The sequence below is a fragment of the Elephas maximus genome, chromosome 11 (genome assembly GCF_024166365.1).
Source record: "Elephas maximus indicus isolate mEleMax1 chromosome 11, mEleMax1 primary haplotype, whole genome shotgun sequence".
Lineage (NCBI taxonomy): Eukaryota > Metazoa > Chordata > Mammalia > Proboscidea > Elephantidae > Elephas > Elephas maximus.
The window spans coordinates 102202032-102486204 of record NC_064829.1 but is presented as its reverse complement, the minus strand read 5'-3'; the positions used below and the strand labels follow the sequence as shown (position 1 = coordinate 102486204).

Genomic DNA, 284173 nt, shown 5'->3' with positions numbered 1-284173 from the left:
CAACGCAGTCCTGTGGGGGGGGCCCCCACCCCTCACTTCCATCTCCGCACTTTGGGCTCAGGCTTACCTTTGCGTTCTCTTGCTGTCTGATTCGCCTTTGGGTTTTTATTTTGTCCTGCAGTGTATTTTAAATGAGAATCCATAGCGTTTCCATAAATACTGAACACAAAGAAGGTCCAGGGGCTCAGCGCCCCCGCTCAGACGTCCCCCTGTAACTCACCGCGGTGGTTCAGTGGCTCGTCCTGGTTTGTTTTAGCCGGTTTGTGCTGCAAGGACTCCTTCTTGCTCCAAAAACCAAACGAAACCAAACCCACTGCCTTCTAGTCCATTCCAACTCATAGCGGCCCTACAAGACAGAGTAGAACTGTCCCATAGGGTATCCAAGGCTGTATGGAAGCAGACGGTGGAGCCACTGGTAGGTTCCAATCTGACCTGCTGATCTATGGGTTAGCAGCAGAGAGCTTAACCACTGTTCCACCAGGGCTCCATCCTTCTTGCTCTAGAGTTTCTTAAATTTGTACTTACTAAAGATCCCCTCCGCCTCGTACCAACCGCCAAATCACATCGCTTGCCTCTCCCCCCAGTCCCCAGGTTTTCAACGTGGACATCCTGATGCAAGAATGCTCATACATTTTTCCATCTCATGTAATCATTTTAAAATACAGAGATTATTTTCAAATACTCATAATTTGTTTCTTTAAAAATGTATACCATTAGAATAGTCCAGAAAAAAAAGGAGGGAGATAATAAATGAAACAAGATTGGCTGTGAGTTGGTAATTGTTACAGCTCACTATTCTATTCTCTCTATTTTTGTAGAAGTCAAAAAATCCAAAATGAAAAATTAAAGAAAAAAGGTGAGAAAGAAAATGCCTTCTCGGTTAATTTTTTTTTTTTGCTAACGTGATTTAGGAATAGAGTAAAATGCACCCCCACAGAATATTATTAATTTAATTCTAATTGATCTTATAAAATGTATCCCCTCCTATAACTTATAAAAGGTAAATTTTATATTGTCATAAAAGGGGCAGAAAAGGCTATATAAACCCTCTGTTGTTGTTAGATGCCATTAAGTCAATTTCAACTCAGTGATCCCATATGACAGAGTAGAGTCCCATAGAGTTTTCTAGGCTGTAATCTTTAAGAAAGCAGATCGCCAGGTCTTTCTCCAGCAGAACTGCTGGGTGAGTTGGAACCACCAACCTTTTGGTTAGCAGCCAAGCACTTAACCATTGTGCCATCAGGGCTCCTCCATATAAGCCCTAGAGCCTTTCATTTCATGAGGAGGAGAGCCATCAACATCAGCCCAAGGCTGATTTTTATTAAGTGGAGGTCAAACATACCTCCACCCTCCAACCTTTTTACCAGTTCTGACACCAGCCATCTCTCCCATGGCCCTCTCTACTTGTCTACTTGGTTCAATCGTTCGTTGCAATGGCCACCCAGAGCTCACAGACCATATTCTCGGTTATGAGGATACAGTTCTTCAGTCAGGAAAGCCACTTCTCAGCCGTGTCCATAGGCAGACCTCTTGTCACCGGGCCCTACTTGGGCCTGGGCCCTTGTGCTCGGCCTCCAGAGGACAGGCCCCTCTTAGTCCCCTCAGGACAGGCTTCTCTCAGCCTGTCCTCTGCCCTGCTCAGGTAAATGTTACAAAGCTCCTGATCTCCTCCGATCAGTGCCCAGAGACACCCCACTCCATCAACGAGCCTCCTGCTCAAAGGTGCTCAGCTCTCCAGCTCTGTGGGTTGGCACACCCACTCTAGCCACCTCGCTCTGTGGGCTGAGAAGCCACCCACACCTTCTCACGCCAGTCTCCTGGTTCTGCTGCTACCATTTCTCTGCCACCATTTCTTGCCACCTCACACCATCTCCAGTATTGCAGCTTCCTCTCTCTGTCCCCTGGGTCTGGGAGGTTCTCAGCACAGGGACCCCAGATCCAAAGGATGTGTTCCACTCCTGGCTGTTATTTCTTGATGGTGGTGAGGTCTCCTCCCTAGCCTCTTGGATGGCTCATTTTAAGCCTAGCAGGATGACAAAACTGATCAATTCCCTTGCTATTCTCATAATTTTAGGAAAATGTCATTATTATATATCCTAGAAAGATGAACAAATGTATAAAGAATAATAGAATGAACACCAGGTGTCAGTTTACCCACCCACTCCACCTCTAGCTTAAGAATCAAGGCATTTCCGTGAACATTGGTAAGTCCCATCTGCACTTGATGTCTGCACCTGCTGTTCCCTGTGCCTGGAACACCCTTCACACAGTTACCCCCTTTTCTGTCACTCAAACCTGGCTCAAATGTCACCTCCTCAGAGAAGCCTTCCCAGACTTGAAGTAGCAAAAATGAGTTCTCTTTAGTGTTTTAATATTAGAGAGAACATATTTTCTCATTTTTTTTAGTATAGCTGTGTAAGCTGTGATTAATCTCCAGTCCTTGGAAAATGGTGCAGGCTCTGTTCAAAATATAGCTGAGCAGCCTGTTCCACTCTTAAACATAACAAACACCGTAATACCTTACAACATGTTTTCCCCTATTCAAAATAGGTGATTGAGAGCTTTACATAACTAAAGCCCTAATGATGCTCTAAGTAATCTTTAAACATCTTTTATTGCACCAGCTGCACCGGTCTCTTCCAACGGGGTGTGGAGCTCTCTTGGCTCCTGTGGCCTTGGTCTCTCTTCTCTTCTTTGTTCTCTTGAGAAATGGCCTTCAGCCTGCAAACCCACAGGAAGGCTCTCTGGCATTTTTAATCTGCAACTTTCTTTCTTGCTCCCTATCTCACTTGCTCCACAGTGGACTTGGCAAAACAGTTCCACTAGCCGAGAGATTCTTATGTGAGTTTTTTAGCCTGTTACAAATATACTGATTAGAGTCCGGATGCCTGACACGCATATCTTTAGTTTAATAAAGAGTTTTTTGTAGTTGTTTTGTGATGTGTAAGACCATCTATGGACTACGTGCTCAAAACATTAGGTAGCCCTGATTTTCCCCATATAAAACCCTCCCATCAACCCTTTAGGGCAGACAGAATTTGGGAGAAATTTAACCCCCTCTGTCTCTTGAATACCGGTATTCAATAAAGCCCTCTTACTCCTTAACTCCTCCTGTCTCAGTATTGGCTTTGCGGCAGGCGGCTCGAACCCGCGATTTGCGGTAATAGACTCCACATTTTTAATGTAATCACCCCCTCACTCACACTAATAAAAGTTGTGAACACATCACATTGGTTTATGCTGCGTAACAGCCCCCAAACTTAATGGTTTAAAAATAGTACTAGTTATTGTTGTTAAAAAAAAAAATTATTGTTGTTAGTGGCCGTCAAGTCAATTCCAACTCACAGCAACTCCAACTAATACTTACACTACCTAAAACTATATCCCCCAGGGCCGTGTAAGTCCACCCAAAGCCACGCACCTTCTCCGTCTCATTCACCATCATATCCTGAGAACCTAAAACAGTGCTCACCACAGAAAAATATTTAACAATTATTTGTTGAATGAATAAATGAATATGTCTGTAACTGGGAAACACTGGTGGCATAGTGGTTAAGTGCTGCGGCTGCTAACCAAAAGGTCAGCAGTTTGAATCTGCCAGGCGCTCCTTGGAAACTCTATGGGGCAGTTCCACTCTGTCCTATAGGGTCACTGTGAGTCACAATCGACTTGATGGCACTGGGTTTGGTTTTTCATTTAGTCTATAACTGTCCTCGCCTGGGAATTGTGATGGGCTGAATTGGATCCTTCCAAAATCTGTGTTGAATTCTGGGCCCCTGTACATGTGGTTGTAATCTTGTTTGGAAATAGGATTTTTCTTTTGTTATGTTAATGAGGGCATACCAGTGTAGGGTAGGTCCTAAACCTCATCACTTTTGAGTTATAAAAACAGAATAGGAAAACAAAATTCTAACTCACAAAAAAGAAAAGAAAAACAGACTTACTGGTCTGACAGAGACCGGAGAAACTCTGAGGATGGCCCCCAGGCACCCTTATAACTCAGTAATGAAGTCACTCCTGAAGTTCACCCTTCAGCCAAAGATTAGACAGGCCCATAAAACAAAATGAGATTAAATGGGTACACCAGCCCAGGGGCCAGGAAAGCTGATAATGGGGAACCCAAGGTCGAGAAGGGGAGAGTGTTGATATGTCATGGGGTTGGCAACCAACGTCACAAGAGTATGTGTATTAATTGTTTAATGAGGATCTAGTTTGCTCTGTAAACCTTCATCTAAAGTAGAATAAAAAATAATAAAGTACAATAAATAAACAAAAAGCAGAATAGATGCAAAGACACACAAATAGGGGAAGACAGATACCATGTGAGAATCGTCTATGAGCCAAGGAACGCCCAAGGAGCCGACAAGGAAGGAACTGACATGGCCAAATACCTGATTTGCATTTTTAGCCTCCAGAACTGTGAGAAAATCAGTTTCTTTTCTTTAAAACCACCTACTTGGGGTGATTCTGATAGAGCAGCACTAAGACGCTAAGACAGAAACGGGGCAGGCCGCTCGGACTGAAGGAGCAGTCCTGAAAGGGTTATCAAGGGTTATTGGCCATCCCATAATAGTTGTTTTTCAGAAAAGCCTACTCTTGCTACATTTTTGTTATAACTTTTACAGCACTCCACCATGATTGGTCAATCCCCAGGTTTCTTGTCTTCTCCTGGCTGAGGTGCAGGTGCCAACCCAGAAAACCCAGTGCAGTGGAAAGTGTGCTGACTCTAAATCTACCTGCTATATGACCTGCTCTGGGATATGACCTCCCTGGGGTGGCAGTAGTGAGCCGTAGCCATTTTTTTCAGGGCCTTGCCTTTATTTTTAGAGCCGGGCGCACAAACCTATTCACTAAAATTACGCAGACTGGGCTTGCATCAAAAGACTGAAGATCCGCCCCTCACTGTTCATGTGTATGTATGTTTCTCCCTGTAAAGGGAGCAAACCTGCGTGGTCTAGGGAGCTGGAAGCCTTAGGTCACGAGACCCTGCCTGTCTCCCAGTTTGTGAACTGTAAATAAACCTTTCTGTTCTTCCAACCCTGTGTCTGGCTAACTTCAATTCACTAGTCTGCTTGACAAGAACCTATTAGTTGACAGTTTCAGGACCACCACTGTAAAGCCAGAGAGTGAGACACACGCTTTTAAAAAAAGAAAAAGAAGGTTTTGGGGAAGGAAGCCAGATCAAAAAGGTGCTTATTCATGAGTTTAGACAGGTTAACAGTAAGATAGGAAACTCCGTATCAGAGACTCCTGTCCTCCTGCTGAGGGAGATTTTCCCAGCAACAGTTAATGGAGCCAGTCTCTCCGTGTGACCATGAATCCTGTGGGCAGCCTTTCTTTGGAAACTTTCCAATATGGCGAACTTCTGCCTCCTCTCTCTAAGTTTAGGTCTCACTAGTCAACCAGGGGTTGTGAATTCTGGAGCCCTGGTGGTGCAGTGGTTAAGAACTTGGCTGCTAACCAAAACGTCAGCAGTTCGAATCCACCAGCCGCTCCTTGGAAACCCTATGGGGCAGTTCTACTCTGTCCTGTCCTATAGGGTCACTATGAGTTGGAATCGACTTGATGGCAATGGGTTTGGTTTGGTTTTGGTTTCGTCAAGGTTGGAAGGAGCCCTGGTGGTTCAATGGTTAAGCACTGAGCTGCTAACTGAGAAGTAAGAGGTTCGAGTCCACCCAGAGGTGCTTCAGAAGAAGAGCCTAGCGATCTACTTCCCAAAAATCAGCCACTGAAAACCCTATGGAGTACAGTCCTACTCTGACAGACATGGGGTCACCATGAGTTGCAATGGACTTCATGGCAACTGGTTTGGTTTTTTTTAAGGACATAGTTTGTACCTTTTCACAGTATAGAAGAGGAAGCAAAAAAACAGCCAGGTGCATCAATATCATAAACCTGGCAACTCTGTCCCCAAGCCATGCTGAGTTGTTTTTCTCTCCCTCCCTGGAAATGACCGACAAAACCCGGGGATTATATGGAGGGAGAAGAGATGTATTTTCATTCAGGCTGGGGCTCGGGTTTCAGCCACCAGCTTGCAGACCCTGAATTTCCTTCTGAAAGAAAATCCAGCAGCTGCATCGACTCTCTGCCACGTTCCAAGTGAGGAACCATGGCTAGGAAACTGCAATGCCTCATATTCTTTTTCCTTTCTGAATTTATTTTTCCTAAAAAAAAAGCCATACAACAAAATAATCCACACATGACCACAAATTTTTAAATGTTAAAAAAAAAAACAGCTACACGTTCTGGGTATAGTAGTGAAAGAAATGTTATACCTATTTTCTAGAATGTTCCACTGATGAAATCTGAACCCAGCAATGCAAGGATCATTGCCATCAAGTTGACTCCAACTCATGATTACCCATGTGTGTCAAAGGAGAACTGTGTTCCGGAGGGTTTTCAGTGGCTGATTTTTTTAAAGCAGATCTCCAGGCCTTTCTTCTGAGGTGCCTATGGGTGAACTCGAGCCTCCAACCTTTTGCTTAGTAGCTGAGTGCGTTAAGCATTTGCGCCACCCAGGGCCTCTGATACATACAGTAGGACTGCATTAATATAAGGTTCAAGAAGAGTCCAACTCATACTGTTGAGGGATACATAGATATACATGTCTACAGAAAAGCAAGGAACTGTTTATTACAAAACGGAATAGTGTTTATCTTTGGGGAAGGAAGGGGTTTGTGACGAGCAGGATAAATGAGGGGATTCTGGGGGGCTGGCTGTTTCTTGATGAGGTGATAGTAACATGGAGTTTGCTATATAATTTTTCTTGAACTGTTTCTTTGTGTTTGGGCACACTTTTCCATATGCATGTTAAACCAAAAACGAAACCCATTGCTGTCAAGTTGATTCTGACTCACAGTGACCCTATAGGGCAGAATAGAGCTGTCCCATAGGGTTTCCAAGGAGCAGCTTGTGGATTCAAACCACCGACATTTTGGTTAGAAGCCAAACTCTTAACCACTGTGCCACCAGGGATACAATGCATGTTATATATTCCACAAATTTTAAAATGTTAAAAAAAAAAAAAATCCACACATTCTGGGAATAGCAGTGAAAGAAATGTTATACCTATTTTCTAGAACATTCCACAGATGAAATCTGAACTCAGCAATACAAGTATGTGTTTCTAAAAAGGCTCATAAACTACATGCACAAAACACAGTCAGGTGAAGTATCTCCCATTTATATTAAGGAGGTTGACAATATTTCTTTCTAGTATCTTGAGAATGTCATACGGGCAGGGCACAGTCTTGGCTGGAGACTAACCCTGCTTTAAAATTACTGATGCCCAGGCCTCACACCAGATCACCAGCATCAGGCTCTCTGAGGGTGGGGCCTGGGCATTCCAATTTTTTTTTTTAAGCTTTCCAGGTGATGCTAATGCAGTAAAGGGTTAACTCAGCAGACATGGGATGTTCAAACCCTGCATATACCAAATAAAGGTCTGGCCCTTGACTAGCTCCTGGGAGATAATCTCTAAGCCCTTGGAACATCCTGCCTGATAAAAATGTCATCATATGCCTTGGACCTTGGGCCACACCAGATAGTTTATGCCAACCATGTGATTTATGGTGGGGCCTTGAGCCATGTAGTATCAGTAGTCTGACCACTGGAGGCACTGGAGACTGAGTTACTGAGGTCAGCCATATGGGCACTCCATGCCTACATGATGACCACCAATAAAAACCCTAGACACCAAGGCTAAGATGAGCTTCCATGGTTGGCAATACTCTGTGGGTGTTGCCACACATCATTGCTGGGAGAATCAAGTGCTGTCCACACAACTCCACTTGGAGAGGGCAACTGGAAGCTTGTGCCTGGTCTCTCTGGACACATCCCTGTGTGCCTTTTGTCTTTGCTGATTTTAATCTGTATCCTTACACCACAAAAAACCATAACCATGAGCATAACAGCTTTTCTGAATTCTGTGAGTGCATCTAGCAAATCGTCAAACCTGAGGATAGTCTTTGGGGATCCCTGGTTTAGGAGTGAAATTGGGATGGAGGCCAAATGAAGAGTGGGAGCTCACCACAGAGTTGATATTCCTTAGGAAGTCTCCAAAATCCCTGGATTCCCCGCAGGGCCTGGGATGTGGCTTTGAGATATTTTATTTGGATGTTGAAAAGCAGGGTGTTTCCTGAAGCCTAGAGAATTTGATAATAGTAATTTTTTTTTTTATAGGGGCAGCAAAATACTGAAAACAATCTAAATGTCCAATAATGGGGGCTGATTTTAAGTAAGTTATGGCCCATTCACGTGGTGGAGTACTACTAAAAAAAAAAAAAAAAAACACAGCTGTAAAAAAGGAAAGAGGGTGCTCTCTATGTGCTGATAGGAAGAGATAGCCAAAATACAATGTTAAGTGAGAAAAGAACATATAAATCAGTCTGTATAGGATGCTACTGTTTGTGAAAAAAAAACACAAGAGGAAACATGTATTTCCAAAAACTTCAAACCCATTGCCATCAAGTCAATTCCAACTCAGAGCAACCCCATGTGTTACAGAGGAGAGCTGCTCCACAGGGTTTTCTTAGCTGTAATCTTTACAGAGGTCCCTGGGTGGTGTAAGCGGTTTGCAATCCGCTGCTAATCCAAGGGTTGATGGTTCAAACCCACCCAATACTGCTGCAGAAAAAACTCCCGGTGGGGAGCCCTGGAAGGTGGGGAAAAAGTAAGAGGGGGCTACTGACTCTATGTCTCGATTATTTTGGATACTTGAATCTGGTACATATATTATCTTTTCAAACATTAATTACTTAATTAAATTTTAATTTAAATAAATAAATACAATGATATACCACAAAGGAAAAACCTTATTACAATTACTTAAGCCTTCACCCAGTTAAAGAAGCCAAAACCAAACCAGCTGCCCTCGAGCTGATTCTTACTCATAGCTAACCCATGTGTGTCAGAGAATTACCGGGAGGGCTTTTAAAAACACAGATTGCCAGGCCCCACCCACTTTTTCTGCTTGTGCAGGTCTGCGGTGGGCCTGAGAATATGCATTTCTAGCAAGTTCCCGGTTCTCACGTTGCGCCAAGCACACCCTGAGGTCTGACGTTGAGTCATGCCTGGTGTAATTTAACCAGCGGTCTTGGAGCGCCCCTTAGTGGGCCAAGTGGATTCTGCAGTTCCAGTGGGTTGACGTCCATCTGCACACCTGGATGTGAACCGGGCATCCTAGGAAGGGGCGCGGCCTGTTCTGAGGCAGGCCCGGCCTCGGCGAACCACCAAATTAGAGAGGGTCTTTGCCCATTATCCTCACTCCTATTTCCTGGCCGTTCTAGGACGAGATGACCTGGGAATCTCGGGGCACCCACGTCTCCTGAGCAACCAAGGAGCTAAGGCCCGGGGTGGGAGCATGCTGCCTGAATGTGTGCACCCCACCCCACCCTGCCCTCAGCGACCTTTGCAAGCTCACCTTAAGTCTGGCTTCCCGTATAAACTCCAGTCACGTGGGAATCCAACTAGCCAGTGACCTCCTGGAAGGCATTTGCCTTATTTGGAGACCACTGCCTCGCCTGCGCAGCTCTGGCAGCTTAGTGGTTAAGCATTCTGCTGCTAACCAGAAGGTCGACTCTTCGAACCCACCAGCCGCTCTGCCGGGAGAAAGATGTGGCAGTCTGATTCCCTAAAGGTTTACAGCCTTGGAAACCCTATGAGGCAGTTCTACTCTGTCCTATAGGGTCGCTATGAGTGATGAGTGGGAATTAACTCAACAGCAATGGATGGGTCTCCCCTTCGCCCAGCACTGACCCTACACCGGAGAAGGCCATAATTACCTGGTAAATAAACCCCAATTATCTCAACCCTGCCTCGGGCTTTTGCACTGGCCTCACCTCCCTCACCTCCTCACCTCTTTGAGTCTTGGCTCAAATGTCATCTTTTCAGTGAGGCCTTCCCTGAACAACCTATTTTAGATGACTGCAAGCCCTCTCCTGCCCCCGGCCCTCCTCTAGCCCCTTCCCTGCTGGATTTTTTTCCCCAACACTCACAACTGTCCGACGTCCTTTGTTGTACTTACTTACACGTTTTTTTATACGTTCTACTTGTGTTGTACTTATCTAGGTAGTTTATTATCTGTATCTCCCACTGGATGGACGCCCTACGACGGTCTACATTTCTGTATCTTGTTTCCTGCGGTAGCCCCAGCACCTAGAACAGAGCCTGGAACTCAGCAGGCGTGTAGTAAATCTCATTTACTGCGTGGACTGTTTTCCTTGGCCTCTTTCTGAGGTGTTGCCTAGTTCTCCCACCAGAGGGCAGTCTTGCTCTAACTTCATCCTTCATCGATGCAATCGCCATCTTCGACTTTTCGTGCGCAGGAATAATACACGCTACGACGGCTGCCTTAGTGGGTCTCCTCTGTGCCGGCCACTGCGCCGTCCCCTTTCCATACCTAAAACACTCTTCCTCCCACCTCCCCCCCGCCAACACACTGCCGCCACGGAGCAGTCTCGTTCTATCACGTTCCTGATCAGACGCTCTGGGGTCCGATTCACCAAACCCGGTCTTTTCATCCGTCCGCCACTCACTCAATAAATATATACTGAGCAGCTACTGTGTGCAGGGCACTGGGCTCGGTGCTGGGGACACAACAGAGGGCAGGACAGACCAAACTCCCTGCCCTCAGGGGCTGATCTTCCCAGCCGCTGGGGTGACTGAGAGTTTCTTCTGGTTCTCACCTCCACGCTCACCCTTCCCTCCTATTACCAGCAAAGGAGCCTCAACTATGTTTCCCAGGTTCCTTGTCAGCTGCTGCTGCGAGTTCTCGCCCATGCCGGGTGCTGGCCGGAGTTGGAAAGCTGAGGAAAGCAGACGCTATAAGAGGCTGGTGGAGTTGTGGCAGGTCCCTAACTCGTTGCCTTCTAGTCCATTCCAACTCATACCTATGAGTCGCTATGAATGACAGGTCCCTAGGTAGTGCAAGCTGCTTGTGCTCAACTACTAATGTAAACTGCTACTGTAAAGGTTGGCAGCTTGAACCCACCCAGCAGTACAGCTGAAGAAAGGCCTGGTGCTCTGCTTCTGTAAAGAGTACAGCCAAGAAAACCCCATGGAGCAGTTCTACTCTGTAACACATTGGGTCACCTTGAGTCAGAATGTACTTGACCGTAGTGGGTTTGTTTTTTGTTTTGTTTTTGTTTGTTTGTTGTGGAATTGTGGCAACAGTGAGCAGCAACAGTAGAAAACCGGTGTATGCTCCTGGGTCCCTCCCCAGGCAAATCAGTTTGTTCTTGGAAGCTCGGCAGCACAGAGACCTGGGCCCTGAGCAGCTACGTTTTTCAGTTGTTCCTCTAGCCCTGGGGTGAGGGGGTGGTAGCAGCTGCATCACTAATCTTTGCGTAACCTGGCCTTGCCCTTTTTGCACTTCCTACTTTTTTACCTGCAATAGCCATTGTCACCGATTCCCTCTATGAAACCCCCTGACAAATAGAGGTGGAACCCTACTTACAAACAACTAAGTAGAATGAGTGGGAATCGACTCCACAGCAATGGGTAACTAAAATACACAGCGTGTCAGGCGGCAATCAGCCCTCTGAAAAATAAAATGAGTATGTGTGTGTGTGGTGTGAGCGTTACATCTTGTGAAGGTAACATTTGAAGAAAGTCCCATGAAGTGAAGGGCTGAGCACTGCAAATATCCTGGCGGGGGGAAGCGGGGAGCTCTCCAGGCAGAGGGAACAGCAAGTGCAAAGGCCCTGGGGCAGGAAAATGCCTGCCATGCTGCCTGAACAGGAAGCAGACCTGGGTGGCTGAAGCCACATGAGACACGGCGAGAGGGGTGAGAAAAGAGGCAGAGAGGTCAGATGGGGGCAGACAGTATAGGTCAGCTTGGTCCAATAGAATTTTCTGGGGTGATAGAAATGTCCTATACCTACTCCGTCCAATACAGCAGCACCTGGCACACATGGCTCTTGAACACGTGAAGTGTGGCTACTGTGACCGAGGAAATGAATTTTTAATTCTTTTAATTACATGTAAATTTAAATCACCCATGTGGAGCAGCTATTGCATTGGATAGACTTGTCTAGACCATGGTAAGGACTTTGACCTTGACCTTTGGTGGCATAGGAAGCCATTAGAGGGTTTGGGAAGGGGAATGACTTGATTGGAGGTGACTTCTGAGAGACCCTATAGGTAGCATGTATTGGGGGTAGGGGCAAAGGCAGAGGCAGGGAAACCAGGTAAGAGTGGAGGACCTGGGGTCTGGGGTCTGGGGCAGAGGCTGTGGGTAGGGGATGGAGAGAGGTCTTGGGGGTCCAGCATGGGAGCTCAGGGTTGAAGGTTAAGGAGCAGAATCAAAAAGCCCAGGTGGGCACCAGGGTGAGGTTGGATGGGGGTACAGCTGGCTGACTCTCAGGCAGAGGACCCGAGGTGGAGCGGGGTCTAGGGTGTTGGGGCAGGGGTGAAGGTGATGACTCAGCCTGGAGCCTGGTGAGATATAATTGGGTAGCGACTAGGACAGGGGGCTAGTGACTGGGGCAGGGACCAGACTGAGGTTTCGGGGAGGGAGGTGGGCCATGGGCCAGGCTAAGGGGTGAGGGCCAGGGGCCAGGAGAACACAATTGGATAGAAGCTGGGAAAGGCAGCCAGGGAAGTGAGCTAGGGAAGATGTGGGGGCGGGGGCTGTTAAGATACATTTGGGTAGAAGGTCAAGGTTTCGTGCGAGAGGAGGAGGTGGGAAGGGGTAGAGGTTGGGCCTGGCAGAGGGCATCTGGGTGGGGGCCCGGGCAGGGGGCTGGGCTGAGCTGACACCCCAGTTATAGTGAGCCCAATAAGAGGGCTGGGCTGGGGTTACAGTCCACAAAAGACCCCAGGAAGGACTCAGGGTGTCCAGAGGTATCTAAGGAGACAAGGATTGGGCAATACAGCCAGGAGGGGCTGGGAGGGTGGGCTAGAGGAGACCAGGGACTGGGGCAAGGGGAGGAAAGCAGATGGGGCAGAAGCATCTGGGTCAGGACCCCAGGAGGGAATGAGAGTGGTTATCTAAGGGTCCGAGGCTTGGGCACTAGAAGCAAGGAAGAGGCTGGGAGGGTGGGCTAGGCCCAGGTCAGCTCTGGGTGAAAATGGTGCTGGGTGGGCAGGGGCTGAGACCCAGCAGGGGGCACAGGCACTGAGGCACTGAAGGAAGCTGGGTGTGACTCAGCAACAGGCAGTCGCTGACGTTCTGACCCAAGTCAGCCCTGTTGGCGCCATCGGTTGCCCATCCTCCCGTACCACCTCCCCCCAATCTGATCCCCCAGAAACAGCGAGACCACAACTTAATGCTGAATTTCTCTTTACTGAGGGTCAGAGATGACATGGTACACGAGGAGAGGAACCTACAAGTGCTACGTACAGGGAGAGTCACACAGGGCCTTTCTACCCGATGCCTCTGTCCCCAGGGTAGGAGCTTCTTCCGCAGCCCACTTCGGGATCTTCAGTGGGTGGGGGGTGGCTCCTGCACCCAGCATGGCGGCATCCCAGCACAGCACAGGCCCCGTCCTGGGGTCTGCACCTGGGTGTCCTGATGGCGCTCAGACAGTCCAGTTGGAGGCCCAGGACGCGTGGGTCCCTCTCTCCTTCCGAGGGACAAGGGATGGATGTCAAAAGGGCCTCTGGGTAGGATCGGTCTCCTCACTCCTGGGAATGGGACTGGGACACACACACACCCCAAGGGACAAGGGGCCTGGGGGAGGGCGCTGGTGGAGGTTGCTACTGAGGGAACACAGAGCTTGGCAGGGGGCCAGCCAACACATCACACGCGGGACAGACACAGGCTGAAGCATCAGCGTGGACAAGGGGATGCTTCTCCCATAAGGACATGTCCTCCCAAAGATGGACACCATCATTGGGGCTCTGACACTGAGGCTCCACTCCTCACAGTGCCTTCCCAGTGTCATTCACTGGGGTGGGGGGACCCACATTGTCCTAAGTGGGAGAACAAATGCAGCTCAGCTGGGCTAGATGGCCCTGGTACTTGAGGGTGGGGAGCCATGGGACACAGAGGGCCTCAGCCAGTTGGGGGGAGTCAGCTTAGACATCTGGATTTGTGTGAATGCCCCTAAACTATTGAAAACATTGGCAAATACCAGAAATATGGAGAAATGCTGTGCAGTCAGCCTGGGTGTCAAATTCAGCCTGGGGGGTACCCAGCACGGTCCTCAGCTGTGAGGAGGGTTCATTTGTCAGCATCAGAGATGCCTCAGAGCCAGGGCTGTGCTGTGCCTCTTTCTTCCTCATCCTCCTCCCCTTCTCTCCCTCCTCCTTCCTCTCCCCTTCTTTGCTCAGCCTCACTCGGTCCTTCTTCTCCCCTCTCCCCTCCCCCACCTCTCCTCTCCCTCTCTCTCTCTCTTTCTCCATTCATCTCATCTCCCAGGTTGGAGGATCGGCCTTCAGTGCTCAGCTACACCCTGACACCAGATGCCAACTAGGCACAGCCCAGCCCCAGCCCCAGTCCCAGTCAGATGGAGAGGGGGGAGGGTGTCCTTGATCTTGGCCAGCAGCATGTGTCTGGAAGGATGGGGCACGAGCAAGGCCAAAAAGAACTCACTGCGCTGCCTGCCCACAGGTGGCTGGTGTCCCAGGACACACTCACCCTCTGCCACCCGGGGGGCCCCACCAGTGCGACCTAAGACACCCTCACATCACGTGGGGCGCCGGTCCAGCTCCAAAGACCCAGGGGTGCCCCTTTCTCCTTTCCTTCCTCTGGAATTCCCACGGGCCTGTCTCGCGCTGTCTCCAAACGGGGGACTAAAAGGTATAGGTGAGCACCGGCGACACACGGCACAGGAGCGCAGAGATATAGGCGTGAAGCGAGAAGACAGCCCGCTGGAGAGGAGGAGGAGGGAGGAAGGAGGGGGCACAGTGCGGGGTCTGCTCCGCCTCCGCGGCTTTGGCTTATGCTAGCGGCACTTAGGGGGCAGCCTGCGGCCCCGACGCCCCTTCTTCCCGCGGGCAGACCGGGCTCCGTTGGGCGGATGACCCTTGGCCTCGCCTGCCTTCGCGTGGGGCCCGGAGGCAGGATTCGCCTTCTTCTTCTTGCTTCCTGCGCCATCCCCGGCCTTCTTCTCAGGAGTGGAGACCCGGCCGCGGCCTCGGCCCCCTGCTCTGCCCCCTGCTCGGGATTTGCGAGGCCCCACGGGGGTGGGGGTGGGGGTGGCGGAAGTGGATGTGCCGGACTGACCTAGGCTCCGGGCAGCTGTGCGCGCCCTCTTGGCCCGCGGCTTCCTGGACGCCCTCTCCTCAGGCCCGGACTCCTCGCTCTCTGTTTCCTCAGACCCCTCGGACTCTTCGTCCGACTCCGACTCCGACTCCGACTCCGACACCGACTCCGACTCCGACTCCGACTCTTTCTCTGACTCCTCTTCCGAATCCATGATCTCCCGGGCAGCCAGGAGAGCCAAGACCTCGCCCAGGTTGCCTTTGGCGTATTTGTACTTTCCGCACTCCCAGGTATTTTCTTTTTCCTCCTTCATCACCTCTGCCATATCCTGTGCAGCCAGGAGTGCCACCAGTTCCAGGAGGCCCCCCTCAGGTTCATCATCATCACCCCAGCCGCTGAGGAAGCTACGCTGGGCCTTCTTCCCTTTGGAAGGGGTCTCCGGCTCAGCCAAGGTGGATATGCATTCCAGAAGGTTCCCATCGTCTTTGGCCTTCCTCAGGACCATGGCATCCACCTCTCGACCAGCCTCTTCCACCTTCACGCGGGTGCCAGATGTGTCCTTGGACATGACAGACAAGACCTCAGGAAGAGCCTCCTTTTTGTCCTTCTTGTCACTCCAGCCCAGCGACTCAATCACAGACGCGATTTTTAACATCTCCTCCCGGGCAGAGGGGTCTGAGGGGTCAGTATAGGCCACGATGGCCACAAACTCAGGATTGTCCACCTCCTCTTCTTCTTGGTCCTCATTGTCCTGGGACTCACTTTCGGAAGTGTCACTGTCTATGGGCTCCTCATCCGATGTTTCTCTCACGGCCAGGAGCGCCACCAAGTCGGGGACGCCATTCCTGTCTTCTTTGATGTCCAAACTGATGGGCTCAGCCGAGGGAGGCTCTTTCTCTGTCTCCTTTTTCTTGGCTTTGTCCGTCACGGTCACCAGGGCCAAGAATTCGCGGGGCCCATCTCCCTCCTCAGCATCGTTCTGGACCGCCCACCTCTTAGCGAGCTCCCTGGCGGCGGTCTGGAGCGTGGCATACAGAGCCCTCTGGTCTTCGTCTTCGTCCGCCTCAATCTCCTCAATCACGATGCCCAGGCTCTCGTCGGAAGAGTCCTCAGACTCGCTCCTCACCAAGGTGGACGGCCGCCCTCCTCGGCCCCTCTTCTTGCCCTTCTTCGTCAACCTGTTGCCTCTGGCTCTACTTCCTCGACCCCTCCGGCCCCTCCTAGCCTTCCTGGCTGCACACGGAGGGGGCCCGGCGTTCCTGGCCACCTGCTCCAACCCCTGGGCCTGACTCTCCGGAACAGGAGGGGTGGGTGTGTCCCCGGGGGCCTTGGCCACTTGGGCCCGCATGGGCCTCTCATCCAGTAGCAAGCGTTTCATCTGCTTCAGGACTCGGGAGCCCTCTGCACGTTCCTTACACAGCACCCTCCACACCCCGTTCTGGCCCGGGATCTCCCAGGGGATGGCTGCGTGGTCAATGTCCTCCACAAACTCCACCAGGGCGGCCTTTGCCTTCTCCTTCCTCACCACCCTAGTGCTGCGCAACCGGAATGCGCCCAGGGCCATGAAGGCCGGCTGTAGGGCCGCCTCGACGGCCTCCTGCTCCAGGCCCTCAGGGATGCCGGTGACCAGCAGGGCCCGGCGCACGTCCACACCCAGCCCGCGGCACCAGTCCTCCAGGAGGCTCAGGGCCATGGTGCCGCCGCTCGGAGCCAATCTGGGCAGCAAGGAGCCGGCGGGCAGCCGCGGGCGTAGCGCGCTCCAGATGCCACCCGGAGCGCCACCTGCAGGCCAAGAGTGGAGATGCAGGTGATCAAGACAGCGGCAGGGCTGGGGCGCCCGCTGCCCCTTCGCAGGCTGTCCGGGACCCTTGGGGGCTTACGTGTCTGTGCTCTGGTCGGGCCCCAGGGAGGTGGCAGCCCGGCTCCGATCGGAGTCCCTGGGGAGCAGCGACTCCCTCCCGCTGGCCTTTGTCACTGCCACTGGCGCGCTGGGCTCGGCACCTCCGCCAGGTGCAGGGCGAGGGCGACGCTGCTGGCACCTGGAAAGGCGCCGGGGGTGTGAGCCGCCGCTCGCCCGCCGCTCCCGCCGCGACTGTGCGCGCTCCGCAGCGAAAATCTCAGCAGTTCCGCTGCGACGGGAGTGCGCAGCCTGCGCCTGCGCAGACAGGTCTCGCCCCCACACCAGCAAGTCCCCGTCTCCATAGCAACACTGCAGTCTGGAGAGGGGTCCGCGTCTGTGTGGCCTGAGTACCTGCTCTTAAAGGGCCCAATGGAAATAAGACTCATTCGCGGGGTATAGGCTCATTCTGTGTATACAGACCTCATTTCTGGGGTACAGGCTCATTCTGGTTATACCCGCCTCACTCCTGGGGTACAGGGTCATTCTTGGTATGCGGACCTCACTTCTGGGGTAAGGGCTCATTCTGAATATACAGACCTCATTTAGTGGGGCCAGGCCTCACTACCATGTATGCTCTTGTATTTGTAATTATACAGGCACATTGAAACCTGCTTTCTTCTATATGATTTGTACCTGTGTGAGATCCTCAATGAGAGAAGACTTGAATTCTTCAACAAATCTGCAGACTGATTCGTGTGAATGTCGTCACTGTTCTGAACACACATTTGCTTCACCATCCTTTGATCACCTAACTGTCCCTCTCTATGGAAATCAGGCGAGCCAAGGGGTTCATATCCCACCTCTATCACTTCCGGCCGTGACTCCGACACGTGGTGGAGATTCCCTAAGCCTCAGTTTCCTCCTCTGCGAAATGGTGATAACCAGTGTCCTGACCTCATAGAATTCTTATGGGGATTGAAGGGGATAATCCATGAAGACGTTTAGAAGAAAGCCTAGCTCATGGTTGGTGCTTCATAAAAGGTGGCTATGAGAATTATTTATAGAGAATTTATTGCAGTAAAACCTGCCAAAGTAAGAACCTGTGTAAGGTGGAAACCTGTCAGAGAAGGAAAACGCAACCAATTTCCACTACAAACAAAGGAAAGGGGTTAAGACTGCACCCTGTCAAAGGCGGACAACTTTCGAGGCCCGGAAGAGCAAGGCAGTCTCATGGAGTTCCAGCTCTCACAGGTGTCAGTGTATTATCTAAGCATTTGTTGGATGGATGGATGGATGGACGGACGGACGGACGGACGGACGGACGGATGGATATATAGGAAATCAGAAAACGTCTCAGTTTTTTGACATAGGAAGAGAGTTTATATTGCAAAGTTAGCATGGCAACTGGGCCAGACCAAATGGCATCCTCACTCCCCTTCTCTCTCTCTCTCTCTCTCTGCAGCTCTTAATTTCCCTGCTCGCTAATAGAAATATAGTTGAGCCTAATGTGAGCCACGTAGATAATGTTACATTTGCTGGTGGTCATCTTCAATAAATAAAAAGAAACAGGTGAAATTAATGTGAGGGATCTATTTTCATCTATCCCAATATATACAAGATGTTATCCTCTAAACATGTCATCAATACGGTATAAAAAATTATTAATGTAATAGTATACATTCTCCTCTTGGTAGTAAGTCCCTTTGGAGCTGACACTTTTCAAGTGCTCAGGGGCCGCATGTGGCCATTGGGAATTTATTCTGAGGAATTCATTAGGAGTGTGTGTGTGTGTGTGCACGTGTGTGCATGTATAGCATAAGAATCAGCCACTGAAAACCCTACTGATCAAAGTTCTATTCTGATACACACGGGGTCACCATGAGTCGGACTCGACAGCAGCTAGTTTTTTAAATTCATCCCAAGGTTCTTTATAACCCTGCAAGACTGGAAAAGCAACAAGAAGCTGGAGACCTACCTCCAAAAAATTGTGGAATTATGTCTCTCAAAAAATATGTGCTGAAATCCTAACCCCTGAATCTAAAAATAAGATACTGTTTGGAAATAGGGATTTTGTTTTGTTAATTCCATCCCAATTCTGCTCTTGTTCCTGTTGGCTGCCAGTCAAGTCAGCCCCTGACTCATGGCAACCCCAAGCAAAACAGAACTAAACACTCTCCCCGTGACTGGTTGCAGATCAGGCCGCTGTGATTCCATAGAGTTTTCATTGGCTGACTTTCAGAAGCAGATTGCCAGGCCTTTCTTCCTACTCCACTTCAGTCTGGAAAAAAAAAATTAGTCTGGAAGCCCCATTGAAATCCGTTCAGCATCACAGCAACACACAAGCCTCCACTGACAGGCAGGTGCACCGCTGCACATGAGGTGCACTGGCCGGGAATCAAACTCAGGTCTTCTGTGTGGAAGGTGAGAATCCTACCACCGAATCAGCACTGCCCCCTCTCCTCTTCTTACTTCTCCTTAATCCACATTTATTTGTGAAAAATATCTGTCTTCTTCATTCCATTTTCTAGCTGTTCTGTCCCTCATAGGGAGACCTCATTCATTCCTTCCCTGGTGGCGGGCATTGGGGACCTCAGCTGTGTGGAGATGCTGTCCCAGACGCCAAGCTGAGAATTAGAGACCCTTAGAAACCCACAGAAGATGGGCTTGGCGTGCAAGAAACTGAAGGACTCTGTGGAATTGCAGAAGCTCCAGGTCACGGACAGGCCTTGAACCCCTCACCCCACGAGCAAATGATTGGGAATGGGACTAGCCAGGCAGGGCACACCAAAATGTCCTGCTCAACCCCCCTGTGGGCCTCTGCCCTGGAGTTCTGGTCCCCCGCTTGGACCTACTGAGATGGGACCGGTGACGAGCCTAGCCACCCTCTCCCGAGGAACCATGGAAACAGTTTCCCATGGAAACAGCTGGAGAAAAGGGCACGTACAATGTTTTGCAAATTCTTCTCCCCCTCTCCCTGTGCTTGAGGAAGAGTCAAAAGGAGGGGGAAAGACTGCTCGGTAACTGGTAATGGCAATATTCACCAGCACAACAACTTCCACGTGTACAATTCAGTGACATCGATTATATTTTTCAAGTCATGTAACCATTCTCACTATCCTTTTCCGAATCATTCCACCACCATTAACATAACCTCAATGTTCTCCAAACAAGCACTTTCCCTTCCCCCTCCCTGCCATCACCGGTAACCACTAATAATCTTTGGTTTCTGTATGTTTGCTTATTTGGTTTAAGTGAGATCGTACTGTCTTTGTCCTTTTGAGACTGACTTATTTCACTCAGCATGATGCTTTCAAGGCTCATCTATGCTGCAGTAGTTTTTAACAATTTAAGAGGGCCTAAAAAGACCAAATAGGAGCCCTGGGGGCACAGTGGTTAAGAGCTCAGGCTGCTAACCAAAAGGCCGGCAGTTCAAATCCACCAGCTGCTGCTTGGAAACCCTATGGGGCAGTTCTGCTCTGTCATATAGGGTCACTATGAATTGGAATCGACTCCACGGCAACTGGTTTGGTTTTTTTTCTTTTTTTTCGTTGACTGGTTAAGACCAAATAGTTAGAGGATCAGCACTTTAGAGAATACAAAGGCCTATCTCTAGCCGCCAGCCCCCCAATAAGAAAAAGATTGTTTTTTGTTTTGTTTTGTTATTTTTGGAGGGGTTGATTTTCCCTGGTGAGGTTATAATTGAATCATGGAAGTTTAGTGCGAGGCCGGATCGGCTCAGTCCACTGTCTTTCTGCTCCGCTCTCCTCAGCCTCTCCAGCCTCGTTGCCAGGGAAACCGGATCAGTACATCCTCAATGCGAAATTAATTTAACTCCCTTGTGCCTGAGTCGTGACAGTGGCATGCCTTTCAGAACATTTGTATCCCAGGAGCTGCTGACTCCCCCTGTTCCACAACTTAAAAATGTCCTTCCAGGAAGGACAACTCACAACACAGGGGAAGTTAGCTCAACTGTGCTAAACCAAAAGCTAAGAAGTTTCCTGAACACAACCAAACACTTCGAGGGTCAGAGTAGCAGGGGCAGGGCTCTGGGGACCATGGTTTCTGGGAACAACTAGGTCAATTGACGTAACAAATTTTTTTAAGCAAAAGGTCTGCATCCCACTTTGGCGAGTGGCGTCTGGGGTCTTAAAAGCTTGCCAGCAGCCATCTAAGATGCATCAATTGGTCCCAGCCCACCCGGAGCCAAGGAGAATGAAGAACACCAAAAACACAAGGAAAACATTAGCACAAGAGACAAAAAGGGCCACATAAACCAGAGACTCCAACAACCTGAGACCGGGAGAACTAAATGGTGCCCAGCTATCACCAATGACCGCCCTGACAGGGAACACAACAGAGAGTCCCTGAGAGAGCAGGAGAAAAGCAGGGTGCAGAACTCAAATTTCAATAAAAAGATCATACTTAATGTTCTGACTGAGACTGGAGGAACCCCAGAAGATATGGCCCCCCCGACTCTCTGTTAAGCCAGAACTAAAACTATTCCCAAAACCAACTCTTCAGACAAAGATTAGACTGGACTATAAGACATAAAATGATACTGGTGAAGAGTGTGCTTCTTAGTTCAAGTAGATACATGAGAATAAATGGGTGGCTCCTGTCCGGGGCCGAGATGAGAAGGTAGAAAGAGATAGGAGATACACACATGGAAAGGGGGAGTGTGCTCTTACATCATAGGTATAGCAACTAGAGTCACATAACAATGTGTATAAATTTTTGTATGAGAAACTAACTCGAGCTTTAAACTTTCACCTAAAGCACAATTTTAAAAAAAATGCCCTTCTATCCTCTTTCCCTTCTCTGATTTCTCCCTCATTCTGGGCAACTCTTCTCACTTTATCCATTTTTTTAAATAACTGCCCTTTTATTTTCAAGCATTTTTGCAAAACATGCATTGGTGTTTGGGAGCATTCCACTTTAAATTTACATAACTTGTCTGTTGTTAGCTGCAGGTGGAGTCGGCCTGACTTATGTGATCCCATGCACAACAGAACAAAATGCGGCCCAGTCCCGCGCCATTCTCATGATCGATTGCAGATTGGATACTGCGTTCCATGGGGTCTTTATTGGCTGATTTTCAGAAGCAGGGCCGCTGCGTGGGTTCCAGCCACCAACCTTTTTATTAGCAGCCAGCCACCATAGCTCCTAAGAGGGGTTAGGACTTCAACATATATTTTGGGGGGGACACAATTCAATCCATAACAAATGTGTACTGATTACAAACCAGTAGATCAGTAGGCCTTTCCTCTTAGTCCGCCTTAGCCGTTTTAGTCTAGAAGCTCTGGTGGAGCCTGTTCAGCATCCTGGCAACACACAAGCCTCCACTGACAGGTGATGGGCGGTGGTTGTGCACGAGGTGCATTGGCCGGGAATCAAACCCGGGTCAGCAGCATGGAAGGTGAGAATTCTACCACTGAACCACCGCTGCCCTCTTTATATTATCCACCTCCTTTTGTTTCTCTCCCATTTTTAATCACCCAGAGTAGGCTGATTAAACCTCATAGGGTTTCCAATGCTGTAACCTTTACAGAAGCACACTGCCACGTCTTTCTCCTGAAGAGCGGCTGGTGGGTTCAAACCGCTGACCTTTCAGTTAGCAGCCGCACTCTTTAACCACTGGGCCACCAGAGCTCCTCAGTGATAACCTGACTAAGACTAATCCAATTTGTTAAATGTGCATCTTGTTTGTTGAGTGAGGCTGCAAGGTGGGCGTCTATCACGTTTTGCCTTTGTATTGTCCACTCCTTCTTGGGGTATGCCAATGGCAGGTTTTAAACATGGCCGCGAGTTCTTTGACCTCATCCATAGGTAAGATCTATGCTCCGCTTGCTTGAACCTGAATCTGGGTGGCTTTGAATGGCTGAAGTGATGGTAGGTATCTTCCAACACTAGTCATAAAAGGCTTTCACCTGGTTCTTTTGTAATAATCGGTCTTGGGACGCTTCCTCCCAGGACATTTCTGCTTGGAACTTAGCTGCCATACTGTGAAGAAGCCCAACTTACGTGAAGCAACTAAGTGTAGGCACTCAAGCCAACAGCCCCAGTTAATTTCAGTCTTCAAAGTCATCCCAGACCAAGCACCAGACGTATGAGTGATGAAGCTTCTAGATGATTCTAGTTCCTCACCATTTGAAATACCCAGCTGAGGCCCCAGACATTGTGAATCTAAGAAAAGCCGTTCTTACTAGGGCTGTCATAATTCCTCACCCACAGATCCATGAACGTAATAAAATGTCATTTTATGCCACTAAGTTTGGGGTGATTTATAATCAGTACACACTTGTTATGGATTGACATGTGTCCCCCCCGAAAATATGTTGACATCCTAACCCTTTTAAGGAGACCTGGTGGTGCAAGGGTTAAAGGCTTACTGCTAACCAGAAGATTGATGGTTTGAAACCACACAGTGGCTCTGAGGGAGAAAGACCTGGCAATCTGCTCCCGTAATGGTTACAGCCTAGAAGACCCTGGGGGTCAGTTCTGCTCAGTCACATGCGGCCTCTCTGAGTCAGAAATTGACTTGTCAGCATCTAACAACAACCTAACCCCTCTGCCTGGGAATATGATCCTGTTTGGAAATAAGAGTTTTCTTCGTTATGTTAATGAGGTCCTACTGGATTAGGTTGGGTCCTAAACCTAATCCCTTTTTGAATGGAGTCTTATAAAGGGTAATATAGACACAGAGAGGACTGATTGCCAGCACCAAGTAGAACGTGTAACAAGCATAGACTGGAGTCAATGCCCTGAATTCACACTTGCAGCCTCCAGAACAGTGAAAAAATAAACCCTTGTTCTTTAAAGTGGTACTTTTGTTACAGCAGTGCTAGGTAGCTGAGACAACATCCAGTTTCATCTCCTCCTCTCTCCCACCCACCACAAAAAAACGCTATGATAAACTTCACACGTGTCCTCTTACGATGTTGGTTGAAAATGTCCTTGGCATATGGACCAGGAAGGAGCAGAGCTGCTGGGTCATAGGGTCTGCGTATTCCTAACTCTCCCAAGTCTTCCTGGTCGCCTTGTACATTGACTGTCCCTGTTCACTCTCCACCGTTTATGCATGAAGATCCCTGTGCCCCCAACACTGGGCATCAGCAGCCTTCTGACTTGCCTGTGTAATGAGTATACAGTGGTAGCCTATTGTTCTCTGACTACATATGGGTTTGCACATCTCTTTGTATGCTTGTTGCCTTTTTGAGACTCCACTTCCATAAATTCTGTTTTTTGTCCATTCTCCCATTGTCATTTCTGCTTTTACTGCCATAATTGTAATTATTGACTTAACAGGGCTCACAGCTTTTTTGTGGTTGTGATTCCTGAAAGTATTTTAGCTCTTCCTTTTTTTTTTTTTTTAATCTGCTGAATCATCCTCCCACCCACACCAATGCCCTGGAATGTGAGTACATTTATAACCAGTTTATTTACTATATTACTTATGTATTTAGTCAAAAACATAAATATTGACAAGTTTATATGGTTCAGGAATCTCTGGGTGATGCAAATAGTCAACACGCTTGAATTTGAGTCCACCCAGAGGCACCTCAGAAGAAAGATGTGGTGATTTGCTTCTGAGAAATCAGCCTTTGAACACTGTGATTGTTAAGATTGTGTGTCACCTTGCCTGGGCCATGATTCTCGGTGTTTATGTGTGATCACCCCCATGATGGGATCTGCTGTGAGTAGCCATCAGTTGAAAGGGAGTTTCCTTGGGGGTGTGGCCTGCATGGGAATATGAGCAGCCATTCTGGTTTTTTGCTTGCTGTGGTTCCTGTGGCTGCCTCCTGTTCATCCGACCTCTGGTTCCTGGGACTTGAGCTATTAGCTTAGCTGCCAACCTGAGGATTTGTAGATCTTTGCAGCCTGTGAGTGGAGCCCTGCTCTCCAACCTACCGATCTTGAGTTCGCCAGCCCCTGTGGCTTGGTGAATCAAGAGAAGTCTTGCAGTCTTGCCTGCCAATCTTGGGATTTGTGGATATTCACAGCTTATGAGCAAGAGCCCTGCTTTCCGACCTGCCGATCTTGAGTTCACCAGCCCCTGCGACTACCTGAATCAGGGGAAAGCTCTATCCTGATCCACAGACTTGGGATGTTCCAGCTTCTACAATCTCATGAGCCGTTTCGATGTAAATCTCTCTCTCTATATATATATTTATTTATAGGCCTTACTGGTTTTACTTCATGGGAACCCTGGTGGCGTAGTGGTTAAGTGCTACGGCTGACCGAGAGGTCAGCAGTTCGAATCCTCCAGGCGCTCCTTGGAAACTCTATCGGGCAGTTCTACTCTGTCCTATCGGGTTGCTATGAGTCGGAATCGACTCAACGGCAGTGGTTTTTGGTTTGGTTTTACTTCTCGAGAGAACCCAGCCTGAGACACACACCATATGGAGCACAGCTCTACTATGACTCACAAGGGGCACCATAAGTCAGAACTGATTTGACAGCATCTGGTTTTAAAGTTGTGTGAAGTGGTATCTCTTTGTGGTGTTTATTTGCATTTCCCTAATGACTAAAGAGATTTTGCATCTTTTCACATGCTTATTCATCATTTGTATATCTTCGAAGAAATATCTATGCAAATCCTTTGCCCATTTTTAATTGTTTTTTGCCTTTTTGTTGTTGAGTTGTAGGAGTCTTGTATGTATTCTAAATATTAACCACATGTATATTATCTGATATATGGTTTCCAAATATTTTCTCCCAATCTGTAGACTATCACTTCACTTTCTTGATAATGTCCCTTGGTGCACAAAATTTTTTATTTTGATGAAGCCCAGTTTAACTATTAGTCTTTTGTTGTTCACGTTTATGGTGTCATAGCCAAGAATCCATTGTCAAAATCAAGGTCCTGAAGCTTTATGCTTGTGTTTTCTTTTAAGAGTTTTATGGATTTAGCTCTTATATTTAGGTAATTGATTTTGAGTTAAATTTATATGGTGTGTGAAGTAAGGGTTCAACTTGATTTTTTGTATGTGGAGATCCAGTTGTTCTAGTCTCACTTGTTGAAAAGACTATCTTTCCCCGCTAAGTGGACTTAGCACCCTGGTCAAAAATCAATTGGTCATTGACATATGAATTTATTTCTGGACTCCAAATTCTATTCCATGGGTCTCTATTTTTATCTTTATACCATACCCATACCAGACTGTTTGATCATTGTAGCTTTGCAGTATGTTTCTAAATCAGGAAGTATGAATCCTCCTACCTTGTTTTTATTTTTCAAGCTATTTTTACTATTCAGGACCCCTTGCAATTTCATATGAACTTGAGGATTGGATTTTCCATTTATGCAAAAAAAAAAAAAAAGCTGTTGAAATTTTGATAGAGATTACATTGAATCTGTAGATCTCTTTAGATAGTACTGACATCTTAACAATACTAAGTTTTCTAATCCATAAACATGGGATATCTTTCCATTTCTTTAGTTCTTCTTTAATGTCTTTTAGTAATGTTTTATGGTTTTCAGTGTACAAGTGTTTTGCCCCCCTGGTTAAATTTATTCCTAGGTATTTTATTCTTTTAGATGCTATTGTAAATGAAATTGCTTTCTTAATTTCCTTTTTAGATTGCTTATTTCTGATACAAAGTGATACAACTGATTTTTGTGTGTTGATCTTGTATCTTACAACTCTTGTGGATTATATGAGTCTTTGTATATAAAATCATGTCACCTGTGAATACAGATAGTTTTACTTCTTTTCTGATTTGTATGCCTTTTATTTCTTTTTCTTGCCTAATTGCAGTACAATGTTAAACAGTAGCGGTGAAAGAAGGCATCTTTGTCTTGTTCCTGATATTAAAAGGAAAGCTTTCAGTTTTTCATCATTGAGTATGATGTTAGCTGTGGGTTTTTTGTCAAAAGCCCTTTATCACATTGAGGAATTTCTCTTCTATTCCTAGTTGGCTGAGTGTCTTTATCGTGAAATGGTGTTGGATTTTGTCTAATGCCTCTTTTAAGTGAACTCAAATGATCACGTGGTTCTTTTCTTTTGTTCTATTAATGTGGTATATTGTGTTAACTGATTTTTTTTTTTTTTTAACGTTGAACCACCCTGGTATTCCTGGACTAAATCTCACTTGGTCTTGGTGTATAATCATTTTAATGCACAGTTGGTCTTGGTTTGCTATTATTTTGTTAAGGTTTTTGTGTCTCTATTTATAAGGAATATTGGTCAGTGATTTTCTTTGCTTGTGGTGCCTTTATCTCACTTTGATATCAGGGTAATACAGGTCTCATAGGATGAGTCAGGAAGTATCCCCACTTTGTCCAGATTTTGGAAAAGTTTGAGAAGCACTGGTGTTAATTCTTCTTTACATGTTTGGTAGAATTCACCAGTGAAGCCATACGGTCCTGGTCTTTTCTTTGTTGAGAAGTTTTTCATGACTGATTCAATCTCTTCACTTGTTATAGGTCTGTTGAGATTTTCTATCCCTTCTTGAGTCAATTTAGATAGTTCATGTGTTTCTAGGAATTTACCAATTTCATCTAAGTCATATGATTTGTTGCCATACAGTTGTTCATGGTATTCTCTTATAATCCTTTTTATTTCTTTAAAGCCAGTAGTAATGGCCTCACTGTCATTTCTGATTTTTGTTATGTGTCTTCTCTCTCTCTGTCACTCTTCCTAATGGTTTGTCAATTTTATTGATCTTTTTCGAAGAACCAGCTTTTGGTTTTGTCGATTCTGTATTGTTTTTTTGTTATCTGGTTCACTTACCTCCACTCTAGCTTTAATTATTCCCTTCTGATAACTTTTGGCTTCATTTGCTCTTCTTTTTATAGTTCCTCACGGTGTAGCTAGGTTACTGATTTGAGATCTTTCCTCCTGTTAACATAAGTATTTTCAGCAATAAATGTCCCTCCGAACACTGCCTTCAATGCATCCCAAAAGTTTTGATATGTTGTGCCTTCATCTTTATTCATCTTTAAGCATTTTGTAATTTTCCTGATGATGTCTTTTTTGACCCATTGATTGTCTAATTGCGTGCTGTTTAATTTCCAAATGTTTGTGAATTTTCCATTTTTCCTTCTGTTATTGAATTCTAGTTTCATTCTATTGTGATCAGAGAAGATAGTTTGTATGATTTTAATCTTTTAAGCTTATTGAGACTTACTTTGTGACCTCACATATGGCCTATCCTGGAGAATAACCCATGTGCACTGGAGAAGAATTTTCATTCTGCTGTTGTGGGGTGGAGGGATCAATAAGGTCAGTTGTTTGAACCCACCTGCCACTCCAAGGGAGAAAGATGAGGCAGTCTGCTTCTGTAAAGACTACAGACTTGGAAACCTTCTGGGGCAGGTCTACTCTGTCCTATAGGGCCTCTATGAGTCTGAATTGACTCAATGGCAGTGGATTTAGTTTAGGGGGTGTGCAGGACACAGTTCTGGAAGCAAAGGAAAACTCAGCTGGCCCTGAGCAGAAAAGTCCTTTCTGGGAAACACATTAGGAAGGAGGAAAGCCAGTGGAAGAGGCCCAGGCAGAGGGGAAGAGACTGGAGCTGAAGCTCTGGGCAGGGGAATCAAGGGACTCTCCCCCCTTAGCATCCCTACACACCATTCAGCTCCCTGAATTTTTCCTACAAAAACTCATCTTCAGGATGACTCCATATCAGGATATCTGATGCTGCCTCAATCTTTTCCATAGCTGCTTCAAATTCCACTAGTGGAATCATACCTTATTTAACTAAATCCCTACAGATGGAGGCAGACAAACTTGGGATGACTTAGGCCAGGCCTCCAGGCAGAGGGGTGGGCCACCCTTGTATTCTCATTTGTGCTCACCACACCCCTATGAAGTGGGACCTATTATTATCATCCCATTTTATAGATGAGGAAATTGAGTCACAGACAGCCTAATTAACTTGCCCAACCTGACACAGCCAGGATTGACTGAGCTGGGATTGAGATCGAGGCTGACTTGACCCAGTGCCCAGGCTCTTAAGCACTGTATTATAGGGTCTTTGTATTTTAAATTAATGATGCATGAATTAATAAATACTACCAAAGTACACGTATATTTTCAAAACATAGGAAAAAGTGTAGAAAGATATACTCTGAGTTCAGGGGACCCAAGACCACCCTCTATGATTTGACAGAAGGACTCACAGAATGAAGCAAAGACAGTATACTGACAGTTACAGTTTATCACAGCAAAAGGATACAGATTAAAATTCACAACAGAAAAAGGTGCATAGTGAAGGGTCCAGGAGAGACTAGGAACAAGACTCCAGTTGTTCTTTCCCAGTAGAATCATGAGGACTGCACTTAATTCTTCCAGTAACAATGTATAACAACACCCACAGAGAATTGAGAACCAGGAAGCTCACCTCAGGCTTGGTGTCCAAAGTTTTATTGTGGGTCAGTCACATAGACATGGCTGACCACCCACATGGTTGACTATAGTCTCCAGGCCCAAGTTAATACCACATGATCCAAGACCCCCACTATAAACCACATTGTTAGCATAGAATAGTGGTCAATGCTACAGAAGAACTAAATCGCCACTGAGAAGTTGATATCCAAGCAGAGAGCAAAAGGAGCTGAGGTCCGGGACATGGGGAGATCTGGAGATGATTTAGGGCTCAGTGACCAGCCTAAGCCCTTAGGAGAGCTTGGCATGTTTGAAGAACAGAAGGATAATGCAGGTGCAGGAGGAGGTAAAGACTCTGGATTTTACTCCAAGTGAGGTGGGAGCCATGGAAAATTTTAAGTGGATGTTGTGTGTGATGTTTAATGTTTTGTATCAACTTGGCTAGGCTATGGTTCTCAGTATTATGTAATTATCCTCCATTTTGTGATCTCTCATGAGTAATATAATGTAATCACCTCCATGATGTGATTGGCCAATCAGTTGCAAGCAGAGTTTCTTCTGGAGTGTGGCCTGCACCCAGTATATGTATGGACGTTCTGACAACGCTCACTTACTTGCTCTGAATCCTGTTTCCTGCCCATCATCATTTGACCTCCGGTTCTTGGGACTTGAGCCAGAGGCTTGTTGTCTGACCTGCCTACTTTGGGATTCTCCAGCTTCCACAGTCCTGTGAGCCAGCAGCCTACCATCTGACTGGTCAATTCTGTGTTTGTCAGCCCCTGCAATCACATGAGGAGAAGTATCGATCCAATACTGGATCCATGGACTCTGGGACTTGCCAGTGTCCACAATCACATGAGCCATTTCCTTGAGACAAATCTCTCTCTTTTTCTTTCTCTCTCTCTCTCTCTCTCTCTCTGTGTGTGTGTGTATACATATATATGTGTGTGTGAATATATATATATGTATTTGTGTATATATACATGCTTCCTAGTTTTGCTTCTCTAGAGAACCCAGCCTAAGACATTGACTATTGCTACAAAGCAAACCACCACCCCCAAAACATTTTATGACTTAAAACAATGGCCGTGTATTAGTTCTCCTGATTCTGAAATCAGGGTTGGGTTCAACTGGGTGGTTCTTCTGCTGCATGTGTGTCTATTGGGGAAGGAATGTCCAAGATCGCTCCTTCATTTAGATGTCTGGTGCCTCAGATGGGAGGATTCTAATAGCTGAGAAATGTCTGACATCTCTTCTTTCACACAGCCTCTCCATGGGCTGCCTTAGGCTTCCTCACATCATGGCAGTGTCAGGGTAGTCAGACTTCTTAAAATGTAACTGGCTAAGAGGGAGGAAGTGGAAGCTGCCAAGGTTCTTAAGGTTTATATCTGGAACTTACATACCTTCATTTATGCTGAATTCTATAGACCAAACCAAGTCATAAGACCACCCCAGATTCAAGGCGAGGAAAAATAGACTCAAACTCTCTATGGGAGAAGTACCAGGACATACAGGGAGGGGAAGAATTGATAGTGGCCATTTTTTTAAAAAGGAGCCCTGGTGGCACATGGGTTGAGCACTCGGCTGCTAACCCAAAGGTTGGTAGTTTGAAAGACCTGGTGATCTGCTCCCATAAGGATTAAAAAAAAAAAATTACAGCCTAGAAAACCCTATGGGGCAGTTCTACTCTGTGACATGGAGTCGCTATGAGTCGGAATTGAGTCCATGTCCCCAATAATAACATCTTTGGAGACAATTCACCACACTGCGCCCTCTGGCCGTGGCCGGGAGAGGCTAGACCAGAATCCGTCCCTCTCCCTAATGGATCCTAGTACGAGCGTCGCACCAGGGCTCAGGACACTTGGGAAACCCGGAGATGGCAGCAAGGATGTTCACTGTATTTAACGCAAAGAGGTTTTAGAGGATCCTTGCAGGGCCTCTAAAAAAAAAAAAAAATCTTTTTTTTTTTTTTTGCAGGGCCCAGTTCTCAAATCCAGCCCGTTGATGCCTCTGGGGCTGTGATTTCAAACTCACGATGGCTGTCAGCGGGGCGGCCCCAGAAAATCGGGATCTTGACTCCAAATCAACCTTTATCTGGGCCTGTCCAGCTGCCCTTCATTGTCACCAAAGAGATAAACAACAAAACGCAGGCGAGAGGACAGAAAGAGAATGCCTGAACCGGCTGTACCAGGAAAGGAGCTTTCTCGTCTCCCCACATCCCACATGGGGTGTGGGGGAGGGATGACAAGAGATGCGAACACGGTGCGGTGAGGGGGAGGGTATTTGGAGTGGGGCTGTCTGGGCTCACAGACCACCCCGCACCACGCCCCCCTTACGACTTTGGGCTATTACTCTAGGTGCCTTCATTTACGCACCTGAAGGTGGAATCAAGCTCTCTCAGCTTCCTCAGGAAAATTGAAGAGGCTGTGTGACATGCTAGTGCTTAGAGTCGACCCCGAGCCCAGCAACCCCTGAGGCCCTCAGACGGTCCAATAAGGGGTATTAATCAGCAGCTGATCTCTCCCATTCCACCCTCCACCTGACCATGAGAGAGGTAGAGACCACTGCAGCTTCAGGAGGGTACACACTCTCCGGCTTTGGGCCCCAGACCCCTCGGGATCTGCCCCAGCTCAGCCTAGTCCCTCTTTTAACCCTTGCTCCCCCCGCACCTGATTTTCCCCTTGCCTGGGATTTGAGGGGCGGCAGAGATGGTCGTCCTATCAGAGACTCTGGAGTCAAGCAAACAGACTTGAGTCTAGCAGACCGCCTGGGTTCAGATTCCAGCCCTGAGTGACCCTGGCTAAACTATCTTAATCTCTTCCAGCTGGTTTTCCTATGTGTAAAATGTGCACCATAAGAGCACCTAACCTTGCATTTAAACAATCCAAGTGCTTCAAACAGTGCCTGGCATGTAGTAAGAGCTGTGTAAATAATAAGCGTTGTTGCTGTTGCTGTCGCTGTCGCTGTCGCTGTCGCTGTTGCTGTTGAATGCCAGCTTCTCAGGTCAGAGCTGAATCAATCTGCTCGCTTTATTTCGCAGGCGCACTCTTAGCGCTCGGGTAGCGAGAGCGGCCACCTGTCTTTCATCAACGGGCCTGGAGCGCCCTCTGGTGGAGCCGGTGGGTGTCGCGGCTCGCGCAGGTCATGGGGGCGGAGAGCGACAGATAAGGGGCTGTCTACTGGCCCCGGAGTCTTCACTCTTCCTTCCAGCCCATTTTAGGACCTAGTCGCACCTTCAGGAGTTTCGGGGCGTCCCTGTCCCCGCCTAAGCGGACCGAGTGGCTTGGACGGGTCGGAAAGGAGAAGACCAAGGGGGGCTGGCTGATGAGGTTGATCCCGGACTGGACACCGGAACCTCAGGTTCAAAGACCGGATCCCTTTCGCTCCCCTGGGATTGGGGGAGCTGGTGATACGAGGAGGCACTAGGGTCAGATAAACCCGGGTTCAAGCTCCTGCCTTGCCCCTTCTCTGCCTCTCTGAGTCTCGGTTTCTTTATCTGGGAAATGGGGTGATCTACACCTGAATTCCATCAGTTGACTGAGAAAAAGTGGGGGGGGGGGTGAGAGAGGAAGTGGGATTTCTATAAACAAATTTATTCCCTGTAAAATGCTATTTTTAGTGTGAGATCCTGCCAAACCCCTACCCCCCCCCCCCACACACACACACAGGCACACATACCACCACCACCAACACGCAATCATTTTCACTGGGCTCCTTAAAACAAAAAACTCTTGGCCCTTGGCAACAACAGCCTACAGAAGTTGCCATGGGAACCGCGGGAGTCTAGCCGGGGGGGAGACGCGGGCGGCTTTGGCCCAGGGAACCAAAAGGATTGCTGACGCCGAGGTTGGCGCAAAGAAACAGCCGGAATTAGGGCAGGGAGGCAAGCGCTCTCAGGGATTCCGCTCATAGCCTGGCTGCCACCTCCCTGAGGCCCGACCCGAGCGCAGACAAGTAAACCCCCAAGGGTCCGGGACAGCCTGCAGAGGGGCGGCAGGAGCCCCAGCCCTGCCTCTGTCCTGATCACCTGCGTCTCCACTCTCAGCCTGCAGGTGGCGCTCCGGGTGGCATCGCTAACGCGCTGCGCCCCTGGCTGCCCGCCGGCTCCTTGCTGCCCAGATCCGTGCCATGGCCCTGAGCCTCCTGGAGGACTGGTGTCGTGGGCCAGGCGTGGAAGTGCTCTGGGCCGTGCTGGTCACCAGCATCCCCAAGGGCCTAGAGCAGGCGGTCATCGAGGCGGCCCTGCAGCCGGCCTTCCCGGCCCTGGGCGCTTTCAGGCTGCGCAGCACGAGGGCGATGAGGAAGGAGGCCAAGGCCGCCCTGGTGGAGTTTGTGGAGGATGTTGTTGACCGCGCAGCCATCCCCCAGGAGATCCCAGACCAGAACGGGGTCTGGCGGGTGGTTTGGAAGGAAGGCCTCATGGGCTCACCAATTCTCAGGGAGTTGAAACAATTCCTACTGGATGAAAGGCCCATGGGAGCCCAAGTGGCCAAAACCCCAAGACACATGGCCACCCCTCCCGCTCCGGAGACTAAGCCGCAGGGGTCAGGGCAGGCAGCCAGGGAGGCCGGACAACCTCTGGGTGCAGTCAGGAAGGGCAGTAGGATCAGGGAAATAAAGGCAGAGGTTAGAAGAGGGGCCAAAGAGGGTAGCCATGGATCTCGGCCAAGAGTGAGTCAGGGGTCTTTTCCGACGAGGTGGAAGAGGTCGGTGCAGAGAAGGCAAGTGAGGAAGAGGATGATAGCAAACTGTATCCATGCTCCAGACAGCTGTAAGAGAGCTCAGCAAGAAGAAATGGGCCCAGCAGAGTGATGAGGACGAAGGGGACAGCCTCACAGAGTTCTTGGCTCTAGTGACCAAGACAGACAAGGCCAAAAAGGAGGGGCTGGAGGAAGTGCCCCCCACATTGACGAGCTTGACCCTCCAAGAGGACGGGAGAGGTTTTTCCGACTTGGTGGCCCTCATGGCAGTGAGGGACATCCCCAACGAGATGCCCAAGGGCAGCGACGAGTCCTAGAGCAAGCCCGAGGAAAGCAGCCACCAAATCGCAGAGGGCGGCGTGGAGAACCCCGAGTTCATGGCCATCCTGGTGTATACCAGGGCCTTGGGCACCAAAACCCGCGAGGAGATGCTGAAAACGCCTTCTGTGATCAAGTCGCCGGGTTGGAGGGACAAAAAAGGCGCCCTTCCAGCCTTTCCCGATGTTTTGTCTGTCACGTCCAAGGACACGTCCGGCTCCGCGGTGAAGGTGAAGGAGGCCGGCTGTGACGTGGACGCCATGGTCCTGAAGAAAGCAGAAGACCACTGGGACCTTCTAGAATGCATCGCCACCCCAGCGGAGACAGAAATGCTTCCGCCCGGGAAGGCGCAGCGGTTCCTCCTGGAGGACTTGGGCATACAAACAAAAAAAGGAACAAGGACGGCCTGCTGGAATTGGTGGTGCTCCTGGCTGCGCAGGACATTGCTGTGTTGGTGAAGAGGGACAGAGAAATGGCCTGGAAAGGCAGGAAGTTCAAATACCGCAAAGGCAACCTGGGCGAATACACCTTGCGGGGGCTCGCAAACCCCGAGCAGGGGGCTGGAGGCTGAGGCCGGGTCTCCACTCCCTATAAGGCGGCCTGGGATGACGCAGGGAGCGAGAAGAAGGCGAATTCCGCCTCTGAGCCCCATGCGAAGGCGGGCGAGGCCAAGGGTCAGCCGCCCAAGCGCGCCGGGTCTGCCTACTGGAAGAAGGGGTGTCGGGGCTGCAGGCTGCCCCCCAAGTGCTGCTAGTGGAAGCCAAAGCCGCGGGAGGCGGGGCAGACCCGGCACCGAGCTCCTTCCCTCCTTCCTCCTCCTCTCCAGCTGGTTGTCTTCTCGCTTCACGCCTACTGCTCTGCGCTCCTGTGCTGTGCGTCGCCGGCGTTCACCTGTACCTTTTAGACCCCCGTTTGCAGATGGCATGAGAAAGGCCCCGTGGAATTCCCAGAAGAAGGAAAGGAGGAAGGGGCGCCCCTGAGTCTGTGGCGCTGGTCCGGTGCCCCACTTGATGTGAGGGTGTCTTGGGTCGCACCCTGGGGCCCCCCCTTCTCCTAGTGGCAAGAGGGTGAGTGTGTCCTGAGACACCGGCCACCTGTGGGCAGGCAGTGCAATGATTTCTTTATGGCTTTGTTGGTGCCCCCCATTGTTCGAATGACACCAGTTGCTGGCCAAGATCGCAAGGACACAGTCCCCACCTCCCCCATCTGATGGGCTGTGGCTGTGGCTGGGCTGTACCTAGTGGGTATCTGGTGTCTGGGTGTAGCTGAGCACTGAAGGCCGAGCCCCCAGCCTGGGAAATGAGATGATTGCAGAAAGAGAGAGAGGGAAAGGCAGGCGAAGTGGGGGAGGGAGAGGAGAGGAGGGAGACTGGGTGAAGAGAAGCAGGCAGAGAGAGAGGGGGAGAGGTAGGGCAGGAAGGGGGAGGAGACAGTGTACCAAAGGATGAGGAGATAGGGGAGATGGAGGGGGAGAAGAAGAGGGAGAGGACAAGGAGGAGGAGGAAGGAAGAGGCACAGCACAGTCCTGGCTCTGAGGCACCTCTGATGCTGATGGATGAACCGTCTCCCAGCTGAGGACCCTGCTGGGTACCCCCAGGCTGAAATTAACACCCAGAATGACCGCACAGAGTTTTCCCAAATTTCCGGTATTTCCCAACTTTTTCAGTAGTTTGGGGCCATTCACACAAATCCAGGTGCCTAAGCAGGCTTCCGCCCCCGCCCCCGCCCCCACCGAGGGCCCTCCGCTTCCCACAGCGTCCCCACCCTCGAGTCTCACGGGCCACCCAGCCCTGCAGCGCTATCTTTGCCCTCCCTGAGTGAATGACACTGGGGAGGCGCTGTGAGGAGCGGAGCCTCGGTGTCAGAGCCCCGAAGGTGTCCACCTTTGCGGAGGGTATGTCCTCCTGGGAGGAGCGTCCCGTTGTCCCGGCGCTGACGCTTCAGCCCTTGTCTGTCCCGCGTGTGACGTGTCCCCTCAGTACAGACCTCTACCGGTGCCCCCCAGTCCCCTTGTCCCTTGGGGCCTGTGTGTGTGTGTGTGTGTGTGTGTCCATCCCAGTTTCATCCCCAGGAGTGATGACCCCGATCCTGCCTGGAGGTACTTCTGACCTCCCTCGGAAGGAGCGGAGGGGCGGGAGTCCCGGGGGGCCCCGCGCGTCCTGAGGCCCCTACCAGACTGTCCGAGGGCTGTCCGGGACACCCAGGTGCAAGCCGAACACCGAGCCTGCGCCGCGCTGGGACGCCACCCCCCGCCCCTTGCAGGAACCCCTCGCAGTGGGAAGCACGCTGTGTACTACAGAGGCCCGGTGCCCAGGGCAAAGACATAGGGTGGGGCCCTGGGCCAGAGGCCTGGAGGTGCCTGGGTGGGGGAGGGGGTTCTCGTGTGACTCTCCCGTGGCACTTGTAGGTTCCTCTCCTTGGGTAGGGTGTCATCTCGAACCCTCGACAAAGAGGAATTCAGCATTCAGTTCTGGTCTCCCTGTCTCTGGGGAAGCAGAGTTGGGGAAGAGGGCGTTGGAGGGTGGGAGACAGATGCCTCCCCAACAGGGCTGACTTGAGTTAGAACGCCAGGAACTACCTGTCACTGAGTCACACCCAGCGTCCTTCAGTGCCTCAGTGCCTGCGCCCCCTGCCGGGTCTCATCCCCCACCCACCCAGCACCATCTAACCCAGAGCGGGCCTTAACCCCAGCCCAGCCATCCTCTCCTGGGCTCACTGTGGCTGGGGTCTCAACTCAGCCCAGGCCCCATCCAGCCCCATCTGTCCCCTCCTCCCTCTCCTCCAGTGCCTAGCCTCAGCCTAACCCACCGTCTCAGCACCTTTCCTCTATCCCCAAGCCTCGGCTTCAGCAGCCCCTTAGACATTTATGGGCCCCCTTTAGTCCCCCTCCAGGCCCCAGCTGTCCCCTAGCTCAGCCAGATCATGACCAGACTGGGTTTGTTTTATAATTCAGGCCCTGGGAAACCCCAGAGTCCAAGCTGATATTCAACCTGATATTCAGCCAGGATCCTTTTGACAGTAGGGTGTAAAAAAACAGTTGTCAACTCAACTCCAGCTCATGGCCACCCTATGTGTGTCAGAGTAGAGCTGTGCTCCATAAGGGTTTCGGTGGCTGATTTTCTTTCTTTTATTTTTTTTTTATTTGATGAAGTTTTACAGAGCAACCTAGTTTCTCATTAAACAATTAATACACATATTTTTTGTGACATTGAACTCAATGGCTGATTCCCCCCTGCCCCATGGCTGATTTTTTGAAAGTAGATTGCCAGGTCCTTTCTACCGCAGCACCTCTGAGTAGGCTCGAATCTTCAAACTTTGTTGCTGTTTTTCCCCCTTGTTGTCCCCCCCTTTTCTTCTTTTGACTCTCTTTCCAAAATGAAAGTCCCAAAAAACATGAGACATTTATTATTAAGATAAAATTCTTGAGGAAACTGGAGAAGTGGCAAGGTCGTATAGAATTGTTTTGTTTGAAACAGTCTTAATTTTTTTTATTTTGCTTTAGGTGAATGTTTATAGAGCAAACTAGGTTCTCATTAAACAATTAATACACATATTGTTTTGTGACATTTGTTGCCAACCCCACGACATGTCAAACACTCTCACTTCTTGACCTTGGGTTCCCCATTACCAGCTTTCCTGTCCCCTCCTGCCTTCTAGTCCTTGCCCCCTGGGCTGGTGTGCCCATTTAGTCTCATTTTGTTTTATGGGTCTGTCTAATCTTTGGCTAAAGGGTGAACCTCAAGAATGACTTCCATACTGAGTTCAAAGGGTGTCTGGGGGCCACACTCTCGGGGTTTCTCCAGTCTCTGTCAAACCAGTAAACTGGTCCTTTTTTTGTGTGAGTTAGAATTTCGTTCTACATTTTTCTCCAGCTGTGTCCCAGACCCTGTATTGTGATCCCTGTCAGAGCAGTCAGTGGTGGTAGCTGGGCACCATCTAGTTGTGCTGGACTCAGTCTGGTGGAGGCTGTGGTACCTGTGATCCATTAGTTCTTTGGGCTAATCTTTCCCTTGTGTCTTTGGTTTTCTTCATTCTCTCTTGCTCCAGATGGGGTGAGACCAATGGAGTATCTTAGATGGCTGCTCACAAGCTTTTAAGACCCCAGACATTACTCACCAAAGTAGAATGTAGAATATTTTTTTTATAAACTATATTATGCCAATTGAGCTAGATATTCCCCGAGACCACAGCCCTCAGCCCAGTAATTTTGTCCCTGAGGGAGTTTGGATGTTTCTCTGGAGCTTCCCTGACCTTGCCTTGGACAAGTTGTGCTGGCTTTCCCAGTACTGAGTACTGTCTTACCCTTCCCCAAAGTTACCGTTTATCTATTGTCTATTTAGTGTTTTTCCCTCCCATTCCTCCCCTCCTTTGTAACCATCAAAGATTGTTTCTTTTTGTGTGTAAACCTTTACATGAGTTTTTATAGTAGTGGTTTCATACAAGAGTTGTCCTTTTGTTATTGACCTATTTCACTCAGCATAATGCCCTCCAGGTTCATCCATGTTAGAGATGCTTTGCAGATGGAATCTCTGGACTTTGGATTGGCCCCCAAGAGAGTTAAGCATTTGCACCACCGGGGTTGCTGTCCTGGGCTTACAGAGTCCATGTGACTTCTCCCCGTAGCAGTTGTAGGTTCCTCTCATTGTGTATTAAATATTTTTAGTGTTACCTCTGTATCCAGCCATCTGGGTCAGCCACCTTCCAGAAAAGAGTTAAGAGAAGGGGCCAGTGCCCTCCCAGGGGTTGCTTGGGGAGAAGAATCCAGTCAAATATGGGCTTTCCTAGCTCTAAAGTATAAACACTGACATGTGGACATAACTAATTCATTGAGCCTGGGGGCAGTGGTGGTTCGGTGGTAGAGTCTTCACCTTCCGTTGGAGAAACTTGGTTTGATTCCTGGCTGGTGCGCAGCCACCACCCATGTGTCAGTGGAGGCTTGGGTATTACTATGATGCTGAACACTTTTCAGCAGAGCTTCCAGGCTAAGACAGAGTAGGAAGAAATGCCTGGCAGTCAACTTCCAAAAATCAGCCAATGACCACTCTATCACAACCATCCAATCCACAGCCGATCATGGCGATGACGCAGGACTGGGCATTGTTTCATTCTGTCGTGCATGGGTCACCATGAATCAGGGACCAACTGGACAACAGCTAACGACAACAATTAATTGAGTGGTCTGAACTTGAATGCAGACAGAAGGAGGGGAGACATGAACCAGTCCATTTTCACTCGGGTTACCAGTGGACCAGGCAGAACCTTCTTTCCAACCCTTCAATGACATCTCAGGCCCAGCACAATCACATCAGTGGAAAAAGAAAAGTCTATTTCGATCCTGTTTAAAACTCCATCCTCTCTTCCTCTCCTGCCTCAGGTCTGACCCCGGGACTTGCATTGACTTAGGCTGGAGTTCTCACTTCCTCCTAAGCCCCCTCACTGGAGTCTAGTTCCTTCCTGTATTGGACTGGGGAAGAGGCAGGTGGAAGGAGGAATGTTGTTACCCATTACTGTGGAGTCGATTCCAACTTACAGTGACCCTATAGGATGGAGTAGAACTGCGCCCTGGGGTTTCCGAGGCTGTAAATATTTATAGGGGCAGACTGACACATCTTTCTTCCACTGAGTAGCTGGTGGGTTGGAATAGTCAGCCTTTAGGTTAGCAGCTGAGCACTTTAATCACTGTGCCACCAGGGCTCCTTGATATGTTGTCAGCTGCCATGAATTGGTCCCCAACTCATGGCGATCCCACCCACAATAGAACAAAAGACTGCCTGGTCCTGTGCCATCCCCTTGATCAGTTGCTATTGGACTAGGGTTTTCGTTGGCTAATTTTCAGAGGTAGATTGCCACACCTTTCTTCCTAACCCATCTTAGTCTGGAAGCCCCACTGAAACCTGTCCAGCATCATAGCAACTCACAAGCCTCCACTGACAGGTGGGTAGTAGCTGTGCACAAGGTTCATTGGCTGGGAATTGAACCTGGGTCTCCTGCACAGAGGAGCTTTGGTGGTGCAGGGGTTAAGGGTTCGGCTGCCAACCAAAAGGTTGGCAGTTGAAACCCACAAGCCGCTCCTAAGGAGAAAGATGTGGTAATTTGCTTCTATAAAGATTTAGAGCCTTAGAAACCCTATGTGGTCTGTTCTACTCTGTCCTATAGGGTCACTATGAGTCGGAATCAACTCAACAGCAATGGGTTTTTGTTTTTGTTTTTTTGGTTTTCCCACATGGAAGGCAAGAATTCTACCACTGAACCATCAATGCTACCAGAGAGAGAGATAAGTGTCTCTTATTTGTCTGGTCAATGTTGAGGCCCTGAATTGGGTTGCTGCCATCACTGACTCCATTCTGGGTCCAGATGCTGATGAAGCACAGATGTGGATTCTTTGGAGTGATGGGGATAAAGCGGAAAAATAATAAAACATAGCAAGCTAGCTGACTGGGGAGGACAGTGAGTCTTCCACTGAGGAGGATAATCGACCCTTTACACCCCAGGTAGAAAATTCACAATTTTTATCGCCAGGAACTAGGATTGACACTGTTATGGGTTGAATTGTGTCCCCCCAAAAAGATATGTTGACGTACTAACTCCCAGTACCTGTGAATGTGACGTTGTTTGGAAGTCGGGTCTTTGCAAATGTTATCAGTTAACATGAGGTCATACTGGAGTAGGATGGGTCCTAATTCAATGTAAGTGGTATTCTTATAAAAAGAGATACAAACACAGATATAGGACAATAGCCATGTGAGGCACCTGCAAGATGCCTAGCTTCCCCTCATTGTTACAAGATGGCTGCAACAGCTCCAGACATCTCGTTTATACGCCATGTTCAAGGAATGCCAAGGATTGCCAGGAGCGACTAGAAGCTAAGAGAGATGCATGGATCAGATTCCCCCTCAGAGTCTCTACCAGGAACCAACCCTGCTGACACCTTAATTTTGGACTTCTGGACTTCATAACTGTGAGCGAATAAATTTCTGTATTTTAAGCCCCCAGCTTGTGGTACTTTGTTACATCACCCCTAGAAAACTATGACAGACATCATAAAGAGGTTATATTCATTATCTATTGTTACCTTACAAAGTACCCCAAAACATAGCCACTTAAAACAACAAACAGTTATTCTCTCAGAATAATGAGGGTCTGTGTGGGCCTGGCTCAAAGTCTGTCATGAGGTTTCAGTCAAGATGTCAGCTGGAAACAATTGCCTCCTTTACCATGAGACCAAAAGAACTAGACGCTGCCCGGCTACCACTATTGAACATTTTGATCACAGAGTCTGTAGCAGAGTCTTTATCAACAGAGGAAAAGTGTAGAAAAGAATTTCAAATTCTCATGGAATCCAGACTCTCTGGAGCCATTGAGGTTGGATGAACCCCCAAAACTATTGCCACGAGATAATATCTAATCCTTAAACTTTAAACCAAAAAAATCCTCTGAAGTCTTCTTTAAACCAAACAGTAGTTCAGCATAATTAGTAAAGAATGTTTGCCTTGAGCAGTGGGCTTTTTTAAAGAACTAGCTATATGGGATCAAACCGACAACAGAAAAGGAAGGTGAGAATGCTTGCACAACTTGAAGAATGTAAACAATGTCACTGAATTGTACATGTAGAGATTATTGAATTGCTCTGTGTATTTTCAACAACAATAAAAAATATGTTGGCTGGGGCTACGGTCACCTGAAGGCTTGACTGGGGCTAGAAGGTCCACTGCAAAGATGGTTCATTACCATGGATGCTGGCTGGAGTCCCCAGTTCCTCACAACATGGCTGCTGGCTTCCCCTAGATCAAGTGATTTGAAAGATAGAGAACAAGGAGGAAACAGTGCCTTTTATGGCCTAGTGCCAGAAGTCACACACCATCTCTTCTTCCAAATTCTGTTTGTTAGAAACATGTCTCTAAGTCCAGCCCATACTCAAGAGGAAGAAAATTAAGCTCCATCTCTCCAAAGAAGGAGGATCAAAGCATCTGTGAGTTTCTAAACCACCATAAAGACCTTAGCATCACCTGGCTTATTTTCTGCCAAACTCATAAAAATTAAAGCCACACAGGCATACAGGGAGAAAGCGCTCCCTTACTAGCTCCTGGGGGAATAGCAAATGAGTGAATTTCTTCCATTCTCCACCCCAGCACACATTCATGTGTGTAAGGATTTGGCTCGGGGCTAAGAAGTAAGAGATAAGTAATGGACTTATGGGTAAATACCTTCTTTTTTGAACAGCCTAGGGAAGTGAGACAGGTGACAAGATTAGAGCAGGAATTAATTATGAGGTTTAAAAAAAAGGAAAAAGATACTCGAGGACTCTCCCAGGGCTCCCCTCCGTACATCATTAGGAAGGTTTTCAGGGCCAAGACACAGAATAGTCAGCTAATAGTGGCTTCAACACAGCAAGAAGTCAAGCAGTAGGGAGTTGTTGGAGTTGGTTTAGCAGCTCAACAATGTCAAGCACAGAATCTGCAATATTCTTGGCTTCTTCCCCTCATGGTCACAAGACGGCTGCAGCAGCTCCTAGCATCATATTCACACATCATGTTCAAAGATGGGAAATAGGGGAAAGTAGGGAGCAGGGAATTTCTCCTCCTTATACAGGTGGGAACACCATTTCCCAGAAGTTCTGGAAGAACTTCCCTTACATCTCTTTGGCCAGAACTGGGTCCAATGGCTACCCCCTAACCAAGAGTGAGACTGATTAAGGTCAAGAAAGCTTTGCCTGATAACTGAACAAAATCTAGGTTCTGTGAGCAAGGAAGAAGGGGTGGAGAACAGGTTTGTGGGCAGGCGAGAAACAATGTTTCATATCTTTTCAGTTATCTCTTGCTATGTAACAAAACCTACCAAAATTTAGTGCCTTAAAACAACGTTTATTTTGATCACAGTTCTATAGTTGAGTCAGGGCTCAGCAAGAAGGCTCATCTCTTCCCCAGGCAGCATTGACTGGAAGTGGCTTTACTGAGAACCGCAGGATCCTCTTCCAAGATGTCTCTCTCACCTGGCTGGCTAAATTGGTGCTGGCTTTCAGCTGAAGAATAATCCCTAAGTATACACTGGGGTTCATGCCCTGTGCTGAGCACTTTCCATGCCTGATCTCATTTAAATTCCTCAACAACTGTGATGGTTTTACGTGTCCACTTGGCTAGGCTGTGGTTCCCAGTGGTTTGTACAAATACTAGACTAGTTGCTGTTCCATAATGTAATCTATTGTGATGTAATCAATCAATCAGTTGAAAAGGGAGTTATCTTGGAGTGTGTTCTGCCTCCAGATTATAAATAGATTTTTTAGAAGAACTCGCTCACTCTCTTCCACTCTGCACTCTTTCCATCATCTGACCTATGGATCTTGGGATGCAAGCCTGCAGGAGTCTCAGCCTATTGCCTGACCTACGAATTTTGTACTTTCCAGCCCCCATAATTGTGTGAGTCAATCCCTTGAAGTAAATCTCTCCTTCTCTCTCTCTCTCTCTCTCTCTCTCTCTCTCTATGTATTCCCATTGCCATCCATTCTGAGTCATGTGAAAGTAGAACTGTCCCGTACAGGCTTCTTGGCTACAATCTTTACAAAGCAGATCATCAGAGCTTTCGTTTACGGTGTCTCTGTGAGTTTGAATAGCCAGCTTTTAGGTTAGTAGTCCAGCTGAAAGAACTGAAGAAAAAATTCAAGTCTCGAATCGCAATATTGAAGGGTTCTATGGGCAAAACATTGAATGAAGCAGGAGGTATCAATAGAAGATGAAGGAATACAAAGTCAGTATATCAAAAAGGATTATTCGACATTTAACCATTTTAGGAGGTAGCACATGATCAAGAACCGATGGTATTGAAGGAAGAAGTCCAAGTTGCACTGAAGACATTGGTGAAAAACAAGGCTCCAGGAATGGACAGAATATCAATTGAGATGTGTCAACAAACGGATGTAACACTGGAAGTGCTCACTTGTCTATGCCAAGAAATTTGGAGGACAGGTACCTGGCCAACCGAATGGAAGAGATACACGTTTGTGCCCATTCCAAAGAAAGGTGATCCAACAACGTGGAAATTATTGAACAGTATCATCAATATCACATGCAAGTAAAATTTTGCTGAAGATAATTCAGAAATGGCTGCAGCAGTACCTCAACAGGGAACTGCCAGCAATTTAAGCCAGATTCGGAAGAGGATGTGGAATGAGGGATATCATTGCTGCTGTCAGGTGGACCTTGGCTGAAAGCAGAAAATACCAGTAAGATGTTTACCTGTGTTTTATTGATGATGCAAACGCATTCAGCTGTGTGGATCATAACAAATTACGGAGAACATTGCGAAGAATGGAAATTCCAGAACACTTAATTTTGCTCCTGAGGAACCTGTGCATAGACCAAGAGGCAGTCGTTTGAACAGAACAAGGGGATACTGAGTGGTTTAAAGTCAGGAAAGGTGTGCATCAGGGTTGTTTCCTTTCACCATACTTATTCAATCTGTATGCTGAGCAAATAATAATCCAAGAAGCTAGACTATATGAAGAAGAACAGGGCATCAGGATTGGAGGAAGACTTATTAACAACCTTTGATATGCAGGTGACACAACCTTGCTTGCTGAAAGTGAAGAGGTCTTGAAGCACTTACTGATGAAGATCAAAGACTATACAGTATTCCATATGGATTACACCTCAACATAAAGAAAACAAAAATCCTCACTACTGGACCAATAAGCAAGTTCATGATAAACGGAGAAAATATTAAAGTTGTCAAAAATTTCATTTTCCTTGGATCCACAATCAACGTTCGTAAAGTAGCAGTCAAGAAATCAAATACGTTGGCAAAATCTGCAGCAAAAGATCTCTTTAAAAGTGTTAAAAAGCAAAGATGTCATCTTGAGGACTAAGCCATGGTATTTTCAATCGCCTCATATCCACTTGAAAGCTGGACAATGAATAAGGAAGACCTAAGCAGAATTGATTCCTTTGAATTATGGTGTTGCGAAGAATATTGAATATACCATAGCCTGTCAGAGAACAAACAAATCTGTCTTGAAAGAAGTACAGCCAGAATGCTCCTTAGAAGGGAAGATGGTGAGACTTTGTCTCACATTCTTTGGACATGTTATCAGGAGGGACCAGTCCCTGGAGAAAGACATCATGCTTGGTAGAAGGTCAACAAAAAAAGAGGAAGACCCTCAATGAGATGAATTAAGACAGTGGCTGAAACAATGGGCTCAAACATACTTGCCATTGTGAGTACGGCACAGGACTTAACAACGTTTTGTTCTATTATACACAGGGTCACTATGAGTTGGAGCGGACTCAACAGCAACCAACAACAAACGAAGTGTAAAAAAATAGGTGACCACCACCTCTCTGTCAGTTTGTCCTAGTGTGGTGGCTTTTGTGTTGCTATGATGCTGGAAACTATGCCACCTATATTTCAAACAGCAGCTGTGTCCCTCATGGTGGACAAATTTTAGCAGAGCTGAAAGGAAGAAAGGGTTGGTGATCTGGTGATCTACTTCAGAAAATTAGCCAATGAAAACCCTATGAATCACAACAGAATATTTCCAAATGTAGTTTTGGAAGATGGGCCCCTTAGCTGAGAAGCACTCAAAATACAGTGGCCACTACAATGGACTCGAACATACCAGGATGGCGCAGGATCAGGTAATGTTTTTTTTTATTCTCTTGTACACGAAGTTGCTATGAGTCAGAGCTAACTTCAGGGCAACTAACAACAAAAGGAGGATGAAGGAAAGAGTTTTAAATTTTTAATAAAATTGAAAAATGTTAAATACTAAAAAAAAAGAGAGAGATAAATAAGATATTTCTTCTGTCCTGCAGCTATGAAGGGAGAGATTGTATTTTACATCATAAAACCCCCATCAAGTGACCACTCGAGAACATTCCTCAGACCTTTCATCTTGTTTTCAAGTTCAGCCAGGAGTATATTTTCCTATTATCAGCCTGGTCTGTTCTCTGCTTTCTTAAGTCTGTCCTTGAAAGGATAATTTGAACAAAAGAGTCTGTGAGATTCTTTTAGAAACCGTTGCAATATCTTTTTTTTTTTTTTTTCAGCACTCTTTTTTAACATTTTATTGTGGTTTGGGTGAAAGTTTACAGGAAAAATTTGTTTCCCACTCAACAAAATTATACACACATTCTGCTTTGTGACATTAGTTGCAATCCCTTCAATGTGACAATAGTCTACCCACTTCCTGCCCGAGTTTTCTGTCTCCATTCATCCATCTTTCCTGCCCCTTCCTGTCTTCTGGACTTTGTTTTTGGGCAAATGCCACCCTTTTGGTCTGTGTCTTTGTTATCTATGGCTGCTATAACAGAAATGCCACAAGTAGATGGCTTTCCCAAAGAGAAATTTATTCTCTCACAGTCTAGAAGTCCGAATCAGGGCACCAGCTTCAGGGGAAGGCTTTCTCTCTCTGTCGGATCTGGGGGAAGGCTTGTCGTCGATCTTCCCCTGGTCCAGGAGCTTCTTAGTGCAGGGATCCCGGGTCCAAAGGACAGGTGCACTATTCTCCTGGCCCTTGTTTCTTGGTATGGGTTCCCCCTGTCTCTCTGCTGGCTTCTCTCTTTTATGTCTCAAAAGAGATTGACTCAAGACACAATCTAATCTTGTTTGATTGTGTCCTGCCTCATTAGCATAACTGCCTCTAAACCTGCCTCATTAACATCATAGAGATAGGATTTACAACACAAAGGAAAATCACATTAGATGACAAAATGGTGGATAATCACACAATCCAGGGAATCATGTTGACACACATCTTTGAGGGACACAATTCAATCCGTAACAGTCTGGTATGCAGTACCTTAGGAAAAATAATCTCCCTGAGACGCCTGCAATTCTCACTGGTTGTCTTCCTGAATCAGTGTTGCCATGTTGATAAATGACCTCTCTGTTTTGAAATGGAATAAGTACTGGTAGGTTTTCTCTGTCAAATCAGAAGAGGACCATCTCTCGCCTTCCTAGAGCATGACGAAATAAAAGCTTAAAACTCTTCTATTTGTTTTTAAAAAAATAAATTAAGCGTCTTACCTCATCTAAATTAGCAAAAGCTCTTAGCCCAGTGTGGAGTCTGCATGGGGGGCGGGGGGGCTGCACTTACACTGACTACGATTATAAACATTAAATCCAGTGCGCCATCTGGTGGTAAATGAGAGTGGCCTCGACTCCTGGCGACCCCATGCCCAACGGGATTGGACCGTTGTGATCCCTACGGTTTTCACTGACTGATTTTCAGAAGCAGATCTCCAGGCCTTTCTTCCTAGTCCTTCTTAGTCTGGAAGCGCCACTGAAATCTGTTCAGCATCATAGCAACACGCTAGCATCCACTGACAGACTGCGCATGAGGTGTGCTGACCTGGAGTCAAACCCAGGTGTCCCCCATTGAAGGAGAGAATTCTACCACTGAACCTACTGTAATTAAAAGGCATCTCTCCTCCCTTCCTGTCATTCACCATCTCATTTAATCTTCACAGTAACAAAGAAGATGTAGTGAATTAGAGGTGTTGCCAGTGTAATAAAGAATTTGGTTAGCCTTTGCCCCAGGATCCTGGGAGATAACCTCTAAACCTTTGGAATTTCCTGGGGGATTGGGGTGCCCTTGTTACTCATGGTGAGCACCTCAGACCATACCTGATACTTTATGTCCACGAGGTACTGTTCTATCATTTATGCTAATAAGATGACTCAGGGTTGAGGCTAGCTACTCCAAAAAGACCAACTACTATGGATTGAATTGTGTCGCCCAAAAAGAAATTGTAACCTGACCCTGAGAATGCCAGTAAACTTCCATTAGTCCTTAAACTAGCCCAAGCCAGATTTGGACCACCCCGCATGCACAGAAGGGCCAGCTATGACCACTGACTTCAACAGAGGACACAGGAACAGGTGGAATGAACCAAAAGGAATTCAGCACCCGGACCCTATTCCAAAGTGAGAGGTCCAACGAGAACCACAACACCTCCTGTTTCCTGCCTGTCTTCTAGAATTTTCCCTGTCCGGTAAAGCTGCACCGCCGCCATCTTGCTGCCAAAATCACGTATAAGCCCTACCTACCCATAGCTGGAGGAGCTGGATCTGAGGAATTTCCTCCCGGCTCCTTGCGCTTCGCATTGCAATAACATTACTTTCTCAAAGACCAGCATCCAAATAATTGGCAAGTCTGAGCAGGCCAGACAAGGACCCATCTTCCCAGGTTCAGTAACAAAACAGGACAGTCCTCACCCCTGTATCGGTAAATATGACCCTGTTTGGAAATACAGGTTTCCTTTTGTTATGTTAATGAGGTCATACCAGAGTAGGGTGGATTCTAAATCTAATCACTTCTTAGTGGCATCTTATAAAAAGACCAAAATAGACACAGACACTTACCCGGAAAACAAACAACATGTGAGGATTGCCTACAAGCAAAGGAACACCAAGAATCCCCATCAGACACCAGATTTGACATGGCGGAGACCCTGATTTGGACTTTTAGCCTCCAGAACTGTGAGAACGTAAATTCCTGCTCTTTAAAGCCACCCACTTGTGGTATTTTTGTTGCTGTTGCGGCAGCACAAGGTAACTAAGACACCAACTGTGTGATTAGAAGTTTGAAACTTTAGCCACATATGAGTTCAACCTCTGACTCATAGGGAGAGGAGGGGGGCTGGAGGTCGAGCTCAATTACATGCCCAGTGATTCAGTTAATCGTACCTATGTAGTTTAATCCCAATCGGAAGCTCAGGTGAACTTCCTGGCTTGGCAACTGACAATATTCTGCATATGGTCACACACCAACGAGCCGGAAAATGATGATCCTGACTCCATGTGGGAAGGACAACGGAAGATTTGCCTCTCGGACTCTCCTAGACTTTCCGTATGCATCACTCCCTTTGGCGGGTTCTGATTTGTATCTTTTTACTATAATAAAATTGTAATCATAAGTAGAGGTCCCTGGATGGCACAAATGATTTGCTCTCACTACTAACCAAAAGGTTGGAGATTCGAATCCACCTCCTGGCACCATGGAAGAAAGAACTGGAGATCTAGTTTCATAAGATTAAAACCCAAACCAAAACCCTTGCCATTCAGTGCTTCTGACTCACAGTGACCCATGTTTTACAGAGTAGAACTGGATTCCATAGGGTTTTGTTCGCTATGATCTTTGTAGAACCAGAACACCTGTCTTTCCTTCCACGGCACCACTAGGTGGGTTTGAATACCAGCTTTTCTGTTAGTAGTCAAGTGCTTAACTGTTTTTGCCACCCAGGGACTCCTTCCGTAAGATTGCAGCCATTAAAAACTCTGTGGAGCAGAGGTCTACTCTGACACACGTGGGGTCACCATGAGTCGGAATCCACAGCAAAGATTTGTTTTTGTGTGGTGTTTTTTTTTTTATTCATAAGTACACTGCTTTTCTGAGTTATGTGAGGCAAATTATTAAAACCGAGGGAGTAGCAGAAACCCCCGATTTCATAGCCAGCCGGTCAGAAGTGAGGGGCCTTGGATATACCTGAACTTGTAGCTGGTGTCTGAAGTGAGGGCTGTCTTGTGGAGGACTGTGCCCTTAACCTTGTTGTTGTTGTTGGGTGCCATTGAGTCACGTTTGACTCATGAAAACCCCATGTGACAGAGTAGACCTGCCCTCATTGAGCTTTCTTGGCTGTAATCTTCACAGGAGCACACAGTCAGGTCTTTCTCCAGAGAAGCCACTGGGTGGGTTCAAATCACCATCCTTATGGTTAACAGCCAAGCCGTCAGGCTGCTTGAGTTTGGCTTAACTCAGGGTAGTTGGCGTCAGAAGTCCTGTCACAAGAGAAGGTCTATGTCTTCTTCCCTTGAACTTAGGCTGGCCTGTGAGAAAGCAACAATCAGCTTGAACTGCCCTGCTATTCATCATCTGAGATTTAAGACAAAAATATATGGCCAGCATCTTAGGCTGAGTCCTTTAGAGAAGCAGAACCAGTGAGGCATATAGAGAGAGAGAGAGATTTATCTCAAAGAAATGGCTCACGTGGCTATAGAGGCTGGCAAGTCCCAAGTCCATGGGTCAGGCATCAGGCTGGAGGCTGCCCTTGACTCACACAGCTGCAGGGGCTGACAAACCCAAGACTGGCGGATCAGACGGCAGGCCACTGGCTCACAGGCTGTGAAGGCTGACAAATCCCGAGGTCAGCAGACAATACAGCAGGCCACTGGCATAAGTCCCAAGGCCTGGATGCAAGATCCAGAATAAACGAGCAAGCTTTTCCAGAATGTCCATATATACATTGGATGCAAGGCCACATCCCAAGGAAGCTCCCCTGACAACTGATTGGCTGATCTCACAGATCACATCACGGAGGATGAGCACATCACTACATAACTGCCAAATTACATCATTACATAACTGCCAAACTACAATTACAGAACTGTCAAACCGCTGAGAATCACGGCCCAGCCAAGTTGACACACAACCTTAACCCCACAGTCAGCTACAAAGTTAATGAGAAAGAGTATTTTTTCCCAAGGTCACCGGTAGCTGTTAAGTATCATAATAACTCTCTTCTCTGAATGACTACTTTGTTCTCTAAAATTATAAACTCCTGGAAACTTTGCTGTTTGGAACAAACAGCAGTCTACTCTCACCTGGAGATTTAAGTTACTTTGATGTGGAGGGGCAGCTTTGACTTCCAACCCCAGTGCCCAGCTTCAGAGAAGAGGTTTCTGGACACATTTTACATTTATCTTAACTTTATTGTTTCCAAGGAAACGGGATGCTAGATGACACGGTCCAGAGCTGGTGTGGCCCCTTTATACACTGCCCTGCTTTGCTTTAAACCTATTAAGACACTGTTGTTATTGCTGTTAGTTGCCTTCGGGACAATTTTGGCTCATGGCCACCCCTTCATCACAGAGTGGAACTGCTCCACAGGGTTTTCTTGGCTATAAGGAGCCCTGGTGCAGCGGTTAAGCACTTAATTGCTAACCAAAATGTTGGCAGTTCGAACCCACCAGCCGTTCCATGGGAGAAAGATGTGGCAGTCTGCTTCTGTAAAGGCTAAACCAAAAAACCAAACCCATTGCTGCCGAGTTGAGTCCGACTCCTAGCAACCCTATAGGATGGAGCAGAGCTGCCCCATAGGGTTTTCAAGGCTGTAATCTTTACGGAAGCAGACTGCCACATCTTTCTCCCTCAGAGCAGCTGGTGGATTGGAACTGCCAACCTTTGAGTTAACAGCAAAGTGCTTAACTACTATGCCAACAGGGCTCCATACATAAAATACAGACACATATAGAAATACAATATAGATATATATACTGTGTATGTATATTAGGAGCTCTGGTGGCTTAGTGGTTAAGCGTTTGGCTGCTAACCAAAAGGTAGACAGTTCAAATCCACCAGCTGCTCCTTGGAAACCCTATCAGGCAGTTCCACTCTGTCCTATAAGGTTGCTGTGGGTCAGAACCGATTTGACGGCACCTAACAACAACAAAAAAAAAAAAACTTTTTTTTAGTTTTTTTAACAACAACATATGTTTATTATATATGTATATAACATATGTATGTTTGTTTCTATCTCCATAGAAAAAGGTCTGTGAAAATACATACCAATTCGTGACAGTGATTATCTCTGCATGAACACAGGAGGAGATCATCAGGGTCCATCTTAAGCGTTACCTATCTCAAGTAGAAGAGTCCCTGGGTAGCACAAACAGCTAAGCACTCAACTACCAGCTAAAAAATTGGTGGTTCGAACACACCCAGAGGCAACTCAGAAGAAAAGCCTAGAGACTTGCTTCCCAAAGATCACAGCCTTGAAAACCCTATGGAGCAGTTCCACTCTACACGCATGGGGTTGTCATAAGTCAGAATGAACTGCACGGCTACTAACGACCACCTCAAGTCAATGCGTTACAATGACAATAATGTGACCATGACTCCATCTGGTGGGAGATGATGTCAAACAGCAGGTGGCAAGCAAGAAGTTTTGCTTTTAACAATTTTGACTTCATAGTAGGGTTGCCAGAGAAAATACAGAACATCCCGTTAAATTTTAATTTCAGGTAAACAAAAAATAATTTTTCAGTATAAGTGTCCCACTGCCATCAAGTCAATTCCGACTCATAGCGACCCTATAGGACAGAGTAGAACTGTCGCATAGGGTTTCCAAGGAGCACCCGGTGGATTCGAACTGCTGACCTTTTGGTTAACAGCCGTAGCTCTTAACCACTACGCCACCAGGGTTTCCAGTATAAGTATATCCCATGTAATATTTAAGAAGCAGGGTTGGGGGAAGATGCTGAGCTCAGTTTGGACACAGTAAGTGGGAAGTGCCCAAGCGACAGCCAGGGAGGGACATCTGGGGCACTTGTGCCTACCCAAACCTGGGACTCAAAGGGAAGGCTGGTGTGGAAGGTTGAATGCTGCCCCCCTACCACCACCGTATGGAGCCCTGATGGCACAGTGGTTAAGAGCTCAGCTGCTAACCAAAAGGTTGGCAGTTCAAATCCACCAGCCGTTCCTTGGAAACCCTACAGGGTCACTATAAGTCAGAACGGACTCAATGCAATGGGTTTGGTTTTGGTTTCCCCCCTGTAGAAAGGCAGCGGTGGTTCGGTGGTAGAATTCTCACCTTCCATGAAGCAGACCTGTTTGACTGCCAGTCAGTGCAGCTCACACGCAGCTACTACCCATCCGTCTGTGAAGGCTAGTGTGTTGCTATGATGTTGGAAAGCTTTCAGCAGAGCTCCCAGGATAAGATGGGCTAGGAAGAAAGGCCTGGTGACCTGCTTCTGACAATCTGCTGATGAAAACCCTATGGATCAAAACAGCCTGATTTGAAATCAATCTTGAGGATGGTGAAGGACTGGCAGTGTTTTATTCCATTGTACATGGAGTCACCATGAGTCGGGGTCAACTCCACGGCAGCTGACAACAACAAAGATACCCATGTTTGAATCCCTGGATCCTGTGGCTGTGTTACCTTATATGGCAAAAGGGATCTTGCAAATGTGATTAAGATAAAAATCTTGAATTATCCAGATGGACCCGATGTAATCACAATGGTCTTTATAAGGAAGAGAAGGAGGCAGGGGAGAGAAAGAAGGAGGTGTAACAATGGAGCAGAGATCAGAGTCAGAGAGTGCCGTGCAGTGAATTGGATTTCTGTGGCCTTTCTAGACATGGTCTTGTAACTCCCACAAAAAGATTGGCTACGACTATGCAAATAAGGGGTATAAAACCCTTGCAGGGATTGGACAGTTTACAATGACTATGCAAACAAGGTGACTGTGGCCTACCAAGAGAATTAGTAGGTTTCGCCATCCTGCTAGGCTTAAAAGGGCAAATCCCACAGAGGTTCAGGGAGACCTCACTACCATCAAGAAGAAGAGTCTGGAGCAGGGCACATCCTTTGGACCAAGGACCCAGGGTCCCTGTGCTGAGAACTTCCTAGACCCAGAAGAAAGAGCCAACACTGAAAAGGGGGAGAGACAGCAGCAGTGGGCCTGCCCAGCTCATGGAGCAAGAGCTGAGCATCTTCGGGCAGGAGGCTTGCCAGTGGTGTTAAAAGAGCTGTAATGCCTGCCCATGCAGGGGAGAGGTCTGAGTGTGCCCCGGGCAGGGGTTGCCTGGCAGGATCCCCTGCAGAAGTCTTCCTACAGCAAGGTGGAGCTGGACACCTCTGGGCAGGAGGCTTGCCAGGAGAGCTAAAAGAGTTGTACCCAGCAGGGGCCCAGGTAGCGTAGAATCAAGAGAGCCCCATAGGCCTGGGTAGCATGCCAGAAGCCAGCAGCAGAGGCTTAGAGGGCTCAGTGGCAGAGGCTCGGGGTCTTCCAGCAGGTGAGGCGAGGCAAGGTGAGGCCCAGCAGCAGACCAGAAGCCTCAGGAGCTATGCTGGCCCTCCAAGTAGCATCGTAGTAGCTGGAGGCAGCAGTGACGTGAATATAGCATCTGACTTGAACCACAGCGGGCCTGCCTAGTAGTGACATACAGACAAAAAAAAAAAAACCTATTGCCATCAAGTTGATTCCGACTCATAGCGACCTTATAGGACAGAATACAACTGCCCCATAGAGTTTCCAAGGAGCGCCTGGTGGATTCCAACTGCCGACCTTTTGGTTAGCAGCTGTAGCACTTAACCACTACACCACCAGGGTTTCTGACATATGGACAGACATGGGTAATTTGGGGAAAGCCCATTGCTGTCGAGTCGATTCTGACTCATACCAACCCTACAGGACAGGCTAGAACTGCCCCATAGAGTTTTCAAGGAGCGGCTGGTGGATTTGAACTGCCGACCTTTCGGTTAGCTGCCGTAGCTCTTAACCACTGCACCATCAAGGCTCCGGAATTTGGGGAAAGGTAAGCAGTTCTCCGAGCCCTGGAAGCACAGTGGTTAAGCGCTTGGCGGTTAACTGAAAGATTGGTGGTTTGAGCCCACCAGCTGCTCTGTGGGAGAAAGACGTGGCAGTCTGCCTCCGAAAAGATTAAAAAAACCTTGGAAACCCAATGGGACAGCTCTACTCTGTCCTATAGAATTGCTATGAGTCTTTTTGGTTTTGTTTAAGCGATTCTCCTTTCTAGAAAATGTTGTTATTTTTTACCATTTGCTTTCTATAATTAATAATAATGGCTTCCACTTCGCCAACACTGTAAGTTTCTCATGTGACCAGCTTGATCACAGATAAACGTAGCAGCCATGAAATGGTTAATTCCCGTGGGCATATGTGTCTCATTTCCAGCAGGCCAAGATACTGCCTGGAGGTTTGAGGCACAGCCTGTCTGCATGTGCAATACAAACAGACAGACGTGTACATACAGAGATTGGAAGATGCTACACCGCTAGCTTCACAGATGGAGGAAGGGGCCATAAGCCAAGGAATGCAGGTGGCCCCCAGAAGCTGAAAAGTAAAGCAGACAGATTCTCCCCTGGTGCCTCCAGAAAGAGCAAAGCCTTGTCCACATCTCGATTTTAGCCCACATTGATTTGAGATCTCTGTGGGACTTCTGACCTTCAGAATTATAAGAGGATAAATTTGTGCTGTCGTAAGCCACTTAAGTGTGTGGTCCACCACCTGTCTGTCAGTTTGTCGCACTGTGGTGCCTTTTGTGTTGCTATGATGCTGGAAGCTAAGCAAACAGTATTTCAAATACCAGCAGGGTCTCTCGTGGCGGACAGATTTCAGCAGAGCTTCCAGACTAAGACAGACTAGGAAGAAAGGCCTGGAAATCTACTTCCAAAAATCAGCCAATGAAAACCCTGTGGATCACCACAGAATAGTCTGATATAGTGCTGGAAGAAGCCCCTTAGGTTGGACTCAAATATGCCAATGATCGTGAAGATTTGGAGCAGGACAGGGCAACGTTTTGATCATGTTGTATGTGGGATTGCCATGAGTCAGAGCCGACTCGACAGCACCTAACAAGTGTGTGATATTGTGTGGCAGCAACATTAGGGAAGTAATAGAGCTGGGATGAGGACAAAGATGGAGGCAGGAGGGAAAATAGAGAATAGAAGCAGTGGATGTGGAGGAGATCAAGGAGAAAGGGTGGAGATTGTAAGAAGACCTGGGCAAGAGACCCACCCAGGGAAGTCATCACCACAGGGATGACATCAGAATGTCCCTGGACAATATTCTGTGACACACCATTGAGTTTTCGTTGGCTGATTTTCAGAAGTAGATTGCCAGGCCTTTCTTCCTAGTCTGTCTTAGTCTGGAAGCTCTGCTGAAACCTGTCCACCATGGGTGACCCTGCTGGTATTTGACATAGTGGTGGCACAGCTTCCAGTATCGTATCGTGGGCAGACCAGGAAAGACAAGACCCAAAGGAGGGTGGAAGGGAGCAGTCAGAGAGACAACGGATTCAAAGGATGAAAGACAAGGTTGGACACCTGTCACTGTGTGGGCAGTGTGGAGGTCGTACTTCTCAGGGAAGTTCCTAATGACATCCCTGTGCTGATGACTACTCCCTGAGTGTGTCTCCTCCCCAGCCCTGTCGCCGGAGCCATAGACCCCATTTGGCCTTGGTTGCAATTCTATGGAAGCAGTAGTCTACAAGGCCCAAAGGTATAAATGGGAAACGAGGGGAGAGATTGGGGACGCTAGTGTTTCTCAGTAAGGTGTGGTCAGTGTTCTGGTTAAGTTGTTCTGGCAAGGGTGCCCTCCTGCCTAGAGCAGTGGTTCTCAACTGGGGACAATTATGCCCCCAAGGGACATTTGGCAATATCTGGAGACATTTTGGGGGCCCTGGTGGCACAGTGGTTAAGAGCTCAGCTGCTAACCAAAGGGTTGGCAGTTCTAATTCATCAACCACTCCTTGGAAACCCTGTGGGGCAGTTCTACTCTGTCCTATAGGGTTGGTATGAGTTCGAATTGACTTCACAGCAATGAGTTTCAGGAGACATTTTGGGTTGTCTCTCTAGTAAGGGGTGCTACTGGCATCTAGTAGGTAGAGGCCAGGGATGCTGCTAAACATTCTACGATGCACGAGCCAGCCCCCGCCGTAAAAAATGAACCGGCACCTTGTTGGGAAGAATACTGGTTTCCCAAAGATGTCTAAAAGGAGTCCTGGTGGCTCAACGGTCAAGCACTTGGCTGCTAAACAGAAGGTTGGTGGTTTGAACCTACCCAGCAGCTCCGTGGGAGAAAGACCTGGCAATCTATTCCTATGGGGTGGTTCTACTCCGTCACGTAGGGTTGCTCTGAGTCAAAATCGACTTGACAGTACCTAACAACAATAACAGCAAGGATGCCTACTTACGAATCCCCAGAGCCTGTAAATTAGGCTACGTGGTGTTATGGATTGAATCGTGTCCCCAAAAACATGTGTGGAAATCCTCACCCCTCCTGTGAGCCTCTCTCCTACTTTCTGGTGTCAGCCTGCGATCCTTGGTGTTTCCTTGACATCTGTCTCCCCCCTCTATGGGTTTCGGTGTCTATTCTACCCTTTTACAGCTCAGAAGTGATTAGGTGCAGGACCCACCCTACTCTGGCATGACAAATACCACAAGTGAGTGGCTTGAAAGGACAGAAATTTATTCTATTTTGTCACAGTTCTGGAAGCTAAAAGTCCAAACCAGGATCTCAGTCAAGTTCATCCCTTCCTTGTCAGTAATCCTGGGCATTCCTTGGTTTCTTGAAGATCCTTACATAGCATCTGTCTTTGCCCTTGTGTGTATGTGTGTGTTTGTGTCTAATGTGCTGTTTATATAACTCAGAAGTGATTAGGTTTAGGATCGACCCTACACTAGCATGACCTCAACTGATGGATTAATTAGATGGCATTAGATTAGGTTACATCCCAGGGTATGCTGTTGTTGAGTGCCGTCGAGTCGATTTCAACTCACAGCAACCCCATGTGACAGAGTAGAACTTCCCCATAAGGTTTCCTAGGCTATAATCTTTACAGGAGCAGATTGCCAGGTCTTTCTTTCATGGAGCTACTGGGTGGGTTTGAACTGCCAACCTTTCAGTTAATAGCTGAGTGCTTAACCACTTTGCCACCAGGGCTCCTTTCCACAGGTATAAGGGTTAGGATTCCAACACAAAATTTTGGGGGGGCGGGGGAAACACACATCAATCCATAACACCCCCCCATCAGAGCCTCCAAAATGGAATGACACCTTGATCTTAGCCCAGTGAGATCTGTGTCAGACTCTGACCTACAGATCTGTGAGATGACGAATTTGTGTTGTTTTAAGCCACTAACTTTGAGGTCACTTGTTACAGCGGCAATAGGAAACTAATACAGACCCAAATGTCAATGGAGTCAGGGTCAAAAACCTCCAGTCTAAAACAACACCTGAAACACAGTAGTCGCTCAAAAAAAGTTTGTCAAACAAATGAATGAAAGCTGGATTTATACAAATGATTTCCTTTTGTGTGACAAAACAGTGTTTTCTGGCTGGTTCCTTAGGAACCAAGAAAACAAAATCTGTTTTGTTTTGTCCAATCGATTCCAACTCGTGGTGACTCCATGTGTTACACAGTAGAACTGCCCCGTAGGATTTCCTAGGCTGTAGGGTTTTCTGGGGAGTGTTTATGGAAGCAGTTCAAAAGGCCTTTCCTCCATGAGTGAGTTCAAACCTCCAACCTTTAGACTAGCAAGCGATCACAAACCACCTGCACCACCCAGGTCCGTGGTTTCGTAGGCAACAGCTCACCAACTAGAGACTACTTCACCGTCATCGTTTTGTGTTGATCCCTGCTGGAATCTAATCCCTAATCTTAAAGCCATGGTAACCACCAAGTTTGGTTTAAATGTTTGCTGTAGGGAATTGTGCTTAGTTACTGGGTGTTTTTTAATAAGAAATAGAATTTATCCCTCAGCCTTGTAGTATCGTCTGATTACATCATCACTAATCCCATTATAATTCACTCACTCATACTGAACTGCACAGAGATCCCGGAGTTAGGAAAAGAATCCATGCACTTTTCCTCTTTTTGTAAATTTATATAAGTAAAAGTAAAATAAGGTGATATTTTCTTCCTTTTATAAATTTATGTAAGTAAAATAAGGTGATATTTTCCTCCTTTTAAAAATTTATGTAAGTAAAAGTAAAATAAGGTGGTTATAGACATCTCTTCATTTTTTCCTTGGTAACAGCTCTGAAGCACAGAGAAGTTAAGTAAGTTGCCCAATGTGACACAGCTTTTAAGTGGCAGAGCAGGATTCACACCCAAGCACCTTGGCTCCAGAGCCCACGCTCTGTCAGCAGGAACTGTAGTGAAGACTGATAGGTTAAAGAAAATTCTGGGTGCTCTGCCAGCAAAAGCCTGTGATGCCAATGAAGGAAATTCCGAGTCAACCCTTTAAAATGGAGGTCCCACCTATTCACAAAAACCAAAGAGCAAATTTGGTGCTCTTGAGTTGATTCCAGTTTTTGGCAACCCCATGTGTTACAGAGTAGAACTGAGCCCCAGAGGACTTCCTTGGTGGTAATCCTTACAGAAAGGGGCCCTGGTGGCACAGGGGTTAAGCGTTCAGCTGCAAACCGGAAAGATCAGTGGTTGGAACTCATCAGCCACTCCTTGGGAGAACGATGTGGCAGTCTGTTTCTGCAGAGATTACAGCCTTGAAAACCCTATGGAGTAGTTCTACTGTGCCCTATAGGGTTGCTGTGAATTGGCATTGACTCCACAGCAATAGGCTTTTTTGGTTTGGGAATCTTTACAGAAGCAGATTGCCAGGGCTTTCTTCCGGGGTGCTGCTGGGCGGGATGGAACCGCCAGCCTTTTGGTTAATAGCCAAGAGTTGTTTGTGCCCCCCAGGGGTCTATTATTAACAAAAGGAGTGGCTTGTTGATGAAAAATTGAAAAATTTTTGTTTACATTTTTAATAAAAATGAAAAAAGATTTTTTTTTTAATTAAAAAAAAAAGTAAAGGAGATACTCTCTCTCCCCCTGCAACTGTGGAGAGAAAGATAATTTGCTCAGAGACAGTAACAAACTGAGAACATTCCTTTGTTTTCAAATGCAGTCAGAAGGCTCCAGTTCCTGCTACCAACCTGGTCTGTTCATTTAAATCTGTCCTTCAAAGAATAATTTGAACAGAAGAGTCTTGTGAGATTCTTCTAGAAATTGTTGCAATATCCTGAGAAAAATAAACTCCCAAAGAAGCCTGGAATTCTGATTGGTAGCTTTCCTTGATCATTTGTTACCATGGTGATACCAATACACACACACACAGACACACACACACACACTCACACACACACACTCTCTCTCTCTCTCTCTCAAAAGAATAAACGCTTGTAGCTTTTCTCTGTCTAAACCAGACAAGGATCACTAGTATTTTTCTCCCACAAACAGCATGGAAATAAAACCCCATAACTCTGCTGGATTTTTTATTTTTAACAAAGATATTGAAAGTCCTGCCTCATTTCAAGGAACCAAACGCTGAATAATGGTGGTCGGTGTGATGGCCACGAGTCTTAAATCTTAATTTCAGAGCGCCCACTGGTGGTAAATGACAGAACAGCAGGGCTGACCCAGCAAGGAAACCGGTCTCCCTTCCCTTCCTCTCTGGGGGGAAAAAAAAAACCCTCTCTGGAAGACCCACCAAAACCACTAGAGCCAAGAACCCTGGAGATTCTGCAGAGGGTGGTGGTTATGGGTTGAATTGTGTCCCCAAAAAAGGTATGTTGAAGTCCTCACCCCTAGTACCTGTGAATGTGACCCAGTTCGCAGAGGTTATTAAGCTGTTAAGTTAACAGGAGGTCATATTTGGTGTGCCCTACTTTTATTTAGTGACTTATCAAAGGCCTCCAGGTAAACTCAGGGGGCAATTCTGGAGGCAGAATAGCACCAAGGTTAAGATCCCAGCCTTTACTAGAAGGTGCCTGGCTACCACTACCGACCATTCTGATCAGGGAAGGCCACAATAGATAGATCCTGATAGAATGGGAGAGAAATATGGAACAGAACTTCAAAATATTAAAAAATATTACTGGACTGTGGTACTGTGGTGGCTTGCGTGTTGCTCGGACGCTGGAAGCTATGCCCTCTTTATTCCAAATGCCAACAGGGTCACCCATAGTGACAGGTTTCAGCAGAACTTCCAGACTAAGACAGACTAGAAAGAAAGGCCTGGTGATCTATTCCAGAAAATTGAGGCTGAAGGTCTATCAGAGGTTATTGCCCTTTGAATCTTGAACCAAAATAAACCTTAGGTCGCCTTTTAACTAAATAACAGACTGGCTCACAAATTAAGAATATTGCCCATGAATACTGTGCACCTTTAAAAATCACCTCTGTGAGGCCAAACGTCAACGATTACTTCAAAACACAGATGAGAAGGTAAGGGGACAGGGAAACTAGATTAATGGAAACAGGGCAATCAGAAAGGAAATAATGAGAATGTTCAAGCGTCGTGAAGAATGTGACCAATGTCACTGAACAACTTGTGTAGAAATTGTTGAATGGGAAACTGAACTGCTGTGTAAACCTTCACCAAAAACACAATAAAATATTATTTAAAAAAAGATCCCAGCCCTTAGGGTCAGGCAGACCAGTGTTCCCGGGGTGGCACAAACCATTTGCTCTCTGCTGCTAACCAAAAGGTTGGTGGTTCAAACCCACCCAAATGGTGCAGTAGACCCCGGAGATCTGCTTCCATAAAGACGACAGCCGAGAAAACCCTACGCAGAAGTTCCGCTTTGTAACACATGAGGTCTCTGTGAGTCAGAATTGACTCGACAGCAGTGGGTTTTGTTTTGTTTTTTCTTTTAAGACCAGTGTGTTCAAATTCCAGCTTTACCATTATCTGTATCCCTGGTCTGTTGCAGCCTCAGTTTTCTCATCTGCAAAATGGGGATCAACATAATATCTAATGCGGGTCAGGTGAGGCCCCAGAGTGTATGAGCCAGAGCAGGACATGAAGCAGGAACCACTGTCGGCATTGCTGGGAGGTACTACAGGCCTGCTGTGGCTAACACCTGTTTCCACTGGCGCCAGAGCTGCTACTGGGCCTTGAGGAGGCACTAGCTGCTACTGTTGACTCCTCCAGGTTCACAGTCCCTGTCCCCATTGGAGGAGCAGTGGTTAAGAACTCAGCTGCTAACCAAAAGGTCAGCAGTTCGAATCCACCAGCCACTCCTTGGAAACTTTATGAGGCAGTTCTATTCTGTCCTATAGGGCCGCTATGAGTCGGAATTGACTCGATGGCAATGGGTTTTTTGATTTGGTTCCCATTGGAACTGCCCACAAGCTGGCACTGGCACAAAATAAATGGAATAAACGACACCAGTATAACCCAGAACCGCATACCGCCCCCTAAGTGGAACATGCAATGAGCTACAGAGCACCACACACACAAAACTGTATCATCCAGAGAGTTGGTGCCTATGACACCCTTTCCAAGAGGGAAAAGAAAATGGCAGACATCTGTGCAAATGGCCCCATGCACCACAGGCTAACGGTTACAGAGGAGAAGGATGAAGACACTACAGGCATCTTTGCTGAATGTGTTGTTGTTAATTGCCATGGAGTCAGCTCTGATTCATGACGACCCCATGTACAACAGAAAGGAACATTCTTTAGTCCTGGGCCATCTTCACAATCGTTGGTATATTCAAGTCCATTGTTGCAGCCACTGTGTGTTTTGAGTGCCTGCCAACCTTGAGGGCTCAGACAATATTCTGTTGCTCTCCATAGCTTGTTTCGGTTTTTTTAATTGAATAAATTTAATTTTTTAATAATATTTTATTGTGGTTTTGGTGAAAGTTCACATAGCAGTTTAGGTACCCATTCAAAAATTTCTACACAAATTGTTCAGTGACTTTGGTTACGTTCTTCACAATGCATGAACAGTCATTAGTTCCATTCTAGTAGTTCCATTCCCATAGAGTTTTCATTGGCTAATTTTCTTTCTTTTTTTTTTCTTTAGGATATTCTTATATTTATTGCCAAATGGTTTATTTTTTCATAAATTTTAGTTTTGCTTCTTTAACCACCCACATGTTGTAACCAATGGCATCCCATCCATATACCCAGGCCTCATTCACCCTTGTTTGGGTGTGGTCTGCAGGCATCCCCTGCCACGTTATTTCTTGCCTCAACTTGATTTTTCTGTCTTCTGACCATTAACCAGTTGCTGCAGGGTCAGTTCTGGCTCATAGCAACCCCATGTATGTCAGAGTAAAACTGTGTTCCATAGAGTTTTCAATGGCTGACTTTTTGGAAGTAGATTACCAGGTCTTTCTTCCAAGATGTCATTGGCTAATTTTCTGAAGTACATTGCCAAGCCTTCTATCTAGTCTTTCTGTGAAAGCTCTGCTGAAACCTGTCCACCATGGGTGACCCTGCTGGTATTTGAAATACCAGTGGCATAGTTTCCAGAATCACAGCAAAACACAAGCCACCAACAGTATGACAAACTGATTGATGGGTGGTGGTTGCGAACTACACCCCCTACCATTTCTATAGCTGGTAAGGGGATCAGTGAAGAGATGGAGAACAGGTTGTCCCAGAACTATGAGGTAGAAGAAGATAGGATGAAGATTACAGCTAACTAGTATAAAGCTGTAAAGGGCGCTAACTATAGCCCTGCCATCAAAGAGTTCCATATAAATTGAGGACTCCATAGTTTAGATGGGATGGTTCTGGAGTAGCAACCTGTGAAAAAATAAAATAATCTAAAGCTATTAGGTGAGGACTCCACTCCACCAGTAAGCCTCAGCCCAAAGGCACTCAACTCTAGCTCCATGGGTCAGCAAACCAAGCTCCACCAAGTGCCCAGAGGCACCCTACTCTGCCAGCAAGCCTCCTGCCCAAAGACACTCAGTTTTCTCTCTCTGTGGGCCAGGAAGCCCACCTCGCCATCTCCTGCCATTCTCCTGCCTCTGCTGCTGCCATTTCTCCGCCACCACTTCCTGCTGTCTTCAGTGTTACAGCTCTCTCTCTCTTCCCCTGTCTCCTGGTCCCAGGAGCTTCTCAGCACAGGGATCCCAGGTCCAAAGGACTCACTCCACTCCTGACTCTTCTTTCTTGGTAGTGGTGAGATCCTCCCTTCCCACCTTTGGGATAGCTCATTTTAAGCCTAGTGGGATAGCAAAATTAACCAATCCCTTTGTTAGGGTTCCATATACCTTATTTGCATGGTCCCACTCAATCATTGTGTGTGAGTCACAAAGACTATGGCTAGAAGGGCCATATTAAGTAATTCACTGCACCACAATAATAATGCTATATTTAATTAACTCTCAGCTGCTCATATGCAGACTTCTTCAACCACTGCCTACCAGGAGGCAGTCAACCTGCGGTTGTCACTGGCTGTCCATGTGCATCAAAGCATGTGGAATAGATGACAATGCTTAGAAAAAAATCCTGGAGACAGAAAAAGAGTACTTTTTTAAGAAATGCTGCATCACTAATGCCTTTGATGGCACAAAAGAATGATATCTCAAATAGCATGAGCCCTGAGCCAAAAAGTGAATCTGCACCTGTCTTAGTCATCTAGTGCTGCTATAACATAAATACCACAAGTGGATGGCTTTAACAAAGAGACATTTATTTTCTCACAGTAAAGTAGGCTAAAAGTCCAAATTCAGTGTGTCAGGTCCAAAGGAAGACTTTCCCTCTCTGTCAGCTCTGAAGAGAGGTCCTTGTCCTCAATCTTCCTATAGTCAAGGAGCTTCTCAGATGTAGGAACCCTGTGTCCAAAGGACACACTCTGCTCCTGGTGCTGCATTCTTGGAGGTATGAGGTCCCCAACTCTCTGCTTGCTTCCCTTTCCTTTTTATCTCTTGAGAGATAAAAGGTGGTGCAGGCCACATCCCAGGGAACACCCTTTACACTGGATCAGGGATGTGTCCTGTAAGGGTGGTGTTATAATCCCACCCTAATCTCTTTAACATAAAATTACAATCATAAAATGGAGGACAATCACATAATGCTGGAAATCATGGCCCGGTCAAATTGATACACACATATTTGGGGGGACATAATTCAATCCATGACAGGGCCTACTTAAGAAATAGTTCTAGAGAACAAATTGATACGCTATCAGAACAAGGTGCCTGAATTCAAGATCACTTATCAAAATCATAGTTTTAATACACACCTAGAAAATGTTGTAGAAAATTGGATCCCATTCCCATCGTCAATAAAAGCTTTAAAACATCTAGGAACAAGCCTAAAACCTAGTAGGAATTAATGGCCTCACAGCCTCGGATTTTATATGAGGAAGTGCCAATTCTTCCCAAATTAACCCTTAAAGTTAATGCAATCATAATAGAAATAAATTATAGATCTTGTCAACCTGATTTTGAAGTGTATATAAAAATAAATGTGAAAGAAAAACAGGACATTAAGAAGACACTGATCAAACAAGAAATCACAAGGGAAATTAGAAAATACTTGGAGATAAATAAAAATGAAAATACACATACCAAAAATTATGGTAGACGGAAATTTGTACCTGTAAATGCCTATATTAACTAAGAGAGAAAAAGGACTTCAGATCAACAGTCTAAACGTCTACCTTAAGAAATTAGAAAAAGAAGAGCAAACTAAATCCAAAGCAATCAGAAGGAAGAAAATAATAAAGATTAGAGTGGAAATGAATGAAATATAGAATAGAAAAACAACAGAGAAAATCAACAATACCAAAAGTTGGTTCTTCGAAAAGATCAACAAAATTGACAAACCTTTAGCTAGACTGACGAAGAAAACAAAGAGAGAAGATTTAAATTTTAAAAATTAGGAATGAAAAAGGGGAAATCACTATCAACCTTACAGAAATAAGAAGAAAGACATGGGAATGCTATAAACAACTCCGTGCCAACAAATTAGATAATATAGCTAAAACGGTCAAATTCCTAGGAAGACACAAACTACTGAAACCAACTCAAGAAGAAATAGAAAATCTGAATAGACCCATAAGTAAATTAAATTAATATTTTTTAAATTTTATTTATTTTGCTGTTGTTGAGAATATACACAGCAAGACATACAGCGGTTTAACAATCTCTACACGTATAACTCAGTGACAGAGCATTCTTCTAGTTGTGCAAACATTCTCACCCTCCTTTTCTGAGTTGTTCCTCCCCCGTTGACATAAACTCACTGCCGTCTAAGGCTCCTGTCTAATCTTTCTAGTTGCGGCTGTCAATTTGATTCCACACAGACAGTTCTTAAAAGAGCATAATGGTCAAGGCAGACATTTTTTACTAGTTAAGCTAAACTACTGTTTGGTTTTAAGAAGACTTTAGGGGATATTTTTGGTTTAAGGTTTAAAGATGATCTCAGGGCAATAGTTTCAGGGGTTCATCCAGTCTCCATGACTCCAGAAAGTCTAGAGTTCATGAGAATTTGAAATTCTGTTCTGAATTTTCCTCTTTTTGATTAGGATTCTTCTATAGAATCTTTGATCAAAATGTTCAGTAATGGGAGCCAGGCACCATGCAGTTCTTCTGGTCTCACTGCAAAGGAGGCAGTTGTTCATGGAGGCAATTAGCCACGCATTCCATTTCCTCCTCCTATTCCTGACTCTCTTTCTTCCTCTGTTGCTTCAGGCAAATAGAGACCATTTGTTGTGCCTTGGATAACCACTTGAAAGTTTTTAAGATCCCAGGAACTACAAAAAAAAGTAGAAAGTAGAACAGAAGCACTAAACACATTATTAGGCCATTAATTAACTGGAATGTCCCATAAAACTGAATTAGTAATTTGTGCATGTGTGTGATTTAGGTGAAAGTTTACAGAGTAAATTCTCATTAAACAGTTAATACACAAATTGTTTTGTGACGTAGGTTGCCAGCCCCATGATGTGTCAACAGTCTTCCTTTCTCTACCCCCGTTTCTGTGTTTCCATTCATCCAGTTTTCCTGTCCTTTCCTGCCTTCTCGTCTTTGTTTTTGGGCTGGTGCGTCTCTTAGTCTTGTATATGTGATTGAACTATGAAGCACATACCTCACCTGTGTTATTATTGGCTCTATAGTCTTTGTCTGAGGAGTGAACCTCAGGAGTGACTTCAGTACTGAGTTAAAAGGGTGTCTGGGGGGCCATACTCTCGGGATTTCTTCAGTCTCTGTCAGGTCAGCAAGCTTGTTGTGTGTGTGAATTTGTTTGTTTGTTTGTTTGTTTTTAATAATTTTTATTGTGTTTTAAGTGAAAGTTTACAAATCAAGTCAGTCTGTCACATATAAGCTTATATATACCTTACTACATACTCCCATTTACTCTACCCCTAATGAGTCAGCCCGCTCCCTTCTTCCAGTCTCTCCTTTCGTGACAGTTTTGCCAGTTTCTAACCCTCTCTACCCTCCCATCTCCCCTCCAGACAGGAGATGCCAATACAGTCTCAAGTGTCCACCTGATACAAGTAGCTCACTCTTCATCAGCATCTCTCTCCAGCCCATTGTCCAGTCCAATCCATGTCTGATGAGTAGTCTTCGGGAATGGTTCCTGTCCTGGGCCAACAGAAGGTTTGGGGGCCATGACCACCGGGATTCCTCTAGTCTCAGTCAGACCGTTAAGTCTGGTCTTTTTATGAGAATTTGGGGTCTGCATCCCACTGTTCTCCTGCTCCCTCAGGAATTCTCTGTTGTGTTCCCTGTCAGGGTAGTCATCGGTTGTGGCCGGGCACCATCTAGTTCTTCTGGTCTCAGGATGATGTAAGTCTCTGATTCATGTGGCCCTTTCTGTCTCGGGCTCATAGTTATCGTGTGACCTTGGTGTTCTTCATTCTCCTTTGATCCAGATGGGTTGAGACCAATTGATGCATCTTAGATGGCCGCTTGTTAGCATTTAAGACCCCAGATGCCACACTTCAAAGTGGGATGCAGAATGTTTTCATAATAGAGTTTATTATGCCAATTGACTTAGAAGTCCCCTTAAGCCATAGTCCCCAAACCCCCGCCCTTGCTCTGCTGACCTTTGAAGCATTCAGTTTATCCCAGAAACTTCTTTGCTTTTGGTCCAGTCCAGTTGAGCTGACCTTCCCTGTATTGAGTATTGTCTTTCCCTTCACTTAAAGTAGTTCTTATCTACTAACTAATCAGTAAATAACCCTCTCCCACCCTCCCTCCCTCCCCGCTCTCGTAACCACAAAAGAATGTGTTCTTCTCAAGATCTTATAATAGTGGTCTTATACAGTATTTGTCCTTTTGCATCTGACTGATTTCACTCAGCATAATGCCTTCCAGGTTCCTCCATGTTATGAAATGTTTCACAGATTCGTCACTGTTCTTTATCGATGCATAGTATTCCATTGTGTGAATGTACCATAATTTATTTAACCATTCATCTGTTGATGGACACCTTGGTTGCTTCCAGCTTTTTGCTATTGTAAACAGTGCTGCAATAAACATGGGTGTGCATATATCTGTTCGTGTAAAGGCTCTTATTTCTCTAGAGTATATTCCGAGGAGTGGGATTTCTGGGTTGTATGGTAGTTCTATTTCTAACTTTTTAAGAAAACGCCAGATAGATTTCCAAAGTGGTTGTACCATTTTACACTCCCACCAGCAGTGTATAAGAGTTCCAATCTCTCCGCAGCCTCTCCAACATTTATTATTTTCTGTTTTTTGGATTAATGCCAGCCTTGTTGGAGTGAGATGGAATCTCATCGTAGTTTTAATTTGCATTTCTCTAATGGCTAATGATTGAGAGCATTTTCTCATGTGTCTGTTAGCTGCCTGAATATCTTCTTTAGTGAAGTGCATGTTCATATCCTTTGCCCACTTTTTGATTTGGTTATTTGTCTTTTTGTGGTTGAGTTTTGACAGAATCATATAGATTTTAGAGATCAGGTGCTGGTCAGAGATGTCATAGCTGAAAATTCTTTCCCAGTCTGTAGGTGGTCTTTTTACTCTTTTGATGAAGTCTTTAGATGAGCATAGGTGTTTGATTTTTAGGAGCTCCCAGTTATCTGGTTTCTCTTCGTCATTTTTAGTAATGTTTTGTATTCTGTTTATGCCTTGTATTAGGGCTCCTAACGTTGTCCCTATTTTTTCTTCCATGATCTTTATCGTTTTAGTCTTTATGTTTAGGTCTTTGACCCACTTGGAGTTAGTTTTTGTGCATGGTGTGAGGTATGGGTCCTGTTTCATTTTTTTGCAAATGGATATCCAGTTATGCCAACACCATTTGTTAAGAAGACTATCTTTTCCCCAATTAACTGACACTGGGCCTTTGTCAAATATCAGCTGCTCGTATGTGGATGGATTTATATCTGGGTTCTCAATTCTGTTCCATTGGTCTATGTGCCTGTTGTTGTACCAATACCAGGCTGTTTTGACTACTGTGGGTTTATAATATGTTCTAAAATTGGGTAGAGTGAGTCCTCCCACTTTCTTCTTCTTTTTCAGTAATGCTTTACTTATCCAGGGATTCTTTCCCTTCCATATGAAGCTGGTGATTTGTTTCTCCATCACTTTAAAAAATATCATTGGAATTTGGATCGGAAGTGCATTGTATGTATAGAAGGCTTTTGATAGAATAGACATTTTTACTATGTTAAGTCTTCCTATCCATCAGCAAGGTATGTTTTTCCACTTATGTAGGTCCCTTTTAGTTTCTTGCACTAGTACTTTGTAGTTTTCTTTGTATAGGTCTTTTACATCTTTGGTAAGATTTATTCCCAAGTATTTTATCTTCTTGGGGGCTACTGTGAATGGTATTGATCTGGTGATTTCCTCTTTGATGTTCTTTTTGTTGATGTAGAGGAATCCAAGTGATTTTTGTGTGTTTATCTTGTAACCTGAGACTCTGCCGAACCCTTCTATTAGTTTCAATAGTTTTCTGGAGGATTCCTTAGGGTTTTCTGTGTATAAGATCGTGTCATCTGCAAATAGAGATAATTTTACTTCTTCCTTGCCAATCCAGATGCCCTTTATTTCCTTGTGTGTGTGTGAATTTGAATTTTGTTTTACATTTTTCTCCCACTCTGTCCAGGATAAATTAGTAATTTTTAAGCTTCCACAAAGGAAAGCCAAGGAACAGGTGACTTCACTAGTGAATTCTAACAAATGTCCAAAGAAGAATTAGTAGCAATTCCTTCACAAACTCTTTCAAAAAATAGAGGAGAAGGAAACACTTCCCAACTCATTCTACGAGGACAGCATTACTCTGATACCTAAACCAGACAAAGGCATCACAAGGGGAAAAAAAAACAAAAAAAAAAAAACTACAGGTCAATATACCTAATGGACATAGATTTTAAAACCTCTTCAAAAAATAGTAGCAAACCAAATCCAGCAACATATAAAAAGGATTATACACCATGACTAAGTGAGATTAATTTTAGTAACACAAGGTTAGTTCACCATAAGAAAATCCATCAATGTAATACATCATAGTAACAAAATAAAGGACAAAAACTATATGACCACCTCAATAAATACATAAAATGCATTTGACAAAATCCAACACTCTTTTATGATTTTTTTTAAAAAAGCACTCAACAAACTAGGAGTAGAAGGGAACTGCCTCAGTCTGATAAAGCACATTTATGAAAAACTCACAGCTAAAATCATGCTTAATTGTGAAAGACTGAAAGCTTTCCCCCTAAGATCAGGAAAGAGACAAGGACGTCCACTCTCACTACTTCTGTTTAACATTGCTCTGGAAATTCTAGCCAAGGCAATTAAGTTACAGAAATAAAAAGCATCAGATTGGAAAGAAATAAGTAAAACTAACTTCATATGCAAATTGCATAATTTTTTGTGTAGATTTCCTAAGAAATCCTCCAAATACAACCATTAGAATTTATAAACCAGTTCAGCAACATTGCAGGATACAAGATCAATGCGTTAAAATCAGTTGGTTTCTATGCACTAGAAATGAACACTCTGAAAAAGAAATTAAGAGAACAATTCTATTTCAATAGCATCAAAAAGTCTAAAATCCTATAAATGTAACAAATAAGTGCAAGACTTGTACATGAAAATCTACAAAACATCAAAGAAATAAATTTTAAAAGACCTAAATAGATGGAAAGACATCCCACATTCATGGATGGGAAGACAATATTGCTAAAATTGCAACCTAAAGATTAAATAAAATCTCTATCGAAATCGCAGCAAACTTTTTGCAGAAATTGACAAACTGATCCTAAAATTCATATGGATATACAAGGAATCCAGAGTAGACAAAACAATCTTAAAAAAGAAGAAGAACAAAGTTGGAGGACTCACACTTCCCAATTTCGAAATTTACCACAAAGCTACAGTAATCAAGACTGTATATTGCTGGCATAAGGATAGACACATAGATCAATGGAATAGAAATGAGAATCCAGAAATAAGCTTATACATCTATAGTCAATTGATTTTAGACAAGGTTGCCAAAATAATTAAATGGGGAAAGAATAGTCTTTTCAACAAATGGTGTTGGGACAACTGATATCCACACGAAAAAGAATAAAGTTGGACCCCTACCTCACACCATATACAAAAATTGACTAAAAATGGGTCAAGATCTAAATGCCAGAGGTAAAACTATTAAATTTTTCAAAGAAAACATAGGTCTAAGTCTTTGAGACCTTGAATTGGACAGTTTCTTAGACATAAAACCTATAGCACAAGCAATCAAAGAAAAAATAAATAAATTGGGCTAAATAAAAAATTTTAAATTTTATGCTTCAAAGAACACTATCAAGAAACTGAAAAGATAACCCACAGAATAGAAGAAAAATTTGTAAATCATGTATTTAATAAGAGTTTAGTATCCAGAATATATAAATAACTCTTACGACTCAACATTAAAAAGAAACCATAGGGTTTCTTAGCTGTAATCTTTACGGAAGCAGATCACCAAGTCTTCCTTCCACAACAGCACTGGTTGAATTCAAACCACCAACCTTCAGGTTAGTAGTTGAGCATAAAGTCTTTGCATCACCTAAAAGGCTCAGACATCTTTTCAAACAACTTTCTGTCTCAAAGAACCTCAGTTAAGTCGCTGCATACTTTTATTTTGAAAACACTTCCAAGATGGAAATTTTTATTTGTGCAGTTGAGTTTTATAGATAAGTACTTCCCTTATATTTCTATATAAAGATGCATTTGGAAGTTGAAAAACAAAAGATACTGAGAAAGGAGCAACAGGTACATTACGAAGCTGTAAGAAATGTTAAAGTTTGACATTCAGGTAAATGCTCACCAAAAGGTTCGCAGTTCAAACCCACTCAGTGGCTCTGCAGAAGAAAAGGCCTGGTGATCTGCTCCCATAAAGATTACAGCCTACGATACCTGATGGGCAGTTCTACTCTGTCCTGTAGGGTCACTATGAGTCTCAATCTACTCAACAGCACACAACAACAGATAAATAAACTACTGAAACAAAATAAAGACCAGAATGTATGCATGAGTATGCATGCACACAGACACACACACACAAGAAAGCTGTTTCAAACTAGTATTCAGAAACGAACTACTGTGATAGCCAAGCTCCAAACTGGTCCCCAATGATAGATCCCGACCTCTTAATATTCACACTCTTGTGTAATCCCCTCCCACTGAGTGTGGGTTGGATTAGTGACTTCTTTGTAATGAATAGAAAGAAGAGTGGTGGTGTATGACTTGGAGAGTATATCATAAATGGTAGGTTGCATCGCTGTCTCACTCTCTTTCTTGGACCACTGGCTCTTGGGAAAGCTCTTGGTAATGGATTGAATTGTGTCCCCCAAAAATATGTGTTGTAAATCCTAACCCTGATACCTGTGGTTATAATCCCATTTGGGAGTAGGTGTTCTTTGTTATGTTCATGAGATAGTGTAGGGAGTGTCTTGAGTCAATCTCTCTTCAAATATAAAAGGAGCAGATTAAGGAAGCACAGATGGGGCGAAGATAGATGCCAGGCCACATGAAGATCACTAAGGAGCCAAGGAAGAGGAGCTGAAGAGACAAGGGCCTTCCCCCAGAGCTGACAGAGAGAATGAGCCTTTCCCTGGAACTGGTAGTCTGAATTCAGACTTCTAGCCTCCTAAACTGTGAGAAAATAAATTTCTGCTTGTTAAAGCCACCCATTTGTGATATTTTTGTTATAGCAGCACTAGATAACTAAGACATCATGTCATGAGCAGCACTGTGAGGAGGCCCACGTGATGAGAAACTGAGGCCTCCAGCCAACAGCCATGTGAGTGAGCCATCTTGGAAGTAGATCTTCTGGCCCCAGTTAAGCCTTCAGATGACTGCAGCCCCAGTTGACATCTTGACTGCAACTTCATGAGAGACTCTGAGCCAGAACCTCCCAGCTTGGCTGCTCCCAGATTCCTGACCCTCAGAAACTATGTGAGATAATAAACGTTTAGGGTATTTGTTATACAGCAATAGATAACTAACACAACTACTAAATAGAACTGCTGAGGTCATTGGGAAAAACAAAAATTTAGGCCCTTCCTTCACACTATGAACAAAAGTGATTCTGTATAGCTTAAACAATAACTATGAAGGAGAGAATGAAAAAAAAATAAGAAAGAGAGAGTGAAGAGAACAGATATATAAATGTTTATGGGGAAGGAGGAAGGCAGGAAAGGAGGGAGGGAGGCAGGGAGAGCGGGAGAAAAAAAGAGAAGAATCAAGAGTTAATTCAAAATGTGAAAAAAGATATTAAGAATACCTCCATGTGTTACAGAGTGGAACTGAGCTCCGTAGGTTTTGTTGGCTGTAATCTTTATGGAAGCAGATTGCCAGGCCCTTTCTTTTGCTGTGCCACTGGGTGGGTTTGAACTGACGATCTTGAGGTTAGTAGCCCAGCGCAAACCATCTGCACCACCCAGGGACCTCTGCCAGAGAGTAAGAAAATGCTAAACACACATACATACACACACAGAGATGATATCACAAAGGGACACAGGAGCCAACTAAAACAGCTCCCAGTGGTCAAAGATGAAACAATTTAAGCAACACAGAGTATTAGATTATAATCCAAAGTATAAAATAAATATAAAAGGAGCCCTGGTGGTGAAATGGTTAAGCACTTGGTTGCCAACCGAAAGGTCAGAGGTTCAAACCCACCAGCCTCTCTGCAGAAGAAAAGTCCTCACAACCTGGTCCTATAAAGATTTCCATTTCCGTTGCCATCGAGTCGATTCCAACTTATGGCAACCCTACAGGACAAAGTAGAACTGCCCCATAGGGTTTCCAAGGAGGAGCTGGTGGATTCAAACTGCCGACATTTTGGTTAGTGGTCGAGCTCTTAACCACTGAACCACAGCCTGGGAAACCCTATGGGGCAGCTCTATTCTGTCACGTGTGGTCACTATGAGATGGAATCAACTTCACAGCACACAACAACATAAAACAAATATCCATGAGTCCATACTGACATAAATAAAATGATGGAATAAATAAACAAACAGGAGAGAATAGATAGATCTCCCATGCCAAAGAATTTCAAATAACTCTTGTAGATACTCTCCCTTAAAGGAGATGGAGCACAACTCCCCACTCCTTGAATATAGGCTGCAGAGTATAACTTCCTTCCAAAGTACTACATGGAAATAGGGAAAAAGAGTAACTACAGTGAGAAACCTGGCAAAACTACATCACCCAGGTGATGATCAAAGTTAACATTCACAGTGATGAGTCATGCTGATATGTACCCTTGATATGATGTGATGAGAAAGACTTTTTTTTAATAATATTTTATTGTGTTTTCGGTAAAGGTTTACACAACGGTTTAGGTTCCCATTCAACAATTTCTACTCAAGTTGTTAAGTGACATTGATTACCTTCTTCACAATGCATAAACATTCTCATTATTTCCATTCTGGTTGCTGTTTCCATTAATCTAGTTTCCCTGCCCCCTTGCATTCTCATCTTTTCTTCACCTCATCTTTTCAAAGACAAAGACATTTTACCTCCGTGGTCTTGCTCACAAAAACCCATAATCCCAGTCTAATCAGAGAAGAACATCAAACCCCAATTGAAGGGCATTCTACAAAATACCTGACCAAGTACCCTTCAAAACTGCCAAGATCATCAATACAGAGTCTAAGAAACAGTTCAAATACAATGTGGTATCCTGTATAGGATCCTGGGAGAAAAAAAAAGGATGTTAGATAAAAACTAAGATCATCTGAATCAAGTATGCATGCATTTTAATAACAATGTATCAATATATTGGTTCATTAGTTGTGACAGAATGTGTCATAATATTGTAAGATGTTAATAAGGAAACTGGGTGTGGCGTATATGGGAACTCTCTGTACTACTGCAAATCAAAAACTATTTAGTTTTAGTAATAGTAAATTAAGTAGTAATTTAGTAATCATAAATTAGTTAGATTTAGTAAATATAAATCTAAAGCTACTCTAAAAAAGTTTATCTTTAAAAACCAATAGAGATAATAGAGGGGATATTAAATACACACTTAACCTAAAAGACAAGAAAAAAAAAAGGAGCAAACAGCAGATGGTTCAAAAGAAAGCAAACAGCAAAAAAGAAAATTTCAATTAAGCCATATAATTTAAAAAAAAATCACATTAAATATAAATGGACTAAACACTACAGCTAAAATACAGAGATTGTCAGATTGATTAAAAAAGCAAAACCCAATTATATGATGTCCACAAGAAATACACTTTAAATATAAAGATAGACTCAAGTTGAAAGTAAAAGGGTAGAGAAAAACATGCCACACAAAGAGCAATATAAGAAATTTGAAGTGGCATATTAATATCAGACCAATTAGACTTCAGAAGAAGGAATATCCAAAAAATAAACAGGGTCACTTTATAATGATAAAAGCATAAATTTACCAGTAAGACATAATAATCATAAATGTGTATGCATCCAATAACAGAACTTTAAAATACATGAAGCAAAAGTTGATAGATTTAAAGGGAAAAGTAGAAAAATTCACAATTATAGTTGGAGATTTTAACACTATTCTGTCAGTAATTGCCAGAACAAGTAAACAGAAAATCAGTGAGGATATAGAAGACTTGAGCAACACTATCAGTTAATTTGATCTAATTGACATTTAAAGAACGCCGTTGTTGTTATGTGCTGTTGAGTCAATTCCAACTCATAGCAACCCTATGGACAACAGAACAAAACACTGCCTGGTCCTGCACCATCCTAATAATCGTTGTTATGCTTGAGCCCATTGTTGCAGCCACTGTGTCAATCCATCTTGTTGAGGATCTTCCTCTTTTTAGCTGACCCTCTACTTTACCAAGCATAACCTCCTTCTCCAGGGACTGGTCTCTTCTGACAGCATGTCCAAAGTGTGTGAGAAGTCTCACCATCCTTGCTTCTAAGGAACATTCTGGGTGTACTTCTTCCAAGACAGATTTGTTCATTCTTTTGGCAGCCCATGGTATATTCAGTATTCTTCCCCAACACCATAATTCAAAGGCATCAATTCTTCTTCAGTCTTCCTTATTCGTTGTCCAGCTTTCCCATGCATATACGGAAACTGAAAACATCATGGCGTGGGTCAGGTGCATCTTAGTCTTCAAGGTGACATCTTTGCTTTTTAGCACTTTAAAACGGTCTCTTGCAGCAGATTTGCCCAATGCAATGCGTTGTCTGGTTTCTCGACTGCTGCTTCCATGGGTGTTGACTGTGGCTCCAAGTAAAATGACATTCTTGACAATTTCAATCTTCTCTCCATTTATCATGATTTAAAGAATACTCCATACTATAACAACAAAATGCACGTTCTTTCCAAGTGTACACAGAATATTAAACAAGATATACCATATCTTGGGCCATAAAACAAGTCTCATTACATTTCAAAGAATTGAAATCATACAGAGTATGTTCTCTGTCCACAAAACATTTTTGAACACAATAAAATGAAAAACACAACATTTAAAAAATGCAACTCTGGAAGATAGAGAGATGGCTAATGGGAGGCAGTCACAAGCTCTGTGACAGGAGATCATAATATATTTTAAACACTGGTAGTGTAATACAGCTGGGAGCCCTGGTGGCACAACTGTTAAGCACTCAGCTGCTAACTGAAAGGTTGGCAGCTCCACCCAGCAGCTCCACGGGAAAAAGACCTGGCAATCTGTTCCTGTAAAGATTACAGTCTAGAAAATCTTATGGGACATTTCTACTCTGTCACATGGGGAAACTATGAGTTGGAATTGATTCAATGACACCCAACAACAACAACAGTGCAATGCAGTGGTTAAGAGTGTGGGATCTGCTGGTTCAAATCCTGACTCTACCTTCTGTTATATGATCTTGGGCAAGTTACTTCACGTCTCTTTGCTTGATCATGCCTCCCTGTTTCTCTGGTCTGATCTAATTCCAGTGGCACTAAAACTATTTCATTAGCTGGAAAATGGAGATAATAAACTCATAGGGAGATTATGAGAATTAAATAAATTAATGCATGCAACATGCTTGGAACAGTGACTGGCAGAGATTAAGTGTTAAAAAGTGTTAGCTAGTGTTATTTGTATTATTTCACATCCTCAAGTAATTTAGAAACAAAGATCTGCCTGAAATTAAGAATCAAAAAAAAAAAAAAGAGAAGGGGAAAGAGCATGAGTGCTTCATTTTGCTTATTTGTTCAACAAATGTTGAGGGAATACTTGGCTCTCCTTATTCCGGGCCTGTGCTGATGACAGGAATCCTTTGGTTGCAAGTGACAGAAATTCAATTCAAATTAGCTTTGGAGGGAAGGGAAAATTTAACGGCTCATGTAATTAAAATTCTGACAGGATAGGGTACAGCTGGTCTCAAGAGTACTGGAACCAAGGAAATGAATGACAACAGAATGAACAATACCTTAATCTCTCTCTCTTCCTCTGTCTCTCCCTCTCTCACTCTCCATCTCTTCTTTGCTTCTCCGCTATGTTAGTTTTGGAAACCCTGGAGGCATAGTGGTTAAGAGCTACAGCTGCCAACCAAAGGGCCCGCAGTTCGAATACACCAGGCTCTCCTTGGAAACTCTATGGAGCAGTTCTACCCTGTCCTGTAGGGTCACTGTGAGTCAGAATTGGCTCGATGGCAATGGGTTTTGGTTTTGTGTCAGTTTTATTCTCTCCTCAGCAGTTTCTTCCACAAGGTGAGGAGGGAGAGAGTGACAAAATGGTCTCAGACGTTTTCTCAGAACAGGAAGACCTATTCCTCACCACCCAGGAGGAAACGGCTTTTCCCCCAGCTCCAGATCCAAAAGACCCTGGGAAGGGCTCTCATGGGCTCAACCTATAGACTATTCCTATCTCTCAACCTATCACTGCATCCAAGACGTGAGACGTAACAATTAGTCCAGCTTGACTCACATGCTCAACCCTCAGCCAATCACTGTGGAGGGGAGGGTGCACATAAGACAATGGCAGCTCCTGTGGAATCCCTGGGTGGTGCAAACTGTTAACTGCACTCAGCTGCTAACTGAAAGGCTGGCAGTTCCAGTCCACCCAGAGGCACTTCAGAAGAAAGCCCTGGCAATCCTACTTCCAAAAAATCAGCCGTTGAAACCCTATGGATGGTGATGGTTGCACAACGTAATTTTATAATGATATCACTAATTTGTATACATGAAGGACATCAAATTGGCAAAGGTGTTAGAAATCATTTTACACACACAAAATTCTATGGAGCACAGTTCTACTCTGACACACGTGGGGTAGCCAGAGTCAAAATGGACTCCATGACAACTGGTTCCAAACAAGAAAAGACAGATATTATCTTGAGCTCCAGTTAACAAATAGACTCAGCTAACTTTCCCAACCCTCTCCTCCTATGATTGAAACCCTAGAGCAAGGAGAGAAAGGCTCAGGTGGTCTAGAAGATGACAGGAGAATGGTTGGGCAGTACAGTCTCCCCAGGACAATCACAGGCACCTTCATGGAGCAGGCGCCCAATTCATGCTTATTGAATAAATGACTAAATTAAGTTCTCAGAAGCTGTCCTTGGACGGCCCAATTTCAGACTGAGTCGATCATGAGTGGACCTGGAATAAAAGTTCCACACACATGTGCAACGCGTCTAAGGGCGCAAAGACCCGCCACCAAAAGGCGAAACTTTTAAGAGACCGGCGACCCCAGCCACGCAGAGCCCAGTTGGGGGCGGGGCTTCTAGACCCCAGCATTTTGGGTTGAACCATCTTCCATCTATTAGAGGGGTGAGCTGAGAGAGTCCTTCCGCATCTCCCGCCAGCCATCTTACTAAGTCCTAGCCATCGATACGATAGCTTTGTTTCTGTAACAGCCACACGGTTTCCCCCTTCACCTCATTATGATTCAGAGCTCTACGTATCCACACATCTCAACCTTCCCCGCCACCAACACGCAGTGGCTCGCCCCAGTTTGACGCATTGCAGGGAAGGCCGGACCAATCGGCACCGCGTTCTCATTTCCTCCATGGCCCGGGCCCAATAGCGACGCGGCTCACACAGGGACGCGTCACGCGCTGCTGGGAGATGCCCCTCCGCCAGGGAGGAAAATGGAGTGGGCACAGGGGGCGGGGCACGCGGCGACAGAAAGTAGTCCTGCGGCGGGAGCGCGGGCGCGCGGCCGGCGGTAATCCACCGCTGTGAGGCGGGTGTGGGGGGGCCGCGGCACTCGTCTGCGTAGAGCGGGGAGCGGAGGGATTCGTGGGGGCCGCAGTGCGGCGGCGCGCAGGCCGGGCGGGGCGGGGCCGGGCGAGGCGGGGCGCGCGCGGTGGCCGTTGAGGGACCGTTGGGGCGGGCAGCGGCGGCAGCGGCGCGCTGCGGGCAGTGAGTGTGGAGGCGCGGACGCGCGGCGGAGCTCGAGCTGCTGCAGCTGCTGCCGCCGCCGGAGGAGCCTTGATCCCCGCGCACCGGACACCCCGGGCCTCGCCATGGTGAGTGAGGCTGAGGGGCCGCTGCGGTGAGAGGGCGACTGGACCCGGAATGGGAGGCATTTGGGCCCCTTGAGCCTCGGGGACCCCCCGCGAAAAGGGCCGTTTGAGCCCTGAGTGGACGCTCTGCACCCTTTTGGGGGCATTGGAACCCAGAGCGGGTTGTCTTGATCCCAGAAGGAGGGCTTTGGGGGTTCCAGAAGCGACTTTGAGCACAAAAAGGGGTGTCTAGACCCCCCAAATGGGTATCTGAGCGCTCAAAAGGGGTATTTGAGCCTAGTGCAGCATCCGAACCCCCAAAAGGGCTTTCGAGCCCAGAGTGGGACGTTCGGGCTCTGAGGTAGGGCGTTCAGACCCCAGGAGGGTGCGATAAGAAACACTGACTGAGGAGGAGCTATTTGGGCCCCGATGCGGGCCTGGGGTCCCGAGGATGCAGGAAACCGAGGGAGGTTAGGCCTGGGTGGGGAGGGGCGACCACCCCGTTTTTGGGGGGCAGAGGAAGGGATGAGGGGTCACTTCTGCAGATTAGATCCTTGAGGGTGGAGGGAGGAGGTTCTCCAAAGACCAGCACAGCTGAGGAGGAGGAGGGTGAGGTACAAGCCTCTGAGAAGGAAGAGCCCGGGGTGGGTGGCAGCAGAGGGTCTAGAAGATGCTCTGGAAGCTCTCAAAGCCTGTGGAACTGGGAAGGCTCAGGGATATGGAGGTGGTTGAAGGGGGGCTGTCAGCAGTAGGGGGACAGGGGACCCTGCAGTTGATTTTGGGAGGGCAGCTAGAGAAGGTTCTGAAGTTTCTAGTAGGTTCAGTCTGCTGCACCAGGAAGCGAGTTTTTTGGGTTTTTCTTTTTTGGGGGGTGGGGGCTGGGAGGAGTGTTGTGTGGGTCCATGAGGAGCTAGCTGGTTTCCAAGGTGAGGGGCGGGGGAGCACTTTTGCTGGAGCTGTGGGAGGTGAGGTTGGAGGGGGCTGGGGGGCGTTGGAGGGGGAAGAAGAGAAAAATGAATGGGAGCCAAGGTGGGCCTAGGTGTGGAGGTGGGTGTGAGTAGCTCCCTGGAAGTCTACAGGAAAGACCTGAACAAAGACTCTTCAGTCTGGGTGGGGAGTAGCTGCACAGATCCAAAGGAGTGGCTGTACAGCCCCCGTCCCCACGTCTGCCCCAGGAGGAACAGGGTTGGGCTGGAGGCACCCAGGCATGGGAGCAGGTGGGCGGAGCTGTTCAGGTCCCTATTGCGCACTGAAGCTGCATGAAATAGAGGGTGGGGGATCAAAGTTTGGGGTGCGTCAACTGAACCAGCTTTTTGAAGACTAGGAGCCTCACCCCTCGCTGCCCCTTCCAGCCCAAGAGCACTGCCTTTCCCCAACAGGAGTGCTGGGTTTCTCATGATCTCCAGCTCCAGGCACCTCTCTGCATCTCCTTGCTTGTGCCAGATGACAGTGCAGTGCAGTGTGGCGTCAGTGACAATCAGACGCCTGTTCCACATGCCCTCAGAGTGGAAGCTGCAGAGCTGCACCGGAGAGGACCTCCTGAGGAACCTTGTTATTGGCCCGAGGGCCACTTGTTCTGTTTGGGGAGCCCCTTACTGAGTCCTTCTGTTGATTCGCACAGCTAGGGTTTTGAGAGAAAACCAGGAGACCAGTTCTTCGCTACTGCCTGCCACCCACAGCCCCCCCAGGCTCAGCCTCCGAACCTCGCACAGCCATCCTCCCTGGCAAGGCTGGGGAGAGCAGGCAGCCACTGCTGTGTATCAGATCTCAGACTTGCTGACACAGACCTGATGGCTCCTCTTGCAACTACCCCATTTCCCCCCAGCAGAACCATGCTAAAGGGGCCCTGCACTCGCAGGGGCTGCAAGGCCCCCACCTCCAAAACAGGACCCGAGTTTGGGCCCTGACTAGTTTTTCTTTCCATTTTGTAATCAGCAAGGTAGGGGTGGGACAGGTCACTGTTAACTGGCCTTGGACTTTGGCCTGCGCTCTGTGCTTCTCCTTGGCCCGGGTGAGGGGCCCTGGCCTTGGTTTCTGATCTCATCTAACACTGCTTTCTGGCAGTGGCTGGGGGCTGGGGCATGGCAGAGAAATCATACCCTCTTCCCTCCCCCACCCCAAGATTTTTTTCCTTCTCCAGCCCCTTGTTGGAGCCTAAGAGGAGGAATAAGGAAGCAGGGGACCAGCCAGGTTATTTTGGAGGCAGTTTTTTGGTGAAAGCTTAAAGTCTTCAGGTCTGGCAAGGGAAGAAGCCCTGAGAAGGATTCTCAGTGATGGCAGTTTATCAGGTCACCCTCGTTTTCTGGGCAGCAGCCGGGCTTAGAGGTCTGGGGCCTGGAGCTGGGACGTTTCGTTTACCAAGCAGGGGATGAGAGTCTCTTGAATAGGAGGCAGCTCTGACCGGCCCCATACACAGTGCCTCACCTGCATTGGCCAGCGCTTCTGTAGGGAAGGGCAGACCCTGTTGCAACCACCTCACCACCTCCCCCCGACTCCAGCCCCCTCCAGTGCTGTCTGAAGATGGGAGAGAGCTAGGCCCCCTCGTCATGGTGCAGAGGGAGTGGGAAAGGCCCCAGTGGGGCTAGTTCTTTCCATTTGAGGTCAGGGAGAACAGAAAGCAGATGGAATGGCAGCCCTTCTCCCCTCTCCCTGACTGCCTCTCTCGGCTCTGTTCTTCCACTTCCCTTCTGCTTCCCCTCCCCTGCCGTTGCCGGCCTTGGTAACCAGGAGCGCAGTCTCTTCTCACTTTCCCCAAGCAGCTTCCTCGGGTGTCAGGACCTCGCAGTAGCCCAGGCTTCCTTGCCCTTAGGAGCAAGAGAACAGATGAACAAGGGGCTCCCTCCTGGGCTGGGGCTGCAGGCTGGCAGGAGGAGCCCAGCCACCTGGGTCTTTTTGAAGGCAATGCAGAGGAGTGTCCATTTGGCCTCTTAACCTTCCCATTAGACTTTAGACTTTTCCAGAATGTGCACGTGTGGCGTTTTTCCTTACCCGCCTTCCTCCTTCCCCCTCCCTCAGCCATCTCCTCTCTGTCATCGTCACTTTGATGTCCTCTCCCAGTTTGCCTATTTGGGGCTTGGTCCAAGTTTCTCTTCCCTCTGGGGGAAAAATGAGACAGAAAACCAGTGGTTCTTAATATTTGGGGCAAGAGTGGTTTGGGGGTTGTTGCTAGCCTCCATTGGAAGCACTGGAACCTCTATTTAGAACAATGCAGATACACAATAGTTTGCTCTGTTCCTGGGACTCTCTGACTCAAGGTTAGAACCCTACTGTAGACTTTGGAGCCTCTTTCCCCTAACCAGGAAGGGAAGTAGAGGAAGGGGAGCGGTATCTGAACCCAGTAAAACAAAGGAAAATTCTTCTCTTAGCTGCCGAAAGCTAAATGTTGGAATTCAGCCCAGCACTGGGCTCTAGCTTCTCATCCATAACGATGCCTCTCCCAGGCTGGTCCCAGCACACCGGTGCAGGGAACCTGGTCTCCGCCTCCTCCCGGCTACCCTACCCCCAAGCCCGCATGCAGCAAAGACTGCTGCCATAGGCTGGCCCAGGCCCCAGAATGGCCAGGGCTGGGAAGGGTTAAACACTGCAGCATGCTGGGGACACAGACTTCAGTCCTACAGCCTTTGCCACCAGGCTGCTGCCTGCTACAGACCCCTTCCTGACATTTGTCCCTCCTGCCCAAAGAAACCAAACAGAATGGTGTCAAGCAGCCTGACCAGGCTTCTCTCAGGCCCTCAGAGCAGCTCAGAAAATTTGTGCCCAGTGTGGGTCTATGCTTCCTGGACCTCCAGAAGGGTGACATAGATGCTAGCAAAGATAGCCCTAGCCATCTTGCCTCTGCCTTACCCAAGGACTGGCCTGTTTCAGTTTGGAGCTTTCTAGAGCTGCTTGATTAGGCCTCTAGGCAACTGCTCCCTTCACGCAGCCTCTGGGGCTCCCCACTGCAGCATTAACACCAAGACAGGAGACAGGAACCTGGGCCAGGCCCTGCCAGTGCAGCAGTGGGCTCCCAGAGCACTAGGTGGAGATTGGAAGTCTTTGCGTCTGGGCAGCTTCATCAGGCCCTGAGTCAGGCAGGCCTGGGTTTCCAGCCCACCCTAGTCCCCAGCTTCCTGAATAACCAGACTCTGTCCTGGGCCCTGAGACCCTGCCCTCTGGCATGTGGAAAGCTGCCATGTGGAGCTAGCCTCCCCCAGAGCGGGCTGGGCTGAGCATGGAAGACACATCAGTGAAGGCCGACTGGCCCCGTGACTAACTTTCTCCTGCTCTTCCAGGCTGACCAGCTGACTGAGGAGCAGATCGCAGGTGAGCTCACCTACCCCATCCCCCCTCACCATACCTCAGAAAGGCCTCTGCAGCCCAGACCACCATTGTCCCCAGGAGTGCCATCTGATAGACACACCTAATCACCTAATGCCATGCCTTGTGCTCAGAGTGTTTATAAATGTTTAGAAAAGTACACCAGTGCCCGGTAACCACACACCCGCGTGGTCCTGAGGTAGACCTGCACCTGATGGCAGAGGCCACGTCTTCTTCTGGCCACGGCCCATCTGCAGTCTCAGAGATCAGTGGCTGCAGGATGAGCCTGGCTCTCTATCCCCTGCCTCCCTGCAGAGCTGCAGGGCCCTGGCCCATGTTGGGAGCCACCCAGGAGCTGTCTGTTCACCCCGCCTCTGCACCGCCCTGCCCTTTTCCCTTTGCGTGGCAGCTCCTGCTCGTCCTTGGGTCTCAGCTCCAGTGGCGCCTCAACAAGGCCTTCCCTGACCCCCCTTCTCAAGTGGCAGCCGCCCTCTGCTCTCTATCACATCCTCTTCTCATTTCCTTCATAGTGTTTCTTGCTTTCCAAAAGGATTTTATGATCTCCATACTTGTTGCGGGGAAACCCTGGTGGCATAGTGGTTAAGTGCTACAGCTGCTAACCAAGAGGTCAGCAGTTCAAGTCCGCCAGGTGCTCCTTGGGAACTCTATGGGGCAGTTCTACTCTGTCCTATAGGGTTGCTATGAGTCAGAATCGACTCCACAGCAGTGGGTTTGGTTTTTGGCTTTTACACATGTTGCAGCTGCTGTCACTAGATGTGAGTTCCCTGAGTTGGGGACTTTTCTGGGACTGTCCCTGCCATATCCCCAGTGCCTGGAACATAGTTGTGTGCTCATAAAGTTTTGTTGGCTGAACAAATGAATAAAGGAACCATCGTGTATCTCCCGCTAAGCTACAGAAATCCTTGGATCCCCCATCAAATTCATTTTTGTCTCCCCAAAACCCTGGAAAGGTCACAGCTGCAGGAGCTATTGTGTGATTGAGAAAGTGCATTTCTGTGTCCCCCTCCCCCAGGCTGAGCTACCTGGGGACAGAGACCAACTCTTGATTGATCTCCACAGCCACAAGCCAGCATGGGGTAGACAAGGGGAAAGGTCCAAAAGATGGGCCCTGGCCCCCACAGATGCCCACCCCCCAGGCCAGGTGGGCGACATGCTCAGTACTAAACAACCTGGCTTCTGAGGGGAAAAAGGTAGGAATGGACTTGCCTTCTCGCCTTTCTCCACCCCCTGCCCATATGCACACAGTCACACTCTGCTTCTAGTCTTTGGCCCAGGCAGCCATGGAGACCCACCAAGGAAAGCCAGAGGGCTGCCATGTTTCAAGAGCATGAGCTTAGGGTACCCACGTGACCTACTCCCTGCCCCCCAAGAGCAGCAACATTTTGGCATAGGGTCAGGCCAGCATCCCCCAAGGAGACTCCCCATTTCTCCAGGGCCCAAAGGCTAGGGGTCACAGCTGGCCTGCTGTGTTTGTCATGCCCACCCCACCTGCCACCTGCACGCCAGCTCTGCCCTCTTGTAAGACAAACACAGCCTTTTCACCCTGTCCCCACTAGCAAAGTGTCCACCACCTCACCACAACCCACCCGCTCTGGGAACAGGCTGCCAGGCGTCTGTTCTCTGAGGGCTTGGGGGTAGGAGAGCACCAGGTGCCAAAATGGGCCCAGTGGGAGGGCAGGAGCCATGTGCCTCTCTCCCTGCTCGCAAACAGCATCTCCCGCACCTGATGCGTCCCCAGCTGTGGCCTGCCTACTCAGCACCACCAGCTCCTCATCCCCCTGGCTTGGCAGCCGTCCCCTCTCTCCACTCCCCCCACCCCACCCCACGCACCGTCCGTCAGCTGTGCTCTGCTGCCGACCACCCCCACACTGCACCACACTGTCGCTCGGCTCCTCTTCTGGAAGCCAGCAGCATCCGTGGCAGGGATCGGGGCTGGAACCAGTTGGGGATCCTGGGCCCGCGTGTCCTCTTCAGGCAGCCCAGAGGCATCCACAGCCTCACCTCATCTTCCCTGCTGGTCAGCCTTGTGCTTAGAATGCTGGTACCTGTTCCAAAGAGCACGCCAGTAACCCCAAATTGTGTGGTCCTGAGGTGGGCCTGCACCTGAAGGCAGAGGCTGCCAAAACCTAAATGTTGGAATTCATGCCAACATTAGGACCTCACTCCTTCATAAGGATGCCTCTCCCTGGCTGATTCCCAGCACACTGGTGCAGGGAAGGCTGGTCCCTGCCTCTCCTGTGCCCCATGAGAACTCCCCAGGCTCTCAGCCATCCCATGACCCCCTCATTTCATCACCTGAGGGAATGAGGCCCAAAAGGAAATTAGTGAGCCCATTTCCCTCTCTGACTTCACTGAACTAGCTTGTTCACTAAATATGGAATGAAAGAAGGAAGGACTCTGCCTGCATGCTGAGGAGAGTGGGCTGCAACTGAGGTCTTTCAGAGGTATTTCCGGTGGGGCCTCCGGCGTCCAGAAACCAGGGTTTCCCTGTGGCCTCTTGAACCCTGATCCAGTACCCTTCCTCCCCCAGAGTTCAAGGAGGCCTTCTCCCTCTTTGACAAGGACGGAGATGGCACTATCACCACCAAGGAGTTGGGGACAGTAATGAGATCCCTGGGACAGAACCCCACTGAAGCTGAGCTGCAGGACATGATCAACGAGGTGGATGCGGATGGTGAGCCCCAGCAGAGTGGGTGGGCAGCTTCCCCTGACAGTAACCCCAGGGAGCCGTCCTCAGGGTGCTGGGTGAGCCAGTATCTCTTCTCCCAGGACCCAGGCCAAGAGCATTGCCTCCTCCCTCCCCCACCTTCCAGGGAACGGGACCATTGACTTCCCGGAGTTCTTGACCATGATGGCCAGAAAGATGAAGGACACAGACAGCGAGGAGGAGATCCGAGAGGCCTTCCGTGTCTTTGACAAGGTAAGCAGCCCTGGGGGCTCATGCCAGCCTTCAGGCAGAGAGGCCGAGCAGGTGGGACCCCAGGACACCCAGCACAACAGAGCCACCGAGCCGCCACCTTCAAGAGACCTGAGCTCTAGTGCCAGCTGCACTGCCAACTTGCTCCTCAACCTCTATAACCACCCCCCCGGGGACTTCAGTCTCCTCTCCTGCCCGGGAGGGTGGCTGACAACCCCTGCCCTGCGGCCTCTTCACACGGGGCAGAGAGCCCAGGGAGCGCTTGGGGCTCAAAGCCTTGGCCTCCCACACCCAGGATGGAAATGGCTACATCAGCGCCGCCGAGCTGCGCCACGTAATGACGAACCTGGGCGAGAAGCTGACTGATGAGGAAGTGGATGAGATGATCAGAGAGGCTGACATCGACGGAGACGGCCAGGTCAATTATGAAGGTGAGTCAGCAGCAGCTGTCCCTGGGCCAAGCCTTAGGATCACCGCTTCCAGAGCCAGCCCCCGTCCCTCAGGCCAGGGAGGGCTGCCTGTGGCTCAGGCTGCTCGCCAGCCTGACTCCCTCTCCATTTCCCCCTGCAGAGTTTGTACAGATGATGACTGCAAAGTGAACGCCCGGGCAGCTGGCAATGCCCATTCTCTTGATTCTCTCTTCTCGCGCGCGTGCTCTCTTCAACCCCCTGCGTACCCTGGTTCTAGCAAACACCAACTGATTGACTGAGAATCTGATAAAGCAACAAAAGATTTGTCCCAAGCTGCATGATTGCTCTTTCTCCTTCCCCTCGAGTCTCTTTCCACGCCCCCTCATCTCTTCCTTTGGCGCTCCCTCCACCTCCCGTCTCCCAAGGCCTGACGCATCCATAACATGAACCCCCCCATTCCCTCAGGGGAGCCTCTGCCTCCTCCTCCAGCCCGGGGGGGCTCTCCTCCGTTTTGGTTTGTTTCCTTTTGTTTGTCATCTTATTTTGGGTGCTGGGGTGGCTGTCAGCCCTGTACTGGGACCTGCGAGGGAGGGACGTGGCCCTTCGCCAGGCAGAAGAGCATGTCCTCTGCTTTCACGTGCCCCGCCAGCCCTGTGAGCCTGTGTGCAAAGCCCAGCAGCCTTGGGGGCCAGGGATACCAGGAGAGGCTTTCCAGGAGGACAGAGCGGGGACCGAGGAATTGTGGTGTTGGCTGGATGTGGCCCAGGAGGGGGTCGCAGGGCATGGGGGTCTTGGAAGCTGGCATTCTCTTAGCACTTGAGGGGCCGACTCATAGGCAGCGGGACAGGGTGGACCACTCAGACCCCATTGGCTGCACTTCTGAACCCACTTGTGATTGGCTTTCTGCGGTCCGGCTTGGCAGGGGGGTACTGCTCAGCTGGCCACTCTGCAAAGTGCCCATGCCCACGTTCCTAAAGTGATCTCAAGCTCTTCTGTAAATACCTGGTGCTAACATCCCATGCCGCTCCCTCCTGCTGCTGCCCCTGCCCCACCCACCCCTCCTCGTGGTCCCGTCATCTGAAGGGACGTGGGGCTGGTTGCTTTGTAATGTGCTGGCTATCCTTCCCCCCCCCCCCCCCCCCGCCATTTATGCCCCTTAAAACTTTAATTTTGTCCAAAGCCATGCCGGGCTAGCCGAAGGGTGGGGAGAGGGAAGGTGAGCCCCACCACGCTCTCAAGAGAACGTACCTGCAATAAAAACAGTCTTGGCGGCTCGTGGCCCAGAGGACATGTCGTCAGGGCAGCCTCTGCTCCCTGGTCAGCCAGCACCTCCCGCTTCAAATGGCGACTTGGCGGCTTCCTCACACCTGTGCTGTCTCTTGCGCCCTCCTTGCTCTGGCCCACCTGCCTGTCCCCACGCCCCCCAGCAGAGAGCATGATCCGTGACCTTGCTTCTGACTCTCGCCTCTGGGACAAGTAAGTCAGTGTGCAGTTCAGTCGTCTGGGTTTTTTACTTCTTTTCCCTTCTTCTGTTCATTTCATCTGCCCCCCTCCCTGACCCCCGCTGCCCAGATCGATCAAGTGGCTTTTCCTGGGACCTGCCCAGCTTTGAGAATCTTCTGTCCACCCTCCGGCACCCAGCCTCCGAGGGAGGGGAGGGATGGGCCATAGTGGGAGACCCAGCCAAGAGCTGAGGGCAAGGGCAGGTAGGCGTGAGGCTGTGGACGTTTCCGGAGTGTTTTGGTTTTATTCTTTTTGTTTGTTTTTTTTTTTTACCGGGCAATATTGTGTTCAGTTCAAGCTGTGAAGAAAAATATATATCAATGTTTTCCAATAAAATACAGTGACTACCTGACTTGGCTCTGCCCCTTTTGTCTCCTGGCCTGAGCTGCCGCCTTGCAGCTAGGGACCCTGACCTGCTGGGAAAGAGCCTTTCTTCACGTCCTGGTTGGTGCAGCAGTTTCCCACCTCTGAATCGTGCATGGTTCTGCTCCCAGCTGGATCACAAGGCCACTGAGGGCAGGATACTGCCAGTCAACTAGTGCTCACCGGGGCCAGGCATGAGGGAGGTGCGGGTGTGCAAGAGAGACTGGCGGTGCCCTCATGGGGGCACTCCCACAGAGACACGGAAGATGAGAGGGGAGAGGCTCCATGGGGCCTGGCAGGCCTGCAGCCCACAGGGGAGGACTGGGCCCAGTCAGGGACTGAACCAAGAGCTGAAGGGTGGACAGTTACTGGATGTGCCACGGCAGGACAAGCATCCGGTCCAAGGGAACAGCATGTGTAAGAGCCCTGGCGCAGCAGAGTGAGGCTGGAGGAGGCAAGAGCAGATCCTGGGGCCTCAGGAGAGCGAGTGATCCTGGGTGATCTCAAGGGGCTGCTTTGGGGGAGGGGTGGCATTCACTGATTCCGTATCCTTTAACCCGTGACCCATTGTCATCAAGTTGATTTTGACTCATAGCCACCCTACAGGACATAGTAGAACTGCCCCATAGGATTTCCTAGGGTGTAACCTTCAAGGAAGCAGACTGCCACATCTCTCTCCCACAGAGCAGCTGGTGGGTTAGAACCGCTGACATTTTGGTTAGCAGCCAAGAGCTTTAAGTACTGCCACCAGGGCTCCTCGGGATCAGGCTGCATAAATGTGCCAAGTTACTGGACACACAGCAGTGAGAAAATGGGCGTGGTACTGAGCTGCCTCACAGCCAACTCCCAGAGGGGATGGAACGTTTAGAGATTTGAAACCAAAACCTCAAAGCAACTGCAAACTACAAAACGCTCATTAACTTCTGGGTGGTGAGTGGGCATGGGGGGAAGGAAAGCCCCGCAGTCCAGTGGCGCTGTTGTGAAGGGGTGTGTCAGATGCCTCAGCGAGACTTTGCCAACTACAGGTGCCTCTCCCCTCCCCCCACTACACATCCAATGTGTCCGCCTTCAGGAGCACTAGAAGTGAAAGGGTAACCGCCGAGCCTCTCATACAGCGCTAGGGGCTGGTCACCAGTCGGCAGAGACTCAGAGAAGAATGTGTAGAATAAAGTCTCCTTCCTTCCACATCCTCACCTGGCCTTGGCCTTGAAATGATGGAGAAGCCTAGGGAAGCCTGGTGGGGCAGAGGCGCCATGGGGCGGGGGCCCAAGTTCAGGGCCTTCTCTGAGGCAGAGGTCAGGCCTCCCTGGATCATTCTGGGGTATCCCACCCACTGAAGCCCACACTGTGGAGGGGGGGTGACATTGGGAGTGGCCCGCCATCTCTCCAGAACCCCGGCTTCTGTGCCCCGTTTGTCTGCCTCTCCCCCGCTCCGGGCTGTGGTTTAGCACTGGGTGGTATGGTAAACGCGACGGGAGCTCAGGCTTGACTGCCTGCCTTAGTATCCCGGCCCCAGCACCTACTACCCTTAGGGCGGGCGACTTCACCTCTCAGCCTCAATATTCCTGCCCGTAAGATGGGGGTAATAATAGTACTTAATTCTGGGGCTGAGCTGACGACTGGATCAGTTGGTAAGAACTGGGCCTGAGGTACAGCGAGTGCTCAGTAAGCGTCAGCCAGCATCTGCTGGGTGCGTTCTGCTTAATGAGTCCCTGCGTGGTGCAGTTAATGTGCTCGGCTGCTGACTGGAAGGTCGGAGGCTGAAGTCCACCTAGAGGGGCCTCGGAAGGAAGTCCTGGTGACCTACTTCCAAAGATTCGGCCCTTGAACACCCTTGGAGCTCGGTTGTACGCTGACACACGGGGGGCACCACGAGTTGGAGTCGGATCAAAGGCGAGTGGGTGGGTTTTGGTGTCCTGCTTCCCAGGCTCTGCCCTGAGCTCAGCATCCGTGATCCCACTGAACCCTTCGAGCCATCGTTCAGGCTGGATGCCCTTATTCCCCGCTTGGCCTACTAGGAACCTGAGGCCCAGAGAAGTAAAGCCGCTCCTGCAAGGTTAGAAGGTAGGCGGTGGCAGAGCCAGACCTAGAGCCAGAGCTGACCCTGAGGAGGCCATGCTCTCAGCTGCTGCGCTTTGGAGTTTTTATTGTCTTGTGCCGTTGAGTCAACTCCAAGTCATGGAAACCCCATGTGTGCAGAGTAGAGCTGCTCTGTGAGGGTGTCAGGGCTGTGACCTTTCAGAAGCCGATCGCTGGGCCTTACGTCCCAGGCACCTCTGGGTGGATTCAAACCACCGACCTTTCAGCCAGCAGCTGAGTGCTTAACTGTTTGCGCCACCCAGGGTCTCAGAGCTTTTAGAATAAATGATAGTTAAGAAAATAGTTCAGACAGGCCAGAGCCAGTGGGGAGGCTGGGCCCAGGTGGGGGCCCCGGTGGTGGGGTCTGAGATGGAAGCTACCTTCTCAGCATCCAGGAGACCCATGGGAAACTGTAATCTCAGAGCTGGGAGGAAGGCAGGGTTTGGTGTCACACTGAACTGTGCTCAAATCCCAGCTTGGCCACTAACTGGTGCAAGGCTTTGTGCTCACTGAGCCTCAGTGCCCACTTTGCCACTTCCTACTTGGTAACCTTGGACTAGTGACTTCATTTCTCCAGGCCTCAGTTTGCCAGTCTGAAAAATGGGAACTGACAATAATTTGTAAAGGAGGGTCATAAAAACAGCCACATAGGCAGGTTGTGCCAAGCATTTTATAGATATCATCTCATTTGATTCTCACAAAGCCAGAATGGGAAACCCTGGTGGTGTATTAGCTAAGTGCTACGGCTGCTAACCAAAAGGTCCACAGTTCAGATCCACCAGGTGCTGCTTGGAAACTCTATGGGGCAGTTCCACTCTGTCCTCTAGGGCCGCTATGAGTCAGAATCGACTTGACGGCAACGGGTAAGCCAGAATGAGTCCTGCTAAAACAGGTGGTACAAGCAGTTAACACCCTTAGCTACTAACTGAAAGGCTGGACGTTCAAGTCCATCCGGAGGTGCCTCAGAAGAAGGGCCTGGTAATCTACTTCCAAAAACTCAACCATTGAACACCCTCTGGAGCACAGTTCTACACTGACACACATGGGGTATTTATGGAGTGTGTAGTCTGCCCCAGGAGATGTATGATGTTCACATGGGCATGAGCTAAGTTATGATCCCAACCTTCCAGAAGAGGAATGGAGGCTCTGGGTAGGAGAGACTACAGCATCACCCCACACTTCTTGGAAGCAGTTGAGCTGCCTCTCAAAGCCCCAGATCATTCTGCTCCCCAAAGCCCACGCTTTTAACCAACGCAGACGCTGCCTGCGCCACTCCACGCCTATCGTTATACTCCCCCTCGGGCCCTATGTTTTGAAAGACTTTCACTCCCAGACAGGCAGCATTATAAAATAATCATGACTTCCCTTCCCCATTCTTTATTAACCAAAGATGCATAGATGGCCCTCTGAGCTTCTAATGGATGTGGGCAGGCATTGAGGGGTGCCCATGCCAGCCCAAAGCAAAGAGTTGCTTGAGGCTTCTGAGCCCCTCATGCCTCATGGGAAACATGTGACCCCAAAGATTGGAAATCCTCTCCAGCGCAGGCTCACAGGCCTGCTGTTGTGATTGTCTTAGGCTATTGAGTTGATTCCGAGCCATGGCGACTCCATGTGTTACAGAGCTGACTGCCCTCCATAGGGTTTTCTTGGCTGTACTCTTTATGGGAAGGAACGCTGGCGGCTCAGCACTTAAGCGCTCAGCTGCAAACTGGAAGGTTGGCTGTTTGAACTCACTCAGCAGTTCTGTGGGAGAAAGACCTAGCGATTTGCTTCCATAAAGATTACAGCCTAGAAAATCCTATGGGACAGTTCTGTTCTGTCACATGGGGTCATTATGAGTCGAAATTGCCTCAGCGGCAGACAACAATCTTTATGGAAGCAGATCACCAGGCTTTTTCTTCCATGGTGCTACTGGGTAAGTTTGAGCTGCCAACCCTTCAGTTACCAGCCAAGCACAAACCTTTTGCACCATTCAGGGACCTACAGGACAGCTAGGCCGGTTCAGAACTAGGCCTGGGGAGGGACTAGACAGGAGGGCCTGCACCCTGGCCTGGAAGCCCCCAGGGAACGTGGGTTCTGCTCACTTTCCTGAGGGCTGTCTAGTGCGCTGGCTCTTGGGTCACTTCTAAGTGTTATTCTTAGTGTGACCAGTAGGTGGAGCAATGGCTGCAGAAGGCCTCTGAGAGCTGCCACTCCTGGGGACCAGCAAAGACGTGTGTCTGTGTGCGTGCATGTGTGTGTGCGTGTGTGTGCGAGCACACAAGGCTAGGCCCCTCCGTGGGCCAGGCCCGGTGCTGGGGTGACAGAAAGGAATAAGGTCTGATAGCTGTCCTGGAGGGAGAGAGAGCTGTCCCTAGGGTGTCATTTCCTGATCCCAGACCACTGACCAGGGCAGGCGTCTCCTAAATGTTCTCACAGAACCGTGCTTTCTTGGTACATATCACGACGATAGCGTAATCACGTATTTTAGCTGCTTGCTGTCGTACATATTTAAAGTGATTATTAAATTGTTGCCCCCACTGTGACAGTCACCACTGTGTCCCCAGCTGGGCACGAAGCAGGCTCCAGAGAATGTCTGTTGAATTAACAAATGAACAAGTTGCTAAAGAAGGGAGGTAGTAGACCAGGGGGGCAGTGGTGGCTCAGTGGTAGAACTCTTGCCTTCCATGCTGGAGACCTGAGTTTGATTCCCGGCCAAGGCACCTCACCCGCAGCCACCACCTGTCTGCCAGTGGAGGCTTGTGTGTTGCTGTGATGCTGAGCAGGCATCAGCGGAGCTTCCAGATTAAGACGGACTAGGAAGAAAGACCTACTTCCAAAAATTAGCCAATCAACACCCTATGGATCACGACAGTCCAGTCAGCAACCAATCACGGGCATGGCACAGGCCCGGGAACATTTTGTTCTGTTGTGCATGGGGTTGCTGTGAGTCAGAAGCTGATTCAGTGGCAGCTAACTGCAACAAAACAGTGGGGGAAGGAGAATCAAGATCAACAGCCCAAGGCTGATTCCTATGAGGCAAAGGTCAGACATGCCTTCTCTTGCCAGCCCTTTTTACCAATTCTGACACCATCTGTCCCTCCCACAGCACTCTCTACTATTCTGCTGGGTTTGATAATTTGTTGCAATGGCCACACAGAACTCCCAGACCATACTCACAATTATGGGGTTTATTAGGGAAGTAATAGGTTATAATGCAGGTTCAGGAACGCTCAGGATACAGTCCTCTGATCAGGACAGCCTCTTCTTGGCCTTCTCTGGCCCTCGGCCCCTCAGCCCAGCCTCTACCCTGCTTGATAGGGTAGCTCTGCTGATAAGTACGCAGTGGCACCCCACTCCACCAGTAAGCCTCAGCCTGAAGGCACTCAGCTCAAACCCCCTGGCTCAGCAAACCTAGCTCCACCAAGTGCTGAGAGGCACGCCACTCAGCCAGTAAGCCTCCTGACCAAAGGCGCTCAGCTTTCTCACTCTGTGGGCCAAGAAGCCCACCTCACTGTGTCCTCACAGTCTCGCATGGTCTTCTGGCTCTCCTGCTGCCATTTCTCTGCCACTGCTTCTCAATGTCTCTGATGTTACAGCTCTCACTCTCGCTCTTTCTCTCTCTCTCTCAATTTCTCTCTCTCTCTCTCGGTCTCCTGGATCTAGGAGGTTCTCAGCAGAGGGATCCCGGGAGCAGGATGAGCTCCACTCCTGGCTCTTCTTTCTTGGTAGTGTTGAGATCCTCCCTTGCCACCTCTGGGATGGCTTATTTTAAGCCTAGCAGGATGGCAAAGCTGACCAACCTCCTCATTAGGGTTCCATATACCTTATTTGCATGGGCCCTGGTGGAGCAGTGGTTAAGCGTTTAGCTGCTAACCAAAAGATCGGCAGTAAGAATCCACCAGCCATTCCTTGGAAACCCTATGGGGCAGCTCTACTCTGTCCTATAGGCTTGCTATGAGTCGGAATGCACTCGAGGGCAACACATTTTTTACCCTATGCACCTTATTAACATTATTAGTAATCCAATCCCCTTGTTGGGCCACAAGCACCTCATTTGCATAGTCACAGGCAGTCATTTGGTGGGAGTTACAAAGACTGTGGCTAGAAGGGCCAAATTAAGTAATTCACTGCACTGCAAAAAGTAAACACCAGACGTGAAGAGTGAGCAAGACAGAAACCCTCTTTACTTGACTCACTTTCACACCTCAAGTCCTGGCTTAGCTTTCCCCTCCTCCAGGAAGCCCTCCATCAAGTCTCCCCCATCCCAGCCCTGCCCACTGTGGATCGTCACTATCTGGAGACAGGTCTGTCTTCCCCACTGGACTGTGAGGTGGGAGGACAGGGCCAGGGTTGTCTCTGTCACCACCATGTCCCCAGCATCACAGCGACAAGACCTGACATACAGTCAGCCCCCAAGAAGTTGAACAAATGAATGTCTGTGCTATGTCAGGCTGCAGCAAGTGCCATAATGGAGCGCATCTGGAAGGAGTGAGTATGTCTTCAAGGAGGAGAAAATGTCAAAGCAGGACTTTGGAGGGCAAACACGCTTCTAAGTGATGGAGAAGGGGAAACAATTGTTCAGGAAGCGCAGGCTCGATGGGCTCGATAAGCCCGACTTACTGGGGGAAGCTCAGTTGTCAAATGTGGCTGAGACATGAGTGAGTAGGTGGGAGTTGGCACTGCGGGACGGCCCAGATGGTGAAGGGCTTGAACACTAGGCAAAGGGGTGTGGCCCTTATCCTCCAAGCAGCAGAGTGACAGAACTGTGGCAGTTGTTGAGGAGCGAGGGGATGAGGGGTGAGGAGCATGGATTTGGGTAATCAGGACACCAACTAGGAGAAAACAAAAAAAACAGTTGCCATGGAGTCAATTCCAACTCATGGCGACCCCATGTGTTTAGAGCAGAACTACTCCATAGGGTTTCCAATGGCTGTGACCTTTCGGAACGGACCCTGGTGGCGCAGTGGTTAAGTGCTTGGCTGCTGACTGAAAGGTCAGTGATTCAAACGTTTCATCAGCTCATTCGGAGAAAGACATGGCAGTCTGCTTCCATAAAGACTGTTGTTGTGTGCTGACTCATAGCGACCCTATAAGACAGAGTAGAACTGTCCCATAGGGTTTCCAAGGCTGTAACCTTTACAGAAACAGACTGCCCACATCTTTCTCCTGCGGAGGGGCTGGTGGGTTTGAACCGCCAACCTTTCAGTTCGCAGCGGAGCACTTAACCACTGTGCCACCAGGGCTCCTTCAGTAAAGATTACAGCCTTAGAAAACTTATGGGACAATTCTCTGTCCTATAGGGTCTCTATGGGTAGGAATCGACTCAATGGTAGTGGGTTTGTTTTTTTTGGTTTGGGTGGCCTTTCAGAAGTAGATCGCCAGGCTTTTCTTCCAGGGTACCTCTGGGTGGACTTGAACCACTAGATTTCCTGTTAGCAGCCAGGCTCAGGAACTCCTCGGGCTAGGAGAAGGGTCTCCAAATCATTCTAGAGGGCCGTGGCAGGACGGGGTGGAAGTTGCGTGGGAACCACAGGTAGATAGTGTAGATACCCAGGCCAGAGGTGGTGCGAGTCTGAGCTCCACAGTGGGATGAAGAAGACGGACAGATACCTGTGACGTTAGCCCTGGTGCCTGAGAGCCAGCAGCAAACCAACCTCCACACTAAATCCTCACCTCACCTTAATCCTCATCTAAAAAAACCTGTTGAACAACCATAGCACCCACCTCAGGTAAGGGGTCTGTGGGGAGAAATGCTCTGCCCTGGGCCAGGCTCGAAGAAGCCAAGTGGACAGAACTGACCCACCTTCAGGGCAACCCACAGAGAAGAGGCAAGCGCACCCCTGGGGTGTGGCCTGGGCAGGAGGGTCCCCTCTTTCCTCACTCTTGCCTGAAATGCCTTTCTCCAGACACCCCGCCCCACTCCTGCCTCATGGCCTTCTTCCAGAGGACCCCTTTGTGTGGGTTCCAGCTGGTGGCTAAACCCGACTTGGTATTTCCTTTCTTTTTTCTCTCTTTGTCTCTCTTCCTCCCTTTTCCCCTCCCTCTCTCTCTCTTTCTGTGTCTCCTCTCTCTCTCTCCCTCCCTTTCTCTTTGTCTCTTTTTCTTCCTTCTTTCCTTCCTTTCTTTCTTTTTGTGCAAACATAATCCACTGTTTATTTCCAGAACTTCATCACCCCAGACAGAAATCCCATACCCATTAAGCAGTCACTCCCCATTTCCGCCATCCCTCCAGTCGTTGATAACCTCTATTTTCTGTCTCTATGCATTTACCTATTGTAGATCTTTCATGAAGGAGCCCTGGTAGTGCAATGGTTAAAGAGCTCGGCTACTAACCAAAAGGTTGGTGGTTCAAACCAAGGGACCTGGTGATCTGCTCTCATGAAGATTACCGTCTAGGAAACCCTATGGGGCAGTTCCACTCTGTCCTATAGGATCAACTATGATTTGGAATTAACTCGACCGCACCCAACACCAACAAATCTCTCATATAAGTGGGATCATACAATGTTTGTCTTTTTGCAGCCTACATTTCTTGACCTGTTTTTGTTTTTACAAGTCGACCTTTTTACTGTCAGATTCAACTAGTACAATAGTTATCTTTCAAGAGAGCTGTAAAACTTTTCAAGAGAGCTGTAAAACTTTCTAAAGGCTTACCCTCAATTGTAGCCCTGGTGGTGCAGTGGTTGAGACCTCGGCAGCTGACCAAAAAGGTCAGCAGTTTGAATCCACCAAGCTGCTCCTTGGAAATCCTATGGGGCAGTTCTACTCTGCACTACGGGGTTTCTATGAGTCGAAATCAACTCAGTGGCAAAAAGTTTGGTTTTTTTTTTTTGGCTTATCCTCAATTATCTTTAGCATCACAAGGTTTTGTTTTTTTTTTTTAATTGTGGTAAAATACTCATAAAGTCCGTTTTAAAGTGTACATCTCAGAGGCCTTCACAACGTTTACAATGCTAAGCAACCATTACCACTTTCTGGTTCCAGAACATTCTCATTGGGGAACAGAAGCAGTCGTGTTGACCTGTGTTTAACCCTCGAAGATACCCCTTGTTCTTTTTTTTTTTAAATTTTATTTATTTTGTCGTTGTTGAGAATGTACACAGGAAAACATACACCAGTTCAGCAGTTTCTACAGGTACAATTCAGTGATGTGGATTACATTCCTCAAGTTGTACAACCATTCCCATTCTCCTTTTCTGAGTTGTTCTCCCCCCATTCACATAGACTCACTGCCCTTAAGTTTCCTTTCTAACCTTTCCAGTTGCTGCTGTCAATTTGATCCCGTATAGATAGTTCTTAAAAGAGCACAATGCTCAAGGCAGACATTTTTTACTAGTTGCCCTGTTCTCCTTTAATGGAATTTGAAATGTAGTTGATTGAAAAAACAAAGTCAAAACAGTGGAGCAAAGCGTTGATTTGTTTTCAATCCACATTTACCCAGATAACCAAAGTCAACAATAGCAACAAAGACAGGACAATAACGGTAACATTTATTGCAGGATTTCTCCTGTGCTAAATCGCTTTTCTGGGGGAATCGCTTAACCCTCAAAACAACCCTGTGAGCTAAGTACTAGATTATTGTCCCTGTTCTATGATACAGAGAAGGCAGGTAGATGGAGATAGGAAAATAGTCCTGCCTCTGCTTCATCCTCTCTGCGTGACCTGGTCCAAGTGGTTGCCCTCTCTGAACTGTCAATAGCGCCTATTAGGCTGTTGTGAGGATGGAGTGAGAGGGTGCGCCTGGCCTGAACCCACAAGCAGGTCAGAAAGGGGAACAGACAGACAGACAGTGTGGGGGTGCTTTCCCATTCAACTCATGTCCTTTCATAATTATCTTCTCACTCCCACGCCCCCTTGACTCCAGGCCTCTCTGAGGGCAAGAGCAGCAATCAGAAGGGGGGAGGGGGTAGAAAGCGGAAAATCACCCCAGTGGGGGCCACGGCAGGGCAAGAATCTGTCTTTGTCCCCGACCCCTGACAGAGTCAGCGCCTGATGAATATTTGTTGAATGAATGAATGAGTGAAAGTTTTGTGAGGGCTCCAAGGACACATGAGATGAGGCCAGGCTCTGTAAGGAGAACCCTGGGGACAGGCACAGGACTAGGTCTGTGTTCTTGGGTAGTCCCTGATGTTATGGATTGAATTGTGTCCCCTAAAAACATGTGTTGAAGTCCCAATCCCTGACACCAGTGAACATGACCTTGTAGGGCAATAGGGTCTTAGAAGATGTTACCAGTGAACATGAGGTCATCCTGGAGTAGGGTGGGTCCTAGTCCAATATGAGTGGTGTCCTATAAAAGAGGAGAAGAGACACAGAGAGATGAACACATCGAGGGAAGACAGCCATGTGAAGATGGAGGCAGAGATCGGAGTGATGCATCTACAAGGCAAGCAATGCCAAGGATTGCTGGGAACCACCAGAAGCTGGAAAAGGCAAGGAAGGATCCTCTCCCAGAACCTTCAGAGGGAGCGCAGCCCTGCTGACACCTGGATTTTGGACTCCCAGCCTCCAGAATTGTGATACAATAAATTTCTGTTGTCTTAAGCAGACTAATTGGTAGTACTTTGTTACGGCAACCCTGGGAAATTAACATGCCTGGGGTCTGCACCCCACATCCCTTGATCCGCTGCCTCACAATCCCTATCTCCCCAACTCATCCCCCACTGTCCACCTTTTACAAGCCCTGGAGGGTTTCTCAGGCCCGTTTAGTATCAGGCACGTGTCTGGCGCTGCCAATCACAATGCAGCAACTTCCCCTTCCTCCCACCTCCCCTTGGGGTGCCAGGTCTGGTGGCCCCCAAGCCAGGGTCTCCAAGTCTGAAGGGAAGCAGGGAGCAAGGGCATCAGGGTGCTCTTCTGAGAATCCCCAGCTCTCCTGGGAGAGAGGGGGTGGTTTTGGAGCAGCTTGGAAAGGGCAGGGCTCTCCCGTTGGGATTTGGGGTGAGCAGCTGGGGCACCCTGGATGGCTCGGGTTCGAAGGCGGAAGCCTAACCCCAGCAGACCTGAGTACACAGAAGCTGCTGGGAACTTTCCCACCTTCTAAATATTTAAACAGTGAAATGGATGGAGAGACAGGGCCAGCCGGGTGGCCCAGGCCACTAGTTATTTTGAGAACAATTCTTTCTGTGCTCCAGGATAAACTTTCCCTCTCTTACTTGCCTCCCACAGCCAGCAGCTGCAGCCCTGGAGGAGGAGAAATAGCATCTGATCTCCCCCAAAATTTGTGGGGACAAGCTTCTGGAAGGCCAGGGCTCCAGGGTTCATCTCTCTGCTGACCCACCCACAGCCAGCAGCCGTGTCCCTGGTTTTCTGGGTCCCTGCGTGGTGCAAGCAGTTAACGCATTCAGCTGCTAACAGAAAGGTTGGAGATTCAAGTCCACCCAGTGGCACCTCCGAAGAAAGGCCTGGAGACTAATGTCTGAAAAATCAGCAGTTGAAAACCATCTGGGGGCACAGTTCCACTCTGACACACACGGGGTCGCCATGAGTCAGGATCAACTCAAGGCAACTCAAGGTGGTGGTGGCTCCAGGAAGACAGGGCAGGAGAACACCTGGCCACTAAGGTGTCAGCAGAGAGAGCAGGCCACGGTGGACTCTGCTTTGCACGGTGGTCCCACGGTGCTTCCAGGTACTTGCGCAGGAGGCGAGGGGGCCACCCGCCCCTCGCCCCAGACTGACAAGGGCACCCAGCTCCCCTCCTTGCCCCCCAGGGCAGGCGGGAAACTCAAGTCCTTCCTCCGGGAGGTGGAGTCAGGCAGGGCAAGGGGCATCTGCAAGTCTCCACGGGCAGTCCCTCGGCCCAGGCAGCAGAGCCAGAGCCAGAGGCGCTGGAAGACAGCCTTGCGGAAGAGGATGAAGACCCAGGGGTCGAGGATGGGGTTGAAGGCATTGAAGCGGAAGGCGCGGAGGTCCCCCATCTCACTGCTGTCTGGGGCGATGGCCTGGGTGAAGCCACGGATCTGGGGAGGGGAGGGAGTGAGACATCAGGAGGCATGGAGAGCCTCCTGCCTCTCCCCACGCCCCCCCACCCAAGGGCTCCTCCTCCTACTTGCTCAGGGGGGTGGGGGAGTTGAGGAAGGGCGCACCTATGTTAGAAGCAGAAGGAAATAAGACGAAAATAAAATAACAAGTGCATCTGGGGCGCAGGAGGGAAAACCCCAGGAAATAGCCCCCGGAGGCCTGGAGGGAGGGAGAGAGGTGGAGGGCTGTGTATGTGGGTCTCCCCACCATTCACAGCTGGGGGAACCCTTGGGATCCATGACTGGGAAATCTCCAGTCTCTAAACCTGTTGCCCTGGAGTGATTCTGACTCATAGCCACCCCATAGAACAGAGTAGATCTGCTCCCGTAGGGTTTCCAAGGCTGTAATCTTTAGGGAAGCAGACTGCCACATCTTTCTTCCTGGGAGCAGGTGGTGGGTTTGAACAGCCAACCTTTCCATTAGCAGCGTTTCCTTTAGCAGCCAAATGCTTAATCACTGTGCTATCAGGGCTCCTTTCTGCGTTTTCTAGGCCCCCTGAAGTACCCTGATGAATCGCTATGTCCATGTGTGGGATCCACACCTTCCAGTCTCTGAGTCATGCATAACCCCCAAAAGGTTAGAGTACACTCCAAATCTAGCCCAGCCCCTGGCATCTTACAGAAGGAGAAACTGAGGCCCAGAATATAGATGGGACACCCAGGCCGTCACACGCACTGGGCCAGAACCAGGGTCGGTGTTACTTAACACAGGAGGGGAGGGGCTGGAGCCCCTGCAAGGAGCAAGGGTGAGGAGGGAGAGTCAAACCACAGAGATGGAGGGTGGGGCTGAGGTGGGGAAGCCAGGAGTGGGGGGGGGGGCGGAGATCAGGCTGTGGAATCAAGGACCCAGGAAGCCCACCTCTGCGTGACGGTAGACAAGAGATATGGCCCCTCAGCTGCAAAAATGGTGCTGGGGCAGGGACTCTGTCCCTTTTCATGGGAAATGCTTGTGGAATGGGTAGATAAGGTCGCCTTGAATAGGATCTGAGAAAGTGTTTATAAGCCACTGGGCAGAGGGTAAGGAGCCCTGGTGTCGAAGCAGTTAAGCGCTCAGCTGCCAATGGAAAGGTTGAGAGTTTGAACCCACCAGCGGCTGGCTCTGAGGGAGAAAGACCCGGTGATCTGCTCCCGTAAAGATTACAGCCTAGGAAACCCTACGGGGCTGTGCCACTCTGTCACATGGGGTCGTTGTGAGTCAGAATCGACGCAACAGCACACAACGACAACCACGAGCACAGGGCAGGCACAGACCAGGTGCTCCATGAACGGGGGATCGATGGATAGTATCTACAGGCCGAGCCCCTGCGTGGTGAAAATGTTTGAGCGCTCAACTACTAGCTGAAAGGTAGTAATTTGAGTCCACCCAGACGCGCCTCAGAAGACAGGCCTGGTGATCTGGTTCCAAAAGGTCAAAGCTTTAAAACCCTACGGAGTAGTTCCACTCTCACACACATGGGGTCACCATGAGTCAGAATCAACTCTACGGCAACTAACAACAACAATCATTACACTGGAAGGAAGCGGTGAGTTCGCCTATAGAGGAAGGGGCAAGAGACACCTGGGAGCAGTGGTGGGGGGAGGAGCAAATGAGGGCAACTCGCTGCAAAGCTGGGAGACGTTTCCCCGTTTGAGTCTCAGTTTTCCCATCCATCAAATGAGTACAACCCATGGAGGACAGGGTCAGGCACCACCCTCCACCTTCCCGCCCCCCACTGCCTGCCCCAGGTCTGAAGGGGACTCACCGTGAGTGGCAGGGAGCACACGGCCATGATGCCTGTCATGAGGGCCAGCAGAATCAGGTAGTCCACCTCATCCTCGCCCGCCCGGAGCCTGGGCACCAGTGGCCCCTGGTGGCGCCTCTGCTGGCGGTACATGCGGCAGAGGCTGAGGGTGACCGAGCCATTGCAGAAGACAATGGCGGCCACCAGGAGAGCCACAAGGCTGGCATAGGCCAGCGAAAAGGCGCAGCCGCCCAGCTCATTTGAGCGCATGCGGATGAAACACCAGCTGCCCGGGCAGTACTGCTGGTGGCGGCCCAGGCCCAGCAGGGGCAGTGAGCAGAAGAGGGTGCAGAAGGCGTAGATGGCAGGCAGCGCCAGGCGGGCACAGCGTGGTCCATCCAGCTGGGCATAGAGGTAGGGGTGACTGAGCGCCAGGCAGCGCTCCACAGCCATGGCGAAAAGGATGAGGGTGGAGGCCAGGCCGAAGAAGGTCATGGCGAAGGCGAAGGCGTTGCAGAGCGCAGGGCCACCCCGGGCCAGGCCCAGCAGTGAGCTGTTTCGGGCGTAGGCCACAAACACAGCCGGGCTCAGGAAGCACGTGCCCAGCAGGTCGGTGCCTGCCAGCCCCGTGACCAGCACTGCAAAGGCCGAGGGGCGCGACCGCCGCCGAGCCCCCAAGATGCCCAGGGCCAGCCCGTTGCCCACCACGCCCGCCAGGAACATCAGGGTGCTGGTGGCTGGACCCACTGAGCCCCGCACGTAGGTGAGGTTCCTGCAGGAATCCGCCATCCTGGGCCTCCGTCTGCCGGCCTGGGTGTTGTGGAGGGTCCCCGAGGGTGGGAGGTGGGTGGGCAGGGAAGGAGGGGCCGGGTGCTGACTGCGATGCCCCTCCTGGCCACACCTCAGCCCACTCAGATGCTCACCACCGGCGGCCTCCCTAGGTTCCTCTCCACCTATCCCCAGCTCCCTGTGTATGTATGTCTGTGTTTCTCTCAGTCTTGCCCAGTCTCTCTCTTTTTCTTTCTCTCTTTTTCTCTCCTCTGTCTCTCTATGTCGCTGTCCTTCCTCTCCAAGCGTCCCTAGTTCTTTCCTCCTCCGTCTCTGTCTCTTGCTGTCTCTGTACCCTCCCCTGCCCACCCGCTGTGCCTCCTCCCCTCTGTCTTCCCCCACCCCAGGCGCCTACCCCCTTGCTCTCTGCATTTCTGCTCTCCCAGCCCCTCCTCACCACACCTCTGGTCTCTCTCCGTCTCTCCTTTCGTCTGTCCTGCTGTGGGTGTCAGTCGCTGTGTGTCAGCTTCTCCCTCCCTCTCTCCCTGCCTCCCTCCCCATCTCACCCTAGCCCCAGCTTTTTCATTTCCTCTCTCTGCCCCGCCCTCCTTCCCCCGCCATCTCCCTCCCCTCCCCTGCCTGCTCCCCTCTCACCCTGCGGCCCCCTCAGCTCCCAGTGCATACATCTCCCTGTGGCCTCTCTCAGGCCTGGGTCCCCATCAGTGCTGAGCCACCTGCCACCGCCCCGCTTCCAGGATTATGCCCTTCTCCCACTCCTGTGCCGGGTCTCCGGCCCCAGGTGGGGATGAGGAGTGAAGACCACTGAGTCATCCCCACTTGGAGCTCGGAGCCCACCAGTGGGGCCAAGACAGGGCCCAGCTGACCAGTCCTTGAGAGGGTGGCATGGCCTGGCAGTCTGGGGTGGCCCTCCTGGGTCTATTCTGGGCTCAGCCCCGGGGTTAGGACATTGCCCAGGGATTGGGACATGACCAGGAAATTCCTCCCTGATTCACTGTTTTCCAGGCATCACCAAGATTTCTGCGCCCTGGACACAGTTCACTCCTTCCAAAAGGCTGAGGAAGGAGGTGGCCGGGCCAGAGGGAAAAAAGCCAGTACCTCTCGAGCCCTGTGCTGGGCTCCCAGCTCACACACTCAGCCAGGGAGCCCTTCTCCTTGAGAAGGGAGCAGTGGCAGAGAGCGGGGAGAAGGACTGATCAGACATCCTGTTGTAGGGGACAGGCCAGAGGACATCCATGACCCTTCATCAAAAGTGGCACCCTCCTGCCCTCATCCCCTCCCCAGCACTCCCAGGCCCCAAGCCAAGCTCTGCGACCTTGACTTCCAGCAATAATATTTTAGCCACACATGACAGTCCAGGGCTTCAATATAGCTGACACACTTATCTCTCCCACCCCCATCCCCCAAAACCCAGCATCCAGCTGCCACCCTTGGGCCAGCGTGGTCAGCATGCTTGTGCCAGCTGCTGGCACAGGGGTCTCAGGCCTCAAAGCCCACTCTGTCCCCGACTTCCCAGGCAGCCTCTTGGCCTATCAAGGCCAGATGGCACTTCGTGGGCCCTCTAAGAAAAAAAAAAAGCCTGTTGTGATCAAGTTGATTCCAACTCATAGTGACCCCATGTGTCAGAGAGTAGAACTAGTAGAACATAGGGTTTTCTTGGCTATAATGTTTATGGAAGTGGACTGTCAGGTCTCTCTTCCAAGGCACCTCTGAATGGGTTTAAACTGCCAATCTTTAGGGTTTTAGTTCAGCACAAACCATCTGCACCACCCAGGGACTTCAGGACACTCTTAAACACCCCTTATTTTTCAGGAAGGCAGTTTAGGTGTAGAGATTACAGACTCAGTGTTTAGCGTCCAGTTAACTTGGGTTCCTGTCCCAATTCAGCCAAGTGCCTGCTGTGTGATGGTCCTGGGTGAGAGCAGGAAGCTGGTATACCTCAGTTTCCTCATCTGTACAATGGGGTGAGATTGGCCTCACGGGCCCATTGGTTGGCTGTGGCCACGCCCCACTCCAGAGCGTTCTTTGTGGCAAGGGGCAAGCATTGCTGAGACCAGGAGGGATGCTTCTGACCCCAAAGACTGCACTAGCTGGCAGCTGCCACCGTCCCCTCCCCCACCTGGTGACCACAGCCCTGGCTCTGTCTCCCTATCACCCATGCCCAGCCGACTTCCCCAGCTTCCTGCAGGATGGGTGCCCCAGCTCCAGCCATACCAGGGCTCCCGAGAGGCCACAGAGCCCAGCCACATGGTCCCCCCTCATGCTCTTCAGCCTCCTGGCAGACCAGGAGGGAACTCAGGAAGTTATATTAATGAAGGAGGACAATGACGCCTGGCAGGCTTATGTCCTGTCTTGGTATCAGGGGAGTTGGGGGGTGGGGGAAGAGGGGAGCTCTGGTTACTGGAGCTTCTCTCCCACTGGCTTCCTGTCCCCAACAGGGAGCATGGAGCATTCGGGAAGTCCACTGTGCCCCCATACCCAGTGGGACCTGGGACAAGCCCCATCCCCTCTCCAGGCCTCGGATCCCCCTGCCCCTGTGCCGTGAAGGGGCCACAAGCCCTTGCAGCCCTGGCATCCACCGAGCGCCTGCTTCGGGAGCAGGTGGGGGTGGCGATGACTGGAAATCATATCTGAGCTAAAGGTCCCTGGGGTCCATCCAGTGCTGGGCATGCCTCCACCTACCTTCCAGGCGCCCCTGGCTTCCTGCCTGGCTGTAGCCCCAGCCAGTGCTCAGGGGCCAAACTCACAGCAGGGGCCACAAATAGGTTCTGAATGCAAAGGATCTCCATCCAGGTGCCTTGGGGTGAGGGGTCACCCCGGCTGGGCTCCGGAAGGTGGCTTCCGGGGGGCTGTGGGAAGGAACTGTGTTGGGAGGGTGAGTCAGCAGCTCTCTTCCCTCCACCCACTCCTAGGGACAGAATAGGGGCCTTCCCAGAGGAACTTCAGGGCAGAGAGAAGACAGGCAAAGAGGACTGGAAATGGGGACTGATTCAAGGACACACAGCACCCAGGAGGGGGGAGAGAGGAAATGGGGACCCGAGAGAGTGTGGGCACTGGGGACTGCAGATGTGTGAACTTTCTGTGTGAGTCTGTGTGCAATTATTTTTATGAGTATGGTGAGCGCATGTGTGTGTGTGTGTGTGTGTGTGTGTGTGTGATTGCAGGCTCTTTTTGTGCCTTGGTGCTGGGCACAAAAATACATCCTAATGGATCTGACTGTGGGCATGTACAACGTGGGCTCCCGTGTCTCAATGAGTGTGGCCATGCCTGGTGTGGGTTGTGACTGTGCACGACCTTACATGCATGTCTTTAGGGCTGTGGTTGGGTGTGTCCATTTGTGTATGTGTGTGGCAATGGGTGGTCATTACTGTGGGCCTGTATGATGTCTGGGGGTGTGTCTTCATTGGCGTGGCTGGTTTCTGTGTTGTGTGTGTATGTGTGTATATACATGTATTGTGGACACATGGGACTCTGTGTGCACAGGTATGGCTGTGTCTATGTGTGAATTGGTTGTTGTGCATTGTCGATGTGTGTGGCTGTGTGTGTGTGTGAGTATGTGCGTAATGTGGACACATGTGTCTTTACAGGCATGGATGTGTTTACATGTGTATCTTATACTCTGTGTGTCTTTGTGCAAAAATTTGTCTCTAAGAATATAACTGGGTCTATTTTTATGTTTGTGTATGTCGGTTTATTGCAGGCTTATGTGTGTGTTTACAGGCCTGGCGTCTACAAGGATATATTGCCACTCTGTATGGCCTTGTGGACAAATTTTTTCTTTAAGGATATAGCTGGGTCTATTTGTGTGTCTGTTTATTGTGTAGGCTTGTATTTCTAACTGTGTGTGTTTGTGAGTGTATGAAGGGGGTGGAAAGAGAAGGGGTTTGGAATCTCATCTGCATCACTCACTAATCACTGATGTGTGACCCTGGGAAACTTACTTCCCCTATCAAGCCTATGGGGCCCTGGTGGTGTACTGGTTAAAGAGCTCGGATGCTAACCAAAAGGCAGTTCGAATCCACCAGCCGGTCTTTGAAAACCCTATGGGGCTGTTCTACTGTGTCCTATAGGGTCACTATGAGTTGGACCTGACTCAACAGCAATGGTTTTGTTTTGTTTTGTTTTCAATCTAAGCTTTGGTTTTCTTCCCCACAAAATGATCACCTTGAGCTTTCTGGGATGTTGTGGAAAGATTAGAGAGAATTTACCCTGCCTGCTTCCCAAGAAGCCCTCAAATACCTGCTGGTGGTGTTGTTATTCAACAAATCTAACCAACATCTTATAGTGTGCCAAGGGCTGGGACCCAGAGTGGCTCAGAGGGGTCTCAGAAGGTACCAGCTGATGGGGTGTCACGTGTTCCCAAACAGCTACAGCCATGTGGTATAGGACAAGTGATGGGAGAGAAAGGTCGTGGCTGGAGCCTGGGCAGACTTAGTCATCTCACAGGCAGCTCGGACTCCCATCTGGGTAGGTGAACTCAAGAGGCCAAGTGCCAAGCAAGCCAAGAAGTGTCTGCCCAGGCCTGCATCTGGATGGGCTCCAGCCCTAAGGCCCGACTCTCTCCTGCCTCCCTGATTGCCATCCTTCTGGCCCTGCCCCATCAGCTGCTCCTTGGAAACCCTCTGGGGCAGCTCTACTCTGCCCTATAGGGTCACTATGAGTCGGAATCAACTCCACCACAGTGGGTTTAGTTTTTTGGGTTTTTTGGCCCTGACCCTGGGAGAAGACCTCACACCCCATAGACATGCCAGGCCTGCCTGTAAAAATATGTGTTGAACTCCTGGCCCTTGTACCTGTCGATGTGATCCTGTTTGGAAGTAGGGCTTTTCTTTTGTTATGTTAATGAGGGTGGGTCCTAAACCAACTCACTTCTGAGTTATAAAAAGAGACACACACACAGGTGGAAGACAAATGCCATACGAGGATTGTCTGCAAGGAAAGGATCAAACACCAAGGATTGCAGCAGCTACTAAAAACAAACAAACCCGTCAAGTCAATTCCAACCCTATAGAACAGAGTAGAACTGCCCCATAAGTTTCCCAAGGTGCGGCAGGTGGAGGCAGGTGGATTAGAACTGCCAACATTTTCATCAGCATTCGAACTCTTAACCCCTGCACCACCAGGGCTCCAAGCAGCTACTAGAAGCTTTAACCTTTCCTGTAACCTTTACTCCAGGTCCCAGGGTGGTGCAAAGAGTTTGTGCTTGGCTGGTAACCTAAAGGTTGTTGGTTCGAATCTGCCAAGCAGCACTGAGGAATAAAAGGGCAGCAGTCTGCTTCCGTAAAGATGACAGTCAAGAAAACCCTGTGGAGCAGCTGTACTCTGTAACACATGGCATCATCATGAGTCTGAATCAGCTTAAGGGCACAAGACAGACTAGAAGCTGAAAGAGACAAGGAAGGACCTTTCCCTAGAGCCACACCCTAAATTCGGACTTTAAGCCTCCAGAACTGTGAGAAATGAACTCAGACACTGTGTCCATCCTGACCCATCCCATTTTCTCAGCCCACTACCCTCCACCCCAAATGAACCCTTGCCTACCTAACTGCCACTGCTTCTCATCCCTGCTCCACTCGGTGCCCTGCCTTTGCCTGGACTGTCCCCCTCACCTGGGTGACCCTCTCTTCCTATCCTTCAAGCCGCCCAGCGCCTCCAGCGTCTCCCACGCAGTCAACCATCTAATCCCCCAACTCCAACCTCGCTCCCCAACTGGTCAGGCTATGTCATCTCTCAGTGCCTGTTTTGGTCCCTGGGTGGTGCAAAGGGTTTGTAATCGAGTGCTAACTTAAAGGTTGGTTTTTTGAACTCACCCAGTGGCACCGCGAAAGGGAGGCCTGGTGATCTGCTTCTGTAAAGGCTACAGCCAAAAAAAAAAAAAACCCTATGGAGCAGCTCTACTCTGTAACATGATTTGATAGCAATGGGTGTGGTTGTTTTATTTTGTTTTTTAACGGGGACAAACAGAGTCTTTTGGGGAGCCTAGCGATTTAGTGGTAAAATTCTCACCTTCCATTGCAGAAGAATCGGGTTTGATTCCAGCCAATGCACCTCATGTGCAGCCTTGACCCATCTGTCGGCGGAGACTGGTTTGTTGCTATGATGCCGAACAGGTTCAGCAGAGCATCCAGACTAAGAGAGACTAGGAAAAAAGGCCTGGCAATCTACTTCCTAAAATGAGCCCATAAAAACCCTATGGATCACAACAGTCCAATCCACAACCCGTTATGGGGATGGCACTGGACTGGGCAGCATTTTGTTCTGTCGTGCATGGAGTGGCCATGAGTTGGGGCCAACTCAACAACAGCTAAATAGGACTACAACTGTGAGAATTCGTGGGGCTTGTGAAACGGGACTCCCCTTAAGTGATGGCTGTTATTACGGCAGCGGGCGTTGGCTCTGGGTTACCCCTCTCCAGCCCCATTAGCTGAGCCAAGCATCGCTCTGAGCATGCATGTGGGGTGTGACAGGAAGACAGCCTGGGATGGGCAGCGCAGCCCACAGAACCTCAAGGCTCAGCAGCTGAAGTGGGTGGGGAGTGCTGATAGCGAACACTTCTCCAGGCGTGGTTGTTCCCTCTTTGCCTCCTGGCCTGGCTCTGACCCCAGCCCGGGCTTGACCTCAGCTGGGGGTGGCAGGAAAGAGCTGCCAGTGACCAGAACCCAGTAGCTGCCCAGTCATACTCCTAACAAGATTATCCAGGTCTCCAGTCACTGTTTCATGCGTGCAAGGAAGCTGGTTCCCAGGCACCTGCCCTGTCCCTTCTGTTTTCTCCTTGCTCCCGGTGTCAGCCGTCCACATCCTCCATCCTCCCTCCCTCTCCTCCTCCAACCAGAACCCTCCCTCTGGCCAGAGCCCTGGTCCCCTCTGAGCCTGCCCCCACTTCCAGGCACCAGGTCCCATTCAGCCAGCCCCGTTTGCTTCTCCGAAGCTTCCATTCCCCAAGACCAGCTGGTGCAAAGGAGGAAGAGTTTGTGCTACAGGGCTTCAAGGTTCCAAGGCTGGAAGAATCTAACAACCCCCATAGACTAGGCTTAAGAGATCATCACGCCCCTGAGGTGCCAAGCTCCGGACTCCTAGCTGGGCAAGGGAGCAGGACCCCAGAACCCTGGCCCCACAGGGCTGAAAGGACTACAGAATTCTAGCCCTCCAAGATCCTGGGGCTTTAGAGCCTGCATTTCAGATTCTCAGATGCAAGGATGATGGGCCTGGGATGTCTCAGAATCCTCTGGCCCCTTTCCTCCTAGCATCCCTCCTCCCATCCACCCGCTTCCCTACCCATCCTTGGCTCTCTCCCTGTGCCCCATCTCCCCCATGGGCTCCCCCAGACATGATGCAACTGGGCCGGAGCCGGAGCCGACTGAGAGGAGGGAGGCAGGAGGGGAATGTAATTACAGCCACTCCAGCCTCCATTCTACAGGAAGCTCAGAGTTGGGCCCAGGGGATCTTAATCCAATGTGAATAATGGAGCAGTCAGCAGACTCACTCGCAAACCCTCTGGGGAGGTGTGGCCAGATTCAGGGGTCCAGCCGCCATCAGCCCCAAACAAGGAACCAGGGGTGTTGGTCTCTAGAGAAGAGGAGGCGGCGGGGGGGGGGGGGCAGTGAGGAAGGGGTGCTGTTGCTGTCAAGTCGATTCTGACTCATAGAGACACTATAAGACAGAGTAAAACTGCCCCATAGGGTTTCCAAAGCTGTAATCTTTACAGAAGCTGACTGCCACATCTTTCTCTCATGCAACAGATGGTGGGTTCAAACCACAGACCTTTTGGTTAGCAGCTGAGCTCTTTAACAACTGCGCCGTGAGGAAGAGGGTAACCTGTTAACAAACCTCTTGCCGTGGAGTTGATTCTGACTCATAGAGGAAGGCAGCAGGGGGTACCAAACTCAGTGGACCTCGGGCCAACAAGGTAAAATAATTAGCTAGTCTCCATTTTCAACAGAAACATAGGTTCAAGAGCATTTCCTATTTCCTTTCACTCCATTAAAAGCAGTCCCCAGCACAGCCTCAATGATAAGTGGCCACTGACTCTCAATCTCCCTAACCAGGAAACCATAGGGCCCACCCCTGCCCCTTCTCATGACCGAAGATCTGAGATCACCAGACCCTCCAGTTCCAGAGAAGTGGGAAATATGGGCTTTTATGTGAAGCATCTCTATGTTTCCATTTGGCAACCAAATCAAGAACATTTTTTAACATCATGTAGGCTAAAAGTCAAGAGCTAAAAAATGTCACTGCAGGCTATATCTCTCCTGTAGTTCCTAGTGTATGAACTGACAATCAGAGGGCAGGAACCGGGTCTGCCACCCCTGGGTCCCCAGAGCAAAGGAAATAATTGTTGAATAAATAACTGTAGGCATTAATTTGTCTCCTCTCCCCTCCTCTAGGCACGCATTTGTCTCTCTTCTCCCAGGTCCCACTTTTTATTACCATCATGTCCCAGCACAGATGTTGCCTGCTCCAGGAAGCCCTCCCTGACTCCAAGACAACTCGGTTTTCCCAGCCTACTGAGCTATCCCATCCCAGCCCCATCCACTCTGGGTCATCACTGTCTGAGGACAGGTCTGGCCCTCCCATGGGGCTGTGAGCCGGGGAAGGCAAGGCCAGGGCTGGCTAAGTCACCCTCACAGCTGTGTTCCAGCATGACTCACCACAGGGCCGGGCACAGAGCAGGTACTTGCGGAGCGCTTTAAAAAATGAATGAACGGAGAAGAATTCAGTGCTGGAGGACAGAGGTGTGCCTTTGATAGGGTAGCCAGATGTGAAGAAAGGGGGTGAGGTCTTTCAGGGGATGAGAAAGGGCGGAGGACTCTTGGGCTCTGAAGAACCTCCAGCCACTATTCTTAGGCCCAGGAAGGAGGGAGGACAGGGGCCAGCTGGTGGATCCAGGAGGCCCTCCAGTCTGCAGTCCTGATCCCATTGCCTCCTAGCTGTGAGATTTGAGTAAGGGACTTCCCCCTGCTCAGTTTCCTCATCTGTAAAATGGGGACCATACATACAAGTAGCCAGCTGCCTGCTGGGGCTGTCGGGACCACTAAATGCGTCCCAGGGTATGGAGTGTTCAGTCGAGGCCAGCGATGCCCCCTCCACATCCACACCCCGCATATCCTCACTCCGACCCCACACACAGTCAGGAGAGGTGAGGAGAGAGTTTCCCTCATGGCGGCCCCAAGCTCTGAGCTTGCCTCAGTTTTCACGAAAGGACAGGCGCTGCCACAGTCGTCACGTTTATTGAATTCATACTTCGGGAGCGGAGGGTAAGCTGTCGGGTACGCTCACAGCAGGACGCAAAAGAGGCGCTTGTCGCGGAAGGGGTTCTCGGCGGCGGGCACTGGTGTCACCAGCGGGTCGTCTTTGGCGTGAGCCTCACAGAAGGCCAGGAGCTCGGCCGCCGCCTGCGACACCTGGGGGCGCCGGGGTGGAGAGGTCTGCGCCCTGCCCAGCCCGCCCCTGGGGACCGCCCCTGCCCCAGACCTGTCCTCCGGTCCCTGGGAGCCGCCCCCAACGCCCCTGCCTTCAGGGTGTCTCCGCTTGTCCTGCTCCACCCCAAGGCCCCGCCTCCGGGTCCCTCTGCTATTCAGGCAGCATCCCAGGTCCCTCCCCTTGTCCAGCCCTACTCCGAGACCCCTCCCCTCAACTAGCTCCGCCCGGTCTCCCCTACCCCGTCAGGCCCCGCCCCTAATACCTCCCCTTGACCTGTCCACCTTAAGGCCCCGCCCCTGGGACATCAACTCCTCCCGCCCCCTTCCAAAGGGGCTCCGCCCACCGTGGCTCCGGGCCCCGCCCAGTCCGGACCCCATTCCCAGAGACCCAGCCTTCTATCATCTCTCCAACCGGCACCTTCATGCGGTCGATGTTCACCTCCAGCTTCAGCTGTTCCACCGTCTTGCGGGCCTCGGCGATCTTGGCCATGTTGTTGGACATGGTTGCAGCGGGGAAGGGGCTAAGAGCCGGGTGGGAGTGAGGACTCACGGGGATAGGCTAGGGCACCTCTGGGTCCTGAGGTGGAGGGAGGTGACGGGACCCAGTAACAGGGGCGTGAGTGGAAGGTTGCACAAATAGAGTGGGTGCCCAGAGACAGGTGGAGGGAGACACAGGGAAACAGAGGGGACGGGGAGGGGATAAAGAGACGCACAGATGGGGGACCACGAGGCAGAGTGCAGGTGGGACAGAAGAGGCAAGAGAGGCAGGGCTGGAGGATGCCCAGGTGGGGGTACCTAGAGACAGGTGGAGGCGGAAGAGAAGGGCTAGGGAAAGGAAGGAGGGGCGCACAGATGAAGGCAGGTGGGAAAAGGAACAGAAGGACAGGGCCACAGGTGCTGAATCAGGATTCAGGGACCCAGGTGTCCTCACCTCCCAGGGATACAGCATAAGCCAGGAAGGGGGCCCCCTCCCCAGGCCAATTAGCCGTGGCTCCAGGGAGAATGGAGAATTAAGATCTCGGCGGGAGGGGCACAGAGGGGGCCTCATTAGGGCCTTGGCAGCAGCTGTCCCCTCCGCCCCCCTCAGGGGGCCTCCACCCCAGCCCCGGCCACCTCAAAGCCTCCTCTGCTCATTAGCAGCCAGGGGAGAGGACTGGGTGAGTCCAACCCCACCCTGGAGAGGAAAGGAGAGAGAGAGAGAGACAAATGGAGAGGTAGAGAGAGAGATACAGAAATGGAGACACAGACAGAATAAAGAAACAGAGAGGGGAAGAGAGAGACAGAGGAGGGAAAGGACAGGGGGACAGAGAGGGAGATGGAGGGGCGGGGGGGGAAGACGGAGTGAGGGAGAAGAGGATAGAGAGAAGGAGAAATGGAGAAGTAGAGAGAGGGACAGAGAGACAGAGGGGACAGACGAGACACAGATGGGATAAACAGAGGGTCAGAGGAGGGAAAGGATGGGGACAGAGAGGGCGATGGAGGGGCTTGGGGAGAGATGGAGTGAGGAGGGGGGAAAGCGAGGGCAGATGGAGGGGCTGACGGCGGACAAAGAAGTATAAAGTCATTCATTCACTCGCTCATTCATTCATTCTCGGGAGGACAGCCAGTGGCAATGAGCGGTCAGAGGGACTAACAGGCGGGACCAGGACCAGAGCCTCCTACCTGTTGCTGTTCAGGACCGGGATGGCGGGCCGGTGGCGTGACGAAGGACGGGAGGGAGAGGCTGAGTTACCCCTACCCCCGCCCCCGCTGCGCCCCGCCCCCTCCCCCGGGGCGCAGCCCCTGAGGACCCGCCTCCTCCCGCCGCCGCTCCTGCGGCCCCGCGGCCTTGGGTCTATCTCTCTGGGTCCTCTGTCTGTCTGTCCCCCTCTTTTGTCTTTCAGTTTTTGTGTCTCTCTCTTCTCTCTCCCTCTGTCTCTCCTGGTCTCTCTGTGTGTCTCTTGCTGTCTCTGCATCTCTTGCCCAGTCTCCCCTTTCAATCTGTCTCTCACACACACTCATGGGAAAAGGTACAGTCTGTCAAGGTGTGACCCACACTCTGCATTTCGTACACAGTCACACAAGTCTCTTCTGGGTGTCCCACACAGCCTCTCATTCCCTCACACATGCTCTCTCGTCCAGTCACGCATTCACACTTGCCACCTTGGTGTCACCCCATCACAGATGACCCCTCTCAGAAGCAGACTTGTGCTCACAGTTGCACAGAGATGCACAATGTGTCACAGCATGCCACAGGTCTCATGAACAACTTGTGCACAACACACAGACACAATCTCCTGCAGTGTCAGTCTCTTGGTCTCTCAAAATGCCACATGTGGTCACTCACAGTCTCTCACAGAGTAGTACATCATCACCAATGACACCTCACACAACCACACAGTCAGATATACAATCTCAGAGTATCAAATGTCAGTTTCTGACAGTGTCACACACAACCTCTCAAAATGTCACACACATTCATGCACAATTTAAACTTCTTTCCCAGCTTTGCACCCCATCAGTCTCACACATCATAGTGTCTCACACAGTGCCGCACAATGAGTCATACAACCTTTCTGTCAATCACTATCACTCAATGTTTTATGATATTACAGAGTACACAGTCACATCATAAACAGTCTCACATACTCAGTGACTCCCACATAGTCACACTCATTCTTGCACAATCTCCTGTCACACACAATCTCACACTCACAATCCTTCTACACAATTATTTGCAATCTGTCCCTGTCACACACACACACCACCTCTTGGTGTCACACATAGTCACACATGATCAGTCAGTGTCTCACAGAACCCCTCACAATCTCACAGTGGTTGTGTACACTATGTACACAACTCTCTCAGTGTCACACACAACCTCACAGTGCCACACAGTCACAATTTCCTGGTGTAACAATCTCACAGTATTAAAAATTCACATAATATCCTGGTGTCCACAAAATCTGTTGGGGTCACACACAATCTGTGTCACACACAGTCACACACTCTTTCCTGGTATCACCCACAGACACTCACATCATGTCTCTCAGGCAGTTACACACTCTCAGTCTGTGTTACAGTCTGTATCACACATGGTTGTCACCCTCACCTGTGGTCTCAGTCATACTCCCATTGTCATACACTTACACACACAAAGTCTCTCAGATTCCATCTCCGAGTGCCCTACAATCACACAGACTCACGCACACACACAACACAATTTTACACCCACTTGCGCAGTCCCTCAGTGTCACACACAATCTCGATGTCACAGGTAATTGCATAGTTTCTCACTGTCCATCAGTGTGCCTGACATATACAGTCTTAACTCAACCTCGTCTTCGTTACACCCAATCTTCCCCGTGTCTATTACATGACCTTCTCACGCCATCTCTTGGTGTATCATTCACTCTCTCCTTCTCTCACTAACTCAGTGCTTGTGACACACACAAGCACACATATCCTCTCCATATTGCACACAGTCTTGCACACAGTCCACCTCACAGTCACACAAATCTGTCCTGTACAGTCACATGCTGCTTCTCTCACATACACTGTCACACAGAATCTCCAGGTGTGACACACAGTCCCACACAATCTCTCACTCTCACATGTACCTCTCGGTGTCACATGCAATCACCTAAATAGTGTCTCTTCCACCCAACTGCACACCATCTCCCAGTGTCATGCACAGCCACACACACATCAGTATCACAGATGATCTCACAGTGTCACAGGCTCCTGCAATCTCATGGTGTCACACACAGTCACCTACATATTCTCTCCCTCACATATACAGTCATGCACAATCTCTCGGTGTCACACAACTTCACACAGTCACACACAAACTTCCGTGTCACACAGTCCCCCAATCTCTCATTATCACACATAACCTCACAATGTCACACAGCCACACACAATCTCCTGGTGTCACACATATTCTCACAGCCTCTTGGCATCACACACCATCTCCCGGTGTCACTCACGATACACTCACAGTGTCGCTCAGGTACTCAAGCCACACTGTCTCTGACACACAGACACAGCCATCTCTCCTCTCCTGATAGCCCCCTGCCGACCACACGGGGGCGCCCGCGGACCGCGGAGCCGCCCACCAGCTCGCGCCACAACCCCGCCGGAGATGGAAATAAGATTCAGGAACCAGAGAGAGTCAAGGAGACCGAGACACAGAAAGGTGGAGGGAGCTTGAGACCAGCGGGAGAGAACTGAAGCTAAACTGGGATACAGAGAACTTCAGAAAGAGAGAGAGACAGAGACAAAGTCAGAGAGACAGGAACACAGAGATAGAAATTTAGAGAGATAGAGACCTAGGGACTACGAGAGACCGAGGAGATAATCGCAGAGACAGAGAGACAAGAGACAGAGGTGCAGAGATAGGGGCACAAAGAGTGAAAAGGCACAGAAGAGAAACACACAGAAATGGGGGGTCCGAGACAGGGAAAGAATTGCAGACAGATAGAGGCACACAGAGACTGAGACGGTACATGAGAGACACACAGAAATGTTGAGACTCAGAGACAGGAACCGAGAGACACACACAGAGACAAAGGCAGGTACAGAGACCAAGCCCCACGCAGACGGCGGCTTCCAAAGGGACACGACTACGGAGGCGGAGCCTGCAGAGGCACGTCCTAGGGGAGTGGCCTAAAAAAAAAACGCCGCAAGGGGGCGTGTCCGGGGCGTGGCGTCACGGGGGAGGGTATGTCTGAAGCGTGTGCCCCAAGGGGCGTGGCCCGGGGCCTGACTACTTTGGGGCCACGTGAGCCCGGTGCAGGGTGGTGGAGACAGGGGTTCTGGAAATAGGTGGGGGTCGGAGGAGGAGCGTCTTTTCGGTTTTGCCTGCCTGAGCAGGGAAGCGAGACGGGCGTGGAGGGTACACCGGCGCGAGTCCCTGGTAGTGATTTGGGAGGGGGGCATCGGACCCTGGCCCCCCTCCCCCTCCTTCCGCGGGCGCTGCGGGGCCCTGTGGGGGAGGGGAGCTGGGTCCACATCTGGAAAGCATCAGGCGCGCCGGACGTGCCAGGGCCCCGGGCCCGGCTGCGGAAGGAGGGGGGCCGGGGCGCCCTTGTCCGCCCCCCTAGAGCGGGGTCCGCCGGCGCCGGGGAGGGGCCTGGGCGCGAGCCGAGCCCCGGCGCGTCCCGCAGCTGGTTTCCATCAGCGGTTCTGGCCCGGGCAGACCCCAAGGAGGAAACCCAGCGTAGTGCGGTGGAAGGCAGGGTGACGACCCAATCTCTCCCCACCCCGACGGCGTCCGGAGGTGGGGGGCGGGGGCAGACGGACAGACGAACACTGCTGGAACTCAGCTTTATCTCCATCTTTCTCCCGAGCTGCGGACCTGAGTCGTCATAAAAACTCCCAGGTGCTGCACACGAATCACTCCAGCCTCAGGGCAACCTAGTGGTTGATGGTATTATTGTCCCCATTTTGTGGAGGAGAGAACCGAGACCCTGGATTCGGATTCAGTCTATCTTTAGTTATTCAACAAATGTTAAATGAACGCCAACAGTAAGTTCTAGAATCTAATATGCAATTGCCAACTAGGTAGCCCCACCTGGATGTCTAGTGGGTATATCAAGCTGAGTCCCTGATTTCATCCGCCAAAGCCCCTCCTACTTCAGACATACCTATCTCCTGACTAAAACCAAACCAGATTCTGACTCACGTCAGATTAGAACTGTGCTCCATAGGGTTCTCAATGGCTGGTTTTTGGGAAGTAGCTAGAAATAGACCACCAGGCCTTTCTTCTGAGGTGCCTCTGGGTGGACTCAAACCTCCAAACTTTCAGTTAGCAGCTGAGCCTGTTAATCGTTTGCACCACGCAGGAACTTCTTACCCATCTCAGTTGACAGTGAATCTTTGGGGACATACTTGACTCCCCTCCTTCTCTCATATTCCACAAATGAACTAGCTACAAATCCCGTTGAACTCCATCTTCACAGTATCTCCAGAATCCAACCACTTGCCACCTCCTCTGCTGTCCCCACCGTGGTCCAGTTACCATCACCTCTCACTTGGACTATCGCAGTCTCTTTGTCACTGCCCACCGGCTTTCACCTCTGTCCTCCTCAGTCTGCTCCCCACAGGGCAACAAGAGGGAACCTGTTTAAAACTATGCCCTCAAATAATAACAAGTGTTGGCGAGGATGTGAAAAAATTGGAACCCTCATACACTGCTGATGGGAATATAAAATGGTACAGCCACTTTAGAAAACAGTCTGGCAGTTCCTCAAAAGCTTAAACACATAATTTTCGGATGACCCAACAATTCCATTCCTAGGTATAGACCCAAGAGGAATGAAAACATACATCCACACTAAAACTTGTACACTATAAACTAAAACTTGTACACTATAAACTAAAACTTGTACACTAAAACTCATTCACAATAATAGTCAAAATTGGAAACAACCCAAATATCCATCAACTGATGAATGGATAAACAAAATGTATGTCCATACCATGAAATATTCAGCCCGAAAAAGGAATGAAGAACTGATACATGCTACAACATGGATGAACCTTAAAAACATTATGCAAAGCGAAAGAAGCCAGACACAAAAGACTGTCTATTGTATGATTCCACTTATCTGCAATGTCCAGAACAGGCAAATCTATAGAGAAAGAAAGGAGGTTAGTGGTTGCTAGAGATGGGGGCTGGGGAAGAGGAGTTGTATAGTGAGAGCTAAAGGGCACAGGGTTTCTTTGTGGGGTAAGGAAAATGTTCTAACTTTACAGTGAGAATTGTACAATTCTGTGAATGTACTAAAAGCTATTGAATTATACACTTTAAACAGATGAATTTTATGGTATGTCCACTGTATCTCAAAATGGTTGCAGTAAATGTGAATGACTTTCTTTTTTAAGATTTTAGTGCTTACTGATAAAAAAAACAGCTAACTAGTAACTAACAGCTAACATTTGCTGAGCACTTATTGCATGCCAGACTCTATTCTCAAAACTTTACATACACTAACTCATCTAATCCTCACAACCTCATGGGGTTAAAAAAAAAAAATCCATTGCTGTCAAGTCGATTCCCACTCAGAGCAACCATAGAGCTTCCAAGGAGCACCTGGTGGATTCAAACTACGGACCTTTTGGTTAGCAGTCACAGCTGTTAACCACTACGCCACCAGGGTTTCCTCATGGAATAGGTATTATTATTAAGCCCATTTTAGAGATGGAGAAACTGAGACTGCATAGAGGTTAAGTAACTTATCTGAAGTTAATAAGTGACAAGGCCAGGATTTAAATCCAGGCAGCCTATCTCCAGAGCTGATGATTCTGTGTGTGTGTATGTGGTGAGTGTATATACAACACCAACATAAAACTGCCATTTCAACCTTCCTTACATGTACAATTCAGTGACATTAATTACTTTCACCATGTTGTACAATGCATAGCACTATTCATTTCCATTTTTCTATCACTCTTAACAGAAGCTCACTGCTCCTCAAAAAAGCAGAATCCCTGGTCTTAACCACTGCCCTACATGGCTTATTTGCTATACGGATTATCTCTAGGAGGATACACAAGGAACTGGCTACAGGAAGGGGGGAGGAGTTGGTATAATAAATAAAGGTGATGAGGGCTATGGGGAAAAACTGAGCAGGATGGGGAGAACTGGGACAGGGTCGGGGGGAGAGGAGTTTGTAATTTTAAGTAGAGTGATCCAAAACCCAAACCTGCTGCCATCAAGTTGACTCTGACTCATAGTGACCCTATAAGACAAAGTAGAACTGCCCCCATAGGGATTCCAAGGTTGTAATCTTATTGAGGAAACCCTGGTGGCGTAGTGGTTAAGTGCTACGGCTGCTAACCAAAGGGATGGCAGTTTGAATCCACCAGGTGCTCCTTGGAAACTCTGTGGGGGCAGTTCTACTCTGTCGTATAGGGTCGCTATGAGTCGGAATCGACTTGATGGCACTGGGTTTGGCTTTTTTTTTTTTTGGTAATCTTATCGAAGCAGAATGCCACATCTTTCTCCTATGGAGCTGCAGGTGGGTTCAAACCACTGACCTTTTGGTTAGCAGCCCAGCGCTTAACCACTGCACCACCAGAGCCCCTAATAGAGTGATCAGGGATGGTCTGAGAAGGTAACATTTGAAGAGAGACTTAAAGGAGGTGAGGGAGTGAGGTTTGTGGATATCTTCGGCAGGAGGATCACAGGTAAAGGAAATAGCCAGTGCAAAAGCCCTGAGGCAAAACTATGCCTGGTATGTTGGCAAAACAGCAAGGAGGCCAGTGTGACTGGAGCAGAGGAAGTGAAAGGGAGAGTGAGAGGGGGTGAAGAGAGGTGACAGGGAGCAGCACATTATATGGGGCCCCGTGGGCCATGGTGAGGATTTCAGCTTTTACTCAGAGTATGGTGGGAACCATAGGGGAATTCTGAACAGAGAAGGGATTGCTTTTTGTTTTGTTTTGTCACAGCTCTCTCAAGGACAGAGAAGTGAACCCAGCCATGTAGACATAAAGGTCAAAAGCAGCAACAAGTACCATTCTTTGGGCTGTGGAGTCAGGTTGGAGTTGGAGTTGGCTCTCCCTCGTCTTGTGACCCAGGGCAAGTGATAGCCTCTCTCTGAGTCTCCATTTATCCATTCATGACATGTTGGGCTTACCCAATAGGAAAATGGGCAAAAGTCTAGAACAGGCAATTCATATAAAAGGAAATAAAAGTGGGCCAGGAAACATACAAAATGATCCACCACCTCCAGAAAATACAGGAAGAGACAGCCTAATTAAGCAGAACAGCAATTTTTGCCCATCATTGGCAAGTGAAAATGACAGATAACTTTTGGTGTTTAGTGAAGCAGTGAAGAAACAGACAACTCAAAAATTGCTATCAGAAACGTCAACTGGGGGTAGCCTTAATTGAGAGAAGTGCAAAGATCTCGATTAAAAAAAAATTAAAGACCATGCTATAATGACCAAACACGTTTCTAGAAATGGAGCCTACAGAAATATATATATGCACATACAGATATGCAAAGGGCATTCACTGTAGCAAGGTACACAACAGTAACAAATAAAATCAAATCAGAGAGCTGACAATAGGGAACCCTCACAATGGAATATTATGCAGCTGTCAAAAATAATACATTGATAGGAAAATATGTCATCTCAGTTTAGATGAAATGCGCAAGTTCCTAGGTGAATACAACTTAGCAAAACTGACACAAGAAGAAATGGAAAAGCTTCCATATGGGGAGAAAATCCAGGCAATTCCAAGATACACAAACTGTTTCAATTTTAAAAGGATTAAGGTAAACTTCGGAGACGTGGAGGTGCAGTGGTTAAGGCTTGAGCTGCTAACCAAAACGCTGGCAGGTTGAATCCAGCAGTCACTTCTTGGAAACCCTATGGGGCAGTTCTACCCTATCCTATACAGTTGCTATGAGTCAAAATCAACATGGCAGCAATGAGTTTGGTTTTTTAAGGCAAACTTCAGGTTAACCACAAAGAAAAGTAGTAAATCTACTCAACAAAATAAAGAAGAAGAAAAGCAAAAAGACTCAGTAAACACAAAATAACAACTGATAGGAAAAGAAAATCCATATGCAAAAAGAACTCAGCACAGAAAATTAAGAGGAACAAAGAAGCTGTTAACACCACAAAAAAAGGTATAACAAAATTACAGCAATGAATCCACACCTATGGTTAATCACATTGAATGTAAATGGGTTAAACTGCATCAGTCAAGAGACAGAGAGTGGCAGAATGGATAAAACATGACCCCCCCACCCCCCCACCCCACTGCCATACACCCTTTAGGTTAAGTAATAAAGTCACTACTGAGGTTTACCCTTCATTCAAAGATTAGATAGGCCTGTAAAACAAAACAAGACTAAAGGGGCACACCAGCCCAGGAGCAAGGACTAGAAGGCAGAAGGCAGAGGGGGACAGCAAAGTTGGTAATAGGGAACCCAGTGTCAAGAAGGGAGAGTATGGACATGTTGTGGGGTTGTTAACCAATGTCATAAAAAATATGTGTACTCATTAATAGTCATTATACCAAAAAGAATTAGTCAATGTTCAACCATTTCAAGAGGTGGCATATGATCAGGAATCGATGGTACTGAGGGAAGAAGTCCAAGCTGTTCTGAAGGCACTAGCGAAAAACAAGGCTCCAGGAATTGATGGAATATCAATTGAGATGTTTCAACAAACAGATGCAGCCCTGGAGGTGCTCACTCGTCTACGCCAAGAAATATGGAAGACAGCTTCCTGGCCAACTGACTGGAAGAGATCCATATTTATGCCTATTCCCAAGAAAGGTGATCCAACCGAAGATGGGAATTATAGAACAATATCATTAATATCACATGCAAACAAAATTTTGCTAAAGATCATTCAAAAACGGCTGCAACAGTATATCAACAGGGGACTGCCAGAAATTCAGGCTGGTTTCAGAAGAGGAAGTGGAACCAGGGATATCATTGCTGATGTCACATGGATCCTGGCTGAAAGCAGAGATTACCAGAAGGATGTTTACCTGTGTTTTATTGACTATGTGTGGATCATAACAAATTATGGATAACATTGTGAAGAATGGGAATTCCAGAATACTTAATTGCGCTCATGAGGAGCCTTTACATAGATCAAGAGGCAGTTGTTCGGACAGAACAAGGGGATACTGTTTGGTTTAAAAGTCAGGAAAGATGTGCATCAGGGCTGTATTCCTTCACCATACCTATTCAATCTGTATGCAGAACAAATAATACCAGAAGCTGGACCATATGAAGAAGAGCTGGGCATCAGGATTGAAGGAAGACTCATTAACAACCTGTGTTATGCAGATGACACACCTTGCTTGCTGAAAGTGAAGAGGACTTGAAGCACTTACTAATGAAGATCAAAGACCACAGCCTTCAGTATGGATTACACCTCAACATAAAGAAAACAAAAATCCTCACAATTGGACCAATGAGCAACATCATGATAAATGGAGAAAAGATTGAAGTTGTCAAGGATTTCATTTTACTTGTATCCACAGTCAACAGCCATGGTAGCAGCAGTCAAGAAATTAAAAGACGCATTGCATTGGGTAAATCTGCTGCAAAGGACCTCTTTAAAGTGCTGAAGAGCGAAGATGTCACCTTGAAGACTAAGGTGTCCCTGAGTCAAGCCATGGTATTTTTAATTGCATCATATGCATATGAAAGCTGAATAATGAATAAGGAAGACTGAAGAAGAATTGACGCCTTTGAATTGTGGTGTTGGTGAAGAATATTGAATATACCACGGACTGCCAAAAGAACGAACAAATCTGTCTTGGAAGAAGTACAACCAGAATGCTCCTTAGAAGCAAGGATGGTGAGACTGCGTCTTACATACTTTAGACATTGTCAGGAGGGATCAGTCCCTGGAGAAGGACATCATGCTTGGCAGAGTACAGGGTCAGTGGAAAAGAGGAAGACCCTCAACGAGGTGTACTGACACAGTGGCTGCAAAAATGAGCTCAAGCATAATGACGATTGTAAGGATGGCTCAGGACTGGGCAGTGTTTTGTTCTGTTGTGTATAGGGTCGCTATGAGTTGGAACCGACTCGACGGCACCTAACAACAACAACATTGTTTAATGAGAAGCTAGTTTGTTCTGTAAACCATCATCTAAAGTTTAATTTAAAAAAATGACCCATCAATATGTTGCCTACAAGAGACACACCTTAGACACAAAGACATAAACAAGTTAAAAATCAAAGGATGGAAAAAAATATATCAAGCAAACAGTATCCAAAAGAGAGCAGGAGTAGCAATGAGAATTTCAGATAAAATAAGCTTTAAGTCCAAATCCATTATAAGAGACAAAGAAGGGGAATATATAATGATTGAAGGGTCAATCAAGCAAGAAGACATAACAATAATAAATATTTATGCACACAATGACAGAGCTCCAAAATACATGAAACAAACTGTAGCAGAATTGAAAAAAGAAATAGAAAGTTCTATAATAACAGCAGGAGAGTTTAACACACCACTTTCAATAATGGACAGAACAACTAGAAAGAAATTTAATTTAGATACAGAAGCTCTAAATAACACAATCAACCAACCTGACCTCATAGACATAATCAGAACACACCACCCAAGAACAGCACAGAAAACATTCTTCTCTACTGCACACAGATCATTTTTCAGAATAGACCACATTCAAGGCCACAAGGCACGCCTCAATAAATTCAAAAACATTGGCATAATACAAAGCATCCTATCTGACCATAACAGTATAAAACTAGAAATCAGTAACAGAAAGAGCAAGGAAAAAATTAAATACACAGAGACTGAACAATACTTTACTTAAAAACTGCTGGGTCACAGAAGAAATGAAATTACAAAATTCTTAGAATCAAATGAGAATGAAGACACAACATACCAAAGCCCCCAGGACACAGCAAAAGCAGCGCTCAAAGGAAATTTTATAGCAATGAATGCACACATCAAAAAAGAAGAATGGTCCAAAGTCAATAACTTCATCCAACAACTTGAACAAATAGAAAAGGAACAGTAAAAGAAGTCCACAGTCACCAGAAGAAAGGAAATAATAAAGATCAGAACAGAAATAAATGAAATAGAAAAACAATAGAAAGAATCAACAAAACTAGAAATTGGTTCTTTGAGAGAATCATTAAAATTGACAAGCCACTTGCCAAATTGACAAAGGAAAAAAATGAGAAGACATAAATAACCAAAATAAGAAATAAAATGGGTGACATTACAAAGAGGATCATAACAATATTATGAAAAATTGTACTCTAGCAAATTTGAAAACCTAGAAGAAATGGACAAATTTCTAGAAACACACTGTCTACCTAAACTAACACAGAGGTAGAAAACTTAAATAGACCCATTACAAAAGAAGAAATTCAGAACATCGTTAAAAAAAAAACTCCCAACAAAAAAGCCCCAGCTCAGGTGGCTTCACTGGAGAGTTCTACCAAATATTCAGAAATGTGTTGACGCCAATTCTACTCAAACTATTCCAGAATGTAGAAAAGGAAGGAATACTCCCTAATTCATTCTATGAAGCCAGCATAACCCTGATACCAAAGCCAGGCAAAGATACCACAAAAAAAGAAAATTACAGTCCAATATTTCTCATGGATATGGACACAAAAATTCTTGACAGAATTCTAGCCAACAGAACACACAGCATATCAAAAAAATAATACATCGCCATGAGGTGGGATTCATATCAGGGATTCAAGGATGGTTCAACATTAGAAAATCCATAAACGTAATCCGCCACATAAATAAAACAAAGGAAAAGAATCACATGATCATCTCAATTGACGTAGAAAAGGCATTTGATAAAATCCAGCACCATTTCCTGATAAAAACTTTCAGCAAAATAGGATTAGACGGAAAATTTCTCAACACAATTAAGGGCTTATATACAAAACCAAGAGCCAACATTATTTTCAATGGAGAGAGACTGAAAGCATTCCCACTGAAAATGGGAACAAGACAAGGACACCCATTATCACTCTTATTCAATACTGTACTGGAAGACCTAGCCAGAGCAATAAGGCAAGAAAGGTAAATAAGGGCATCCAAACTAATAAGGAAGAAGTAAAACTATCCCTATTCATAGATGACATGATCCTATAAATAGAAAATCCTAGAGATTCTACAAGAAAGTTACCGGAACTAATACAAGAGTTCAGCAAAGTGGCAGGGTCCAAGATCAACATACAGAAATCAGTCAGATTCCTTTACACTAACAAGGAGCACTACAAAAAGGAAATCAAGAAAACAACACCATTCATAATAGCCCCTAAAAGGATAAAATACTGAGGAATAAATCTAACTAGGGACACATGTCTGTCAGTTTGTTGAACTGGGGGGCTTCTGTGTTCCTGTGATGCTGGAAGCTATGCCACCAGTATTCAGATACCAGCAGGGTGACCCATGGAGGGTCAAATGAGAATGAAGACACAACATACCAAAGCCCCCGGGACACAGCAAAAGCAGCGCTCAAAGGAAATTTTATAGCAATGAAAGACTAGGAAGGACCTGACAGTCTACTTCTGAAAAGAATTAGCCGGTGAACACCTTATGAATAATAGTGGAACACTGTCTGATATAGTGCCAGAAGATGAACCCCAAGGTTGGAAGGCCCTCAAGAGATAACTGGGGAAGAGCTGCCTCCTCAAAGTAGAGTCAACCTTAATGACGGATGGAGTAAAGCTTTTGGGACCTTCATTTGCTTATGTGGCATGACTCAAAATGAGAAGAAACAGCTACAAACATCTGTTAATAATCGGAACCTGGAATGTAAGAAGTATGAATCAAGGAAAATTGGAAATCATCAAAAATTAAATGGAACGCACAAACATCGATATTCTAGGCCTTAGTGAGCTGAAATGGCCTGCTACTGGCCGTTTTGAATCAGACAATCACATAGCCTTCTATGCTGGAATGACGACTTGAAGAGGAATGGTGTTGCATTCATCGCCAAAAAAAAAACATTTCAAGATCTATCCTGAGGTACAACGCAGTCAGTGATAGGATAAAATCCATATGCCAACCAGGAAGACAAGTTAATATGACTATTGTTCAAATTTACGCACCAACCACTAAGGACAAAGATGAAAAAACTGAAGACTTTTATCAGCTTCTGCAGTCTGAAATTGATCAAACATGCAATCAGGATCCATTGATAATTACTGGTGATTGGAATGCGATAGTTGGAAACAAAGAAGAAGGATCAGTAGTTGGAAAATATGGCCTTGGTGATAGAAACAATGGCAGAGATTCAATGATAGAATTTTGCAAGACCCACAACTTCTTCAGCACAAATAGCTTTTTTCACCAACATAAACGGCAACTATACACATGGATCTCGCCAGATGGAATACACAGGAATCAAACTGACTATATCTGTGGAAACAGAAGATGGAAGAGCTCAATATCATCAGTCAGAACAAGGCCAGGGGGTAACTGTGGAAGCGACCATCAACTGCTCATATGCAAGTTCAAGTTGGAACTGAAGAAAATCACAGCAAACCCATGAGAGCCAAAGTACAACCTTGAGCATATCCCACCTGAATTTATAGACCATCTCAAAAACAGATTTGATGCGTTGAACACTAATGACTGAAGACCAGAAGAGTTGTGGCATGACATCAAGAACATCACACATGAAGAAAGCAAGAGGTCATTGAAAAGACAGGAAAGAAAGAAAAGACCAAGATGGATGTCAGAGGAGACTCTGAAACTTGCTTTTGAACGTCAAGTAGCTAAAGCAAAAGGAAGAAATGTTCAAGAAAAAGAACCGAACAGAAAATTTCAAAGGGCGGCTCGAGAAGACAAAGTAAAGTACTATAACGACATGTGCAAAGAGCTGGAGATAGAAAACCAAAAGGGAAGAACATGCTCAGCGTTTCTCAAGCTGAAAGAACTGAAGAAAAAATTCAAGCCTCAAGTTGCAATAGTGAAGGATTCTATACTAAATGACGCAGAAAGCATCAAAAGAAGATGGAAGGAATACACAGAGTCATTACACCAAAAAGAATTAGTCGACGTTCAACCATTTTAAGAGGTGGCATATGATCAGGAACTGATGGTACTGAAGGAAGAGGTCCAAGCTGCACTGAAGGCACTGGCGACAAACAAGGCTCCAGGAATTGACGGAATATCAATTGAGATGTTTCAACAAACAGACGCAGCACTGGAAGTGTTTACTCATCTATGCCAAGAAATTTGGAAGACAGTTGCTTGGCCAACCAACTGGAAGAGATTCATATTTATGCCTATTCCCAAGAAAGGTGATCTAACCGAATGCAGAAATTATCGAACAATATCATTAATAGCACATGCAAGCAAAATTTTACTGAAGATTATTCAAAAGCGGCTGTAGCAGTATATCGACAGGGAACTGCCAGAAATTCAGGCTGGTTTCAGAAGAGGAAGTGAAACCAGGGATATCATTGCTGATGTCAGATGGATCCTGGCTAAAAGCAAAGACTACCAGAAGGATGTTTACCTGTGTTTTGTTCACGATGCAAAGGCATTGAACTGTGTGGATCACAACAAATTATGGATAACATTGTGAAGAATGGGAATTCCAGAACACTTAATTGTGCTCATGAGGAATCTGTACACAGATCAAGAGGCAGTTGTTCCGACGGAACAAGGGATACTGAGTGGTTTAAAGTCAGGAAAGGTGTGTGTCAGGGTTGTATCCTTTCACTATACTTACTCAATCTGTATGCTGAGCAAATAATCCAAGAAACTGGACGATATGAACAAGAATGGGGCATCAGGATTGGAGGAAGACTCATTAACAACCTGCGTTATACAGATGACACAACCTTGCTTGCTGAAAGTGAAGAGGACTTGAAGCACTAATGAAGATCAAAGACCACAGCCTTCAGTATGGATTGCACCTCAACATAAAGAAAACAAAAATCCTCACAACTGGACCAATAAGCAACATCATGATAAATGGAGAAAAGATTGAAGTTGTCAGGGATTTCATTTTACTTGAATCCACAATCAACACCCATGGAAGCAGCTGTCAAGAAATCAAAAGATGCATTGCATTGGGCAAATCTGCTACAAAGGACCTCTTTAAGGTGTTGAAAAGCAAAGATGTCACCCTGAAGACTAAGGTGTGCCTGACCCAAGTCATGGTATTTTCAATTGCATCATATGCATGTGAAAGCTGGACAATGAATAAGGAGGACCGAAGAGGAATTGACGCCTTTGAATTTGTGGTGTTGGCGAAGAATATTGACTATACCATGGACTGCCAAAAGAACGAACAAATCTGTCTTGGGAGAAGTATAACCAGAATCTCCTTAGATGCATCTTACATACTTTGGACATGTTGTTGGAGGGACCATTCCCTGGAGAAGAACATCATGCTTGGTAAAGTACAGGGTCAGCGGAAAAGAGGAAGACCCTCAACGAGATGTACTGACACAGTGGTTGCAACAATGGGCTCAAGGATAGCAATGATTGTGAGGATGGCGCAGGGCTGGGCACCGTTTGGTTCTGTGGTACATAGGGTTGGTATGAGCTGGAACCAACTTGACAGCACCTAACAACAACAAGAGAGACATAAAAGACTTATACAAGGAAAATGATAAAACACTACTACAATAGGAAACCAAAAGAGACCTACATAAATAGAAAAACATCCCATGCTCATGGATTGGATGACTTAACATCGTGAAAATATGAATACCATCCAAAGTGATCTATAGATATAACACAATCCTGAACCAAATCCCAACGACATTCTTTAAGAAGCAGAAAAACTAGTCTCCAACTTTATATGGAAAAGAAAGAGGCCCCAAATAGCTAAAGCATTATAGAAGAAGGAGAAAGTAGGAGGCCTCACATCCCAGTCTCAGAACTCACCATACAGCCACGGTAATCAAAACAGCCTGGTACTGGCACAATGACAGACACATAGACCAATGGAACAGAATTGAGATCCCAGAAGTAAATCCATCCAGCTATGGACAGCTGATCTTCAACAAAGGGTGGCAGTCCATTCAATGGGGAAGAAAGAGTCTCTTTAACATGCTGGCAAAACTGGATATCCATTTACAGAAAAGTAAAACAGGATCCATACCTCACACCACACACAAAAACTAATTCAAAATGGATCAAAGACCTAAATGTTAAACTATAAAGTTCCAGAGAGATAACATAGTGACAAGCTAGGGGTGATAATTTGTGGCATAAATACATTATCAAACATAACTAAAAACACACAAACAACAGAAGATAAACCAGATAACCGCGACCTCCTAAAAATTAAGTACTTGTGCTCACCAACAGACTTTACCAAATGAGTAAATAGAGAACCTACAGACTTGGAAGAAGTTTTGGCAACAACATATCTGACAAGCATCTAATATCTAAAATACACAGAAAACTTCAACACCTCAATAACATAATGACAAACAATACAATTAAAAAATGGGCAAAGGACATGAACAGACACTTAACCAAAGGCGACATTCATGTGGCTAACAAACACATGAAGAGATGCTCACAATCAGTAGCCATTAGAAAGATGGAAATCAAAACAACAATGAAATACCATCTCACCCCTGCAAAAATGGCACCGATTAAAAAAAAGAAAACAGAAAAGAACAAATGCTGGCAAGGTTGTGGAGAGATTGGTACTCTTATACATTGCTGGTGAGATTGTAAAATGGTACAACCACTATGGAAAATGGAACGGCGCTCCTTCAAAAAGCTAGAAAGAGAAATATCATATTGTTGTTGCTAGGTGTCATTGAGTCAGTTCTGACTCACAGCGACCCTCTGTGCTCATAGTGACCCTCTGTACAACAGAATGATCCTTTGTACAACAGAACTGCTCGGTCCTGTGCCATCCTCACAATTGTTGTTATCCTTGAGCCCATGGTTGCAGCTACTGTGTCAATCCATCTTGTTGAGGGTCTTCCTCTTTTTCCCTGACCGTTTACTTTACCATATGATCCAGAAACCCCACTATATCCTAGATATAAGAGAGCAGTGACACAAACAGACATACTCACACCCATGTTCATGGCAGCATTATTCACAATAGCAAAAAGATGGAAACAACCTAAGTGTCCATCAACACATGAATAGATAAACAAAATAGGATACATACACACAACGGAATACTACCCAATGATAAAGAATAATGATGAGTCTGTGAAACATAACATGGATGAATCTGGAGGACATTATGCTGAGTGAAATAAGTCAATCACCAAAAGGACATATATTATTTGACTTCATTTTTATAAAAAGTCAAGAATAGGTTTACACACAGGATGCAACATTCTTTGATGGTTACCAGGGATGGGAGGGAGAGGGAGGGAGAATCACTTATTAGATAATGGTGGGTGGGATTAGATAATAGACGTGTGTTAATTCTGGTGAAACAAACAAACAAAAAAACCAAACCCATTGCTGTCAAGTCCAACTCATAGTGACCCCATAGGACAGAGCAGAACTGCCCCACACGTTTCCAAGGAGCAGCTGATGGATTCGTACCGCCAACCTTCTTGGTTAGCTGTCAAGCGCTTAACCACTGGGCCACCAGGGCTCCAAATCTAGTGAAGGGAAAGGTGATACACAATATGGGGAAAGTCAGCACAATGTGACCAAGGTAAACGAAGACACTGAGAGGTATGCAAGAATAAACGACAACTACGGTTAATGCTAAAACATACAATCTTGCAACAACAGTAATAAGCAAAAATATGGATGGTTACATAGGTAGACATGTATGCTATATAGATGTGGGAGGGCATATAGGACTACATGTGTGTGCATACATAGGTACAGTTGTGGGCATTTGTATATACATATTTGTATGGGTTGCATATATATTCATGTATATAATTAAAAAAAATTTTTTTTTTTAATAGAGCACATAAAAGGCACAGTTACAGAAACTTCCGAGACATATACAAACACCTCATGGGACTGAGTTACTGGGTCTGAAGACTCAGGACCATAGTCTCTGGGGACATCTAGCTCCATTGTTCATAAAGATAATGGTCTACAGCCTAGTTAGGTGAGTAGCACCTGGGGTCTTAAAGACTTGTGAGTGGCCATCTAAGATACAACTATTGTCTCCTCCTGTGAAGGAAATCAAGGACTCAAGGGAACAATTAGTCTACAGACTAATGGCACAGCTTCCTTTTGCCTGAGACCAGAAGAACTAGATGGTGCCCGGCTACCACTAATGACTGCTGACAAGGAACACAATAGAAGGTCCCGGTGAGAATGGGATAAAAATGTAGAATGAAACTCAAATTCATTGAAAAAGATCAGATTCACTGGACTGGTAGAGACTAGAGGAAGCCCTGAGACTACTGCCCTAAAATATCCTTTTAATCTGGAACTGAAGCTACTCCCGGAGATCACCTTTCAACCAAATAATAGATTGGCTGATAAAATTAAATAACACTCGTGACAAATGTGCTCCTTAGAAAAATCAACTATACGAGGCCAAACAGGCAACAGTCGCCCAAAAACAAAGATGAGAAGGTAATGAGGGGCGGGGAAAGAAATGCGGAAGGCAGGATGGAAACGGAGACAGTGCGGACACATTGCAGGGAATAGCAACCAATGTCACAAAACAATTTGTGTATGAATTGTTGAATGCAAAACTAATTTGCTGTGTAAACTTTCACCTAAAACACAGTAAAATGTTCAAAAAAAAAAAACAGAAAAGCTAAATAGTGCTATAACCATCAAAAAGAAATTCAATCCTTAATTAAAAACTTTCCCAGAAATAAACCTCCAGGCACAGATTTCTCCCCCAAAATAGGAATGATAAACAATGGTGTATAGTCCAATCTATGTAAATATATGGAGCCCTGGTGACGCAGTGGTTAAGAGCTCGGCTGCTAATCAAAAGGCTGTCAGTTCAAATCCACCAGCCTCTTTGGTAACCCTACGGGGGCCGTTCTTCTCTGTCCTATAGGGTCACTATGAGCCAGAACCGACTCTACGGCAATGGGTTTTTTGTTTATATATGTATCTATACATGTATATAACTATATACATATAGTTATATTACATATATAGTTATACATATTTACATAGTTATTTAGATTCACCGATGCATGCAAACACAAAGAAAAAATGCAAGGATGCACATCAAATTGGTTATGATGACTTCTTGGAGAAGCACTGGGGTTGAGTGAGGGGATTTGGGGGTTGCCCCCTCACCTCTACTGAAACCGTTATTTATGACCAAAATTTAACTCAATCAAAGGCAATTCACTGAAGTAGAACAGTGTATGGTAGGAAGATGCTGTTGAGATCTACCCTGGGATCTGTCAGCTGGCTCTGGCACTACCATTTCTAAAGAACACAGTAGTTACTCTGTGTTAAGCGTTAGTTAATAAATGTTAACCTGTTGCGGTCAAGTCAATTCCAACTCATAGTCACCCTACAGGACAGAGCAGAACTGCCCCATACGGTTTCCAAGGAGAGCCTGGTGGATTCGAACTGCTGACCTTTTGATTAGCAGCCATAGCTCTTAACCACTATGATACCAGGGTTTCTTAATAAATCAGTCCAAAGGAAAGGCATGTCTCCCATTTTGCCAGAGAACACGAGTCCACCACAGATGTTACACTGTGCATTTATTTACAAAGGGGCTAGAGAAGCACACATAATCTGGCCCCCCTGTGCACCGGGGGGTCACCATCGTCATAATAAATACAGTATTTTTAAAAAGGAAGAAAAAAAATACTGGATTGGAACAGCTGAGGGTCATCCTGAGCTCCCCCCCCCAACTCCCTGTCTCAAGGGGTGGGGGGAACAAGATAGATGCCATCCTTCTTCCTCTTTTCCACCTCCCAATCTCCCATAATTGTCCAGGGATAGAGGTGAAAGAGTCTTTCCAGGTGTTGTCAACTCCTACTTGACACTAAATACCCCCAAGTCAGCGCTCCTTCCCTTCCCAGGGCACTCTGCAGGCACCACCTGGGACAGACAGAGTCTCTGACCAGGATGCCAAGGGACACGGAGGGGGGCACTTTGTGAATGAGAGAGGGCCATAGAAAGGAAGCTCAGAAAGGAGGAATGGGGGGGATTCAACAAGAGAAATGAAGGAAGGGGAAGAAACAGATTAAGAGTCTAAACTAAAACAGGGAAATTCAAAATGAATTATTCCTTCTGCATACACGGGCACCCATTGTACAGATGAGGAAACTGAGGCCCAGAGACGGGGAACTTTCTTGCCCAAGAGCTCCAGGCCAGAAGTTGAACTAGGTCAAACAAGGCTCCTCCTCCAATCCTCCCGGTGGTGGTGGGAGAACCTTTTAACCACTATGGCTGTGAAGGGAGGGAAGGTGGTCTTTGGAAGCAGAAAAAACTGTGGTCTTTGGAAGGGAGGTGTGGAAGGGTTAGTGAGTGGGAGTGTGGAGGTGCAGAGGCCATGGAGAGGGAGCCCAATCGAACCTCTAAACTCACACTGTAGTCATGACCTTGAGAGAACCCGAACGGAAACGCAGAATCTTTTTCTTGAGGGCGTGGGAAGCCTTGATCTTCACAAAGACCTTGGCAGGGCCTGCAGGAGCTCCTCCACCTGCACCACCCCCTGGCCCAGAGGCCGCAGTGGCCGCCACCAGCTGCTGCGGCCACACAAGGCCACCGCTGCCTTCTGAGTCGCTGGATGCGGAGCTGAAAGCAGGTGACTCCCCCTCGCTGGCGCTGGATTCGCTCTCCCCATAGCCACCGCCGCCGCCCGTGGGTCCCCGGCGTCCGAGGGGCCCCAGGCGTCCAGCTGAGCACTCCGAGTCGCTGCCTGCACAGCCGTAGAGCAGACGGCGCTGAGGAGCTGACGGGGATGGGCCAGGACCTGGGCCACGGACCGCGGGAGCTCGGGGACGCCCTCGACGCCCATCGGCAGCGTCTATCTCAGCGGTGGAGCGCCAGCGGCGGCAGGCCCCTGCTGCCTGGGCTGCGAGCGTGGGCGCTGGGCCGCGGCGGGGCCGGGGCGGTCGCGGCTCTTCACGTTCAGCCGTAGGGTACTTGGGAGGGCCGGGAGGGATCGCGGCAGCGCGACCCAGCAGGCTGGTCTCGGACTGGGAGCGCGCGGTCTTGCGCGCCCTGGGCGAGCCCCGGCGACCTGAGGCCTCGGTCATGCGTCCGCGGCGCCCTGCGGCCCGGGGACGTTCCCGGGGCGGGGACTGCTCTACGCTGCGGCCACGGGTCAGTGGCGGCGGTTTGCGGCGCGGCGCGCGGCCAGGGAGACCACGGGTGACGGCCTGCGCGCCCGGGATGTACTGCGCCTTCACCAGGCGGCCCTCGGCCGGGCTGTCAGGGGGCGTGGGTGCTACGGGAAGCGCGGGGGGCTCAGGCACCGCCTCCGACTCCCACTGCGAGGCCCAGGCGCGGCTCAGGACGGCGGGGCTGGCGGGACGGCCCCCTGCGCGCTCCACTCCTGACTCAGGCGCGGGCCGCGCGCCGCCGGGGGACGAGGACGCGTCCGGCGGCAGCTGGCGCACGCTGTTTTGGCGCCGCGGGCCGCCGTCCGCGCCCCCGGGGCTGGTCCGGGGCTGGCCCGCCCCCCGGCGGCGGCGCCTGCGCAGGAGCGCCGAGATGTAGCCGTCCAGGGGCCGTCCCGCGCCCACCGCGTCTGGCGAGTTGACTGGAAGGCGGGCGCACGGGCGTGGGCTGCGCAGCGCTACGGCGTGTAGGGGGCTGGGAGTTAGGAAAGGCCCCGCGCGCGGCCGCCGCTCCGCGGACGAGCAAGCCTCTGTGCCCGAAGAGCCCGCGGCCGTCGGATAGGGCGCCGAGAAGGACCGCGGCACGGCGGCCCGAGGGCCCACTGCCTCCCGAGCGCTGGGACTGGCGTCTCCTAGGAGAGGGAGGCAAGAAAGGAAGGGAGTGGAGGGTTCTCAAAGCCCTTTCTTACTGAGCCTGGGAGGGCAGGCTTCCTCCCCGTCTCTCCGCACTCCTTAAAAACCCTGCTTTCATCCTTTTCCCCATATCAGGTTCCTAACAAAATCTTTACAGTGGTTTACAAGCCCCTGCATGAGCTGTCTCACCCACCCCCATCTCCTACAGCCTCCTCTGTTTGTAGGATTCCAGCCAAGCTGGCCTCCTGAATATACACATCAGTTGCCATCGGGCCTCAGGGCCTTTGCACTTGCTGTTCACGCTGCCTGGAACAGTCTTCCCCCAAGATATCTGTTTGTCTGGCTCCCTCTCTTACTTCGGGTCGCCACTCGTATGTCACCGTCTCAGTGAGGACTCCTCTGGCCGTATTTTCTAAAATTGCAACTCCCCAACACAAACGGACACTCTCTAGCCCCTTTCTTTTCCCACTACATGTCCATGTCTAATGTCCTGTGTATTTTACTTTTTGTATGGTAACTATCTCTCCCACTAGAATGTCAGTTGTATAACGGCAGTGATTTGTTCAGCTGTATCTCCTGCCCCTAGGAGAGTGCTTTTTGTTGTGTACCGTGGAGTCGATTCTGACTCAGAGACCCTATATGACACGGTAGAACTGCCCCACAGGGTTTACTAGGCATAGGAAGCCAAACCAAACCTTTCCCTGGGGAGTTGATTCCTAATCTGGCAACCCTATGTGTTGGAGTAGAAGATCACCAGGCTTTTCTTCCACAGTGCCGCTAGGTGGGTTTGAACCACCAACCTTTAGGTTAGTAGTTTTTATTTACTGAGCAGTCACCATATGCCAAGTCCAGTTCCTTAGGGCAGAGGGTCGCTGAATGCTCAAAATATCCCTACCAGGTAGCCATTGTTATGATCCCATTTTAACAGATGAAGAAATGGAGGCCTGCAAAATCACACAAGAAATATCACAGCGGAATTTGAATCCAAATCAGTCTGACTCAGAAGATTGTGCTCAAAACTCTGCTTTTACAGGTCCGTAAAACAAAACAAGACTAAAGGGGCACAACAGCCCAGGTGCAAGGACTGGAAGGCAGGAGGGGAGGGGACAGGAAAGCTGGTAATAGGGAACCCAAGGTCCAGAAGGGAGAGCATTGACATGTGTTGGGGCTGTTAACCAATGTCATAAAACAATATGTGTACTAACTGTTTAATGAGAAGCTAGTTTGTTCTGTAAACCTTCATCTAAAGTGCAATTAAAAAAAAACAAAAACTGTTTTTAGTATCCATTCCCTGGCCCTCAGGGCAGCAACCCAGCTCATCTTACCTAGGGACTTAGGCCGCTCGCTGGCATAGATGCCCCGGGGTTCAGAGGGACCTAGACGTCCATAGGAGCCCGATCCAGAGAAGCCGCTGTCCCCACAGAAGGTCGAGGGTGGTGAGTCTGCAGCTCCTGTGGAACTGGGGTCTTCATAGAAGCCTGGATTCCAGGAAGAAGGGGAGAGAAAATCAGGGGGCCTGGATGGGGAGACAGGGAGAACAAGGGGGCAGAGAGAGGGGAGACCAAGGGTGGGGAGAGGGGAGATCAAGGGGCAGAGACATGGGAAGCCTGAGAGATGGGGTACAGTGGGAAAGATTAGGGTGTCCCAGGAAGGCCCTCCCCTCCACCTGTGCTCACCTGAACTGCGGCCACTCTCCTGCTCCAGGCCCCCAGACTCCAGGCTCAGGTCTCCCAGCTGCTGGCCCAGGTCCCAGATGAGCCCAGGCAGGGCTTCCTGGGGGCATGGGGAGAGCAGGATGGTCAGAAGAGCCCCAATCCTCTGTCCACTAGTCGCTCATTCCATGGGCTCATGGCAGAATCTCACTTTTGATTTCAAAAGGGCAAAAGCAGTAACTGAGTCCCGGGACACCCCTCAATATCTGTCCTTTCAGCCTGCTTAGAAAGTCCTTCTGGCTGTCTAGCTCCAGTTCTTCATGCTGCAGTCCCAGCTCAGTCCCTCTTAGGTATGATGAAGCCTCATTCCTTGGGACATCCATATCAGCTGTTTCCCTCATCTATGCTTACAGTCCTTTAGCCCCTATTAGAATTTCCCTCTTTGAATCTAACTTCAGATCTTCTTGCTGTAAGGGCTGTTCACTGCGAAAACACTGTACCCAGCCTTCAGCAGATCCCTTAGCCATAGGTGTGCCTTCTCCCAATCCTTAACTCTGCCTTCTCAGATCCTCCCGTCTCCCCCCATTGCCATTGGGAAAGATTAACTGTAGCACCTTTAGAAAGTCCTTTTGCTAGTTTCCCTTAAGTCCTTCTTGCTACAGACTGACTCTTTCCCTCTTGTAGTTAAAACAGGGTTGACCACAACTCATACACTTTTTTGGTCCTTCCCTCAGAACTCCCTCTCCCTACTGGGAAGTCCTTATGTGGGTCTAGCCTTAGTGGTATTGCTGCAAGGAGCGTTCGTGCCAAGCCTCAATAGGTCTCTTTACCCCAGAGACCGTATTTTCCTCCAGCCCTTGCTCCATTCCAACTCAGAAGCCCCCAATGTCTGCCCACAGTGCCTCACTCATCCCAATGAAAAATGCCCTCAAGTCTATCCTAGATTCTTCTTGTTGCTGGAAAAGACCATTTTTTATCAGGTGCGAATAAATGGAAGTGAAAACTCTTTGAGAGGAGTAGCAGTTACTGAGGGTGGGAGCTGAAACAACGTGGGGTTTCCAAGACACTAGAACTTAACCCCTTTTTGGAAAACTGAGGCCCAGAGCCAGGAAGAGTTTCCTATGGGTCTGGAAGAGGCCAGAGGTGGCCACAGCCTCCGGCAGACGGTTGACCCGCAGACAAAAGCGGCTTGTCTGGGCAGCAGGAGGGAGGGAGGGAGGGAGGAGGGGCTTGGAGGGCAGGCGCCCAGCCTTTCCTATTTAGGGCAGAAAGACAAGCTGGCTTCCCCCAAGCGCCGCCCCAGCTGCCCCTCCCCAGCTCTCCCGGGGCTCTCCAGACCCACCCCCACCCCGCCCAGAACAGAAGCCCCCGTCTGGGCCTGTTTATGCAAGGAAGGTCAACAAAGCATTCCACTTTGGGCTCCTGCCCTGGTGTGAAAAGATGCTCACAGTGGAGTCATCTTAGAGCAAAGCAGAACCCAGGAAAGCAGCCTAACTGTGCAGCATCAAAACCCCAAAACCAAACCCATTGCGGTCCAGTCAATTCCAACTCATAGGGACCCTATAGGACAGAGTAGAACTGTCCCCATAGGGTTTCCAAGACTGTAAACCTTTACAAAAGCACACAACCACATCTTTCTCCCACGGAGTGGCTGGTGGGTTTGAACGACCTTTTTTTGGTTAGCCACTGCACCACCAGGGCTCTGTGCAGCATCAGGGGGTGCCTAAAAAGATCATGGGCTGCCCATATACCCTGTGTCATGTCCTGCCACTGATCATTCACTTGGTCACTCCGCTGTAGCCACACCGGCCTCCTTGCTGTGCCTTGAACATGCTGTGTATGCTCCTACCCCAGGGCCTTTGCACTGGCGGTTCTCCCTGTAGGACAGGTTTCTCCCACATACCTACTGGCTGTCTCCCTTGCTTCATTCAGGCCTCTGCTTACATAGTCCCTTTTCTGACCAAACCAAAACCAAAACCTGTTGCTGTGGAGTCGATTCCGATTCATGGTGACCGCATGTGTTATAGAGTGGAACTGCTCCATAGGGTTTCCCTGGCAGCAGCTCTGCAGGAGAAAGACCTAACGATCTGTTTCCATGAAGATTATAGCCAAGAAAACCCTATGAGGCCCTTCTACTCTGTCATATGGGGTCACTATGAGTCAAAATCGATTCTATAGCACCTAACAACAACAAATCTTCATGGAACCAGATTGCCAGGCCTTTCTTCCATGGCACCACTGGATGGGTTCAAACTGCCAACCTTTAGGTTAGTAGTTGAGTGCAAATCATATGAGCCACCCAGGCACCTCCTTCTCTGAGCACCCTGTCTAACATAGCTCCCCTGTGTTTTCTACGTGGCAGTAATGACTTCCTGGCTTAAAATTATGTACCGATTTGTTACTTGACCATCAGCTCCCGGACAGCAGGGATTTTTGTCTGTTTTGTTCACTGCTGTGTCCCAAGTGCCCAGAACAATCCCTGGCAGAAAGGAAGTGCTTGGTAAGTATTTGATGAAAGAATTAATGTCTACAATGGAATACTATGCAGCTGTTAAAATGGAATCAATTTCAGTATGGAATCATCACCAAGATCCATGCTGAGTGGCAAAGGAAAAGTACAAAATATATAATATGACTGTGAGAATCACCTGGGGGCTTGTTAAAACCCAGACTGCTGCGACTGACTTCCGGTTTCTGATTGGGGTCTGGGGGTTAACAGTAACCTCAGTAGAAAGGCCTTTTGCTAGTCTCCCTTAAGCCCTTGCTGCTGCAGACCGATTCTTTCAGAATCTGCATTTTGAACAAGTTCCCGCGTGATCTGATGCAGCTGGTCCAGGGGCCACACTTTGAGAACCACTGGCATAGATTCTGGGACCTTACCCAAGAAACTGGAATTTGTAAAAAAAAAAAAAAGCAAAGCTCTACATGTCTTGGTATGTAAACTGTTTTTGTGAGTCAAGGCGCAGGAAGAAGTCTGGAAGGACTCACAGTAAGGTGACAAACGGTGTTCCTCTCAATTGAGGGGGTGGATTTAGGAGATCAAGGGAGGAAAAGGGGAAGTGAAGTGTTTAAGGAGGCATGACTTGGAGCCAAATTGTTGTTGTGTGCTGTCAAGTCAATTTGAACTCAAAGTGACCCCATGTGACCCAGCAGAACTGCCCCACAGTGTTTCCTAGGTTGTAGTCTTTACAGAAGCAGATTGCCAAGTCTTTTCTCCTGCAGAGCCACTGGGTGGGTTCAAACCGCCAACCATTCAGCTAGCAGCCAAGTGTTTTAACCAGCTAGGGTCCAATCCCAGCTCTGCCAAGTCCGAGTTTTGTGACCTTGGGCAGGTTACTTCACCTCTCTGGGCCTCAGTTTTCTCATCCGTAACATGGGCATTATACAATTCTCTCCCTTATGGAGTTATTGTGCAGACTTAATGAATTTTAAAAAACAGTTCCTTTAAAACACTTATTAAGTGGTAACTTTTCTTATTACATGAAAGCTATACCTTTCTTACAAGGAAAATATAAATGGTGTTTTTACTTATAAATGTAGAATAGCAAAAAGGTGGAAGCAACCAAGGTGCCCATCAACGGATGAATGGATAAATAAATTATGGTATATTCACACAGTGGAATACTATGCATCGATAAAGAACAGCGAGGAATCTGTGAAACATTTCATAACACAGAGGAACCTGGAAGGCATTATGCTGAGTGAAATTAGTTGCAAAAGGACAAATATTGCATAAGACCACTATTATAAGAACTTGAGAAATAGTTTAAACTGAGAAGAAAACATTCTTTTGTGGTTACGAGAGGGGGGAGGGAGGTGGGGGGGAGAGGGACATTCACTAATTAGATAGTAGATAAGAACTACTTTAGGTGAAGGGAAAGACAGCACACAATACAGGGGAGGTCAGCACAACTGGACTAAACCAAAAGCAAAGAAGTTTCCTGAATAAACTGAATGCTTCGAAGGCCAGCGTAGCAGGGGCAGGGGTCTGGGGACCATGGTTTCAGGGGACATCTAAGTCAATTGGCATAATAAAATCTATTAAGAAAACATTCTGCATCCCACTTTGAAGAGAGGTGTCTGGGGTCTTAAATGCTAGCAAGCAGCCATCCAAGATGAATCAATTGGTCTCAACCCACCTGGATCAAAGGAGAATGAAGAACACCAAGGACACAAGGCAATTATGAGCCCAAGAGACGGAAAGGGCCACATGAACCAGAGACTACATCATCCTGAGACCAGAAGAACTAGATGGTGCCTGGCTACAACCGATGACTGCCCTGACAGGGAACACAACAGAGAACCCCTGAGGGAGCAGGAGAGCAGTGGGATGCAGACCCCAAATTCTCATAAGACCAGACTTAATGGTCTGACTGAGACTAGAAGGACCCCAGTGGTCATGGCCCCCAGACCTTCCATTAGCCCAGGACAGGAACCATTCCCAAAGCCAAGTCTTCAGACAGGGATTGGACTGGACAATGGGATAGAAAAAGATGCTGGTGAAGAATGAGCTTCTTGGACCAAGTAGACACATGAGACTATGTAGGCATCTCCTATCTGGAGGAGAGATGAGAGGGAAGAGGGGGTTAGAAGCTGACGGAATGGACACGAAAAGAGAGAGTAGAGGAAGGGAGCGGGCTGTCTTATTAGGGGGAGAGCAATTAGGAGTATATAGTAAGGTGTATATAAATTTTTGTATGAGAGACTGACTTGATTTGTAAACTTTCACTTAAAGCACAATAAAAATTAAAAAATATATAAATGTAGAAAATTATTTATTTATTTTGGTAAAGTCTGCAGGTCTAATTTCAGTTCTTCTACTGTTTTTTTTTTTTTTTTACTGCAGAGAAGAGCAGGAATTAGAGGGCAGACAGGAGAGGCCTCCTCTTCCCCTAGCTGGGACCCCTTCCTTCCCAGCCACCTCAGTCACCCATTACCCCCAGCCCCAATAGAAAGTCTGACTTTATTCCTTCTAGAGGCAAACTGGTGAAATTTCAGCGCGAAGGACCAGAAGGTCCTTAGTAGTCTGAATTTGGCCCCCTGCCTGCTCACATGCCCCCCATCTTATTTTTGCAAGCCCTTCTATACATGGCCTCAGGCCACTCTGCTCAGGCAGGTGTAAAAAGGGTGTGGTCAGGGCCCCTGGAGACCCCTGAGCCCAAACCTTCCCAGACCTTTGCTTCTCTCAGCTCGCATGTCCCAGTCAGGATCCAGTGCCCTTCATCTCCGTTAGGAAGTCCTGCAAATCTAACTTAAGTCCTTCCTGCTGGAACTTCCAACAGGAAGCTCTGACCACACACAGGCTTTCCTTCTGGGGAGATCACAGGACCTAGGAACCTCTCCCCCTCAATTGAGGGTTTTTGCCTCTCTTCTCCCAGATACCCCTAGTCTTTACCTGGCATCCCCACTATTCCTATTAAAAAGTAATCAAATCTGACTTGAGTTTTTCTTGCTGCAAAGAGAGTGTATGGGGGGGGTCAGCTTCATAAGACAAGGGCTCAGGGATCAGAGGAGGCTCCTACTCCCTCCCCAGAAGGACTTAGAAACCCCCAACATCAGAGGAGTTTATATTTAGCGCTTCTCTGCTTCTTCTTCAGTGCGGCTGTCTCCCTCCACCCTCCCCCCCGCCACCGCCTCCTCCCTGATGCCAGGACCGAGCTTTGCCTGGAGACTGTGAGGGGGAGAGGCCGCCCCACTACCAGCTCAAGTCAGCCAGGGAACCGAGTGGTGGGGGGAGTCGGAGGGGCAGAGAGATGAGAAGACCGAGGGGCAGAGAGATGGGGAGATGGAGGGACGGGGGAGAGGGGACCAAGGGGAAAAAGGGGGGGAGACTGAGGTACTGAGGGAAGAAGGACACTGTCGCCCATACCCTCTCCCTCTCCTCCTCAGGGTGGGAGGCACCTTCCCAAGCCCAGCCAACTTGGGTGGGGGGAGCTGGTGAAGGCCCCCACAACCGTCTCCAACTTTAGGAGGGGGTGGGGCCTCCCACAGCTGTTTCTGTTTCCCGAGAAGAATGTGTAGGGTCCCCCTCCCGGCGGGGGAGGGGCTGGGCTTGCAGCCCCAGAGTCGGGCTTCGGCCCCACCTCCCCACTCCCCATCTGGGGAGGGGGCGGCCGAGGTCAGCCGCAGGGAGAGCCCCCTTCCCCCAAACCTCGGCTCAGATTTCCCCAAACGGGAAGCTCTGGCCACACACAGGCTTGGGGATGGGATCAGCAAGTGGAGCCAGGGTCTGGGGCCTGGCAGGCTTGAGGGGGGGTGCAGCTGGGGGAGGGGCAGAGACAGATAGAGACCGAGACGTGGGGCTGGAAGAGAAAGAGGTGCAGCAATGCAGGAAAGGAAAGCCAGGGAAGCAGAGATAGAGAGACACAGGGAGACAGAGACAGAGGGACAGAGCGTAAAGAAAGAAAGAGAGGCAGACACAAAGTCACAGTGATGTGGGGATAGGGAGAGAATAAGAGAATCCAGGAAGAGGTCAGGAGAATGAAGGAATGATATCGAGAGGGGGAGAGGGATGGTGCCTCCTTAAATCAATCCGGAGACCTCTGTCTCATTTTCCACCATTAGAGCGCCAACGAGGTCCAGAAGTCAGACTCCCGTGGCGCCTCAACCCGCCCTCTCTGGGATCAAGGAGGGCTGGGACCAGGTAGGAAAGGAAGGGAAATGTCACCCAAGGGACAAGATCCCCATGGGGTCGTCAGGGACCATGAGCTTCCTCTCAGCAGTGATCCCTCCCACAAGAGGCCCTAAGGCCCCCTCCCCCATCCTGCCCCCTCCAGAGATCTCCAAGCACACCAGGATTTAGGGAAGATGGAGCCCTGGTAGCCGGGCTGGGATGGGAGTATGTTTGGATCACGGCTGTGTGGGCTGTGTGACCTTGGGTGAGTCGCTTGCCCTCTCTGAACCTCAGTTTCTTTTTCCGTAAAATGGGGACGATCACCTCCTATCTCCCAAGCTCCAAGGGGACCACGCACGCAAAGTATTCGGCGCCCAGCTTGACACATACTTGGCGCCCAGAAGGATTTTTCTTTGGTGAAGAGGTAGAGGATGGCCCCAGTGGGGGAATGCAATCTCCACCACCACCTTCTGTCCGGGTTTGGAGGAGAGGGTCAGATCCCGCCGGCCGCCCGGACTCCCTGTCCTCACCCCCTTCCTCTCCCCTCCCCCCCGTCGCGATCGGGACCGGTGTCTAAGCGTCCAACCAAGACAGACAGACTGGGGGAGGGGCGGGGACGGACGGACAGGCGGCCCCTCACCAGCTGCTCTTCCAGGGCCGCCGCGGCCCGGCGCGCCGCCGCCGCATCTTCGTCCTCCTCGGCGTCCTCCTCGTCCTCGGCCTCTGCGCCCCCCATTCCGGGCTGGGCCAGCCGCAGCGCCTGCTGCACGCGGTACTCCTGCCTCTCCCGGAGCCAGTGCAACTCGCAGAGGCCAGCCAGGCTGCCCTCCAGCCAGCCCCGCAGCCGGCCCCGCTCGGGGCTCACCGGGAACGAGAAGGCCCCGATCATGGCTGCGGCCCCCCGCCCCAGCCTGGCCGGGCCCCGCGGCCACCCCTCTCCCGGTCCCACCTCCCCGCCCCAGCAGCCCGCCTGCCGCCCGCCCGCTGGCCCGGCTGTCACCGTCTCATCTGCATAGACGCCCGCCCATTGGGCCGCCCACCGGCGCCTTATCTGCATGACCACGCCCCTGGCGACAGAGCAACCGCCGCCTATTGGCCTGTCCCCGCCCTTGCTCGGCCGTCCGGCCACGCCCCCCAACACGACGCATGCTCGCAGCTGCCTACTTGCTCCTCTTACTGGTGGCCTCGCCACGCCCCCCGCGCGCCTACCTTTGGGCTCAGGCCACACCCTCCATGCATCTCAATAAAATATATCCGCCCTTGCTCCACTACCATTGGTCGGTACCTCCCCGGCCCCACGGTTGGTTACGCCCCCTTGCGGGCGAGCTCGGGCTACCATTGGACTGTCCAGTGGGAGGGGGAGGGGGTGATCTATAAATAAAGAATGGGTCCACGTGACAGTTTGGCTGTTGCACCTCCCTCCTCCTCGACCCTCTACTTCTGAGGCTGAGCAGAGGGCGGAAATGGTTAGGGGTTTGAGCCCTGATTTCATCTCCTCGTGAAGCGTTCCTTATTTAGTATAACTCATCTGTAAAAGAAGAGGCTGGTCCACCTTTTAGCCAAAAGATTAGACAGACCTATAAGACAATAACACACTTGAGTAAAGTGCTTTTTAGTTTAATCAAGTATAGGGCACCAAATGGGCAACCCCTGTCCAAAAGCAAAGAGACGAAGGCAGGGAGGGGCTGGAAGAATGGACAGGGAGAACCCTGGGAGGAAAGAGAAAGGGGTGAGTGCTGGCACATCGTGGGGATTGCAACCTATGTCACAAAACATTTTGTGTATAATTTTTGAATGAAAAACTAATTTGCACTGTAAACTTTCACCTAAAACAATGAAATTTTTTAAAATGTTGAAATTGGAAAAGTTGTTATATTTGTCATGATAATAGAAATTGAAAGGAAAAAAAAAGAGGCCAAGGTTAAGACTGACATCCTCCTGTAAAAATTATGCTTCTAAGCTTCACTATCGTGCGGCCTGTGCCCTGCGCTTAGAAGAGTTCTACGCTTGGTTTAATGCTCTGCTGTAGCTGTCTAGAATTTTTTTTTTTTTTAACAAGGGGCCTTGGGCTTTACAAATTAGACAGCCCATCTTGCTTCTAAGAGTGTAAAGATTGATTGTATCCCCCATTCTGGAATTATAAGACCTCGGGTGGAAGCTTCCATGATTCGTCCAGAATAGAATTTAAGTGTCCTTTGTCCCCCAGGTGCTGTGGTGCTTTGTGCTCACTGTTCTACGATTCCAGGGGCCTTTGTTCTATGTTCTGAGAGGCTTTGTTCTCAGCCTTCTAAGATGCTCTGTTCCCAGCGTTCTGTGGTCCTAAGAGTCTCAGTTTGAGAGCCTTTTCCAAGGTTCCCTCCTCCCTTCCCGGGCTCCGTCAGCGGGCTAGTGCCCCCTCAGGTGGCCAGCCTGTGTCACTACGCCGAGTGTGCCTCCCTGTAATCTTCAGACCTAGTTCCCATATTCGTACCCATTTCTCAGACAGACCTTGACTTTCTAAGAGCCAGGGACCTGGAAGATCATGTGAGAATGACGCCTCCTGCACAAGGCGACTTTCTGGTCATAAGCTGGAGAGATATTTGGAGTGATTAAGAGCAAGGACTTGGGAGTCACACGGCCTGAGGGTGAATCCCAGCTCTGTCACTATGACCTTGGGAAAGTGGCTTGGTCTCTCTGTACCTCAGTTTCCTCATCTGTATAGTGGGGGTCATAATACATAATGTTATTATGAGACTTAAATGACATACGTGACAAGGGTGTGGAGTAGTGCCTCCCACATCACATATAAAGAGCTACAGGATTCGATAAATACGCAAAAAGTAATCTAAAAAAAAAAAAAAAACCTGTTGCCACTGAGTCGATTCTGACTCATTGCGATCCTATAGGACAGAGTTGAGCTGCCCCATAGGGTCCCCAAGGAGCGGCTGATGGATTCGAACTGCTGATCTTTTGGTTAGTAGCTGTACCATTTAACCACTGTGCCGCCAGGGCCCCCCCAAAGTAATGTAGTGAGTGCCAAAAAGAAAAACAAATTCAGACTTTTGTAGAGACAAATTTTATTCAGTCCCTTGTCTAGTTCTAGACAAACCTACCTAATCTGTCCTTGAACAACTCTGATTGTCCAACAATTGAGAAACTATGGGGGGATTGGTAGAGGTCTGGAGAACTCTGGACAAGATTTTTGAAGTAGTCAATGTCTGGGATGATGTCAGGATTGGTTTTTCATCCCTGCTGTTTGTGCAAGACCAGCTCAGCCATGTTGAGCCTGGTACTGATTCAGGGTTCTGGTCACCAGGAGTGAAGGAGGGAAGATAAGAGAATTATCAAAGTTTGAATATACCGTAATACCAGTTGCCATCAAGTCAACTCTGACTCATGGTGACTCTGTACATGTCAGAGTAGAACTGTATTCCATAGGGTTTTCAAAGGCTGATTTTTCAGAAGTGGATTGCCAGGCCTTTCTTTCGAGGCATCTCTGGGTGGACTCGAAACTCCAACCATTCGGTCGCTTGTGGGTATGTTAACCACTCGCACCACCCAGGGACTCCTATGAGTCAGAGTCAACCTGAAGGCAACTGGTTATGTAATCACAAGGGTCCTTATAAAAGAAAGGCAGGAAGGTCAGAGAGAAGATGTGACAAGAGAAGCAGAGGTTGTAGTGATGAGTTTTGGAGATGGAGGAAGGGGCCATGAGCAGGAGGCTTCTAGAAATTGATTCTCCTCTAGAGCCTCCAGAATGAACTCAGCCCTGTCTACACCTTGATTTCAGCCCCATAAGACCCATTTCAGACTTCTGACCTCCGTAACTGTGAGATACAGACTTGCGCAGGCTCAGGTGGGGGATGTGAGTCAGATGTTTGGGCTGCCTTGGCTTCAGGAAGAGGCTTAAACCCTATGGGCTGTTGAAAGTCAGTGAGGACATACTCTGCTTGGAAATCTCCTGGATGGTTAAGCTAAGCGCTAGCCACACCTCCATACAGTTCTATCCTGGGTCTGTGATGGGAAACCGATTTGTTCCTCTGTTATCCACACAGCCGAATCCTAGACCAATCAGTTCTAGAGAGAAAGGTGTTCTGGATGGAGTCCAAGGGACATTCCCTCATAGTATTCGCTCTGACATATGTTTCAGAGGTGTTCTAGCACTGTTGGAGAGCCTCATTTACTGAAGCCCATTAAAATTAAAAAAAAAAACAGAAAACCAAACTTGGCGTCATCTAGTCAATTCTGACTCAAGGCAGCCCCTTGTGCTACAGAGCAGAACTGCTCCATAGCTTTTCTTGGTTGTAATATAATGGAGGGGCCCTTGTGGCACAGTGGTTAAGAGCTCGGCTGCTAACCAAAAGGTCAGCTGTTCGAGTCTATCAGTTCCTCCTTGGAAACCCCATGGAGGAGTTCTACCCTGCCCTTTAGGGTTGCTATGAGTTGGAATTGACTCAACAGCAATGAGATTTTTGGGGGAACCTAATGAAAGCAGATCTCCAGGCCTTTCTGCAGTACTGCTGGGTAGGTTTGAACAACCAACCTTTAGGTTACTATTTGAACACAAACTATTTGCTCTACCTAGGGATCTGAAGCCCATTTATCTTTCTCAAAAGAGCTGCCTCCAGAACCAACCACAGATGGACAACTTGAGATAAACCAGGAAGTCCAATATTAGCCTGAATCGGTTGCTAAATTCTTCTGTTTCTGCAGGCCTCAGGGAAGTTTTTCACTATGGTGTATAAGTCTGAGTGTGACTGGGGCTTAAAGAGAACTGGTTTGGGTGCACACTCAGATCATTCACCCTTGGCTGTGGGAGGCAGAGGGCCAAGGGTCCAGGTGACAATGAGTGTCTTAGTTATCTAGTGCTGCTATAACAGAAATACAAGTGGATGACTTTAACAATTTATTTTCTCACAGTTTTTCTGTTGTTGTTGTTGTTATGTGCCATCAAAACACTGCCCAGTCCTGCGCAATCCTTACAATCATTGCTATGTTTGAATCCATTGTTGCAGCCACTGTGTCAATCCACCTTGTCAAGGATCTTTGTTTTTTTTACTGACCACCTACTTTACCAAATATGTCCTTCTCCAGGGACTGGTCCCTCCTGATAACATGTCCAAAGTATGTGGGATGAAGTCTCCACATTCTTGCTTCTAAGGAGCATTCTGACTGAACTTCTTCTAAGACAGATTGGGTGGTTCTCCTGGCAGTCAATGGTATACTCACTATTCTTCCCTAACACCATAATTTGAAGGCATCAATTCTTCTTTGGTTTTTCTTATTTATTGTCCAGGTTTCACATGCATATGAGGCAACTGAAAATACCATCGCTTGGCCCAGGCACATCTTAGTCCTCAAAGTGATATCTTTGCTTTTTATCACAGTTTAGGAGGCTAGAAGTCCAAAGTCAGGGTGCCAGCTTTAGGGGAAGGCCTTCTCTCTCAGCTCTGGGGGAAGGACCTTGTCTCTTCAGGTTCTGTTCCCTGGTTCCTTGGACATCTCCATGTGGCTTGGCATCAGTGTTCCCCCATCTCTGTTTGCTTAATCCGCTCCTTTTATATAAGAGATTAACTCTATAAACACATCCTACACTAATCCTGCCTCATTAACATAAAACAACCCATTCCCAAGTGGGATTATAACCACAGGCATAGAGGTTAGAATTTACAACACATATTTGGCGGAGGGAGGGGGGGGAGCCCTGGTAGTGTAGTGATGAAGTGCTATGGCTGCGAACCAAAAGGTCGGCAGTTCGAATCTGCCAGGTGCTCCTTGGAAATTGTAGGGGGCAGTTCTACTCTTTCCTATAGGGTCGCTACACTTGATGGAAGTGGGTTTGCTTTTTTTTGTGTATTTGGGGGGAAGCAACTCCATCCATAACAATGGGTAACTGGGGAGCTGGAGGGCAAGGGTCAAAGGTGGTGAGAGGTAGCTAAGTGAAGGAGGCAGAAGTGAAAAGGAGGGTGGTGGAGGGGATGAAAGAAAGGACTGTGAGGTTTAAAGAGATCAGGAGGGGGGTGGGGAAGGAGAAGAAGAAGTATTCTAGTGCAAACAGACCTTAAATGATTGCAGGGTTTGGCAGAGGTAAGGGGTGTTTTGTTTTTCAACTTCCTTACAGTAAGTGAAGAAAGCTGACTGTTGCTTAAATTAGATCTTGGACCCTGGAGTTCTGAGAGTTCCCTGAAGGAGAACAAGTTTAGTGAGGTCCCAAGTTCCTCAAAGGGGCCATTGAAGTTCTAAGTTGCCTTTAGTTAAGTTTTGCCATTTCTGGAGGGACTGGACTGAGTCACTGAATGGTGAGACCCGTGAGAGCAGAACTGGAACCATCTTGGTCACCTGTGTCCTCAGCATCACCCAGCCCAGAGTGACAAATGGATGAACAAGTGAATGAGCACATTCACTGTGTAGTCATCACACCAATTCAAAAGAAAATACTAAATATTATATATTAAGTTTCTACCATGGGCCAAAGAAACCTATTGCTGTCAAGGCAATCCCAACTCATGGTAAACCCATGTGTTACAGAGTAGAAGTGAATTCCCTAAGGTTATTTTGGCTGTAACCTTTGCAGAAGCAGATCGTCAGGCCTTTTTTTCTGTGGTGCCGCTGGGTGGGTTTGAACCATCAACCTTTTGTTCAGTAGACCTGTGCAATCTGTTTGCATCACCCAGGGACCTGTCTTGTGCTAACTGCATTGTTATTATAAATAGTTATAATGAGTAACACCACCAAATTAAAAAAAAAAAATTAATCTTAACGAACCATGAGATTCGTTTTCCCCAAATCCTCCTTCCCCTCCTTCCCTCCTCCCTTTCCAAGGCACCTAACAACAGTGTTCCCTTCTGGCAGTCCTCCATACCTCTGCCTCCAGGCAATTCTCCTTCATAACTCTTTATCCCTGAATCGGGGTTCCCTCCCTGTTTCCTCCCCCAGTTAATCCTCCTTCCAAAACTCCTCTCCCTTCAGTCCCCTCCCCCCACTTTTCATCTCCCTCCATCCCTCCTTTTCAGGTAGTCCTCCTTCCAGGTGAGCACCATATCGGTGAACGAACAGAACAATGATTCAAGCATGTGGTGTGGGCATAGGCCAAAGCCACTGGGTCAAAGATGAGTCCGTTTTAATTGTTACGGAGACAGGGAGAAGCCTTTGGATATGACCCCGTGAACCCCCTCCCCATGACCTACTCCTACTTCCCCAGGGAGTGTCCCCTCCAGTTAGGGTAGGAAGCCTCTTCTCCTAGAACAGTTCATCATGGGGGATCGGGATGGAAGGCAGGTTCCTGAGGGCAGGAGCACAGGGCTTCAGAGGACGCTGACCCGTTCGGCCAGGCCCTGCATCTCGTGCTCCTGCAGCGGGAGGGCCCCACCGAGCTCCGCATCGAAGGGCAGCCCAGGCCCGGGCAGCGGGTGCTCGGTAATGAACTGCTCCCAGCGGGCGTCGTCACTCTCGTGCGTGATGTACCGCTCGCCCATCTTGCCCTCCAACTCTCGGAGGTCCAGCCACGTCTGGTACTCCTACGTCCGGGAGAACAGGGCTTAGCGTGGGGCAGCAGAGTCTACGCCCTACATCATTTTACCTGCCAGGGCGAGGCCCGGCACCTACTAAAACGAAGCCACACCCTTCCCAACAGACCCAGCCAATAATTAGCTCCACCCCTTCTACAGTCCAGCCAACAGGAGACTCCGCCTGCTCGACCAATAAGAGACACAGTCCCACCCCTTTCTCCAACCCAGCCAATGGGCAGCCCCACTCCCTTTGCTCTCAGCCCTGTCCCGTGCGTCACCTGTAACCAGGAGTGGCTGAGAGATTTGTCTACACTGTAACGCTTGCGCATCTTCACCTGCAGCAGGTTGTTGATGAGGTCGATGGCTGAGGCATGAAGGAGAGATACAAGCTCAATTCCTGAAGGGTGAGGGGATGTCCCTCGTCCAGCAGGCCACCCAGCCTACCTGCCGGCCATCTAGGCCTTCTGTACTGGCCCAGAGGCTCGGAAGCCTCATCCACGCCAGTCACTCAATTACCCACTTCCTCATCCAATCAAAAACTTATTTCTTACCCTCAGGCTCACACCTCAGTTTTACACCTCTTCACCAATTCTCTGCCTCAGTTACGGTACCTATGTTATTGTTATGGGTTGAACTGTGTCACCCCAAAATATGTGTTGTAAATCCTAACCTCTATGCCTAAACTCATTTAGGAATGGGTTGTCTTTGTTATGTTAATAAGACAGGATTAGTACAGGGTGCATCCCAAGTCTCTTTTGAGATACAAAAGAAGAGATGAGAGAAGAGAGGTTGTCAAGCCACATGAAGATCACCCAGGGGCAGAAGCTCGAAAGAGATAAAGACCTTCCTCCAGAGCCCACAGGGAAAGAGAAAAGTCTTGCCCCAGAGCCGGCACCCTGATTTTGGACTTCTAGCCTCCTAAACTGTGAGAAAATAAAATTTCTGTTTGTTAAAGCCACCCACTTGTGGTATTTCTGTTATAGTAGCACTAGGTAACTAAGACAGGTTATTGCCACAATTTTTGTCATACACAGACAACTACCTGTACTAAATATTCTTCTCTGTCTTTGTTGGTGTTAGTTGCCATCTGACCCCATGTGTGCAAAGTAGAACTGTGCTCCAAGGCTGATCACTGGGCCTGTCTTCCAAGGTGCCTCTGGGTGGATTTGAACAGCCAACCTTTTACAGCTAGTAGCCAAGCACTTAACCATTTGCACCACCAAGGGATTCCTAATATTCTTATGTAAACTAACTCATTTATCCAAGATATACTGTTAAGTGGACAAAAGCAAATTGGAGAAGAGTATGCACATTTTGCTGCCTTCTGAGTAACAAAGGAAATAAAATATGTTCACATACTTGCTTGCAAGGAGTCCCTGGTGCCACAAACGGTTTGTGCTCAACTGCTAATTTAAAGGCTTGCAGTTCAAACCCACCTGGGGTGCTATGAAAGAAAGACCTAGTGATCTCCTTCCATAAAGATTACAGCCAAGGAAATCTTATGAAACAGTTCCACTCTAACACATTGGGTTGCCATGAGTTGCAATCAACTCAAGGCAATGAGTTTTTATTTTTATTTATTTGCTTGCATACACGTAAAACCTCTCTCAAGAGACAGGATACTCATAAGAGCCATTTGCCCTTAGGAGAGAGAATTTTCGCTGCAGAGTCTTTTGCGTATTTAAAAATTTGAAGTATACAGTTAACCTTGGCCCAAATTATTGAGCTTTTGTTTTAAATCAGTTTATGTTTTTTTCAATTTACCTTTAAGGTTAAATATAAATTTGTTTAAAATGGATACTTTTAAATCACCCTGGTCAGTGGAAATCCAATGGTCATTTGCCATGTCCACAAAAATAAAATGAGAATAAAAACAATGATCTTAGATGCCAATCAGGCACTGGTTCCCTGCAGAAAGGCCAGAGACCAAGAGACCTTTTTTTTTTCCTGTGAAAAGAATTAGTGAGTGTCATGGATTGAATTATGTCCCCCCAAAAATGTGTGTATCAACTTGGTTAGGCCATGATTCCCAGTATTGTGTGGTTGTCCTCCATTTTGTGGTTGTAATTTTATTTTAAGAGGATTAAGGTGGGATTGTAACACCGCCCTTAACTCAGGTCACCTCCCCATCCAATGGAAAGGGAGTTTCCCTGGAATGTGGCCTGTGCCACCTTTTATCTCTCAAGAGATAAAAGGAAAGGCAAGCAAGCAGAGAGTTGGGGACCTCATACCACCAAGAAAGCAGTGTCGGGAGCAGAGCGCATCCTTTGGACCTGGGATCCCTGCGCCTGAAAAGCTCCTCGACCATGGGAAGATTGAGGTCAAGGACCTTCCTCCAGAGCCGACAAAGAGAGAAAGCCTTCCCCTGGAGCTGACACCCTGAATTTGGACTTATAACCTACTAAGCTGCGAGAGAATAAATTTCTCTTTGTTAAAGGCATCCACTTGTAGTATTTCTGTTATAGCAGCTTAGTCTAGATGACTAAGACAGACATTCAGGACAAACCAGCACTGCCTGAGACTCCTTGACCACAAATTTGAAGGACAAAGCTTCACTGAGTGACTCCATCTGAGTATCCACTGGTCTGGTCAACACCCACAGACTCCCTCACAATTGTCCACCCATTCAGGCACATTCCACATACTTCTACTGAGGGGCTACAGAGTAGGCCTTAGAAAGGCAATCCTGGGGACCCCTAATATTACATGCTATGGATCGAATTGTATCCCCCAAAAAGAAATAAGTCAGTCCTAATCCCTCTACCGGAAACTCTGGTAGCATAGTGGTTAAGAGCTAAGGCTGCTAACCAAAAGGTCAGCAGTTCGAATCCACCAGGTGCTCCTTGGAATCGTATGGGGCAGTTCTACTCTGTCCTATAGGGTCGCTATGAGTCGGAATCGACTAAACGGCAGCGGGTTCAGTTTTTGGCGGGTAATCCCCCTACCTGGTAAATATGACCCTGTTTGGAAATGGGGGTTTCTTTTGTCATACTGGCGTAGGGTGGGTCCTAAACCTAACCTCTTCTGAGTGGTGTCTTATGAACACATACAGAGGTGAACACACACATACCCACACACGCCCACACACACCCAGCAGATATATCTACAAGCCCAGGAACCCACAAAAATTGCCAATGGCTACTAGAAGCTGAAAGAGACAAAAGACCTTCCCCTGGAGCCAATGCCCTGAATTAGGACATCAAACTTCCTGAACTGTGAGAAAATAAGTTTCTGTTCTTTAAAGCTACTCACTTGTATTTTTTGTTACAGCAGCACTGGGTAACTAAGATATTACTCCAAGAATCAAGTCCATTTTCATTCTCATCTCTTGGTGCTTAGGCCCACCACCAAGACCTTGTCCTGTACTGAGTAACCTCTATATAACCTCCTCTCTGCCTGCTCCATGAGGTCAAACCCCTCTAGGGCTCTTCCCCTTCTTCCCAATCCTCTCAAGGGAGCTTCTCCACGCACCATCCTTTCTGTCCAATTCACCACAGAATTCCCGGAACCTAGGATAATCAGTACCATGAACACAGTAGGCACTTCACAGGTACTTATCGAAGACATTTTTGTCTCCTTAATCTTCCGCCCATACTCATCTGTCCTCCAGGGCTCCCTGGCTCAGGACCTGCCCCTTGTTCTCCTTCCACCTTATTGGTGCACCCCAGAATCTTGCCTCCGCCTCCGGCCCTCACTCGCTAAATGTCCCACTTCCACACCTGGCTCCAGCCCAAGGCTTCAGGCCTCAGGACTTAACTTTCCCAGGCGTGCCTCCTGTCCTCACCTGACCATCTCCTGATGGGACAACCTCATGATGGGACCATCTCTTGATGGGTCCAACTCACGAGGCCCAGCGCCACTACCTGATCACGCTTTTAGACACCAAAGCCCTTGGATGCAGAGACCCCAGTGTCTGCCTCAATTCTGGTATCCTTCTCTTAGCAGTTACACACTCCTCCCCTCACCAACTCCCAGGTGCCAAGCTGTGACCCTGGCCTCAAGGCTTGGCTTTTTAAGCTTCAAGTCCTGCTCCTTTTCTGGCTTCGCCCCCAGATGGGCGCTCTCCATCACTAGCCCCACTCCCAGGTGGGTGCTCTCCACCACTAGCCCCGCCCCCAGGTGGGCCCTCTCCATCACTGGCCCCATTCCCAGGTGGACCCTCTCCATCGCTGGCCCTGCCACTTGGCCCTCTCCAGCACCAACCAGCCTTGCTTGCTGCCACGAGCCCCAGGCTCCGGGCCTCCCAGTCCCGTGGTTGATCTCTACTCTAGTCTCGCCCCCTACATCCTGCTCATAGCCAAGCCCTTGTTCCTCCACCTTGCCCCTGGCACATTCGCTTTTGTAGGGCTAATCCTTTCCTGGTCATAAATAACCCCAAAGGCTCCAGGCCTCAGCTAAGTCCTTGAGAGAGTTTGCCCTTTCTCCCGGCCATCCCAGACCTTTGGCCTTCCCAGGTCCAGTCCTTCTCCTTGTGCTGCCCTGGGCGGACTGAGTCTCCCCCTGCCCCCAAAGCACCAGGCAGCTGTCTTAGCACTTCTAGGGCAATTTGTTTCCAACTCACACAGCCTAGTCTCAGCCCCTGTCTCTGGGTCCCTGGTCTTATACATACCCCTAAGTCCTGACCCCAGGGTTCCAGGCCCAGAGAGCTCGTCACTTACAGGACTGCCCTCGCTGCCCCGCCCCCCACAAGGCTGCACCCCCAGGGCACCAAGCCCCTGACCTGGCTATTGGAGGACCCACTCCTTCTGGCCCCCCCACTCTCCCCACCCTGCAGTGGAGCCACGCCCCCAGCCTGGCTAACCTCCCTTGGAGATGTGGCTCCAGGGGCTGGGCGGGTACATGAAGGCGGCATTCTGGATCTGGTCGTTGATGTCCTCATCCTCATTGAAGGGGAATGTGCCACTGAGGCTGACGTACATGATCACGCCCACCGACCACATGTCCAGAGAGCGGTTGTAGCCCTGGTTGAGCAGCACCTCCGGAGCCAGGTAGGCAGGTGTGCCCACCACTGAGCGCCGGAATGACTTCTCACCGATAATGCGCGCAAAGCCGAAGTCACATAGCTTCACCTGTGGAGGGTGGAGGAGGAGCAGGTCTGAGGGAGCTGCGAGGCCACCCTTGTCGCCCCCATCACAGCATTCCAGAGGAAATGCAGAGCTGTGGTTACAAATACTGGTTCGAATCCCAGCTCCTCTGCTCACCAGCTGAGTGACCCTCTCTGTACCAGAAAGAGCATAACAACACCTACCTCGAAGGTTTGTCTGGGGATTAAATTAACCAACGCATCAAAAGCGCATAGATAATAAATGCCTGGCATAGAGTGAGCACTCAATAAGCGCTACCAGCGGCTATACCTCTGTTACCCCCAGCACTTGCTCTTAACCTCCCTGTGCCTCAGTTTCCTCTCTTGTACAATAAAGATACTAACAGTCCCAACCTTAAAGGCTGGCTGTATAGCTTAAGAATACATACATGTAAAGTGTTGGGGTAGTGCCTGGAACAGAGGAAGCCTCAGTAACCGCAGGTGAAGGACCTAACTTGTCCAGCCCCTAGGCAGGGCAGATAGTAAAACAATAAGCCTAACAAGTAAGTGAGTTACATTGTATGTTAGAAGGTGGGACAGTTGTTGTTTGCTGCCATCAAGTCGACCCCTGATTCCTGGCAACACCATGCACAACAAAATGAAATACTCCTCAGTCCTGCACCATCCCTCATGACGGGTTGCAGATCAGAACATTGGCTGGAAATCATCGGCTGATTTTCGGAAGTAGATCTCCAGGCCTGTCTTAGTCTGGAAACTAAACGGAAACCTGTTCAGCATCCTAGCAACATGTAAGGCTCCAATGACAGACGGGTGGTGGCTGCGCATGAGGAGCAACGGCCAGGAATCAAACCCTGGTCTCCTGCATGGAAAGTGAGAATTCTACCGCTGAACCCCCTTATTTATATTTAGGGCCAGATAATTCTTTGTTGGGGGTGGATGGTCCTGTTCCCTGTAAGTGGTTTAGCAGCATCCCTGGCCTCTACCTATTAGATACCAGAGTACTCCCCCTCCTCAGTTGTGATAATAAAAAAAGTCTTTAGACATGGCCAAATGTCTTGTAGGGGGAAAAATCGCCCCCAGCTGAAAACCAATGCTATAAATGGATGCTCCTTAGGGACAGAGATGGGGCATGTCTTTGCTCACTATAGACCTCATGACCCCAACATAGGGCTTGGACATAGTGAAAAAAAAAAAAAAAAAAACAACATTGCCATCAAGTAGATTCTAACTCATGGTGACCCCATGTGTTACAGATTGGAACTGCTTGCTTCATAGGGTTTTCCTGGGGGTAATGTTTATGGAAGTAGTTTGTGGTGCTACTGGGTAGGTTTGATCTGCCAACCTTTAGGCTGGCAGCCGATCACAAATTGCATGCACCACCCAGGGACCTTTGGCACATAGTAGGCACACAATAATTTTTAGTTCACTGAAAATGAGCCTCCAGCTTTTGAAATGAACTGAACCAAATGATTTGTAAAACACGGAAAATAAAGCAAAAATTTCACAGGAATGTGAAAGGGATAAATGAGAACCTGTAACCAAAGGCGCTGAAACACACTAAAACAAAACAAAACAGTTGTCAAGGAGTTGATTCTGACTCATAGTGAACCCATGTGTTTCAGAGTAGAAGTGCATTCCAAAGGGTTTTCAATGGTTGATTTTTCAGAAGTAAATCACTAGGCTTTTCTTTCAAGGCACCTCTGGGTGGATTCAAACCACCAAACTTTCGGTTAGTGGCCAAGTACTTAACCATTTGTACCACCCAGGAACCCCTTAAACACAGTAGGGGCTAAATAAATTGTGGTTGTTATAATCATTCTTGTCAACCTGACTCCTCTACTAAAGGGGTTCTCACCTCCCAGCCAGCAGGCCTCCCAAAACTGTTTCCCTAACAGACCCACAGCCAGTTGTCCCCCAACATTTGTCCTCTGCTGCTTCTCCCCTCAATTTAGTAGACCACATGGCCACCAAGAATAAACACTACATTTCCCAGCTTCCCTTGCAGCCAGGTGTGGCCACGTGACCAAGTTCTGGCCAATGGGATGTGATCTGTGCAACTTGCAAGCATTGCTTTGGAGAAGTCAAGAGATATACCCATGTTCTCTAGTTCATTTCTCGCCTCCTTCCCTCTGGCTGGAAAGCAGACCTAGTAGGGGGCCATCATGGACCAGGAGGACCCAGCAACACCATAAAGAGGGCAGATCACTAAGGTAGCAGGAGCCTGGGTCCCCAATACCATGGGATGGCTTTTTCAGCCCCAGAATGCTTACACTGAACTTTTACATGAGTAAGAAACAGGCTTCTATCTTATTTAAGCCATTGTTACCTTGGGTCTCTTTTGTAGCAGCTGAACCTACATCTTTAAAAAAAAAATTTTTTTTTTAAATTTTGGTGAAAATATACACAACAAAACATACTATGCTTCAACAATTTCTACATGCACAATTCAGTGACACTGGTTACATTCTTCAAGTTGTGCCACCTTTCTTGACAACCTTTTCCAAACTACTTCACCCTCATTAACACAAACTCGCTGCCCCTTTAAGCTTCTCATCTTTCCTTTCAAGTTGCTGTTGTCAATTTGATCACATATAGATAATCCTTTAAAAGAGTATAAAGCTTAATGCGGCCATTCTTTTCTAATTTGGCTAAACTGTTATTTGATTCAAAGATGACAGCTGAACCTACATCTTAATTAATACAATCCTCAACGCTCCCAGTGGTGGCTAGAATTCCCCAAATCACAAGAGGATGTAACTGACCTGGGGAAATGGGTCGGCTGATGCCAGCAAAACGTTTTCCGGTTTCAAGTCACAGTGGACGATGTTCTTGAAATGAAGGTGTCGCAAAGCCACCAGGATCTGACAGAAGGAGATGGGGTCAGTATGCAGGGTGCCTGCCCCAGATCCCACCTTCGGCAGCCAGCCCTCCAAGCCCCATCCAAGCCCTTCTCTGTACCCCTAAAGACACCCCATCTGGGCAGGGGAGGCATTGGAGCATCAAAGAACCTGAGACACCCCAGAACTATTTACACTGAGATGTTAGGACTTGAACAGAAAATTCTAGAAAGGTTGAACTGCAGCTGTTGGGCTGGAAGGATCCTCAGAGACCCTCTCGCACGTGATACACTTCTGATAAAACTGAGCTATTAATAGAGCAGGAGCTTTCAAGGAGAGCTTACTGTGTGTATGATTCAAATTTTTTAAAAATATTTTTTCACTCTTTAAAAAGCTGTAACACAAAACAATACATGTACAAATAAGACCTGAGTTATATATACCAAACGTAAAGCTCTTGTTGGGGGGCGGGTGGGGAGGATTCCAGAGCCAGGTGGCCCAGCTGGAAAGCCTGGTTCCCACACTTAATAGCTTGTGGTCTTGGGCAAATCACTTCACCTCTCTGGGTCTCTGTTTCCTCATCTGTAAAATGGGAGTAATAACAGCACCTGCCTTCGAGGGTTGCTGTGAGGTTTAAATGAGTTGATACATGCCAAGCGGTTTAGGACAGTGTCTGGCACAGAGCAAACACTGTATGTTAGTGATTATTATTGGTGGTGGTAATGGTTCTTATTTTTGTGATAGGCTGTTGAACACATTTTTACGCATGTCACAAAAAAGCTTCTCCTGCTGTATCTGCTGGAGTCCCTGGGTGGTGCAAACAGTTAATGTGCCTGGCTGCTAACCGAAAGGTTGGTGGTTTGAGTCCACTCTGAGGCATCTCAGAAGGCCCGGTGGTCTACTTCCAAAAAAGTCAGCCACTGAAAACCCTGTGGAGTGCAGTTCTACTCTGACACCTATGGGGTTGTCATGAGTTGGAATCAACTTGACAGCAATTGGTTTGGCTGTATCTATTAATGCGAGAGTATCCTATGATAGCAAGGTGAGCTAATTCAAAAAACAAACAAAAACTGTTACCATTTGTAGCCACTTATCTATGGGACTCACAATTTTCCTTGATTCTGTGTCTCCCCAACAAAATACTAAATATACTGGAAGCACGGAATGATGTAAGCATGCAATTCTCATCTGTGTTTCCGAATGTGTACGTATCCTCACTGTTTTGAGTTGAGGTGTTTCATAAAGAAGTGTCATTTGAAAGTCACTGCTGGAGTCCAACCTCCTCGTTCCATAGGCAGGGAGACCGAGACCCACAGATCTATGTGTACGTCACCATCTCCAGGTTTTCTGTTTGTTGATTTGGTTTTCTCCCAGTTAACATGGTGAACAAAGGGGACAGTTTGGAAGCTAGATAGATCCAGGCTCAAATCTTGGCCAGACTGCTACCTAGCTGGGTGACATTGGGCCAGAGACTCATACATCCCCTCACCTCAGTTTTTCTTATCTGTACAATGGGTGTCAAAGATACCTACCTCACAGGGTGGTTGTTAGGCCTAAACAAGATCGTGAGCTAAAGGGCTTAGCACAGGACTTGAGGCTGGGGCAGCCAAGAGCCTGGAAAGCAGAAATCTGCAGAGAGAGAGAGAGAGGAGACAAGAGCAGGCAAGAAGAGAGGAAGAGAGAGAAGACCGGAAAGAAAAGTTGTTTCAATTGCTGAAGGTGGTCAGCTCCTCTCCTCACCCAAAGTTTGAGTGAGCCTCCTCAGTGGGTCTCTGTCCCCACCCTGCAAGACAGGCTGACAAAGACAGGCACACTGCTTGGGAGAGTGGTGGTTCTGGGCTTGGGTTAAGGAAGCCAGTTCAGGGAACTTTGCAACCAACAGAGATTTTACAGAATAAGGTGAGGTACCAGCCAGATGGGAAAGTCTTTCTAGGCAGGATGTGAAACTCAGAAGCCATGAAAGGGGACACTTAACATTGTAAAAGTTAAACCCTATGTAGCAAATAAAAGCCATAAACAAAGAAAAGAGGCAAACACTGGGATAAAAGAATTGAACAACACAATGACTGGATCTAATGTCTCCCATATACAAAGAGCTCTTACAATTCAATAACAAAAAGAGAATACTCCAATTGAAAAATGGACAAAGGGCACACAAAGCAGAGTGACACGAAAAGAAATCCAAGTGGCCAATAAGCATATGAAAATATGGTCAACCTCACCCATAATTTTTAAACTGCTACATACAGTGACAAAGAAGTATCATTTTTCCACTGATATGACTGGCAGTTATTTTTATCCAGTGTTGTTGCTGAGGAGTGAGAAAATAAGCATCCTCATGTCCTGATGGTGACAGCAAAGATTGAAAAGGATTTATAGAAAAGGATTTATATGACATCTGTGATACTTTTTAAAGCATATTTCTCTAGACTCAGGAGTCAACTACTTTGAAATTCTCCCACCAGAGCACGATGTTTGTCAACGGATATTCACAGGATGTTGTTTGCAATGGTGGGAAAACGAAAATGACCTACATGTCCAGCAACCAGGAAATTTGGTGAAATCCATTCAGGGCTACAACTGAGAAGAGGTGGGTCTACTGTGTACAGAAATGGGACAATCTCCCAAATTTATTGTTTACATGAAGAAAGTAAGGGGCAGAACAATAGACAGTAGTATATATGTCTCAATGGGTCTCTGTCCCCAGTGTAAATGCACACACACAGAAAACACAAAGTCTGAATAGAACACAAACTAGTTTGGCATTACTGGTTAGAAGCATAGACAGTGGGTTCAACCCCACTAGCTTTGTAACCTGGGACAAGTTACTGAACATCTCTGGGCCTCAGTTTCTTCAACTGTAAAGTGGGCATGATACTAACAGCACCTCCTACATCGACTGCTATGAAGATCAGTAAGTAAAACAGTGCCTGGTACACAATGACAGCTCAGTAAATGTGAGTGACCACTGTCATCACCATCATCATCATTATCAGCATTCCCCATCCAGCCCTGACCTCTCTGGGTTCTCACTCTCTAGGGACAGGTCTATGAGTCAGGGCTGTCTGAGGCACCACTAGGTCCCTAGTGCTGCCTCCGCAGGGCCAGGTACAGACCAGGGGCTCAGGGAATGCTTGTTGACTGAGCAATCTAATGAATGAATGAATGAGTTCCCCACAGAAAGGCCCCTCTCCCGTTTTTCTAGATGAGTGAAGTCAGACCCAGGGAGCCTGACTCATCATTTGTTATTTTTATTATTCTTATTGCCACTCAACTAATATTATTATATTGTTGTGTTTATTTTTTAAGGATCCCTAGTGGCGCAATGGTTAAACAGTTGCTCCTAACCGAAAGGTTGGCAGTTTGAACCCACCCAGTGGCTCTGTGGGAGAAGGACCTGGCAATCTGCTTCCATAAAGATTCACAGCCAAGGAAACCCTATGGAGCAGTTCTACTCTGTCGCATGGGGTTTCTATGAGTCGGAATTGACTAGATGGCATATAACAACAACAACAACATTGTTATTTTAAAATTATTATTACTCTAGTATTATTTTTTTGCGTCCCTGGGTGGTACAAATGGTTAATGCGTTCAGCTGTTAACCAAAAAGCTAGTGGTTCGAATCCACCCAGATGTGCTTCAGAAGAAAAATCAGCACTGAAAATTCTATGGAACGCAGTTCCACTCTGACACACATGGGGTCACCACGAGTCAGACTCAACATGACAGCAACTGGTTTTAATGGCTTATTATTTTCTATTGTTACTATTACACTATTATTTTTTTATTGTTATAATTATCACTCTATTTTCCCGTTATTAATACCATATACTTTGGACATGTTATCAGGAGGGATCAGTCCCTGGAGAAGGACATCATGCTTGGTAAAGTAGTGGGTCAACAATAAAACGAAGGCCCCCAAGCAGACGGATTGACACAGTGGCTGCAACAATGGGCTCAAGCATAACGATTGTGAGGATGGTGCAGGACCGGGCAGTGTTTCATTCTGTTGTACACAGGGTGGCTATGAGTCAGAACCGACTAGACGGCACCTAACAACAACAACATTATTATTTTTGTTATTGTTGTTGTGTGCCATCAAGTCAGCTTTGACTCATAGCGACCCCATGTGACAGAGTAGAGCCACCCCATAGGGTTTTCTAGGCTGTAATCTTTACAGGGAAAACCCTGGTGGCGTAGTGGTTAAGTGCTATGGCTGCTAACCAAAGGGTTGGCAGTTTGAATCCGCCAGGCGCTCCTTGGAAACTCTGTGGGGCAGTTCTACTCTGTCCTATAGGGTCGCTATGAGTTGGGATCGACTCGACGGCACTGGGTTTGGTTTTTGGTTTTTAATCTTTACAGGAGCAGATTGCCAGATCTTTCTCCCGTGAAACCACTGGGTGGGTTTGAACTGTCAACCTTTTAGTTAGCAGCTGAGCACTTAACCATTGTGCCACCAGGGATTACTCTTAATGTTTTTCCTATTATTATCATTATTACACTATTACTATTTCTTCCATTATTATTGTTATTACTCTTGTTATTTCCCTATTATTACTGTTACTGTATTATTTTTCTATCCTCTATCTGTCAGACTCCCACCCAGTGTCAGCCTGACCTTCCAGGGGATGCCTGCTAGAGGTGGGGTAGGGGGTGCTAGGGAGGAGGGAGGCAGTGGCAGGGCGCACCTGCGTGATGAGGAACTTGGTGAGGCGCTCGGGCAGCCGCCCCTTCTCGCTGGACAGGATCATCTCCAACATGTCCCCATGCAGCTTCTCCATCACCACAAACACCTTCTCGGGTGTCTCGAACATGCACTCCAGGTTTACAATGCCAGGGTGCCGTAGGCTCTGGGGGGGGCAGGGTGGGGTGGTGGTCAGGGCCCAGGTCGCCTATGAACTCAGACACCAGACAGGAAGCCGTGGGAGCAGGCAGAGGAGAAGCAAGGAGGAAGCCCCTGGGAGGTGGCAGCTTCTTCCCTGGGTGGCACTGGGGGAGGGGAAGGGGCTTCCCACAGGCCATGACCTGAGAGGGACCACTCTCCTTGCACCACTGCAGGGCCCAAAGGACCTTTATATCAAGTTATTCTGGGAGGAGAGGAGGGGGAGCCTGTAGAAGTGGACAGGAGCCTGGTACATCTGTAACTTCTCAATCCATGTTACCTTCCTTCTTTCCCTGGCTTTGCCCTGACCTACCCTCTCCTTGCCCTGACCTACCCTCTCCTTGGGCTCTGGGCTCCAGTCCCACCCCCTCCCATTTATCCTCCAGGAGATCTAGAGAGATCTTTCTAAAGCAAACACCTGACCTGACCCTCCCCTGCTCAAAATCCCTCAATGGCTCCCTAATACCCTCGGAGAAAGCCCACATGGTCTGATCCCACCCTTCTCCCTGGCTTCACTTCCCACCACTTCCCTGAACTTCTTTAAGTTCCTAGGGTACCTCATGTCCCCTCTCACCACCAGACCTTTGCATAGGCTGGTCCCTCTGCTCAGAACACCTTCTCCTCCCCTTTAGTCTCAACTTGCATATTCCCTCCTCCAGGAAGCCCTCCCTGACAACCCTCAGGCTGGGTCAGTTGCCCCCTGAAGGGAGGAATTAGGAAGTCAGGCCTTTCCACAGTGGGGCCAGAGCTGGGGCACAGACCCTGGTGGTCACCTGTAGAATGGCCACCTCGTTCCTGAGCTGGCTCTCCTGCTTGGTGGGGAAGCGCAGCTTGTCGATGACCTTTACTGCCACGTCCCGGCCCGTCTTCCGGTGCTTCCCTGGGCAGGGGCCAGGGGAGATGGGAGATGAGAGAAGAAGAACCTCCCAGTCCTGAAAAGAGGTGCTCCACCCCTGGACGTTCCCCCCACCAGACTGAGACACAGAGTCGGGAAAAGGTGGGTGGAAGGCCATCAAGGTGGCTCTGTGCGGGAGGGCCCAGGAGATATGCAAGGAGCAGGGGGCCCTGGAATTAAAGGTGGAACAAAGGAAGATTCAGAACCAATCAGAATCTAGGATTTATCCCCCTCCCTATTAATAACAAAACCCTGGTGATGCAGTCGTTAAGAACTTGCCTGCTAACCAAAAGGTCGGCAGTTCGAATCCACCAGTTGCTCCTTAGAAATCCTATGGAGCAATTCTACTCCATCCTGTGGGGTTGCTATGACTCAGAATCAACTCAACAGCAATGGGTTCGGTATTTTTTAAATTAATACAGGAAAAAGTACACTGGTTTTTCCCAATGACAAAAGATCCTGTAACCACCTACATCAAAGATCTAGCTTTCTAAATCAGTTGCCATCAAGTTGATTCCAACTCACGGTGACCCCACGTGTGTCAGAGTAGAACTGTGCTCCACAGGGTTTTCAATGGCTGACTTTCTAGAAGTAAGGGGCCAGGTCTTTCTTCCAAGGCACCTCCAAGTGGACTCCAACAGCCGACCTTTCAGTTAGCAGCCGAGGGCTCAATGATTTACACCACCCAGGAACTCCTAGCTTTCTAAGCTAATCAATACAGAAGGTGTGAGTGTGTGGCCAATCCATGCTGAAAATGTGGAGCTCAGAACTGCTTCTCTGGCCCCCAGGGTCCTCTCTGGGCCAGCTCTGAAGTGTTCTTAGTTCCTACCTCCATAGACCACTCCAAACTGCCCTGAGCCCAGCACCTCGTCCGGGAAGATCTGGTAGACGGTGGCGATGTCCTGGGGTGGGGACAGGGAGCGTCAGGGTACATGTGGAGATAGGGGAGGGGTCAAAGAGTCTGGGGAGGGCTGGGAGGTTGTGTGCATGGGAGGGGAGGGCCTCTTGGGTCCATGGGGTATGGGCAGGGGTCTTACCACATTCTCTTGGATCTGACTGTTGGACACAGAGATGCTCAGAGAAGCTTGTCCTGGGGAGAGGGGAGAGGTGGAGGTGAGGGTTGGGCATGGCATTACCTTCCCCCGTAATTTCAGAGGCAGCCCTTGGAGTCAGACCACCTGGGTTCAAATCTGAGTGACACAATGTGGGACTTCAGGATAGGGACTTGTCCACTAGGAACCTCAGTTTCCTTATCTGGACAATGGCGATAATAAAAGGATGGGAAATAATCAAATGGCCCTCACAGGGCCATTGGGAGGACTAGGTGAGATGTTCTAAGGGCTCAAGAAGTGATGTCATAAATGATTTCATTGAGCACTTCAGCAGCAAGGGAGGGATGCTGGTCCCATTTGACAGAAGAGGAAACTGAGGCTTGGGGGTAAACTCAAAACTGACCTCAGCATTTTCCCCCAAACTTGTGCCCCCAACCAAACCAAGCAAAGCGGGACATTTGAAAAGTCTTGATCTTTCTGCTATTTGAACGTCTCTCCCCCTCTTGCCCTTCCCCATCCCCACAGCCTGGTCCTGCCCCAGCTTCCTTCCTGGTCTCCCAGACCCGAGCTGCTCCCTTCTCTTCACTCTCCATAGGGAAGCCAGAGGGATCTTGCTGAAGCGCAAACCTGCCTCTGTACCGCCCCTGCTCATAATCTTGCCATGGCTCCCCAGTGCCCTTGAGGAGAAGCCCAAGTGCCTTAAATGGCCTAAAAGGCCTGGTCAGCCCCCTTATCTACCTTGTCATCATCTATCATTCTGCGTCCCCGACACACTGGCCTCCTTGCTGTGGCACAAATGCAGCAAGCTCTCGCTGACCTCCCGGCCTTTGCACTTGCTGTTCCCTCTGCCTGGAATGCTCTTTCCCTCATTCTGGATGTGGGTTAATCCTCCTCACCCTGCAGTCTCAGCTCAAATGTCACCCTGGGGCCACATCAGAGGTCTCTATAAAATGTTCCACATCACACTTGTTGTTTGTATAGGGTGCTCTAACATCTATCACCCACACTGAGTTATGAGCCCCAGAGGGTGAGAAGCTGGCCCTCTCTGATCATCCTCTGCCTCTGCCTGATGTGAGTCCCCATGTGTTTTCACCTATTGCACCTCTCCTCATCCTCCAGGTCCCAGCTCAGAACCACCTCCTCCAGGAAGTCCTCCACGACTCCTGTGCTGGAAGAGGAAATCCTCTGGCTCCCCTCAGAGAGAGAGGGAGGAGAAGGGCAGTTTGGAGATAGACTTAGAGAAGAGACTATGGGGGTGGGGCCAGGTGGGGCAGAGCTAGAATTGGGGAGGGGACAGGAATAAAGCAGGAGGAGGGCTGGGGTTTAGGGGGTGGGCTTAAGGAGGTGATGCTGGGCCCAGTTGGGGTAAGGCCAGGCAGGAGCGGAGCTAGTCAGGGGACGGAATCAAAGCTAGAGGAAGGTTGCGTTTAGGAGATGGGGTTAGGTGGAGGTGAGGCTGGGCCCATCTGGGACAGGACCAGGCAGGGGCAGAGCTAGAGTTAGGGGCACAGCTGGCCTGGCTCCCCTGGCCCAGCCCTGCCTACCCTGGGTAGTCACTGTGTGGGGATGAGTCTGTCTCCCCTGCTGGGGTGTTAGCCCAGGGAGGGCAAAGCCAGGGCTGCCTTGGTCACCACTGGATCCCCAGCACAGGCTGAGCATAGAGGAGACACACAGATAAGGCATGAATTACAATACTCCTCTCCCCAGTGAGTGGCTGTCAATGGGGGAGGAAGAACCCAGAAAAGGAAGGTGAGAATGGTTACACAGCTCAAAGAATGCAATCAATGGCACTGAATTGTCCATGTAGAGATTGTTGAACTGGTATATATTCTGCTGTGTATATTCTCAACAACAACAACAAAAATGTTTTAAATTATAAAAAAAAAAGTTCACCTCACAATTTGGAGGATTCGTTGTCACCTGGAACAAGACTTGTAGAGGGTAAGGGACAAGCCTAAGGCAACATAGCACGTCAGGAGCCTAATGCAGAGTTGACCCAAGTCTGCTGACTCCAGAAGCCATGCTCTTAACCTGACTTCCCCTGTTCCCCTCCCAGAACCCCTGCCCAAGCTGCCTCAGTACACCCTCTCAGGGACCCGGGGTGGAGACTCACTGTGGGGTGTGTGGCCGGGAGCACTGGGTGCGTCCTGGAGGATGATGGGCATCAGGGCCTGGCGGATGGCCATCTCCCAGCCCCGGGCTGCCTCAGCCCCTTGCCCGCTTGGCCCTCCTGGGGCCCCGCCAGGTGTCTCGCCCACGAAGTAGGTGGCATTGGCAGTGACGATCTCAAAGCAGTGTGGGTTGGTGCCTGGAGGCACCAGGCTGAAGTTCTGGGCAGGCTCTATGGTGAGGATTTCCGACAGTGGAATCTCCTGGCAGGACACAGAGCCAGCATGGGTGAGGGCAACAGGCAGACCCTGGGGCACCCCCCAACCCCACCTAACGCGGAAGAGCCCACAAGGTTCAGTGTCAGTGGGGAAAGGCCTGGATGGCACAGGGTGGTCAGGAAAGGCCTCCTGGCAGATGCGACATTTAAGCAGAGACCAGAATGGTAAGAAGGGGCCATCAGGCGGAGGAGTGGCGGGAACACCATGTGCAAAGGCCCTGAGGCAGGGAAGTCTTGCTGTGTTCAAAGGACATGGTGTGTCCCTATCAGTGGGATGGTGCCTGGCACACAGTAAGTGCTCAAAAAACATTTGATGAATACCTGAAGGAAAGGAGGTTAAGGCCAAGCCATGCAGGGTCTCATGGGCTACAGGGATGGGCCAGGGCTTTGTTGCAAGGGCCCTGGGAGCCACAGAAGGGTCTTGAGCAGGGGAGGGCAGGTCCCTCTGGCTCTGTGCTGAGGGTAGATAGGAGAGAAAGAGAATAAAGCAGGAGACCAGGAGAAGGCTGGGAGGGACTGGGGGAGAGAAAAGAGTATGCTTTGAAAAGTATTGAAAAAGGAAGAGGAAGGGAGGGATGTAAGAAAGAAAAGAGAGAAAAGAAAGATGAGGAGGGAAGGAAGGGAAAGAATAAGAAAAAGAATAAGGAGGAAGAGAGCAAAGGAAAGAAAACAAAAGGAGGGAGGGAAGAATGGAAAGAAAGAAAAGAGAGAAAAAGGAAGAAAGGAGAAGGAGGGTGGAAGGGAAGGAAGGAAAAGAAAGAGAAAGACTGACTGACTTATATATCCCCAAAAACCAGGTGATAAGCTAGAGAAGTGGGGGGTGGGGATGGCACGTGTAGTTTGGGCACCACAGAAGAATAAGAAGGAATCCCCGGCCATGGGAAACTCTCAGGAAAACTCCCCAGGGAGAGGGAACAGAATGTGCAAAAGCTTTGAGGTGGAGAGGTGCTTGGTGGGTTCCAGAAACAACTGGCCAGCAGTGGGGCTGGGGCAGAGAGAACTAGGATGGGAATCAAACCAAACCTATTGCCATAGAGTTGGTTCCAACCCATAGCGACCCTAGAGGACGGAGTAGAACTGCCTCACAGGGTTTCCAAGGAGCGGCTAGTGGATTCAAAATGCTGATCTTTTGGTTAGCAGCCAAGTTCTTAACTACTGTGTCACCAGGGTTCCATTGGGATGGGAGCTCAGAGCAGCTTCTGAGATCCAGAAGGCCTAGAGATAGCGGCGAGGGCTCTGAGTTTTATTTGAAGGGCAATGAGAGGCCATTGGAGGGTTGTTGTTTTTTTTAGTTTTATAATGACTCCTCTGGCAGCCAAGTGGGAAACAGACTGTAGGCGTAAGGGCAGGCAAGGACCCAGTAAGGGGTTGCTGCAAGTGCCCAGGCGGAGGATGGTGGTTGGGACACACTGGGGCATTGGAGGTGGTGATAAACATCAGATAGGAATTCAATAAAGTAACTGAAAAGAAATAATGGCAATAGGTTCCTAATTACTAGGTGCTTAATGCACTGCAGGCCCTAGGCTAATTCCTTTACCTGGCTTATTTCTGCGTCCCCACAACAGCCTTATGAGGTGAGTGCCACCACCGGAGGCATTTTACAGGTGACAGACGTGAATGAGGCACACAGGTGACAGAGCTTGCCAGGGCAGGAATCAAGCACGCAGCAGAACGGCAATAGGGGTGGTTTGGGTTAGGTACCTGAGGGTGGGGGAGGAGGTGGGTAGGGAGGGGAGACCTGGGGCAGCTGGCCCAGGAAGGCTCACCTTGTAGTATCTGTTGGTGGTGTTGTTCTGGAAGAGGGTGATGCACTTGGAGTCCAGCCGCCAGTAGTGCCGCTTCCTCTGTAGGGAGGTCATGGAGAGGGTGAGTAAGCAGGCTGTTTCGAGACTGCTAGGGGCTCCTGGGGCCTGAAGGACCCTGTGTACAGCCAGCCCTTCCCCCAGGCAAATCCTCCCCCTAACTCTAGTTCTGCCCGTAACTCTAGCTCCGCCCCCACCTGGCCCATCCCAGCTCCTAAATCCATCTCCACCTAACCCCAGCTCCTAAATCCAATCTTCCTCTATCCTTAGTCTTGCCCACCCCACCCCTGCCTGGCCCCACCCCAGCTAGGCCCAGCCTCTTTTCCCCCTTAAGCCCATCCCCTAAACCTCATCCCTCCTTTCGCTTTAGTCCCACCCCTCTAATTCCAGCTCCTCCCCCACCTGGCCCCGCCCCTATAACATTCTCTAATTCTAGGTCTTTCTGTAGCCTAGAGCCCTGGTGGCACAGTGTTTAAGAGCTCGGCTGCTAACCAAAAGCTTGGCTGTTCAAATCCACCAGCTGCTCCTTGGAAACCCTATGGGGCAGTTCTACTCCGTCCTATAGGGTTCCGATGAGTCGGAATCCACTGGACACCAACGGATTACTCACAGCGACCCTATAGGACGGAGTAGAACTGCCCCATAGGGTTTCTAAGGAGCGGCTAGTGGATTCAAACTGCCAAGCTTTTTGTTAGCAGCCGAGCTCTTAACCACTGCACCACCAGGGCTCTATATCCTTTGGGTTACCTCTAATTTGGCCTCCAGGCTGGCCCAGCCCAACCTGGCCCTATCCCGTGACTTCAACTCCTGTCTAGCTTTAGAGGCACCCCCTCCCCTAACTCTAGTTCTGCTCCTACCTTGTCCTGCCCCTCCCATAACCTTGCCCTAAGCTCCACCTCTCCTCTAACTCTGGCCTAGACCCCCAACTGGTCCCACCCTTTTAACTGACCCCTCTATCTCAGCCTCCAGCATGGCTCCACCCACTCTAAGTTCAGTGCCATCACCTCAACCAGCCTGTGCTCCTTCTCAAACTAATCCTGCCCTACCCAGTCCCATCCCCTGCAGCCCCAACCCTCCTCTAGCTGTAGCCCCGCCCCCTCCCCAACTCTAGCTCCCCCCCACTGGTCCGTCCCTTGTAGCCTCAACCCTTCTCTTGCTGGAGCCCCGCCCCCTCCCAACTCTAGCTCTGCCCCCGCCTGGCCCCAACCCACACACTCACCAGCGTGTCCTTGCTGCTGTAATGAACCACCCACCCCTCGCGCAGCGTTGTGCTGGATTTCCGCGTTGTGTGTCGCACAGACTGCACCACTCTCATCAGGGGGATGTACCCTAGGGAGCTAGGGAGGGAGGGAAGGGACAAGAAGTCACATGCAGAAAATGACCACTGGCAGCTGGAACCGCAGGGGGGGCACCTCTGAGCAGTTGCAAAAAATTTTGTCACACACTTTTTCCCCCATGTGGCGTCCAGATTTCCCATAGTGAGGGAGGGGTCTCCTTAGGGAGCGAAATTAAGAATCTGGATTCAGAAATCATTGCCTGACAGGTCCCTGAGGATCTCTTCCCTACGCCGTTGTACCGACAGGGGGAACTGTTTTAAGGCCGTTCAAGTTAATCAGAGGCCAAAATAGTAGAAAGGAAGAGCAAAGGATTTTTTTTCTTTCTTTTTAAGATTTTAGTGCTCTATGATCAGTAATAAGAGGTAACACTTGTTTACGACATTCCAGTTACCATGAACCGTACTTACTACCGTCTTTTTTCCCTTACATCCTATCCTTAGTAATATGTACTATACGGTACACAATGTTGCAGCGCCTAATTTGCTGATGTTATCATTCTCGGATGTTTACTCACAAATGTTTAAAGATCGAATTTATAAAGATACTGATAATAAACGGCATTAATAATGAAAACGAAAAAAAAAATAGGTATTCGACTTACGTCTGAACACATTTAAGACAGAATCATTGGAATGGAGCCCCATCATAAGTCGGGGACTACCTGTACATTGTCCCCATTTTACTGATGAGGAAACTGAGGCTCAGAGAGGTTAGTATCTTAGGGTCACACAGCAGCTTGTTTCCACAGTCCGTGTTCTTACTCTTTATACCGTCATTGTGCAATACAGAATGTTTCTGGAAGGACCCATACATTGACCCAAGGGGTTTCCTCCAGGGAGAGAAGCTGGGTAACTAAGAAACAGGGAACTGGAAGGATTTGCTATATATCTTTGGAATGACTGTATTACCAGCTCCAAAAAAGACATACAATATATATTAAAACATACCTTGATAAAAAGTTTTATGTGTATATATATGAATTTGGAAAAAAAGCCAAAATTAAAAATTTTGGTGCTTCCTGGGAACCCGGAAATTTTACAAATATAAAGTGATGTCACCCCATTGTACAGATGCGGAAGTTGGGCCCAAAGTGGGAAAAGGTCTTCCCCCAGGGTCACCAGAGAGTGCCGTAGGTACCTCTGTGCCTTGCCACCCTCGCCTTCCTCCTCCTCGCTGGCATGGAGGGCATTTTCCGAGTGGGAGCCAGGGATGACGCCGGAGTCGTCTGACTCATCCATGAGGACGCTCTTGTCAGCCTCGCTGTAATCAGTGGCCTCCTCCATCGGCACATCTAGGGGGCCAGAGGAGTCAAAGGGGCCTTCACCCAATCCTGTGCCTCCCTACTTCCCTCTTGGGCCCCCCAGCTCTTACCTCCATTGATAAGTGCCTCCCCCAGGCAGTCATTAGGGACACGAGTGGCACAACGTTTGTGACAGTTAAACTTGCAATCTGGTAGGAGGACAAGAAGCACAGGGACAGGTGAGAGAGGGAAGAGAGATCACCTGTAAGGGTTGAATCTTGACCCCTAACCCTTAGGCTCAAAAGGGTCTTCTCTGCTGTCTGGATCAGGAAATCTGGCTGACCCTTCTCTGGTCACCCCTCCCCCTCTTTGAATCACAGTTTCCCCAGTGTGAAATGGGAGGGCTACATTCAGTCTGTGACCCTAGAGACTCATGACTCTAAGCTTCTAAAGTTCCAACAATGTATGTTTCCACCATCCTGGACTTCTAAAACTCTAGAATGTAATGGGTTCCACATGCTGTGATTCTAGACTTCGAACACTCTAGAGCAGGGTTTTTCAACATTGGCACTATTAACATTTTGGTCCAAACAATTCCCTGACAGAGGGTTGTTCCGTATATTGTAGGATGTTTGGCAGCATCCCTGGCCTTAACCCACTAGACGTCAGTTATATCCTCTAAGTCTGACAACCAAAGATATCTTCAAACATTACCCACGTCCCCCAGGGGACAAAATTATTCCTGGTTGAGAACCACTGCTTTAGCATTCAATGAGTCCGACGTTCTAGGACACTATGTATCAAAGATTCTAGCTGTTGATGAATACCCATTTTTCTAAGGCTCTGTGATTCTATACTTACATGACTCCAGAATTCTGTGGGTTCTGCCCCTAGAACTTTAAATAACCTATGACTCTAGAATTTGAAGGTTCTACAGTTCTTTGATTCTAGACTTGGAAGACTCCATAATGTCCAAAATTTTACAATTTTATCTAAATTCCAAAATTCAGTGATTCTACAGTTCTGTGAATCTAGACATCTGAACCTCCAGAATTCAATGCTTCCAAGGCTCCAGAATTCAAGAATGGAAGTTTCTATGGCTCTTTAGTTCTAGGCTACAGTTCTATTCTTTTAAGGTTCTAAAATTTGGCGATTCCAAGGAATTCTAGAACTGAATAGTTCTAACCCAATTATTAATCTAGGCTTCTGTATCCTAGAACTTTATAGTTTGAAAATCTGGGATTATAGATGCCTATGACTTAGGGTTCAGCGGTTTGATAATTATATGATTCTAAGCTTCTAAGACTTAAATTTGATGCTTCTAGGCCTCTATTATTTTCGAATCTCATGATTCTAAAGTTCTAATGTTCTGAAATTCTATTAATCTGTAGTTGTTTGCTGAATTCTATGATTCCAGAATTCTTTTTTTTAATGTTTCTAAGGTTCTGACTCTAGAACGCTCAGGTTTTACTGTTTTAGAATTCCATGCTAAGTGTTTTATGAACCCAGAATTCTAAAGTTCTGGGATTTGAACGTTCTAGAAGTCTAAGGTTCCAGTGACTGAGGCTCTAGTAATCCGGGATCCCAAAGGCTGCAGAGAGCCACGGGCTCTCCCCTTCTTAAGATTCTGTCCCCTACAGCCCCCTTGAGGTCCTACGCCTCTGAGTGGAGATTCTGACCCTGCCTGGCCTCCCAGAAGGCCCCACTGACCTTTGCACTGCAGGCCCTGGCGGAAGAGGCCCTTGAGGAGTTTCTTGCAGGCCTGGCAGACAGTGGGCCTCGTGTAGCTGTGGATAAGGAAGGTATGCGGCACCTTGACCTTGGAGAGTAGCATCTTGTCCAGCTCAATGGGGCGGCCCGTGTAGGATGAGGCAGAAGATGAGGAGGAGGACGAGGGGGGGCGGCGGGGCAGGAGGTCTGTGGTGCTACGGCTCTATCCATCAGAGAGAGTGGAAGGGCGCATCAGTGCGTTGCCCCCATGCCTGGGCCCTGTCACCCCCCAGCCACCCACCTGCCCCATTAGCCAGCCTCTCACCAGCTCGTCCGCCAAACAGGGCAGGGACTCAGAGGTGCCTAGGCGTACCGAATGGCCACTGGCTAGAGATGTGGATGACAGGCGCCGCTTGCGGGCCCCACTGCAGTTGTTGGGGATGCTGAAGGCGCAGCGCTTGTGGTAGTTCAGCCCGCAGCCTGAAGGGGGCTCCAGATAGTCAAAGAAACAGTCTTCCCCCTCCCAGCCTTCTACCCAGCCCCGCCCCATCCTCTTCATGCCCCACCCCCCGCTTAAATCCACCAATCCCTAAGTCCCGCCCAAGCCCTCTCAGAGCTCCACCTCTAGCTCCACTTTGTAGCCCCGCCTCCACCCCCGAGGTGCGCCTCCACCGCTTCTCTCTAGAAAACACTGCCTCCCAGTCCCTGCAACCCGCCCCTCTCCCTTCCCCTTCCCATCCTACCAAAGGCCTTCTTTCACCTCAGAAAAAGTTTGCCTGAAATTCGCCCCCAGCCCCAACCCTCTACTCCGTCCTACACTCCTGTCCACCTCCCCAGGGATCCTGTTCCGGCCTCCGCCTCGAATTCCGCCCCTCCCTTTCCTGAGGCCACCTTGCTTCCCCCTTCCTTCGCAGCCTCACCTCTTCGAGAGAAACCTCTTCTCCTTAGTCCCACCTCTGCAAAAGATCCCCCTCCAGTTTCTCCCATCCCCGTGCCCCCACCTCATCCACTCGCCCCTCCAAGATTCACAGCCCCACCCCCTACATGCCTCGAGCTCTGACCCGCCACCCTTTCTCCCTTTCTGTAGGTCCAGAATACAGGAGATCCCTAAGGCATCTCTTAGTACTAGGATGTCCTGTGATTAAAGTCAACAGAAAACTAAAAAAAAAAAAAAAAAAAAGTTTCAGGCAGAGCTGCTAATGGGCCAAGCCCTTCAGGAATAAAAGTTTGGGTTACCCCACCAGGCAAAGAACTAGAACCAGCTGAGGTGCTTGTTGAGGGCAAAGGGAATCTAGAATGGATAGTAAAAGAAGGTAATTATCAATACCAGCCACACCACATGACCAGCTGCAGAAATAAGGGCTGTAATAGTTGAGTATTTCTTCCTTACTTTGTTATGAGTGTTTGTGTGTAAGATATATTAATAATAAATCTGTTGCCCTCAAGTCAATTTCAACTCATGGTGAGCTCATATGTTACAGAGTAGGACTGCCCCATAGGGTTTTTTTGGCTGTAATCTTTAAGACTGGTGGGTTTACAGCCTTGGAAACCCTAGGGGGCAGTTCTACTTTGTCCTATAGGGTCGCTATGAGTGGGAATCACCTGGACAGGAATAGGTGGGTTAATCTTTATGGGAGCAGATTGCCAGGCCTTTCTTTCTTGGCACCACTGGATGGGTTTGAACCACCAACATTTAGATTAGCAGTCCAGGACAATCTGTGCCACCCAGAGACCATATGAATAATAGTTAACCTTATTTTCACAGTACAGGCAGTCCCCGACTTAGGGTGTATTCAGGTTAAGACAAATCACATTAACGACCGTTAATGCACATTTTTTTTTGTACATTTTATCGTTAGTAATATGGCTACATGCAATGTTGCAGGGTGTAATTTGCTAATATTATCATTCTCAGATGTTCACTCACAGATGTTCAATGTTATGATTTATAAAGATTCTGATAATAAAAGGCATTAATAATGAAAACCAAAAAAAAAAAAAAATGAGGTATTCGACTTCCGTCAGAACCAACTTCTGCCAGAGCTGTTGGACCAGAACCCTGTCGTAAATCGGGGAGTACCTGTATTTAAGTTGCAAGCTATCAAAGGAGAAGCGTGAACATATCCAAGAGCTCTGCGCCCCCTTCTATGGAAAGGGCTAGTGTGTTTTCGGGTCTACTCAGGATACAGCTGTATCATAGTAGGTAGAAGTATGACTTTGTTATTGTCTTTATTTGAAGATTAAATATGATTTAAGTGTATGGTTGCCAAGCTGACAAATGGTGGACTTTGACGGTCAGTTTTATGTGAAGGTATTTTGCAGGCGTAGTTAAAATCCATAATCAGCTGACTTGAAGTAAGGGTGATTATCCTAGTTAATCTGGGTGGGATCGGTTCAATCAATTGAAGGGTTTTAAGAGCTGAGCTGAGGCTTCCCAGATGAAGAAATTCCGCCCGTGGACAGCAGCCTCAGCCCATGACCTAAGAGGTCCAGTCTACCCTTGCTGATGGCCTGCCCTTCAGGTTTCAGACTTGCTCACGATCGTGTATGCTAATATCCTACAATAAATCTCTTAATATGTATTTTCCAGAGACTCTCTACTACCAGCAGAAAGGTTGACGGCTGGAATCCACCTAAAGGGCTCTGGGAAGACAGGCCTGGTCATCTACTAATTCTGTTTCTCTGGTGGAACCTTGACTGACACAGGCCCCGTCTCTAGCACCGCCCCTCCCTCCCCACCTCCTGTTTATCTCATCCTCCAAGCTCCACCTCCTATGCTCCGCCCCTCCAGCCCTGAGCTCTTCCCAGGCCCCACCCCCATCTCTTGGTCCCTCCTCCTCCACCTTCTCTGGCCCTGATTGCCACCTCCTATGCTCTGCCCCTCCAGCACTGAGCCCCGCCCCTTGGCCACACTTCTAGCCCTGCCCCTTCTCTCCCAAGCTCTGCCCCTGGGCCCCCACCTCTCCCTCCGAACTCCCCCTTCCAGGCTCCACCCCTCCGGCCCTGAGCTCTGCCTGGCCCCGCCCCCATTCCCCTTCAGGCCTCACCGTCGCACTTGAGGCCCTGGCGCACCAAGCCAAAGAGCATCTCGCCACAGTGGTCGCAGAAAGCCGGCGCTCGGTACGAGTGCACAGTGAGGGCGTGCGGGCGGATCTGGAAGTCCTCGAAGGTGGCCGAGGCTGCAGGCGGGCAGCAGGGAAGGCGGAGAGTGGGGCCGGTCATTGTGGGGCCAGGCCTGGGCAGTCCCAGCCCCCGTGTGCCCCGCTTCCCGGCCACCACTCAGTACAAAGTCTCTCACAGTCCTCGCAGGATATAGCCAACAAACACGCACTGAGCCCCCGCTATGTGCCAGGCACTGTTCTAGGCGGTGGGGGCACTGCATAGAACAAAACAGTCAAAATCCCTGCTTCCTGGGGGCTTACATTCCAGCGAGAGACACAGACAAAGCCTTTACTCTGAGCCAGGCACTTGGCACAAATAGGTTAAGTGACCTGCCCAAGGTCACACAGCAAAAGTGGCAAAACTGATTCAAATCCAGGGCAATCTCGCTGCAGAGATCATGCTATTAGCACTATCCTTAGTGCCTTTAAGACAGTAAGTGCTAAGGAGAACATTTAAACAGGGAAAGAAGATAGGGAAATAGGTGCTTGGGGAAGGCCTCCTGGAGGAGGTGACATTAAGGGATAGACCAGAGGAGGGAAGGGCATGAGCCCTGCAGGTATCTGGGAAATACAGCTTTCTCAGCATCATCATGGTATCACCCTATAAGTTTTTTTTTAGGGTAAAAGAAATAATATATGACTAGTAATTAAAACAGTGCCTGGCGTGTAGAAAATACTCCATAAGTGTGTTAGGTATCATTTTAAAACAAGGAACCCCAGTGGCACAACATTTAAGTGTTCAGCTGCTAGCTAACTGAAAGGTTGGCAATTTGAACCTGCTCAGCTGCTCCACGGGAGAAAGACCTGGCAATCAGCTCCAGTAAAAATTACAAAAAAAAAAAAAAAAATTGCTATTGAGTGTATTCAACTCACAGTGACCCTGTAGGACAGAGTAGAACTGCCCCATAGGATTTCCAAGGAGCAGCTGGTAGATTCAAACTGCTGACCTTTTGGTTAGCAGCCAAGCACTTAACCACTGTGCTACTGGAGCCCCCCCCATAAAGATTGCAGCCTAAAAAAACCCTATGGGTCAGTTCTACTCAGTCACGTGGGGTTCCTATGAGTTGAAGATCCACCGGACAGCACCCATTAACAACTATGTTAAAACAGTTTCATTTTTGGATTAGGTACCAGTTCTCTAACTCTCTTTCAAAATTTCCTTCTAATATGAAGCTAGCTTTATTAGTATTATTCAACGGAAAGAAGTTCTCTTCTAGGTGTCAAACACTGTTCAGGGATTCAGGATAAAGCAACGAGTAAGACAGACATACACCCTACTCTCAGGGAGCTGACATTTTTGTGAGAAGACAGACAAGAAACATAAACACACAAATAAGGGAATTTCAGAGACTGCTAGATGCTCCGAAGAAAATGAGTGTGATAATATCAAATGTGACCAAGAAGTTGGAGACTTTTGGTAGGGTGGTCAGGCAAGGCTACTATGAGGAAACAACATTTGAGCTGAGATCCAAATAACAGGAAGGAGCCAGCTGTGAGAAAACTGGAGCTGGAGAGCGTTCTGGGTTGTGAGAACAGCACGTGCAAAGGCCCTGAGGTAGGAGGGAGTTTGGTTTGTTCAAGAGATGGAGGCCAGGCAAGCATGGCTAGAACAGAGAAAGAAGGAGAGTGCTAAGAGATCAGTTGAGGGAACTGGGAGGGGCCAGATCATGTAGGGCTTCGAGGTCATGCTGAAGAGTTTGCATTCTATTCCAAGGGCAATGGGGAGTCATGGGAGGACTCTGAGCAGTGGAGTGGCATGATCTGACTTACATCCTACCGCATTCTTCTAGGTGGGAAATGATAGTGGTTTGGATCAGTGGGCTTGATAAGAAATAGATTCAGGGTATATGTTGAGATAAGGTTTGGTCCCCACCTGCCCGGAACAAGGGAGAAAGAAGAAACCCAAAGACACAAAGGAAAGATTAGTCCAAAGGACTAATGGAGCACAACTACCACAGCCTCCACCAGACTGAGTCAAGCACAACTAGATGGTGCCCGGTCACCAGCACTGACTGCTCTGACAGGGATCACAATACAGGGTCCCGGACAGAGCTGAAGAAAATTGTAGAACAAAATCCTAACTCACAAAAAAAGACCAGACTTACTGGTCTGAAGGATACTGGAGAAACCCCAGACAACCTTTTAGCTCAGTAATGAAGTCACTCCTGAGGTTCGCCCTTCAGCCAAAGATTAGACAGGCCCATAAAACAAAATGAGACGAAAGGAGCACAGCAGCCCCGGGGCAAGGATGAGAAGGCAGGAGGGGACGGGAAAGCTGTTAACAGGGAACCCAATGTTAAGAAGGGAGAGTGTTGACACGTCATGGGGATGGCAACTAATGTCACAAAACAATATGTGTATTAATTGTTTAATGAGAAATTAGTTTGCTTTATAAATCTTCATCTAAAGCACAGTAAAAAAAAAAAAATGCTTGGTGATGAATCAAGTGAGGGAATGACAGAAAAAGAGAAGTCAAGGGTGCACCAAGATTTGGGGCCTGAGAACCCGAGTGAATGGTAACACCCTCCACTGAGGTGAAGAAGGCTACAGGAAGAACAATGAGCTCAGGTGGCACAGTGGTTAAGCACTCGGCTGCTAACTAAAAGATCGGAGGTTCAAACCCACCAGCCGCTTCACGGGAGAAAGATGTGGCTATCTGCTTCCAAAAAGATTACAGCCTCGGAAATCACAGGGAGCAGTTCTACTCTGTCCTGTAGGGTCACTATGAGTTAGAATCAACTCAATGGCAACGAGTACAAGAAGGGCAGGTTCGGAAGGAGAAAGTCAAGAAGAATTCTGTCTTGAACCGGCCGTATCTGAGATGTCTATTAGATGCCAGGTGAAGCTGTCATGGAGGTTTTATGGGAGAGTCCAGGATGAAGATAAAGATTCAATAGCTGTCTACCTATAGGAGAGTATTTAAAACCTGAATGAGGTCACCAGGGGGATAAATGCAAACTTTTGTCATTTCAACAGATTTTACTGAGCATGGCCCTATGCAAGGGGGATACAACTATGAATAAAGCACATATAAATCCCTCTGCCACCTGCCTTGAAAGGACCAAAGGACTCTTAGCACTGTACTTACTGCTAAGTAACAAACCGAGCTCCCTGCTACCTCAGGGCCTTTGCACTTGCTGTGCTCTCAGTTCTAAGGTGTTGAGAACTTGCCTATCTATAAAATGGGAATGGTGGGTGGGCGAACCAGATTTTGGCTGCACATTATAATCACCTGGAGAGCTTCCAGAGGTGACAGTTGAAACCCCAGGCATTCCTCTCCTGTCCCTACCCAGTCTCCATCTTCCCCAAAGGAAGACTCCTGCCTTCTAACACCATAGAGTAATTTTGCCAGTCTTTTGTGTTTTATAAATGGAATTATACGTGTAATCTGGTGTCTTAGCGTCTGCCCCTCAGCATTATGTTTTTGAGGCTCATCCATATTGTGGGTTATTCACTCTCATTGTGTGCATTCCACAGTGTGGATGCACCACGATTTATTTATCCATTCAGGAGGGCAATTTGTGAAAGCTTCCCAAACCAAAAAACCAAACCCTTTGCCTGCGAGTCAGTTCCAATTCATAGCAACGTATAGGAGAGGGTAGAGCTGCCCCACAGGGTTTCCAAGAATCGGCTGGTGGATTTGAACTGCCAGCCTTTTGGTCGGCAGCCGAAGGCTTAACCATCGTGCCACCAGAAGGGGCCTCTGAAATTTAAGAAGCAATTTTCTGAATCCAACTCAGTCCCTTCCCACCTTCTCCTGATGCCCCGCCCCCACCTTGACGGGCCCACTGGTCTCTCACCAGACAGCACCACCTCCACCAAGTCGCCCTCTTGGATGTCACCGGCGGAGCGCACCAGCTGCAGGAGGTTGGCCGACGTGGGGTCATGTTTGAACAGAAGGATCTTGTCGTAAAGGCCGTAGAAGCCACACTCAGGGAACTGAGGTACGGGAGCGGGAGAGGGAAGTGGCAACGGAGAAGCTTAGAGTTGCCTCCGGCCGTGGACTGGAACACTCAAAGGGCAAGGGCTGACCGTTTCCCCCGGACACTCAGAGACCCCAGCCCTCGCTTCCTGCTAGCCCCCTCCCAACCCCAGCTCAAGCCGGGCAGGATGCCAGCGCCCCAGATGTGCTGGGAGCGAGATTTGGCAGAACGGGCTGGACTGGCGTGGTGGGTTGGAGTGAGGGTACCCCTGGGAGCGTGGACACCTGGATTTTTTCCGCAGCTTGGGAGGGTGAGGCTAAGTGAGCACCCCCTTCCCTATCCACCACCCTCCCACTCCAGCTTCCTTCCGGGACCTATTGTTTTCCCTGTTACCTGGCTCCAGGCCCAGCACTGGGGCGGGGTGAGCTGGAAGGAAGGGATTTAGGACTCTTGGGGAGCTGAATATGGGGGGGGGGTGTGCCCTCAAAGTCTAAAGGACCCAGGTGCCCAGGTCCCCAGCTTGGGGGGGGGCAGGAAATGAAACCTGGTAGAACAGAAAGTGAAACCGCCCAGGTGGGGCAGCTGGAAGGAAGGAAAGGGGCCCTAATGCACCTGGGACCAGGAGGGGAGGAAAAATAACGCTGGGGCAAGCCTGAGAGAGGCAGGCTGGGGATTCAGCGTTGAGCAAAGAATTTCAACCAGGGACAATCTGAACTCCCTCCACCCTCATTCCCGCAAACGCTTCCTACCCGAGCCTGGCTTACCAAAGAGCAGGCTGGAGGGAGAGGGAGGTGTCTGCTAGATTTGGGGGTCTAGGGGCGGTGTCCTATCTGTTCTCGCCTGCTGAGGGGGTGGGGAAGTCCCGGAAGACCAGGTCTGCCTTAAGTCTTTATTTCTCTAAGCCTCCGTTTGCTTGTCTGTAAAACAGGGGAGCTGGCTCAGTTCCTGATATTTCTCTGAGGCCCAAAGGATTCACTTCCAGGAGTCTGAGAAGACTCTGGAATTAGGATACTTGGTCATTCTAACATTCTAGGATTCCAGCAGCTTATTATTATAGGTTTTAGGATCTCAACTGCCTAGATGATCAGTAGTCTAATGTTTGAACATTCTAGGAGCCTGACAAACTAGGATTCTAATATTTGAATATTTTAACATTAAAAGATTTCAACAAGCCAGGATTAAAATATTCTAGGATTCCAACAGCCTAGGAATCCAACATTCCAAAAGTTTAACATTTTAGTGTTTCAGCAGCCTAGAATTCCAACACTGGAACATTTTAACATCAGAAAAGTTCAATTACCAAGGATTTGAATATGGCAACAATTTAGGATTATAATATTCTAACATTTTTACAGACTAGTGTTCCAACAGCATAGAAGCCCACTGTTCTACCTTTCAACATCCTAGGATTCTGACATTGAGTTCTACCTGATTTCCTCTTTCCATAGTCCCCAGGCTCCCAACCTGGTGATTCTGGTGCCCAAAGTTAAGGGTGGATTCTGGTGAGGGGTGGCCTATCTAACAGACTAGCATCAGATCTAGGGGTGGGAGCACTCTGAAAAGGAGAGGAAACAGGTCCCCAGAGTTTCTGGGGGTGCAAAGGGGGTGCCTACCCCTCTGCACACTTCTCAGGCCTGGGGAGTTAGGGATGGGTCTTTGAGACCTCACTTGCCCTGGCAGCCAACACTGCTCCACACCCACACGTGTTACCCGATCGCTATGGCCAGCCTGGCTTCAATTTCCACTGTTTCCACCAAATGGGAGGCCTGGATGGGCCCGAGTGGGGCGATCCCCCTGCATCTGGGGCCCCCACCTGCCCTTTCCTCCCCTCCCTACACCTGGTCGGCCCCTCCCTTCCTCCCTGCTCTCTGCAGAAAACAACATGCAGGCACACGCAATTTGGGGAGGCCTCTGGGGCACCCCACCCCTGCCCAATTTTCCTTCAGGCGGGTGGTGGGGTGGGGAGGCAATGGGGGGCTAATGCCCCCCACCCCTCAGTCGCCAAAGGCTCAAGCCCCCTTTGTCCCCCTCCACCACGCCAGGCCCCAGGTCGCCTCTGCCCGAGCCCTCATCCTCTGAGAGGCCCTTCCTGAAGCTGAATGAGGGGACCCCGCACCTTCTGGTCCACGATGGAGCACGCCAGCTGCTTCACATGGGCCAGCTCGGAGGCGGCGGGCAGCAGCACAAACTCCCGGGTCAGCCCGATCTGGATGTGGAAAGAGACCCCGGGACCCGGGGTCGGGACCTGGGGCAGCAGCGGCGGCGGCGACTGGAGCTCCAAGCTGGGGCCAGTGGGTGGCGGAGACCCCGGGAGGGGAGAGCCCGGGAGCCCTGCGGGATGCGTGGGGGCGGCGGCCATGGGGGGAGCCCGGGACCGGCCGCCTGGCGCCCACCCGGGATCCGGCTGGGGGAATCCGGGTAATCCGGATCACTGGATCCGTGGGATCTCGTGATCTGGTGGTAGGAGCGCGGGGATCCGAGAAGAGGAACCTGGCAGGTTGAGGGGACCCGAGGATGGCGGGATCCTGGGAAAATAGAAATCCTAGTGGGTCAGACGCCTGGTAATCAAAGGATCACACAAGACCCTAAAAAAGAAACCTAGTGGTTTGGGGATCGAGTATTTGAGAGAGCCCAAGAAATCAGAAAAGAAAATCTAGTAGGTCGGGAGCACAGGGATCCAAGGAGTCTGGGATGCAAAGGACCCCTGGAGGGAGAAAAGACTGGGATCTAAAAAGAGGATTCGATTAAGAAGGGGATCGGAGGGATTCACCAGACCTTGGGGTTGGGGGCGGGAGTCTCTGAATCGAGGATCAAGTGGATCCCGGTGATCCGACGGGCCCGGGGATGGGCAGAAGAGCCCCGAGGGCCGGGGTGCTGAGGAGGGAATCTCACGGTCTGGGAAGCTGGAGAAAGTTGGGTCGGGGGCTCGGGGAAGGGGGCGTTACCGGCGGCGGGGGTGGGCCAGGGGAGGGTCGCCCGGCCCCCGCGGCTCTTTTCCCCTCCAAAGTTTAATTCTCCTGCGGCGGCCCAGGAGGAAGTGTCCGGAGCGACGGCGCACTCGGCCAATGGGCGCGGGGCTCGGTGACGTCAGCGGGAGGGCGGGGCCCGCCGGGGGGCCGGGGGCGGAAGGGGAGGGCGGGTCGGCGCCTTTGAGTTGTGGGCGGGACCTTGTCGTCGGGGCCTGGGGACCCAGGGTGGGGAGGGGGTGAGGGCAAGGAGCCACTGATTCCTCTCCTCAACACTCCCAAGTCTGGAAAGTTACTTTTCCCTAAGCTGGAGAGGTAGGGGCGCCACCCTTACATCCACCACGGGTTGCGGGGGGGCCCAAGCCGCGGAGGCGCCTGGCCCTTTAAGGAGGGGGCCCTGTCTTGCCTGGCCTGCATCCGGCACCCACCGCAGGAGAAGGGGTAGGAAATGTGGTGTCAGGTCCGGCCCGCTCTTTGAGCTAGGTCTGCCCCGTCGCAGAGCGTCGCCCCTGTCCCCGCAGCGCTCTAGTCCGGAGGAAGGGGGCGGCAGCGAGCACCCCTAGCCTGTTCCACAGGTGGGAAGACAGCCCTCCAGATGAGCAGAAGGGCCTTGGCCCCGGTCTGACTCCAGCGACTTTGGCAAGGCTACGGACGGAACTGGGTTACCTGTGCCGGGAAGAGGCAGGCGTGGGTGGAGATGGGTGTAGTTTATCAGCCCTGGGAGCCCTTAGGATGGTGGCGAACCAAAGCCCTGGGGGTCTCTGTAAGGGCCAGGTAGCAACCATGGAGGACGACACCCACACAACTTCATAGATGGAGAATTGAGGCCCAGGACAGACTGTGTCAGGGGGCTGCGTGTGTCTTTATCCCTGTGCAACTAGGTAGGTGGCTTCCGTCTCTGAGCCTCTTTCTTCATCTGTTACGGGATTCTACAAGGACAACCCTCAGTTATTGTGCGGATTAATGAGATCTTACACAGGTGCTTGGAACACAGCACTAGTTCAGTAGACGGTGACTGTTGGTATATAACTGCAGAGGGTGAGACAGGGTGGGCACATCAAGCACCCAGGCATTTGAGGGCCTACTGTGTGCCAGGCCTTGTCATAAAACACCTCCTCCAGCACCTTGATTTCTCTTCCACAGCTAATAATAAAACAGTGGCTACCATTTAGTTTACATACAGGAAGCTGAAGCTTAGAGAGGCAAAATGACTCATCCAGGATCACCGAGCCAGCTGCTGCCACCCCACCTGCTTCTTGGAGAGGTTCAGGCCCAAGTTGAGCTCCAGAGGCATCCCGATGGAGAAGAGCAGGCTAGCCTGACCTGGGAATGGGGCTTCGAGAAGAGCCCCCTGCCCCCTCCTGGCATATGGCTGTCAGGGGCAGCTGAGGTGGGTACAGTAGCGATTCTGTCACCACATCCGGGAGCTGGGGCCGGGGAAGGAAGTCTGAGGCCAGAGTGAAAACCCAAACCGCCACCTGGGGAAGCTGCAGAGCCCAGAGCGAGGTGGGGGAGTAAGGCCACGTGGAACCCACAGCCAGGCTCCTGTTGGCATCACCTGATGGCCAGCCCCTTCCCCCACCCTTTGGCTCAATGGGCCACAGTAAACTGCTAACACATCTGGAGCGTGTGTGCGGTTCCATGTTCAGAGGCCTCCGGCCCCTTATAACCTAGGAGGTGGGCATTCTGTCATCCAACTTCACAGAAGATGCTGAGAGACCCGGAGCGTGCCAGGACTTGTCCAGACACCCATCGGTTGTGGAGCCCTTTGGGCAAGCAGAGGGCAAAAGAGAACTGGCCTAGAGTTGGGACTGGATACAAATTCTGCTGACGTGGTGGAGGCCCTGAGTGAGACCCTCGACCACCAGCCTCCCTCTGGTCCTCGGAGGTGTGGATAATGGTCCCATCTCTTTGATGTGCAAAGAGTTTGGCCCAGGGCCTGGCTCAGGGCACAGTGTTAGCCACTGTGCTACAGCCACCTCAGCGCCCTGCAGTGAGGGGTCGGTCACCCTGGCTGTCCTTTGAGCTTGACAAACCTACACCTCCTCCTCCAGGCAGCCTCCTGAGCATGGGGTGGGGGGGGCGGCAGCCTGTGTCCCTGTAGACAGGCGTGCACCACCACCCATCACATGTCCCCAGGGGGGCAAGGAGTCAAGAGCTGAACTGTTACGTCAACTGGCTGTCAGGGCTCTGCCCCCAGGCTGCTGCTGCCCCTGGGGAGGGGACGCTTAGGGACAGAAAGGAAGGACGGGAGATTCGGTCCTCTGCCCCCACTTCCGCCCCTCTGTCCACACCCCACCCAAGCTCTGGGCCCTCTCTGGCCCCCCCTTGCCCACTTACAAAACCCCAACCCATCATATCCCCTTTTCTTCCCACCCAACCCAGGCTGAGCTGGCTCATCCCTCCCCTAGGCGGCCCCTCTACCCCCAAAGTCCCCAGTGCCCACAGCAGTTAGCATCATCACCTGTCTTACTCCAAAGGGTTTACTGAGACAAGTTTTCACGTACAAGTCCAGGGCGAGAGGGGAGGGGCTTATAAACAGGAACCTGGAAGGGGGACTGAAGGGGATGGGTGGGACCCAAACGAAGAGAGTGAAATAAATAGAGGAGCAGAGTAGGGGGCAGGAGAGGAGACTGACAAAGACTATCACACAGTGATAACAACCATGTGGGGCTCCATTAAAATCCCATTATTTATACAGATATACAGGGAGTCACGGGCCTCTGGCCCCCACTCCATCCTCCACGCCCCTGGCAGGGGCAAGAGAAGGCTAACTCTTTCCATGGGTGACCCATGGGTAGGGGCTGGGGGGCTGCCCTTGGAGGAGTATTGGGGAGGTAGGGCGTCCCCCCTCAGGCAGTTACTGGCCCTGGTGGTGCTGGTTAGTGTCTGCAGAGCAGTGCTGAGTGAACTGAGGGGATGGGGGAGTGATGGGGTCCACAAGGGGGCCCGGCCCCAGCTCCTACTATGGGGAAGCCTGTAGTCCCTGGCTCTGGGCTTGCAGATGGCCCAGAGGAGGGCAAGATCCTAGGACCTCCTCCCAGCATAGCTCCCACCCAGGTCTGGGAGGATGGAGGGGAAGGTGGGGGCTCAAGGGGGCACCTGGCACCTTCTGGTGTCTTGGAAAAACTGATCCCCAAGGATACCGGGCCCTGGCTGTGCTGCCCTCGAGAAGGCAGCTCAGACACCAGAGTGGGGGTCAGGGCCAAAAAGAAAATTCCCCAGAGGCAATCCTCGGTAGGGTGGGTCCTGAAGGAGGCCTGGGCGGGGGAAAGACCTTAGCACCACCAGGCTCCAAGGCAGGCAAGGAGAGGCTAGGCCTCTGAGCCTCCAGTGGGAGGCTGGGAGTCACCTGCAGGAGACAAGGGTGGGGAGCCTGGACCATGGACTTCCAGGGCCCTTTGAGGCCTCACACCCGTCCTCTAAGACCCTGGCCTACCCCAGCAATCCTCATAGGGTGTCCCGTGGGACTGGGCCCACAGGAAATGCTGGGCTAGGTGGGGTGAGCGAGGGCACCACTGAGAGGAGGAGAACTTCTGCCACCTGAGCCAGGGACTCAGGCTCCGGGTGGGGTGAGCGAGGGCACCACTGAGAGGAGGAGAACTTCTGCCACCTGAGCCAGGGACTCAGGCTCCGTGTCCAGCAGCCCCTCACCTAGGCCCTGCTGGCCCTGATCCCCAGCCAGTGTGGCGGCCAGGGCGGGGCCCAGCAGGCATCATACGAAGACCTTGGCCAGGGCGTCGGCACCAGCACTGGCGATAAGGGCCTTGCTGGGGTGGCAGGCCACAGCATGGATAGCCTCCTCGTGCTTCTTGCGGTGGGCGGTGATCTCCTGCACGCATGTCTTGTTGTCCAGACTCCACAGGCGCAGGGAGCAGTCGTGACCTGTGCGGGTGTGGGAGGGGCTGTCACTGAGTGCCCAGGTACCCAACCTCTGCACTCTGCTCCACCCCTTGAACCTCACTCACACCTAGCCAGGGCCAAAGGCCTGGGGAGGGTGTGTGGAAGGTGGGAGCTCGGTCCTCTCCCACCCTCCCTCTGCCCAGCGCCAAAGAGAACCTTCCTGTCCTGTCCTGCATCCTCTCTCCGCCAGGTATTTACTCATCTCCTACTGTGTACAGGCAGTGGGGGCGCACCGTGAACAGAACAGGCACCTCTCCCTGCCCCTGTGGCACTGACACTGCAGGGTGGGCTAGTTGGTCAACCAGGAAACAAACTGTAAACCCACAGAATGGGAGCAGCCCTGAGGCAGGAGGCCCTTGTGAGGAATGACCAGAGGGACGGAAGAGGGAGGGTGGGAAGGAGAGAGTGTGTTAGGAGAGCAAGCACAGAGGACCTGGCAGTCAGAGGGAAAGAAGGGAACAGGTTGGGCAGGACACTGGCTGGCTGCGGTGGGAGGCTGACCAAGAGAGGCTTGGCTCCATTTTCATAAACACGGCTCAGGGGGTGGAGCCAATCTGCAGGATGGGCCTGGACCAGAGCCCCTCTGTACAGCACCTGATTTCACTGAGCTCCGCCCTGGGAAGCTGATGCTCACGTGTGGCAGCGGAGGGGCGGGGGGAGCAAGGCCTGAGGCCATGAACACATGATGAGGAGGCAGAGTCACGATGTGACCTGCTCCACTTGTGCCTTCCACGACTCAAAGCCCTCTGTGCACCCACCCACTGACACCCTGACGCCGGGCCAGGGCCAGTGCTGGGCAGCAAAGGTTGAGTGGAGCCTGAGCCTGGCATCTGAGGCCCTTCCCCGCAGCAGCCTCCTTCGGCCACCCAGTCCCCGCAGCTCACCCCCTCACCCACCTGGGGCACTTCAGCCCCTTCACCACCACCCCTCTCCTCTCTAGGCCCAGCCCCACAGTCCCAGTGCCCTGTTCACAGACAGCAGGGTGGGCCCAGCTGCCACAAAGCACTGTGGGACTTCCGAGTCAGAAAGACCTAGACTTGAAGCCCTGCAGCCCCTAAGCTGGGCCTCAGCTTCCACATCTGTAAAATGGGGATGATAAGAGTACCACCCTCCAACGGCTATTCAGAGGATTAGATGAGATGGTGTGAAGTGGCCACAGTGGGCTTGGAGCTATTTCCATCAGTGTGACTATGCTGACTCAGAGGGGCTCCACTCCCTGCTCAGCTCAGTTCTCCACCAGCATCCCAGCTCCAGGGAGCCCTGGAGCACTTCCTCGGAGCCAGTGCCTAGGCTCCCTCTACTTCCTCTCCCCAAGCATAGGGGGGCCAGGGCACTGCACCCACGCAGGGGTAGGGACATGCCCTTGCTCCTGAGGGGCCAGAGGCTCCCAACTTACTTCCTGACATTAAGAATACACCATTGGGGTCCACGGCTAGGCAGGTGACGGCATCCAGGTGGGCGACCATGGAGTGCACAGATTTCCCTGAAGGGAGACAAGGTGGGTAGCGAGTTACTGTCCCACTCTGGGCCTTGACTGGGATGGGGAAGGGCACAAGGGGATGCTCTGAGTGCCCCCAACAGGAGATTAGGCTTTCTGAGTCAGAGTCTGGGTCACCCCCACCAACACACACAGGGGCACACACACAGCCAGTGTGTGGAGAGGCCAGGAAGGCAGGCTGGGGGCACTGGGAAGCCTGGGCCTTACCTGTCCGATTGTCCAGGAAGCGGATGCCTCTGTCATCGTGGGCAGTGATGGTGAGGGGCTGGTTTGGGTGACTCACCACCTGGTTGATCTGGGTTGGGCCTGGAAGGAAAAGGGGAGAGAGGGACAGACGACGAGGGGAGGATCAGGGAGACAGGACAAGGGCAAGAGAACGGACGGTCCCCACACCCTTGTTCCCCTTCCTAGATGTCAAGGTGGGCCAGGCACATAGGCCACTTCTTTCTCTGGGCCTTGGTATTTCATCTGTAAAATGGGCACCCGCCTTGTTTTGGGGGGTGTATGTGTGAGGAGTGTGGTAGCACGAGAACTTCTGTGTGCTCCATCAAGCAGGCCACCCACTGGGGGAGGCCGTGTGAAGCACTGGCTCCTCTCAGCACAAAAGCCCGCTCTGTCTGTGAGGGTGACAGCTGGGCCTCCACTGGGCCTTAGTTCCTTCCTGCTCTGGTCCAGCAACAGCCCAGGCTCAGAGCCCTGGAGAGGCAGGGAGCCATCTTTAGCTGACCGGGCACTGGGTCGCCAAAGCCACAGGAGGAACTGGGGCTTGGAGGCATACAGCTCTTGGTCCATAGGTCTGGCCCCAGCCCTGGTCTCCGGCCCCCTTACCACTGCTCCCCCGGGACTCCAGCGTGAGGAGGGCACTGCTAGCCTCCAGGTCATAGAGGACGGTGTCGCCAGAGCGGAAGGAGGCTACTACGTGGGCAGGCTCGGTGCTGGCGAAGGCCACTGAGGTGGGGATCCCATGTTCTGGGGGTGGACAAAAGAGAAGGCTGCCTGAGGGGCCCTCACCAGGAGTCCCTCCTCCCCATGGGGTCTGGCTCTCATGTGAGAAGTCAGGGTCCTCCCCACAATCCCCCTCCACTCACCACTGGCTGTGGGGAAGTTACAGAGGCAGGTCGGGCTGCTGCTGCTGGGGTCCCAGATGCGGACGGTGCCATCAGCAGAGCAAGAGGCCAGGCGCTGGAAGGTGGGACTGAAGGCCAAGCCCCACACAGCATCCCCATGGCCCTCCAGGACATGGCTCAGCACACTCGGGTCTGGACCCACCCGAAGGGAGGAAACAGACCAGGTCAGGACTGCTAGCCCCTCTTCGGACAGCCTAGGAACACAGGCCAGCCAACAAGAGCCACGGGAGGCTGGGCCTGAGCTATCCATTCCCTCATGTATTCCTACAGATTCATCCACTCCCCCTCGGAGATGGTCACCACTCTGACCACTGGCTCTTCCAGGGAGATTTTAGGACCCTGAGGCACCATGGAATGGAAGCTCCAGAGGGCAGGGATTTCTCTGCTGATTGCTGTCTCCTCAGGGTCCAGACTAGTGCATCGGGTAGGGCCTCGATAACGTCATTTTTAGGGCTAAGTTAGGAGAGAAGAACAGTGGTGGCTCTGTGGCCCTGGCTGGCTGCACATAGCTTCTCCTCCACAGGGAGTCCACGACTCCCTTGGTCCAGGCAGAGTTCACCCTGCCCCTGACTAGTGCATTAGCCATCTGGGTCTCCAAGCCCCACCAGGTATTCAAAGGCCATGCCACTGCCTCCTGGCCCCTGGAGTCCACACAGGTGGCTCTTGCCAGAGTCCTACTTGACCCTGTATGTGGCAGCTCACTTGATGCGCAGCACACACTACCTGAGACTGATCTCTGACCTTTCATAGGGTGAGAATGTTCCCTGAAAAACAGCGATAGGGCCATGCCCTTGGTCAAGATGGCTACTGTGGGTGGCGTCAGAAGCAGGGGGTTAGACACAGGGGCTGTCCCCTCACTTTCCTACTCAACAACCTGTAAAAGTGGCCCCAGAATAAAGCTCAAACTCCTATACCCTGGCCCAGATGATTTCTCCCATCTCACCTTTTCTCCTTTCTCCTCAAAACTGCCCCACTTCATCAACACAACAGCCTGGGCTGAGCCCTGAACGCACTGTCTGCCAGCACAAGCCTTGCCAGTACTAGTTCCCTGGCCTGGGACACCCTGCCCTCTGCCCGCCACATGGCCAGCTCACCCTAATCCTGAGTTGGATCAACCACCACTGCCTCCGTGAAACACGGCCCCACCTTCGTCACTCCTGCTTCACCTAGCCTGCCCCCCCCCGCTCCCCCCGCACATCCTGAATCACTCCCAGCACTGTGTGCGGGGCAGGACACAGGTGGACAATGTACGTGTCCTCACCGTAACCGTCGTAGGGGTCCATGTTGAGGTCTGGAATCTTCCAGCTGTGGATGCGGGCATCTGCCCCACCACTGTAACAGTATTCGCTATTGCTGCCCATGGCTACTGCCAGCACAGGGCCCCTGGAAGGCACAGAGGCAGAGGAGAGACAAAAAGCTCAGAATCCCCCCACCGTGGGGCCTTCAGGTTCTCCACTAGCACTTTTCCATGGTGGCCAAAATGACTTTAGCATCTAGGGCTCTGGCTGTGCCGATGGGCAGGCTGCCTGCCCCGACCATGCCCCATTTCCTCCTCTGAAGGGCTGTGGTGACAGTCAGAGGCCAGGGCCATCGGAGTATTTGTGGAACACAAGGAGCTAGGGATGTGCGTGTGCAGAAGGGGAGGCGCCAACGGAGATGGGAGCAAGGGGTCAGGCTGTCTTTGGAGACGGAGTTCTGGGCAGGCCCAGAGGCACCTTCCTACCTGTGAGCGCGGAAGGCGTGGATAGGTTCCACATCAAGCGCAGCGTTCCTGTGGGGAGACGAGGAGAGGGATGTCATGAGACCCCCCCTTACCAAAGGAGCCCCCCTTAGCTCAGATGCCCCCCTACCATGGCCTTCAGGGCACCCTCACTTTTTGGCTGTGACTGCCTTCTGCAGGTTCCAGAGCTTGAGCGTGCCATCCTCAGAAGCAGTGAGTAAAGCTGACTGGCTGTGGTGGAAAGCCAGGGAGCGGATGCCGTCGTAGTGAGAGCGCAGGGTGAATTTGGGGTTCCATGTCTTCTTGAAGGCATCTTTGCTGTCAGACAGCTGGGGGCAGGGGGGAAGCTGCCTCAGTACCTTCTCTCCTACCCTGGCAGTCACACAGACACCAACGTCCAGGACGTCAAGGACCCCCTTCCCCACCCAGGCTGCACAGACGCCTTTGCAGACGTGCTCTCCGGCCCAGGGTGCTCACCCCATGCTCTCTGCAGTGAGCTGCCACGATGAGTTGGGCACTGAGCTAGAGGCTGGGGGACAAAGAGGAGCACGAACCTTGGGAGTGTGCCCTTCAGAAGGGGGCTGGGGGGAGGACAATCAGTTCATCCCACAAGTACACAGGATTACAAACCACAAGCAGTGTGTCCTGAGCGGGGAGGGGGACAACAGCAGGCAGCCCAACCTCCTCTGTGGGGGTCAAGAAGGCCTTCCTGAGGAAGTGACACGTGAACTGTTATTGTTGTGTGCTGTCAAGTTGATTCCGACTCACAGCGACTCTGCAGGACAGGGTAAAACTGCCCTCCAGGGTTTCCAAGGCTGTGAACCTTTACAGAAGCAGATGCCACATCTTTCTACCGTGGAGCCGCTGGTGGGCTCCAACTGCCGACCTTTTGGTTAGGAGCTGAGCGCTTAACCACTGTGCCAGCAGGGCTGCTATGGCATGTGAACAAACACCCGACAAATGAGCAGACTTTAGCAAATAAGGGGAAGGGCTTAGGGAAGGAAACTTCATGTACAAAGGCCCTGAGGCTGGAGGCACCGAGGGCAGACCCAGAGCCTGAAAGGAGGCAGTGTAGCTGGAGTGCAGAAAGCAAGGGGAGAGTGCAGGTGATGAGGTCAGAAACGTCAGGAGGCGGCAAAATGTGAGCCACATTCAGGAAATTGCACTTCATCCTAATGAAAACACCTCAGAGAAATGGGAAGCCAGACAAGGGTTTACAGGAGGGGGGCAACATGGCTTATGCTGGCTGTCCCACGCGAAACTTGCATTAGGAGAGGTGAGAGTGGCTAAAGATGCATCCAGAATATGTGAACAATATTACAACTCAATAATAAAAAGGCAAATAACCCTACTAAAAAATGGGAAATTAAATAGGCAGTTCTCCAAAGAGGATATAAAAATTGGCCAATAAGCTTTTGTAAAGATACTCGACACCATTAGTCATGAGGGAGATGCAAATCAAAACTACGATAAGGTACCACTTGACGCCCACTAAGACAGCTGTATTAGAAAGAGATAACAAGTGTTGTGGGGATGGGGAGCAATCTGAACCCTCAGACACCGTCGATGGGGATTTAAAATGGTGCTGCCGCTTTTGTAAAACAGTCTGATGGTTCCTCAAATGGCGAAACGCAGTTACCATATGAGCCAGCAATTCCACTCCTAGGCATATACCCAGCAGAAATGAAAACATGTCCACACAAAGCCTGTACCCAAATGTTCATCAAGGCATTATTCACAACAGCCAAAAGGTGAAAACAACCCAAGTGTCCATCACCGGATAAATGGCATACATGGAATATCTTTCAGCCATAAGGAAGAACGGAGTACTGATAGATGCTACAAGATGGGTGAAACCTGAAAACATCATGCCACGTGGAAGAAGCCAGACACAAAAGGACCACGTCTTATACGATTCCATTTATACGAAACGTCCAGAACAGGCAAGTCCACAGAGACAGAAAGTAGACTGGTGGCTGCCAGGCTACCAGGGATTGGAAGCTGACGGCTAAGGGCTGGGAGTTTCCTTCTAGGGTGATGAAAATTTTCTTAGATTAAATGTGAATCTACACAAAGCCACTGAATTGTACGCTTCAGTTGGGTGAACTGTATGGTACCTCAATAAAGCTGCTGAAAGACAGAGATTAAGAGATCATAAGGAAGCCCGGGGAACAATGGGGCCTTCAGAGTACATATCTGATGGTGGAGATGGGGACAGTACACAGAGTGGGGTGATTTGGGGGACGGAGCCCCCAGGTCCCTGTGGGGAGCCACACACATGCCCCACGGATGGTGGTGCTGCTCACTGAGCTGGGGGCCTGGGAGGGCCATGTCTGACAGTAACGATACTGGGCAAGTCTCAGCGCTCCAGCCTGTATGTAACGGGGTTCACACCTGATGAGCCCTGGGCACCTATGCATCCCAGTGCCCTGCCTAAGCCATCACTTAGGCCGTAGTTCTTTTGGGGCCAAGGACCTGATGTTGGGTGGACACCCACTGACTCCCTATGCAGGGTGTGGGACATTTTGCCTCACACCTGCGGAAGGGTGACGTCTCACTACTCACACCCCGACGCCAGCCCAGTTCCCAGCAGTCTATGGCAGCACCCCCCAACCTCACTGGGGTCGTTAGCCCCATGATAGCCTGCTAGAAAGTGTGAGTGATGAAGAGGCACAGGAAACGTGCATTCGCATCCATGCCCACGGGTTTCCCACCCAGCCACGTACCCCGGGCTCAGAACATTGGCCTTGGGACACCCTGCACGCCAGCCCATCTGCCCCATCAGCCCGTTCTGATTTTTCTGGATTTTGGCCTGAGGCTATCTTCCCAGCTCCCCCACCATCTCTCTGGGTTTGGTGTGCCATCTTTCTGTGCCCCAAATCCTGCTTGTCCTTGAAGCCCAGCTGAATCCCACCTCCTCCACAGAGGGCTCTCACCGCCACCTTTGGGGCCCACTGCTCCTTTGACACTGGACTGCCATTAGCCCACCCCCGCAGCCACGGTGGGGACTCACTAGACTTGGTGGTGTGCCAAGCGGGAGGGTGTGGTGAGGGGAGGAAGAGCCTGGCACAGTGACTGAGACCCGAACTGCCATCTTGCAGGCCCCAAACCTTTGTGACCCTAGTTGGGTCCCTCCACTGTCTGTGCTGCACCTCTCCGTAAAGTGGGGTGAGCAGGAGGACCTACCTCCCAGGGCTGCTGAAGGATCTCACTGAATGCTTACATGTCCGGGACCCAGCACAGGCCTGGTGCCCAGGCCGAGCTCAGCAGGTGCCGGCATCACGCGCCAGTGTGGGCCGGGGCCAATGGGGTGGGGGGGGGTGCCCCATGAACTTACATCACAACTGAGGTCGTTGTCATTGGTGACGGTGAGATCTGCCAAGTCCCCCAGGCTCACCTCCCCGCCCCCGATAGTGTCCATGATGAAAACGTCTGAGGAGAAGCCAAAGGAACCTGGTGGGGGGAGGGGAGGGAGGGCGCAGAGAGGGGCAGGGAGAGAGAGAAAGACAGAGAGAGGCCGAGGGAGAGGTAAGGAGTGAGAAAGAGAGACAGGGAGAGGATAAGATCAAGAATACAGCTGAAAAGAAAGACAAGAGAGACAGGCTGACAGACAGGGCAGGACAGACAAAATAGAGGGAGACAGACAGACAGATGCACTTTTGGGACAGGGAGGCTGCAGGCTAAAGGCCAGGCCTCCACACTGAGGACACAGAAGCCCCAGGCTTAGCTCTGCAGCCTCCCTCTGCTGTGGGCCCCTTGGGACTGGGATGGGCCACTTACCTTCGTGCGGCCGGGGCTGGGGAGTGCCAGGGGGTGGGCCAATCACTTTGGGAGGCAGCCCATCCACATCGCGAAGGTCTGCCAAAATTCCCTGGAGTTTGACCCGACGGCTTTCTGGAGGGATGAGACGCATGAGAGGAGTTACCCACCTCTTCTCCCCCAGGTTCACACAGGCCATGCCATCCTTACCCTCACCACCTGAGGCCTCGCGTGCAACTGTGGTGAAGCAAGCCCTGGCCCCAGGGTAGGCAGCGGAGACTGAGTCTGAGCTGGCACCTCTGTGGGGCCCTTGCCTTGGCCTCAGTGCACTCAGCCACACCCCCTGGCTCCTGGGGGCTCTCCTGGCTCTGAGTCACAGGCAGGGAGGAAGACACAGCATGGCCGGTCAGCCTCTCCCCCACTGAGTCCTTGTCTGCTCCCTCCTTGAGGTCACAAAGGACTGGATGCTGCTGGGGACAGCTGGAGGCCACACTGGGGCCACAGGGGTTTTCCAGGAAAGGGGTGAGGGGCCTGACCACCCTGGTGCGGGCCTCCCACTCTCCTTGGCCACTCTCCTCTCAGGAAGCATATCCTTCCGGTGGAGAGGCCCTGGGGCAGGAAGCAGCTGCAGGCGCTGTGTGTGGAAGGAGCAGGGCCAGGGTCTGCCTCCCCACCAACCCCTGCAGGCAAGGAAGGCAAAGAGAGGTGAACCAGAAACCCTGACTCACCCAGCTCATGATGGTTCCCATCTCCAGAGCAACGCCGGGGGTCTGGAGACCCTTCCCCATCCTCCCCAGAGCCCAAGAAATCAAACTCATTGATGGCGTCCTCTGAGTCGTCCTCTTCATCCTCATCCTCCATCTCAGGCACCAGGGCCTTGGAGGGGAGCTGGGGCATGGAGAGAGCAGACAGGTCAGGGCTCTTGTACAGAGACCAAGTCTACTCAGAGCTCTGAAACAGACAAGCCATGGTGGCTGGCCTCTGCCACTCCCTGCTGGGACCCATCCTGCACGGACATCCAAGCACACTGCTGGAGCCCCACACATGGCTGTGCAGCTCCCCCTGCTGGGAACTATCGGAAGTGCCTTATTCCTCAGAAAAGGGCAATGCCCAGCAGGCTTTGCTTTGTAGTCCCTCCTAAGGGCCCTCTAAGGAGCCCTGGTGGCCTGGTGACCTAATGGTTAAGTGCTGGGCTCCTAAAACTGAAACTGGCAATTCGAACTCACCCAGTGGCTCCGAGGGAGAGAAAGTTGGCAATCTGCTCCCATAAAGATTACACCCTAGAAAACCCTATGGAGCTGTTCTACTCTGCCACATGGGGTCGCAATGAGCTGAACTGACAGCAATAACCACAAGATACAGGCCTGCTGCCCCCCTCCCTTCATGCTCAGACCCTCCTCCTGGCTTTTGCCCAGGCTACCCCCGCCTTAGGCAAATCTGCTTCAAAAGACCACTTTAAAGCACTAAACAGCAAAGATGTCACTTTGAGGACATGGGTGCACCTGATTCAAGCCATGGTGTTTTCAATTGCCTCATATGCCTGTGAAAGCTGGACAATGAATAAGACCGGAGAATTGATGCCTTTGAATTATGGGGTTGGGGAAGAATATCGAATATAACATCAACTGCCAGAAAGACAAACAAATCTGTCTTGGAAGAAGTACAGCCAGAGTGCTCCTTGAAAGCGAGGATGGAGAGACTTCATCTCCTGTACTTTGGACATGTTACCCAGAAGGACCAGTCCCTGGAGGACATCATGGTTGGTAGAGGGTCAGAGAAAAAGAAGACCCTCAACGAGATAGATTGACACTGTGGCTGCAAAAATGGGCTCCAACATAGCAACAATTATGAGGACGGTGCAGGACCGGGCAGCGTTTCATCCTGTTGTACATGGGGTCGCCACTAGTCAGAACCAACTCAATGGCACCTAACAATAACAACAACCCCTGTCTGCCCCTGGGTCCTCCACATTACCTCTCATGAAGAAAAGTCAGGGCGGGGAAATATCTGTGCATGTATGTGTGTAAATGAATACATGCAGGCACACAAAATGAGGAAGAAGAAAAAAACCAAACTCGTTTTGTTGAGTCAATTCTAACTCACTGAGGCTCTACAGGACCAAGTAGAACTGCCCCATAGGGTTTTCAATGCTGTAATCTTTACGGAAGCAGACTGCCATATCTTTCTACTGAGGAATGGCTGGTGGGTACAAACCACTGACCTTTCGGTTCGCAGCCAAGCACTTAACCATTGTGCCACCAGAGCTCCTTAACCACATGTATAACAGTGATACAGTAAAACCTTTGAAAGCCAGAACCTGTGTAAGGCAGAAACCTGTCAGAGAAGGAAAACTCAAATATCTTCCACTAAAATGAGTGATACAAAAGTGGTACCCATCCAAAGGCGGAAAACTAGCAAGGCCCAGATAAACAGGGCAGTCCCATCAAGTTCCAGTTCACACAGGTTTCACAGTGATAATAAACACGTATCAGATCCCCTGTGCTGACACAATGCACTGAACCCCAGTGAGTGCCAAGGAAGCTTTGCACACATGACTTCACCGACCCCCCACAAAAGCCTGTGAGTGGTGGTCAAGTTATGGTTATTATCCCCATATTGCAGGTGAGGAAGCTGAGGCTGAGCAGAGTGAAGCTACTTGCCCAAGGTCACCCATTCTGGGCTGTTCCTTATGCATTGTGACAGCCCCAGGGGCCGAGATTACATGTGGCTCTCCAAGTCTTCTTTATCACTTTCTACATTGGCTGATTTTTTTTTTTCTCCCTCATATGAAAAGCACGTACTACTTTTAGAATCCGTCTTAGTCTGGAAGCTCTGCTAAAACCTGTCCACCATGGGTGACCCTGGTGGTATTCGAAATTCTGGTGGCACTGCTTCCGGCATCATAGCAACACGCAAGCCACGACAGTATGGCAAACTGAGACCTCTTTAAAGTGTTAAAAAGCAAAGATGTCACTTTAAGGACTTAGGTGAACTTGACCCAAGCCACAGTGTTTTCAATCGCCTCATAGGCGTGCAAAAGCTGGACAATGAATAAGGAAGGCCTAAGGAAGGCTTGGGGGGAAAGAAGAATTAATGCCTTTGAATTATGGTGTTGGCCAAGAATACTAAATACATCACGGACTGCCAGAAAAACAAATAAATCTGTCTTGGAAGAAGGACAGCGGAATGCTCCTCAGAAGCAAGGATGGGAAGACTTCACCTCATGTGCTTTGCACATATTATCTGGAGGGACCAGTCCCTGGGGAAGGACATCATTCTTGGTAAAGTAGGGGGTCAGCTAAAAAGCGGAAGACCCTCAACGAGATGGACTGACACAGTGGCTGTAACAATGGACTGAAACATAACAATTGTGAGGATGGCGCAGGACTGGGCAGTAGATCGTTTTATTGTACACGGGGTCGCTATGAGTCGGGACTCAACAACACCTAATAACGACGACAACTTCTAGAATGGAGTTCCTGGGTGGTGCAAAGAGTTAAGTGATGAATTACTAGCCAAAATGTTGGCAGTTCAAACCCACGCAGGGGCACCTAGGAAGACAGGCCTGGAGATCTGCTTCCAGGTCACAGCCTTAAAAATCCTAGGAGGTAGTTCTATTCTGCACACATGGGGTTGCCATGAGTCAGAATCGACTCAATGACAACTAATAACTTTTAGGATGAGAAAAACAACAAAGTTCATTCCATTCAGGGGAAGGAAACAAAATGCTGGGCAAGGAGACGCTCAATCTGCTGGGGACTCTAACGTGGTCAGTCCTAACCAGGGGTAGAAGAACCAGCTTCTCTTGAGTTGCTTTCCTATGTTCACAAGCTTGGAAGCAGCACCATGCTGCACGTGACCCATGTGAATGCAACCCCTTCTATGCTCATTATGCATGCGTACGTTTTACACGAAGCACATCTGGGAGTTGTACACTTGGAACCACTAGTCCGCACTTTATAAATGGTTCAGGGATTTTCAGAATTTTCAAAGGCAATTTTGATATGTCAGATTTTTGCCTTAAGCACTGGCTTAAGAACCCCCAACTACAAGCTCTTCCGTATCATGGAAGGTACCTCTGTGTTTCCCCATCCTTGCTGCCAGCACGTGACCTGGCCCAGAAGGTCCTAATGAACGCCTGTGGAAAGTGCTGTCACACAGGGCCTCAGATCATCTGGGATCGAAGGAGAACAGGTGAGGGCTAGACTCTGAGGCCAAGCAGAGGTGATCCAGTGGAAGCGATGGACTCTCCCCTGTGGGCAGTGCTCCTGACACCAACAACAGATTGGATGCCTACACCCTACGGAGCCCCTCAACATAGCTCCAGGCTGAGCCCGAGGCCCAGCCACACGTGTTCACGTTACAGAAGTTACTGAGAGTCTTTGCTAGTCCCCACTCTCTTCAGGGTGCTGGGAACAAGAATGAGCAAGACCCACATAGTCCCTACCCTCACGAGTTTACAATCTAAAAGGAGAGACTGAGACAGAGAGCAACAATCGCAACAAAAAACACGTAACTGCAACTATGACCAGGCTGTCCAGGAGAGAGCTGCCCAAGTCTGCAAAGTTCTGGAAGGGCCTCCCTAGTGAAGACGGTGGATCGGGGTAGAGGAGTGGGAAGCAGCCATGAAGACACTGAAAGTAAGGACTCAGGCACCTTGGAAGGTTCCAAAGGCGGAGGTGTGGCTGGAGGAGGAGACAGGGACTCTGGAAGGGAGGCGATGAAGCCATGCATACAGCCCAGAACTGCCCTGTCGGTGTTTGTCCCAGACCAGGGGCAGGCAGGGGAGCGTCCTCTGGCCATGGGCTCACCTTCACACGCTGCTTCTTGTGCTGCACACTGTCCAGCTCGTCGTCCTCGTCGCTGTCCTCGTCCTCACAGTTCTGCAGGAAGGGGATCTGCTCTAGCACCGAGCCACCCAAGCGCTCTTTGCCGTCTTTGCCTGCTGCATTCCTAACCGACAGGGGGACGAGGGGGTGTTAGTCCTGCTAGGTGACAAAGCCCAGAGGGGAAGGGGTTGAGGCCTGGTGGCTGGAGCCTGGACCCAGATCTTGAGCACCTAAGCCTAACCCTGACCCTAAAGCACCCCTAACTCTGTCATACCTGGAGCCCTGAGCCTAATCTCAGAGACATGCCTGCCCCAACCTGAACCCTCACCCAGACCACAGATGGGGCCCTGCTCCTCATTGAGCTCCCAAAGCAGGTTCCCAAGGACTAGCCCCAACCCTGACCGCCCATTTCCCCACACGTGCTGAGTCAGAAGGCAAGCTGGCTGAGAAAGTGCCACTGACGCAGCAGATCTGTTCCCAGGGCCTGGTCAAACCACAACTGCAGGTCAGCACGTGGCCGGAAACGCCCCCAGAAGGAAAGAGGAACTGGCTGCTCCAGACGCGCGTGCACCCACAGCAGCCTGGCCACAGAACGCAGTCTGCACTAGCCCCAGGAGCCCCTGGCACCTCCTGGTCATCAGCTTCCTGCCTCCCCGTGGATGACAAGTTAGCAAAGGAGGCATTCGCTGAGCCTGACCCCAAGGTAGAAAGCAGGAGGGATTCAAACTACAGGTAAATGCAAACAGCCCTCTTTCTGCCATGACTATAATGTTCTAAAGAGTTCTGTCAACTGCCCCATGGCAGTCAGCTGGGGAAGAACTAGAGACCGGCTGAGGAGGCAGACACCTGCCCTGCATGCCACACCGGCTACTTAGCAACTCCAACTGGATGTCAAACAGGCACCGTGTGTCCTAACGGACCGCTTGATGTTCCACTCCTCATGGCCCCGTTGTCAGTAAAAAGCTGCTCCCAGATGCTCAGACCAAACCCTGGAATCACCCTCAGCTTCTTCTCTCCCCTACATCCAATCCATTAAACAGTGCTGACTTGACCCTAGAAGTGTTATTGGGAGTCTAACCACTTCTTACCTTCTCCATTTCTAAAGCCTGTCACCTGGACTCATGTCATGGGCCCCTAACCTGTCTCCCTGCATCCCCCCAGGCCCTCCTCCAGGCTGGCCTTCTCAAATCAGACCAAGTTTTATCAGATTATGCCACACCTCAGCCCAAAACCACTGGCTTCCCACAACCTGCAGAAAAGAACCCAAACTCCTTACAACAGCTGGTGAGGTCCTATTTGATCTGACTCCTGAGATTTCAACTCTGCTCCCGTCACCCTGGCCTTTCTGCTCTTGCTCTGCCTGGGACATTCTTCCAGCTATCTGTGTGGCCCACCTTCCATGTCATCCACTTCTCCGCTCAAATGTCAACTCAACAGAGGTCCTCCCTGTCCACCCCATCCAGAATAGTACTATGCCTCTCATCGCTCTTTCTTTTTGCCTTTCTTTTCTTCATTGCATTTATCATCACCTAACGATATATTATTTATTCTGACGAATAACAAGTATTGGATGAAAGAATGAACAAATAAGGGCTCCTCGAGGGCGGTGCCCATGCCTGTTATGTTTCCCACTGTGTCCTTGGCGTGTCACCTAGGATCTGCCTTCAGTAGGTGCTCGATGTCTGCAGGGCAACGTATCCAGGCCTGGGCCTTGTGAGAGGCTAGGCTAAAAATGAGGCTGGGGCACAATGGCTGAAGCCACAGGAAAGTGGACAGGGACAAAGAACAGAATCCTGGGCATCTAGCAATGACAGGACAGAGGCTTCCAGAATCAGTGAGCCCACAATGTACTCTGGGAGGAGAAGTGGCCACCAGAGCGCCTGGGAACACCGGTTGATGTTTCTGACATTGGCCTTTGTCAGATGTGAGGGGCAGCGGGATGGAACAAACAAGCCGGAGGGCTTACCTCTTGATCTGCTCCTCGATCTGCCGCACCAGCAGTGACTCGCCCCCGCTAAGCACCCCAGGGCCTGGCGTGGCCCTTGGGCCCCCTTCGCTGGGTTCCATGGCCCCGTTGAGCTCCAGTGAGCGGCCCAGCAGGGAGCGCACACGCTTTGACCGCATGTCCAGGATGGTGTCCGTGTAGCCCACCTCTTCCAGGTACCTGCGGGGGCACAGCCAGCTCGGGTCAGACTTCCCCTGGGCTTCGCTCTGCACTGCAGGGGGCTATACGCACTGAGAGAGCCTTTCAGGAGGGCAACTATTCTGGGGAGATACCAAAATTGTAAGCTAAGCACCCCCTGGACCCAGCAGTCTCGCTTGTGAGGCTCGTTGGGGGAGAACACTCTGCGTGCATGCCTGATGTGACTGTGCAAGGACGTTCACCCAGATGCCATCTGGGAGAGCTGAAAGGCAGGGACCAGCCTCAATGTCCACTGATGGGGGCTGTGTAAGCAATTACTGATGAGGACACTAGGCAGAAGACAAAGGAGGCAGTGCCAAGCGAGGGTGACCATGAGAAACAGCTGAACGAAAACTCTAAGTTATAGGTTCAGCATGATTCAAGTTGTTTAAAAAACAGACAGACGTGTATATAAATACACAGCACACACAGAGCCACGCATCTCCGTTATGCCCCTCCAACAGGCCTAGGAAGACACACGCTAAACTTAACAGCAGTGACCTCTAGAAAATGGGATTAGGGATTTAAAAGGAACTTTTACAATTTATAAGGAGCCCTGGTGGTGCAGCGGTTAAAGTGCTCAGCTGCCAACCAGAAGGTCAGTGGTTCCAATTCATCAGCCTCTCTGTGGGAGAAAGATGTGGCAGTCTGCTTCTGTGAAGATTTACAGGCTTAGAAACCCCGTGGGGCAGTTCCACTCTGCCCTGCAGGGCTGCTATGAGTCGCAGTAGACTCAACAGCGGTAGGTTTTGGTTTGCAATTTACTCTACTTACTTCTACCAATAAGCATTTATTACTTCTACAATTAAGAAAATTTAAGACAGCTGGAACTGATCTAAAACTAAGAAAGAAAAAGAGCCAGTGTATGGGTACTGGTGCTTCAAAAAATTTGAAAAGGCCCTTGCTGGTCCTCAGAGACTCCTCCGCTGGGACCTTTTCTGAAGACCTGCCCCTCTGGGAGGCCGAACTGCTTCTCTCACATCACACTGCCCTGTCTGTATCTGCTTGTCTCCAGCGTGCCCCACGTGTGCCCGAGGCTCCCACCTCCCTGCCAGCAGAGTGGCAGGCAGGCATCACGGGTAAGGGCTTGGGCTCTGAGATTGGGCTGTCTAAGTTCAGATCTCGGACCCTCCCCTTACTGACTGTGTGACGTTAGGCAAACACTTCACTCTGCTGCACCTCAGTTTTTTCACCTGGAAAAATGAGGGTAAGACTGGGAGTTATACCTCACAGGACTTCTGTGAGGAATCAAGGTACAGAAAATGTGTAGCATGGTGCCAGGCACGTAATAGGTACTGGGTAAGTGTTCCCTGTTACTACTATCACTTTGTTGGTATTGGGTGCACACACTGTAAGCCAGCAAGTGCACTTGTAAATATTTAGCTTAAGGAAGTCAAGCATATGCATAAATCGATTCCTGGTGTTTCTCACATTGCTCCTAGTACCAAGACGTTAAACGAGCCCTCAGTGAAATTCCCCACAAGGGATTGGCTGTAGAAAGTCATAGCTATCCACATGACAGACTACTATAGTTATTAAAATATGACACATCCATTAAACTGTACATATGAAATAAACGAGCCCCGGTGGTGCAGTGGTTAAGCACTCAGCTGCTAACCGAAAGGCCAGTGGCTCAAACCACCAGCTGTTCTGCAGAAAAAGATGTGGCAGCCTGCTTCGGTAAATATTATAGCCTTGTAAACCCTATGGGGCAGTTCTATTCTGTCCTATAGAGTTACTTAGAGTTGGATCAACTCAAGGCAAGGGGCTTGGTTTGGTTTTGGTATGTGCGAAGATTGTAGAAATGGCAAGTGTTTTGTTACCAAAATATTTCCTATATGACATATCTCATTTATATGGAAAGATGTTCATGATACTTAGCAAAAGCGGTGTCTTACAAAGTATTGTGAGGAGTAAATCCCTGTTTTTATAAAGCCTGCGCGTGCACACACATATATACAGCCATGGAAGACGCTGAGTGCATACGTGCCATAATATTTATGGGGACATGAAATTTCCTTGGGTGATGGAATTGAGTGATTTTTTTTCCCTCTGTGCTTCCCTGTATTTTTCAAGTTTCTTAAAACACATAAATCTCTTTAGTAACAAAAGCAAACTAACAAATACTTTAAAAATGCTACAGAAACTTAAGAACAACTTTCCAAGTGTAGGGTTCCCTGTCTTCCCTTCTCCCTCAGGCAGGAGCCCCCATCTCCCTCTCCTCAAGCAGGGCTCCACCCACAGGGTGACAGGCCATCCCAGCTGAGGCCAGCTGAGATCCTGATATGTCACTGTCCCAGATGGGGACAGGAAGGACTGTGGAGTCTTTGGGTCTATCTCTCAAGCCAAACATGCTGTCCCCCCTCTCCCCCCCACCCCCACACTCACTGTCGGAGAAGCTGTCGCCCCTCCTTCCACACCAGCGGGCTGTTTTCCAGGGTGACCGATTCCACAGGGCCATTGGAGACTGATGGGGAAGAGAGAGGAGGCAGGCTGTCTTGGTCAGGGACCCACCACTTCCCCATCACCCCCTCCTCCTTCAACCCTCAAATCCAAATTGGTCACAGGGTCCTGCAGAGCCCACTTCCTCAGTGGTTTGAAACCTCCCTGCTCCCCTCCATTCTGAGTCTCCTTCCTCAAAGTGCTCCTCCATCTCTTGTCTCCTGACTGGTCCTTCTCCAAACCGTCCCCACCCCGCAGTCATGTTAAAACTCAGACCTCAGTACATGATTTTTCTACTCAAAAGGCTGGCCTGATTCTAAGAGAATGAGCAGACCTGGGTTTGAGTCCCGCTCTGCCGCTTCCCAGCAGAGCCTATGTGAGCCTGCCAACCTGTCTTAGCCTCCGTTTCCTCTACTGACAAATAAGGTTAATAACAGCAGTAACTACCTCTTGGGATCACTGTGAGATTAAATTAGATAATTCATTCTTTTATTCATCAAACCTTTATCCAGCAGCTACAATGTGTCTGGCTGGGTGCCAGGGCTACATCAGTAAACAAACACCCCTGTCCTTGTGGCACTTATGGCCTAGCACCAGGAGTCTCACAATAAACAACAACAATCGCTATTAGCCTAGCATTTAAGGCCTTTAGAGTTTGTCTAAGCCAGATGTCCACCACTACTCTGCCCACCCTGCTACCTCCACCATTTGTTCCAGTCACACTGGACAGCGCCATGCCCCCTAACCTGCCGTTCTCACGTCTCCACGTGTCTGTCCTCACTCTTCCCTGGAACACCACCCCCAACTCCTCTGCTGCTGCACTGTTTGCTCTTTCAAGGAGCCGAGGCTCTAAGGGAGCCTACAGCAGGGCCTGTGTCCATCTTGCTGAGTTCCTGATTTCTGACACAAAGCCGGCACCCAACAAATATCGTTTTGATGAATGACTGGATGCATAACTGAAAACCCCAGTTCAAATGCTGCCTCTTCCCTGACATCCTCCCCAGTGCCCTATAAACAGGCTATCTCACATTGCCCCCACAGGGTGCAGGGATCCGCCTGCTTTTGTCTGTCTCGACTTCTACAGGGGGACAGCAGACAGGCCTGGCCTGCTTCCCCACGATCCAACCCCTGGGGGCCCAGCACAGCACAGCACTCGGCACAAAGTAATCCAGCCCAGGGGATGGATATTGGGAATGAGATTCCTCCCCAGCCCCCACGGCCAATGCTGCTTTCTACAGGGGCAAGGGAAGAGGCGAGTGCCCCTCCACCCTTACACTTCCCCATGGCATGCAGCTTTTGGGGAGGCAGTGGGCAAGGTGGGGGCAATCAGAGAGTGGTACCTTGTTCTGACAGATCTGGTCTCTTCTCCCCCTGGTTCAGGTCTGTCCCGAACTTGAGTTTATGATATTTGGCCCTATAAGAGCAAATGATTAACAAATGAGAGACACGGAAGAGTATACTCACTTCAGGAATCCCAAAACTCACCTCAGATTCCCAAATCCCTGGGCCTCTGCCTAACCCATCCTCCTGCCTCCAAGGCTGAACTCCCCCTACTCCTTTCCTATCCTGCTTCCTCCCCCACCTGGCTAGGAAGCAACCCTGATGGGGGAGGCAAGATAGAGCCTTAACACTGTGGTTAAGAACCCGCTCTTTGGAGTCAGGCAGGCTGGCTTTCTAGCCCAGCTCTATGAATCCTTGAGGAAGCATTCACTCTCTTGAAGCCTCAGTTCCTTATGGGAAACAGGGCTGACACCAATCTCATTAAGCTACTGGAAGGGCTAAGTGAGATAATGAATAGAAAGCGTTTGGCAGTGTGTGGCACACTGAGCCACCATTAGTACTGGTATTGTTATTGGTGTCTATTCTGAACCCTACCAACTCCGGTGCCCAGGGCACTAGGTTTCATTTCGTCCCGCTCCCCTAGCAGCCATACAGGCCTGGGATGATGGGGAGAACACTTGGCCCCAAACCTCCCTCAGTCTAGAAGAATAAGGCGCAGAGGACAGTGCAGTCTGACGGCCTCCTGACCCTCGTGTATGGGCCTGACTCCTCAGAAGACAGGGCCAGGCCAGGGGGCTCACCTTTCCTGCTTCAGTGCATATTCCAGCATCTTGATCCGCCGCACCAGGTCTGTCTTTAGATTCTCTTGCCCTTTTCTTTCTCCCTGGAGGAACGCCACCTGAGCCTGCAGGGAAGAAAGGAGGAGAGTGGAGGAAGAGAGAATGGAACAGGAGGCCGCACGGCTCAGGCTCTCCCTCAGGCACAGCCAGCTGCAGCCCCCACAAGGCTGTGTGGCAGCCACTTCCTCATGCCAGGAGTCAGTGGAGCAGTGAGACGGATGCTGACTCTGTTTCTAGGGCCCATGCCATGTCACCCACAGTAAAAGGCCTGGAGAGGAGTCCTTAAGCCTGAACTAAAAGCGACTGCTGGCTTTTGGGGAGAAGGCAGGTTGAGGGATGAAGGTGGTGGAGGCAGGGATTAACAGCCTGAACTCCCCCTTCTCACTCCCACTCTCACCCCAAGGCAAGTGCTATCCCCAAGGTTGCTGGTGGAGGTGGTGTCCCACTATTCCTACCACAGCATCTGTCTCTGGGAAGCGTAGGAAGTTACTTCTGGAGCTCAGGGACAAGAGTGGGTGGCTCGGCTCAGCTCCTGCTCCAATGCAAAAGCTTCGTGCGAGCACCATCCCGCTGAAGTCTGCCCAGGGAGTGAGAGAGACGTGCCACAGACAGGACCCAGGGCTCCTGTCGACCATGTCACACCATCTGGTGGCTTGGGCTATCTCAGTCTGTCCTGGTCTGACAACAGGTTGTTTGGAGAAATTGGGCCAACGATCTTCTAGGCAGGATCCTGGCCCCTGACCATAACCAGATGGCCCTTCTGCCAAAGTCCTTGGCATCCAGCTTATTCCTGGCTTCTCCCCAAGGGCTCCGTCTCCCAGCCCAGGGGCCCAGCTCAGCCACTTCCTGGCTGCATGATCTCAGGCCTCCGTGTCCCCCTCTTGGAAATGAGGCTCACGAAACACCTAGCCCTTAGGCTTGTTATAAGGGTTTCAGGTGTTAAGTTCCTCTCGGTCCAAGGCTTGGCACAGAATAAAGGCTAATAATGCTAGCTCCTACCTCTCTTATTATTTATATTCTCCCCGTCCATTCTTCTACAACTTCAAAACAGGCCTGGTTCTGTAGGGGAGCTAGGATCTCTCTGAGACTTGAGACCATTTAAGCAGGGAGACCTGTGGGTTACGGGCCTCCTGCCCCCTTGGCCAGCTGCATCTTCCTAGGGCCAAGCTCCACATGCCTGCTGAAGAACTTCATCAGCTCTCCCGGAAGCCTCCAATCTGGCCCCAGACATCTTTTCCAGCCCCTGTTCCTTCTCAAATGAGCCCAGGTAGCACAGCGGTTAAGAGCTCAGCTGCTAACTGAAAGGTCGGCGGTTCAAACCCACCAGTGGCTCCAAGGTAGAAGGATGTGGCAGTCTGCTTTCATAAAGATTACCACCTTGAAAACCCCATGGGGCAATTTTACTCCACCTATAGAAAAAAATTTTTTTTTTTTTATAGGGTGGCTGTAAGTTGGAATCAACTCAACAACAAAGGGTTTGGTTTAGTTTTGGCTCCTTCTCAAAGTCTAGCTCCGGACATCTCCTCTAGGCAGCCTTCTCAGATGCATGCCCACACTGCTCTCCCTCTCCTCAGGGCTTACAGGGCCCGGACCCATCCACACCCCCTCTCCCTGGAGCACAGCACGGCCTGTGCCCACAGCGCTACTGCCATGCCTGCGGAACCAGGTCTGTCTCTCAAGGTTAGCAGAGAACTGAACACAGACTGAGTAACTTCGCAGTGGCCGGGGCCTGGGGAAACTGGCACACACATACCCATACATTATTGAAGGGCTCATAAACTGACGCCACCTTTCCTGAGGGCGATCTGGCAATATCTATAAAAATGTTAAATGTACATTCCTTTTGTCCCAGCAGTTCCACCTGTAGGAATTTTATTCTCCGGGCATGCCTGCAATGCTACGCCTACCTGTATGTACCTGTATGCAGCATTGTTTGTAATGGCAAGAAAACTAGAAGCAACTAAATATCCCTTACCCATTGCCGTTGGGTCGATTCTGCCCATAGAGTTTCCAAGGCTGTACTCTTTATGGGAACAGATCACTAAGCCTTTCTCCCACGGAACAGCTGGTGGGTTCGAACCACCGACCGTTCTGCTGGGTTAGTAGCCAAGTGCTTAACCACTGCACCACCTGGGCTCCTAAAATGCCCATTAAGGGACTGGTTAACTAGAAAGCTGGCTAAACCATTTTTTCTCCTTATAGAATGTAAAACTAGACAGTCGTTTTAAAAAATACCACATACACATATAAAACTTACATTGTATTCGAGTTACAACCCACACTTATGATCGTCTTTTTTTTAACATATCTTGTCCTTAGTAATACGTACTACACACGATGTTGCAGCCATAATTTACTGATTTTATCATTCTCATGTCAACCCCCAAAGACAAATAAAGACCAGATTTATAAGCAAACAAAGGCAATAATAAAGAACAAAAAAAATGAGATATAAGAGCCGACTTACGGCAGAGTCATGGGAAGAGAACCCCTTCGTAAGTTGGGGACTACCTGCATGCCCAAACAGAAAGACTGCCAAAGTATATTCTCAAGTGGCAAAAAGCAAAGTTCAGAGTAGTATGAATAGCATGTTTCCTTGTGAATAAATAAAAAGAGATACACGTGCATTAAAGCATGACAAAAGATCATCCATTCATTTATTTATTCACAAATATTTACTAATCCCCCACACCACGTATACTGAGGACACGGCTTTGAATGGGATGGACTTACACATTGGGAGAAACAATACACAATTACATGTTGTCAGGTGTGCTATGTAAAAGAAACTTCACCTGTCACTGAGATAATGGGATTTCTTTTCCTCTTAACACTTTTTCATTTTATACTTTAAACCAAAAAACCAAGCCTGTTGCCACTGAGTTGATTCCAACTTATAGCAACCCAACAGGGCACAGCAGAACTGCCCCATAGGGTTTCCAAGACTGTGATATGGGAGCAGATCGCCAGGTCTTTTCTCCCATGGAGCAGCTGGTGGGCTTGAACCACTAACCTTTGGGTTAGCAGCTGAGTGCTTAACCACTGCATCAGGGCTGCTCCTAAAATCAATATTTATGAGCATAAATATCTAAGAACAGAGAGGTGGACTCACATATGGTCAACATCTCTGAAGTCTGAATTTTTGTCCTTTGTGTCTTGGTCACCCAAATCTACTCTGCTTATGAGTCATTTATGTGGTGGGGAGGGGGTGGAGAAGAAAAGGAAGATCACCAAGCACAAGCCCCAGGTGATCTCCTCACCATCCTCCCTGCCCTTCTGGGACTCCATGAGCGATCCTTCTACTTCCCAGCCCTGGTACCGCCTGTGAGAGCCGACATTTGTTCAATGCTCAACACTACATAGCGACTGTCTTAGTGATCCAGTGCTGCTATAAAAAATACGACAAGTGGGTGGCTGTCACAAACAGAAATTTATTTTCTCACAGTTTAGGAGGCTAGAAGTCCAAATTCAGGATGCCAGCTCCAGGGGAAGGCTCCTGTCTGTTCTGGGGAAAGGTCCTTGTTTCTTGGAGATCTTCATGTGGTGTGGCGTCTATCTTCCCCCATCCCTGCTTGCTTGTTCAATCTCTTTCATACCTCAAAAGAGACTGACTTAAGACATATCCTACACTAATACTGTCTCATTAACATAACAAAGAAAACCCACTCCCTATAACCACAGGTATGGAGATTAGGATTTACAATACATATTTTTGGGGGATACAATTCAATTCATAACAGACTGCTAGCACATGTCAGGTACTTTGGGAGGCACTGGCAGAATAATGGAGGAGATACATGGTTCTTACCACCACAGTGTAAAAGACAGGCATGAGCAGTGACAACTAGTATATCCTAGGAAGACATAAGACATAGTTGTCACAATCAAAAGCTAGAATCCATGCTCTAGGAAGTCATTGGTTATAGACATGAGACCTTGAATCAAGAATTTAGTAGTAAAGTATATGACGCGTACAATGTGATGAGGCCACAGTGAGGTAGCGAAGAATGCTATGGGAGGAGGGACACCCACCCACTTCTGGAGTTAAGGAAGTGACAGTTCAGCTGAGAACTGAGGCTGGGTAGGAGTTAGCCAGGGGAAGTAAAGCGTGCCTGGCAAGCCAAAAAACCAAAAAACCGAACTCTTGCTGTCGAGTCCATTCCCCCTCGTAGTGACTCTAAAGGACAGAGTAGAACTGCCCCATAGGGTTTCCAAGGAGCGCCTCATGGATTCCAACTGCTGACCTTTTGGTTAGGAGCCGAACTCTTAACCATTACACCACCAGGATTTCCTGGCAAGCTGAAGGAACCCTCAATAGTCCAGCCACACTGATCAGAGTTAGTGAGGAAAATGAGTGATGTGCACAGGTCCATCAAAGGACCACACAGCATCAGTTAAATGAGTTGGAAGTGTATCCTGAGAGCACAGGGAAGCCATGGAAGGGCTTTAGGTACAGAAATGTAACTGGGTTTGCATGTTACAAAGGCAATTCAAGCTATAACATGGAGAACTGATGGCTGGGGGGTCAATTAAAGACAGAGAGATTGGTCACAGAAATTCCAGGGAGAAATGAGAGCAGCCAGGACTAGGATGGAGGATAGAGGCAGTGAGGTGAGTGGATCTGCCATAATAAGGAGGTGGCATTGATAAGAACCAGTGACCAGTTGTCTGTGGGGGAAGAAAGTGGAGTGGAGAATCACACCCAGCCCTCACGCTCTGTCAGCCTCCCCTGTCATCTCCTCGCTGCCAGATCAAGTCCTTACCTCCCTTCTGCTAATTATGACACGAGGATCTGGCTCTGGCCATTCTGCTCCTGTGCCCCTTCCCCAGCTCCTCTGACAAGAGCGGAGGAAAAAGAACCAGAAAGATGTGGCTGAAGTGTCTCATGCTAGTGGGATCCCACCCAAAGAGGAAGTGTTGGTGGCCAGTCTCCCAGACCTGGATGATCCGGGAAAGCCCCCGCAGGGGCTGGCAGGTAAGGCAGGGATCTAGAAGTACTCTAACGCACCCTATCTGCCCACAGCACTCCTTCTGGCCAGACTGGCAGGACACACACACGCCCCCAGAGCCATCCTGACACATCCTGCCACCTCTCCTCCGGCTGTTCCTTCGCTTCAGCCAGGCAGCACCTAGAGAACTTCCTGAGGAACCTCAGCATCTCAGCCCCTGGGGAGTGAGGCCTCTCTCTACCTCTGCCCCAGCCCCCTGCTGCCAACGTTTCTGCCCAGCCCTGTAGCTCCTACACACCTCCGTCCCAAGCTACAGGGGCTCCTGGTGACGATGAATTCCCACTGGGTCCCGCAGAGCTCCCATGAGGCTGGGAGCGGGCAGGGGGATGGCTCCACCTTCTCTGCTGGCACCACAGTTGCTCGTCGCATCTCTGTCTCTGCTCCTGCAGGAAATGCCCCAAAAGGTTCCTCCTGTCCTCAAAAATCTTCCCATCCCAGAAATGCCACATAATCGAGAACACAACTGTGCACAAACTTGTACTGTTCTCCTGAGCAAACCAGCTTCCTCAGTTAGCCTGGAAGTTTCTAAAGGGCAGAAACCACATGGTCTACTTCTCGGAATCCCCCCTTCTAGCAAATTCCTGCTTATTACCAGACCACATCCACAACACCTCTCTGCTCCAAATTTCAGGTGCCTCCTGGCAGGACCTCACGAGAGGCTGCCTCTTCTGTCGTTCCACACACTTACTGAGCCCTGGCTGCACAGCAGGCCCTGTGCCGGGAGCAGCTATGTTCAGCTTCAGTCTGAATCAGAAAAACTCAACACAGTCCAGGCCCTAAAGGCTCTCATGGCAGGCCCACCTTATGTAGGTGATAAATGCTCTAGTAAAGGGGTGTAAGAAGTCGTGCTGCTGACAGTGAAAACTGGAGGGGCAAACTTGGCAGAGCCAATTCACACTTTATCAGCATATCTATTCTACTCTTCCTCCCATCTAGGCTACTTTATATTCACACAGGACACAAGGACAATCACGGCAGCCATTTCTGAGAGGGAAAAATCAGAAACTACCTAAAAACCCACCAACAGGGGTCAAATTAAATAAGTGGTGGGACAAACATACAACAGGACACTATGTAGTTATCAAAAATAATGAAGAAGAGCTGTGTGAGGATAGGAAAGGAACATGACACATCATTAAATGAGGAAAGACACAAAGTGATACAGATAGTATTATCTCATATATTAAATACACACATACAACTGAACTACTTTTATAGAAATAACCGTTGAGAAGTGCTGGAGAGAAGAGTAAGGAAGGGGTGAAGGAAGGAGCAAGGGGGGGGCTTTCCCTTTTTAATCATATGTACACTTGTGAGATGTTTGAATTTTTACTAGTGTGTAACAGAACAAAAGGAATCCATGGGTGGTGCAAATGGTTACCGCGCTCAGCTGCTAACCAAAAGGCTGTAGTCCACTCAGAGGCGCCTCAGAAGAAAGGCCTGGTGATCTACTTCTGAAAAATCAGCCACTGAAAACCCTATGGAGCACGGTTCTACTGACACACATGGGGTTGCCACGAGCTCGACTCCACAGCAACTGGGTAACAGAACAAAAGAAAAGTACAAAGTAAGTGATGGGGTCAGCCTTCCTGGGTGCCACCCACCTGTTCTCTTAAACTTCAAGAGTCACCACGTGAGGGAGTACACATACGTTTTTATACTCGTTAGTCTCAAAGATGAGAAGGTGGTATGGTGGGTGCTGCCGGGTACACAGGCGTGTGGCCCAAGAGACCAGGATTCAGTCCAAGCTCTACTTTGACTGTTTGGGTGACTCTGGGAGGCCACTGAGCTTCCCTAGGGCAGTCTTCTCATCTGTACTCGGTGGCAGAGAGGTACGGAACATGGGTTCAAAGTCCAAAGGCCAGCTCTGCCGCTTACGGGCTGTGATCCTAGATAAATTATTTACCCTCTTCAAGTCTGTTTCCTCTTCTGATTTTTTTATGGGGGGAGGGGCTAAATATCACTCACTCTCCCAGACTATTGCAAGGATTAAATGATAGCGTGTATTTAAAGTACTTAATACACTGCCTAGCACATTATAAATGCTCAATAATTGGCAGCTGCTATCATTATCGAAGGAGCCCTGGTGGCACAGTGGTTAAGCACTCAGTATGAACCCACCAGCCACTCTGCAGGAGCAAGATGCAGCTGTCTGCTTCCGGAAAGATTACAGCCTTGGAAACCCCATGGGGCAAGTTCTACTCTGTCCTACAGGGTTGCTATGAGTCGGAATCAACTCTCCAGCAATGGGTTTGATTTTTTTGGTTTTATCATTATGAGGGTAATGACGATGGCCCTGCCTACCTCATGGGGTGTTGAGAGGATCCAATGGCATGTAAACTGGGAAAGAGCTTGAAGAGTACAGAAATGAACACAGAAGCGAGGGGCACTTACATAAGGATTCCTCCCCCAGCCCAGCCCCGAACCTCCGCTACCACACAGCTAAGATGCCCAGTGGGGTCGGAGAACTGTGGGATGTATTCAGATACCTTGAATTTGGAGGAGAGAGGCCTCTATTCACACTATAGATAAAATTTTTGTTATTTATTTATTTAAGTCTCCACCTCAGGTACATAGGAAACAGCAAATCAGCTGAGGAAAGACGGGCTGCTAGAAGCAGGTACTGACAACCTCTACCAATAATACCCCAGGCCAGGAACCCTCAGACACCTCATGCTGTCCCTGGACCCCTTCAGATTCTCACATCTCTGATCCCCAGGATCCACTAAAAAAAAATAAGCACTGTGCAAATGGACCCATGCTCCTCAAGGTCACAAAACCCAGCCCAACTCCCCGGCTGCTTCCACCCATCATCCCAGGGCACATCCCTCTTCCAAACTACTCCACAAACACATTTCCCCCAGGATCCTTCTGAGATGCCTCCTCCCCAGATGCCTCCTCACTGCCCCCATCCCAGGTCTCCTCCTTTCTACAGTATGCATGCCTGACACCCCACCTCTCCAGCTTAAGGTTCTCTATCTAACATCCTCCGCACGTCTCCCGTCTCACGGCCAGCCCCCTACTCCTCCACACCCCCAAACTGGAGTTTCCTTCTCAAGCTCTTCCACACAGGCTCCTAGGGGACATCCTCTGCCCTGTCCAAATCTCCATGCAAAGGATCCCTTCCCCAAACTGTGACCATACATGCCACAACTCGCCAAAGTTTTCTCCCTACAGGGGAGGGTACACACCTCCATCCTGGACCCGTCGGATCCGCCTCTAACTCCAGTCCTCACACAGACATCTTTTAGTGCTCCCGTCCAAACGCTCCCAAACATGCCCCATCCCAGGCTTCTGACACCCTCTCTATCATCCCGGTTCCCCGCTCGGACTCGTCCGCGCCCTCAGCGGGTCCCAAGTCCTCGTAGACATCCCCTCTCTCCCACCCGGAACCATCAGACTCCACCTCCATCCCTCGGTTGGTCGGGGAGGAGGTGGGAGTCCCTCGGTACCCCTTCGGCTGCCTGCAAGCTTTTGCTCACTTCCATGCGAAACCACTCGGATCTCTCTCAGACCCCTCAAACGCCTCTCACAGTCTTCCTGTGAGTTCCCTTAGGTTCCCCTCCCGCCCCAAGTCCCCTTCCCTGGGGAACCCCTCGGCCGGGCGGCTCACTCCCACTGCTGGCCGGGTCAGGTCTCCTCCCGCCCCTTTCTCTCTGCCGGTCCCAGTCGGTCCCTCCGGCCCCCGGGTCTCCCCTACACCCAGTTAGAGCCGGTCCCAGCCCCCAGATTCCCTCAGGATCCCCCTCAGACGTCCCCTCACTCCCTGTGCGAGCCGGCAGCGGTCCCCTCCCGCCCCCCCGGCTGTCCCGGCGGCCATTGCTCCAAGATGGCGGCGGCGGCGGCGGCGGGTGAGGCGAGGCCGGGCCGGGCCGGGCCGGGGGCCGGGGGCCGGGCGGGGGGCCGGGTGGGGGTGCCGGGGTCCCGGGGCGGCGCTCACCTGCAACTCGGCGCGTTCGGCCTCCCAGCGGGCCTTCTCAGCTTCGAAGCGCGCCCACTCATGCTGGATAAAGTGCAGGATCCCGGGCAAGCTCAGGGGCTCCGGCCCCGCTGTGGGCCCGGGGCTGCCTCCGCCGCCACCACCCTTACCTGCCGGGCCGGGCCCGGAGGCAGGGGCAGGGGCCGGGGCCGCCCCGCTCGGGCCAGGGCCCGCACCGGAGCCCAGCGGGCGGCAGGAGGAGGCGGCGGCGGCGACCGCAGCGGCCGCTCGCTCCTCCATCATGGAGGCCCCGGGGCCGGCCCGCGCGCCCGCTGTGCCTCGCGCGCCTGCGCGGCCGCGCCAACCTCTGCGCGCGCGCCCGGCGGGAGGTGGAGGGGCAGCAAACGAGAGCGAGGCCGGGCGCGCGCCTCGCCCACCGGGGTCGACCCCGAAAGCGCGCGCGGGGGTGGGCGGGAAGGGTGGGCGGGGCGCGAGGCTCCCCGTTCGGAGAAGCGAGTCTTTGGGAGGGGCCACTTTTTGCCCCCTCCTCTCGCGTCGCCCAATAGAGAGTGTCTTACCCTCTCCAGCCCCAAATACCACTCCCCTCGACAATCACTTTCGCTCTTTGAGAGAAAGGGTGACCACGGGGGGGTGGTTTCGGCCGTGGCACCTTCCTGATTTCCTGGCCCAGGGCGGTTGTCATGGTAACCCTTCCCCCCAGCCTAGGGCCCCCCCCCGCGCGTCTTTCCTCTCCCCCACCTTTGTGGCTATGGACCCCCACATACCTGGAGGAGGTGCTAAGGTAATCTTGGTCCTGATGGGCCTTCTGCCCCTAACGACCGACCTCGGTTACTATGGCATTCCTCCTCACCTAGCACCCAGGTAGAAGAGACCCCGAGCCCCAAGAAGACTAATGGCTGAGAAGCACCTTTTCCTTAACCCCCCACACCACCCAGTTGGAGTTGCCATGGTAACCATCACCCTCTTTTCCTTCGTGGGAGGCCCCTGGGCCAAACCAACCAGGTGTTTTTATTTAGAGGAAGAGATGCTCTGATGAGGAGTAGTTGTTATGGTTACAGGGCCTGGACCATCCCCAGGGAGGTGAGAAACAGGCAAAACCAAGCCCTGGTTGCTATGGTAGCAGGGTCAGTCCCCTTCCAGTGACCCTAGAACCAGGCCCCAGAACCCTACCAAGGTAGGGGACATTTTAGGATTGTCTTTTGAGTTGGAACATGTCTAGGGAAGGGGTTGTCATGGTAACAGCTTCTGTCACTTCTAGCCCCACCTTTCTGGACACATTCATGAGAGGGGAGGTTACAGATTGCTATGGTAACTGACATCCTTCCCACTCCACCCTCTCCCCCTCCTGAGACGCGCCAGGTGGTGCCTGAGCTTATGGGGCATCCAGAGAAAGGATTTCCCGATCCTCTTGTTGCCACTTTTGTAGATAAGATGAAACCGTGCTGTGTACTAAGGAGCCCTGGTGGTGCAGTGGTTAAGCACTCAGCTGCTAACCAAAAAGTCGGCAGCTCAAACCCACCAGTGGAGAAAGATGTGGCAGTCTGCTTCACTGAAGATTTACAGCCTTGGAAGCCCTAGGGTCATAGGGTCACTATGAGTTCAAATTGACGTGATGGCAGTGGGTTTGGTTTTTGGTTTTCAGGTGCTCTATTCTCCAGAATTGGCTGATTTGGGGTTCTCTGGTTCTCCTTCCCACAGCAATGCAGCTGAGCTGTGCTGGAACCACCCCCCGGGAGTCCCCCCACCGTGCAACCTAGGAGGTAAGAGAAAAAAAGCCTCTCAATGCCTCCAGCACTTGCATAGAAACTGCCGTGTCTTCTTTCACAAAGCCTTTCCCACACACCTCATTTTCTCTACCCTCACATTCCTATCCTACAGATGCAGCAACTGAGGCTCAGGCCAGATCAAAGCTCGGGCCTAGGGAACCCAGGCCTAAAGTGACTTGGGATCCACTTAAAATGTTTTGTGGGAAATGGGGAGACAAATAAGGTCTTAGCTTAACTGTCCTCTCCTTCCCTGACCACATTTTCTAAAGCAAGCCCCTTGTTTTTCTCTGTTACGGCCCTCTGTTTTCCTCCTTATCTGTGGCGCAGCAGTTAAAGTGATCTACTGCTAACCTAAAGGTCAGTGTTTTGAAACCAGCAGCAGCTCCTTGGGAGAAAGATGTGGCAGTCTGCTTCTGTAGAGATTATAGTCTTGGAAACCCTATGGGGTCACTATGAGTCAAAATCGACTCGACACCTGTGGGTTTTTTTTTTTTTTTTTTTTTCTTACCTTGCCAGGACAGATCCAGTGTCTCAGTTTCTTAGTGCTGATATAATAGAAGTACCACAAGTAGGTGGCTTTAAGAAACAGAAATTTGTTTTCTCACAGTCTATCTTCGTTAGGTACTGTGGAGTTAGTTCCAACTCACAGTGACCTTATGGGCAGCAGAACAAAATGCTGCCAGGTCTTAACAGTTCCGGAGGCTAGAAGTCTGAATTCAGGACACTGGCTCTAGGGGAAGGCTCCCTCTCTGTGGCCTCTGGAAAAAGATCTTTATTTTATTAAACTTCTGGTCCAGGGTTCCTTGGAGATCTTGTGATGTCTGTCTTCTGTGTTTGTCCTTCCCTCTCTGTGCCTAATCTCTTTTTGAATCTCAAAACTGATTGGCTTAAAACACACCCTATACTAATGTTGTCTCATTAACATAACAAAGAAGGTCCTATTCCCAAATAGGATTACATCCACAGGTTACCTGTTGCCATCAAGTTGATTCCGATTCATAGCTTCACAGTGACCCTGTAGGACAGAGTAGAACTGCCCCATAGGGTTTCCAAGGAGCACCTGGTAGATTCAAACTGCCGACCTTTTGGTTAGCAGCCATAGCTCTTAACCACTGCGCCACCAGGATTCCGTATCCACGGGTGGTCCCCGATTTATGATATACTTGAGTTTCCAGTTATGAGGAACCATACTTACAACCATTTTTCTTTTTTTCTTTTTGGTACATCTTATCATTAGTAACGTACTACATACAGTGTCGCAGCATGTAATATGCTGATGTCATTCTCAGACGTTCACTCGCAGAGGTTCAGTGTGTTCAAAACACTGCCATATATAGCAGGCTATGAAAACGTAAAAGAAAAAAAAGATATTTGACTTACACCAACTTATGTCAGAACCGACCTACGACAGACTCATCAGAACAGAAACCCATCGTAAGTCAGGGACTGCCTGTATAGGGTCTAGGGTTTACAACACATATTTTGGGGGGAATACAATTCAATCCATAACACCCAGTGACTATCTTGTTCATCCCTGTGTCCCCAGAACACAGGGTCTGGCACAGAGGGCACTTGATAAATATCTGTTTGTCGAGTTGATGAGTTGAATGGTTAGGGCTGGGGAAGGTATGCCAAAGACAGACTGAGGGTCAGGCTGGCTGACTGGACCAGTGAGAGACAGTGGAGTTCATTGGTTTATAGAGCACAGACTCTGGAGCCAGCCTTCTTTGGGTTAAGGCCAGCTGTGTGACCTTGAACAAGTGACTTCACTTCTCTGTGCCTCAGTTTCTTCATCTCTAAGTGTGACCATTACATGAGGATTAAACAAGTGAATACATACAAAGTGCTTAGAACAGGATCTGGTACATTGTGAGCTGGTAGAATTGTTGATACTATCATATCATCCTGATTCAAAAAAATGTAGAATATTTGGACCTTCAAAATCATTCCATACGCCGTGCCCCAATGAAGAAGCCCTGGTGGTGCAGTGGTTAAGTGCTCAGCTGCTAACCGAAAGGTTGGTGGTTCAAGCTCACCCAGCAGCTCTGTGGGAGAAAGACCTGGCAATCTGCATCCATAACAATTCCAGCCTAGGAAACCCTATGGGGCAGATCTACTCTGTCATATGGGGTCGCTGTGGGTCAGAACTGACTCAATGGTATACAACAACACAGTTAGGGAAGCCAAGACTGACCTTGTCAGGGTTCCAGAAGGCTTCCTTTCTCCTCTCTGGTCCCCTCACACCCTCACCAGCAGGTAGCACCTCCTCATCGGGGCATCAAACCCTCTGGGGACCTGGTGCCTGTCCTGGGGTACGCCTCCTGGTCCAGAGTCTGCAGACATAGCATGGCTGGGCTCTGGTCTCTGTGTCCTTTTCTGTCTCTGAGTGACACGTTCCCCATCTTAATAATTTATTTCATTCTTTCAACACTATTAAGCCCCTGTAATGTGCCCGGCAGGATCCCTGGTGGTGTAGTGGTTAAGTGCTATGGCTGCTAACCAAAAGGTCAGCAGTTCGAATCCACCAGCTGCTCCTTGGAAACCCTATGGGGCAGTTCTACTCTGTCCTTTAGGGTCGCTATGAGTCAGAATCAACTGGACGGCAGTGGGTTTGGCTTTTTTTGGTTTAAGAGCCCCTGGATGGTGCAAAAGTTTAAGTGCTTGGCTACTAACCATAAAGGTTGGTGGTTCGAATCCATCCAAAGGCACCTCAGAAGAAAGGCCTGCGGATCTGTTTCTGAAACATCACAGCCATTGAAAACCCTACAGAGCGCAGGTGTACTCTGACATCCATGGTGTCTCCAGGAGTTGGAATCAACTTGATGGCAACTTTTTGTTTTTTGTTTGTTTAAAGATTAGAAAATCACTCCTAATGTGCAATTCAGATTCTTAAGTGCTGTCTGAGTTGGATAAAGGAAGAGCAAGCAGGATTGGGATGAGTAAAGAGGGGTGGGAGGCGACTCCTGGTGGGAGGAGAAAGAGGAGGCAGGAAGACTAAGGCAGGACCCCAGGCACAGGGCATTGTGGGTAGAGTTGGGCACGTGGGACACAGCCTGCCTTGGCTTTACGGACCTTGACCATCGTTCTTGCCAAGTGCATTCTCAGTGCCTGGCTGTATTCTGGGGACAGAGAGGTGACTGAGACAGCACTGACCCTGCCTTTCCAGGCCTCACAGTCCATCGGGGAGACAGACCCATTCCTAGACAGTAACTACCCAGAGTGGGCAGGGCTGGGATGGGGGGAGCCCAGAGGCTGGGAGAGCCAGAGTGGGTGCCTGACTCAGCGTGGGGGCCAGGGAAGGTTTTCAGGAAATGGAGACGTCTGAGCTGAGTCTGAAGCATTAAGTAGTTCTCCAAGAGAAGAGGTGTGGGGAGAAGGGGGATAGGAAAGGAGACTCTTCCAGACAGAGGGAACAGGATATGCAGAGGCTTAGACACAAGACATGTTACAAGAAAAGAAAAGTCTAGGCTGGCTGAGGCATAGAGTTTGAGGGGGACATGGCAGGAGATAAGGCAGAAATGGTGAGCAGGCAAGGGCCAGGTCACACAGGGATGTTCTAAGAAGCTTAAACTTTCTCCCCAGGCCACTGGGGAGCTATGGCAGGTTCTGAGCAGGAGAGGGACAGGTCAGATTTGTGCTTTAGGGAAACCCATCCGGATGCCATGAGGAGGGAGACTTTGTAGGGTCACGACTGGGACAGGAGTCCAGAAGGAGGCTGGGTGGGAATCTAGGGGAACCTGGGGTGAGGGGGGAGCTGTGGGGATGGGGAGGAGAGGTCAGAAGTATTTAGAAAGTACAACAATTTGGTGATTAGCTGGGTCTCTGATATCCCCTCTCTCTGGGAGGGGTCAAACCCAAACCCAGTTCTGGGGACTCATAGTGACCCTGTGACAGAGTAGAACTGCCCCATAGGGTTTCCAAGGCTGTGATCTTTAAAGAAGCTGACTGTTGCTACTTTCTCCCACTGAGCGGCTGGTGCATCTGAACCTCCAACCTTTTGATCGCAATGGAGCACTCAACCACTGCACCACCAGGACTCCTCTGGGAGGGGCAGAGACCTATAAAAATCCTTCTTGTGGAAACTTTTTGAGCACCTGCGTAGAACCAAGAGAGTTACCCCTTTCCCCACTAGCCGGATCTTCTAGTCGAGTGGGAACAGAGAAACAGCGCCATCTGGGGGTCATTTGGAAGTGTGGCCAATGAATGTGAGGGGGGTGCCTTAAGGTTGGCAGCTTCTTGATGTTTCTCACTCCATGTTTTTGATTTTTTTTTTTCTTTAATTACTGCCAACATTTAAAAACTGGGAGAGGTCTGATTTGTAAAGAATGATTTTTCTGGCTTTGCTTGCAAAACCAAAGCCATCTGGCTGACCATCAGGAAGGAAATGACCTGATGATGCAGGATTTGGGGATCTTCAGTGGGAGAAGGGTTTGGTGGCTAAAGCTCAAGGGTACAACATCAGCTTGGCCCTGGAGGTGACAAGGGTGTTCGAGGGAAGGAAAGAGGAGATCAGGGGTGGCTTCCTGGAGGAGGCAATGGTAGAGAACAAGGTAGAAGCTGGGCTTGGGGGTAGAGTGGAGGATATTTATAACTGAACCTGAATAAAAAGTTGACAAAGAAGAAGGGAAGAGTGGAATTGAACAAGAGAAAGTGATTCCTTTGAAAAGGGCTTTTACTGAGCAACTAATGTGTACCTGGCCCTGTGCTGAGTGGTGCTGGGAACCAGCAGTGACTTAAGACAGGCCCAGGGTTTGCATTCTTGGGTCATGTGATCCAGTGGGAGACACAGAGCCATCATCAGACAGTGATGATTCAAAGTGGAAGGGCTAGGGTAGAAGGAACCAGGAGACTAAACAAGCCCAGAGGGTGACCATGACCCAGCCTGGGAGACAAAGGAGGGCTTCCTGGAGGAGGTAATGTCATAGCTGAGAACATATAGGGAGAAGGGGTGGGAAAGAAGGTAAGGCTTGGGTGTGTCGGGGGAGTTTGACAACCAGCTCCAGCCACCCCTTTCTTCCACCCTCTCCAGGATGCCGGGAGGCCCTCCTAGGGCCTGAGGCCAGCCCCATGCGGCTCACCCGCTGCCAGGCTGCTTTGGCAGCCGCCATTACCCTCAACCTCCTGGTCCTCTTCTATGTCTCGTGGCTGCAGCACCAGCCCAGGAACTCCCGGGCGCGGGGCCCCCGCCATGGGTCAGCCACCAGCCCCCGCGTCACCATCCTGGTGCGAGAATTCGAGGCCTTTGACAACGCCGTCCCTGAGCTAGTGGACTCCTTCCTGCAGCAGGACCCAGCTCAGCCAGTGGTAGTGGCCGCTGACACACTCCCCTACCCGCCCCTGCCCCTGCCCCGCCTCCCCAACGTCCGCTTGGCGCTGCTCCAACCCGCTCTGGACCGGCCTGCCGCTGCCTCGCGCCCCGAGACCTACGTGGCCACCGAGTTTGTGGCCCTGGTGCCTGATGGGGCAAGGGCCGAGGCACCAGGCCAGATGGAGCACATGGTAGAGGCACTTCGAATGGGAGGCACCCGCCTGGTGGCTGCCCCCGTCGCCACGGCCAACCCCGCGCGGTGCCTGGCCCTGAATGTCAGCCTGCGGGAGTGGACGGCCCGCTACGGCCCGGCCCCCACCGCACCCCGCTGCGATGCCCTGGACGGGGACGCCGTGGTGCTCCTGCGTGCACGCGACCTTTTCAACCTCTCGGCTCCCCTAGCCCGACCGCTAGGCACCAGCCTGTTCCTGCAGACCGCCCTCCGCGGCTGGGCGGTGCGGCTGCTGGAGCTGCCCTTTGCAGCCGCGCGCCAGCCCCCGCTGGCCACGGCCCACGCGCGCTGGAAGGCGGAGCGCGAGGGGCGCGCGCGGCGGGCGGCGCTGCTGCGGACGCTGGGAATCCGCCTGGTGAGCTGGGAGGGTGGGCGGCTCGAGTGGTTCGGCTGCAGTAAGGAGACCACGCGGTGCTTCGGTACGGTGGTGGGCGACACGCCGGCCTATTTGTACGAGGACCGATGGACGCCCCCATGTTGCCTACGCGCGTTGCGAGAGACGGCCCACTACGTGGTGGGCGTGCTGGAGGCGGCTGGAGTGCGCTACTGGCTGGAGGGTGGCTCGCTGCTGGGCGCAGCCCGCCACGGGGACATCATCCCGTGGGACTACGACGTGGACCTGGGCATCTACCTGGAGGACGTGGGCAACTGCGAGCAGCTGCGCGGGGCTGAGGCAGGCTCAGTGGTGGACGAGCGCGGCTTCGTGTGGGAGAAGGCCGTGGAGGGCGACTTTTTCCGCGTGCAGTACAGCGAGAGCAACCATCTGCACGTCGACCTGTGGCCCTTCTACCCCCGCAACGGCGTTATGACCAAGGACACATGGCTGGACCACCGGCAGGACGTTGAGTTCCCCGAGCACTTTCTGCAGCCCCTCGTGCCCCTGCCCTTCGCTGGCTTCGTGGCCCAGGCGCCCAACAACTACCGCCGTTTCCTGGAGCTCAAGTTCGGGCCCGGGGTCATCGAGAACCCCGAGTACCCCAACCCGGCCCTCCGGAGCCTGGCAGGAGGCGGCTGAAGTCAGGGGAGCATTAGGGCACAGGAAGCTGTCATCTGGGGTCTTTCTGGGTGTGGAGGAGCTTTGTGTGATTGGGCAGTGAGGGTGGGGGGAGAAACTGACAATAGAAATACATAAATCAGAGGCAGGGCACACGAGAGAAGGCTGGCTTTAGCTGAAGGCGAGAACAAGCCTGAGATGCTCAGATGAACAGGGCCTTGACCCTGTAGACGATGGATACGTGTGGGTACATCCTGGGTCGTCCTAAAACTGGGGTGACACTGGCATTTGGTGGACGGGGCCAGGATGCCAAGCTGCCCCGAAGGGCCCAGCACAGCCCCCGCCAAAAATGCCAAGAGCCCTCCGTCTGGAATCTGAAGGAAGGAACAATTCCCCATCTGCTGCCCAGAGACCCAGGGAACAGCCGGCACAGGATCGGGAAGGAGTGTGGAATCCGGGGCCAGGCTGCGGGATCAAGTCCGCGCTGTGCCGTTTACTAGTTAGGTGGGCCTGGGCAAGTGCCTCCGGCCCCTCCAAGTGCAGCCAAGTGCCCTCAGTGTCTAGTACACAGTGACCCGCCAGGATTATTGGCTGCTGGGATTGTTTTGGCCACTAGAGGGCGCCGCTGTCCCACTTCTAATGGCCCAGTGGGGCTGCTAAGTGGAACCATAAGCTCAGGGCCTGTTCATGGCCAACACGTCTCTTGAATCTTTGGTCTTCTCTCTAAGGCCTTCTGGGAGGCGGGGCATCGATGACCATCTCCCCTTCTTCCTCAGAGGGAAGCGGAATGGGATCTCCTTGGAGAAGACAGCAGCCTCTCTGACGCGCGGGTGTGGTGAAAAACGGGCTCTGGATCCCAGCCCTACTCCTTAATAACTGTTACCTCATTGTTTTAGCTTCCTGCGCCTGTTTCCTCGCTTACAAGTCGGGGTGACCAATAATCATAGCTCATACTTAGTGAGCACTTACTGTGTGCAGGCTTTGTTCTCAGTGCTCTGTGTGGATTAACTGATTTATCCCTCATCTTAAGCCTCTGAGGTGAGAGCTGCTATTATTCCCGTCTTACAGATGAGGACACTGAGGCCAGAATGGTAAAGTCACTTGCTGAAGGTCAGACAGCTTAGGAAGTGACAGAGCAGGTACTCGAACCCAGACTGTCAGATTCTAGAGCCTACACTGTTGACTCGCCCACTATGCCCTTCTTTGGAGTCCTCGGGTGGTGAAAACAGTTGACGTACTTTGCTGCTAACTGAAAGAAAGGTTGGAAGTTTGAGTTCACCCAGAGGTGCCTTGGAAGAAAAGCTTGGCAGTCTACTTCTGAAAAAAATCAGCCATTGAGAACCCTTTGGAGCACAGTTCTACTCTGACACACTTGGGGTCACCATGAGTTGGAGTCAGCCTGACAACCACTGGTTTATGGCCCCCTCTTGTAATGGTAAAGGAGCCTGGTGGTGCAATGGTTACGCACTCAGCTGCTAACCGAAAGGTTGGAGGTTTGAACCCACCCGCAGTTCCACAGGAGAAAAACCTGTCAACCTGCTCATGTAAAGGTTACAGCCTAGAAAACCCTATGGGGCAGTTCTTCTCTGTCACATGGGGTTGCCATGAGTCGAAATCAACTTGGTGATGCCTAACAACAACTAGAAGTGGTATTCAAGAGGGGCTTTCGGGAGGCCAAACCACTTAGCAGGTAGAAGCAATGGTGTTTTTCTTTTTATGATCATGCACCTAAGAGTAAATACTGTTAGGGCATGTACCCCCAGTATGTGTATAATTATTTATAAGTCATATACATGCACGACTATCAATCTGTATATTAGCTATAATGAAACTTAAATTATTCCATCTTAAAATAAAAAATAAATATAAGTAGAGGCTCTTATGTTTTCTTGCCTCAGCCCAGTGACTTGTCACTCACACTCCTTAGGTGTGTGCACCTGGCTTTCGAGACCACAGGTTAAAAACACAGGCTCTGAAGAGAGAGGCCTTGGTTCAAACCCCAGTGCTGCTGCTTCCTCCCAGTGTGAACTCGGGTCACCCTTCGCTCTTCGCACCTCCTACTGGGATCTGGGGAAAGGATCCCTAGTGGCACAATGGTTAAGTGTTTGGATGCTAACCAAAAGGTTGGTGGTTAGAGTTCACTAGCCACTCCGAGGAAGAAAAGACCTGGTGATCTGCTCCCGTAAAGATTACAGCCTAGAAAACTCTATGGGGCAGTTCTACTCTGTCACTTGTCAATATGAGTCAGAATTCACTTGACAAACATCCAACAACAATGGGGGTAAAGAGAGGGCCTACCCCATGGAGGGGGGTTCTGTGAGGCACTTCGTGGTGACGGGGTCAGGAGGCAGGGCTGGATTTAACCGTGCATGGCCTGGCCCCTACCTTCCTTATTAATCGTAGGCAAGTCACTGCCTCTGAAACTGTAAGTTAGGGGGCTGGTAATATTGCAGAATTGCCAGGAGAATTAGGATAGCTTATGCATGCAAAGTGTAAATTCCTTGGCAGCTGACACTTCACAGCCCAGCAAGGAAGGAGGAGTATTGGGCCAGTCTCCTGAGGCTCAGGCAGCCAGAGCCTGGCTTCTAGGCCAGCCCGTGCTTTTAACCACTGAACCTGCACATGGTTCACCAAGAGACTGCCAGGTCCCTGAGGAGCATACTGGAAATGTAGGGGGGTGATTGGGGTTATGGCAGAGATGGGGTGGAGCTCTTGGCTGTTGGATGGAGGTATCTTCCAATAGGCAGGGCAGCCCCGCACCACAAAGGATGATCCCTGATCTCGTCCCATTTTCAAATGCTCCACCGAACATTCCTGAAGGAAGGGGAATGTTAAGAATATTTTACAACTGGTAAGGCTTGAACTCACCTGTGGGAGAAAGGCCTGGCGATCTGCTTCCCTGAAGATTACAGCCAATGTCTGCCTTAGCATTATGCTCTTTTAAGAATCATCCATATGGGATCAAAGTGACGACAGCAACTTGAAAGATTAGATAGGAAGCTTAGGGGCAGTGAGTTTATGTGAATGGGGGAGGAGCACCTCAGAAAAGGAGGGTGAGAATGCTTGCACGGCTCAAAGAATGTAATCCATGTCATTGAAATGCACCTGTAGAAACGGTCAAATTGGTGTATGTCTTGCTGTGTATATTCTCAACAACAACAAAATAAAATAATAAATTACAGCCAAGAAAACTCCATAGAACAGCTCTACTCTGTAACACATGGGGTCACCATGAGTCAGAATTGTTGACAACAGAAATTGGTTGATGTGTAAAAGAAAAAAAAAAAAATTGTTGATGTCATCTTCTGATTGACACCAGCTGTTCCTAGCTGCACACTAAGACCACCTGAGCTGGGATTTGATACAGACAACCACATCAAATGCTTCCAGCAACTTCTCATTAAATCGAGACTTATTAGGCAACTGGAGGTCTCAGTAGAGTTTTCTCTTGGCATCAGGCATATTGTTTTGGTGTTTTATTCTTTCTCAGCTGCTCCTGAACTAACAGTGGTTACATGAAAAACTTTTCTGGCCTACAAAATACTGTCTGATCATTTTATATGATATTTTTATTATTGACTAAGTTAAGCTATGACAGAAAACCCATTAGAATTAACTTGTTGCACCTAGCGTTGCAACAATTAAGTGTTCAGCTGCTAACTGAAACGTTGGTGGTTCAAACCCACCTAACAGCTCTGTGGGAGAAAGACCTGGCGATCTGCTCCTGTAAAGATTCCAGCCTAGAAGACACTATGGGGCCTTTCCACTGTCACGTGAGGTTGCTATGAGTCGAAAGTTGACTCGAAGACACCTAACAACAACAATGAGCTTATATTAGAATACATACTATTTATGAATTCTGCAGCTTCCATAATTACACTCATACTATTAGATAGCCAGGACAGAGGTATGTTAATATTTAATAACGGGTACCTCCATACTTGGGGGCAGCGGTGGTTCGGTGGTAGAACTCTCACCTTCCATGCAGGCGACTCAGGTTCAATTACTAGTCAATACGCCTCGTGAACAGCCACCACCCGTCTGTCAGTGGAGGCTTGCCTGTTGCTATATTCCTGAACAGTTTCAGCAGAACTTTCAGACTAAGATGAACTAGAAGCCTGGAGAACTACTTCTGAAATCCACCAAGGAAAACCCTATGGATCACCATGGTGCCATCCACAACTGTTGGTGGGGATGGCACCAGGACCAGGCAGAATTTCCTTTCCTTGTGTGTGGGATGCCCAAGAGTTGGGGCCAGCCCCGCGGCAGCTATCAACAAAAACAACCTCCGTACTAGTGCGTAATGAGAAAAAAAAAAAAAAAAACCTATTGCCATCGAGTTGATTCCAACTCATAGTGACCCTATAGGACCGAGTAGAATTGCCCCACAGAGTTTCCAAGGAGTGGCTGGTGGATTCGAACTGCCAACCTTTTTTTTGGTTAGCAGTGGAATGCTTGACCACTGTGCCACCAGGGGTCCACTTGTGTCTTGGAATCTGCATTAAATCACTGACCTGAGCCCCCTAAATAAATTTTTTTTTTTTTTTTTTTTTTTTTGCTGAGTGTTATTACTATCCTGGCTCTCCCCAGGAATTTCCTGGAACTCCTCCGCCCCATCCAGCAGCCGAGGGGTTAACAGTGGGCCCAGTGGGAGAGGAGGTGTGGTTTGTGTCCCAGTTACTGTTGACAACCGGTCTGCCAAACAGTACATATTTTGTGCACGGCCCTGGAGCATTACACAATATTTCCTATGAAAAGTCCTTGGTTCTCAAAGACTTTTACACAAATGCACCTTTATGCCAATAACTGGAGACCACCCAATGTCAATCAAATAGAGAATGAATACACAAACTGGTACATTCAGGAAATGGAATATACTTCCGCATTAAAAAAGGACTGAAGTGCACGGAACAGCACGAATGAATCTCAAAGCATTAAATTAAAAGAACCCAGACACCAGAAGTTACACACTGTGTGATTCTATTAATGTGAAATTCTAGAAAAGACAGAACTAATCCATAGCGAGGAGGGTCAGTGGTGGTTCAGGGGTAGAATTCTCACCTTTCATGTGGGAGACCCTGGTTCGATTCCTGCCTAATGCCCCTTATGCGCAGCCACCACCCATCCGTTAGTGAAGGCTTGTGGGTTGCTATGATGCTAAACAGGTTTCAGTGGAGCTTCCAGACCAAGTCAGACTAGGAAGAAAGGTCTGGCTATCTACCGAAAATCAGCCAGCGAAAACCCTGTAGATCACAACAGTTCAATCTGCAACTAATCATAGGGATGGCACAGGACACGGAAGGTTTTGTTCCGTTGTGCATGGGGTCACCATGTACTGGGGACAGCTAACAACGACAACAATCCATAGCGACCAAAAGCGGATCAGTGGTTGCCTAAGCTTCGGGGTGGAGGGAGGGAATGCCTGCAAAGGGGCATTAGGAAACATGGGGTGAAGGGAATATATATTTTTTTAAGTATATATATATAATTTATTATTAACTTTTTACATTGATTTTTTTTGTTAATTTTCTTGTCCTTCAGGTGAATGGAGCCCTGGTGGTGCAGTGGTTAAGAGCTATGTCTGCTAACCAAAAGGTCAGCAGTTTGAATCCACCAGCCACTCCTTGGAAATCCTATGGGGCAGTTCTACTCTGTCCTATAGGGTAGCTATGAGTCGACACTGACTCCATGGCAAAAGGTTGGGTTTTTTTTGTTTGTTTTTTGTTAGGTGAAAGTTTACAGTGCAAATTAGTTTCAAAAATTTATACACAAATTGTTTTGTGACATTGATTGCAATCCCCACATTGTGTACTTTATTTTTGTTGTTGTTAATATACATAGCAGAACATAGACCAAGTCAACAATTTCTACACATACATCTCAGTGACACCGATTACATTCTTCAGGTTGTGCACCATTCTCACCCTCCTTGAGTTGTTCCTCCCCCATTAACATAAACTCACTGCCCCCTAAGGTTCCTATCTAAACTTTCCAAGAGATAATCAGAGAGAATTTCCCAGACCTGAATAAGGAACCAACAGCCCTAGAAACACAGATCTGTCGCTAGGAGGGACAAGACTGAGTCATTACCCTGTGTTTGTCCTCCCCCTAAGGAGCCCTGGTTGCACAGTGGTTAAGCACTTGGCTGCTAACCAAAAGGTCAAAAGTTTGAATCCACCAGTGGCTCCACAGGAGAAAGATGTGGCAGTCTGCTTCCGTAAAGATTTATTTCCTATTGGGCTTCTATGAGTTGGAATTGACTTGATGGCAGTGGGTTTGGTTTTGGTTCTCCCTCTGCTCCCCCAAAAGCTGAGTCCCTAGTATGTGCCTACCTGCCCCCATACTGCCACCCTGAGCCAAGAGCCCGGGTCCAAGACCAACTGAGGGCCAGCCTGAGTCCTTTCTCTCAAGCCAGGCTCCTCTGAGGAAGCAAGAGGGTATCTCAGTAATAGCAGTGGGTGAGGCGGTGGAGGAAGGGAGAGGGAGGTGGGAGCTCAGGTGCCTTCTCCTCCCTCCCGTGTCCCCTGCCCCCTTATGTAACCTTCCCCAGCAGCCTTTGGGTGAGGCATAACTGAGCCTTTCAGCAGAGAAGGAGGCTTGACAGAGCTCATTCAAGGTCACAAAGCTTGAACAGGTGGGACCTGAGCCAGGGGAACAGCCCCCTTAGAGCCAGGCAGCTCTGTGATCAGAACTGGCTTTATTCGTTCATCCTGCAAACACTTACTGAGCACCCACTGTGTGCCAGGCCTTGATCTGTGTGCTCAGGGGATACAGCTGTGAGCAAGATAAAGGGGGCTGCCCTCATGAGGTACATATCCCAGAGAGGGCAGACAGTAAATGATAAGGCTGATAAGTGAATTACATCACATGTTGTTTGGAGCCATCGAGTTGATTCCAACGTGTAGTGACCCCATAGCATAGAGGAGAACTGCTCCATACGGTTTCCAAGGCTGTAATCTCTACAGAAGTCCTGGTTTGAACCTACCAGCTGCTCTGGAGGACAAAGACTTGGCAATCCATTCCTATAAAGATCACAGCCTAGGAAACCCTATGGGGCAGTTCTACTCTGTCCTGTAGGGTCACTATGACTTGATGGCAAAGGGTTTTTTTTTGTTTTTTTTTTTTTGCCATCGAGTTGATTCTGACTCATAGCAGTTGGTGGATTCGAACTGCCGACCCTTTGGTTTAGCAGCCAAGCTCTTAACCACCACACCACCAGGGTGACTCAATGGCAGTGAGTTTTTAATCTTTACGGGAACATATCATGATGCTGCTTCTTCCTCAGAGCAGATGGTGGATTCAAACCACTGACCTTGTTGAGGCACTGAGTGCTTAACAATTGCGCCACCAGGGCTCCTTTATTGAATGTTAGAAGGTAGTATTGTTGTTCTTAGCTGCTGTCAAGTCAGCCCCTGACTCATGACAACCCCACACACAATGGAACAAAATGCTGCCCTATCCTGTGCCATCCCCATGATGGGTTGCAGATTGGATCATCGTGATCCACAGGGTTTTCATTAGCTGATTTGGGGAAGTAGACTGCCTGGGCCTTCTTTCTAGTCCATCTTAGTCTGGAAGCTCTGCTGAAACCTGTTCAGCATCCTAGCAACATGCAATGACAGACGGGTGGTGGCTGCACATAGATGCATTGACTGGGAATCGAACCCAGGTCTCCTGCGTGGAAGGCAAGAATTCTACCACTGAACCACCACTGCCCCTTATAGAAGGTAATAAATGGTATTAAAAAAAGAAAAAGGGGAACAGGGTAGTATTGGGTGTTGTTGTTAGATGCTGTTGAGTCGGTTCTGATTCATAGCAATACTTTGTATAACAGAACGAAATACTGCCCGATCCTGCACCAGCCTCACAGTCGTTGCTATGTTTGAGCCCATTGTTGCAGCCACTGTGTCAATCCGTCTTGTTGAGGGTCTTCCTCTTTTTCACTGGCCCTCTCTTTTACCAAGCATGATGTCCCTCTCCAGGGACTGGCCCCTCCTGATAACATGTCCAAAGTAGGTGAGATGAAGCCTCGCCATTCTCGCTTCCAAGGAGCATTCTGGCTGTGCTTCTTCCAGGACTGATCACCATAATTCAAAGGCATCAATTCTTCGTCAGTCTTCCTTATTCATTGTCCAGCTTTCCCATGCATATGAGGCAATTGAAAATACCATGGTTTAGGTCAGGCATACCTTTGGGTACAGGAAGTGGGAAAAGGGCAGGCGGCTTGTGGGATTCAACAGAGTGGTCAGGGAAGGCTTCATTGAGAAGGTGACATTTGAGTAAAGACATGAAGGAGGTGAGAAAGGAGTCAAGCAGAGATCTGGGAGAAGGCAGTGCAAAAGCCCTGAGGCAGAAGCAGGCTGGCGTGTTCGAGGAACACAACGAGGAGACCAATGTAGCTGGAGTGACTCACTGAAGCAAGGAGAGTGGCAGAGGATGCCGGGTCTTGTGAGCCGCAGGGAGGACTGAGGTTTTTTGAGTGAGGCAGGAGCCTGGGAGGGTCCTGAGCAGGAGACCTGAGCTGCCATAGTGAGAACAGGCGCCCCCTCGTGGCCATGTGGGGAACAGACTGAGGGGGTGAGGACTGAGGCAGGGAGGCTGGTGAGGAGGTGATGGTGATGATGATGATGGTGGCTGGACCAGGGTGGCAGCCAGCATGGAGGGTGGTGGAAGGGGACAGATTTGAGGTGTACTTCGAAGGCAGAGCACATAGGATTGCTGACAGCCTGAATGGGAGGCATGAAGGAAGAGGAAGGGTATCACAGGGGAGGGGACTAGAATGGGCTCCCATATGCTTGCCTGGGGTCTGGCCGCTTGCAACAGCCCGGGCTTCTGCACCCCCTGGAAGCCTCTGGGATTCTCCACACCCAGCCAGAGCCAACTTCAGGGAAACCAAAAGTTCCCCAGCTTTCCGGATGCCATGGTTCCTCTATGTCACCATGGGCTGAGCCTCTCTGGGCCTGGTTTTCCCCATCTGTAATGGGCAGAGGCCAAGTTAATGGGTTTTGACTGGTTCCAAGGCCCAGGAAGTGTAGGGGGGTGGCAGAAGGGGACCCCTACTCCACCCCCTTCAATCAAAGCCACCATTTTCAACCTTCACCAGGGTCATCCATAGAAGATTTCATCCCAAGAGAGTCCACTGGCTTTAAAAAATATTTGAAATCATTGATCTAGGAGGTCTACTGGCCCTAAACCCATTGCTGTTGATCCTGACTCATAGGGACCCTATAGGACAGAGCAGAACTACCCCATTGGGTTTCCCAGGCTGTAATCTTTATGGAAGCAGACTGCCACATTTTTCTCCCATGGAGTGGCTAGTGGGTTCCCATTGCTGACCAAACACTTAACCCTTGCACCACCGGCCCTAGCATTGGAATATTCTAACTTCCAAGTAGAGGGTGCAATGAAGGACACAGGAGAGCATGATGGTGAGGAAGAATACAGGCTTGGTGGCCCCAGACCTGGGTTTGCATCTTTTGCATCTCTGCTCTGCTGTGACCTCCGAAAAGCTTCCTACCTTCAGAATGCCTCAGTTTCCCCCTCTGTAAAATGGGAACAATCATAGCGCCCACCTCACAGGGTTGCTGTGAACATTCAAAGGGAACCTGCCTGGGAAGCTTTTGGCATAGATTCAAGTACATAGACAGTACGCCATTAAGCACAGGTGATATTTTTATTTATAATTATTGTAGAGAGGCAGGGTAGTAGGCTGGGTAAATGTGGGCTGGAGGCTGATCAATCGTTCTAATCGGGGCCACAATAGGTAGACCCTGAAAGAATGGGAGAAGAATGTGGAACAGAACCTCAAATTATTAAAAACAAAAAGAGACTGATGGACTCCCTGAAACTACTGCCCTGAGATACTCTTCAAACCTTGAACTGAAACCAACCCCTGAGGTCACCTTCTATCTAGACAACAGACTGGCTCACAAAATAATGAATATCACCAGTGAGGACTGTGCTCCTGTAAAAAATCAGCTATATGAGACCAAATGTTCAACAATTACTTTAAAATAAAGATGAGAATGTAAGGAGGCAGGGAAACTAGATGAATGGAAACAGAACAACCAGAACATTGACACGTTGAGAACGTAACCGATATCACAGAACAATTTGTGTAGAAATTGTTGAATGGGAACCAAAACTGCTGTGTGAGTCTTCACCGAAAACACAATAAAATATATATATTTTTTTAAATGTGGGCTGAAGGCAAGCTGGAGAAGTCTGAATCCCAGCTGTGCTACTTCCTGGCTGTACCTCAAGCTAATGACCTTACCTCTTTGTACCTCAGTTTCCTCTTTAAAATGGGGATAGAAATAATTGGAACCCCCTCAGAGGGCTGTTTTGAAAAACAAATATATGTGCAAAGTGCTTATAATAGTGCTAGTAATTGCTCGATAATTGTAGACTGTAATTAACAGAGCTTGGGGACCAGGTCTGGGGGCTTCTTAAGTCCCTGTCTGCACCGCAGAAAGCTGGAGATGGCTCCAGTTTTTCCACAGGCCTAGATCAGTGATTTAGGCAAATTAGCAGCCCGTGACCAGCAAATTTTTTTAAATGGAGTGGAAGAACAATGGCTAAGCACTATTGGGTGAAGCTTGTTTCGTTACATATTCTTTGAATATATGTGAGTCCTCCCCCACCTTTATCCAAAGTTTCTCTTACCACAGTTTTAGTTACCCACAGTTAACCACAGTTCAAAAATGTTCAGTGAGTGCTGTGGTGAATCACATGCCTTCCCATCCCATCTGGCCGCAGACACAATTCATATGACTTTTAGTATAGTACATTCTTATAATTGTTCTATTTTATTATTAGTTATTGTTCTTAATCTCTTACTGTGCCTAATTTATATATTAAACTTTATCATATGTAGGTGCAGGACAAAGCATAGTATATATAGGGTTTAGTACCATCCAAAGTTTCAGGCATTCACAGGGGGTCTTGGAACATATACCCATAGATAAGGGGAGACTACTACATTATATACGTAGAAGGAGCCCCGGTGGTGCAACAGTTAAGCGCTTGGTTGCTAACTGAGAGGTTGGCGGTTCAAACCCACCCAACAGCTCTATGGGAGAAAAGACCTGGCAATCTGCTCCCATAAAAATTATAGCCTAACACCCATGTTCATTGCAGCACTGTTTATAATAGCAAAAAGATGGAAGCAGCCAAGGTGCCCATCAATGGATTAATGGATAAATAAATTATGGTATATTCACACAATGGAATACTATGCATCAATAAAGAACAATGATGAATCTGTGAAACATTTCATAATGTGGAGGAATCTGGAAGGCATTATGGTGAATGAAATTGTTGTTGTTGTTGTTAGGTGCTGTCGAGTCGGTTCCGACTCATAGCGACCCTGTGCACAACAGAATGAAACACTGCCCGGTCCTGCGCCATCCTTACAATCGTTGTTATGCTTGAGCTCATCGTTGCAGCCATTGTGTCAATCCACCTCGTTGAGGGTCTTCCTCTTTTCCGCTGACCCTGTACTCTGCCAAGGGATGTCCTTCTCCAGGGACTGATCCCTCCTGACAACATGTCCAAAGTATGTAAGACGCAGTTTCGCCATCCTTGCTTCTAAGGAGCATTCTGGCCGCACTTCTTCCAAGACAGATTTGTTCCTTCTTTTGGCAGTCCATAGTATGTTCAATATTCTTCGCCAACACCACAATTCAAAGGCGTCAACTCTTCTTCGGCCTTCCTCATTCATTGTCCAGCTTTCACATGCATATGATGTGATTGAAAATACTATGGCTTGGGTCAGGTGCACCTTAGTCTTCAGGGTAACATCTTTGCTCTTCAACATTTTGAAGAGGTCCTTTGCAGCAGATTTACCCAATGCAATGCGTCTTTTGATTTCTCAACTGCTGCTTCCATGGCTGTTGATTGTGGATCCAAGTAAAATGAAATCCTTGACAACTTCAATCTTTTCTCTGTTTATCATGATATTGCTCATTGGTCCATTTGTGAGGATTTTTGTTTTATGTTGAGGTGTAATCCATACTGAAGGCTGTGGTCTTTGATCTTCATTAGTAAGTGCTTCAAGTCCTCTTCACTTTCAGCAAGCAAGGTTGTGTCACCTGCATAACGCAGGTTGTTAATGAGTCTTCCTCCAATCCTGATGCCCCGTTCTTCCTCATATAGTCCAGCTTCTCTTATTATTTGTTCAGCATACAGATTAAATAGGTATGGTGAAATTAGACAGTTGCAAAAGGACAAATATTGTATGAGACCACTATTATAAGAACTCGAAAAATAGTTTAAAAAGAGAAGAAAATATTCTTTGATGATTACAAGAATGGGGGAGAGGGAGAGGGGTTTTCAGTAATTAGTAGATAAGAACTATTTTAGGTGAAGGGAAAGACAACACACAATACGGGAGAGGTCAGGACAACTGCACTAAACCAAAAGCAAAGAAGTTTCCTGAATAAACTGAATGCTCCGAAGGCCAGCGTAGCAGGGGCGGGGGTTTGGGGACCATGGTTTCAGGGGACATCTAGGTCAAATGGCATAGTAAAATCTATTAAGAGAACATCCTGTATCCCACTTTGGAGAGTGGTGTCTGGGGTCTTAAACACTAGCAAGTGGCCATCTAAGATGCATCAGTTGCTCTCAACCCACCTGGATCAAAGGAGAATGAAGAACACCAAAGACACAAGGTAATCATGAGCCCAAGAGACAAAAAGGGCCGCATAAACCAGAGGCTACATCAGCCTGAGACCAGAAGAACTAGATGGTGCCTGGCTACAATCAATGACCGCCCTGACAGGGAACACAACAGAGAACCCCTGAAGGGGATGCAGACCTCAAATTTTCATAAAAAGACTAGACTTAATGGTCTGAAACTAAAAGGACCCCAGAGGTCATGGTCCCCAGACCTTCTGTTAGCCCAAGACAGGAACCATCCCCAAAGCCAACTCTTCAGACAGGGATTGGACTGGACTATGGGATAGAAATAATACTGGTGAAGAGTGAGCTTCTTGGATCAAGTAGACACATGAGACCATGCGGGCAGCTCCTGTCTGGAGGGGAGATGAGAGGGCAGGGGGCATCAGAAGCTGACTGAATGAATACAAAAATAGAGGGTGGAAGGAAGAAGTGTGCTGTCTCATTAGGGGGAGAGCAGCTAGGAGCGTATAGCAAGGTGTATACAAATTTTTGTATGAGAGACTGACTTGATTTGTAAACTTTCACTTAAAGCACAATAAAAATTAAAAAAAAAAAATTACAGCCTAGAAAACACTGTGGGACAGTTCTACTCTGTCACATGGGGTCGATGGCACCTAACAAAAACATGTACGCGGACTGTATATGCAATATCTTATGTGTATAGGTATGCATCTGTTTAAGCAGGCATCCCTCTGTATCTAAATCTAATCTATTTCAAAAAAGTGTTAAACAGCAAATTGTTGGTTAAACCACTACTTTAAATTTGGAAAATAATGCACTCTGGCTTCATCCAAAAAACCCCAGCCGACTTCCCTAAGTATTATTAAAACATTTTCAAACACCTATATAACAACTCAAAGATTCTGGCATTCAAATAAAGCATTTAAAACACCAATTACCTAATTATTCAACACTTAATGAACTTATTAGTGGCTGCGTTTGTGTGCCATCCTTAGCAATTCCACACAGAATCTGGTAAGGATTGTGTTTCCCTTCCATGCGGCAACAATCATGGACTACCATTAAATACACAGTAAAAAAGATGTTAAAAGATAACCAAGATAGCATTTATAATTGGCCCCAGGTTGGTGATGCCTCCGGGCACCTGGCAGAAGTCAACACAGGGACCTAAGTAGGGGAAGATAGTATCGCTAATGTCTAGCAAGCTTCAGCAACTCACAAGACAGGCTCCTGTCAGGGGAGCAGGTGAGACATGACTGCTGCGTAGCTCACATCCTGCGCTCACCCCGGACTTAAAACAGCTGGACAGGTTTTTTATTTAAACAGCAAATTTTGGGTTAAAAAAAAATGAGCAAGTCATTATTGGGGCTATTTGGATAGTGAGAGTTCAGATATCAAGGTTGGTGTCTACATGAAAAATTATACCTCTTTTTTGATTTTATTTTTGTTGAGAATATGCACAGCAAAACATACACCAATTCAATGTACAATTCAGTGACATTGATTTCATTCTCCAAGTTGTGCAGCCATTCTCACCCTCCTTTTCTGAGTTGTTCCTTCCCCATTAACAGACACTCCCTGCCCCCTAAGGTTCCTGTCTGATCTTTCGATGTTGCTGTTGTCATCTTGATCCCATATAAAAAAACCCAGTGCTGTCGAGTCGATTCCAACTAGGTAGATCTTAAAAGACCATAACGCTCAAAGCAGACATTTTTTACTAGTTAAACTAAAGTATTTGTCTTAGTCATCTAGCGCTGCTGTAACAGAAATACCACAAGTGGATGGCTTTAACAAACAGAAGTTTATTCCCTCACAGTCCAGTAGGCTAGAAGTCTGAATTCAGGGTGCTGGTTCCAGGGGAAGGCTTTCTCTGTCAGCTCTGAAGGAAGGTGCTTGTCATCAGTCTTCCCTTGGTCTGGGAGCATCTCAGCCCAGGAACCCCAAGTCCAAAGGACACACTGCTCCCAGCACTGCTTTGTTGGTGGTTCTTTTACATGTCTCTGTGCTCGCTTCTTTTACATCTCAAAAGAGGCTGGCTTAAGATACTACCTAATCTTGTAGACCTCATCAATATAACTGCCACTAACCCATCTTATTACATCATAGTGATAGGATTTACAACACACAGGGAAATCACATCAGAAGATAAAATGGTAGACAATCATACAAGGGAATCATGACCTAGCCAAGCTGACAGATATTTTTGGGGTACACAGTTCAATCTGTGACATTATTGTTTGGTTTTAAGGAGACTTCAGGGGATATATTCAGTTCAAGATTTAAAGATTATCTCAGGGGAATAGTTTCAGAGGTTCGTCCAGCCACCATGGCTTCAGAAAGTCTGAAGTCCATGATATTTGAAATTCTGTTCTGAATTTTCCATCTTTTAATGGGGATTCTTGTATAGAATCCTTGATCAAAACATGCAGTAATGGTAGCCGGGCACCATCCAGTTCTTCAGGTCTCAAGGCAAAGGAGGCAGTTAGCCACACATTCCAGTTGCCCCTCCTATTCCGGACTCTCCTTCTTCCTCTGTTGCTCCAGGCAAATAGAGACCAATTGCTGTGCCTTGGATGGCCGTTTGCAAGCTAAAAATTATATTTCTTATTGTAGAGTTGTAGTCGAAATTTTTAACTGAAGGATGACATACATAGAGTAAAATGCACAAATCTTAAGTGTCAGGTTGTTTCATCCACATCAAGACCTAGAATGTTCGCTATATTGTGGAAGGTTCTCTTGGGCTCCCTCCTAGTCAACACGCCTCCTCAGAGGTCAGCGCTGTCCTGACTGCACCACAGACTACTTTAGCCTGTTCTAGACCTTCATATAAATGAACTGTACGGTATGTATACTCTTTGTTTTTGGCCTCTTTCACTCAACATAATATCCGTGAGATTAGCACATGTTGTTGGGTATATCAATCATGACATTCTTTTTATTGCTCAGTAGTCTTCCATTGTATGAATGTCCCAGCCTCTTCAAAGGGGTTATTTCCAAATTTTGGCAATAATGAATATAGTAGCTATAAACATTTGTGTACGGGCTTTTGTGTGAACAGAAGTTTTCATCTCTCTTAGGAAAAGACTCAGGAGTGGGGTTGCTGAGTGATAAGGTAACTGTATATTTTAACCGTATGAGCAACTGTGTAACTGTTTTCTAAAGTGACTGGACTATTTTACATTCCCACCAGCCGTGTATGAGAGTTCCAGTTGCTCCACATCCTCACCAGCACTTGGTATTTTTGTTTGTTTGTTTGTAATCATTCCGATAGGTGTGTAGTGGTATCTGTGCGTGTGTTGAATTTCTTTATTACAGTAAATATATATATTTATATATATAACAAAACAGTTGCCCTTTCAACATTTTGACACATATAATTCAGTGACATTAATCATGTTGTGCAACCATCGCCACTATCTGGTTCCCAAATTTTTCCACCTCATTGTATTTTCTAAGAGTTTGCTTTTTTTTTTTTTAATTTTATTGTGTAATACAGGGGAAGTCAGCACAACTGGGCTAATCCAAAAGCTAAGAAGTTTCCAGAATACAACCAAACACTTTGAAGGACAGGGTAGCATGGGCAGGGGTCTGGGGACCATGGTTTCAGCAGACATCTAGGTCAATTAGCATAACAAAGTTTATTAAGAAAATGTTCTGCATTCCACTTTGGTGAGTGGTGTCTGGGGTCTTAAAAGCTAGCGAGCAGCCATCTAAGATGCATCAATTGGTCTCAACCCACCTGGAGCAAAGGAGAATGAAGAACACCAAAGACAAGGAAAATATGAGCCCAGAGAAAGAAAGGGCCACATAAACCAGAGACTATATCTGCCTGACACCAGAAGAACTAGATGGTGCCCAGCTACCACCAATGACTGCCCTAATAGGGAACACAACAGAGAATCCTTGATGGAGCAGGAGAAGAGTGGGATGCAGACATCAAATTGTAAAAAGACCAGACTTAATGGTCTGAGACTGGAGTGACCCCAGAGGATATGGCCCCTGGACTCTCTGTTAGGCCAGAAATAAAACCATTCTTGAAGCTAACTCTTTAGACAAGGATTAGACTGAACTATAAGACATTTTTTTTTATAAGACATAAAATGACACTGCTGAGGAGTGTGCTTCAGGTAGACACATTAAGACTACGTGGGTAGCTCCTGTCTGGAGGTGAGATGAGAAGGCAGATGGGGACAGGAGCTGACTGAATGGACACGGGAAATACAGGGTGGAGAGAAGGAGTATGCTGCCACATTGTAGGGAGAGCAACTAGGGTTACATATCCACGTGTGTATTAGTGTTTGTATGAGAAACTGACTTGAATTGTAAACTTCCACTTAAAGCACAATTAAAACAACAAAAAAAGGAATAACAATAAATAAAATTCTATTGTGCTTTAGGTGAAAGTTTAGAGCATAAATCAGTTTATTAAAAAATTTACATACAAATTGTTTTGTGACATTGGTTACAATCCCCACAACGTGTCAGCACCCCTTTCCCTTTATGCCCTGGGTTCTCTGTGTCCATTCGTCCAGTTTTCCTGACCCTTCTTGCGTTCTCGTCTTTGCTTTTGGGCAGGTATTGCCCATTTGGTCTCACCTACTTGATTGATCTAAGAAGCACGTTTCTCACATGTGTTATTGTTTGTTTTATAGGCCTGTCTAATCTTTGGCTGAAAGGTGGGCTTTGGGAGTGGCTTCAGATCTGAGTTAGCAAGGTATCCAGGGGCGACAGTCTCTGGGGTTCCTCCCATCTCTTGTCAGACCAGTAAGTCTGGTCTTTTTGTTGTGTTTTTTGACGAACAGACGTTTTATTTTAATAAAGTCCAATTTATCTTTTTTTTTTCCCTTGGTGGTGGCTAGTGCGTTTAATCAAATTCTAAAAAAACTACCTATTAGATATACTTGACACTCTATTTTTTTGCTAAAAAAAGGTACTCTGGAGTGACAGCAGTATTTGTCCTCAGTCTCCCCCAGGGTCTCGGGAATGTTTTTACTGGGGAGCGAACAGAGGGCCTGGGGACAGGGCAGGACGTACCGTGCAGAGAGTAGGGTGGTCACAGGCAATATACACCACACATGCATACACATGCATGCACACACACACATACACACACACACCACAGCCACCAACAGTAACCAGCAAAGGAGCAGTCATTCCGTCAGAACATCCTTCCCTCAAAGAGGGTACAATTCTATATCATGGCCTGTGCCCTGAGAAAGGGGGAGGTCTGGCAGGCTTTTGGGGTGGAGTTGGGGGAACAGATGCTTCTCCGTCTCATGGTTTCCTAGCCCTGGTTGGAGGCCAGGAGTTGAGGACTGGGGAGATTTGGGAAACACACATCCATATACACCCCTGCAGCACAGCCACCAAGATCTGATGGCAAGGAGGAGGCTGGGGCCTCTGGCTCCCTGGTGTGTATGCATGGGGCCCCCTGAACCCCACTTTGTCCATTCATCCATCCCACATGATTCTAGTGTCCAAAGCGCCCCCTACCCCCATCGGGGCAGGGAAGGTCCCTACCAGCATTTACATGACAGATTCCTTCTCAAAAGTGTCAGCATCCCCAGCGGGGCCTGGATAGGGTTTGAGGAGGGGGTTTCCTTCCTCGGTTGGGGCTGACAGCTGAGGTAGGGGTGTCTCGCTCTTCACATGGATCAGCTCAGGCACCGGGCTCCTTGACTCTGTGCGATCCACGTAATTTTGGAGGAGTCCCGCGCCAAAGGCATCACCTTCCACATTGAGGACGGTACACGAACGGTCCCTGGGGTGGGGGGAGGGGAGCAGAACAATGGGGAAGTGAGTGGGAGGGAAGGACAAGGGAGGGACCAAGGCCCAGCCCTCCTGCCTCTCTCCCTCTGAAATCCTGAAGCCCCCCTTGTGCCTCCTCCCTCATGGAACCCTATATCCCACTCCTAGACCCAGAAGCTCATCCTGCCATCCTCCCAGGATCCTAAAGGTCTCTTCCTTCTAGATCATCAAAGATCTCTCAATCTAGAATCCTTCATCTAGAACCATATCTCCCTCCCCTCCCTTAGAAGCCCAAAGGGTTTCATCACACTTCTTCTCCTTTAGAAACCCAAGGAACTCCTTCTCTAGCCTCCCTGGACCCCAAATGATGCTTCTTCCAACAATACAAATGACTGGTTTCTTCTGGAACCTCAAAAAGTCATCTCTCCCCTTTCCTGGGGCTACGGAAGACCCATCCATCCCTCCTTTCCTCCCTGGAATACCAAACTTCACCATCAAGCCTTTCTCTTCCCTAGAATCCTAAGGATCTCTTTTTCTTTCCTACTTATTCAGCCATTTTGAAAAACAGGCCTTTCTTCCAAGGTACTTCTATGTGGATTCGAACCACCAGCCTTTTGGTTAGTAGCTGAGTGTTCAAACACTTCTACCACCCAGGAACTCCTATGCAACGTTAACCAAAACCAACCCAACTTATTGCCATCAAGTCGATTCGGACTCATAGCAACCCTACAGGACAGAGTAGAACTGCCCTGCCCCATAGGATTTCCAAGGAGCAACTGGTGGATTTGAACTGCAGACCTTCTGGTTAGCAGCCTGAGCTCTTAACCACTGTGCCACCAGGACTCCGCAACCATTACCACGACCTAATTCCAGAACATTTTTATCACCCCAAAAAGGAACACCACCCATTAGCAGTCACCTCCACTTCCACTTGCCCTATACGCCCACCCCTGGCAACCACTAATCTATTTTCTTTCTCTACAGATTTGCCTGCTGTGGACATTTCACAGTAGAAGCCCTGGTGTTGCAGTGATTAAAGTGCTCAGCTGCTAACCGAAAGGTCAGTGGTTCAAACCGACCAGCCTCTTCATGGGAGAAAAACGTGGCAGTCTGTTTCAGTAAGGGTTACAGCCTTGGAAATCCTATGGGGCAGTTCTACTCTGACCTATAGGGTTGCTATGAGTCAGAATCAACTTGATGGCAGTGGGTTTTGGACATTTCATATCAATTTGTCAACCTGTTGCTGTCTAGCTGACTCCCACTCATAGTGACCCTATAGGACTGAGTAGAACAGCCTCATAGGGTTTCCAAGGAGAAGCTGGTGGATTCTAACTGCCAACCTTCTGGTTAGCAGCCGAACTCTTAACCACTGTGCCCAGATTTGGTCTTTTGTGACTGGCTTCTTTCACTCAGCATGATGTTTTCAAGGTTCATCCACATTGTGGCATATATCAGGACTTCATTCTTTTTTACGGTTGAAGAACATTGCATTGTTTAGATAAACAAAATGTAGTACATCCATTTAATATATGAATTGGCATATTTGGGTCAACGAACATTTGGGTTATTTCCACTTTTTGACTATTATAAATAATGCTGTAATGAAAGCTTGTGTTCAAGTTTTTGTGTGGGCACGTTTTAAATTCTCTTGGGTATATACCTAGAAATGGAATTAATGGGTCAGAGAGTTCCTGGGTGGTACAAACAGTTAGGTGCTCGACTACTATCTAAAAGGTCGGCAGTTCAAACCTGCCACCAAGACAGGCCTGGCGATCTAGCTCTGAAAGGTCACAGCCTTGAAAACCCTATGGAGCAGTTCTACTCTGCACACACAGAGTCTCCACGAGTTAGAATCGACATGACAGCAACTGACAACAACACGGTAAGTCTATGTTAAACTTTTTGAGGAAGTGCCCGGCTGTTTTCCAATTTTTATACACTTAACAGCTTAATTGTGACAGCTAACAAGTATTTAGCATTTACTGCTCTCTGGGTGTTGTTTAAGGGAGCTGTATGTATTCAGTCATCTAATCCGCAACCTGACCATCCCCACTTTACAGATGGAGATACTGAGGCACAAGCAGATTTACATACTTGCCCAAAAGTCATAATAACGGGTAAATGGTGGAGCTGAGATTTGAACCCGGGTAGTTTGGCCTATTGGTCTGCTCTATTATCCACTGGAGTACACTGCCTTTCTAAGGTTCTCCTTAGAACCCCAAAGATCCCATCCCTTCCTCTTACTGGAGCACTTAAGGTCCTACTCTCTTTCCTCTAGAACTCCTTCCTCCACAACTCCTCTACTCAGAGGTTCTTAATGACTCTCTCATTCACACCCTTCCCTTGGGGTACCCCTGGGCCCTCCAGAAGCCCCAAACCCACACTTACACCAGCCAGTCCACAGCCAGGATCAAGGAGAGGTCGTGAACGGGCAGGCTGACAGCTTCAAGGATGATGGCCAGAGTGAGGACCCCTCCGGCAGGGATGCCTGCTGCCCCCACGCTGGACGCTGTGGCAGTGACCCTGTGGGGTTATGGAAAACAGGAGGTCATGGAGGGCCCCCGGCAGTAGGAGAGGCTGCCGGAAGAGTCCCACTCCCCAGGGTGGTGCTCCCAGCCTGTGCCCATTCTCAGCCGAAGGGGTCAGGTGGGTCAGGGGACACAGCCCTGCCACCTTCACTCACAGGATGGTGATGATCTTTACTAAGTCCAGGGGCTTCTGGTTGAGCTGGGCAATGAACACGGCAGCCACGCACTGGAAGAGCGCCGCACCGTCCATGTTGACAGTGGCGCCGATGGGCAGGATGAAGCGGCTGATGTGCCTGGACACGCCGTTCTTCTCCTCCACGCACTTCATCATCAGGGGCAGCGTGGCAGAGCTGCGCGGGAAGAGGACACCACCATACTGGGTTGGTTAATTCACCCTGCTGGCCCGCCCACCAGCCCAGACCACCCCTAGACCCCGCCCCCTGCCGCCCCCAGGCACTACCCACACTCCGGCAACTGGCCATGCTTTCCCCAGAGCTAGAAGGTTCTAGGCATTCCACAGAATGCCAGGATTCCAAAATACATAGATCTGGGACTCCCTGGGAGGGCATGGACCTTCCCCCATCAAAATACACGCAAACATTTGCACCTAAGTTCTAAAATGCAAAAATTTGCGCCCGAATGCAAAAACTTGCTTGTAAGTACGCACTGACCCTCCCCGCTTCCCCTCCATCAATAATGGACCCCAGCTAAGAATCACTCTTGTCTGTGGAATGGAGCTGCGGGGCAGGACCTCCAGGGAAGAATGTATACCAAGGAGACAGGTGGAGGGAGTGCCCAGAGGATGGGTCCAGGGTGGCACATAGAGTCCCCTGGGGTGGGGGTTTTGGGAGGGAAGAGGTCAGTTGCTAAAGGCCTGGTTCTCAGGAAGGGAGGAAGCCATTTCTATGGCAGTGGTTTCTTAACTTTTTTAAGGGGTGCGGAATCCAGAACCTTCTGAGAAATTTATGAAAGTATGTCCCCTGAACCCAGATCTAACCTTCCCGAGCAAAATTTCTGGGATCTTCAAACACCTAACCCCCTTTCCACAAGCCAAGCCCCCTAGATTCAAACTCCCACCCTGGTTCCCCCCACACACACCTGGAAGAGGTTCCGAAGGCAGTGGCCAGCGGGGTCATGATGCCCCACAGGAATTGGTAGGGGTTCTTGTGGGTGAACAGGAAGTAGATGAGGGGCAACACCAGGAGGCCGTGGATGGTGTGGCCCAGCAGGCAGCACAAGATGTATTTGCCCAGACTGGCGAAGAGTATCCCCACGTCCTCCATCTCCACGATCTTGCTGGCCACCAGGAACAAGATGCCCACAGGGGCATACCTAATCACCAGGAGACAGATTGCTGCGTCTGACCAGGTGCCCACTGAGCTAGGAGCCAGGCACACATTAGCATTGCTGTCCCTGTTTTTCAGATCTATTAGATTTTGTTTAATTCAAGGAGAGCAGCAAGGCACTCATAATAGGAGCTCCCTCCTGGGGTTGTTGTGGAGATTCAGTCATGTTCAATCACTGAGTCTAGGCTGGTGGTGGGTGGGGCCTTAGTGGTGGGCAGGGCCTGAGTCAGGGGAAGGGGGCGGGTGGGCACACAGGGTGACCACACTTCCCAGCAGGAGCCGCCACCGGGGTATCATATGCCGAAGGTATGGGCATCACTTCCAGGCCTGGCTCATGGAAACTTCTGGAGCCATCCTCCCCTCCCCTCCCCTCCGCCTGCCTTGCAGCTACGCCTTTAGAGAATATAGCCTGGGGTTTACACTGAACATGCAAGAAATTTCTGGATTTCTTTGTTATAGTGTTTACTTGAACCAATACATAATCTTACCACATCATGAGATATAAAGAGGCCATATATCATTTCTTAATAACAACCAGTGGTGCAAACAGTTTGTGCTCAACTGCTAACCTAAAGGTTGACAGCTTGAACCCACGGTGCAGCACCACGACAGAAAGTTCTGGCAATCTGCTTTGGTAAAGATTACAGCCAAAACCCTGTAACCCACGGGAACACCACGAGCAGGAACAGACTGGACTCACCGGCTACTAACAACAACAAGGTATCGTGCGCTGATGATCACACTGGGCCCTTGAACGTGATCGCATCTCGGCAACAACCCCACGAGAGAGCTCCTATTATGAGTCCCTCACTGCTGTCATTGAATTAAACAAAATCGAATAGATCTGTGAAACAGGGACAATAATGCTAAGCTTCACAGAAATGTCGGGAAGATTCAATGAGATGCTGAGTTTAAAGCCTACTCTATACAATAATAATAAAAAAAAAAACAACCCAAGCTCATCGCCATTGAGTCCGTTCCAACTCGTAATGACCCTATAGGACAGAGCAGAACTGCCTATGGGGTTTCCGAGACTGTAATCTTTACAGAAGCTGAATGCCACGTCTTTCTCCTGTAGACTGGCTGGTGGGATCCAGCTGCCGACCTCTCAGTGAGCAGCCGGGTGCTGAACCACTGAACAATCAGGGCTCCTTTTCTGTACACAATAAGTGATCAGTAAACTTCAGGCCCACCACTCGTCTGTCAGTTTGTTGCACTGTGGTGGCTTGTGTGTTGCTGCGATGCTGGAAGCTATCCCACTGGTATTTCAAATACCAGCAGGGTCATCCACGATGGACAGATTTCAGCGGAGCGTCCAGACTGAGACAGACTAGGAAGAACGACCTGGTGATCTACTTCTAAATATATTGGCCAGTGAAAATCTCATAAATAGCAGCAGAACACTGCCTGATATAGTGCTGGAAGATGAGCCCCTCAGGGTGGAAGTCACTAAAAATACAACTGGGGAAGAGCTGCCTCCTCAAAGTAGAGTTGACCTTAATACGGATGGAGTAAAGCTTTTTGGACCTTCATTTGCTGATGTGGCACGACTCAAAATAGAAGAAACAGCTGCAAACATCCATTAATAATCAGAACATGGAAGGTACAAAGTATGAATCCAGGAAAATTGGAAGTGGTCAAAAATGAAATGGAATGCATAAAGATCAGTATTCTAGGCATTAGTGAGCTGAAATGGACTGGTTGGTCATTTTGAATCAGAGAATCATATGGTCTACCATGCTGGGAATGACAAATTAAAGAGAAATGGCATCGCATTCATTGTCAAAAAGAACATTTCAAGATCTACCATGAAGTACAATGCTGTCAGTGATAGGATAATTTCCATACGCCTACAAGGAAGACCAGTAAATATGACTAGTATTCAAATTTACGCACAAACTGCTAATAACAAAGATGAGGAACTTCAAGGTTTTTACCAACTTCTGCAGTCTGAAATTGATCAAACATGCAACCAAGAAGCATTGATAATTACTGGTAATTGGAATGCAAAAGTTGGAAACAAAGAATGATCAGTAGTTGGGAAATATGGCTTTGGTGATAGAAACGACGCTAAAGGTTGCATGATAGAATTTTGCAAGACCAATGACTTCTTCATTTTCAACAACATAAATGGCGACCATACATGTGGGCCTTGCCAGGTGGAATACACAGGAATCAAATTGACTACATCTGTGGAAAGAGATGATGGAGAAGCTCAATATCATCAGTTAGAACAAGGCCAGGGGCCAACTGTGGAAAAAAAACTGTGGAACAAACCATCAATTGCTCATATGCAAGTTTAAGTTGAAGCTGAAGAAAATTAGAACAAGTCCATAAGAGCCAAAGTACGACCTTGTGTATATCCCGCCTGAATTTGGAGACCATCTCAAGAATGGATTTGACATATTGAATACTAATGATTGAAGATCAGACAAGTTGTGCGGTGACATCAAACATGAAGAAAGCAAAAGGTCATTAAAAAAGAAAGAAAAGACCAAAACAGATGACAGAAGAGATTCTGAAACTTGCTCTTGAACACAGAGTAGCTAAAGCAAAAGGAAGAAATAATCACGAAAATGAGCTGAACAGATTTTAAAGGGCAGGTCAGGAAACAAAGTGAAGTATTATAATGAAATGTGCAAAGACCTGGAGATAAAAAACCAAAAGGGAAGAACACATTTGACATTTGTCAAGCTGAAACAACTGAAGAAAAAATTCAAGCCTTAACTTGCAATATTGAAGGATTCTATGGGCAAAATATTGAACCATGCAGGGAGCATAAAAAAAAGATGGAAGGAATACACACTCACTATACCGAAAAGAATTGGTTGACATTCAGCCGTGGCATATGGCAAGAGGTGGCATATGATCAAGAATCAACAGTACTGAAGGAAGAAGTCCAAGCTGCACTGAAGGCATTGACAAAAAACAAGGCTCCGAGAATTGACAGAATACCAATTGAAATGTTTCAACAACTGGATGCAGCTCTGGAGACGCTCACCAGTCTATGCCAAGAAATTTGGAGGACAGCTACCTGGCCAACGAACTGGAAGAGGTCCATATATGTCCCCATTCCAAAGACAGGTGATTCAACTGAATGCGGAAATTATTGAACAATATCATTAATATCAAACGCAAGTAAAATATTGCTGAAGATGATTTGAAAATGGCTGCAGCAGTACATCAATAGGGAACTGCCAGAAAGTCAAGCCAGATTCAGAAGAGCATGTGGAGCAACGGATATCATTCCTGATGTCAGATCGATCTTGGCTGAAAGCAGAGAATACCAGAAGGATGTTCACCTATGTTTTATTGACTCTGCAAAGGCATTCGACTGTGTGGATCATAACAAATTATGGATAACATTGCAAAGAATGGGAATTTCAGAACACTTAATTGTACTTATGCAGAACCTGTACAAAGATCAAGTGGCAGTCATTCGAATAGAACAAAGGGATGCTGTGTGGTTTAAAATCAAGAAAGGTGTGTGTCAGGGTTGCATCCTTTCACCATGCTGATTCAATCTGTATGCTGAGCAAATAATGTGAAAAATCGGGGTATATGAAGAATGTGGCATCAGGATTGGTATAAGACTCATTATATGTGATATGCAGAGGACACAACCTTGCTTTCTGAAAGTGAAAAGGACTTGAAGCATTTACTGATGAAGATCAAAGACTACTGACTTCGGTATGAATTATACCTAACATAAAGAAAACAAAAATCCTCACAACTGGGCCAATGAGGGAGAGAAGATTAAAGTTGTCAAGGATTTCATTTTACTTGGATCCACAATCAATGCCCTTGGGAATAACAGTCAAAAATTCAAAGGACGCATTGCATTGGGCAAATTTGCTGCAAAAGACCTCTTTAAAGTGTTGAAAACCAAAGATGTCACTTTGAGGACTAAGGTGCGCCTGGCCCAAGCCGTGGTGTTTTCAATCGCCTCACATGCATGCGAAAGCTGGGCAGTGAATAAGGAAGACTGAAGAAGAATTGATGCCTTTGAATAACGGTGTTGGAGAAGAATATCGAATATATCGTGGACTGCCAGAAGAATGAACAAGTCTGTCTTGGAAGAAATATAGCCAGAATGCTCCTTAGAAGCAAGAATGGCAAGACTTTGTCTCACATACTTTGGACATGCTAGCTGGATGGACCAATCCCTGGAGAAGGACATCATGCTTGGTAAAGGGTCAGAGATAAAGAGAAGACCCTCAACGAGATGGATTGACGCAGTGTCTGCAATAATGGGCTCCAACATATTAACAATTGTGAGGATGGCACAGGACCAGGCAGTGTTTCATTCTGTTGTTCATAGGGTCGCTTCGATTCAGAACCGACCTGAGGGCACCTAACAGCAATATAACTTCAGGCAGGATTATCATCACCCTTTCCTGGAGTCAAGATCTCAAGGGTGTCAGCCTCCTAGTCAGAAGGGCTTCCCAAATCACTTCTTGACTGCTCAACTGTTGTTGTGAATGGAATAGTGTGCTCCCAAAATTCAGATCCACTGTAACCAAAGAATGTGACCTTATTTGGAAATAGGGTCTTTGCAGTTGTCTTTAAGGATATGAAGATAAGATCATCCTGGGTTTAGGGTGGCTCTAAATCCAATGACTGGTATCCTTATCAGAGGACACATGGAATGTGTGGCTAACTGCCTCCATGAACAACTAACTGCCTTCTGTACCATAAGACAGGAGTGGATGGTGCCTGGCTACTGTTACTCAGTGTCATGGTTTGAATTGTGTCCCCCCCCGCCCCCCGCCAAAATGTGTATCAATTTGGCTAGACCATGATTCCCAGTGTTGTGTGATTGTCCATTTTGTCATCTGATGTGATTTTCCTACGTGTATGCAAACTCTATGATGTTAATGAGATGAGATTAGTGGCAGTTATATTAATGAAGCAAGACTCAATCTACATGATTAGGTTGTGTCTTAAACCAATCTCTTTTGAGATATAAAAGATAGAAGCAAGCAGAGAGACAGGGAAACCTCATACCACCAAGAAAGCAGCACCAGGAGCAGAGTGCATCCTTTGGACCCGAGGTTCCTGCACAGAGAAGCTCCTAGACCACGGGAAGATTGATGATAAGGACCTTCTCCCAGAGCTGACACAGAAAGCCTTCCGCTGGAGCTGATGCCCTAAATTTGGACTTCTAGCCTACTGAACTGTGAGAGAATAAATTTCTCTTTGTTAAAGCCATCCGCTTGTGGTATTTCTGTTATAGCAGCATTAGATGACTAAGACAGAATTTGGTACCGGTAGTGGGGTGCTGCTCTAATAAATACTTAAATGTGGAAGTAATTTTGAAGCTGTGAATGAATAGAGGTTGGAAAAGTTTTAAAGCGCTTAACAGTAAAAGCCTAGATTGCCTTGAAGAGACTGTTGGTGGAATTACAGACTTCAAACACAATTCTCATGAGGGCTCAGAAGGAAATGGGAGCTGTTACACCAGACGTGGAGCAAATGGTGAGAAGCAGCATCAGAGAACCAGCAATAGCAGAACCAGGAGAGCAGCTTGAGACAGCACTGGACCCAACCCATGGAGCAAGAGAGCTGACTGCCTTCCAGCCAAAGTTTCCCGGCAGAGTTAGGTACCTCCAAGCACTTATCAGTGGAGCTAAAGAGCTTTGGAACACTTGCCTGAGCGAAGCAGCACAGACGTGGGCGGTGAGGCCCCAGGGGCTGAGAGAACAAGGAACCAGGATACAGAAGGTGAAGAGACAAGGAACACAGGAAGCAGAGCTGCCTCAGCCTCAAAGCGTATGGCCACGATCTCTGGGGTCTCTAAAGGTGGAGTCGCGGCTCAGATGGACTAGGAGAAGGGTATGCCTAAAGCTTAGAGAGCAAAGCTGCCGTCCCAGTGGGCCTGGAAGGTGGAGCTAAAGCCCAGGGCAGATGGGCCTCCACTCAGAATCCCAACAGTGTGGCCAATACCTAGAGTCTGGAGGGCAGGGCCATTGTGTAAATGGTCTCAGAGAACAGAGAATTATTTTCAGGCCTTGAGGGCTAATGTAACGTGTTCTGCTGACTTGCTTGGTGCCTGTTATCCCTTCTTTCCCTCCAATTTCTCCCATTTGTAATAGAAATGTCTAGCTTGTGCCTGTTCCACCATTGTACTTTGGAAGCAGCTAACTTGTATTCTAGATTTCACAGATGAAGGGGAATTTTTGAATTTTGAACTTGGAGTTGAATTAAGACTTTTGCTATGATACAATGGGGTGACTGTGTCTTACATGTAGCAAGGACATGAATTTTTGGGGGGCTAAAGAGTGGAATGTCATGACTTGAATTGTGTCCCCCCAAAATACGTGTATCAATTTGGCTAGGCTATGATTCCCAGTGTTGTGTGATCATTCACCATTTTGTCATCTGATGTGATTTTCCTGTGTGTTGTAAATCCTATCTCTATAATGTTAACGAGGTGGGATTGGCAGCAGTTATGTTAATGAGGAAATCTACAAGATTAGATTGTGTCTTAAGCCAATCTGTTTTGAGATATAAAAGAGAGAAGCAAGCAGAGAAACATGGGGACCTCAAACCTCCAAGAAACAAGAGCCAGGAGAACAGTGAATCCTTTGGACCTGGGGTCCCTGCACTGAGAAACTCCTCTACCAGGGGAAGACTGATGACAAGGACCTTCTTCCAGAGCCAACAGAGAGAGAAAGCTTTCCCTGGAGCTGACACCCTGAATTTGGACTTGTAGCCTACTACACTGTGAGAGAATAAATTTCTCTTTGTTAAAGCCATCCACTTGTGGCATTTCTGTTATAGCAGCACTAGATGACTAAGACACTCAACATTTTGATCAGAGATTCTATAGAGGAATCACGATTAAAAGGGGGAAAATGCAGAACAGAATTTCAAATTCTCATGGACTCCAGACTTTATGGAGCCAAGTGGGCTGGATGAACCCCTGAACTATTGCCCTGATATAATCTTTAAACCTTAAACCAAAAATATCCCCTGAAGTCTTCTTAAAACCAAACAATAAAAAAAAAAATTGTTTAGCTAAACTAGTAAAAAATGTCTACCTTGAGCATTATGCTCTCTTAAGAACTATCTATATGGGATCAAAGTGACAATAGTAACTCATAAGATCAGATAGGATCCTTAGGGGGTAGGTGAATTTATGTTAATGGGGGAGGAACAACTCAGAAAAAGAGGGCGAATGGTTGCAGAACTCGTAGAATGTAATCAGTGTCACTGAATTATACGTGCAGAAATGATTGAATTTGTGTATGTTTTGCTGTGTATACTCTCAACAACAACAACAAAACAAAATTAAAAAAAGAAAAAAGGAGAGGACACAGAGAAGAAGGTAATGTGAAGGTGGAGGCAGAGATTGCCGTGACGTGTCTACACGCTGAGGAATGCCAAGGACTGCCGGAAGCCACCAGAAGCTAGGAGAGAGGCAGGGAATGGATTCTCCTTCAGAGCCTCCAGAAGAAAACAACCCTGCCCACACCCTAATTTCAGACTTCTGGCCTCCTGTAATGTGACAGAATAAATTTCTGTTGTTTTAAGCCATGCAGTTTGTGGTATTTTGTTATGGCAGTCACAGGAAACTAATACAATTATTACCATGGATAATTACCTTCCAAATACCCATTTTCTTCTTTAGGAACAGAAGAAAGGCAACATTTCCCAGCCGCCTGTGCAGCTAGGATTTCAGCCAGTGGGCTATACATACAAGCTACATATAAGGCAGTCGATAAATATTAGCTATTATTGTTTACTGCAGGTACGCTATAGGCCAGGTACTGTCCCAAGAATTTTACATGTCTTAACTCATTTAAGCCTGACTATAATCATAGTTCAGTGGTAGAATTCTCGCCTTCCATGTGGGAGACTCAGGTTCGATTCCCAGCCAATGCACTTCATGTGCAGCCGTGACCCATCCGTCAGTGGAGGCTTGCATGTTGCTATGACGCTGGACAGGTTTCAGTGGCGCTTCCAGATTAAGATGGACTAGGAAGAAAGGCCTGGCAATCTACTTCTGAAACTCAGCCAATGAAAACCCTGTGGATCACAGTGATCCTCAGCCGATCATGGGGATGGTGCAGGACTAGGCAATGTTGTGTTGTTATGCATGGGGTTGCGATGAGTCGAGGGCTAACTCCATGACAAAGTTAACAATGGAGGGGAAACTGAGGCATAGAGAGTCCACACAGCCAGGAAATGGTAGATGCTGGATTGGAATCCAGGCCATCTAGGTCCAGGAAGCAGATGGGAGGGTCCCCCACCCTGCACAGATGAGCCCTGCCTGCCTGTGGCCAGCCCTCCCACCCAACACCTGCAGCCCTTTCTCCCACCACCTACCACATGATCCAGGAGACCAGCACCATGGTGGCATCATTGAAGGAGTTGAAGAAGTTGATAAGTAGCTCCCCCTCAGGCCCCAGCTTCCGCAAGGCCACACCCAAGACGATGGCAAACACCACCAGGCCCAGGATGTTCATTCCTTCCACCTCACCCCCCAGGGGCACCTGCAGGCAGGAGCAAGGAATTCAGTCAACCTGCACAGATACTGCCACTGAGGGCCTGTCCTGGGAACTGCTGGGAGCCAGCAGTGACAAGACAGCTCCTCAGACCCACCTGCTGAAGACTCACAGTCCAGGTCCAAGGATGGGGGGGAGGAGTCACCAGGGGCAAGCTGGAGTGGGCAGGGCTGAGGTGGGGGAGGCCAGGGGAGCATGGGAACTGAGAAAGGGGGCCAACTTGGGAGGAGTCAGGGAGGACTTCCTAGAGGGAGTATCAGAGCTGACACCTGGAGGGCGGGAAGGTGAACCAGGTAAAGAGGTGGGGTAGAAGGTTCTAGAAAGAAGAAAGAAAATGGCTTGAAATGAGAGCAACTTGGGCATTGAAAGAATGGAATGAAATTCACTGTGGCTGGAGCGGAATGAACTGGAAGAGAGGGTCACGAGATGAGGCTGGGCAGGCAGGCAGAAGTCCAACCTTGCAGGGCCTCACGAACTGTGGCAAGGAGCCTGGGCTTTCTTTTTCCTGAGGGCACTAGGGAACCATAGCAGGGCTTTGAGGCACAGGAGAGGCAGGGTCAGGTTTGGACTTTCGAAAAACCTCTGTGATAGTTCCCTAGATGGCACAAATGGTTCAGCGACTGACTGCTAGCTGAAATGTTAGCGATTCAAACCCACATAGGTGCCTCAGAAGAAAGGCCTGGTGATCTGCTTGCAAGAGGTCACAGCCTTGAAAACCCTATGGAGCAGTTCTGCTCCGCACAGATGGGGTCACCATGAGTCGGGATCAACTCGATGGCTCAAAACAACAGTTGTGCGCTGTCGAGTCGATTCTGACTCACAGCGACCCAATGTGCCAGAGTAAAACTGCCCCATAGTTTCCTAGACTGTAATCTTTACAGGGTTTGGACCTGCCAACCAGTCCACGGGAGAAAGATGTGGCAGTCAGCTTCCATAAAGATTACAGCCTTGGAAGTCCTATGGGGCAGTTCTACTCTGCCCTACAGGGTCACTATGAGTCGGAATTGACTTGATGGCAACGGGTAATCTTTGCGGGAAGACATCGCCATGTCCTTTCTCCCTCGGAGCCGTGGGGTGGGTTCAAACCGCCAACTGCAGCCGAGTGCTTACCCACTGCAACACCAAGGCTCGTTACAGCAATAGCCCGATACAAACAAAGTGCCACAGTGTCTTCGATAGAAAGACCACTTTGGCGGTCAGGGTGAGGATGGGTGGGAGGGTGTGGGACTGGGGCAGGACACCAGGGAGGAGAAGGAAGAAGAGAGAAAGAAGGAAGGGAGAATAGGGGGCAAGATACAGAGATGTTCGAACAGCAGGAAAAAAGAAAAACGGAAACTGAAGGGACCACAGAGAGTTTAAATCAAATTGTCCACCAAATTTTACAAGATCAATGGGGGAGACAAAGGCTGGGGGTGGGTGTAAAACCCAAAACCAAACCTGACTCATGGCAACCCCATGTATTACAGAGTAGAACTGCTCCATAGGGCTTTCTTGGCTGTGATCTTTATGGAAGCAGATCGCCAGGCCTTTCTTCTGTGGCACACTGGGTAGATAGGTTCAAACTGCCAACCTCCAGAATAGTAATGGAGTGCAAAAGGTTTGCACCACTCGGAGACCTCAGGGGAGGGGTAAGGGAACAAGATAGAACCAGAGCAATGGACCAATAGGCGGGGCTCCCGCCACCCTTGCCTAGCTCTCACCTTTACCAGTGTTCCGTTCTGGTCTCCAGCGATCCGTCTCATTTCATAGGAGGTGGTGTACTGCAGGGGGCATTGGGAAGAGTGACTTTCAATTATTACAGAGGCTCCCTCACCCTGGTACTGGTGCCAACAATGGCCAAAGCCTGCCCTCCTGCCCTAAGCATCCTTAAACATCAGCTCATTCCATCCTGCTGGCAACCCCACTGAAGTAGGACTATTAATGCCCCCACTTGCCAGAGGTGGAAACTGAGGCTCAGAGAGGTCAAGACACTTGCTTAGGGCCACACAGCTAGAATGAGATTCCCAGAAGGGGCTCTGAGCCTGTATTCTCAGTTCTTGATAGAAGGGGTCTGGACGAGTTTCAGAGGTCACCCAAGAACCCTCTAATATTGCCTGTAAGCATGTGGGCACCTGCTTTTTCCCAGGCACCATCCCAAATCAGGCAGCAAGGGCTGCAACTTGCTGTCTCCCCACCCTGGCCACCCCCTGCCCCTCGGGACACCCCTGAGGACTCACTGAGCGGAAGGCTGCAGACACCAGGTTGGAGGGGAAGATATTTCTGCAGAGACAGACATACGGGGGGTTATTAGAAACTGGTGGGGGGTAGGGCGGTAGAGCAGTGAGTGCTTGGGGGGTGGTGGGCTGGCCTTTTAGCAGATGGAGAAAACCTCTGAGACCCTGTTTGCATACACGTGGCTCCCACCCATGCCTCAGCCAGGGTCTGGTCAGGCAGAGTTGGACCTGGGTCTGTACCCTGGCCCTGAGGGACTGTGGCTGGGAGTGAGGAATGCTGGCTTCCCAAGGCAGGCTGGGTCAGGATCAGCCAGGGCGTCAGCCCCACCCCAAGAGGTAAACTTAATACCCTACACATCTTGCATCAGCCACTTCCTTCTGGAGGGCTGAGGGCTAAGAGCTGGAGGCTGGGAGGGCTGGTCCCTGGGGACTAGTAGGTGGGTTGGAGAGTGTGGTGGCAGTGTGAGGCTAGGAGAGGGTGACAGGGATGGCTTTGTGTGTCATGAGTGTGCACGTTCTTGTGTGGCGGTATCCAACGATGGCCTTGTGCGTCTCCAGATGAGACTAAAGTAACAGATGACATGTCTGTAGCACATTCTGTGTGTCAGGCACTGCCATAAGTGCTTTACGTAAACTAACTCATTTAACAAACTTGGCTGCTACCTGAGAGGTTGGAGGTTTGAGTCCACCTGGAGACGCCTCAGAAAAAAGGCCCTATGATTAACTTCCGAAAAAATCAGCCATTGAAAACCCTACGGAGCGCAGCTCTACTTTGACACACACGGGGTCACCATAAGTTGGGGGCCAACTCTATGGCAGCTAACAATAATCCTCACAACAGCTCTTTGAGATGAAAATCAAAGAAAACCCAAACCCACTGCCGTCGAGTCGAGTCCTATTCAGAGCAGCCCCATAGGACAAAGTAGAACTGTCCCATAGGGTTCCCAAGGAGCGGCTGGTGGATTTCAGCTGCCAACCTTTTGGTTAGCAGCTGAGCTCTTAACCAGTCGCTGTGCTACTGTTGGGGTAAGCACTGTTACTGGGGTTTGTATCCAGCTAGGCTGGCTCCGTAGTACTAATCGTTACCCATACTCCCTCTCACCAACGATGTGGGCGTACCGCTATTTCTGTGGGTCAGTGTATAGTTTGTCAGGTGTTGGCATCCAGGTGGGGGGAGGGTTAGCAGTCAGGTGTGTGGGACCAGGCCATGTGAAGTGGTAGCCATGGTGTGAACATGTTGGTGTGTGGCCTTGTAGAAGTGTGTATGTGTGTATGTGTATTCTGTGCTTGAGTGTGTGTTTAGGCATTGGTGTGATCGGTGAGGTCATCAAGTGGTTGTTTGTCCTGATGAGGTGTGAGTACACTGGTATACATGTGACAGCTGGTGTAAGGCTATGTGGCCATTACAGCCAAGACCAAATGTTTCTGTGTGCCTGTGCCAGCTGTGTGCAGCTATGTGTCACTTGGTTGCAAGGTTGTGTGGCTACGTCCAGTTGTGCGTAGCTGTATGTCGCCTGGTTATAAGGTTGTGTGTCTGTGCGTGGCTGTGTGTGCCTTGGATATAAGATTGTGCAGCTGTGTAAGATGTTACAGCTACGGCTGAGTGTCTGTGTGCCTGCATCCAGCTGTGTGTGGCTTAGTCACTTGGTTAGAAGGTTGTGCGGCCATGTGAGATGTCAGAGCCAAGTCCCTGAGTGTCCGGGCATGTGTAAGCTACAACTCTTTTGGAACACAGGGGAAGCCTGTGCGTAAACAGCCATGGAGAGGGGGTGCCCATCCACAGGAAGCCTATACCCACCCAGGCTGGGGCTGGGCCAGGACCCAGCTAATCTCCCTCAGCCAGGGGTACCTAGGCAACTTCTGGGCACCAAGTCTCTCCCAGGCATCTCAGCATGTGCTGCTGCCCCAGAGGCCGGGGACCCTGCTCTGTGACTCATCATTTCCTCCCCACCACTTCCAGGAAGCTCCCCACCTGGAGACATTGAATCAGCAGGCCAGGAAGGCAGGGCCCTGTGGACCCAGCTGTCTGCCTCTTCAAAAGGGGATGGCCATGAGGGGGTGGGGGGAAGCCAGAGGCCAGAGAGGGAGAAGAATCTGCCCTTTCTAATTGGTCCGCTGCTAGGCAGCCTACCGTGGGGAAGGAAATAACGGAATGGAAAGGCTGCCTTAGTGGTGGAGGGACTGCCCAGGAAGATATAAAGTGGAAGCCTATAAAGGGAAGCCCTCAGGCCCCAGCTAAGCGGGCACAGGAAGGGAAATTGAGGAAAGAACTTGAGGTGTCGGGGTGACATGTGGACAGGGAGCATGGACATGTGACAGGGAGCCCTGGGGTTAGGAGGAGGGCCTAGGTTGTCCAGGGGCTCCCTACCCTGGCGTCCCAAGCCTTCTGACCCTGGCTACAAATCTTTATCCAGAGCTCCATTCTGGGGCCCTTGGGTGTCCAAAAATCCCTTCCCAAGAAGCTTCCCTCAGGGTCCCTCCCTCTCATAAGGTCCCTTCTATGTCTGTTAAAGACCTCCAAGCACTACTCTTTCTTTTCCTTCTGAGTCCTCTTTGCCTATCACACTCCTGGGGTGTCCTCTCATGCACCCAAGCCCCAAATTGAGAAGGCCCTTTCCCTGGGAGTCTGGCCTCAAACGCTGTACCCCACCCTCAAGGGGCCACAGCCCCTCACCTGCCCCCTCTGCCCCAGGACCTGGAGATGCCTCTGCTCAGGGGGACCCAAAGCCCCGCTCCTGTCCACGTGTCCCCTCCCCCCGCCTGCGATGGGGTCTGACCTCACGAGATCCAGGAAGGAATCCAGCACCTCCTTGCTGGGGGCCGCTTCGCCAGTGCCCAGGGCCCCGACAGAGGCGTTGATGGCGGCGAAGGCGGCGCCGGGTTGCAGCGCCAGAGCCAAGCCCACTCCGAGGGCCGAAGCGAGCAGTGTGGTGCCCAGGAAAAAGAGCAGCGCCCATGCGCCCAGGCGGCCAAGCGCGCTGGGGTCCAGACTGGCGGCACCGCCAACCAGACTACAAACCACCAGTGGCAGGATGATCATTCTCAGCAAGCGCAGCAGCAGTTCGCCCGGGAAGGCGAAGGCCACCAGGCGCGCGGGGCCCAATGCTAGCGCGCCGCCGGCCTCTGACACCCCCAGCCCCAGCGCCACGCCCGCCGCCACGGCCACCACGGTCAGCAGCACCAGCAGGTTGGCGCGAAGGCAGCGGCGCACCTGGTCCCAGGAACGGCAGCAGCCGCCGGCCGCAGCGTCTTGATCCTCCATAGAGATCAACGTCGAGGCACCGTTAGCTATGGGCTCCGCCGTCGCCGCGAACCCTTTGGGGTCGCACCTGGGAGGATCAGCCACCATGATGGGAAGAACCGGGGTTCCTTAACGCCTAAAAGCTCGGAGAGCTTGGGGCTCCTTCCCAGGTCGCCGACGTTCCTTAGGACTGAGAGTTGAGTAACAACGCCTGCGGGCTGGAACTTTGGGTTGGATGGTTTTCTTAGAGCTAGGAGTTCACAGCCCCAGGTCCTTGGCTCTTGGAAGCTGGAGTGTCTGGGCTCCCTAGGCTGGGCGCTGGAGTTCCTCTGCTATTCCAAATTGGGAAGGAAAGTTTCAGGGGCCCAAAAGCTGGGAGGCCCTGGTTGTTGGAAATACAAGAGTTCCTCTGGCTAGGACCTGGGCTCCTAGGTCCAGGTGGCAGAGGTTTGCAGAAGGCTCAGTCCTGGTGGCGCAGATCCAGGGCGTTTAGATCCGGGAGGCGGGCACCCGGGGCACCAGGGTCCTGGAAACCGAGAGCTGGGGCACCTAGGTCTGAGAGCCGGGAAACGGAGCTCCAGGAAGAGGGGACCCAGACTCTTGGGTCCGAGAGCGGCGATCCAGGCCCCTGGGTGCGAAAGGCGGCCGTCCGCGGCCCAGGGAGGTAGCTGCTATTACGGGAGAGGTAACCTCCCGGACGCGCCGCGTGGCTCTGAGCCCGCCTGGCGGAAGCTGCCAGGATTAAGGCCAGGGGCGGGGCTTGAGAAGGCGGGGGCCGGTCCGATTGGCTACGGCTTCTTGGAGCCTCTGGCAAGCGAGGAGCTGGGCTGAGGCTGCAGCAGGGCAAAAAAAAAAAAAATAGTAAAAGGCAAATAACAATGTCATTTCCAGGGGTGGGGCTTTGAGGGGGCGGGGCCTGGGGCGGGGCATTAAGACGGAGCTTTTTCCCGCTGAAGAAATTGGGCTGAGCACTGCGACTGAAACGCTGGCGCGCGGGGTCTGGTGGTTCATTTGCAAATCACCTCCCCCTCTTCAAGTCATAAGTTCTGTCTTGAGCCGCATCTAAGAACTCCATCCAGTTCCCTCGAATGCAGTTGATAAAACTCATTGTTCACAGTGATGTAAGATTTAAAAGAGATGGAGTTGTTTTTAAAAGTTTCCAGTTCAAAACGCGACACATCAATTAATGGTGGTTATCATGACATCAGGACTGCAATTCGCTCCCCGCGTAGGTACCACGATTTGCAATTCACCCCTTCAAAGCGACAATTCAATTTTAATGATTGTGTTACTAATGCTTTTAAAAAGGCTTTCACAGAATCTTTTCCCAATGTATGTATTTATTTTAATAATATTTTATTGTGTTTGCAGTGAAGGTTTACATTGCAATTTCTACACAAGTTCAGTGACATTGGTTACATTCTTCACAAGGCTGAGCGTTCTCATTATTTCCATTCTGGTTGTCCCACTCCATTAATCTCATTTCCCTGCCCCCTTACATTCTCATCTTTGTTTTAAAGTAACTGTTGACCTTTTGGTCTCATATAAGTGACTTCTTAAAGCAGCACAGTACCTATGGGTGACATTCATTATTTTGTAAGCCAAACTTGTTGTTTAGCTACTAGGTGACCTCAGGGGTTAGTTTCAGTTCAGGATTTGAAGAGTATCTCAGGGCAATAGCCTCGAGTAGCCTCCAGTCTCAATTGGTCCAATAAAGCTGTTTATTTTTTAGGAATTTGAAGTTCTATTTCACATTTTTCCCCACTATTTCAAATAAACAGAAAGGTTGGAAAGAATTTCACAGGGAACACCGTCTATATTCTACAATGAACAGTTTACCATTTATCTTTTTATCCACCTCTCCATTCATCTTTTTGATGCGTGTCAAAGTAATTCACAGGCAAAAGTACACTTCCCCTAAATACGTCAGTGTACATATTATTAACCAGAGTTCAATATTTGCTTAGAGCACTTTTTCTTTTTAGGTAAAATTTATATACAATAAAATGCACAAATTTTATGTAATATTGGCTGACTTTTGACAAATGTATATGCCTGTTTCTGCTGGAATCTTCATAGCTATAACATGAGGCTGGTTCCACTATTACACCCATTCTGCAGATGGGCATAATCAGGGTCTGTGGAGAGAGGAAGGAGCTCTGGTGTGGCAAAGGTTAAGCATTCAGCTGTAACCGAAAGGTTGGGGGTTCGAACCCACCAGCAGTTCCAAGGGAAAAAAAAAACCTGACAATCTGCTCCTGTAAAGATTGTATCAACAAAACCAAACCCACTGCTGTGGAGTTGATTCCAACTCATACTGACCCTATAAGACAGAGTAGGACTGCCTCAGAGGGTTCCCAAGCCTGTAAATCTTTAGGGAAGCAGACTGCCACATCTTTCGCCCACGGAGCTGCTGGTGGATATGAACTGCTGATGTTTTGGTTAGCAGCCCAGCATTTTAACTGTAGTGACACCGGGTCTGTGGCCCTGTAAAGATTACAGCCTCGAAGACCGTATGGGGCAGTTCTACTCTGTCCTACAGGGTCACTACAGGTCTACTATTACTACTATAGAATAAGGCTCAGACCCTGACCAACTCCAGACAACACTGGGCCCTGGTGGTGAGCCCTCCCTCCTGGTCAATACCAGACCCTAGTCCTAGGCCTGCATGGGAAGGAGCTTGAAGAGCTTATGGTGAAGTACTAGGGCTGGTTGAATTCAAAACCTGCCCAGCTACCCGCCAATGACTGCCCTGACAAGGGAACCCAACAGAGTCCCTGACGGAGCAGGAGAAAGGTGGGGTGCAGAACTCAAATTCACGTAAAAAGACCAGACTTAATGGTCTGACTGAGACTGGAGGAACCCCAGAAGACATGGCCCCCAGACTCTCTGTTATCCCAGAACTAAAACCATTCCCGAAGCCAACTCTTCAGACAAAGATTAGACTGAACTATAAGACATAAAATGATACTCGTGAAGTGTGTGCTTCTTGGTTCAAGACGAGACTAAATGGGCAGCGCCTGTCCAGAGGGGAGATGAGAAGGCAGAGAGGGACAGGAGCTGGTTGAATGGCATGGGAAATCCGGGATGGAAAGGAGGAGCGTGCTATCACATTATAGGCAGAGCAACTAGGGCCACATAAGAAGGAGTGTATAAATTTTTGTATGGGAACCTAACTTGAGCTGTAAACTTTCACCTGAAGCACAATTTAAAAAAAGAACCTGCCCAGGCTCCAAAGGCCTCTCACCCAGGCACACATGACCTCGTGGACCTGCTTCCTGGGCCTCCTGGACATGGATCCCTCCTGAATCCTCCTAACCTCAAAGCTGCCTGCTTCAGAAAGCCCCATCCCACATCCTGGCCTCCTGGTCTGAATGTCACATCCAACAAACACCAGTTCATCTCCTCTGATGTGTTTGGCTCTGTGCTAGACTATAGGAGTGTGGGCACCAGAATCACACGGACATGCGTTCAAATTTCGACTCCATACTCACCAGCCATGCCTCAGTTTCCTCATTTGTCCCAGAGTCAATGTGAGTGTTGTAAACACAACCGTGTACACAGTGACCCTTGGTACAAAACAAGAGCGATCGTTCCTAAACATTCCGTTAATTCTACCAATATTTCTTGAGCACTTCCTAAGGGCCCACTGCTGTTTAAGGTACTGGGGACTTCAGCAGTAAAAAACAAAAACTCCCTGCCCTGCAGGCAGCTTGCATTCTAGCAAGCGGAGACAGCCAGTAAACAAGGCAATAAACTTGAGCTGACAGATGGGCAGAAAAGGATGGGGTGGTCTGGATGGACCACTGCATGAAAGTGACATTTAAGCTGAGACCTGAATGAAAAGAAAGAGCCCGCCACCATGGAATGATTTGGGAAGAACTTTCCAGTAAGATGGAAGAGCAAGGGCAAAGCCCTGAAGCATCGGGAAGATAGAAGATGCAACAGGAGGATAACAGATGTTATCTCACCTAATTCATGAGACCCCTCACTATCCCGCTGTATTGGTTTGAAAGAGTAAATAAGGGCAATGAGGAGTCCCAGGGTGGAACAAAATACATGGTTAATGCTCCGGGCTGCTAAGGAAAGGTTGGAGGTTTAATTTCACCCAGAGGTACCTCAGAAAAAAGGCCTGGCAACCTGCCTCTGAAAAATCAGCCATTGAAAACCCTATGGACCACAGTTCTACTCTAACGCACATGAAGTTGCCATGAGTTGGAGTCAACTCAACAGCAACTGGAAGGGTGGTGAGGTTTCTTGTGGACCAAACCCACACCCTGGGCAGAGGATTTCAACTCAGGTGTCCCTGAGCCTGCCCTGTGCCCTCCACCTCTATTGGGCACCATGGCCAGTGCTGCACATGGAGGCTGGGGCTACCATTGCACTCAGCTCCTCACCCAGCAGAGATATTTCTTTTAAGGACCTATTATTATTCAGTGTTGGGCCCTGTGCTAGGGACCCAGCAGTGACTGAGACAGCCCCAACCCTGTCCTCCTGGGCCTCACAGTCCAGTGGGGAAGACAGACTCTAAAAATGGCATGGCAGAAGCATCTGACCTCCTCTAACTTCCCAAGTGGAAAGGAGAATCAAGATCAACAGCTCGAGGCTGATTCCTATGAGGTAGAAGTTAGACGTGCCTCTTCTCTCTGCCGTCTTTACCAGTTCTGACACCAACCATCCCTTCTACAGCACTCTCTACTTCAATAATTCATTGCAATGGCCACACAAAATTCACAGACCATACCCACAGTTTCAGGGTTTATTAGGAAGTAACAGTTATAATTCAGGTTCAGGATACAGTGCTTCAATCAGGATAGCTTCTTCTCAGCCGTGCTGGCAGGCAGGTCTCTCCCTGGCCCTCAGCCCCTTGGCCTGGCTTCTGCCCTGCTCTGGCAAGTGTTACAAAGCTCTTTCAGCTCTGCTGATAAGTGCCCAGAGACACCCCACTCTGTCCGTAAGCCTCTGCTCCAAGGCGCTCAGCTCTAGCTCTGTGGAGGCCCACCTAGCTCCACCAAGTGCCTGGAGGTACCCTACTCAACAGTCAAGCCTCCTGTCTGAAAGAGCTCAGCTTTCTCATTCCTGCTGGTCTCCTGCTGGTCTCTTGGTTCTGCTGCCAACATTTCTCTGTCACTGCTTCTCTCCATCTCTGGTGTTACAGCTCTCCTTCTCTGTCTTCTGTTATAGCTCCTACTCTCTCAGTGTCTCCCTTTAAGCCTGGTGGGATGGCAAAACTGACCAATCCCCTCATTAGGGTTCCATACACCTCATTTGCATAGTTCCACCCAGTCATTTGGCGGGAGTTACAAAGACTATGGCTAGAAGGACCATACTAAGTAATTCACTGTACCGCACAGACTCATCCCCAGACAGTGATCACCCAGAGTGAGCAGGGTTGCAATGGGGAGCCCAAAAGAGATGCTTGAACTGTACCAGGGGAGGGGGGCAGGGAGGACTTCTTGAAGGAGGAGGCATCAGAGCTTAGATATGAAAGGGACAGACCAAGCCCAGGCAAGATGCAAGGGGAAGAGTATTCCAGACAAAGAGAACAACATATGCAAAAAATCAGGGTTCAGAAGACTCTGGAATGTTCCAAAGCTCAGCTCTAAACTTGTCGCTTCCCTGATTAAAATCCTTTTGAGTGGCCCCAGTGACTTCCCTTGGGATAAAGTCCAAACTCTCCAGCTGGGCATGTGGCCATTCAGTAATTCATTCGTTCAATTATTCAACAAACTACAACCACAGAACGGAACACCGAAAGACGTCAGAGACCCGTGCACTGACAATGAACAGTCTCCAAGATTCATTCGACAAGTATTTCTCAAGCACCTAGAATGTGCTGGGGAGATAACCATGAACAAAATAGATAAATATCCCTTTTCTGTTTGCACTGACGTTTGAGCACAAGGAAGACACCCAATAATACCAAATAAACAATAAAGTAAGTTATCTTGTGGTTCCAAAAGTGATAAAATATATCCCACCAAATGACTGGGCGGGACTATGAAAATGAGGTATATGGAACCCTAATGAGCGGATTGGTCAGTTTTGCCATCCTGCTAGGCTTAAATGGTTAAGTGCTCAGCTGCTAACCAAAAAAAATGTCGGCAGTTGGAATCTACCAGCTGCTCCTTGGAAAGCCTATGGGGCGGTTCTACTCTGTCCTATAGGGTCGCTATGAGTCAGAATCTACTCGATGGCAGCAGGTTTGCTTTTTAGGTTGTTAGTTGCCGTCAAGTCAGCTCCCACTCATGGCGACTCCATGTACAACAGAATGAACTGTTGCCTGGTCCTGTGACATCTTCACAATTGTTGGTATACCCAAGTCTGTTGTTTGTGGTCACCGTGTATTTTGAATGCCTTCCAACCTAGGGGACTCACCTTCCAACACCCTACAGGAGAGTGTTCTGTTGTGATCCACGAAGTTTTCATTGACTAATTTTTTGAAAGTAGATCGCCAGGGGTTTCTTCCTAATCTGTCTTAGTCTGGAAGCTCTGTTGAAAACCGTCCATCATGGGTGACCCTGCAGGTATTTAAAATACCAGTGACATAGCTTCCAGCATCACAGCAACACACCAAGCCACCACAGTAGGACAAACTGATAGATGGGTGGTGATATATACATATACACACATATACATATACACACTATGTGTTCAAGCTCACCGGCTGTTCCAAGGCAGAAAGATATGGCAGTTGGTTCCCATAAAGATTACAGCCTTGGAAACCCTATAGGGCAGCTTTAATCTGTCCTATAGTGTCCCTGTGAATCAGAATCGACTCGACAGTGGCAGATGTATGTGTATACATATATACATACACATTTTTTTTTTTTAATAACTGAGGAATTGAAGTAGAGAGCAGGTTTCAAAATAAAACCAGGGTCAAGAAATATCGTTAAGGAGGAAAAAGCAAGAAGCGGGAGAATGTGTTTAGGGTACTGTCTTAGTCATGTAGTGCTGCTATAACAGAAATACCACAAGTGGATGGCTTTAACAAACAAGTTTATTCTCTCATAGTCTAGTAAGCTAGAGACCAGCTCCAAGGGGAGGCTTTCTCTCTTTTGGCTCTAGAGGAAGGTCGTTGTCATCAATCTTCCCTTGGTCTAGGAGCTTTTCAGCACAGGGCCCCCGGGTCCAAAGGACACGCTGTGCTCCTGGTCCTGCTTTCTTCGTGGTATGAGGTCCCCAACTCTCTGCTCGCTTCTCTTTTTTTTATCTCTTGCAAGATAAACGGTGATGCAGGCCACACCCCAGGGAAACTCCCTTTACATTGGATCAGGGATGTGATCTGAGTAAGGTTGCTACATCTCACCCTAATCCTCTTCAACATAACCCAATCCTGCCTCATTAACCACAGGCGGAGATCAGGATTTACAACACGTAGGAAAATCACATCAATCACAAAATGGAGAACAATCACACAACACTGGGAATCATGGCTTAATCAAGTTCACACATATTTTTGGGGGACACAATTCAATCCATAACAGGCTCCATCCTCTATGGGAAAAATGAAAGACTATGCAACAGCATCTGTTTTAAATGCACTATCTCAGCAAGAATTTACAGAAAACTGCTGGAAGTGGTTGCTTTCAGGAAGGAAATCTGTGGCTTTGTGGTTCAGCTTAGGGACCTTCAAGAAATCTCTTGGCTTTGAACCTCACTGCTTAGCGGCTGGATGACCTTGGGTAAGTCACGCAACTCTCCAGCTTCAAGTTTCCTGGCCTATAAAATGGGGATAATTGTAGTGGCGACCTCAGAGATCACAGAGAAGTGAGCTAAGGTCATGTGAATATTGTGCCTTGGCTGGTGCCTGGCAAACCACAAGCCCCATGGTATTTTAAGCTGTTATGACATTTTGCAAATAAACATTAAGTATAAATCAAAGAAAAATAAAAAGGGGAGGAGGGTGTCTTCCAGTGTGTTTTCTTGGCCACAAACTCACAGGCTTTCCCCTTGGTGTTGAATACCTGGGACCACTGGGTAAAGGGAGGTCTGAGATACCCGCTGCGGGACTGAGCAGCTGGTTTCAGGTGCTGCAGCAGCAGGTGGCTGAGCTGGGAGGGGGAAGCTTCTAGCAGCTCTCCCTGTAACCAGGGCCCCCAGGGTATGGAGAAGTGGCCCAGGCCAGCTGGGCAACACGGGTGTAGGCCTGGCTTAGCCTGTTTGCTGCCCACTCCCTCCAAGAAGAGCGGTGCCAGGCACGGAGGCAAAAAGGAGGCTCCAGGACTTGGGGATCCTGGAATCTCAGAACCTTAGGGAAGTATGGGGTGGGTTTAAACCAGGGGAGGGAGACTGAAGGGTTTGGTCCAGGATTGGCGGGGAGGGCCCCACCCCTGCCCTCGGAGGGCTTGGAGAGGGAAATATATGAACTGGTCTCAGCCAGCTTCTCTCCCACTCAGCCAACCTCCTACCCACATTCTGATTTCTTCATTGGAAAAAGCACCCTAGGGCTTCCAGGAAGGGGGGTGAGGGGCCAGGAGGAATCTGGGCTGAGCAGTGGGGAATGGGGCCCTAGAAAGCAAGGAGGTCCTTCCCAACGACGGTTTGCCACCTGTGAAATATTATTTTGAACAGTGTCCGCCTAGAGAAGACCTAGAAACCCTGGTGGCATAGTGGTTAAGAGCTACAGTTGCTAAAGTAATAAAAGGTCGGCAGTTCGAATCCACTAGGCTCTCCTTGGAAATCCTATGGGACAGTTCTACTCTGTCCTATATGGTCTGTATGAGGCAGAATCAACTTGATGGCAATAAGTTTTTTTTTTTTCAAGAGAAGGCCTAGAAACCCTAGCGGCATAGTGGTTAAGAGCTATGGCTGCTAACAAAAAGGTCAGCAGTTCAAATCCACCAGGCGCTCCTTGGAAACCCTATGGGACAGTTCTACTCTGTCCTATAGGGTCACTATGAGTCGGAATTGACGGCAACAGGTTTGGTTTGGTTTGGTTTAAAACCAGAAGACCTAGAAGCCCCAGTGGCACAACGGTTAATTGCTCGGATGCTAACTGAAAAGTCAGGCGGTTCAAACCCACCAGCAGCTCCATGGGAGAAAAGACATGGTGATCTGCCCTCATAAAGATTACAGCTTAGGAAACCCTATACGGCAGTTCTACCCTGTCCTATAGGGTCATCAAGAGTCAGAATCAACTTGGTAGCACAAAACAACAGAGAAGACCTGGTGTCTGACAGCAGGAGGGATGAGATTAGACTCCAGGGTTTCAGCCTTCTCCATTAGGCCTGTGACAGGAACTCCCAGAGGACACAGCCTCTCCTCCTTCCTCGGATTTGCATTCATGCACTCAGTAAACTTTTCCTGTGCACCTACTGTGTGCCCGGCCCTGTACTGGGTGACACTGGGGACCTAGTCTGTTGTTGTTAGGTGTCATCGAGTCAGTAACGACTCATAGTGACCCTATGCACAGTGGAATGAAACACTGCCCCGTCCTGCACCATCCTTACAATCGTTGTTATGCTTGAGCTCACTGTTGCAGCCACTGTGTCAATCCACCTAGTTGAAGGTCTTACTCTTTTCCGCTGACCCTGTACTTTGCCAAGCATGATGTCCTTCTCCAGGGACTGATCCCTCCTGACAACATGTCCAAGATGCAGTCTCACCATCCTTGCTTCTAAGGAGCATTCTGGTTGCACTTCTTCCAAGACAGATTTGTTCGTTCTTTTGGCAGTCCATGGCATATTCAATGTTCTTCACCAACACCACAATTCAAAGACGTCAATTCTCTTTCAGTCTTCCTTATTCATTGTTCAGCTTTCACATGCATATAATGCGATTGAAAATACCATGGCTTGGATCAGGCACACCTTAGTCTTCAAGGTGACATCTTTGCTCTTCAACACTTGAAAGAGGTCCTTTGCAGCAGATTTGCCCAGTGCAATGCGTCTTTTGATTTCTTGACTGCTGCTTTCATGGCTGTTGGTTGTGGATCCAAGTAAAATGAAATCCTTGACAACTTCAATCTTTTCTCCATTTATCATGATAAAAGAAAAGGGGTCCTCGTAGTGACAGAGATATGCCTGGCCCCTGTCAACCTAGGCTCCCAGTCTGTTGGGAGAAATAAACCCTTCCCAGCTAGTGACGATCCAGAGTAAGTGGGACCGAAATGGGGGAGCCCAGAAGGGGGGATGAGCCTGGGGAGGGGGAATCAGGGAGAGCTTTCAGGAGGAGGGGGCATCTGAGCTAGATTTGGAAGGATGTCAGAGCCAGCCAGTGGAGGGAACAAGAAAAACATACAGGCAGAGAAAACAGCAAGTGCAAAGGTCTGGGGGCAAGGAAGGTTGGGGTAAACTGTGAAACCAAGAATAGTTCCCTTTGGTGGGAATGGAAAATTCCAGGGAAAAACTGGAGAAGGTTGGAGCTGGAGTCATGGTCAGGAGCCTGATCAGGTAGCTAGAAATAAAAAGGTTGAAGTTCAAATAGTTTGTTTAACATGCATTACCTGAGTGCGTTTCCTGGGCCCGGCCCTGTGCTGAGTGACGCTAGGGTTACAGCACTAGCCAAAGGAGTCCTCATTCTGTTCTCACAGAGCTCGTTATTTATGTTGGTGTCTCTGCCTTTTTTTTTTTTTTTTATCGTGGTAAAAATATATATAAAACTATCTTCACAGTTTCTACTCGTATAATTCAGTGACATTGATTACATCCTTCAAGTCCTGCGCCCAATCTCACTGTCCTTTTCCAGATCATTCCACCACCATTAACATAAACTCAGTGCCACCTAAGCAAAAGCTCCCCATCCCCCCCACCCCTGGTAATAATCTGATAATCTTTGGTTTTTGTGCCTGTGCTTATTCCATGTAAGTGAGATCAGACAGTACTTTTCCTTGTGTGACTGACTTATTTCACTCAGCATGATGTTTTCAAAGTTCATCCATGTTGTGGCATGCATCAGGACCTCATTTCTCTTTATAGCTCAGGGGTATGACACTAAGGAGCCCTGGTGGTGCAGAGGTTAAGCGCTCAGCTATTAACCAAAAGGTGGGTGGTTTGAACCCACCAGCCTCTCAACAGGAGAAAGGTGTGGCAGTCTGCTTCAGGAAAGGTAACAACCTTGGAAACCCTATGGGGCAGTTCTACGCTGTCCTACAGGGTTGGAATTCACTCGATGGCAATGGGTAGTATGTCACTGTTTCTTAAATTTTACTGGTCTCCCAAATCCCTTTGTGAGTTAAAACGCAGATTCCTGGGCTCCACCCCTTGATTCTGATTCTCTATTTTGGGACTGTCAGAAATTTGTGTTTTAATAAATATCCCAGGTGAGCTAGAGAGAGACTCAGAAAGCCCTTTGAGAAACATTGGTGTAATGAGTTGAGTAAAAAAACCACCGCCATTGAGTCAATTCTGACTCATAGCGACCCTATAGTGACCCCATAGGACAGAATAGAACTGCCCCATAGGGTTTCCAAGGCGGTTAATTTTTACGGACGCAGACTGCCACACCTTTCTCCCGCAGAGACACTGGTGGGTTCAAACCATCGACCTTTCAGTTAGCAGACTAGGACTTTAACCACTGTGCTACCAGGGCTTCTATGGGCTGAATAAGGGCCCCTCAAATGCCCACACCCTAATTCTCAGAACCCATGAATCTTATCTTATACGGCAAAAGGGACTTTGTAGCTGTAATGAAGTTAAAGCTCTTGAGATGGGGATAGGATCCAAATTACTTGGGTGGATCCTGGACCCAATCACAAGGGTCCTTATAAGAGGGAGGCAGGTGGGACTTTGACAACATAAAAGGAAGAGGCAATGTAACAATAAAAGCGCAGACGAATGATGTGACCACGAACCAAGAAACACCAGCAGCCTTAGAAGCTGGAAGAGACAAAGAACGGATTTTCCCCTAGAGCCTCCAGAAGGAACCAGCCCTGCCAACACCCTGACTTTAGCCCTGGAAGAGTTGTTTCAGACTTCTGACCTCCAGAGCTGCAAAAGAATAAATGTGTGTTGTTTCAAGCCCCTAAGTTTGCAGCAATTTGTTACAGGAACAATAGGAAGCTAATACAATTAGTGTATTAATATCATTAATAGAACACACAAGAAAAATTTTGCTGAAGATAACTCAAAAATGGTTGCAGCAGTACATCCATAGTGTTACACATTGAATTGTGTCCTCCAAAAATGTGTGCCAACTTGGCTAGGCCATGATTCCCAGTATTGTGTGGTTGTCCTCCATTTTGTGATCTGACATTATTATACTATGTGTTGTAAATCCTACCCTCTCTGATGTTAATGGGAGCCCTGGTGGTATAGTGGTTAACAGATATGGCTGTTGTTATTAGGTGCCGTCCAGTCGGTTCCAACTCATAGCAACCCTATGCACAACAGAATGAAACACTGCCTGGTCCTGCGCCATCCTTACTGTCGTTGTTAACAGATATGGCTGCGAACTAAAAAGTCGGCAGTTCAAATCCACCAGTAGTTCCTTGGAAACCCTATGGGGCAGTCCCACTCTGTCCTATACGGATGGTTTGAGTCAGAATCCACTCCACAGCAACAGGGTTTTTTTGGTTTTATGATGTTAATGAGGCAAGATTAGAGGCAGTTATGTTAATGAGGCAAGATTAGAGGCAGTTATGTTAACGAGGCAAGACATAATCTATAGGATTAGGTGGTATCTTGAGTCACTCTCTTTTGAGATATAAAAGAGAGAAGCAAGCAGAGAAGAGAGGTACCTCATACCATCAGAAAAAAGAGCCCGGAGCACAGCATGTCCTTTGGACCTAGAGTCCCTGCCCCGAGAAGCAGCTAGATCAGGAGAGGACTGACGACAGAGCTGACAGAGAAAGAAAGCCTTTTCCTGGAGTTTGGACTTAAAGTCTCCTCAACTGTGAGAGAATAAACTTCTGTTTGTTAAAGCCATCCACTTGTGGTATTTCTGTTATACCAGCACTAGATGACTAAGGGATATCATTGCTGATGTCAGATGAATCTTGGCTGAAAGCAGACAATGCCTGTGTTTTATTGACTACACAAAGGCATTCGACTGTGTGGATCATAACAAATTATTGATAACATTGCAAAGAATGGGAATCCCAGAACACTTAATTGTGTTCATGCTGAGCCTGTACATAGACCAAGACCCAGTCGTTCGAACAGAACAAGGGGATACTGTGTGGTTTAAAATCAGGGGAGGTGTGCGTCAGGGTTGTATTCTTTCACCATACTTATTCAATCTGTATGCTGAGCAAATAATCCGAGAAGCTGGACTATAGGAAAAAGAACGAGACATTAGGATTGGAGGAAGACTCATTAACAACCTGCGTTATGCAGATGACACAACCTTGCTTGCTGAAAGTGAAGAGGACTTGAAACACTTACTGATGAAGATCAAAGACCACAGCTTTCAGTGTGGATTACACCTCAACATAAAGAAAGCAAAAATCCTCACAACTGGACCAGTAAGCAACATCATGATAAGTGGAGAAAGGACTGAAGTTGTCAAGGATTTCACTTTACTTGGATCCACAATCAACAGCCATGGAAGCAGCAGTCAGCAAATCAAAAGACGCATTGCATTGGGCAAACCTGCTGCAAAGAACCTCTTCAAAGTGTTGAAGAGCAAAGATGTCACCCTGAAGACTAAGGTGCGCCTGACCCAAGCCATGGTATTTTCAGTCACATCATATGCATGTGAAAGTTGGATGACGAATAAGGAAGACCGAAGGAGAATTGATGCCTTTGAGTTGCGGTGTTGGAGAAGCATATTGGAATAAACCATGAACTGAAAAAAGAACAAACAAATCTGTCTTGGAAGAAGTGTGACCAGAATGCTCCTTGGAAGTGAGGATGGTGAGACTGCGTCTTACATACTTTGGACATGTTATCAGGAGCGACCAGTCCCTGGAGAAGGACATCATGCTTGGTAAAGTAGAGGGTCAGCGGGAAAGAGGAAGACCCTCAACAAGATGGGTTGACACAGTGGCTGCAACAATGGGCTCAAACATAGCAACAATTGTGAGGATGGTGAAGGACAGGGCAGTGTTTTGTTCTTCTGTACATAGGGTCGCTATGAGTCAGAACTCACTCAACAGCACCTAGCAACAACTACATTAAATAGCAGCATATTGTAAAAGTAATTGTTGTTTCATGAAATTTTTGTTAATTTGTGTGTGTACGCACACACACGCGAATACACACATCTTATGCTGCAAGTAAAATATGCTTCCTAGCATGTATTGAAGGGGTCCTGGTGGCACAATGGTTAAGCACTTGGCTGCTAACTGAAAGGTCAGTGGTTCAAACCCATTAGTGGCACTGTGGGAGAAATGACCTGGTGGTCTGCTCCTGTAAATATTATAGCCCAGAAAACTCGATGGGGCAGCTCCATTCTGTCATATTGGGTCACTGAGTTGGAACTGACTCGACAGCACACAACAACAACATTGTGTATGGAGGGGCATTGGTGACAAAGTGGTAGAATTCTCACCTTCCGTGCAGGAGACCTGGGTTTGATTCTCAACCAAATGCAACCAACGCACAGCCACTGCCTGTCTGTCAGTGAAGGCCTATGGTTGCCGTGATGCTGAACAGGTTTCAGTGGAGCATCCAGACTAAGACAGACTAGGAAGAAAGGTCTGGTGATCTATTTCCAAAAGTCAGCCAATGAAAACCCCATGGATCATGACAATCCAATCCACAACCGATCCTGGGGATGGCAGAGGACTCGGCAGCATTTTGTCCCATTGTGCATGGGGTCACCATGACTCGGGTGCCAACTCAATGGCAGCTAACAACAACAGCAGTGGCTCAGGTTCAAAAAGGTTTGAAAAACACTAGTCTTCAGGGCCCTACATGATCTGCCACTGCTCACCTCTTGAGCCCTACCTCATCGCCTTCTTTTTCTAGCTCACCTTTCTCTTCACTTGACTAACATCTTCCAATTTCCACTCAGGGATCCCCTGAGTGCTCTGGACCCCCAGGCTGGGTCAGGGCCCCCTCCAGTCTTCTCCAGGTCCCTGGGCTCCCTGGTCTCAGCCCCACCCACTCTGGGTTTTTACTGTCTGGGGATGGGTCTGTCTCCCTCACTGGACTGTGAGTCACTGAGGCAGGCCTCCTCTGTGTTCTCACCACTGTCTGTACTGGGCTAGATACACCAGAACTCAGGGAATGTGGGCTGATTCTTCCAGAAACAGGAGAGGAGGTGGAGGCATTAGAGCCCTCAGTGGGTGTGTGTTAGAAGGCACCTGAGCATCATGTTCCCTGGCCTGGCTGGGAACTCACCGTCTGGGGAACTGGAGAAGGGCCCAGACCTTTCCTTCCTACCATCCTAATTATTTATTTAAGAGCTGGCTTGTCTGGGCTGCTCTGCTCCCCCTCACTGCAGCTGCAGGCCCAGGTGGCTTGTGGTACAACAGTCACTCAGGTTTCTGGGCCTTGAGGCCCAGAGTTGGGGTGTCAGGTGCTGTCCTTCCTGCCTCTCCCCAGATCCATCCACCGCCCAGGGCTGTGTCCCAGGCAGTCGCCCCTGCCACCACTCCAGTATCTGTGTGGGGCCCCACAGCTGCCTAGGCTCAAGTGATAGAAGACATTTGATACTTCCAGGGAGGCAGGCTGGGATAATGGGTAAGGGTGTACAGGGTAAAGGCAGAGAGATTGGATTGGATTCAGGGCGCTCCCTCTTCTTAGCTGACCTTATGAACCCCATTTCTATATCTCTGAAATAAAGAAAAAACAGTGCCTACCTGAAGAGGCAGAAGGATTGAATCAAGCCACACAGCTGAACCCCACAGAACCTGGCAATGTGGTAAGAGAGCAGTATATTTGGGGGACATTATTAGCTTTTCTCCTGGTCAGAGGTGAGTCAGGCCATACACTGAGGGCCCATCTTAGTTATCCAGTGTTGCTGTAACAGAAATACCACAAGTGGGTAGCTTTAATAAAAAGAAATTTATTTTCTCAGTTTAGGAGGCTAGAAGTCTGAATCTAGGTGCCCACTCTAGGGGAAGCCTTTCTCTCTCTCTGTTGGCTCCAGAGGAGGATCCTTGTCTCTTCTGAGCTTCTGCTCCTGGGCTATCTTCACGTGGCTTGGCATCTCTCTTGCCCCATCTCTGCTTCCTAGCTTGCTTATTTAATCTTTTATATTTCCTTATAGCTCCTTATAGAAACCCTGGTGGCGCAGTGGTTAAGTACTATGGCTGCTAACCAAGAGGTCAGCAGTTCGAATCCACCAGGCGCTCCTTGGAAACTCTATGAAGCAATTCTACTCTGTTCTTTAGGGTTGCTATGAGTCGAAATCAACTCGACGGCAGTGGGTTTTTTTGGGTTTATAGATCCTTATAAGCGAGCATGGTGAGACTTCATCTTACATGCTTTGGACCTGTTATCTTGACAAACCAGTCCCTGGAGAAGGACATCATGCTTGCTAAAGTAGAGCGTCAGCAAAAAAGGGGAAAACCCTGGACGAGATGGTCTGACACAGTGGCTGCAGCAACGGGCTCAAACATAACAATGATTGTGAGGATGGCACAGGACCGGGCAGTGTTTCATTCTGTTGTGCATAGGGTCGCTGTGAGTTGGAACAAACCGGACAGTACTTACCAACAACAATCACAACATATTTTAAAATAAATTGATTTAAGGTGTACCCTATACTAATTCTGTCTCATTAACATAGCAAAGACAACACTTTACCAAATGGGATTATAACCATCAGCACAGAGATTAGAATTTACAACACATTTTGGGGGGGAACACAATTCAATCCATAGCAGGGCCTAAGGGGATACAGTCCTATGCTGGAGTGGGGGTGACTGAGGGACACTGCCCTGCACTGGGGTCTGAGAGGACATGACACGGTCCTAGGGGGATTGAGGGGACATAACACTCTCCTAGGTGGTCTGAGGGGACATGGTCCTGCCCTGGGGGCATCTGAGGGGACATGGCCTTGCCCTGGGAGGTGAGAGAGGACCTGGACCTGTCCTGGGGGGGGTCTGAGGGAACATGGCCCTGCCCTGGGGGTTAGAGGGCATATGGTCCTGCCCTACGGGGGTGGGAGGAGACCTAGTCCTGTCAGGAGCCAATTCTGAGTGTAAACTCACCACACAGCCAGTTCACAGTGACTCTGTGGGCGTCGTCCCCTGAGGGCAATGGCCTGACTGACCAGATGGACTCTTGAGTCTGGGAGGTGGTGTCAGCTCAGACAGCCCCAGAGCTAGAGGAGTCTTGGAGCCCTCAAGGTCTCAACGCTGTGCACAATTAGCTAGATCCCAGGCAAGATCCAAAGATGCACTACTTTTTCCTGAGGAAAGTTGGGCCAGGGAGGCCTGGATTTGAGAGGTGCTAGAATTTGCACTTAGCTCAAGATGAGGGGCAGTCTGAGTGCTGATTAACAGGGCCCGGGCAAATTCCATCAGAGCCCTGGTGGCTCAGTGGTTGAGAGCTTGGCTGCTCACCAAAAGGTCAGCAGTTCGAATCCATCAGTTGCTCCTTGGAAACCCTATGGGGCAGTTCTACTCTGTCATGTAGGGCAAATTACACCACAGCTGGGGGAAGAGGGGAGAAAGGCCAGCATTTAGGGGTGGGGCAGGGGGAAAGGGGAGTGCCACCTTACACTCAAGTAAGGCCTAGGCCTGTGCATTTTGATGGTATGTTAGAAACCAATGGGCCCAATGCCCTCCTGGTACAGATGACAAAACTGAGTCCCAAAGTCCCATAGCAAACTAGGGAAAGAGCCAGGGAAGAGCCGTGAAGTTAGCACTGTGGGCTTTAGGCTTCAAACTGCCAAAGCCGAAGTCCCAGTGGGCAAGGGGTGGGGTGGAGCCAGATGCCCTAGAAGGAGGAAGGGCATGAACCATCCAGAACAGCAGAGAAGTCACCAGGTTTCACAGCCTGAGAAGGACATCAAGGTACATTCCTCCTATATGTGTGTGTGTATATATATACGTACATTTAGTAAAAAAAAAAAAAAAATTTAGGTATTAACATTTTTTTAATGTACTTTAAATGAAGGTTTACAGAGCAAACTAATTTCTTATTCAACAGTTAATTACACATATTGTTTTGTGACACTGGTTGCCAATCCCATGATGTGTCAACACTCTCCCCTTCTCGACTTGGGTTCCCCATTACCAGCTTTCCTGTCCCCTCCTGCCTTCTTGTCCTTGCCCCTGGACTGGTGCACCCATTTAGTCTCATTTTGTTTTATGGGCCTGTCTGATCTTTGGCTGAAGGGTGAACCTCAGAAGTGACTTCATTCTTGAGCTACAAGGGCGTCCAGGGGCCATGCTCTCAGGGTTTCTCTAGTCTCTGTCAGACCAGTAAGTCTGGTCTTTTTTTTTGTGAGTTAGAATTTTGTTCTACATTTTTCTCCAGCTCGGTCCAGGACTCTCTATTGTGATCCCTGTCAGAGCAGTCATCCACTGGTACATTTTTTACAACGCATCGATTTTTTGGCATTTTTAAAAAATTTCAGTGAAAATATACATACCAAAACATTTGCCAATTCAACAATATCTACGTGTACAATTCAGTGACATAGATTTACATTCTTCACGTCGTGCAACCATTATCACTATTCTTTTCTGAGTTATTCCATCACCGTGAACCTAAACTCAATACCCCTTAAGCAAAAACTCCCCCTTCCCCATTCCCTCCTATCCCTGGTTACCACTAATAATCTTTGTTTTCTATATATTTGCTTATCTCATATAAGTGAGATTCAGCATGCCAACTTTTTAATAGCTTTATCGAGTCATAATTTACATACCATGCAATTCACCCATTTGAAGTGTATAAGCCGATGGTTTTGAGTGTATTCACAGATACATACAACCGTCACCAGGTTTTGAAGATTTTCATCACCTCAAGAAGAAATCTTGCACCTTTAGCTATCACTTTCCTAAAAAAAAAAAACCATTGCCGTGGAGTCAACAGTGACTCATAGTGACCCTATAGCACAGAGTAGAACTGCCCTACAGAGCTTCCCTGGTGGTGCTGTGATGACAGTGATTGACTGCTAACCATAAGGGCTGCGATTCAAACCCTCCAGCTGCTCTACAGGAGAAAGATGCAACTGTCCGCGTCCGTAGAGATTTACAGCCTTGGAAACCTATGGAGTCACTTTTCCAAGGAGCGGCTGGTGGATTTGAACTGCTGACCTTTTGGTTAGCAGCTGAGCTCTTAATCACTATGCCACCAGGACCCCTGTCACATTCCTAGATACCTGCAATTTTTTTTGAGGTAAAATTCACACAACATAAAATGAACCATTTTAAAGTACACAATTCAATGGCTTTTGGTACACTGTCAATGATACACAATCGTCACCTTTATTTAGTTCCCCTAAAGGAAACCCCATACCCATTAAGAAGTCGTTCCCAGTTTTCCCTCCCTCCAGCCCCTGGTGCAACCACTAATCTCCTTTCCGTCTCGGTAGATTTCCCTGTTCTGGGGATTTCATGTAAATGGAAATATATGATATGCGGCCTTTTGTGTCTGGGTTCTTTCACTTAACATTCCACCTAATATTTTGCTTTAATAATAGTTGTTGTCCAGAGACTCCATCAGCCTGAGAGGGGAAGAACTAGATGGTACCTGGCTACCACCAATGACCACCCTGACAGGGAACACAACAGAGAATCCCCCATGGAGCTGGAGAAAAGTGGGATACAGACCTCAAATTCTAGTAAAAAGACCAGAGTTAATGGTCTGACTGAGGCTGAAGGGATGCCAAAGGCCATGGCTCCCGGACTCTCTGTTAGCCCAAAACTAAAACCATTCCCGAAACCAACTCTTCAGACAAAGATTAGATTGGACCGTAAAACATAAAATGATACTGGTGTGTGCTTCTTAGCTCAAGTAGACATGAGACTAAATGGGCAGCTCCTGTCTGGAAGGGAGAAGAGAAGGCAGAGAGGGACAGGAGCTGTTTGAATGAACACGGGTAAGACAGGGTGGAGAAAAGGAGTGTGCTGTCACATTGTAGGGGGAGCAACTAGAGTCACATAACAGTATGTGTATAAGTTTTTATATGAGAAACTGACTTGAATTGTAAACTTTCACTTAAAGCACAATTTTAAAAAAAGTTATTATTGTTAGTCACTCTTAACAAGCCAGTGAGGTAGATCCTATCACTATCCTCCTTTATTTATTTTATCGAGGTAAAAATACATATAACGAAGTATTGGCCATTTCAACATTTCTTACGTGCACAATCCAGTGGCATCAATTATGTTCATCATGTTGTGCAACCATCACCTATTATTCTTATTTAACAGTTGAGTAAGCAGAGGAACAGAGAGGGGATATGACCTGCACGATGTCACACAGCCAGTAAGTGGTAATGTCAGAATTCAAACACAGGTTTTCTACCTCCAGAGCCCAAGCAGCTGTATCTACCCTGGCTCTCAATTGAAGGTTTACCGAGTGTCTTCTCTGTGGAGTTAGGCCTATAAGATGATATGTAGCCATTTGCTGGTTCACTAAGGAGCCCTGGTGGTGCAGTGGTTAAGCACTCGGCTGCCTACCAAAAGGTTGGCAGTTCGAACCCACTACCTGCTCCTAAGGAGAAAATGTGGCAGTTTGTTTCCCATAGGAAACCCTATGGGGCAGTTCTACTCTGTCCTACAGAGTCACTATGAATTGGAATTGACTTGATGGCAATGGATTTGGGTTGGTTCACTAGGGCCCAGACAGGGTCTGTGTTCTAGCCCCAGTTCTGGGCCACAGTGGGCTGTTTTCTCTGCCTGGAACCCTCCTTCACCTCTGGCCCTTTACCTCTTGTAACCATAAGGGGGATTTCTGAAAACAGGGGCCTCAAAGGGTGTCAATACGAAAGAGAACAGAGCTGACAGGCCAAGACTGGTCTCTTGGCATTGTTCAAGCTCCTGAATCCAGCTGTCATAGATTGAATTATGTCCTCAAAAAATATGTGTTTCAATTTGGTTAGACCATGATTCCCAGTATTGTGTGATTGTCCACCATTTTGTCATCTGATGTGATTTTCCTATGTGTTGTACATCCTAACTCTATGATGTTAATGAGTTGGATTAGTGGCAGTTATGTTGATGAGATCTACAAGATTAGATTGTGTCTTAAGCCAATCTGTTTTGAGATATAAAAGAGAGAAGCGAGCAGAGAAACATGGTGACTTCATTCCACCAAGGAAGCAACACTGGGAGCAAAGCATGCCTTTTGAACTGAGGGCTCCTGCGTGGAGAAGCTCCTAGACCAAGGGAATATTGACGACAAGGACCTGCCTCCAGAGCCGACAGAGAGAAACCCTTCCCCTGGAGCTGGCACCCTGAATTTGGACTTCTAGCCTACTAGACTGTAAGAAAACAAACTTCTCTTTGTTAAAGCCACCCACTTGTAGTATTTCTGTTACAGCTGCACTAAATAACTAAGGCAACAACCAATCTGAGAATTTTTCACTCAGGGGAGCCAATCAACTCCTGATTTTGCTGAAAACAGGTGCAATTGGGTTTTCAGCCTCTAGAAACATAAAGAGGGGGAACTAGATATGACACCAAAAGCATGAGGAACAAAAGACAAAATGGATAAATGGGACCTCGCAAAAATTAAAAACATTTGTGCGCCAAAGGATTTTATCAACAGAGTGAATGAGAAATGTATTTGGGAGTCATGTCTCTGATGAGGGCTTAATATCCAGGATCTATAAAAAAAACTCCTACAACTCAACAATAAAAAGACAAACAACCCATTCGAAAAACGGGGAAAGGACTTGAATAGACATTTCTCCAGAGAAGATACACAAATGGCCAAGAAGCACATGAAAAGATACGCAGTGTCGTTAGTCAAAAAGGAAAATG

The 284173-nt window shown here is 49.0% G+C and overlaps 9 protein-coding genes and 1 non-coding gene across 16 annotated transcripts; 2 read left to right on the top strand and 8 right to left on the bottom strand.

The window, feature by feature from the left end:
- Positions 1–13275: 13275 nt before the first annotated feature.
- On the bottom strand, positions 13276–17285 carry PNMA8B (PNMA family member 8B). Its single transcript, XM_049901685.1, has one exon. The coding sequence runs from the start codon at positions 16839–16841 to the stop codon at positions 14889–14891; it is 1953 nt and encodes a 650-aa protein (XP_049757642.1). The 5' UTR covers positions 16842–17285; the 3' UTR covers positions 13276–14888.
- A 62047-nt stretch (positions 17286–79332) lies between these two features.
- CALM3 (calmodulin 3) lies at positions 79333–88992 on the top strand. The gene is made up of 6 exons (XM_049901270.1): positions 79333–79517; positions 83765–83795; positions 86341–86484; positions 86624–86730; positions 87023–87158; positions 87298–88992. Exons 1-6 carry the CDS (start codon positions 79515–79517, stop codon positions 87324–87326), a joined length of 450 nt encoding a protein of 149 aa, XP_049757227.1. The 5' UTR covers positions 79333–79514; the 3' UTR covers positions 87327–88992.
- Positions 88993–97960: 8968 nt separating this feature from the next.
- On the bottom strand, positions 97961–103918 carry PTGIR (prostaglandin I2 receptor). Its single transcript, XM_049901616.1, has 2 exons — positions 102826–103918; positions 97961–101023 (listed from the first exon to the last, which is right to left on the bottom strand). Exons 1-2 carry the CDS (start codon positions 103591–103593, stop codon positions 100631–100633), a joined length of 1161 nt encoding a protein of 386 aa, XP_049757573.1. The 5' UTR covers positions 103594–103918; the 3' UTR covers positions 97961–100630.
- Positions 103919–112244: 8326 nt separating this feature from the next.
- On the bottom strand, positions 112245–114662 carry GNG8 (G protein subunit gamma 8). The gene is made up of 2 exons (XM_049900857.1): positions 113428–114662; positions 112245–112991 (listed from the first exon to the last, which is right to left on the bottom strand). The coding sequence occupies exons 1-2, from the start codon at positions 113509–113511 to the stop codon at positions 112863–112865; spliced, it is 213 nt and encodes a 70-aa protein (XP_049756814.1). The 5' UTR covers positions 113512–114662; the 3' UTR covers positions 112245–112862.
- Positions 114663–131704: 17042 nt separating this feature from the next.
- Positions 131705–145538, bottom strand: DACT3 (dishevelled binding antagonist of beta catenin 3). Its single transcript, XM_049901440.1, has 4 exons — positions 145257–145538; positions 138028–138124; positions 137677–137829; positions 131705–136350 (listed from the first exon to the last, which is right to left on the bottom strand). The coding sequence occupies exons 1-4, from the start codon at positions 145503–145505 to the stop codon at positions 134957–134959; spliced, it is 1893 nt and encodes a 630-aa protein (XP_049757397.1). The 5' UTR covers positions 145506–145538; the 3' UTR covers positions 131705–134956.
- A 6055-nt stretch (positions 145539–151593) lies between these two features.
- PRKD2 (protein kinase D2) lies at positions 151594–185413 on the bottom strand. Of its 4 annotated transcripts, none has more exons than XM_049900748.1 (19): positions 185318–185413; positions 184489–184897; positions 182250–182388; positions 178336–178467; positions 175614–175768; positions 175289–175511; positions 173710–173787; positions 173476–173629; positions 172221–172338; positions 170966–171043; positions 168927–169185; positions 166799–166851; positions 166591–166663; positions 165640–165746; positions 164673–164834; positions 159910–160008; positions 156905–157172; positions 152382–152467; positions 151594–152112 (listed from the first exon to the last, which is right to left on the bottom strand). In XM_049900748.1, exons 2-19 carry the CDS (start codon positions 184729–184731, stop codon positions 151900–151902), a joined length of 2640 nt encoding a protein of 879 aa, XP_049756705.1. In that variant the 5' UTR covers positions 184732–184897; positions 185318–185413; the 3' UTR covers positions 151594–151899. The 4 variants fall into 4 exon arrangements, with proteins under 4 accessions (XP_049756705.1, XP_049756704.1, XP_049756703.1 ...); XM_049900747.1 differs by lacking the exon at positions 185318–185413 and adding an exon at positions 185148–185311; XM_049900746.1 differs by lacking the exon at positions 185318–185413 and having other exon boundaries at positions 184489–185311.
- A 2394-nt stretch (positions 185414–187807) lies between these two features.
- On the bottom strand, positions 187808–218284 carry STRN4 (striatin 4). 2 transcript variants are annotated; one of them, XM_049900683.1, is made up of 17 exons: positions 217868–218284; positions 208880–208983; positions 208139–208212; positions 206745–206823; positions 204141–204338; positions 202157–202298; positions 198074–198233; positions 197367–197480; positions 196924–197039; positions 193740–193915; positions 193590–193637; positions 193128–193249; positions 191828–191998; positions 191568–191708; positions 190947–191045; positions 190638–190724; positions 187808–189223 (listed from the first exon to the last, which is right to left on the bottom strand). In XM_049900683.1, exons 1-17 carry the CDS (start codon positions 218147–218149, stop codon positions 189054–189056), a joined length of 2283 nt encoding a protein of 760 aa, XP_049756640.1. In that variant the 5' UTR covers positions 218150–218284; the 3' UTR covers positions 187808–189053. The 2 variants fall into 2 exon arrangements, with proteins under 2 accessions (XP_049756640.1, XP_049756641.1); XM_049900684.1 differs by having other exon boundaries at positions 196924–197018; positions 217868–218283.
- FKRP (fukutin related protein) lies at positions 217741–229726 on the top strand. 3 transcript variants are annotated; one of them, XM_049900687.1, is made up of 3 exons: positions 217741–217778; positions 219566–219627; positions 224663–229726. In XM_049900687.1, the coding sequence occupies exon 3, from the start codon at positions 224701–224703 to the stop codon at positions 226186–226188; it is 1488 nt and encodes a 495-aa protein (XP_049756644.1). In that variant the 5' UTR covers positions 217741–217778; positions 219566–219627; positions 224663–224700; the 3' UTR covers positions 226189–229726. The 3 variants fall into 3 exon arrangements, with proteins under 3 accessions (XP_049756644.1, XP_049756645.1, XP_049756643.1); XM_049900688.1 differs by having other exon boundaries at positions 217767–217778; positions 219510–219627; XM_049900686.1 differs by lacking the exon at positions 217741–217778 and having other exon boundaries at positions 218965–219627.
- A 4085-nt stretch (positions 229727–233811) lies between these two features.
- On the bottom strand, positions 233812–233882 carry TRNAG-UCC (transfer RNA glycine (anticodon UCC)). The gene has a single exon. It is a non-coding gene; the product is annotated as a tRNA-Gly (tRNA).
- A 6369-nt stretch (positions 233883–240251) lies between these two features.
- SLC1A5 (solute carrier family 1 member 5) lies at positions 240252–263127 on the bottom strand. The gene is made up of 8 exons (XM_049900961.1): positions 261932–263127; positions 259158–259200; positions 258642–258701; positions 256763–256929; positions 248184–248417; positions 247241–247435; positions 246946–247080; positions 240252–244570 (listed from the first exon to the last, which is right to left on the bottom strand). Exons 1-8 carry the CDS (start codon positions 262501–262503, stop codon positions 244336–244338), a joined length of 1641 nt encoding a protein of 546 aa, XP_049756918.1. The 5' UTR covers positions 262504–263127; the 3' UTR covers positions 240252–244335.
- Positions 263128–284173: the final 21046 nt, after the last annotated feature.

Excerpts from the sequence above, each read along its gene's own strand:
- PNMA8B (XM_049901685.1), bottom strand. The coding sequence starts at position 16,841 with ATGGCCCTGAGCCTCCTGGAGGACTGGTGCCGCGGGCTGGGTGTGGAC.
- CALM3 (XM_049901270.1), top strand. Across the intron at positions 86,731-87,022 it reads CCTTCCGTGTCTTTGACAAG|GATGGAAATGGCTACATCAG; the intron begins GTAAGCAGCCCT and ends TCCCACACCCAG. Across the intron at positions 87,159-87,297 it reads CGGCCAGGTCAATTATGAAG|AGTTTGTACAGATGATGACT; the intron begins GTGAGTCAGCAG and ends TTCCCCCTGCAG.
- PTGIR (XM_049901616.1), bottom strand. The coding sequence starts at position 103,593 with ATGGCGGATTCCTGCAGGAACCTCACCTACGTGCGGGGCTCAGTGGGT. Across the intron at positions 101,024-102,825 it reads TGTGCTCCCTGCCACTCACG|ATCCGTGGCTTCACCCAGGC; the intron begins GTGAGTCCCCTT and ends TCCCCTCCCCAG.
- GNG8 (XM_049900857.1), bottom strand. The coding sequence starts at position 113,511 with ATGTCCAACAACATGGCCAAGATCGCCGAGGCCCGCAAGACGGTGGAA. Across the intron at positions 112,992-113,427 it reads TGAACATCGACCGCATGAAG|GTGTCGCAGGCGGCGGCCGA; the intron begins GTGCCGGTTGGA and ends CGGCGCCCCCAG.
- DACT3 (XM_049901440.1), bottom strand. The coding sequence starts at position 145,505 with ATGATCGGGGCCTTCTCGTTCCCGGTGAGCCCCGAGCGGGGCCGGCTG. Across the intron at positions 137,830-138,027 it reads GGAGAGTGGCCGCAGTTCAG|GCTTCTATGAAGACCCCAGT; the intron begins GTGAGCACAGGT and ends CCTGGAATCCAG. Across the intron at positions 136,351-137,676 it reads CGAGCGGCCTAAGTCCCTAG|GAGACGCCAGTCCCAGCGCT; the intron begins GTAAGATGAGCT and ends TCCCTCTCCTAG.
- PRKD2 (XM_049900748.1), bottom strand. The coding sequence starts at position 184,731 with ATGGCCGCCGCCCCCACGCATCCCGCAGGGCTCCCGGGCTCTCCCCTC. Across the intron at positions 178,468-182,249 it reads GGTGGAGGTGGTGCTGTCTG|CCTCGGCCACCTTCGAGGAC; the intron begins GTGAGAGACCAG and ends GCCCGCCTGCAG. Across the intron at positions 157,173-159,909 it reads CAGCCGACCCATTTCCCCAG|GTGAAGCTATGTGACTTCGG; the intron begins GTCAGTTACATC and ends CACCCTCCACAG.
- STRN4 (XM_049900683.1), bottom strand. The coding sequence starts at position 218,149 with ATGATGGAGGAGCGAGCGGCCGCTGCGGTCGCCGCCGCCGCCTCCTCC. Across the intron at positions 208,984-217,867 it reads CCGAACGCGCCGAGTTGCAG|GCTCAGGTGGCGTTCCTCCA; the intron begins GTGAGCGCCGCC and ends TCTTCCCTGCAG. Across the intron at positions 193,916-196,923 it reads ACAACGACCTCAGTTGTGAT|CTGTCTGACAGCAAAGATGC; the intron begins GTAAGTTCATGG and ends CCCTGCCCCCAG.
- FKRP (XM_049900686.1), top strand. The coding sequence starts at position 219,480 with ATGGCAGTGGGTTTGGTTTTTGGTTTTCAGGTGCTCTATTCTCCAGAA. Across the intron at positions 219,628-224,662 it reads CCCACCGTGCAACCTAGGAG|GATGCCGGGAGGCCCTCCTA; the intron begins GTAAGAGAAAAA and ends CACCCTCTCCAG.
- SLC1A5 (XM_049900961.1), bottom strand. The coding sequence starts at position 262,503 with ATGGTGGCTGATCCTCCCAGGTGCGACCCCAAAGGGTTCGCGGCGACG. Across the intron at positions 258,702-259,157 it reads TGTCTGCAGCCTTCCGCTCA|TACACCACCTCCTATGAAAT; the intron begins GTGAGTCCTCAG and ends TGCCCCCTGCAG. Across the intron at positions 247,436-248,183 it reads GCCTTCGGAACCTCTTCCAG|CTCTGCCACGCTGCCCCTGA; the intron begins GTGTGTGTGGGG and ends CTTCCCGCGCAG.